Here is a 288,358-nt window from a genome sequence, read left to right as displayed (position 1 = left end):
TGCATAACTGTCCCCCTCTAAACAATAGCTTCTCTTGCAAATTATAGTCCAACCATGGACTATTATTTCTCAGCAAAGGATTCTGACAGGCTTCATAAGCCTCTTTGAAATCCGTGTCAGTCTGATACAAGTCTTTCAAATGCTCAAAGCCCAGCACATGTATCGTACTCTCCTGCAAGAGCAAAGCTCTTCTACTCAACGCATCCGCCACCTTGTTGGCCTGCCCGTTGATGTGTTTCAACACAAAGGTGAAACTCTACAAATATTCAACCCACTTAGCATGCTTGTGATTTAGCTTGTGCTGTTGCGTCACATATTGCAACGCAGAATTATCCAAGAATAAAATAAACTCATTCCCCAGTAGATAGTGTCTCCAATGCTTCAGTGCTTGGACGACAACATAGAATTCCTTGTCATAGGATGAATACTTTTGCCTGCTTTCATTCAACTTCTCGCTGAAAAATGCAACAGGTTTGTCTTCTTGGCTAAGTACAGCTCCAATGGCCGTACCGCTTGCATCACAGCGAACTTGAAAAAGCTTTTTAAAATCTGGCAATCTCAGGATTGGCCTTTCTGTGATCTTCTTCTTCAGTAGTTGAAAACTCCTTTTTGCTGCCTCGGTCCAAAAAAAGGCTGACTTGCCTTCTTTATAGTGTCCAACATAGGTGCGCAGATTTCACTGAAATTTCTTATAAATTTACGATAAAAACTTGCCAGCCCATGAAAATTACGTACCTCAAACAGACTTTTTGGGGATGGGCAGATGACAATTGCTGCAATCTTCTCTGGGTCCATCTTCAACCCTTTTTCTGCAATCACGAAACCCAGATAAACCAATTCTTTTTGTAGAAAAGTGCATTTTTTCAGATTTATTAGCAGCTTATTCTGCTACAATTTTTCTAGCACACTTCGAACATGTCGAAAGTGTTCCTCCCTCGTCTTGCTGAAAATTAATATATCATCCAGGTACACTGTTACAAACTTTCCAATGAATTCTTTCAGCATTTCGTTCATCAATCACATAAAGGTACAGGGTGCATTACTCAGTCTGAATGGCATTACCAGCCACTCATACAGTCCTTCATTCGTTTTCAAGGTTGTCTTCCACTCATCCCCTTCTCGGATTCGAATATGATGATACCCACTCTTTAAATCAATCTTTGAAAAATATGTTGCCCCACTCAAGCAGTCCATCATGTCATCCATCCATGGCAGTGGAAATTTGTACCTGATGGTAATCTTGTTGATGGCCCTCGAATCTGTGCACATTCGCCATTCTCCTCCTTTCTTGGGAGCGAGAATTGTTGGAATTGCACAGGGGCTCAAACTCTCCCTTATCAACCCTTTATCTAGCAATTCCTGCACCTGTTTTCTAATCTCCTCATTGTCTTTGGGGCTCATTCGATATGCTGCCTTATTCGGTAGACTTGCTCCGGGTATAAATTCAATATGATGACTTATACTTCTCTTGGGAGGCAATTTATATGGTAAGTCATCCACTACTATATCGATGAATTCCTGCAGCATTCGCTGAATTTCCGTAGGCAAATCTGACACATCTGTGTGTAGCAGCATCGTCTTTGCTCTTCTTACAATAGCATAGCTTATTTCACTTTCTTCAATCTGCTTCAAAAATTGTTTTCCACCCATTAGTAACACTCTCATCCCACTTGTTTCCGCTGTCTCTTCTTCCTTGATGGGCACAAGTGTGTGCTTGATCCCATCTTTGACAAACTTATAACAGTTTGTCTTCCCGTCATGCACTACCTTCCTGTCATACTGCCATGGCCTTCCTAGCAGTATATGACATACATCCATCGGCATTATATCACAAATAACCTTATCCTTATATCTGCCAATATGGAACTCAACTTCGCACTGTTCATCCACCAACAACTGATGGCCTTTTTGCAGCCATGATACCTTGTAAGGAGTGGGGTGCTTCAACCGCTTCAACCCCAACTTCTCTACCATCTCCATGGCAACCAGATTATTTGTGCTCCCACTATCGATAATCAGCTTACAACATTTTCCGTGTGACTTACAAACTATCCAGAACAATGCTTTCCTTTGAGTTTGTTCAGCTGTTTCTTTGGCTGGTTTCAGCAACACTTTGTTCAAAACTAAGGCTTCCCCTGTTTTCGGCACATTTTCTGCTTCTTAGGGAGGTGCCTCTGCTTCCTTTGGCTGTGCGACATACACACCTCTCTGTCCAGCTTGTTCCGCTTCAGGACACTCAAAAGATCTGTGCCCCCACTTGTGGCACCTGTAGCACTGATAGTTAGCTCCTCTGCCTCGGCCATTTCCCCTTCCTCACTGATATGGCCTGCCACCTCTAGTGCTGTCACCTTTTTCTGCTGTCCCAGAAGTTTTGGAACTGCTGCCTTCTTCACTATTGCTGGCAGTTCGCCCTCTGCCATAAGACTGTCCTCTTCCTCTACTGGTTCCCTGTCCTCTCCTAGAATTTTGTTTTCTAGTGATCTTCTCCTCTGCCTTCATAGCACTCTGGTATGCTTCTTCTATATTTTTCGGGGAAAGAATACTGATTTCATCTAATATTTCTAATCTCAAACCATTTACATACCTTGCTGTTTTCTCCGGGGTGTCCTCTGTATAACCAGCGCTTAAATTTATCCGGTAGAATTCTTCCGTGTACTCTCTTACTATCATCCCTTTCTATTTCAAATTATGCACTCGCCGCTGCAGTGCAATCTGGTAATCCTTGGGTAGAAATTTGCCTTTCAACTTGGCCACCATCCTGGGCCATTTCTTTATTGGTAACTTGTTCATCCTTCTTCTCTCTACTTGGACACTGTCCCACCACAGGGCTGCGTGTCCCTTCAACTTTGTCACAACGAACTTAACTCTCTGATCTTCACTTACCTCTTCACACTCAAAATATTTGTCCAGTTCGCTGATCCAGTCCAACAGAACTTTTGTGGACAAACTGCCATCATAATTTGGAATTTCTGGTTTAGGCTTGCTACTCGCCAATAGGACCGACCTCAACAATCTCATTTTCGACCCTTCTTCATCTGATCCATCTGTTGTCACTACAGCTTCTTCGTTGCTGTCATCTCCTACCTCTGGATCCCTTCTCCTTCCTGCTTCAACTGCCTCCAAACGGGCAGTAAGGATCCTGATTTCCTCCCGCAATCCCTCATCTACTGCTCTTCGAACACCTCTTCCACGTCCTCGCCTTCCAACTTCCATTTCTCAGGAAAACTCTAAATCCTGCTCTGATACCACTATGATGGGACCAGCCTGCAACTTCACTTTACTAAGATTAACAATTATATAACAATGCTTTAATCGTTGATTAAATGATTAGTAAATGATTTGAAGCTTAATACATTTGATTAGGTACTAATCATAGGATGGTTTTTGATATGCGTTGGATGGCATTTATGTTGGAATTCATTAATGTGTACCTACCTCGGTTACTGTTTTCCTGCTTTTGGTTAACGCAAAAACCCTTGGTTCTTCGTCATTTCTTCATTTTACACTTGTGTTTTCACTGTGCCGAGGGTTTGCACTGGTAGTGAGGTTTTCTGCTGCGACTGTATGGGGTTTGGTAGCAGAGTCTGCAAGCGCCCAGCTATGGTTTCTGTTTCCTGTTGGCGTTACACCTTCGCTGGTACTTGTGATTTCGTTGCCCGGTTACTTGGGCACAGTATGGAGATTCTCCTCGTCTGTATAAAAGAGTTGTTGTTGTTTCTGTCTGCTCAGTTACTAAACTTGTCCCTGTTCCACTGTTTTCATTTTGTTATAGTTCTTCTGGTCATTACCTTTGGTTAATAGATGACTATTCTACGTTTTGCAGGTCACGGTCATGGTGGCCTCCTCAGCTTCGCAGTTCTGTTAAGGTAAGTTGTTCCTCCATGATTTGCTTACCCTCTTCGTTTTCTTCCGGCTTTGACAATGTCTGCTCCTTGGTCTCAGGGTTTCACCGTTGGCTGTGGCTCGGTGGGGTTTTAGTCCTCCCACACAGATACTCTGCAGGTAACACTATTTTATTTACCGTGCATTCAGTTTCTTCTTCTTAGGTCACTTCTTGTCTTTACTTTGTTTGCATATGGCTAACAACGCTCCTTTGGCTTGCTTGTGCAGGTGGGGATTCGTTCACCAGCGTGGTCGACGAAACTGCTACGGGCTTTGCTCTGGTAGGCTAGTTCTCTGCTATTTTTGTCAATTTTGTTAATTAGGTGGCCTTTGTCAGTTTACTGGGCAAGTCCCAGTTCTCCTCCATCCGGTGTTCTTTGTTGTTGTGCGACCCAATTCCAGTTTGTATGTGGACTTTCATTTATATCCTGAGCAGATGTAATTATGGTCCACCTTTTGATGGCGGCCGACCAAACCCTCACTCTCAGGGTTCTGCTGTTTCGTAATATTCTTTACTCTGCTTCTAATGGGTATCTCAGGACTGTTGAATGTATACAAATATTTTTTTGGTTATGAAAAATAATTAACAGGAAACTCTTTTTGTATAATTCGTTTACCTCTGTCCTGGGGTTGTCGTTATTCAGTGAGTACTCTCTCGTTCGATTTCGAACTGCTCGTGCTGTTGTTGGCTTTCATTTATTGGGACTCCATTGTGGTTGCTGCCAGACTTCGTGCTGGGAACGCTCGTTCAATTTCTCGGTTTGCTCTTTGTTCTATAGACAGGAAACAAAATGCAATAGATAGGAACACACAGTATTTACTTAGTTTGCTTACTCAATGACTAGGGGATAAAATAAATGAATGTCACGACAAACTGTTACAGATGGATTCAGATATTTGGATGAAAGAAATTACTTTTTTTATTGTATTTCTCTTCTCATGTACTGAACCCCTCCAGAATGTATTACATTGGTTTTTATATTGTGTTTAAACAGTTACTCAAGTTGTTCTCGGTTACCATACAGTTACTCTTTGTAGTTGCATAGTCGATAATCATGCTGGGTTTTCTTGTACTATAGGAGTTAAAATATTATACTTGTGTTTATGAACAGACATCTGTAAGATGGACTAAGAAAATGACAAAACAATGTAACTGTTATGACACTATCCTAACTGTGTTGTTCCTAATATTCCTTAACTAATAATAATAAAATAAACTAGTTCCTAGGCACTGTTTTATTCATTAAACGTAAATGAAATTAAAAGACTTTGAACCTGTCCTCCTTGGCTGAGACCAACACCTGGTCATGATGCCCTTAGCTGGATGCTTCTGCATCAATATTCATCCTCTTACTTTGTGTAAAAGTCTCCCCGAGTACGGATATCGATTTACTGCAAGGTGCCGTTTAGGTATTTTGTTATAAAATATATAAATATAATTCAACATTTAAAAAAATAATTGTAACATTTAAATTATATAGAATAAAGTTTATTTATATTTAAATGGAATTATTGTTAATTTTTTTTTTATAACTAATCTTGCAAGAGTTTACTTTCATATTTACATGTACATTTAGGGAATTTTAATAGAAAATCTAATTTAGCATTGTTTTGTTATTTTTATTTACCCATTTTAATAGATATGTGTTTGGACGATGACAAATTTCCAACCCCAATTTGTTGACTAGCTCTTTTTCAATGAGATTTCTTTTAACCTTAAAGGGAACAAAGCATTAATCTTTGTGTTCTTGACTTGTATTTCTATGTAGAATAGTTTAGTCATTTCTTTCTCTTCTTGTTGCTAAAGGCTACTCATATTCACCTCATTCTCCACTTCGATATAGACAATATTATCATCTATATCAAAGTTGCTTTCAACCTCATTGCTTCAATCAATGACAATGAGATTCCTCTCATTTGCATTTTTCTTTATGTTCTTCAGGTTAAGTTTTGTATGTAACTTCCAACACTTATCCTCTGTAACTTTCAACACTTCATCAATTCTAGTTCATGCAATTTATAATTCACTAAGCGACCAAGGTTTTGGTGAGCTAGCAAAATTATATTGGTCAAAAATGTGTTTGTGTCATGAGTGATAAAATTCAATACCAATCTCCTAGTGGAGGTCTATTAACGCTGTTGTTTCACTGAATTAACCAATTCTTTAGTTTCCTTCTAAGTATAATGATGTTGTTTCATTGAATTAACCAATTCTTTAGTTGCCTTCTAAGTATCTGGTGAGACACTCTATTAAAAAGGCATGTTGATTTATGAAATAGGCCTCTTTGCACTAGTGCCTTGATGGTGTGGAGAGGCACACTTGGAAGGTTGAACATTCTCCTTACTACTTATAGTAGCATGCTAGTTGTTAGACTAAGGTGCTTCTAGGTTGACAACTAAGAACCAAATCTAACATCACAAAACTCCAATAAGAGCCTTCCTGAAACACAACATAACCCCAGAGAACCCACACCACTCAAATGCATGTGTACGGTGTAGTAAACCCAAGGGGATGGCTACCATGAACACGCAACCGACCACAAAAGAAAATAAAGCAAATTAGACCTATTGGAGTTCAAAGAAACAAAACAAACAACTAAAAGCCACCTTTAGCTAGTAGTCACCAACAAAGTAAAAAAACATAATACCTAAAAAAAAAAAAAAAAATAACCAACAAAAAAGATATGGGGATATTAAGACAAAAAATTTACAATATTATGATGATGAATATCTAAAACAATCCCAAATAAAATCAACCTTCCCATTTATCTTCATCATTTCCTCACATCTCATTGCATTATCAAATGTAATTACTACATCATCATGATGAGAGATTATTGATCCTAGTGTACTAGCATGATCTAATTCCCTTATTCCTCATAACCCTTTGAACTCTCATGTCACTCAATGTCATGAATAAAGCTATCTGATCACTAAACACCCACAAATACATAAAACATGCCATGCATTAAGCTGATCCCAAAACATTTACTCACATCCACAATAAATTAATGAAATTATTTTTTTAAAAGCGATTCAACTCTTTTTTGCATTATTTTTTAAAATCCTTTATCGAATTGAAAATATAAATAGATGATATAAATTAACTAAAAAATAACCTACTTGAATATTATTTATTGGAAATAAATTAATAATTATAAAATTAATTATTATTCTTATTTTTGGTATATCTATATTCCAAGGTTATTCACACAAGGGAATGATTAGAAAGGTATTAACGTCTGTCCAGCCATTTATTGACAACATCAATTTCAAGGAATGGAAGAGTCTCGATGGGCAGCGACCCGGGACGACAGAGTGTGATGAAAGAATGACCACCTGGGAGTTGAGGGAGGTTTGACGTCTAAGACAGACATATTTGGGACCCGTCTTTTGACGTTTAATTTAAAATCTTAACCCTAAAAAATTATTATAGTGTTTTTAATTCATTTTTATATTAAAAATAATATTATTAATTATTAAAAAAAATTATTAATTTCATAGGTTAAAAATGTATTTTAAATAAATTTTTATAATAGTTAATATTATTTTTAATAATAATATTTTAATATCATATAAGATAATGGTACATTTTGAATGGATAAATAATACTAATTTTGAAATTTTATAAACTAAATAAATTAATTGTAAATTTCATATTGAAAGTAGATGCGAATTTCAAATTGTCTCTACCATTGTCTTGGATTTTACTCATATCCATATAAATTAATTGAGAATCTTGCACTGAAAGTAATTGTGAAATCATATGGAAATTAGCTGTGAATATCAAATGGTTGCTACTATTATTTTGGGTTTTACTTTTATCCATCTAAAGATTGCTTTGATTGGCACAACACACATTCTCTTCTTTATACAACAAATCCATTTGGCTATTTTAGGAAGATTTAATCCTTAAGTTCATTGCTAGGAAATATTTTCTTCCTTAAGTTCATTGTTAAGAAATGTTTTCTTCACATGTATTTTGTTTTCTTCGAAGCCATCTGTAACTATTAGCGCTAAAAACAACTCTTCCAAACCATCAACAACTATTAGTGCTAAAAACAACATAATAGAGGTATCCCTGGCCACTAGATATAACGTCTCATCATAACCATCTACCTTCTCTTGAAAGTATTATTGTGCTATCAAATAAGCTCTATAATGCTCCCCATAAATATTTGCATTATACTTCCTCTTGAATTCCCATTTGAATCCAATTGCCCACCTTCATTTAAGAAAATCTTGTAATGGTGATGTTCCAAGCCCTTCATTCTTCCTCCACGGTTTTCTTCTTATGAAGGGGCCCATGACCATTAAGAGCCTCTTTGGTATTGCTTTGGCTCATCAACCATGAAAGATAAAATAGCTAAAATATTTTGGCTGATACTCATATATGTCAATGTACTTTTGGTCATGTAGAGTCCTCCTCAAACATTTCCCTTAATTAAGTTACTTATGTTTAAGATGAAATTTTTCTTAAAATACTAGTGAAATATTAGTTTTACATTGATTTCCACTTTCTTCCATTGGATTTTTAAAATCTAAGTTCACTAATAAATATTCAACTTGAACTTTGGTGAAATATCAAAAATTTGGAATTGCTACATGATATACCTTTCTATTGATATTCTTCACACTGATCCATACAAGTTTTTCCTCCTTAAAAATCACATTCCCACTATGGGTATGCCAACGCTTAGGTATGTGAGTGTAATCTTCACACCCAAAAACCTTAAGATGTGAAGTAGAGGGATTCTATGCATTTCAATCCTATTTTGTTGTATTGTTACCCAAAACTAAACCACCTAATATACTAGTCAAATAGTTCACTCTGGTAGCCACAACCTAACATTTATTTCTCAAACTAGCATTTACTTTCATATTCCATCCTTCTATATAAAGTTTTGATTCAACTTCTTAATGACCCAATTTTCTTAGAAATATGATGATCGTCTATTTTTTAATGCCTTTAAATTATCAAAACTACTTTTGAACCCTTAGATCAATACTCACCACCATAGTTACTTTTCATGGATTTCACCCTCATTCCACTTTCGCTTTCAACAAAGAAACAAATATGTTAAAATATTTATTTCTCATAAATTAAAGACTTGACTTACATGAGAAAATCCTCTATTTGGGGCTACCTCCATGTATATATTTAAATTCACCAAAATCAAGCACCTCTTGAGATTTTTGTCATTCTAAAGAAAAATAAACCCTCTTCTCATTTCTAAGCACACATATTTCTCAAAAAATTAAGAAATGTCCTTCATATTACTAATTTCATGGTTAACATACCTAGCTCTATTGATTATATGTACTCTTCATGAAGATGTTGAATCTATGATTGCAACAAGATCATTATTTATTCCTTCAACTATGTCATTATTTCTCTAATTTTAATTGATGTTGCATTTTAACTACCCATAACTTGAGTAGTCACATCCAAATTCTACAAAGTTACAAGGTGAACACCATTGGCCAAAATCATAGTCCTTAATACTAGTGTATAACCTCACATATAGAGAATATTTTATTATCACTCACGTCAATGGTTTGACTTATCGAATATAACTTTCATCCAAATTATGGCACATGTTGCACTTTGGGTGACTACTTCATAGATCCATGTTTGTATTATATTTTTACATTACAATGTCTAACAATTATAGCTTCATATTGCTAAAATTTATGCGCATGACACGACCCCTACTTACCATGTTCTATATTATTTATTTTGTATGAAAGAAAATTTATAATATATGTAGCCTTGAAGATGTTAAGCCAATCCAGTGAGTTGTAGCTCATCTCACATCAATGAGATTTCTTCCATAGTTTTATTTCTTCATGTGCCAATTTATATCTATGGTGTACACACTGATTGATCCTTCCCTTGTGTGCTCAACAACTCCAATCCAATTAACTAACCAATAATTTTCACTTAAATAAAAATATTATTGTAATATATTATTAATGTGGTTTATATATATTACTATAAAAATTATCTATTAATTTTTGTGAAATTTTTTATTTAATGTGGTTTATATATTAAAAAAGGTTGTATGAAGTTAGTTTTTCTATTACTGAAGTAAAGTTTTACAAGTCATAGAGCTCTGCGTTATTGGTCTGCTCATGTGAGAACTGGACCATTAACACATATTGAGTGTATTGAGATTAAAAGTATCCCTATTCAACATATTGACAAACAAAAACCAAAAATTTCTCCAAAGAGCATGAGTATACATAAGAGCATAGATATGATAGCTCTGCATTCTGGAGCGATTAAAATTTAAGCATAACACAAATTCCTTTGACATGACAATTAAAACAAAGGATTGGGATGCCCAAAGACCTGGAAAAGCTTTGGAGCAAGCCACAAGTGTCGACTTTGGCTACCAATGAGAACTAACACAACCATGATCAAGATGTGACCATTGAAAACCTTTGCAACCTTATCTAGACTGCGATCACAAATAACCATCGCTAAAAAAGAAGCTTAAGATAAGTAGATGATTTTATCATAACTAATAATACCAACAACATAATGTTTCTTATATGATCTTAGTGTTAATCTTTGTATTCTTTCTTCTTGCAAACCTTTTGATTACAATTTTAGTAAATCAAATATAGTTGCTTCCTACATTTATTTGTAAATCTCCCACTATATTTATATTTCTTAGTGAGGGGAAATTTTAAGGATAGAAATTTATCTAAAACTTTAAGAACCTTGGAAAATATTACTAGTCCCTTGCATGCAAACTGTAAAATGTTTGGCAGCATTTTTATAAAAATATTCAAATTTCTAATAGTTTTATATAGCCTCTATAAAAAAAATTTGTGAATTCTAAGGTATAATATTTTTTTACTATAAATTTTGGTTGAATCGTTTTCAGAAATAATGGAAATTCACAATTTTTTTTTAAACATGGAAAATTCTCACCTCTAAAAATTAGCACCCAATATATTCTCTATTCGACACACTAGACCTCTCATCATTTCACTTCCTAAAATGATGCCTAATCACCAAAGATTTTGGACCAATGCCTATTCCTAAGATCTTCCCCTTGTATTCTATTGTCAAAATTAACCAACAATCTGTCCAACTTGATATCATATACTCTTGTGGCTCATTGATTCAAACTATTAAACTTTATGAATATGTAAAGGAAACTATGCAGTGTTATGAATCACTCATCATCCTTTATTTTGTCACCTATGCAATTGAGTTGACTAAGAATTGAAGTAATTAAGATGATTTAATCGGATCATTAATCACATCACAATCATTCATCCTCATTGCATATTACTTCTACAAGATTATCAAATTCATGAGGTATTTAGCCTCATTCTTATTTCTTGTTGTTTTTGCAGATGCATTTATTAACTCATAATTAAATATATTAAGACTAATAAAGAAACTACTTTCTCAGTTGACTTGTCCCAATTATCATGCTTAGAATATTTTGATTCTTTTTCCTTCATGATAAATTCCTTTTAATCTCTTCTAATAAGAAAATATTTTATCTTTGAATTGTACACGCCAAAGTTGTTTTCACTTAATTTATCAATTTTTAAATGTTTATAACTAATATATCTTTCAAGTCCCTTACTTAAGTTCTCTACTTAAAAATCACTTATGTAACAACATAATGTTGTATGTTTGGAACCTCTTAATTTCGAAAATTAGATCTATCCAATTCTCTAATAAAGACTAGGGATTCTTATTGGCCTAGTCTCATTCCTCCTACTTCACAATGGCCAACCCTTTTTTCCTCCTGATGACTTCCTTTTACTATATTATAATAAAAGAATATTATGTCCTTGACTTCCACAAAGTGAAGTTATTTCCATTTAATTTGTCAATCTTCAAATGTCTATATGCCATCAACATTTCTACTACTATAATTAGAATTCTTCCCACTATATCTCTTATCATTTCACACCCTATGGTGACCCTTGGTCACCAAAGATTATGAATCAATGCTTATTCATAAGTTCTTCACCTCATGGTCGTAATCTAAATAAGTAAAATAGTGAAGGAATTAAGAATATGTGTGCCCCTATCACCATCATTCATCCTTAAAAAATAATTTATTCTACCTGAGGAATATCAAATTCATAAGGGATTTAGCCTCATACAATGAATCATTCTTATCACAAGGCTTAGTTGTTTAGGTTTCTCTAGATATATTTATTAACTCATAAATTCCCTTCTCATTGATCTTGTCCCAATACTGCCACTTCACAATATCAGGATTCACCTTAATGATGACATCTTTCTACTCTCTCATCAATAATTGAATGTCTATATGTCATTTATCTTACATTTCTTTATTGGAAATAATGTCATGTATTCTAACCATATATATTCTTAATCTCTCACTTAAGTTGTCTACTTAAAAAAATAACATACTCAACAAAAACATATTATTTAATTTAAGTTTCTTAATTAATAAAATCATATTTATCTAACTTTTTGATGAAAACATAAAAGCAAAGCCTTAACAACCCAAAAATCCATGAGCCAAGTTTCCTAAAAATCTACCAATCCAATTGATAAACCTTGAGAATGACTTTCAATGCATCAAGAATTTTATATGATGCAAAGACATTTATCATAAACATGAAGCTCAAAATAATATTTATAGAGAAAACTTTGTAATTTACACGGAAGCAACAACTTATTATATGAGATTCCATGACAAAATGTCATGCTTGTATATGGACCTTTTGGGCATATTGGAGTAGATTCAAGCGGGGTGTCAGTGTGTGGAGGAGTCTCCTACAAGGATCATAATGTTGTAATGTAATGTAAATTCTTCACAAAGTGACACCCTGCTCGAATCTACTCCAATATGCCTAAATACACACAACTCATGTACATTGTTAGTGATATAAAGTGATCCACACACTTCTCACAACATAGCTCTTGCAATGTAGATAATTCAATTTACTTCAATGAATTCAACCCTCAAAATAGGACAAGAGCTCAAGTTACCAAGTGGCTACAAGCTCGATGCTTCACAACTCCTTGCACAACTCATTCGAACTATGAGTCCTCTCCAAATGGTTGCGTCTCTCCTTCCACATAGTAGCAACAATCTATATTAACATAAAATATGGACAAAGAAACACTCACAAAGCTCCTATACAAGCATGACATTTTGTCATGGTAACATGATTTGGGCTTAAACCTCCCATTGCATGTATCACATTTCATTAATGCCACACATGGATTTGTAAGTTTCACATATCTAGAAACCCCCTTTGTGTTTGTTGACATTATCTAGGGTTCTAAAGCACTCAATTCTCAAGGGTTTGTTACAATCCCTAGTTCTCATAGATTCATTGGACAAGATATTGAATGATTATTATATAGAAACCCCATTCCTATCTGCTGAGATGGTCCTATGTTTTAAAGCATTCAATTCTCAAGCATTTGTTACAATCCCTAGTTCTCAGAGTTTTACTGGGTAGGATAATGAATGACTATGACATATAAACATGTTAGAGTCTGTATGATGTAACTTTTATTTAGGAAACATTAACACTATTTCTTTAGGGATTAGGCTAAATTTGTAGAACTCTTCCCTCATTGCTTGAGTTGAGAAACTTTACAAGTCAGATTTGATATCAATCCCAAACTCCGTATATTTTATGAGCATATGGGTTTGTTTAAAATGGGGTAAAACTCATAGGAAGAAACTCTTGCAATAAGTAGAACATCAATCGTGTGAAATTAAAGCTATCACTAAAATTTGACACCCAATTAATGACATATGTTCTCAATATGACATGAATTCATTTGGATTTTATATGCACATATACAGAAAACAAGGGGATAAAGCGCTTGGGTTCAGACCCGTCCAGTTGATTCCTTCGTAGTTCCCTTGGCTCCACCTAGTTAATTTAATGGCAAGAGATGCAAATCTTCATAAGAGGAAGAAAATACATAGCCAAGCTTTGGATACTCCATCAATCCATGGCAGACACTAAATTGAACACCAGGGATAATTATGTTGGACTCATAGGGTGGTGATGGTTGGACCAAAAGTAAGCACAAAACAACCACCAAAGAAATGAAATTGTCATATGCCATACTAACTTTGAAGCTCCCGTAGAGGTTTCCAAAAGGTTGCACGAATAATATAATCGGACTGAATATCAATGTTAAAAAGTTGTAAGCATGCATTATTATTATTATTATTTTATTATTAATTATGTCATTGTTTTATTATCATTATTATTTATTTAGCCCAACAACACCTCATTAAACATATACCCAAACTACATTAATATGATCACCACTACTAGCAACCAAAGTTGCTATTGTTTTATATTATTATTATACTTGATTTACTGAGCACCATAGTCTTGATTAACAACAGATGCATTATTTTTTCTCTCTCTATTTTTACCCATGCCAGCTCTATTTTCAAGAAGCAATTGTCTAGTTATTTCGCCCTTCAATTATGACCTCTAGTATAGTGGAGATTTAGTTGTTTCTTTGAATGCCATGATCAAGAATCTCTTGTCAACCATTGGTTCAACCTTTAAAGGCAGAGTTTCATTCATGGATATCGATCCAAATTTAATCCATTAGTTAGCTACATCAACGTAATTGTGCCCTAAATGGAGATTGTGTCATTCCCAGCCATCGTAACATACACTTTTAGAGATTCATGGCAATAAATCTAAAATTTGCAGTTAGTACCTACATCACCATAATTACACTATGAATGGGTAATAAATGGAGATTGTTTCATTCTCAAGTCCATAACATACACTAAAAGATATTTGCACAGATTTTCTTAGAGAATTAATGTGAAAACATTAATATTCATCACCCTAATTAGGTTGTGAATGGGTAAGAAAAGGGAGAGGGATATTCGCATTGTCAGGTGCCCTTGCAAATATTTACAATCGATACCATTGAGATCCTTGGATGACATACTCATATCACCAAATTGCCCCATCTTAGGCACAAATTCTAACCTGGTGCATCACTCAGACATCCAGTAATGGTCTTCCCTGGGAATTTCATTCATTACTCCATTGAAAATTTTTGGGGATAAACTCCCAAGGAAACTCATGAATACATATAAGCGTATGGGCCCCCATCCCACTTATTTTTCCAGTTATTTTATTTGGCTTTGATTCCCTTTCCTTCCATGAAGTCACGAGCCTTTTCTCTCTACACTTTTCAATACATATACCTTCGATTACCTCTGGGATTCTATTCTTGGGGTGACTCAACCCTCCACATGGACTTTTGTTTATCATACGACGTTCCCATTGGACCATCATTTACCTCCCTTTTGATTTCAACTCGAAGATGATCACCGCGGTGATTCCTTGAAGAATTCTTCTTGTTTCTTCTGGGATTTTGTTCTTGGGGTGACATGGAAAGCCATGTCAAATGACAAGTCACCCTAATCAAATCACACCACCCATCACTCATGCAAGGTCGTCATATCCAAGAAACAACTATATAGCAATTTTGTCCTTCAATTATGACCACCAGTACAATGGAGATTTAGTTGCTTATTTCAATGCCACGATCAAGGATCTCTTCTCAATAGATGGTTCAAATTTTAACGACAAAGCTACATTCATGGCTATCGATCCAAATGAAATGCATTAGTTAGCTACATCATCATAATTATGCCCTTAATGGAGATTGCATAGCTCTGGATGGCATACTAACGTCACCTTGTCATCCCATCATGGGCACACAATTCTAACCTATTGCGAACACTTAGGCATCCAATAAATATTTAGATATTTTTTATTTTTTATTTTTTTAATTCCGTGTATCTTTTGGAGAAAACTCTGTAAATATTTACCCTGTCCGATGTTTTGGGTGGACACTCCACCCATCACTAGGGACTAGAAAACAAACAGATGCATGGAGTGTCTGCTTGCTTTCTAGTCCGTGATGATGGGTATATTGTCCACCTGAAACATGAGTCAAGGTAAATGTTTACATAGTTTTCTCTAAAAGATACATGGAATATGAATAATTGTGGAACTCTCAAATCTCAAATAATTTTTTTTAAAAATAGCTATACCTAATATTAACTTTAGCACCACAAAAAAATTCAGGGATGTACTGTCGAAATAATACACCCAAATACATGTTATATGTCCCAGAGGAACATAAAAATGATCTTAATCTACCTTTGAGGAATTCCTTAAAAAATCCTCTTTTACCTTATTGGATAAAGAGAATTTATATAATAATTAAATTTCAAATAAATAATAAATGAAGAATTTTATTTAAAAAAATAATCATTTTTATATTTTTAACATTATAATTATTTTTCACATAATATCCCAAAAAAAAATATTTTCACTAAAAAAAAGAACTTCTAAATTAATTTGAATATAATAAAGTATAAAATGATTACAATTAATACCAAACAACACTGAAAACAACTTCAATTTCGGGTTCAAAGAATTACGTGGTGAACATTTTAACTTGAGTTACTACTCGCTTAAATGAAAATGAGATTTTCATTTTGTTTTCCATGTAATTTAAGTAAAAGAAGTAAAGAATATTACATATTGCCAATTTGTTTTACATTGGAGTAGAATAAGCTCACTCCAATACAACGAATTTCAAAGCTAAGACCTAACCAAAGTTGCATTGTCAAAACATTTTAATATAAAAAGTTTGGATACAATCATGATGTCATAATAGATGAAAATGGTGAAAATATGTACGATAAAGTTGGTCATAATCTTCTCAGGAGGCCTTAATACCAGGAACCAGAGATTAACATCTTACTACACACGTTCTCAGTCTTCTTACGAGGTCTTAATCGCAGGAGCCAGAGATTAACGTCCTTGCTGCACATGTTCGCAATCAATGATAGGAGGCTGCAGTGGATTAAGCCTTTAAGAAATGACAAACATGAAGACTTACAGTTGGAAAGATGCAAAGAGAAAATCCTTTGGCTGAAGCATGTATCTATAACTGTATGCCAGCTTCGTGGTCGGGTTAGTGTCCACAACGTGTAGTGGTACCAATGTAATATAAATAAAACATCGAAACAATGATCATACGTTGAACCTTGCATCATCGAAACACTATTCCCTAAACAGTAGAGGAGTCCATTATGCATTCACAAAGAAATGGATAAATTCTATCTAACAAAGAAATGATTAAATATGATGAAATCTAATCAGCTGGATTGAACTAAAATCGATTCACTCAAGCCATTATATATTCCAAAACAACTAAGTTTGTTCACTAACTACAAGCCTCGTAATAGACTTCACGTCTTCCTCAAATGTTTCGTAGCAATCCAAGGCAGGCTCATCTGGTGCTTCAGACATTGCTTCTTCAAAGCAATCTAACACACGAATGATGTTGGATTTTTAGGGAATTTCATTTTAAAGAAATCCGATTTAGACATTGCTTCTTCGAAGTAATCCACTTTAGAAAAGGAATTCCATCCAGCCTCAACTATTTTTGTTGTTGTTTTGGACTTTTCTTCTTCGACTTCAACTCTATTGATCATGATTTTGACAGTATTAAGAAATTACTCTGAATGGCTATTTCGGAGGTTCTCTTCTAGGCACTGATACAACTCTAGTTGTTCAAGGCTCTTCAGCTTTTGTAATCCTTGGGAATATCTTTTAGGTGGCCACAGCTTATGATTTTCAAATACTTCAACACGAGCACTGCTTTATCCTCCACCATGGAAACTACGAGATAAATATTGATCCAGATATGAGACCTCATTATCTTGAACCTCACCATAAGAGGGGATTTGAAATGGAGTAGTTGCACATGGGAGGATCGACCAGATTGAAATTCTGACAATCTGTTTGTGAATTATAATTTCCAAACCCTGCTAATAAATTCATGGAAGCTAACAAAAGAGCGGGTTGACCTTTTTGAAAATATTTGAAATGATCGTCGAATATACAACTAAGTGTTTTGAAAATATTTGAAATTTTGAAGTGGACGCGGCATTTTAGCTCAATGATATTTGACAACTGAGATTTTTAGCTCAACGTTGATTTCTTTGTCTTCTTCGGTGTAAATATCCCCCAATTTTACGATGCATAATTCATCCAAAACCCTGGTTGGGCAGCTTCCAACGTGTATGTTTTGCAGTACCATGTCGAGAGCCGAGGAGCAAGAAAGATTCAAATAAACGTCCTAAGCGACGACGCTCAGCAGGCCCCCGATGTGCTCGGCGAAGGCGTCTTGCAGTGAAGCTTCACCTTTTGTGAATGAAAATGTACCGCCGAATTCTTCGAAATGGCGCACGGTTTAAATTTCAAATTTCAAACCAACTTACAATATATGAATGGTCGGGGTTCAAGTTCTTGTTTCGGCAATTTTCCAAATTCAAATGAGTGTACAGTTTGTTGGTGGGGGTCAAGGCAGAGGCAGCCGACTAACCGGAAATCCCATTGGAGGAGCTTCCAGAAACCATAATAATCATATGCCATGATATGTATGATATCTCTGCAATGTCACATCACGGTGTATTAAATGCTCAATATTGCTTGCGCCATGCTCATGTTCATGCTCATGCATGATGATCCGCAGATGCAAAGGTGTACTTCAGGCTGAACATGCATAGACTAAATGTATTGTTAGGGGTATTAAATATCCTATAGCATGGTAAATATGGTTTGTGTGTTATTGGGGGCATGGTAGCGCATGATTGTACCCAGTCAACTATACCTCTCTCACTATAAATATTGTCAACCTTTGCCAATGATTCCCAAAATTTATATTTATATTCTGTTGAATGTGTAATTTTAACGCAGACGTACATCGCCAGAAACCGTTCACCAAACCCGCCTGAGATTTCTCGGATCACTTTCCGGCAAAGTCATTTTCCATATATTTGAACCCGATGCAATATGGTGCAGACACGTGGCTCTCCCCATACGTAAGCAAGCCTGACATTCTCGGGTGCTATCGTTCAGTCAAGTGAGGCCTCCCGATATTCTCCTCCATCGTTCGATTGTTTCCATCGCTCTCCACCATCGATTGTCCAAAGATGCATACGAGCCTGCAGTAAATGTTGCGTGGAGTAAAATAAAAGCTTGGTTGACTGCAGACTTTTTTCAATGAAGACATTTAATGAAAGTAGGTGAATATTGAAGAGCACGTAAGTTTTTTTATGTCGAAGGTATGGTGCATTTAAAGAAAGGCATGGTCTGGTCAGTGTGTTAAAAATATTTACGCAATGTAATATCCAAAAAAATGGAGCTGGTATATTATGTAATTGTTTTGGGTTTATTATGTATGTAACAAAAATGGGCTCTCGTGTGCTCTGTGTGGTAGTGGTAATATGAAATAGAAGTTTATGCACAGCAGTGTGGTGAGCATATGCACAGCAGTGCGGGTAATATGAGATTTTGGGAGTTGCATATGTAATGTTTTTTTTACAGCAGTATGCGTAAAATAGTTTTACACCAGTAAGTGAAAAATGGTTTTTACAACAGTTTATGTAAGCTCTTTTACAGCAGTAAATCCATGTAAATTTGTTTGACAACAGTGAATGAAGATTTTACACAGCAGTGTAAAAATCATTTTGTAAAAGAGGCAGAGTATGAAGTTTGTATCACACATTTTGTTTTAATCAATAGAAATGTTTATGGTGGTGAAATACTCTGTTCCTCAGTAATTTTTTTTAAAGCTTCCCTGTGCACAAAAGATCCTGGAAAGGTAGAAACAGAGCATTGCCTTTGTGTGTTTGAATTGTTTGTTTTTGGGATTTTACCAGAAAAATCCCCAACAGTGGTATCAGAGCAGGTTTAAGCTCTTTGAAGGTGACAAAGAAGCTGAAGGGAGGAGTTTGTTGCAGCAGTAAAACTTCTCAAGCAGAGTGAAGGCTCAGTCAAGAAAATACTCAGGTATTTCACAAAGTTTTTTTATGTGTTGCTGAAGAAGCAGTCAGTTGTTTTAAAATACACAGTCAAGAAATTGAAGCATAGTTGAGGCTGCAAGAATGGCTGGCACAAGCACCAGTAATAGCATGGGTATGCAGCTCCCATTATTTGATGGTAAAAACTATGACTATTGGGCAATAACAATGAAAGCCTTGTTTGCTTCCCAAGACTTATGGGAAATAGTTGAGGAAGGTTTTGAACAACCAGCAGATGAAAATGAGTTTAATGCATTAACTCAAGGAGAGAAGGATCTATTAAAGAGCTGCAAGAAGAAGGATTCAAAAGCCCTTTTCTTCTTGTATCAAGCAGTGCATGGAAGTGTGTTTCCAAGGTTAGCAGCAGCTAAGACATCTAATGAAGCATGGAAAACCCTCAAGACAACCTATCAAGGCATGGAGAGAGTGAAGACAACAAAACTGCAATTGCTGAGGAAGGATTTTGAGAATTTGAACATGAAGGAGTCAGACAACATTAACTCATTCTTCACACATGTAATTGGTTTGGTCACACAGATAAGGACTCATGGAGAAACCCTTGAAGATAGGAGGATTGTAAAGAAAATATTGAGGGTCTTACCCTCAAAGTTTGATGCGATTGTCACCACCATTGAAGAGACAAAGGATCTCTCAAAATTTTCAGTTGATGAGCTACATGCATCACTGATAACACATGAGCAGAGATTGAGTAGGAATGAAAACTCATCTCTAGAGCAAGCCTTTAAGACCCATATGTCCTTTGGAAGAGGAAGAGGTCAAGGCAGAGGAAACAAGAGAGGAAGAGGCAGAAGCCAGAACAGAGGTGGAAGGAACAGCCCAGCAAATGCACAAGGAAGAGGCAGCGATCCAAATCAGAACCAAGGCCAAGGCAGCAGCCAACAAGGAGGACAAAATCATGCTCAAGGACAAAGGTATGAAAAATCCAATGTCCAATGCTATTATTGTAAAAAATATGGGCATTATACCAGTGAATGTAGGAAGAAGCAGCATGATATGAGTAATAGACAAAATGCAAATGTCACTAGAGAAAACATCAGCCAAAATAATGTGTTGTTAGCCTGTAACATGGCTTAAACAAACAGTGAAGACATATGGTTTTTAGACTCGGGTTGCAGCAACCATATGACAGGAAACATAGCCTTCTTTTCTGCTCTAGATCAGAATGTGAAATCAGAAGTTACACTTGGAACTGATAACAAAATCTCTGTTATGGGAAAAGGGGAGGTAAAAATATTTACAAAGCAAGGAGAAAGGAAAACCATAGCAGATGTCTACTATGTCCCTGGAATGAGATGTAACCTCTTGAGTATTGGACAGCTTGTCCATAAGGGGTACAACGTTTTCTTTAAAAATGATGTATGCACCATCATGGATATAGCACCCAGCAAACGATGCATTGTTGAAGTAAAAAGGACAAGGAACAGGATATTCCCTCTCAGGATCAGGGCAGATTTGAAAAACAAAAATGTAATTGCAGCAGTTACCCAAGAGGCTTTCCAAAGCGTGCCAAAGGATGAAAATTGGTTGTGGCACTTGAGATTTGGTCATCTCAATTTTGGAGGTCTAAACTTGTTGAGCAGAAAAGGAATGGTAAGAGGATTACCATTGATAGAGAAACCGGACAGCCTTTGTGAAGGTTGCATTTTGGGGAAACAACATAGAGAAATTTTTCCATCAGGTAAAAGCATAAGGGCAAAGGCACCCTTAGAGATCATCCACTCAGATTTATGTGGACCGATGCAAGCTCCATCATTAGCAGGCAACCAATATTTCCTAACATTCATTGATGACTTTACAAGAAAAACTTGGGTATATTTTCTTAAAAACAAAAGTGAACTGTTTGAGAAATTCCAAAATTTCAAGGCATTTGTGGAAAACCAAAGCGGGCTGCACATTAAAGTTTTGAGAACTGATAGAGGAGGTGAGTATATCTCCAAGGAATTCCTAATATTTTGTAGAGAAAATGGTATACATAAACAGTTTACAGCAAGGTACACCCCACAGCAAAATGGAGTTGCTGAAAGGAAGAATAGGACCATCATGGATATGGCGAGGAGCATGTTGAAGGCAAAGCATTTGCCAAATGATTATTGGGCTGAAGCTGTAAATTGTGCAGTGTATATTTTGAACAGGTGTCCTACAAAAGCAATGTTGAACAAAGTGCCGGAAGAATTGTGGAGTGGAAGAAAGCAAGGAGTCACCCACATGAGAGTTTTTGGATGTGTGGCCTATGCACACATACCAGATCAGCTAAGGAGGAAGTTGGACAACAAAGGGGAGAAATGTCTTTTCATTGGATACAGTGAGGAATCCAAAGCCTACAGGTTGTATATCCCATCTACCAAGAAGTTTTTCTTCAGCAGAGATGTTCAATTCATTGAAGAGGAAGCTTGGGATGGAAGCATAGAGAAAACAATGAATGTTAAAAACTGTTTGTCTCATGATGAAGATGATGAGGAGGTGGCTGAAATGCATCCCCAAACAGCAGCACCAACACAAGGACAGCAAGGGACACCATTGAGGATAAATGAGAGTGCTTCTCCAAGCACACCACAAGGAGGAAATTCAAGTGCATCTTCAAGCACTTGCACACCAAATGAAAGAGGTAAGAAATTTAGAAATTTAAGTGACATTTATGATGAAGGAATGAATTCCTTATTTGCCTTGGATGAAGAGATGAATGCCATAGAGAGAAACAAAACATGGGACTTGGTTGAGCTACCAAAAGGCAAAGAAGTCATTGGAGTAAAATGGGTTTACAAGACCAAGAGCAATGCTGAAGGCAAGATAGAAAGGCACAAGGCAAGGCTGGTTGTCAAGGGATACAAGCAGCAATATGGGAAAGATTATGAGGAGACTTTCGCACCGGTTGCAAGAATGGAAACCGTGAGAGCAGTGTTGTCCATAGCAGCTCAAAACAAATGGAAAGTCTACCCAATGGACGTGAAGTTAGCATTCCTAAATGGAGTGTTAAAGGAAGAAGTGTACATTGAACAACCTCTCGGCTATGAGAAGAAAGGTGAAGAGCACAAAGTGTGAAAATTGAAGAAAGATCTTTATGGGCTGAAGCAAGCGCCAAGAGCATGGTACAACAGGATAGATTCATATCTATTGGATAATGAATTCGACAAGTGTGAGGGAGAACCCACAGTCTACATCAAAGAAAAGGATGGTAAAATTTTGGTTGTTGTCTTATATGTTGATGATGTTATTTTCACAGGTAATGATGATAAGCTCATTGAGAATTTTAAATCAGTCATGAAAGAGGAATTTGAAATGACTGACATGGGTTTGTTGAGATACTTCTTAGGCATAGAAGTAGATCAAAATGAAAAAGAAATTTTTATCTCACAAGCTAGATATGTAAATCAAGTGTTGGGCAGATTTAACATGCAAGAATGCAAAGTAGCGATCACTCCCACAGTAATGGGATTAAAACTCAGCAGAGAGAACAGCAGCAAGGATTTTGATCCTAGTTTGTACAAGAGTATTGTAGGCAACCTTATGTATTTAACAGCTACTAAGCCTGACATTATGTTTGCTGTTAGTTTAATTTCTAGATTCATGGAGAGGCCAAAGGAGGCACATTGGCAGGCAGCAAAAAGAATTTTAAGGTATGTCAAAGGTACCAAAAGGTTTGGAATTTTATATAATGTCTCAGAACATTCAGATTTAATTGGATACACTGATAGTGATTGGGCTGGAAGTGTAGATGATCGGAAAAGCACTTCCGGTTATGTTTTTCATATGGATTCAGGAGCCATTTCATGGGCTTCTAAGAAGCAGTCCATTGTAGCATTGTCTACAGCAGAGGCTGAATATGTGGCAGCTACAGTAGCAGCATGTCAAGCAGTGTGGATGAGAAGAATGTTGAGAAGCTTAGGCCAAGAGCAGGCAAAATCGACAGTGATTTTTTGTGACAATAGCTCAGCTATTGCATTGTCAAAGAATTCAGTGTTTCATAAGAGAACGAAACACATTGATACAAGGTTTCACTACATCAGAGAATTGGTGAAGAATGGAGAAATTGTCTTAGAACATTGCAGAACTCAAGAACAGGTAGTAGACATCTTGACAAAGCCTTTGGATCAGAAAAGCTTTGAATTTTTGAGGAAGTGTCTGGGTATGACCGAATGCCCAGCAGTTGAAATTAAAGGGGAGTGTTGAATGTGTAATTTCAACGCAGACGTACATCGCCAGAAACCGTTCACCAAACCCGCCTGAGATTTCTCGGATCACTTTCCGGCAAAGTCATTTTCCGTATATTTGAACCCGATGCAATATGGTGCAGACGCGTGGCTCTCCCCATACGTAAGCAAGTCTGACATTCTCGGGTGCTATCGTTCAGTCAAGTGAGGCCTCCCGATATTCTCCTCCACCGTTCGATTGTTTCCATCGCTCTCCACCGTCGATTGTCCGAAGATGCATACGAGCCTGCAGTAAATGTTGCGTGGAGTAAAATAAAAGCTTGGTTGACTGCAGACTTTTTTCAATGAAGACATTTAATGAAAGTAGGTGAATATTGAAGAGCACGTAAGTTTTTTTATGTCGAAGGTATGGTGCATTTAAAGAAAGGCATGGTCTGGTCAGTGTGTTAAAAATATTTACGCAATGTAATATCCAAAAAAATGGAGCTCGTATATTATGTAATTATTTTGGGTTTATTATGTATGTAACAAAAACGGGCTCTCGTGTGCTTTGTGTGGTAATATGAAATAGAAGTTTATGCACAGCAGTGTGGTGAGCATATGCACAGCAGTGCGGGGAGTATGAGATTTTGGGAGTTGCATATGTAATGTTTTTTTTACAGCAGTATGCGTAAAATAGTTTTACACCAGTAAGTGAAAAATGGTTTTTACAGCAGTTTATGTAAGCTCTTTTACAGCAGTAAATCCATGTAAATTTGTTTTACAACAGTGAATGAAGATTTTACACAGCAGCGTAAAAATCATTTTGTAAAAGAGGCAGAGTATTTTTTTTGGTGAATCCCTCTCAACAAAGAGGATGAAGTTTGTATCAGACATTTTGTTTTAATCAATAGAAATGTTTTTATGGTGGTGAAATACTCTGTTCCTCAGTAATTTTTTTTAAAGCTTCCCTGTGCACAAAAGATCCTAGAAAGGTAGAAACAGAGCATTGCCTCTGTGTGTTTGAATTGTTTGTTTTTGGGATTTTACCAGAAAAATCCCCAACATATTCCAAAATTTATACTTATATTTATGAGATATATATAGTCTGACGCTGATATATATATATATATATATATATATATATATATATATAAACAAGGAACCAGAGGAAGAGCTCCTGCTGCTCCACACCACCCATTCTCCTACCCGTAGCTAAGATTCCCTCTTATCATTCTCTCAAATAATTCTCGAACTTGGCATAAAAGGGCTTCTCTAGGTAAACCTCCAGCTAACCGTCATTGTTCAGGGCATAGGATTTCACCCCCATAAGGAGCAACCCCTCGGGAAGGCCATTCTTCTTCAGCACATCATAAATCATTTCTTTGGCCTCTGCAAATCCCACGACCATCACAACCATCAGTATCAGAATCACAGACAACCATTGTCAGATTTCCATTTTCATAAATACAAGGCACGGCCTAGAAAGGATGAGATGAGTGGTTTGTTGTAACAGAGAAAAAGGCCTTGTAGAATGAGCCTCGAGATTCCAAACCAGATAGTGAACTGAATTGGGAATTGAAATACTGTTATTAAAGGCCGAGCAACAGGCATGCACAACGTGGGAATTGACGCTTATATATATATATATATATATATATATATATATATATATATATATATATTCATGGAATGTATATTCCCTCACAGAGATCATATTCTTTGTTTCATAGCTGGATGAGGGAATGCTTGTCGAATTGGAAATAGGAGAGTCGATGCTTATTGATGATCCGGACGAGCCCTTCATCGTTACTGCATTTGACGCCAATCATTGTCTAGGTAAATCTCAAGAGTTTAAATCCTAGTCATTTGACTTATAATAAGTGTTTATCATTTATTTGTCTATAAAACATGTTGGATTTTCTTGGAGGTTGTGCAACTAGGGTTTGTTTATTCAATTACATGGATTCCTCTACGAAATCCTTGAATTCATTGTTTTCCAATGCTGCCTGTTACAAAATATTTCCTTTGTTACAAAATATTTCCTTATAAATTGTGCATTAGACTTCTAAGCTGTAATTGTCCAAATTTTATTTTATTTTTCTTTTATTTTGAACTAGCAAAGCTCAGTGCTCAAATATAACTTCATGCTTAATTGATAACCACTTTCTCATCGCAGATTCTGAGGTCTCTATTGGATGTATATGAATGTTTTGATAATCCCAATCTATCCCTTTACTAGAAATCAGTGATTGGAAACTGCTAGAAATAGGTACCGAAAGAGTCCAAAATATGGGAAACATTAACATAGTCTCAGAAAGGGTGTCATCTTACATGTTAGCTTAAACGCCCATGCTAGCTAAAACACCCTATCCTTGTCAGAATTTGACTAATAAAAAAACATGTAATTTGAACAATTGGTTATTGGGATTGCAATTTTGATATTTTGGGTTAATTTGGAGGCTAGAAAAATTTCTAGTCATACCTGAGAATGGATGAAACTGCAATATTGTTGTTCTCACATGCTAGCTTAAATGCCCGTAATAGCTAAAACACCCCATCCTTGTTAGCTTTTAACTAATAAAAAAACATTTAATTTGAACAAATGGTTATTGGGACTGCAATTTTGATATTCTGGGTTAATTTGGAGGCTAGAAAAATTTTTAGTCATACCTAGGAATGGATGAAAATGCAATATTGTTGTGGTCAAATTACAGGATTGAATTCCAACAGAAAAATGATAGGAAAAAAAGGGTCCGTGTAGAAAAAAACCATCAAAATGTGGGGTGTTTAAGTTAGCCTTTATACCATGGCACGAAGTTACCAATAAAACTTGAAATTTAAAAATTGGATTTTCCTTTTTTTTTTAATATGAAAATTATAATTTTATTCTTTCAACATCTTCCTTTTAGGATTTAGCTCCATGTTAATACCCTTTCAAATGGAAATGCATCAATTTCAAAATAATAGTGCTCAAGATCTAGTATCAATTTCAAAATAGTCATGCTCAATATCTGGCAGTTCTAAAGGAAATTTAACATTCATATTTGAAATATATAAAGAGAATAAATATTAAGAATCAAGTCCAATATCGATAGTCAAATATTTTAAAAGTACCAAGCACATGGGACATGCAAAGATTTAATGGATACCATAAGCTGGGTACCTGCGATACAAACTACAAAAGACAAAAGACACTTCCTCCTAAGCTCTCCAATCTATAACCCATTAGAAATAAAATTAGAGACATAAATGGCTATAATTTTCTTTGGATATCTTATTTCCCATTAAATTAAAATGAAGACAGAAGGTTTCATAAGAAAACCGTTGAGATATAGAATCCACATCTTTGAAAAAAAATTAAAGTTTTCAACCAAATTTTTGATTGAATTGGATGTTCAATTTGGGTTATGCCAGAAAAGGTCTTATAACCCAAGTAGGTCTCAAAAGGACATTGAAAACAAAAGGTATAAATCAAAAGTGTTTACCTTGATAGAGAAGATCACCTTCACTGATTAAGTGGTCATTTAAGTTTTTGGGACACATTTGTTAAGTAATATAGATTCAGGATAGATGGTTTAAGGACAACAGTTGGAGATACATGTAGATTTAGGATAGATGGTTTAAGGACAATAGTTAGAGATATAGGGAACATTATGGGAAAAAACACTAAGTCCCCTTTGTTTTGGGGATGGAATGTATTATTTCATTTTGAAAAAAAATTAATACAATTTATAAAGTACTACGTAGTTGCACAGTTCAAGGGCTCAAGGCTGAGGCTTGATGCTTGAGACTACACAATGCGCAGAAGATACTGGATGAGAGCAAGGACTAAGCAGTTTTGGAGCTCGAGGGTCGGGACTGAGCAATATGACTACGTAGTGTGCAGTTCTGGGAGGCAGGGACTGTGCATTGCGCAGTGCTAAGAGGAAACGTTGAGGCTTGATGACTAAGACTGTGCATTGCACAATTTAGGAGGGTTGGGTCATGTCAGGTTGCTTGGTTGGGAAGTTATTCAGATTTGACAAGTGTGGGATGAGTGACACTGAGGTGAACAATGATAAGGATTGAGTTTGATCCACACTTATAATACATGATGACACTACACAAACCACCTGGAACACATGAACACCATACTTCTTCAATGCAATGACATTGTGATGGGCTACCCTAAGTGTGACACCAAAGGTACCCTTTGTGATGAAGGTGATGAAACTAGTGCAAAAATTCTTAAAACTCCACATAATTATCATGTCATAAGTTTTGAGATCACCATATGTCCATGCAAAAACATCCTGGTACTGCTTAAAAAGGCGGATAAAACTTGTATCTCCTGAGGTGTGCAACAAATACCAAGATTGACATACATTGGATTTTGTTCCATATCAATAATAATCTTCTCATATAACATAGTTAAACTGTGAGTCTTCATGTTCACTGGTCCGTTAAAGCAATTTTTCAAGTCATACAACTTTTCAAGTGACACAACACCTTTGGGCATGGGGTTCTCTTTTCTCATGTGTGCTGCATCCTCAATGCTTTATCGTGCTCATCCTTATCAATGGATGCATCCTTAAATACATTAGCGTTCACCATGAAGTCCAGTATTTGCTGGTCATCATTGAAAACATGAAAGTTGGTGATATTATTGGGTATAGATGGCTTATAAATAATTTCTATAGAAAATACATCCCTTAGTGGTGACAACCTAGCAACATAATTTTCTAATGCATTAGCAACGACAATACAAATCTTAGGAACATAAATAATATTGAAAGCTTGAAATTGCGAAATTAATTGACATACCTCTTGTTGATAACCTTTAAGATTAGGTGACACATAGTGTATTGTATTATGTATTTACCATATGACGATATTAGAGTCACCTATCACATATCGCTTTGAGTACTTGAACTTTGAGGTCGATGGCTTTCTTCAAACCCAATATGAGTGCTTCGTATTCTGTGATGGTGTTGGTGCACTCAAATTCCAATTGGAAAGAGATCAAATATTTTCTATTCTTCGAGTCAACTAAAACACAACCAGCCCTAGAGCCCTCCTACGTTTTCGAACCGTCAAAATATAAAGTCCAAAAATGAGAAATGTTAGAGGTATGTCTTACACTAGTACTACCTACATCTATTTCCAATGTTATGCATTATTTAATGCCCCTAAGTACATCCTCTGCATCTCTCCATAAGGACGAAGCACATGGATTACTGCATGGCTACCATGAGCATGCATGTAACTTCATTACTGTTTTTCTGATCGCTCAATCTTTCTGAGTAACTGAGACTCGAAGTTAATGCCCTTGCTGTATGTAGGGGATTAGACCTGCATTGAATTCCACATTCCCATCCTATTTCAAACTTAGCTAGGCGCGCCATAAATTTCAATAATTGACATGAAATATGGGAGGGGCCCGAGTACGAAATTTTAAAAAAATTGCTTTATTATCTTTCAGAAAGGTGTAATGCGTAAGCCAAAGAAAGGTGTAATGCGTAGCTTGGCTTACTTTCACAGCGATGTTTGACCTGCTATTTGTCACAAATACATCGAACCTCCGTAGTATCGACTTGTAGTGGAGCTCGACTTGTAGTGGTGCTCCACTATGCAGACTCCATTGGAAACCTGACTGGCCTCCATAAACTCAAACTGCGAGGGTGCTCTACTCTGTGGGTTCTCCCAGAGTCCATTAGGAACATAACGAACCTCTGGAATCTTTACTTGAACAAGTGTTCCAAATTATAGATGTTTCCCAACCTTGAGCATTTGAGCTCGTTGGAAATCAGTGTAAAAATAATATTTCATTAGTATTTTAAGAATTTTTTTTAAAAATAAGTAACTTAATTAAGGGAAGGGAAATGTTTGAGGAGGACTTTACATGAGCAAAAGTATATTGACATATATGTGTATGTGCCAAAATATTTTAGTTATTTTATCTTTCATGGTTGATGAGCCGAAGAAATAGCAAAGAGGCTCTTAATGGTGATGGCCCCTTCATAAGAAGAAAACCATGGAGGAAGAATGAAGGCCTTGGAACATCACCATTACAAGATTTTCTTAAATGAATGTGGGCAATTGGATTCAAATGGGAATTCAAGAGGAAGCACAATGAAAATATTTATGCAGAGCATTATAGAGCTTATTTGATAGCACAATAATACTTTCAAGACAAGGTAGATGGTTATGATGAGAGGTTATGGCAAGGGATACCTCTATTATGTTGTTTTTAGTGCTAATAGTTGTTGATGCTTTGGAAGAGTTGTTTTTAGCGCTAATAGTTGCGGATTCTTGGAAGAAAACATTTCTTAACAATGAACTTAAGGAAGAAAACATTTTCTAGCAATGAACTTAAGGAATAAATCTTTTTAAAATAGCCAAATGGATTTGTTGTAAAAAGGGGAGAATGTGTGTTGTGCCAAACAAAGAAATCTTTATATGGATAGAAGTAAAACCCAAGATAACGGTAGCTACTAATTGATATTCACAACTAATTTCAATATGAGGTTCACAATTACTTTCAGTTTGAGATTCTCAATTAATTTAGATCGATATGAGTAAAACCCAAGACAATGGTAGAGACAATATGAGATTCACATCTTTCTACTTTCAATATAAAATTTACAATTAATCTATTTAGTTTATAAAATCCTCTCTTTTGGAAAACAAAGAAAAACAACTTTCGAATTTACCACTTTCACCTTTGGCCACTAACCATATGTGATCCGTTGCAACTGCTCATTTTTGATGGATTATGTGTTTTGTGGTGCTACATTTGCCTCTGCTATACATTTGCCTCTGCTATTTCTCTTCCTTACTAATTGGGAAAAGAAATAACATCACTGCAATATATCACTTGCATCTTTTAGTTTACCCTACTGCACTGTCGAATCTGTAGTCGTCTGAATATGGCATGCTTGCTTGATCAGAGCTGGTAGTGGTATCAGGTAGGTACTCTTTATTCACCTATGCCGCTAATCTATTGTAAAATCTGAACATACTTACAAGTTACGACCTTGATATAGTAAATCTTGATATCGTATACAACCCCTGGGAAAGTTTGAAGCAAATTAAGACGTAATTTCTTCAAGGAAATAATATAGCATCTCAAACTCATATTGGTAGCCTGACACACCGCCAAATTCAAGGAAAAAATAGTGTGTGTGTTTTATTCTCTGTATTCCACTCTATTTTGTTAATACTTGTGGGTTATAATCTAATAATAATTTATAATAACTTATTCCCTATGCTTCTGCGCAGGCCATATTGGTCGATGAGTTTAGAAAAATTATCTCAGAAATTTCTGGACATGTGTTCTTCAGTGGCGGATTGAAGCTATGGGATTGGAATTGAGAGATATCTAACAGGGTTAACTTGCCACTGTGCCAGTAACCCGACTCACCACTTCAACTGGCTTTGCAAAGACAATTCCATAACTTTCTCAGGTCAGAACAAAATTTCCAGTCATGTCTCTTACTAACTGAATTAATCTTTACGTTTCTCAAGGCCGAACAAATTATTAGTCCAGTCTGTCACCAATTGAATTAATCATGTTGGGAAGCATTATGTGATCTGCTCACGTGTTTTTGAAAACTCTCGCATTGCTAACACTGTTGCAATAAGAATTGCAGTAATTACAGACCTGCACTTCCAAAATTCTTTATACCCTAATAAGAATCCTTATTATAAATTATCCTTCTAGGAATATTAGATACAGCCTCAGGGTTGTTGTTTCTCAAGAGCAATGTTTACTCACAGTTACTCAAATTACTGCGGGCCATCATGTTTTACAATTATCGTATACAATGAAATTTTGTTGTAGATATTTAGACTCGAGGTTAGATAACATGCCATTGACAAGTCGCAGTTTTCATGGTGCAAAAGAAGGTTTCTCGAATGAAATGGGCATTTCCCAAATGAGAGGTAATTTTTTTTTTTTATTATTTTGCTTTAGATTTTTCTCATAAAAACCATTATGGTGGTTAGGTATTTTTTAATCATCTTTTCTTTTGAAGTATTTTGCTATGAGTAATCATCATGATGGTTTTGGTATTTTCCAATCAAGTTTTCAGGAAAATGATGGAGGTAAGAAAGTCTTTTAATTCAGTTATATTTAAAATTATTTAGCCAAAATATGAAAAAAAAAAAAAATTATTTATTTTTTTAAATAAAAGAAATTATAAATATTATTGCAAAATCAAATCACGAATCCATTTGCCATTAAAAATAAGTGGCATTGTATTTACTTTTGCATTACTATTGTGACTGTGATATGAGAACTCCAAGCCATTGAATAATGTAGTCCAGGTTGTGACTATGATATCATAACTCCAAGCCATTGAATAATGTAGTATATGTTATCCTTTAAATTTAGTAGTAGCTGAGTTTTAGGAGGCATTTTGAGTGTTGAGTACATTACTAAAGATGTTAGTGTACAATATGTATTGGTAGTCGAGAAACATGTACTTGTAATGGGTATTTTTTCCCTTTTATTTTGGAGCTGCAATGTGGCTACCAATATTTATACATAATTTAATGTAATTTTAAATCAGGACATCTACACCGATCCGAAAGTTTTGAATCTTGAATAAATCTAATAATTCTAATCCTGAAAAGTGCAAGCTAACTGAAGTGTTTTCTAAGCACAATGTGTCTCTCTAACCAATCCTTGTATGATTCTATGTTAGTTTTTTGCTATTCCAGTGTCAATTCTTGCATGATTACACTATTAATTTTAATGTAAAAATAAAATTTCGATAAAAAAAATTAAACCATTCTAAAATTCTCATGTCATTTCTTTTCTAAAACTTTTTGGACTGTTCTCATCTCAGTCCTAAAATTTGGACCGTTATAAAAGCAATCCTCTTTATTAATAAATTTTAGTTAACTAAATCTCATTTATTACTTTGGAAAAAACTATAAAATTTTAAAAATAACGGTAAATAATCAAGTTTTTTAAAAATAAATAAATAAGTAAATTTTTTCCAACTTCCAAATTCATCTCCTTTACCTTGCTTTTGTCTTGTTCTTTATCCAAGCTTCTTTAGATGAATGAAAAATGCCTATGTTTAGAATTCCTGTTTTTTTAGAGTTTATGAAGAAAATCACTTCAAACTGGGATGATCTTTGTATGTTGGAGGTCGTTTATGGGTTTGTACGGACATTAGAAGAATCTTTGTATGTTGGAGGTCGTTTATGGGTTTTTACGGGCATTAGAAGGATCTTTGTATGTTAGAGGGCGTTTATGAATTTAACTCTGGTCTTGATCTGTTAAAAAAAAAAGCAAACCTTAAATTAGTGTTCCAACAACGTTCATATCATCGAATTGTCGATCTAAAGATAAATTTAGCAAAACAAACTAAAGATAAATTTAGCAGAACAATTTGTAATTGTTCGATCTCCTGCTTGAATGGTGAAGATTTATAATCGAATTGTCAACTAAAAATCCAACGCTGTCCAGATTTGTTTTCAATTGTTCTGATACTTGAAGATTGTCCAGATTGGAGATCATCTGCTGATATTTCATCCATTTGTTTTTGTGAGATACTTCTGCGTCAAGTCTAGAAATTTACAATTTTAAGCACAATATTGTTAATTTGGTTTAAGCATTGTTGTTTTAAGCCAGAATACAAGTCAGTAACTCTGCTACTTTTAGTAAACCGTCATAATTCCACTAGATCTTTTGCATCATACACTGTAAGATGACTAGTCTTATACTCACATTGTGAGGCTTGGATGACCATGCTTTGTTCAGGCTGCAGGATGTTGTACGCTGCTCACTAGCATCACTACAAATTGCCGACTATAAACCAAACATAGAATTATGGCTCGATTATTTCATAGAAGAGATAAAGGCTGGAGGATCCAATGCGGCTCGTTTAGTTGATTGGTATGAAAGGTGGTTTACGATTATTGGCATGAAAGGCGGTTTATTGGATGGAAATTTGAGTAAATGTTGTGCAGGGACGAGACATCGACATTTAATGTGAAGGGATTAAGCCTGGAGAAGAATTAACCAGAGACATGAAGCCTATAAGTTAGGCACAAGATATGGAATTTTTGTTGATTATGTAAAATTCGAAGCATACGATAGCATGACATATTCAAGCAGGAATGGCAGCGAGATGATGCTAAGGGGCAGCTTGCAAAAATAACGTCTGACCTATCGGCTCTCGTAGCCAAGCTTAGTGACAAAATGGCTTTGGAAGCCCACTCGCACTTCGCGCTGATAACTCGACAAATAGATGAATTACATGAGGACATAGAGCGCCTTCACTTATCTATAGACAACTTGGCTACAAACATGAATAATTTGAGTTTCAAAATGGACAACATAGACGTTCTGTGCAAGAGGTCTTTGGGATCAAATAAGTTAATTTAAAAAAAAAAAATTAGTAATTTCAAATTTGATTTCAAATAAAATTAGATAAAAAAATATATTAAAAATTTGAAAATGGCTAACAAATATGTATAACAGTAAATTTAGTATAAGCATCAAAGCAATTATCTCATAATACATTTTATAGTCTCAAAATAAATAAATAAATAAATAAATCATAAAATCAATAAATTAATATTTTATACACCTGACTCAAAGGCTCCAACCTTTCCACCTTTCGTGGTGGTTGACTTCCACCCATAGAGACGGACACCAGGGGACCTTTCACATTCAACATATGTACGAATTTCCCCATTACAAGAGGTTCACATCGAGAGTTTCCTCTCTTAATGGCATGGGCTTTAACAATACATAAATACATAAATAATAGGGTATGACATTAGACAAAGCAACCGTAAACATTGGCAACAATGAACAACAAAGATTAGCATTTAATGTCATATCAAGATTCATATCATTGTTAGACTTTCCATTCTCAAGCTTTTCATGTATGCAAGATAATCCATATCTTAGGCACTGACAGAAAGAATCACTTATCGTGTCAAAATCCCCACAATAAGATATACTTCAATCACCTATATACCTTATCTTTTAAATTTACCGATGGTAAACATTTCTTGTTACTTAACCACCTTTAACATACAATTATTTATTATTGCATGTATCCACACATAGTTCCATTACTTTTTAGTAAAAAAAAACAAAAAACATATTTGCTTACTTTGTTTAAAAAATCAAAAAAAAAAATTACCACTCTTTACATACATTTCCACTAACAAGGGTGTTTCTCTTTATTTTCATAACCAACCGATATAGTTATAAGATACATGTCCACACTATATGAATAGTGCCGAGAGATTCGCATAGGGAGCTTACTTTACATGATATACAAAGCAAGATGATGCCACCACAATCCCTTTCCCTCTACTGTCTACGACCAACTATCACTTGCTTCACAACATAAGAATACTCTTGAAAAATATTATTCACATCCATGAGAAAGATGCGCAAAGGAAAATATAATTGGCAAGAACGCCTTTCACATTTTGACATCACAATAGATATTAATTGGTTTTGTCGATGCCATGCATCAATTTGCATATATGATTAGTTCCTCACTATCAACGAAATTCGTATATATCTTATCTTGTATATATGACATTGCATGCTTATTTCTTCCACTGGTTTAACGTTTGAATATTATATTTTCCTTTGTTTGCAAACACTTGTATAAATTTTGGAGTCATCAAGTTCATGTGCTTAAAATTGTTAATGTATTTTGTTGTTATACAAAATTAATAAGGACAATCGTTTTAAAAATAGAGATAATTACCACCACACAAATTAGCAGTATTCAGACTGTATTTAGCACTATTCAGACCGTATTTGATTATTCATGGCATCCATTTATATTCAGAGTTTAGCTGTTGTACTTGTAAATGTAATGGAAAATCACTTAAATTACAGTTCCACTTGACGAAATACAATTAACCTCTAGGAAATTAAGGGTGAGGGTGCTGGCATAACAGGAGTGCTAAATTACATTTCACACCAGGCCCATGAAGAGTGGCTACGCCAGAAATAGGAAACTGCAAATTTTATGTTGAATGATTTCCATATTAAATCCTATTGTCACACCACCATTTTAACACTTGCTTCTTAAAGCACTAATATGACTAATGGCTACATAGCATACATAATCCATATCTTTCTTTTGGTTGAAGACTCTGCAATATAAAAATGATATTTTGTCATGAAACTTGTCCTCCTAAATAGTAAAACTGATTTCAGACTCTTTGAGAATTTGCTACTTAATGTCATCTTTTTTTATGTTTACTTAGGGTTTGTCTTTTTTTAAGCTTTGGGTTTGTAATGATAACAACCCTAAGCTGTAGAATTTTACTTACGACCAACATAAATTTTCAACCATGAGTGTGTAAACCGTTAGAGTTTAGGTGCCGCTTGATACCTTTGGTCTGAAGGTCGACTGTATACCTCTACTCCATGAATCTTGGTTGTAAGCTTTAAAGGACTTTTTGTAGAGGAAAATTGTTGAAATAATTCTGTAACCTTTTAAGTGTATAACTAGTATATTCACATCACAACCTAAAACCTATATTTAATATAACAATTGTTATTTAAAATTAAATTACAATTTCTCCAATTTAGCAGTTTATTGGCACCCCTTTGTACTTTTTGGGAAAATTGCTACTAAAATAATAAAAATGGATAGAAATTACGGTTCTAATTAAAAATATTAAAGTGGAATTATTTGTTAATTCTAAAAGTAACATTGTTAAATTTCTATGCATTTGTTGTTTTCTATGTTACAAGGATATCTTAGGAATTTTAATTAAATCTTTTTATTTTAATAAATTGTGATAAGTGAATTTACATTTTTGGATGTGAGGATTAATATTATCAAGCAGCTATGGCATACATTAAAGCTACCTTATTTTGTTAATTTTTTAAGAAATTAGTTTTATTCTTTGAAAGAGTATGATTCTTTTTATAAGTGATTTATGGTCATCACAAATAAATATGAAATTTTTTCTTTATCTTTTAATCATCACATAATCTCTTATAACTCACAAAAGAAAATATTAATTTTAAGGTGTTGTGAAACCTCTAAACCTATATAGGAAGGTAAAATAGTTTTGCATTATGTAATATTGTTATGTTTCATGAAAAAGCTTGTAATAGATTTAATTGTTTTCATTTTTTCTATGTAAATGAAACATATTAGAAAACCTCAAAACCCTCCCATTGAAATGCCTTTAACTTATATTAATTTATACCTATAATGAACAAACATTTGTACTAATAATTTTGATAATGTACTAATAATTCTAATAATAAAACTAATTTTTCTAGTAAAACTAATCATCATGTATGTATCGAAAACTCAAGTGTAATGGCCAAAATCGATCATTATCACCATAGAAAATTTAAAGAAGCCAAAGAAATAGGAAAGCACCCAAACAACCTGAAACATCAATCGTGATGAAGTATGGAAAATAAGTGACCACTGGATTCCGACCTTAGCCTCCTAAATCAACCTTAACCTCATGAATTACCCTTACCTCGAACCTCTCCCATCTCTCTACACTTCTCTCAATCAATCACAACCCTAATTCTGGTTTTAATTATTCCATTATTAAATTTGAAATTAACTAAATTAGGAAAAAATTATAAAGATTATAATTAATTTGAATTAATCCAAAACATATTAAAAATTGAATCAAAAAATGATATTAACATCACCTTCATTAAATTAAACAAATTTGAATACACCTAAAAATTTAAATATACCCAATAAAATTATGATTCTAATTATATATCATTAAATTTACACCAAAAATAAAAATAAAAATTAATTAGAATTAATTAAATTTGAATTTAATTAAATTAAGAAAAATTTATAAAGATTATAATTAATTTGAATTAATCCTAAACATATTAAAAATTGAATCAAACATTAATATCAAACTCACCTTCACTAAATTAAATGATTTTGAATATACCTAAAATTTTTAAATTATAATTATAGAAAATTAAATATACACAAGAATTAAAATAAAATAAAATAAAAATTAATTAGAATTAATTAATTAAAGTCATATCATAAAATTAAATTTATAAAAATTAAATATAATAATTAAAATTAATTAATATCATATAATTCCATTAATTCAATCAAAAAACAAAATAATATTATTTTTAAATTATAATTAAATATAAAAATGAACATTAATTCTTATAAAGTTATTAATTATAAATCTCTAAGAATTTTATAAATTTCTAAAAGATTTTGATTATAAAAAACTCAATTATAAATAATATAATAAATTGTGGATTTAACAATTACATTAATATTATTAAAAATAATTTTTTTATAATTATACATTATAATTAAAGAAACTAAAATTAATATTGATTATAATTAAAATAATTTCAATATTAATTTATAACTCACATATTTTTATAAGATGACTAACTATAATAATTATTAAGTATTATTAATTACTAATTAACCTAATCTAAAAACATGTCGACTACCATCATTCTGGTTCTCTCACACTTTTATGTATTCATCCCATTGAGATCTAGCTTATTCATTTTTTTGATCTATCCTCATGATGAACCACAATAAATGGCTCGAAAGGTCAATTTAAATAATCATGAATACTATAATCATGGAAAAAGAAAATACTACACAAAAAACTAATTGCAAAATAATAAATATAAATATTTTTTTGTAACTTAATCTAATTTTATATTAATAATAATAAGAGAAGGTGTTCAAGCTGGGTGGCCTAAGGCATATCGAAAAAACCCAAATCTCAATAACCTTCCAGAGATCTAATAATAACTATAGTGCTTTATAAATTTCCATCTTAAAACTAATAATAACTATAGTCCTTTATAAATTTCCATCTTAAAACTAAACTAATGGAAAGAACCTAACTAGAAATAATATAGATATGATCCGGGAGGAAGGATGATATGGGCCTTGATGTAGGGAGATCCTCTTCTTTTCCTTTTTTGAGTTGTTTCCCTTTTGGTTCATTTTCAATAATAATTGGGTACGAGCTAGTGCATTGAGAAGTGCAACTGTTCATTTGCTTCAACGTTTTCTCTTCTTTATTAGAATCGTGTATACACTTTAATGTTAAATGGGAAAAGGTATAGTAAAAATTACGGTGAACTTGGTTTCCAATCTTTTAATTTATGATTTTTTAATTTATGATTCTCTAAAACAATATCACCCTACTTGATTTCCACCAATCTTTTAATTTATGTTTCTCTAAAACAATATCACCCTACTTGATTTCCACCAATCTTTTAATTTATGTTTCTCTAAAACAATAGAGAACAAGGTTTTACTACACTAGTAAAATTCCATTGTTAAAAAGACCCTTGATATCATGCAACCAAAAAACAAAAATCCTAAACCCAATGCTAAAAGTCAAAGAAAATCTACAGAGTACAGGTTTGTTGACGGGTGTCAAGAACGATGCTGGGTTGAAAATGCATCCTTGCTAACCTAACCAATATCTATCCAATATAGGAATCTTCACATACATTTCCAAAATCCGTTATCGACGTAAGGATCGCCGTTTTCAACGGCATGATCGTCGTCTATGGCTGTGACAGGTGATAGCAGGAAGAAGGCAAAATTCCAAGTGCCCAAAATTAATACTAGATCTTCGAACCCATTGATAGCGAATTTCAGAAATAAAGTAATGAAGGGATCCAAATGAGAGGAGATGAAGCGGAGATAAAAAGTGGACTTCAATCTGCGGTCAAAAGATATGAGATAAGACGGTGGAGAGAAATAGGAGGGGAATTGCCCAGAAGCTACTAATACTAGATCTTCGAACCCATTGATAGCGAATTTCAGAAATAAAGTAATGAAGGGATCCAAATGAGAGGAGATGAAGCGGAGATAAAAAGTGGACTTCACTCTGCAGTCAAAAGATATGAGATAAGACGGTGGAGAGAAATAGGCGGGGAATTGCCGAGAAGCTCAAAAGTGACCGGAATTCTGGTAAAAAAGTTTTAGAAAATTTTGTAGAGGTAGTTTTTGAATAGTGTTTTTGATGGTGGAAATGGATTCAGCGTCATCCTCTAAAAGACCTAAAATTTTGAAGTTTAACAACTATAACTTGGATTTACAAAAATCCTTGCCAAATTTTCTCTAAATATGACTAGAATTTCCATAACTTTCCGGGCAACTCCTCCGCCTCGTTAAACTACACGAATAGAGAGACTTCCAATGTTTACAGAGTTAAAATTAATGTGAGTGATCTGAATCCGGATTCTGGAGTCAAAGATGGCGACCTGCCCGGAAAAGGAACTAGTGGATGGATAAGACAGCACCGGAGTCAAAGTTATTTGAGATTTTGGGAATATTCTAAATTTAAAAATGAAAAAGCTAATTATTACTACAACATTAACTGAAATTGGAATAAAAAATGATCAGGGGCAGGAAAAAGTAAATAGATGAATGGATGCAGGCATGGAATTTGACAGGGAAATTGCTTGTCACGGGGTGATTTGCCTGTTAAATATAGCCAAAAAAAATTTCATAACCGTAAACATTTTTTGTTAAAATGAATTGATTAGATACTAGAGTTGCCTAAACCGTGACGGTTGATTCTGATTTGAAATTCCTACTCTGGATGGATGAAACTATTTCTACATTATCCGAAACCGGAGTAAAAAATGGCCCACTCTCTGAAAAAGGAACTAGATAGATGAATAAGACAAAATTAGAGTTAAAGATAATAAGAGCTAGCTGTAATGTTGAACATTTTTATTTTAATCTTCAGATTTTAAGAATATTCTAAAATTTGAGTGAAGAAAGTTAAACTAAACCATCAATTTTAGTTTTACCCATCAAATTCTTAAATATAACTTAACAAAGAGTTAAATTTAAAGTAAACATAGGCTGATGAACTGTCAAGCTAGCGAGATCGATCATTGTGTTCTCTTTTCAAGTATTCCAGCAGTGTTCATTGGATTGTTTTGTTTGTTGTAGAGGAACATTTTTGAATAGATTTGAAATTAGTCCATCTTTTTTATTCGATCGAATTATTATTTATCAAAGTCAATTGGTCAGAGATTTTAACGTAACTTGAGATATGGGATTCATAGAGATTAATGTGCCCAGAGATGTACATGCGGCCAGATTTATATGAATCTAATTCTCGCATAGGAGATTGGTTTGTCACGAAATGTACATACCAGAGGTTTATGAATATAAAGTTCTGAGTTTACGAGATTGTTGCAGCGGAGATGCTTTATAGAAGTTTTAAAACGAATAGGACTCTCTAGTTACTCTCAATTTTAAAAGGAATAGAAGTCTCTAATTAGCACATTTTTAAGGCACAGCATGGCATATTTTTATATCTACCTTACCCATTGATTATTCTGTCAACATCAGTTACCTTTCACATTACATTATCGAGTTGTTTTTTTGAAAAGTCAATATAAGTTATGACTTTACATTATCTAGATGTTATTATATTATCTAGTTGTTTTTTAAGGAAGTTTTTATGATGAGTTTTTTTGATTAATTTTTGTCAGGAATTTATTATGATTTAAGAAATCACAAGTTTGATAGGTAATCTCTGCACAATCGAAGTGCTCCAAGTGTTTTTCAAGGTACTGAATCTAGATTAAATAACACAAATCAAAATTTCACTTCAAAATTTTCCATCAAATTCAAACATCTAAAAATCCAAAAAAATCACACTAAAAACAACTCCTAAAAACAACTCCTTACACACACAGTTAACGTAAATGTAAATATATAAAGATAGGAAAAATATAATCCATGGACTGATTTGAAACCGAAAATAACTTGAAAATTTGAACACGCAATCATCTTAGTACCGAAGGCATCTCATTATTAAAACCTCAGCTGAACGTAAATGTAAATATATAACGATAAGAAAAATATAATCCATGGACTGATTTGAAACCGAAAACAACTTGAAAATTTGAACACACAATCATCTTAGTACCGAAGGCATCTCATTATTAAAACCTGTTGCGTTATTGTATTTATTATTATTTCCAAGCAAACAGTAACACTAGTATTGGCAAATAACTAGCGGGTTCGCTGTTATAGCCAGATCTGGCAGGCAGATAAATTGCCTACACGGAATCTGTCTATTTATTGGCCCTTGGAACAGCATGCAATGCAGCCTCTCTCATCCAAATAACAGCATCTCTTGCATCCCGTCACATAGTGGTCACTCCTTGGGGGCAGCACCGGCCCTGCACATAATATACATATCAAACCAATTTTAGAATCACTAGAAAACCCAACGCAGATCTTCTGCAAGATATGGCTTTATTGAAAAGCAGGAGAAAAAAAAAGATCAGAGATGAGTGATAAAATCTGTCGGAATAATGAATTTTACCTGATGGCGTCTCCATTGTCTGGGCTTCTTTCTTGCTTTCAACGGCATGATCATCCTCTGTAGCTGTGACAGGAGATAGTAGAAAGAAGGCAAAAACACAAATGCCCAAAACTAGCACGATCTTGGAAGCCATTATTCACAAATTTCTGAATTAGATTGATAGATAGATGAATCTGAATCAGATAGATGATGGGGATAAGAAGAGGAGTTGAGAGTATATATAGAGGAAAGGCCACAGTGAGTACAGAGGTGTGAGGTATTAAATATATTATTGTGGACTCCAGCTCAGGATTTGAATAAAGGAGGCAATCAGATAGGAGTCAAACATGGCTGGCAAAATGAGAGACAACTGGAGAAGGGACAAGATGGAATTGCGTAAGTTGAATAGGGTCATTTTCAACTATATTTATCAGCATACCTAATTTGGATAGGGTCATTTTGTCTTTAGCTGGGGCGAGCGGCCAGCACTAAGCACCTCGTAGGGTGCATTGTCGGTTGCAGCCAAATTCACGAATATAAAATTTAAGTCAACAAAGTCGAGTCACATGACTTATAAAAATATAATGTCAAGTAAGGGAACCACGTGGAAACAATAATACATCATATTCATCCTCTTACTTTGTGTAAAAGTCTTCCAGAGTACGGATATCGATTTATTGCATGCTGCATTTTGAAATATTTAGTAATTTTTTATTATTTAAAATTTTATATAAAATATATAAATAGAATTTAACATTTTAAAAAACATGGTAACATTTAAATTATATAGAATAAAGTTTATTTATATTTAAATGGAATTATTGTTAATTTTTTTTTATAACTAATCTTGTAATATTTTACTTTCACATTTATATGTATATTTAGGGAATTCTAATAGAAAATCTAATTTAGCATTGTTTTGTTATTTTTATTTACCTAATTTAATTAGTATTGTTTTGTTATTTTTATTTATATATTTTTATTTACTTAATTTAATGGATATGTGTTTGGACGATCACAAATTTCCAACCCCAATTTGTTGACTAGCTTTATTTCAATGAGATTTCTTTTAACCTTAAAAGGAACAAAGCATTAATCTTTATGTTCTTGACTTGTATTTCTGTGTAGACTAATTTAGTCATTTCTTTCTCTTCTTGGTTCTAAAGGCTACTCAGATTCACCTCATTGTCTATTTATGTATAAACAATATTATCGTCCATATCAAAGTTGCTTTCAACCTCGTTACTTGAATCAATGGCAATGAGATTCCTCTCATTTTCATTTTTCAATGGCAATGAGATTCCTCTCATTTGCATTTTTCTTTATGTTCTACGGGTTAAGTTTTCAATGTAACTTCCAACACTTATCCTCTATAACTTTCAACACTTCATCAATTCTAGTTCATGCAATTTATAATCAACCTCGTTACTTGAATCAATGGCAATGAGATTCCTCTCATTTGCATTTTTCTTTATGTTCTTCGAGTTAAGTTTTGGATGTAACTTCCAACACTTATCCTTTGTAACTTTCAACACTTCATCAATTCTAGTTCATGCAATTTATAATTCACTAAGCAACCAAGGTTTTAGTGAGCTTGCAAAATTCCATTGGTCAAAAATATGTTTGTGTCATGCAATAGTGGAAAACAAAAATCCCAAATGGAGTGCTAAAATTCATTGTCATTCTCCACACGGAGGTCTTTTAACAATGTTTCACTGAATTAACCAATTCTTAAGTTGCCTTCTGAGCATCTAGTGAGATACTCCATTAAAAAATCATGTTGGTTTATGCAATAGGTCTCTTTGCACCTGTGTCTTGAGGGTGTGGAGAGGCACGCTTGGAAGGTTGAACATGCTCCTTACTTCTCCTAGTAGCATATTAGTTGTTAAACTAAGGTGCTTCTAGGTTGACAACTAAGAACCAAATCTAATGTCAGAAAACTCCAATAAAGGCCTTCGTGAAACACAACATAACCTCGTAGAACCCCCACCACTCGAATGCATGTGTAGGGAGTAGTAAACCCAAGGGGATGACTACCATGCACAAGCAACCAACCACAAAAGAAAACAAAGCAAATTAGACCCAGTGGAGTTCAAAGAAACTAAAGGCCACATTTGGCTAGTAGTAGCCAACAAAGTAAAGAGAAATAATGCCTAAAAGAAAAGAAAAATATAGCCAGCACAAAAGATATAGAGGTGTTAAGACAAAAAAAACTATATTGTAATGATGATTACCTAAAACCATCCCAAATAAAGACAACCTTCCCATTTATCTTCATCATTTAGGAAGTACATCCAAGTACATTATCAAATGTGATTACTAACCAACAATACTAACATCATCATAATGGGAAATTATTGATCCGCTTGTACTAGCATAATCTAATTCCCTTGTTCCTCATGGCGGATCCTATTTCCAACTCTACTGCATATTTAATGCACGTTGAGATGCAAGGGCGATAGCCACATGCAACGCGCGCCGTGATGACTAGGGGGCGATAGTCATCACGGCGCGCGTTGTATGTGGCTATCGCCCTTACATCTCAAGCGCATTAAATATGCAGTAGAGTTGAAAATAGGAAATGTCGTTCCTCATAACGCTTTGAACCCTCATATCACTCAATGCCATAAATAAAGATTTCATGTCACTAAACCCCACGAACACATAAAACCCTCATGTCACTCAATGTCATGAATAAAGATGTCATGTCACTCAACCCCCACAAACACATAAAACATGTCTTGCATTACGTTGATCCCAAAACATTTACTCACATCCCATTTATTAGGCAATAAATTAATTAAATTATTTTTTTAAAAGCGATTCAACTCTTTTTTGCATTATTTCTTAATAGTCATTATCGAATTGAAAATATACAATTGAAAATATAATGATATAAACTACCTAAAAAATAACCTACTTGAATATTATTTATTAGAAATAAATTATTCTTATTTTATATATATATATATATATATATATATATATATTCCAAGGTTATTCACACAAGGGAATGATTAGAAAGGTATTAAGGTCTGTGCAGCCATTTATTGACAATATCAATTTCAAGGAATGGAAGAGTCTCGATGAAAGAATAACCACCTCGGAGTCGAGGGAGGGCGACATCATGCATAAGGATAGTTCTAATCAAACTTTAAACGCATATAATTTTCATATTAAGGAAATGATGGATAATATACTATGGAGTTGTTTTTAGTGCGATTTTTTTGGAAGTTTTTCTGGTGGATTTTTCTAGTCTAATTTCTCTAAAATCTGGTAGGAATTCATTGAAATCACAAGATTGATGGTTAAACCCTGCACAATAGAACTGCCCTCCCATGTGCCCTCTCGTTTTTCATGGTGCTGAATCCATATATATACAGCAAAAAAACTAGTTTAAATAACACAAATCAAGATTTCACATCAAAATTTTCAGTATACAGTAAAAAAAACTAGTTTAAATAACACAAATCAAGATTTCACATCAAAATTTTCAGCAGATTCCAGCACGGGAAACTCCAAAAAATTGCACTATAAACAACTCCATACACCATTATCACTGTGGTGAGGGGTTAATTTGACAGGTAGCTCTACCTGTCACAAAATTTTTTTATGACGGTTTTGTTTTTAAAGTGTCCATCACATGATTTTTAATATTTATCTCTACAAGTTTCATCTAATTTCTAGAAATTATTTCCCATATTTTCATACAACAATTTAATATCTAACATAAATTTAATTTAAAATATATATAACTAAAATAAAATTTTATAATATAATTTAAAACTAAAATATTATAAACTTTTGTAATTTAAAATTTATACAACGTAATAAAACTTTTTTATTCTTTCAAAAACTGGAAATAATATAGATAAATTTATAAAGCCTACATGTTAAATTATTAAATTTATCATACCAGTGTAAATAATCATTAATATCAAACTTTTTAAGATCTCAATTTCGTATAACATCAATTATCATACCAGTGTAAATATTCATTAATATCAAACTTTTTAAGATCTCAATTTCGTATAACATCAATTATTGTTTTACTAGCGGGATTTGGTTCAAAAGCCATGTTTGTAAATTTCTCCACGGATTTTGGGACAGTTGGGAAGCCAATTCCACCTCCCTGTCATTAATTAAGTTGTAAGCAATCATCTCTACTAGCTCTAAGAATCGATCCTTAAATATTACACACTATACAATAAATTGACTCATTATTTTTACATCTTTATAATATGAAAGTAAAATAATATTCAACTGACAAAATGAAAGTGGTAATTAATATTTTTCATCTAAATAATGAATTCATTTTTATTAAAAAAATTCAAGGAAACATGGATTGGTCTTGAAATTTGAGTAATTTTTTTTATTAGTTTTGGAATTTCAAAACAGATCTATTTATTAAATTTAGCAGTTTTCACACTTTACTAACCCAATAGTTAAGATTTTATAAAAAAATTAATTATATTGAACTGCAAGCTCACCTAATTTCGTCCGAGCTTCTAACCTCTCTACACGAATTCAACTAATTATGAGAGAGGTAGAAATTTAGAATGTAGGTATTGTAAATGGTAGTAGAAGAAACACACTTTACTAACCCAATATTTAAGATTTTATAAAAAATTAATTATATTGAACTGGCAACTCACCTAATTTCATCCCTACTTCTGACCTCTTTACACTAATTCAACTAATTACGAGAGAGGTAGAAATCTAGAATGTAGCTATTGTAAATTGCAGTAGAAGAAACACAGATTGTACACGAATTCAACTAATTACGAGAGAGGTAGAAATCTATAATGTAGCTATTGTAAATTGCAGTAGAAGAAACACAGATTGTAAATTGCAGTAGAAGAAACACAGGTAAGACACTTCACAGTCTTGTGGACTCAAAATTTATTGACCATCTCAGAGTCCAAGTAAAGTCATCAATGTAAGTTATGTGATATAAGTGTTTACTCAGAGAGGCAACCAGTAGTTGTTGAGTTGTTGGCGTTCATTCGATACTCAAGTTATTTTATAACGTAGTCTAATTATTCTTTGTTTTGTATTTTTTTTTTTATTTTAATTCGCTGTGAATTTAAGATATATAATATATAAAAATATAGTGTTTTGGAGATTTTTTCTAAAAGATGTTTGAAACGATGAAAAAATACAAATTTAAAAAATTATATTACCAAATTTAAAAAAAAAAACAAAAATATCTATGAAATGTTTATGATATTTATTGAATAATCCAAAACTTCTCAACCTTATCATCTCATCTCATCTTGGGCTTGAGACTCATGATTAAACTCTTGTGGCAATAAGTCACATCATAAATTTGATAATAGGGAAAAAAAACCAAAGTCAACAAGTGATGGCTAAAATGTTGATATTGATCTACTGTGAATTTATATGTGGTTGTCTATTCTATTTTTAAGTGCAGTAATAATCACAATTTGACACAATACTGAAATTTGTTGCTTAAGAAATTCAATCAACTATACATTCCTCCATAATAATTGTTAGGGTGGTACACTCTGAATACCCTGAACAAAGGATAAAGTCAGTGGCAGCAAAACAGTTGTTTCATCTTTTTACTTATTGTGTTTGTTTGTGTCCTGGTAAATTGCATTGGTTAGAGAAAATAGATCATTCTGAGTCTAACGAGTTATGTGGATTGGTAGTCAAATTAGGCTTTCCAAGAGCGGAAATTAGGATGATGAGTACAAGCCGGAGAAAACAGAGACTGATGGAACCAAACCCCTGGAGGTCCATAAAGAACTAAGTAGAGAGTTGAGTCTTACTAAATCCATGGAAATAGTAGAGAAGAATTCCAACGAACGAATACAAGAAGTTCAAAGAACAATGGAAGGAAGAGTATTTTACAAGATCCCATGACTAAACCACAAATATGTTGAATACACATTATGTTCATATATTAAAATAATGTTTAATCAAGTTTAAAAGAAATCACTATATATATATATATATATATATATATATTCAATGGAGCCACTATTTGAGTAATGCATTATATACTTGAAAATTGTAATGCCCTACTTAATCTTATCATAAAAATTTTATTAGTGTTTAAATTACCTGAAAATATTGACTTATAATTATCAAGAAATATTGGTAAATTCCTTCATTTGGGGAACTGTAATTTTTATTTACTGATATAAAATTTATTAATGTTATTATTCAATTCCCAACCTATCTTCTCAAATTTAATCTTGGACAGGATATGGTCTCCTTCCATCATTTCAACTTAAATATTCATATCCCCAAAATGTCCTCTCAAATTTACTTGGGAGAGGATATGGTCATCTCCAATTAATTACCAAATTATATATTCATATCTTATTCCTAAAATGTCCTCCAAAATTCACTTGGGAGAAGATATGGTCCTCTCCAATTAATTACCAAATTATATATTCATATCTCATCCCCAAAGTGTCCTTTCAAATTTACTTGGGAGAAGATATGGTTCTCCTCAATTAATTACCAAATTAAATATCCATATCTTATCCTCAAATTTATTTGGGAGAAGATATGGTAAGAAAATTCAAATGTAAGGATGAGGGGGTAGTTATGACATTAATGACAGGTGGTTGAGGTGGAGAAGAGAAAGAGGCATAAAAGGGGAAAGATGATGAGAGGAGGGGGGGATCATTGGCTTTGCTTTTGCTTTTGGTTTGGTTGTGTGTTTGGCGGATTTGTTTTGAAAGTAAGGTGGGGAAGAGAGAAGGGAGAGAAGGAGAGTATTGTTTATCTTGGACACACTACATCTCGTTGGACTTGGGCTTGGAGGGATAGGGAACCTATGGAGGTTTCCTGGGCTAGGAAATACTTCCTAGTTGGCTAGGAGGTAAATCCGGTCGGTAGTCAAGAGGAGCATCAGAGCAAGAATAGGAGCTTAGGGGTATATCAACCAGGCTATCGGAACAAGTATTCCTCTATTTATAGATTACTCATGTAAGTGATTTAAATGAAATGATCACTATTTAATTGTAGAAAATAAATTTTAATGGTAAATTATCATCGATTAAATGTTTAGTTAGAAATAAATTATTTCTCACTTTAATGTATTTGAAATTAGAGATTTTTAGTTTTGTCAGAGGACCCTGGGATGGAGCCTTACACGTGCCATCAGAGTGGGTTCAAAATCTGGACCCAAGACCCACTGGACACAAATCTCCACTAATTTTTTTTTTATAAAAAGTATGTGGAACTCATTTCTCCACCTTACTCTCAACTCTGCTTCCCCTATGTATTAGAAGGCGATTCATACTCCACCTATCTAGTTGACTTTTCATAATCGTCATAATAGAACAACAACACACGTGCTCTCATCAAGATTGATTATGGCCAGAAACATAAGAATGCATGCTCATACAAATTTTAGGCCTCGGTTAGACACAATCTTCAACAAATGGCTTATATACCTAGTAGGATGCAATTTCTTTTCTAACATTTCACCCATGAGTTTTTGAGCATCATTTATTCTCCCTGCTCTACATAAACCATATATTAGGGAGTCATAAGTTGATGCATTTGGTGCATAATTTTTTTGGGCATTTTGTTGAATAGATCACAAACAAGTTCCATTTTACCTTCCTTGCAAAGGCCTCAGAGTAGCATGTTATAAATAAGAATGTCAGCGGCAAAGAATTTCTCCATCATTTCTTCAACCACTCTTATGGTGGATTCTAGCCTCTGGGCATCAGATAACCCAACAATTAAAATACTAAAAGTTCCAACATTAGGAGCACAATTTTTCTTTCGCATGTCACCAAAGAGAAACCATGCCTGGTTAACCTCATGTAACATAAAACTGTGGCCGAGGAGCACATTGTAAATGAAAGTACAAGAGTGATATCCTTTCTTCTTCATACCACTAAAAATTCATAGTGCCATATTAAATTTACCTTCCTTGCATAGGGCATAAATAAGTTTCTCATAACATCCAAAGCTGGGAAGTAGCATTTTGCTAATCATTTATTCAAAGAACATAAGGGAAAGCTCCAGTTTCTCTGCCATGCAAAGACCACTAAACATAACATTGTAAAGCTTCACGGGAAAGATATATTCTGCCAGCAATTCTCTAAACAAGCTCAGGGCATTAACCACACTTTTACTTCTCAAGTAGCCATGTAACAAGTTAATATAGGATGTAGCATCAGGGTACAGTTATCCTGAACCATCTTTTCAGGAATTCCTATCCCTATATTAGGCCTACCTGCCTGACAGATGATCTTTATAAATTTATTGTACAAACCAGTATCTGGAGGGGAACCACACACATGTACGTCTAATAATTGAAGAGCTTGATTAATCTGGCCTGTTTCACAAAGAACAGAAAATACCATTTTCACAATTAAGCGAGTAGGTACATGCCCACTCTCTTGCATTTCGAGAAGAAACTTGGAAGCCATATCTCCCCTTTTTACATCACAAAAGCTTTCTATTAATGCATGGTAAGTTCTTTTGTTAAGCACCACATTCATTTTCATGAACTTGCCAAGTAACAAATATCCGTCATCTACTCTTCCAAACTTGCAGAGGCTAGAAATTATTTTACCAGATGTTGAGTAATCAGGGACATAATGCCATTAATTGTGGCATCAAGAAGCTTGTGAACTATATCAAATTTCCCTACCTTTCTCAGAGCATTGACAAGAATAACAAGTGTATGTTTGCCTAGGAAGAAACCTGCTGCCATCGCATCCTCCACAACTTTATAGGATTCATCCATTGTTCCCATCTTACAAATATCATTTGTAAGTTTATTATAAGTAAGCCTATCCAGAGAAAACCCTATTTTGATCTTTCATTAAAGAGATCCATTGCAATGTCAACAAACTTACCTTTGCAAAAAAAAATAAAAATGAATGGCTGCATTGATAGTGATCGTGTCTAGACAAATATGCTTGCCTTTCATCTCATTCAGTAAACAATAGACCTCCTTGTGTCTCTTCCATCTCAAAAGGCCAACAACCAATGTACCGTAGCAAGGAGGCCTGAGATGGAACCCCTGAGAAGCCCTCTCTTTAAAGTAATCTAGTGCTTCATTCACTCTATTCTCTTCAATGAGATGCTTGATCACTATCTCATATGCTTTAGAAGTCTGAATAGCTTGTTCTTCTCTCAATTCTTCAATCAACATTCCAACTTCATCAATCCTACCGTATCTGCAGAAGGCACTAGTAAGAGATACAACAACGACCTCATCCACGGTAAGGCCATTTACCCTTAGTTCATCAAGCAGGCCTTTCACTTCATCTAATCTGCCCATCTTGCATAAACCCTGAATCTTCACAGAGCCCCCTCATGACTAGCATTCATCGAAAAGATTGCATGCCTTGATGGTAATTTTGATAGTATTTCAACACATGCTAAAATGACAAATTCTGGATTGACATAATCATGATCTTGACACCGATCCAGTCCACTTTCAAAGAAAACAGGTGGTCCTTGGAGGTGTAAAAGAATATTTAGTAAAGCTGCAACAAAGCTTGAGCTGTATTTTGCAACCAACTTCAACCGTTTTGGCCCTTTCAATTATGAGAATATGGTGTGCATACATTGCCAAGCTTTCGATACCAACATAACCATTTGGAAGCCAACACAATAGGCTGAGTATATCTTTCCAATCTCCAAATGTTCCCCTACCATACATTGTAGCTTGATTTTCCTCCATGGAACTTCAGGCACTGACGCAGTAGCTAATTCATGTTCCTCCTCTTTGATGTTTTCATAAAAAGAACTCTCTAATTCCCTAGCATCCACAATTTCCTCCAGCATAATCATGAAGCTTGACAAATCTTGCAAATTTCCAGAAACTGCCTCACTAGAGGGGATCCCCAAAAATGTAAAATGATTTAACCTCGATGGAAAAGACTTCCTAGTCTTCTGACAAATTTTTCTTGCTAAATATATGCAAAAGAACCGTTTTTCATAAAGAACTGAATTCCTTAGCAGCTGAGAAGATGTCTCCTCCATGGTAACTGCCTTATGTTCATTTTCCATTTGTGTCTCAATTAATTGAAAACTAACATCACTGCAGTTTCCTTTTAAAATAGACAGGAAACTTCCAAGCAATTTTGAAACATATTTTTCTCATATTTTTTCTTACAGGCATGACATGACCAAACATCCACGTTATTGTATGCAAGTTGCAAAATCGCTGTGATTAAGGAATGTTCATTCAGCATCCCAACAACTGAATTCCATGTGCATGGCCTAGTGTTTTCAATCACAATAGTGCGGGTTTTATGTTCAACCTTTTCTACAATGAAAAATGCATACTTTAAAATAAAATCAGTCAGAGCTGATGCCTCTGGCTTTGAAATTTGAAGCAATTTCTCCAACCACTTTCTTTCCTTACATTGAATAGGCAGATCATCACCACCCAGTGCTGTAAATTGTTAATATATTTTGTTGTTATACAAAACTAAATAAAGAAAATTGTTTTCAAAATAGAGATAATTACCACCACACAAATTAGCACTACTTTGACTATATGTGATTATTCATGGCATCCATTTATATTCAGAGTTTTTATCTGTTGTACTTGTAGATGTAATGGAAAATCACTTAAATTACAATTCCACTTGGCCAAATACAGTTAACCTCCAGGAAATTAAGGGTGAGGGTGCTGGCATAACATGAGTGCTAAATTACATTTCGCACAAGGGCCATGAAAAGTGGATACGCCGGAAATAGTTTTCAGCAATAGCTTTCATTGAGAAACTGCGAAGTCTACGTTGAATGATTTCCATATTAAATCCTATTGTGAGGCCACGATTTTGAAGCTTGCTTCTTAAAGAACTAATATAACTAATGGCTAAATAGCATACGTAATCCATATATTTCTTTTGGTTGAAGGCTCTGCAATAAAAAATGATATTTATTCATGAAACTTGTCCTGCTAAATAGTCAAAGTGATTTCACACTCTTTGAGAGTTTGCTACTTCATGTCATATTTTTTTTTATTTTTACTTAGGGTTTTTCTCTTCTTTTTTAGCTTTGGGTTTGTAATGATAACAACCCTCAGTTGTAGAATTTTACTTACAAAAAATATAAATTTTCAGCCATGAATGTGTAAATAGTTAGAGTGTAGGTGTCGCTAAATACCTTTGGTCTGAAGGTTGATTATATACTTCTACTCCATGAATCTTGGTTGCAACCTTTTAAGGAATTTCTGTAAAGGCTCCAAATTTTGTGACCTTGGAATTTAATACTGTTGAAATAATTCTCTAACTTTTTAGCTATATAACTGGTATATTCACATCACTACCTAAAACCTGTATTTAATATAACAATTTCTATTTAAAATAAAATCATGATTTCTCCAATTTAGCATTCCTACCGGTGTCCCTTTGCACCTTTTGGGGCAATTGCTAGTAAATAATAAAAATTGATGAAAATTACAGTTTTAATTAAAAATGCTAAAGTTGATTTATTTATTAATTCTAAAAATAACGGTGTTAAATTTTGATGGATTTATTGTTTTCTATCTTATATGGATTTCTTAGGAATTTTAATTAAATTTTATCATTTTCATAAATTGTAATAAGTGAATTTACATTTTGGAATGTGAGGATTGACATCAGTAAACAACCTATGACATACATTAAAGCTACCTTGTTTTGTTAATTTTTTAAGAAATTAGTTTTATTCTTTAAAAGAGTATGATTCTAATTCTGTCACAATTAATACATTACATTGGATTGTGATTCTTTTTATAAGTGATTTATGGTCATCATAAATAAATATGAAATTATTTCTTTATCCTTTAATCATCACAAGTCTCTTATGACTCACATTTTTTTTTTTCAATTTTCAGGGGTTGTGAAACATCTAAACCTATATGGGAAGGTAAAATAATTTTCCATTGTGTAACATTGTTATGTTTTATGAAAAGGCTTGTAATAGATTTAATTCTTTTTCATTTTTCTATGTAAATGAAAAGCATTAGAAAACCTTAAAACCTTCCCATTGAAATGCCTTTAACTTATGTTACCTTATACCTATAATCAAGCAACAATTGATCTAATAATTTGGATAATATAGATATTTTCTGTAATTTGATCTAATTTTATATTAATAATTATAGGAGAAGGTGATAAGCTTAGACACCTAAGGCATGTCGAAAAATAACCAAACCTCAATCAACCTTCCACATGTCTAATAATAACTATAGTCCTTTATAAATTTCCATTTTAGAACTAAACCAATGGAAAAAAACATGTTAAAGAACCTAACTAGAAATAATATAGACATGATCGGAGAGGAAGGATGAGATGGGCCTTGATGGGAGGAGACCTTGTTCTTTTCTTTTGTTGAGTTGTTTCCTTTCTGTTTCATTCTCAATAATAATTGGGTTCGAGCCACTGCATGAGAAGTGAAAATGTTCATTTGCTTCATCATTTTCTCTTCTTTATTAGAATCATGTATACACTTTAATACTAAATCCAAAATCTATCCTACAAAGTAGGGTGAACTTGGTTTCCAATATTTTAATTGATGATTCTCTAAAACGATATCACCATGTTTGGTTTCCACCCTACTTAGTTTCCAATCTTTTAATTTATGATTCTCAAGGTTTTAGTAATCTAGTAAAATTCCATTGTTAAAAAGACCTTGATATCATGCAACTAAAAAATCAAAATCCTAAATCCAATGCTGAAAGTCAAAGAGGATCTATAGAGTAGAGGTTTGTTGATGATGTTGTTTCATTGAATTAACCAATCCCTCAATTTCCTTCCGAGTATCAAGAAAGATGCTTGGTTGAAAATGCATCCTTGCTAACCTAACCAATATCTATCCAATATAGGAATTTCCTCGTACATATCCAAAATCTGTTATCAACTTAAGGATCACCATTTTCGACAGGATGACCGTTGTCTATGGCTATGACAGGTGATAGCAGGAAGAAGGCAAAATTCCATCTGCCCAAAACTAATACTAGATCTTCAAACCCATTGATAGCAAATTTCAGAAATAAAGTAATGAATGGATCCAAATGAGAGGAGATGAGACGGAGATAAAAGGAGGACTCCAGTCTGCAGTCAAAAGATATGAGATAAGACGATGGAGAGAAATAGAGATACGTCTAATGTTTTCCGAGTTAAAATTAATGTGAATATATTGTAGAGTCCAACGCTAGTTACTAGGCAAGGGACGCTAATAGCGAACACCTCCACATCAACCGGTCCTCCTGCAATGCTGACCCCTCACTCTTCGGATGACACATGGGGGCTACATGCAGTGAGCTGTTGAGAGCATATGAGTACCAGTTTGACAGGTGGAGGTGAGGTTTAGGTTTTGTTTAGTGTGAGTATTGTGCACCTTGTTCATTGTTGCATTCATTTCTGTTTGGGACCTGTTCTTGTCTGTTTGCTCTACCGGGTAGTTGAGCGTCACTGCTCCAATGGTGGTCACTGCCATTACGGTCATCGGTGATGTGGGTAGTGGCTTCGGTGATGCGGGTGGTGGTTTATGGACCAGAAGAGATGGTCATGCTGGAGGTTGTTCTGTTGTTTTCGTGTGTTTCATCTTGCTTTTTCGCTTGGATTTTCTTCCCGTTCTGGTAGTATGGGCTCCTTATTCATCTGTGTTTATCCCTGTGGCGAATTTAGCTCGGCTCAATGTTGGACATGGCAGTTTCGTGCTCCAAACATATTTTTCAGGTCTGTAGTTCAATTTATGAGCTACAATTTCACATTTTATCTGCATTTTTGGGGATATCTAACCATTTTGACGTTGTCTTGTAGGTTGTTACAAGTTGTTGCAGTTTGATCTACTAATTTTGGAGCATCTAGGGTTCTTTTGGCTTTTTGGCATGGAGAAAAAACATCAACTAGACATAGAAGGTAGGACATTATCCTACCAGCTTGAATACTGTGTTTTTTAACACATTTAGCCTCCATTGGAATATTCTGCCTTTGTAATGATTGTGTATACTTGTTTATGTGTTTACCTGTGTGTGTTTTGTGGGTTTTAGCTAATTTTTTGGTTTTCAGTTTGTTGGGTTTTCCACCTGTGTGGGTTTTGGCTAATTTATGGGTTTTTCAGTTTGTTGGGTTTTGTGTTTTGGGTTTTGGATTGTGGGTTTTATAGTCAGTGGGTTTTGCCTAACTCTCTATCCTTTGACCAGCTATCCCAGTTGTTTGTATCTCATTTAATCATTCCAATTCCCTGTTCATATAGGAGTAGGGGTTATGAATTACTGGCATCTTAGATTGTTGTATGTTTCATTTTATGGAACTGAGATATTATCCTTCCTGCCTTTATGCCTTCTGACCCGAGATAAGGGCCTGGTAAATTGACATTGAAGAGATAAGGGCCTGGTAAGCCCAAAATAATGCGAGGTCTATTATATTGAGAGTATGTTATATTGATATGCCAGATTGAGAGTCATTCTTTTCCAGGAATATAGGTTGGAATATGGTCACTTTCTGTTGCTTCATTTCCAATAGAATATTTTTGCAGTAAATATTTAACTCCGCATAAATATTTGGAAAAATGAAATGCTGCTTGGGGTTGGTTGGTTGTTAGCCTAGCTTTGATTCTTCCAACACTTATCCTTCCCGCTTGTTATGCTACTTTATGGTATATTTTTATACAATATAGGGGAATAAGCACTTAATTTAGTGAGTGACGTTTACACATAAAGGGAAAAGAAGGCAGAAAAAGATGGTCAGAACAAGCTTGAACAATGTTTTATTGATAAGTTAGACCACTCATTTGAGTGATCGTGCCTTCCCAAAGTACTTTATCGGGGTTGGTGCTCCAAAGTTGGTGACTGAAGTTGAAAATGTTTGCTTAGTCCACCTATCTATATGGATCCTTGATTCCTCTGGATTTTGTGATTCATAGCTCATGCTCTGAACGTGTTTCAAGGCCATTTCCATTCGTTCTAAGGTAACGTCATCCCTCCTCACGATAGATAGCCTATTTGGGTAGTTTATCGATGGTATTGTCTTCCTATTGAGCTAAATCCTCTATGTCTATTTCTTTTTTCGGAGCTTATCCTTGGATCTGTTGTACATCTCAGATAATAATGGTCACCTATTATGCCAAAGCATCTAAGATAAATGTTTTGGGGGTTTTTGTTTTGATTAGGGAGACCAATGAATAAAACAAATATAGAACTGATATACTTAACCCTTTGAATAATATCAATATCTCAGTAAAGGGCTGCTATACAATTTCACACAATGATAAAGCTTGAATAGTGGTGAGCAGAAAACAAAAAATAATATGATTATCACAATTCTCAGATAGATAATTGCATAATCATAAGTATGAAAACCTCTGACCGATGTTCAGAAGGTTCAAGAGAATATGCTTATGCTTACAATGAGATGTTGATGATTTATTGATTAAGAGGGAATTAATTAAAGAGAGAGTCCATTAATTTGTTCTCTTTAATGATTATCACCTCAAAAAGCTTATAGGAATAGATTGAGATACAGTTATTCCTACCTAGTTATCTCAGTAAAGTCATAAGAATATGAAGAAAAACATAATTAGTAATACATGAAACACTTACATGAAACACAAACTGTGCAAAACAGAATTCAAAATCTTTTGCTTCATATTGAGGTTCCAAGAAAGTCAAGTAAATCAGATATCTAGAAATGCTTCATCAAGGGTGCAACCCATGATAACTCGTGAACAGAGTTATTTATACAATAGTAGGACAAAAAATATACTAAACTACTTTTACAAAAATAGATTATTTACTCAATCAAAAATAAAATTGTCTAATGATCTAGCACTGCTTTAGTGTTGTATTGTTTGATGACATATCACTGAAAAAGTTGAAAGGAGGTTGAAGTTAGCTAACTGTTCCTTCAAAAGATTAATGATGTTCAATTATTCTTAATTAAGTAAATATGTTAATTATTTGTAGCATTTCTTATCTAGGATAGAAATGTTTGTTATCCTTTGTAGATTTCATCCATCCTGGTGTATTTAGTAAAAGAGGGCTTTACCCGAAATATATGCTTGATTTCATCCGGGATGAAGAAAGAATCCCTGAGTGTTTTTATTATGAGAGTTGTATTGCTGATCCTCTGTTTTAATAGTCAAGACTCTGCATAGTTGTCTTCTTCTCTATTCCTTGTGTAATGTTCTTCTTCTCTGAATATAGACATTTTAACAGTTTTCTTGTTGAGTCTTAGAATAAACAGACTCTGCTACTGATATCAGAGTTGTCTATCGAATGCTCAAGTCTTCGACTGATTACTTGCAAAACACAATAGTAGTTAAGAAAACACAAGTTTAGGAGGAAGGTGATTGATGGCTTTGTTTACACAGGGACACCTAAGGAAGGAGTTGTGCTAGCATCTTGAACGTAATTGGAGGTCATGGCATCGTAGAGGTTTAGGGTAGTGCTAAAGGGTTTTAAGGGTTTAAACTATGAAATGGGTAAAAGGCACAAAACAAGAGTTTTGGGGGTTTTTAAAGTGTAACGGGAAAGTTTTTAATATGGCATGAACGTTTGAATAATCGACGTTTATCGGGTTGGGGAGGAGGAAGTTTTAAAGGGTCGTCGCACTGCTTATGATGCGAAGGTGGTTTTGAATAGGGCTCACTTGATATACTTTAGAGCATGACACGTAGCCTCAAGGGGTCGGGGAAAATCGCTTTATCAGATGGGTATTGTTCGGGCATCGGGTGCGGTTGATATGGATGTGGAGCATTGGATTAGACAGGAGTTGATCTAACGACAGTCGGGTGAGGGAAGCGAGCGGGCGATAAAGCATGGGCTTAGGGAGGGGCCCAACACTTTAAGCATTGGCGGTAAGGGATTATTGAAGGTTAATGATGGGTTTAACATTAATCGGGTAGAGCTTAATGAAGTGACGTGGAGCGGAGGTAAACGAGTGTTTATCATAATAGCGGGGAATGAATGGTTATAAAGGATATGATAGGCAGGTGTGGGTCTGGGTGATTTAGTGAATAAAGGGATAGAATATCGCAAATCACATTTTCTTATGCCTGATGGTTCATTCCCTTAAGAGCGATGTGATGCGATAAGATCTATGGTCAGGAATCCATAGTCATCCAACGGTTGACAGCGTTATCGCACATCGCACATCGCACTTTGCTTCCGCCCAATGGTTCATTGCATTATGAATTATGCAATGTGATAATATACTTTAGGAAATAATCATTTCAACATTTCAAAACCTTTAACTTCTACCTACCCTTCTATTCCTAACATTTTGCTTATTCTTTTAGAGTGCATTTGAACTAGCAACTCAATATTTCTTTTTATAAATAATATAACTCTATTTCTAACCTTTTATCATCCAAGGGCTCAGATTAAGCTTACGAGCTCCTTTTATTTTCTCTACCTAACTATGATCTGCCAAGATTAAACTCTTTGGTCGGATTTTATTCTCTGACATATAAACATAAAATTCAAAGCATGGAATAGCCAAGATTAAACAATTTGATTACCATGGATTGTGGCATGAGTAACAAGTTGTACACAATCATTATTATGCATAAAAGTAAATAGTAGTGGCATTTAGACTTGCACACTTTCATGTTTAGTTCTGTTTTATTTTCTATCTAACCTAGCATTTTATTTTACCTTTATTTTTTTAAGGCATCTACCCTAACGTTTTCTTTGATATGGACATATTTATTCAAAAATTTTGCTAAATTTTTTTACTCAATATTCTTTTTGTCCATATCCTATCTTAACATTTTGTATATACATTTTTTTTTTGTCTAATTTATTCTAACTTATCAAAACCAAAAAATGCTACAACATCGGCTCCAATTGGGGACTTCTTTCTCCTGTAGAATGCAGAGAACCTGCAGATCCATGTGCCTTCTCCTTGGGCTCTGGAGTCTTTTCTGTAAAAAATCTCACTGACAGCTTAAAAATAAAAGAAACTGGAATATTTACAATGAAATGTATCCCAACTTCTTAGTACTGAATGAAATGTTTGAGAAACCTTCCATTTACAGGATAAGTGGAATATTGTCCCTCAAGATTTTGCAGCACAAAGGTGTTGTTACCCTTTACTTCAGCAATTGCTAATGGACCAAACCATAGGTTGTCAAACTTACCATGCTTTCCCTTTTCCTCCCTCCTAGAGTCCCATCTTAGAACTAGGTCACCTTCTCTGAAGTCCCTTTCCCTAGATATTCTGTCAAACAGGATTTTCATCTTATTCTGATATTTCTTCAATTTGTATTGAACTTCATCTCTGTTTTCATTTAGTTCAATAATCTGATTTATCCTTCTTGAAAAATCACCAGGTTCATCTGTTGAGTCCTGCAAGAATTTTAAAACTGGGAAAGCCAAATTGGTGGGAAAAATTGCATCTTTCCCATAGACTAACTGAAAAGGAGATTTACCAATAGATATTTTTGGAGTTATTCTGTTTGCCCATACTGCATAAACTAAATGAGAGTCCCAGCTCTTTTTATGATCTTCTAGGGTATTTTTTATTAACATTACCAGACTTTTATTTGAGGATTCTGCGAGGCCATTACCTTGAGGGTAGTATGGAGTTGAATGATGTAACATGATCTGATATTTCTAGCAAAGCTCAATCATTTTAACACTAGAGAATGCTGCTGCATTATCTGTGACAATTTGAGTTGGGCAACCAAACCTAGATAAGATGTTTTCTTCAATGAACTTAATTACTACTGAATCAGTATCATTTATTACTGGAATTGCTTCCACCCATTTAGTGAAGTAGTCTGTTGTTGTGAGAATCAATCTGTGTTGATTACTTGAAGTGGGATGGATTTCTCCAATAAAATCTAATCCCCATTGAAGGAAAGGTGTTGAGATTATTGATGGTACTAGTTGAAGAGCTGCTAGTTTCTTCTTACCAACAAACATCTGACAAGGAACACAACTTCTAAACTTTGCCCCTACTTGCAAGAACAATGTTGGCCAATAAAATCCTCCCCTTAATATATTGTATGTTGTTTCTCTCCAAGCATAATGTCCTCCACAAAATCCTTCATAAAACTAATCAATGATTCCTTCAGTTTCTAATTCTGTTAAGTAAATAACAAAATATTCAGTGGATCTTTCCAATACAAATTTGCATTTATGATGCAGTGCTTGATTGCTTTCAATTTAAGACCTTTACACTATATGCTAGGCATTCAAAATGGAGGAGAAAATTTACACTGTCTCTATACCAATATGACAATAGAAATTTGTGATCAATCTATAAAGGGCTGATATGATATGAAGGTAAAGGTTCTTGTGGATTCTTTTCTTCAGGTTGAAGAGAAGGTTCTTATGGATTCTCCCCTTGTATAATTAGGAAAGGTTCTTTTGTATTCTTGCCTTGTGCAAGGACAGAAGGTTCTTGTGGATTCTTCCCCTGTGCTTCTAGAATAGAATTGATTCCAAGCACTTTTCAATTGGATTCTGCTAGAAGCTTGGCTAATCCCTGGCCTTTTACTAGCTTTGTAGTTTTGAGAGTTAGATCAAACTCAAGTATTTGAGTGATCCACCTACCTCTTTTCCCATAAGTGTCAGGTTGAGTTAAAACAATTTTTACAGCACCATTAGGAACATAAGTAGTAATAGGCGAATGTAGGACATTCATCCTGAAAGATTTCAGGCCTTGAATGAGGGCATAGGCTTGCTTCTCGATTATGTCATACTTAAGCTCGACATCTCTCATAACCTTACTGAAAAAGGCTATGGGTTGGTCATGGGAATCTTCATTCTTTTGTAATAGAACAACGGCAAGGGTTGTTTCTGAGGCAAAAGAAAAGATACTAAATGGTTTAGTATAATCAGGGCTGGCCAAGGTGGGAGCTTCAAAGATAACTTTCTTGATCTGATCAAATGCATGCCTGGAAGAGTCAGTCCATTTAACTTCATGATCCTTTCCGTGAATGTTAGCTATATCTTTTATAATCTCTGCATAATTCGGGATGAATCTTCTTAAAAAATTAATCTTACCCAGAAAAGCTTGAATTTCTTTCTTGTTTCTAGGTAAGGTCAATGTTTCAATGGAAGACACATACTTAGGATCAATTACCACTCCTTCCTTTGAGATTATATGGCCTAATAGTTTTCCTTCTTTAATAGCAAACAAATACTTTTTAGGGTTCAATGATACCCCAAATTTCCTACACCTATCAAAAACCTTGTTTAAATGCTTTAGATGTTTCTGATCAGATTTAGAAAAAATAGTAATGTCATCGAAATAAATAACTACAAATTTGTTTACCTGACCCATGAAAGCTACATCCATAACTCTCTGTAATGTTGCTCCAGCGTTTTATAAGCCAAACAGAATTCTAGCGTACATAAATGTACCCCAGGGAGTAGTGAAGGTTGTCTTTTCCCTGTTTGCTGGATCAACATTCACCTGATTATAACTTGAAAGACCATCAAGCATAGAAAGTCTTTGTGCTCTTGAAAACATTTGAAGTAACTGATCCATCTTGGGAAAAGGGTAATTATCATTTAATGATGCTTTGTTCAAATTTCTAAAGTCCACACAAAGCCTAATTTCTCCATTCTTTTTCCTAACTGGAACTAAATTTGCAACCCAATTAGAATATCTAAGAGGGAGAATGATCTGGGCATCTAGCATTTTCTTAATTTCCCTTTCGACAATTGGTAAAAGGGATGGATTAATCCTCCTAAGTTTTTGTTGATAAGGAACTACTTCTGGCTTCAAAGGGATCTTATGCTCTATTAATGAAGTATCATAAGTTTTTAAATCAACATAGGTCCAAGAAAAAAACATCCTTATAATTTTGAGGTAACTTAAGATATTGAGTTTTAATCTTAGAGTCTAGAGATGCATAGATTTTGATGCTTTTGACATCATCATTTGTTCTAATGTTAATTTCCTCTATATCATCTTCCGAAAAAATGGACTGAGGATTTCAGAGAACATCATTTTGATCAAATTTTTTTTCTAAAGGTATCAAGCCTTTTGGAATAAAATTGTTAGACAATTGAATAATATTATGATCAACAATTTTTGAACTGAAATCTGAAGTATCATTTCACTTGTATTTTCATTTATTTGTATCTATCTTCATCAATTTGTAGAAGAGAAAATTGACCTATAAGTTGTAGAAAAGATTTCAAGTGTTCATCATCTTTAAATATATGTGAGTTTTTCAGATTGTCTGGGATAGATGGTCTATATTTGACTTGTATTTGGTAGAGTACATTAGTCTGATAAGGAATTTTAAATGAACTAGCAGAAACAACTAAGGCATCTGCATGAATATTATGATCTCTTGGAATATAAGTCAAATTAAAGGTATCAAAGAAGTTTCCAACTAAATCCCATACTTCATTTCAGTAAGACCTAAGTCTAGGATGTTTAGTCTCGAAAATACTTCTCACTTGTTTAATAATAAGCTTTGAATCAATAAAAAAACTTAAGTTTCAAACCTTTAAGCTTTTGGCTAATTGCAATCCTAAAAGTAAAGCTTCATATTCAGCCACATTATTTGTAACTTTGAAGTCGAGCTTACATGATTGGGTAATGTTTTTTTTTTTGGGTGATATTAGAACTACTCCAACTCCCATCCCATCTTTTGTATAGGAGCGATCAAAGAATAGTTTCCATATATCAGTTTAATTTGGTACTGGACTTTCAGTTACATCTTCAATTTTAACTTGAGTTTCATGCACTTGGTTTGAAGAGAGTTGAAAGCAACCAAAATATTAGTCAATTGCATAAATGGGATGGTTCCATGGCTGATCTGTTTTACAAATAGTGTGCACAAATCTCACCTCCCTATATAATCTTAGTTGTTCTCCCCCATAAACTATAATAGTAGCATAAGACATATCCATTTGAAGAGTTCCCCCTAATTTGGCACAATAAGACCTTGAAAGGAGCATTCCAAATTTGGGAGGGATATCTGTGACAACTATATAAAGTACTATACTTTTCACTGGAATTTGGGCAAGGGTGACTAATAAATCCTTAATCAATCCTAAGCAAGGCACCCTTTTAGAATCAAAGGTGTACAAGTCATGATAGGATCTAGTTATGTCAAGTTTCAAATGATCCATGATAGTTTTTGGCATGAGGTTATGTGATGCTCCATAATCAAGCATACAATTATACAACATGGAATCATTTGTCTTAAGAGTTACATAGAAAGGAGGCACTATTTCATCTATCATATCTGAGCTTGGGTAAAAAACAACTGTTGGTTTTTCATCTTGCAAACTAATGATATCACCTTCAAAGTCAGCCGAGGTATTTTGTATCCATTTGGAGACCTGATTTTTATGCCCAGGATTTTTAGAAAGTTCTGAAAGAGGAATTGGAATTTTAACTCTTTCTAACTCTTTTTCAACATTAAAAGTAGTCAATGCATTTTTGTCATTTTGAGGAATATCAATTGGCTATTCTAATGGTCGAATAAAAGTTGTTTGAGTTTGAGCAAATGTGGTACGAGTTTCAATTACTAGAGTTTTTTAGGAGGTCTTCCAGGGCCAGGCCTAGGCCTAAGGTCATACCTTTTGTTTAACTCTACAATTAAAAATTCAGAGAAGGCATGGTATTTAGAAACTTGTGAAGATTCTTGATCTTCTTGAACTTGATTTTGTTGCGTAAGATGAATAATAACTGTTTGATTAGAGGAAGTATCCAAATTATTTATATCTTCAGTGATAGTCATAGTATTATCATCAGGTTGCTGATCATCTATCAAAAAAGGAGTAGGAACCTGTTGATCATTACTAGGTCTCTGAAGAGTTCGTAATGGTGTATTTCTTTGATATTGACCTTGATTTTGATTTTGGGGTCTGGAAACTGTTTGTTGAGTTGTGCTAGGTTGAGTCTCAATCTTGGAAATTCTATTAGATAGATTTCTAAGAAGAGACGTTATTTCATCTATTTTAGAATCTTCAGTTTTAGTCTTAGAGGAACTAGAAGCCTTTGGTGTTGATTTGAGTTTTTTTTGGGCCTTTTCCTCTTTAGCTTTCAAAGTAGTTGAAGCAGCCCTGTTTGCGTCTACCTCAATAGAATTTGTTTGCATATATTCAATAGTTCTTGAAGTTCTCTCTCTTAGCATAACAACAAAATCATCATCAAAGGCTTTAGAAAATCTAGACTTTGCTGTTGCTATAGGGGGTTTACAATCAGCGGGCATTTATGATAAAGCTTATTGAATATTTTCATAAAGTCTGATACAGGTTCACCAAAATTTATTTTAAGTTCATCAGACTCAGTAAGAAAGTAAATAGGATCCTTTTTCACACCCCACTGGTTTTTAAAAATAGTTGTAAGCTCTTCCCAATTTCTAATGGTATTTGCAGGTAACTACCTAAACCAAATTCTTACATTTCCTTCAAGCGATTGTACAAACAACCTCATGTAAAAATTTTCTCGTTTAATATTCATGTTATCTGTAAATTCTAAAAAGGCTTGAAGATGGTCTTCAATAGAAGGGCTGGTCTCTCCATTATATCTGGGAAGGTATTTCAAGTATCCAACTGGGAATGCATTGAGATTAGGAGGTAATACTAAAGCTACATATCTAGCCTGTACAATAGGCCGGGAAGCCATAGTGGGAGGTGGTGTATGAGTTGTTTGTGTGGATGTAGAAGTTGAAGAAGATGAAGAAGAAGTTGAAGAAGGTGATTGAGGGGTTGAAGAACTAGTTGGAGGTGAACAAGGAGGGAATCTCTTGAGTGATTTCAAAGGAGTCCGAAGAACTAAATTTTGGACCTGTGGATGAACACCTTCCTTTGTTTCAAAGAGTGGATTTGAATACACATAGAAGGTCTCTTCGGGTTGTTTAAAGGTAGAAGCTTCAGGTTGTCCAAAAGTGGAAGAAAATGAATAAGTGGTAGGGGATATGAAATATGTTGGTTTATATTATGGTAAATTAACATCTAAGTCAGATTCAGTTTTAGGAGATCTTGGTGGTAGTGAGGGTTTTGGATGAGTTTCAAATGAATGAATGAGGAATGTTGATTTAAAATCAACTCCTCTCCTCAAGAGTTCAACAACCCTAGGTGATAGGTGAGAGTAATCTGGACTTGATGGAATGTTACTGTAAAGATCAAATGATGTTAAATATTCAGAACGTAAGACTAAAGAAGAAGAAGAAGTTTGATGTCCCCTTTTAGAACTAGCTTTTCTATAAAAAAAATCAGGATCTAACAAAGGAGCAACTAGGTTACCCTCTGAACGACATCTAGTGTGCTTAAAAGGTGCCAGTTTGAGAGAGTGGAGTCGTCAGGAGAAGGATTTTAACCTTTCTAGACCTTTAATCACCTTAAATGAATAGAATACATATTGTTGCCCCAGGAAAATTTAATGGAATTCGAGTCCTCAGTAGTGGCGCTAGTTCGATGTTGTACCTCTGAGATAATAATGGTCAGCTATTAAGCTAGAGCATCTAAGATAAATGTTTTGGGTGTTTTTGTCTTGATTTGGGAGACCAATGAATAAAACAAATATAAAACTGATATACCTAACCCTTTGAATAATATCAATATCTTAGTAAAGGGCTGCTATAAAATTTCACACAGTGATAAAGGTTGAATAGTGGTGAGTAGAAAACAAAAAATAATATGATTATCACAATTCTCAGATAGATAATTGCATAATCATAAGTATGAAAACCTCTGATTGATGTTCAGAAGGTTCAAGAGAATATGCTTATTCTTACATTGAGATGCTCATGATTTATTTATTTAGAGGGAATTAATTAAACATACAGTCCATTAATCCATTCTCTTTAATGATTATCACTTTAGAAAGCTTATAGGAATAGATTGAGACACAATTATTCCTACCTAGTTATCTCTGTAAAGTCATAAGAATATGAAGAAAAACATAATGAGTAATACAAGAAAAACTTACATGAAACACAAACTATGCAAAACAGAATTTAGAATCCTTTGCTTCATATTGAGGTTCCAGAAAAGTCAAGTACATCAAATATCTAGAAATGCTTCATCAAGGGTGCAACCCATGATAACTCGTGAAGAGAGTTATTTATACAACAGTAGGACGAAAAATATCCTAAACTACTTTTACAAAAATAGATTATTTACACAATCAAAAATAAAATTGTCTAATGATCTGGCACTACTTTAGTGTTGTGCTGTTTGATGACATATCACTGAAAAATTTGAAAGGAGGTTGAAGCTAGCTGACTGTTCCTTCAAAAGATGAATGTTGTTCAATTATCCTTAATTAAGTAAATCTGTTAATTATTCCCAGCATTTCTTATCTGGGATAGAAATGCTTGTTATCCTTTGTAGATTTCATCCATGTCAGTGTATTTAGTAAAAGAGGGCTTTACACGAAATATATGCTTGATTTCATCCGGGATGAAGAAAGAATCCTTGAGTTTTTTTATTATGAGAGCTGTATCACTGATCCTATGTTTTAATAGTCAAGGCTCTGCATAGTTTTCTTCTTCTTTATTCCTTGTGTAATGGTCTTCTTCTTTGAATATAGAATTTTTAATAGTTTTCTTGTTGAGTCTTAGAATAAACAGACTCTGCGACTGATATCAGAGTTGCCTACAATGCTCAAGTCTTCAACTGATTACCTACAAAACACAACAATAGTTAAGAAAACACAGGCTCAGGAGGAAGGCGATTGATGGCTTTTTTTACACAGTGACACCTGAGGAAGGAGTTGTGGTAGCGTATTGAACATAATTGGAGGTTAAATGGCATCACAGAGGTTCAGGATAGTGCTAAATGGTTTAAATGGTTTTAACTGTGAAACGAGAAAGGCACGAAAACAAGAGTCTTTTGGGTTTTTAAAGTGTAACGGGTAAGTTTAATATGGCGCGAATGTTTGAAAAATCGACGGTTTATCGGGTCGGGGAGGAGGAGGTTTTAAACGGTGGTCGCACCACTTTTGAGGCGAAGGTGGTTTTGATTAGGGCTCACCCGATATACTTTAGAGCATGGCACGTAGCCTCGAGGGGCGGGGGTCGGAGAAAACCACTTTATCGAACGGGTATTGTTCGGGCATCGGGCGCGACCGATATGGATGTGGAGCATTGGATTAGATGGGAATTTATCTAACGACAGTCAAGCGAGGGAAGCGAGCGAACGATAAAGCATGGGCTTAGGGAGGGGCCCAACACTTTAAGCATTGGCGGTAAGGGATGATTGAAGGTTAATGACGGGTTTAACATTAATCGGGCAGATCTTAATGAAGTGACATGGAGTGGAGGTAAATAGGTGTTTATCGTAATAATGGGGAATGATTGGTTATAAAGGATATGATAGGTGGGTGTAGGTCCGGGTGGTTTAGTGAATAAAGGGATAGAATATTGAAAATCACATTTTCTTATGCCTAATGGTTCATTCCCTTGAGAGCGATGCAATGCAATAAGATCTACAGTCAGGAATTTGCAGTCATCCAACGGTTGACAGCGTTATCGCACAGCACACATCGCACTTTCCTTCCGCCCAATGCTTCATTGCTTTATGAATTATGTGATGCGATAATATACTTTAGGAAATAATCATTTCAACATTTCAAAACCTTTAACTTCTACCTACCCTTCTATTCCTAACATTTTTCTTATTCTTTTAGAGTGCATTTGAACTAGCAACTCAATATTTCTTTTTATAAACAATCTAACTCTATTTCTAACTGTATATCATCCAAGGGCTCAAATTAAGCTTACGAGCTCCTTTTATTTTCTCTACCTAACTATGATCTGCCAAGATTAAACTGTTTGGTCAGATTTTATTCTCTGATCTATAAACATAAAATTCAAAGCATGGAGTAACCAATATTAAACAGCTTGATTACCATGGATTGTGGCATGAATAACAAGTTGCACACAATCATTATTATGCATAAAAGTAAATAGTAGTGGCATTTAGACTTGCACACTTTCATGGTTTATTTCTGTTTTCTTTTCTGTCTAACCTAGCATTTTATTTTGCCTTTATTTTTTTAGGGCATCTACCCTAACATTTTCTTTGATATGGACATATTTATTCAAAAAATTTCCTAACATTCTTTATTCAATATTCTTTCTTTCCATATCCTATCTTAATATTTTGTATATACATTTTTTTTTTGTCTAATTTATTCTAACTTATCAAAACCAAAAAATGCTACAACAGGATCGACAAAGGACTTTGTAGTAAATATTTAACTCTACATAAGTCTCTGGAAGAATCTCATTCAAATGAGTCAAGAATATGTTCTAAATGGTTCTTAATGAGCATTTGTTGTATTTAGCTGAGTCAATAATCTCTTCTAAATGATTGTTAATGAATATTTTCTTTTTGCTATTGTGGTAATTTCTTTATCGTGGTGATGCCCCATCTTGACCACTAGACCGAAGCCCAACAGACCAAGTCTTTTTTAATTTCACAAATAGGGCGGATCTTAAGTTTATGTTTAAAAAATGAATTCTAGCTTCTATTTTGATACTTACAGGAAGAAATGATTTCGCAAGTATATTGAATAAGTATTCACAAATAATGTTAGCAGATGCTAGATTGAGAGTCATTCTTTTCCAGGAATATAGGTTGGAATATGGTCACTTTATGTTGCTTTATTTCCAATAGAATATTTTTTTAGTAAATATTTAACTTTGCGTAAGTCTTTGGAAGAATGTCGTTCAGTTGAGTCAAGAATCTGTTCTAAATGGTTCTTAATGAGCACGTGTGTTATTCAGCTGAGTCAATAATTTGTTCTAAATGGTTGTTAATGAACATTTTCTTTTTTCTGTTGTGGTAATTGCTTTCTCTGGTGGCCTGTTCTATAAAGCTCTGGAGTTGAGTATGTTGCAAGGTTTGCAATGCTTCTTCCTACTGGATGAAATCAATACAAGTATTCTACTTAGAAGGATGCTTTTGGAGTTGGCCAAGCATGAGATGGGTATTTTTTTGGTTTTCTCAACAACTGTAGATCCATGGTATGGTAGTATTTTTGCTTGATTCATAGCTTTTGGGCCTTACATAGATTGTCTTGAAGCATTATTTTTGTATCTTATATTATTATTGGTTATTAGTATCCTCTATTGGTAACTACTTATGATTTATGTTCACTTGTTTTCCTTCTTTATGTTGTTGCCTTTCATCAAGTAATTACCAAATAAGTAATTACTACTTCTTTTCCTTTGCAATGTTGTTTCAAACTAGATTCAATTGATCTTTACTTTCTATTATTTTCTCTTGAATTTCCTTTAGTGAGAACAAAGGAATTATTTTGTTTACTACCTCTGTGAGCAGACAGAGGGTTTGTTTCTATTGCACTTCTCAAGAATGTGCTCATAGTCATATCTTTCCTTTGAAAATGAAAATGATCCATAATGCTGAGGGGGTCCCCATGGTGGAAGGAGCTACATTAAAGCTTCTAGGAATTATTCAACAGTGAATATGTTTGTAATGATCCTAATTACAGTGATAATTTTTTTATCTATATATGTGCGATATATAACCTCTCTTGAAACAGGAACTGTCAATATATAACCTCTCTTGAAGTATTAAAACAAATCTCTTCCACTGGATAGATATTATAGATCTCTTTGTCTCTCGCTCAATCCCCTCATGCTTGATTTCTCGATGGTTATTAGTATCTTCTGTTGTTAACTACTTTTGATTCATGTTCACTTATTTTCCTTGTTTATTTTGTTTCCTTTCATCAAGTAATTACCAAATTAAGTAATTACTACTTATTTTCCTTTTCTATGTTGTTTTAAACTAGATTCAATTTATCTTTACTTTCTGTTATTTTCTCTTGAATTTCCTTTAGTGAGAACAAAGGGATTCTTTTGTTTACTGCCTCTGTGAGCAGACAAAGGGTTGATTTATGTTGCACTTCTCAAGCACATGCTCCTAGGCAAATCTTTCCTTTGAAAATGAAAATGGTCCATAAAGCTGTGGGGGTCCCCATGGTGGAAAGATCTAGAGTGAAGCTTCTAGGAATTATTCAGTAGTGAATATGTTTGTAATGATCCTAATTACAGTGATAATTTTTTATCTTTATATGTGCAATATATAACCTCTCTTGAAATAGGAACTGTCAATTTATAACCTGAAATATTAAAACAAATATCTTCCACTGGATAAATATTACACATAGATATTATAGATCTATTTGTCTCTTGTTGAATCCCCTCATGCTCGGTTTCTCGATGGTTATTAGTATCTTCTATTGGTAACTACTTTTGATTCATGTTCACTTCTTTTCCTTCTTTATTATGTTGCCTTTCATCATAATTCCAATTCCAATTCAAATTCAATATAGTTTAAAGTTTAGCTTCTACTAAGAAACCAATCAACATATTGCATCCTTACAGAATTCACATTGCGATTATTATGTTGACTTTCATCATAATTCCATAATATAATTCCAATTCAAATTCAATATAGTAGCAGCGCTCAACTACCCGACAGAGCGAATGGATAAGAAAAGGTCCCAAACAGAAATGAATGTAGCAATGAACAAGGCGCATGGTACTCACGCTAAACAAACCCTAAACCCCACATCCACTTACCAAATCAGTACTCATATGTTGTCAACAGGTCACTACATGCATCCCCCACGTGTCCTTACAAAATTCACATTACGATGTGGTTATTAAAATTAATTCATGCCACCCCTATGCTTGATGGCCTCCATTTCTTGAATTACCTAGAATTGTTGAGTCTCCTAACTGACCCAAGTATGGTGGACTACCCAAGATTGGTTGATTAGGATGTGCTTGAATGTTATCATATCCTTGACTCCAATTTGCTCCTTGTAGCCATGGAGGGACTAAGTAATCCAAGTATCCAATTGTGTTACTAACCCCAGCACTGGGTGTAGGTGTCATATAAACACATTTAGGATTTAAACCTACACTGGTAGGGGTATATGAGGTGGGCACAACCCCTCATTGATAGCGGGGGACTTGGATGTTAATAAGCTCTTGGTATGATGGTGTGTGTTTGGCAATGTGGTCCAGTGTATTGGACATCATCCTATTTTTCTCAAACTGGCTTGGATCATAAACTCCCCTACTTGTCAACCCTCCTCCTCTTTCCAACACTTCTTGAACCTTTCTTGCCTCCCTCTCTTGCCATGCCAATTGTTTTTTATGTTCCTTATCTTCTCTTGCTTTTTGTCTTTCCTTCCTTTCCTCTGCTCGAGCTTCTGCTAATGCAATCCTTGCAGCCCTCTTGTCCTTGGCCAACTCCTTTCTCTTTTTAGTTTCTTGAATTTCAATTTTTTATGTTCAGACTCAAATAATAAATTCATATAATCTTCAGATATGAGCAACTATGAACTCCTCCAAAAACGAAGACAATATACAGTTGAGTGCCTTGATGAGGCCTTCACTCTCTCTACTGGTAGCTTTAGGAATGCACCAAGTAATCTACGATTTTCCCCATGCTCCCTAGGATCTGAAACTTGGCTTTCAGCCTCTAGTACAATTAATTGGCCCCCATTATTGTCTTCTTTAGGTACTTCATGCTGAACAAGTTCCTCTTCGAGTGAACCATTGTCCACAAAATAATGAACAAGTTTAGTGTTCAACTCTGATGGTTGTGAAGGCATATCCATGCTTTCCTCATTGGTGGTAGACACATTATGTGGTTTGATATTCATCATGGCCTCTACCAACCATGATGGTGGGCTTACCTGTGTTGGCATGCTCAATTGTTCATTGTTTAATCCTGTTGCATTATCATTTGAAATCAAGTTTGCATTTTCATTCGCTTCATCAACTGCCTCATATGGAATCTCACATGTAGAGTTGGCATTTTCTTCAGTGAGTGTGACATCCTCCATGACATTGAAAGTTGGTTCATGACTGAATTGTGTCTCACTCACATGTTCATCATCATCACTACATAAGCGCCCTTCATAAAGGGACATTCTACCTTCAGCAGTAGCAACATCTTCTTGGGCATCAACATGGTCTTCTAAGTTCTCTGCTTCTTGACCTTCCACATAAAATTCTTGGTTACAACAAGTATCATTCATGAGAGCATCAACATTAAGTGGCCATATACGAGTCCTCCTAAATCCAGCCTTGATATTAGAAGGTGTGAGAACCCTTTTTAATGATTTACTTGCAAGGTCAGCTAGCTCAAACCTCTTTACTTCCACCCCAGGATTCTTTGCCATCCACGAAGCTCGATCGATCTTGAAATAATTCATGAAAGGCCAAAATACGTTGACATCAAGGGGTTGAAATCTGTAAGTGGTATGAGTCGGCACTTTTAATAGGTCAATGCCAAAATTGTTGGCCTCCTTAATTGTCTGTAAAGCCATGTGGCTTCCATGGCCATCTAAAATCAGTAGGTGTCTGTTTTCAGGCAACACACCACCTGGTACAGATGCAGCAAAATAACAAAGTCAATTCAAAAATATTTCCTTTGTCATCCATGCATGGGGATGTGCTGCCATGCATGCACCTGGTTCACAGTTCTGTATATAGTTTTTTAGTTGTGTTTTACCTTTGAATAAGTAAAATCCTCAGATTGAAGAATCAATTGCATTGACACAAGGAAGTATAGTGATCCACTCCCTGCTGTTAGGAAAAATCTTAGGCACATTTATGCTCCCTCTTGTGGCAATTATCTCCCTAGCACAATTCCTTCCCGCTTGTAAGCCTGTTTCATCACAGTTCCATATATGGTCTGGGGCATATCAGTGTTTCTCATATGCACTAGAAAGAGTGTTATAGAACTTGGACACAATTGCAAGGCGTAGATTTAATCCCTCTCTCTGTCAAGGCCTTTAGTCGTATGTAGCACAAGGTCTAGATGCCTTTTTCTAAATCCACTCCACCATGATTTGCTAGGAAACCCATCTTTGAAGGGGTTTGGCCTCCCCTTACAGATTTGAGCTACTATGGATTTAAGTTGTATAATCTCTAACCCATGTCCCAATTGGGCCATTTCCTTACACCACTAAACCACCTCAACCTCCTCCTATTCAGTCATAACTATAACAGACCCTCTACGCTTCGTATTAGTCAACCCATTTATCCAATAATGTATGTTAGAGGAAACAATACCATTTTTTTTTGCAGAGGCATGGAATTAATGTCCCTTAAACTCGATGTCATCAATTGCAGCTAGCATGTCTTGTTTTGTCTAGCCTCTGATGGCACTGATTTTATTTGTTGAACTTGCACCTTGCACTGTGGTTCAAGGTGGATCTGTGGTTAATGGTGGGATAGCATGATCTGCCACCACAGTGTCCTTTTCAATGACATTATTGGGTGCATTGGGAGCATTCACATCACCCCCCCATCCTCATCTGATGAAGTGGACCGCAGTTGGGCCCCCCTCGCCCCTCGCCTCCTCCTGTTCCTTGTACGATCTACAATAGAAACTCTTGGCATGGCTGCAACAACCTATAAAGTAACCACCAAATTCTAATTTTAAAAAACTGTATTAGAAAACAAGGAAATTCATTGGCCTTTGCAATCAATGAGCAACAACAATCAATTCTTTATCTATATATTGTAGCTGAATACATCTCGGATATGAAAATCATTATTGGAAGGGTTTGAACTTCTTTATTTGATTCTTAGATGATTTTTATGAGTTATCAAGAAGAGCTATTCCTTTTTAATTTTGTAACAGGTTTGACATAACACAATTTCTTTAACCCAACTATTTTTTTGTGTACTCAAATGATTATTCTTGGCATTCATTTTTTTTCTTGGCATAAATTTTAATCATAGTTGATCAAAATATGGGTTTTCAGGAAGAACTATTCCTACTTCTTTTGGTAACAGCTTTGACATAACATAGTTTCTTCAACCCAACTAGCTTTCTATGTCCTCAAATCATTGTTCTTGATATTCTTTTTGTTCTTGGCATTCAATTTATTCCTAGTTTGTAAAAATATGAGTTATCACGAAGAGCTATTCCTTTTTTATTTTTTGTAACAACTTTTACATAACTATGTTTCTTCAACCCAACTAACTTTTTTGTGTCCTCAAATCATTGATTTTGGAAATCATTTTGTTGCCATTTTTTTTATTCCTAGTAAGGGTTAGAATGTTTTGATGTAAGGGTTCTTAGTTGTAGTATCTTTATGTAGTTATGTAGTTATTTTGATTTCAGATTCACCTCAGGCACATATCTTTTCAGTTTTGTCATTCTTCACTCATTGTTATACTATTGGAGGCATCTGATCTCAACGAGCATTAATATAGGTAAGAAATTATCCTTGTTGTTGACTACTTAGGGGCAACAACTCATACACATAAAAAAGACATACTGAGAATGCCCCTCGTAAACCCATATCACATAATATTAAACTTCAGATCAGAAAGCCATTAGACATCATGAATCATACATAATCCATCATATTAGAATCACAGAACAAATCTCATAAACAACACACATAATTTAGTTTTATATCAATCAATTACATGCATTATTGAGCCATTGTTTGTTATACCACTGAGTCTAATAAGATTTCATGCTTTTATCCTCATCATGTCATGTTGAGGAAGAATCGATTGAAACAGATCTATGTGATATCACCACCCTAACTCACTCTATTAGCTCTTGTTAGATGTGTTGCAATGTTTGGTTTGCTTGATACTTATTTTGATTTCAGATTCACGCCAGGCACATATCTTTTTAGTTTTGTCATTATTCACTCGTTGTTATCAAAACGATTTCAGATTCACCTCATGCACATATCTTTTCAGTTTTGTCATTATTAACTCATTGTTATACTGTTGGATGCATTTGATCTCAACGAGCATTAATATAGGTAAGAAATTATCCTTGTTGTTGACTACTTAGGGGAAACAACTCACACTGAGCTTTCTGTGTGCCAATCAACTTTGATTCTTTATAGATTTATGGGTTTGTTGGCAGCATACAACACCTAGGGGACCCCCTTGAGACTGGAAAAGAGAATTTCTAAACCAGTGGGTCTATTATTCATTTAGAAATGCTTCTTTAACTACACAATGAATCTACTTGACGTCAAAATTTTCTCTTTGTAGGAATGGTATGTTATGCAATGAGAAGTCATTCTGGGAACCTGATTCCTAAGGTGACATTTTTATTGATTAGATAGATTCATAAGCACCCATATCAATATGCTTTAGGGTAGAGATTATAGGCACATATATATGAGGATCTATGCCAATGTGGAGGGAAGAGGGAAGTTCTATCCTTCTGATAAAAATATCGTTAGTTGGGTTCCCCCGTAGTGCTTGGGTGCTCCTTTGGACGAATGACTATCTTTCCCACAGTGATAAGCCTGGTGAGGGTCTCTAACGCTGGTGAATCAATGGATTATTGGGTCATGTTGATGCTAAAGAAGATGGTGGTGTTTTCTTGGTGAAAAAATGGTTAATTCTCAAAATCAATTACTGAATCAAGAACTTAATAAAAAAGAGAAGCTTCTGCTGAGTCAACAACTAAATCCACCACTGCTCAATCAACTGCTCCATCAACAGCATAACCAATTGATCAGAAGAAGGATTGGAAGGAAGATTGTTCGGTTACTTTCTCATGAGAAACCCATGTTCTAGCCACTGTATGGAGGCTGCTGCTTTTATGCCATTAGTACCTGAGGCTATCTGTCTTTTCTCTTTGAATAAATATTCTTTGTTATTATAGCAGTCTGATATTGAGTTGTAGCGGTCAAATTTGAGGTTATAGTGGCAATGAAATTGGTTTCTAAATCAGTAAATCAATAATGAAATTGGTTGTAATGGATTTAATTTACCCTTGTTTCTCAATAGAAATAACATTATTCATAATTCAACAAAAATGGTAACATTATTCAACAAAAACATACCTATATGTCTCCAACAATTGATGAATATAATGAATGTAACACTGTGAAAACACTCAGTTTGTATGTTTCCAACAACTTCTGAATAGAATGAATGTAATAATGTCTGAACACTTTGATTGCATCTCTCCAATAGCTGATGAGTAGAATGAATGTTTGAAATGAAAATGAGTAAGTGTTGATGTTTTATAGTTTTTCCATATAGATTTTAATTGGTAGGGAAGATTGGCATAGATTGCCATCTTCCAAATTCAAATGTGTGGCCTCGATTGATTTGTACATGATCAAATGGTTGATAATCTTTGATGGTTGATCCATGTGCTTTCTTGTTTTTTATTCCTGAATTGAAAAGACAGGTGTGTTTAATACTTGAATTCAAAGGGTTGGTGTCATTTATTGCATCCTCTGAACTAATTCCTGAATTGAATGTTGTCATTTATTGTCTTTAATCCTGAATGGAATGTTGAGAATTTGATGTTGTCATTTCTTGTCATTAATCATGAATGAAATGTTTTCATTTATTGTCTTAAATAGGTTGAATGGTTAAATACACATGTACATATGGTTGACATACATTTCACCTATTCTTGTGCAAGTATTACTGAGCAATGGGATGTGTTGCTCTAGTGGAAATCTGTAGGTGACTGTTTGATGGGATAGGTGTACTCCTGAATAGAATTCAATGCAATGTTTTGTAGTGCATTTTGACTTATTTGGTAATTCATAGTTGGAGATATTTTGGACATTATGTCTTGTCAATATGTGATATTAAGGTTTAGTATTTGACACTTGTTGGCCCAATCAATATGTGGGCCCATTTTGGACTAAATTATATAACTTATATAACTTAATATAACTTAATATAAACTATTTATGTGCATATTTTTGATGATTTATGAATACTTTTTTATGGATGTGTGGGACCAGTACTATAACTAGTATTGGTCCCTGCACAACAATAGAGGGCTCTCCCCAAATGCAACATGATATGAAGCGGGAGTCAAAGATGGCGACCTGGAGGGAACATGAACTAATGGATGGATAAGACACAACGAAGTCAAAGAGTATTTTTAACTTAATTTCAGATCTTGGGAATATTCTAAAATTTGGAAATAGAAAACTAGTTACTACTAGAATATTATGGAGCCAGAGATGACGAGCTGTAGGACAAAGTAACTAGATGGATGGATAAGGCTACTGCAACATTATCTGAAACTTGAGTCAAAGATGACCAACTACAGAAAGGAACTAGATGGATGGATAACACAGGACTGGACTTAAAGATAGTAAGAACTGGATGTGATTTTGAGTATATTTATCTTGATTTTCAGATTTTGGGAATATTCTCAAATTTGGAAATATTCTAGAATTTGAATGAAAAAAGTTAGGCTAAATAATTAATTTTAGTATTACTCATCAAATTCTTAATATAAATTAAATTCAAATTAAACATAGGTTGATGAACTCTCTCAAGCTAGCGAGATCGATCATTGTGTTCTCTTTTCAGGTATTCAAACACTGTTCATTAGACTTTGTTTAGACGACTTCGTAGTTAATAACAGATTCACGCCTATATTTCATTCATAATAAGCTTGCAGTCCTGAGAAGCAAGTAGGCTTTCATTCTGATGGGATTGTTTCGTTTGTTGTAGAGGAACATTTGTGAATAGATTTGAAATTTACTCCATATTTTTTATTCGATCGAATTATTATTTATCAAAGTCAAATGGTCAGAGATTAATGTGCCCAGATTTATATGAATCTGAATCTCACATAGGAGATTGGTGTGTCAAGAAATGTACACAGTATCAGAGTTTTATAAATGTAAATCTCTGAGTTTACGAGATTGTTCTTGCTGATTTATACGAATAGGACTGTAAATTCAAGTTACTGTAAATTTTAAAAGGAATAGAAGTCTCTACCATGGCATATTTGCGCCGATAGGCGTCTCCCTATAGGAGTCTGTAGATTAATCATTTTCTTAATTCCCTTTTTTGATTGGATGGCCCCAATTGAAAGATGCCAGCATATTCTGGTAGTCTGGTAGTCTGTCACTAAATTAATTAATGGAATTCGCAACAATAACTTTCTTGCATGTCTAGATCACATGTTTAAACCATACTTAAATTAATTTTTTATCAAAGCATGATTAAAAATTTACTGTGCCTCTTCTTGATAACCAAGTATGTTGATTAGTGAGAAATGTATTTAAAAAAATTATAAAATATTAACCTTTGTAACTTTTCCAACTTGTATCCAAGTAAACCTTAAACCATTTCCAGTTCACATCCTTTGTAACATTTCCAACTCACGTCAAGATAAAATTTAGATTGTTGCCCGTTGACATTCTCAAGAGAAACTATTGCCAGTTCATAAAGCTTACAAGGTTAAAGTTCTAACCGAATACAGCAGACATCGTGTGGCTATAAATCTCTATTCTCCTTACTCTATTCTCCTTACTAGAGTGTACCATTGCCATTATTCATTCCTACCTTCCTCGCTAAGAAACCATGGATTTTCGATAGGGCTATTTCATATATGCCGTGCTCTTGGACTTGATATGTTCTGTGGTGAAGTGCGGTGCTAAGAACAATATGTCGGCGAGCACCCTCCTCCCAGTCGTTCTCCAAATGCTTTCCCAAGTTGCAGGGACAGATTGTTAGCATTTACTTAACCTGCGCAACTCGATGCCATAAAGGTATGGCTGCGAAACTATAGGTAAATAACTAGGGTTTAGTTTTAGCCGCTTTTTTCATTATTGTTTTGACCTAATGGGTTACCATTTCTGATTGTTTTTTTGGTTTCTTCTCCAACGCAGGATGTGATTCCGTTCATGTGAATTCTGGTTTGATTGACGCTGATGACGGGAGCTGCCGTAGCAAAGGGTTGTTGCAGTAGATGATGATTTATTTTAGATACAAACTTTGATAAATGGGTATATAACATTTTAAACATTCTTGGGTTTTACAAGTTTATGTCGTAGTCTAACTAGTTGGAGGAATTGCTCGGAAAGTTATGGTGCCATTTTTTCTTTAATGCATGTCCACATCTCTCCAAATTCATTATTATACCAATTTAAACATATAAAATATATTGTATTCTCTTATAAACATTTTTTTATGCATGAACATAAATTATTAATCTTCTTTCTCTCAATTTTCTTTCTTATTTCCTACTAGTAAACTTTATTCATTATCTTTTAGCTACACCCATAATGTATAAACTTAAACTTTATTGTTTTATCATTTGAAAAAAAAAATTAAGAAATGGAAACAAAAATAAATCAATAAATAATATAATAGTTACAGTAAGAAATATCTCAACCATTCCATTTTTCATGATCATCGTTACGTCAAGGTAAATACAATTCCACAGATTCTCATCGATTTTCATTATTATGTGATGGTTTTATCCAATCAATTGAAAATAAAATAAATAAGCTTCCAAATACAATTCAACCCTTTTACCAAACCAATGGATCATAGAAAAAATTTTAAAAGATAAACGTGAAATCTAACTCTTTTCGAGTTATAGCATTCGTACTCAATCATAGTTTAGATAATACAATCTTTACTCCATTAGATTAATTTGAAATTCTTCTCAATTTTCAGCAACTAGGACTTCTAGAAAAATAACTGTGTCCAGAAGATATGATGGGCTCATCGAAAGCAATAATACATATATAAATTATAAGATCTTTAGCTAAGTCGTAAAATCTAATGCTTGAATAGTTCATGCCATTGTTTTCAGTGCAGGTTCAACTTGTTTATTTTTTATCAAAATCAAAAGCATTAGAACAATCAGAAGCACACTCGCTCACAGAATAATCCTCACCATTTAATTATTCCAATTTAATTATCGGCCATCACTGTCTGCAATTTCACATGGAACGGAGCAATAACATATTGCTCCAATAATCCCGATGGATTATCAGAAATCGCTATCCGCGATTCCAACACTCCAATGTTGGGCTTTTTCTATTCTGATGTGGCGATGCTATAATATGTTGGATTTAGAGACGTCTGATTACAATAATTAAGTTGGACATACGTGCATTGTGATTATGATGTCAAATACTGTCAGTAAGATTACATTTATGTAATGATTAAAATATGCCAAATAATGTGATTAATCAAGTCATGGCATTATACGTATTTAAATAAGGATTTGGATACAAATACATATAGAATAATGTTAAACAATTATAATTGTTAATGGACCGATTATAATTGATTAAAATAATAGCAGTAATAAATTTGAGCTGAATAAGGAAATCAGAATCTATTCTGATTGATTGATTTCAAAATCTGAAATTTCAGATTTCTTGACAGACTTGTTTCAGCTAAATTTCAGCTGCCCTAGGATTGGGGTTTTGCACTGCTATAAAAGGGCTGAGTCTCCAAGGCTTGCAATCATCTCAGAAAGATAGTCTGCTCCATTGAAGACTGGATACTCTGTCATTTAGGATAGCCAGATAAAAGCATTGCAAGTTCTTGGAAGGATTCAAGAGCCAATAACTCAAGTCAAGACCAGGAGCCTTTGAAGATGGAAAGTAAGTTCCGCTGTGCATTAACTTTAATTTCTTACAAAGGAGTAGATCTTGGTTGGGGTTTAAAGTAATTAGGAAAACCCACAAAATAAATCCATCAATTGGTATCAGAGCACCCTTATGTAAGAATCCGTGCTTGTTTTTTGAAGATTAACTGATTTTTTGAAGATTAACTGATTTTTAAATTTCGTTTTGAGTTTGAGCTGCCAAAGATCAGGGCCAACTGTAACTTCATGTTATTAGGCACTTACGGACGTACTGTTTCAATTACTGGTGGACGGACTTGCTTAATCGTATTTTTTATTTCAATGAGACAGAACCAGGTTTCAATTTCAAAATGTCAAGTAAATAGTGGACTTCCAATAGCAAATGTGCAGAACCTGGGTTGGTTGTGGTAGACTACCTCTAGCCTAACACGAATGCAATGTTTAACTTTTATTCAATAAATGATTGAAAGCGGCCTGTTATTTTCTGAAATGTTTGAAGTACACAAGTGCATGCATTGAAATAAAATAAAATTTCACTTGTTTTATTTTTAATTTAAAAAAAATAAAAATAAAAAATTAAAGATTCATATGAATCTTGTCAAACTCCGCCAACTTATAATCCAGAGTTTGATCCAGTTGAATTCAGAAATATATGTGCTAAAGTAAATCTTTTCAATGCATTGCTCTGGAATGCTCAGTTACCGTGAAGGTCATTGTAATACCCTGTTCATAACATATCAGCAGAAAAGTAAACAAGGTCAGATCATAGAACTATTTGCGTTTGGCTTTGCAGAATTCATTCCTTATAATACATGAAGAGAATAGTAGTATCATGATGCATGTCGAATGATGAGGGCTGTGGGGGATTATTTCAATTGGTAACATTTGTTCATGTTGCCCTACTACCTTTGGTGTTTTACAGTTGCATGGCAAATTAGAAATCAAGTATTACTGAAGACATCAAATTCTTCTAGCGATACGAATTGTCAATGTGTAGGACATCTCAATGATCTGATTTTGCTCTTTATCGTGCTAAACTTGGCACTGATAAGATTAAATACAATAAAATTGACAGTAATTGTGCATTCCTAAATCAATGCTTTGAAAGTAAAGACCAGTACTCAAATGCTGTATTTCCTGTATTGTATCAAATTAGTGGGTAATATTTATGTGTCCGGTTGAAAACTTGAAAGTCATTACCTGCACACAAAATATAAAATCCAACTGAAACAGTAATTATCAGTCACCAGGAGAGCTTGATTTATTGTGTTTTCAGTCATTTTTTACAATTAGCCAGCGACCCCTCTGGCAAATTGTTCTCCGGTGTGAGAGCTGTGGCCTCAATCATCAACGGATTTTGGCTACCCAAAGTTGATTCGTGCTCTGTGTCAAATTCATACACGTCCCAAAGTGCCCCTGTTTTTTCGTTGCATCGATGGCCATATAGTTTGACTTTTTTTCTTTGTTGATTGTCTATGGCCTATTTACGTCGCTGTCTGCAGCGGTGGAACTGCACATAAGGCTATTGACAGTGAGCACCTATGGCAGATTCAGGCCCCAATTGCTTCTTACTTTTTTTTTTTTTTTTTATGCATACAGTATACACCTTTTTTGACAAGCTTAAGAATGATGCCAAGAAGAAAGCACCTGTATCTTGAATCACCTAAAGCGTGTTGGTTGACAATGTTATATAATAAATCTAGCTGAGTTGTGGCGTTGATTTATCTTTGGGATCTGGCTTTCTGGAGAGGGCCATTTTCAAAGTGCTTGTCATATGCAGAACCTTGGTCATGACAGTCTTCCTATGCATTAAACACTGTTGTTTTAATATTTATGGATCTCAGTTAACAATTTTTTAGTATACATGTGTTGTTTTCGCATGAGTCAAGCATTGATGTTCGCAAACGAACCACTCTCTGTAAGACAATTGCAAGGATGACTCATGACAAGTTGAAATAACGTGCTGACAATGGACGTGGGTGTTAGCTTTCCCAAAGGAGGGTTGGCGCCTGCTAAGTTGTTTGGTGCATAAGGGTAGTGTATAAAAGGTTACATGTTTGTACCTTATTCACTACACCAAAGTGCCTGAAGGTAATGATTGCACCCAAAGGTGTTTCATTACTGAATGGTGTTTTGGCTAAAGTTTTAATGGAGCAAATAGTTTTACACATGCCTTTAGATAGATTTTAGAATTATGATTAAGGATCAAATCGTGACGCATCATATCTAAATTATTTCCTTGTTCTTGAATTTTTCAGATCCAAACATAATTTCAAGTCTAAGTCAGATTAAGCCCCTCATGGGGAACAATTTCAAACAGTGGGAGGAAAAGCTGAAATTAGTCTTAGGGATCATGCAATTGGACACAGCACTGAGATTTGATCACCCCAAGCCTAATAAAGAGAGTGAGGTAACTCCTCAAGAGAAGGCTGATATTACTAGATGGGAGCATTCAGATCGCATGTGCATAATGGTGATGAAGCAAACGATCCATGAGACTTTTCGAGGCATCATACCTGATACAGAGACAGGCGCTATTGAATACCTTAAGGCCCTTGAAGAAAAATTCACAAAGAGTAAAAAGACTGATGTTAGTACACTCTTTGTGAAGTTGGCAACAATAAAATACAAGGGAAAAGAAGGGGTTAGAGAGCATGTTATTGAGATGACAAGACTTCAACGTGCCTTGAAAGGGCATAATTATGACATCTCTGATGAGGTTCTCATTGAGTTCATTTTTCTGTCTCTCCCGTCTAACTTTAGTCAATTCAAGATGACTTATAATTGTCAAAAAGAGACGTGGACATTACCTGAGTTTGAGGCTCGGTTGGTGCAGGAGGAAGAGAGACAGAAAATGACTAAGGGAGAAAGTGCTCATGTAGTAACATCGAATCCTAAGGGTAAAGGCAAGAAGCGCAAGTTTACTGCCAAGGAAAAGGGACCTACCAAGGTAGCTGCAAACAATGCCGCGCAGAAAAGCAAGAAGGAAGATACTTCTGCGAAAGCAGGAGAAATGAACTGTTTTTTCTGCAAAGCGCCAGGACATACAAAGAAATTCTGCACCAACTATCATGCATGGTTGGCAAAGAAAGGTATGTCTCTTGCTTTGGTTTGTTCTGAAGTTAATTTAAGTTCTGTATCTAGATATACTTGGTGGATAGATTCAGGTGCAACGACTAACATCAGTATGTCGATGCAGGGTTGCCTAAGCCATCACAAGCCAAGTGAGGCAGAGCGCTACGTTTACGTAGGAAATGGCAATAAAGTAGAAGTGGAAAGCATAGGAAAATTTAGATTATTATGTAAGACATGATTTTATTTAAGTTTTGATGCTTTAGTGGTTCCATCTTTCAGAAGGAACCTAATTTCTATATCTTATTTGGACAAAAATGGTTATGTATGTTCATTTGGTAATGGAAATTTCAGTTTGTGTCAAGATTCTAAGCTTCTTGCTTCTGGTATCCTGTCTTCTTATGATAATCTTTATTTTCTAGATATAGACACTTCACATTCAGAGGCACTGCATATAGATAATAGAAAACGTAAATTAACTTGTGAGAAATCTGCAACATTATGGCATAAGCGATTAGGACATATCTCTATGAAAAGGATAGAACGTCTTGTGTCTAATGATATTCTCCAACCTTTAGATTTTACAAACTTAAGTGATTGTGTAAATTGTATAAAGGGAAAACAAACTAATAAACGTAAGTATGATGCAAAAAGGTGTAATGATGTCTTAGAATTAATTCATACGGATATCTGTGGTCCTTTTCCAAAGGCTACAAGAAATGGTGACCGTTACTTTATCACATTCATAGATGATTATTCAAGATATGGTCATATTTACTTAATAAAAGAAAAGGCGGAAGCATTAGACGTGTTCATAAAGTTCAAAACGGAAGTTGAGTTACAACTTAACAAACGTATAAAGTCCATTCGTTCTGATCGTGGTGGTGAATACTACGGTCGTTATGATGGATCAGGAGAACAACGTCAAGGTCCCTTTGCAAAATACTTAGAGGAATGCGGAATTGTGCCTCAGTATACGTTGCCAGGTTCGCCTGCAATGAATGCTGTTGCTGAGCGACGAAATCGCACCCTTAAAGACATGGTGAGAAGTATGATTGCTCGTACAACTCTACCTGAGAATTTGTGGGGAGAAGCCTTAAAGACTGCAGCATACATACTTAATAGAGTGCCTACTAAAGCAGCTAACAAGACCCCTTACGAGTTATGGGTTGGGCGCAAGCCTAGCTTGAATCATTTGAGAGTTTGGGGATGTCCATGTGAAGCTAGGCCTTATAAGCCAAGCAAAAAGAAACTGGACGAAAGAACCGTTAGTTGTTACTTTATAGGCTATTCTGAACGATCTAGGGGGTTCAAATTCTATAATCCAACAGAACATACAGTTTTCGAGTCAGGAAGTGCAAATTTTTTTGAGGATAATGAGTTTGTGGGGGGAGATATGACAAAAGATAGTATTTTTGAAGAAGAAGAGATGAATGCGAATGAGACTATGGACCAAAGTCCTAGTTTTGTTCAAATTCCGATTGCGTTTAGAAATACATCTTTTGACAATGTGCAAACTTCATCATCCCAAACAACTCAGTTAGAAACTCAACAGGGAATAGAGAACACAAATGGACCTGAACCCAACCCAAACCCTCACATTAACATGACAAATGTTGATGGCCTAGGGCTTGTGGGAGATTCAGAAGTTGGTAATGATGTTCTTCCTCCTGTTGAAGATCAAGTTGTAAATGAACCTCAAGAAAATCTAGAGCCTGTGCCAATTAGGAGATCTACCAGAGAGAAAAGATCTACAAAATCAAAGGATTATGCATATCTTCAAGAACATGAGTTTGACATTGGCATGTTTGAAAATGATCCTGTTAATATCAAACAAGCTGTGGAAAGCTCTAACTCTCAAATGTGGATTAATGCCATGAATGAAGAGATGAAATCTATGTATGACAATGACGTTTGGGATATCGTTCCGTTGCCTAAAGACAAGAAACCCGTTGGTTGCAAATGGATATTTAAGACTAAGCGGGATTCTAAAGGCAATGTTGAAAAATACAAGGCACGTCTTGTTGCGAAAGGTTTCACACAGAAAGAAGGCATTGATTATAAAGAGACTTTCTCTCCAGTTTCATCGAAAGACTCTTTAAGGATTATATTGGCGCTTGTAGCACATTATGATTTAGAACTTCATCAGATGGATGTAAAGACGACGTTTCTCAATGGTGACATTGATGAAACGATCTATATGAAGCAACCAGAAAACTTTGTATCAGGTGATGCAGGGTCTATGGTTTGCAGACTTAAGAAATCTATCTATGGGCTAAAACAAGCATCTCGACAATGGTATTATAAGTTTCACCAAGTTATTAGCTCATTTGGTTTTGAGTCTAACATAGTAGATGAATGTATATACCTTAAGTTCTGTGGGAGTAAATTTATTTTCTTGGTTTTATATGTAGATGACATATTGCTTGCCAGTAACGATAAGGACATGTTGCATCAAACTAAGAATTTTTTATTTAAGAAATTTGAAATGAAAGATCTTGGTGATGCATCATTTGTTCTAGGGATTGAAATACTTAGAGATAGATCTCAAGGTATTCTGAGGTTATCCCAGAGGAACTATATCGATAAGATTCTAACAAGATTTGGCATGCAAAACAGCAAACCAGGAGATACCCCTATATCAAAAGGAGATAAGTTTAGTCTGAAACAATGTCCCCAAACTGACTCAGATAAAAACCTCATGAAAGATATTCCCTATGCCTCAGCCGTGGGTAGCATCATGTATGCACAAGTATGCACGCGTTCGGATATTGCGTTCATTACCAGAATGCTAGGGAGATATTTGAGTAACCCAGGTATGGAACACTGGAAGGCAGCCAAGCGAGTGTTGAGATACCTAAAGAGAACAAGGGACTATATGCTCACGTATCGGAGATCGGAACAGCTCGAGGTCATTGGATACACCGATTCTGATTTTGGAGGATGTGTCGACAGCATGAAGTCAACATCAGGATACATCTTTATGATGGCAGGTGGTGCTGTGTCATGGAAGAGCGCTAAACAGTCATTGGTAGCCTCCTCCACTATGGCAGCTGAATTTGTTGCATGTTTTGAAGCATCTAATCATGGCGTATGGCTGAAGAACTTCGTCACAAGTCTGAAAATTGTGGATTCTATTCAGAAACCACTCAAATTATTATGTGACAACAATTCAGCAGTGTTATACGCAACCAACAACCGAAGTTCGTCAAAGTCGAAGTACATTGACATTAAGTTTTTGGTTGTAAAAGAGAGATTGCAGAATAATGAATTATGTATAAAACACATAGGTACAGACTCCATGATTGCGGATCCTCTTACTAAAGGATTACCACCCAAGAAGTTTCACCAACATGTTGCTTGTATGGGTGTAATATCTGATTAGGATAATTAGAAAAATGTGGGAGTCTGAATATGTTTTAAGTTCTGTTTTTGATGTTCTACGTAATGCAATTGTAAACAATTTTGATGATATATACAAGTAGCATTCAGTTTCAGTTTCATTATTTCTTTCCTTAAAGTTTAAATTTTTGGCCTCATAAAGTAAAGTAAAGGTGACTCAATTATAAATAGGCACGTCTAATCACACTTGCGTGAAATTTCTAAACTATATGTCCAAATCAGATTCATGTCATTCAGTTATGTTGGCAGCGTGATTTATGTCAGTTTAGTTGCGAATAAATGTGACAAATGCAGCTTAAGTCCTTTGTTAGCATAATTGATGGACGGAATTGTTTAAGAAATACGATAAGTAAAGACAGAAAAGTTGCATGCAATAAAGTTAAGGATATATAATCAAAAGGTTGCACTTGTCCATGTGGGAGATTGTTGGATTTAGAGATGTCTGATTACAATAATTAAGTTGGACATACGTGCATTGTGATTATGATGTCAAATACTGTCAGCAAGATTACATTTATGTAATGATTAAAATATGCCAAATAATGTGATTAATCAAGTCATGGCATTATACGTATTTAAATAAGGATTTGGATACAAATACATATAGAATAATGTTAAACAATTATAATTGTTAATGGACCGATTATAATTGATTAAAATAATAGCAGTAATAAATTTGAGCTGAATAAGGAAATCAGAATCTATTCTGATTGATTGATTGATTGATTGATTGATTGATTTCAAAATCTGAAATTTCAGATTTCTTGACAGACTTGTTTCAGCTAAATTTCAGCTGCCCTAGGATTGGGGTTTTGCACTGCTATAAAAGGGCTGAGTCTCCAAGGCTTGCAATCATCTCAGAAAGATAGTCTGCTCCATTGAAGACTGGATACTCTGTCATTTAGGATAGCCAGAGAAAAGGATTGCAAGTTCTTGGAAGGATTCAAGAGCCAATAACTCAAGTCAAGACCAGGAGCCTTTGAAGATGGAAAGTAAGTTCCGCTGTGCATTAACTTTAATTTCTTACAAAGGAGTAGATCTTGGTTGGGGTTTAAAGTAATTAGGAAAACCCACAAAATAAATCCATCATAATAATCACGGACCTGATAACCTTTCCACTCTTCTCTATAATGGTTCTGGTCAAGGCTGTCAGAGTTCATACTTCAGCGGTTCCAAAAGTCCCTTCCACTCCATTTGTGATTCTTGTGATAATAGTTCTTACGATGTGATAATGATGTGATAATGATGGGATAAAAGCCTTCCAAAAAAATTCCATTAAGATGGAATCAAGGCTCTTATTTTACTAATCAAATCACTTGAAAAGGAAATAAAAATATTTTCCACTGTTTCTCATTACTATTACTATGTGATGGTTTTATCAAATCAATTAAAAATAAAATAAATAAGCTTTTCTGATAATTCCAAATACAATTCAACCCTTTTACCAAACCAATGGATCATAGAAAAAGTTAAAGAGATTCGAGTTATAATTTTCGTACATTGTAATTTGGATTATCCAATCTTTACAATCTTATTTTGATAGAGAAGTCGGTAAGTCATATTTCTGTGTCAGGACCGGAGCGATATGCGATAAGATGTCAGGACCGGCATCAGGGTCATTGATCGACAAATTGTGTCATGCTATGAATAGTCTGTCTGCTCAGTTTTCCAGTAAGATGGGTATTTCGGAATCTGTTATCTCTTCATACTGGGACTTTTCGGCCTATAAAACCACGCTGCTTTCGTGCCTCAAGTCTCTGCGATTAAAGACCGAGTACAAGACGATTAAATTGGTGATCCGATTTGGAAAGCTACTTTTCGACATTGGGCCTGATTTATCTAAATCAGTAAACAACGGAGATTTCATTTCTTTGTCCCGCCTGCAGGAACTCAACGTGGAAAGGAAGTTGAATTCTTTCTTCTCTACGGCATGTTCTGATACAGCCGTAAGAGATGTGAAGCTTCACTTAGAACGGCTACAGTACGTGAAGATCTCCAGTGGAAAGAAAATTAGTATTCATGTGGCTGATGTGGTACAAGGGCAGCTGCAGTAAGTATAATCTCTGACGTTTAAAAAACAACGGATTAGATCAAATGGTTTGGTATTTTATATATCTGGTTGAAACCTGTGATGGAAAAGATAACATGAAATCTGTGATGGAAAAGCTAACATTAAAGAGTACAGTTGTCTCTTAAAAGGAATATTACAATGAAAGGGCAGAGTCAAATCTGTGTATTAATTGTTGTCAATTACGTGTTGTAAGTTGAATGATGGATTGTACTCAATGATATAGATGTTATAAGTTAAAATGTTCAGCATTCGTCGAAATCTGCCAAATTACGAACATTGGCTTTACAAAATAATGGATTTGTTCATTCCTTTTGAACTTTAATGAACTCTATATTTATTTGTTTTTAAGTAAGAAGAGGATAGCTGTCTATGAATTGGACACTATTAGCTCAAGTTAAAATCTTTAATGAACTCTATATTTATTTATTTCTGAAGAGGAGATATGTCTATGAATTGGATTCTATTAACTCAATTTAAAAGCATTTTTAGCGCGTTACCTTCTGATAAGGTTGAATGATTTTAGTTAGTTTAGTTTTTTTTTTTTTTTTTAATTAATTATTTATGCATTTTTTAATTGAATTAGGTATTTTAATCATTTTATTAATTAAAAAAATTGTTCATATGATTTAAATTTAAAGATGTTAGTGTAGTTGCTACAATATCAAAGGATAGAATTCACACTACTAATTTCTATTGTATATCTAAATCACATGATTAAACCTTGTCTAAATTAATTTTTTACAAAGTTTAATTAAAAATTTACCTTGTCATTTGTTAATTGACACATATTAGGATTAACAAGAATGGGAGGATTACAAAACCTTACACATGCACTTATCATATTAGTGAAAAAGTGTATTTCAAAATAAGATGATTACCCATTTCAAAACATTGATAAGATGTGTCCTATTCCAAATAACATGAGTTTTATTAACTTGTTTATCAATTTTATATATGTTATAAGACATTATATATTTCATATATTTTCATATAATAATAAAAGTTCTTAATCCGTTCATCTTTTACATCATAATTTACATTAAGGTGTTAGTAATTACCAGTACATATGTTTTTTTATTTTTATTTTTCATTTATTATTATAACAATTGTGATGTTCATCTAATATTTAATCAATTATTTATGCATATGTTCTATATGCAATTAAGATAAATTTAAGCTAACTTTTAATAAACACTACCTCATCAAGAATAGTTATTTATACACAAAAAAATACTCCCTTATCATATTATTTATGTTTATGAAATAAAAAATTACAAAAAAATCATAAAAATATTTTAAATATTATTTATCAATTTTTAAATACAATAAAGAAACATCCAAAGTGTTGTAACCCTACTCAATTTGTCTTTCTTATACAGTCACTGGCCCTCACATGTCAAAATTCATACACAATAGGTTTTTCAACTTTGTTAATTATAATCATTAATTAATTAGAAAGATATTTAGTGTGTTTCAATGTGTTTGGTGAGATTAAGCTATAATTATTAAATATTTGTTAAAATTATAAGGAAATAATCATTATTATGATTATAATAACATTTTAATAGAATTATAATTATATTTATGATTATAGTTATTAGTTATACTTATGATTATAATATTAAAATTATTAATAAATCTAGATAAAGAGGATATTGATTATTAATAATTATTTATAAAATGTTTATAAACAATGGTATTAATTTGTTATTAATAATCATAGTTTAATCTTAGGAAACAAATTGAAAACATACTAAATATCTTAATTTGGTATTAATAATCATAGCTTAATCTTAAGAAGCACATAGATATTAGTAATCAAGTGGAAACACCAACAACTTATTTTTATTAAACATAGAAATTTTAAAATTTCAAGTGGAAAATAAAAATAAAACATCAATTTAGTTTTAAAATATGAAGTGCATCTTAAAATCAATTATAAAAAAAATGGATGTGCATCAAATTATCCATATTCATTATGAGGTAACAAATTTTGAAATGTAATTGTAAAGTTTATTTTCATTAAATATAGACATTTTAAAATGTCAAGTGGAAAGTAACAACAAGGCATCAATTAATAAATGATAGGTATTTATTTTTGAAAAATAATAAAGATTGAAATATAATTCTTAAATTTATCTTCGTTGAACATTAAATTCTTAAAATGTAAAGTAGATTAAATTTAATTTGAAAAATTATAGATATCAATACTGAACTAGTGAACTTTGAAATATATTTGTTAAATAATAATATTTGAAATGCAGTTCTAGAAAAAATCAAAATATGAAATAGATTAAAAAAATAAATTGAAATAGATGATGAATATAATTAGAAGAATAAATTATGCATTCAATTATAGATGTCCAATAAACCTTGAAATGTAATTAAAAAAAAAATATTTATTAAACACACACACACATATTTAAATTTAATAGGGAAAAAAAGAATATTAATATATAAATACAAAATTGTTTATCCCCATATTTATGAAATTATAAATGTTGAAAATGTATCTTTATAATAAAATTATCATATCAGGCCATAGAATATAAAATTAATTAAAGATCTTGTGTATCTATTAAATTATACATGTCCATATTTGTGAAATAGTAATTTTGAAGCTTACTTTTAAAAATTTATAGTTTCACTAAACATAAATTTTAGAATGTAAAGTGGGAAAGAACAATACAACATTATAAATATACATGGTTTTGAAAGAGTAGAAAAACATTAAAAAAATTGATGTAAATTGGAAAATAACAACACATCATAAATATATGGATTCCAAGTTGTAATTATAACACATAAAATTTTGAAATATTATATTAATTTTGTCTTTATTAAAGATAGAAATGTTAAAATATGAAGTGTATATTAAAATTAATCAGAAAAAAATGGATATGTATCAAATTATCCATGTTCATTGTGAAACAACAATTTTTGAAATGTGATTGTAAAAATTATTTTTATTAAACATATAGATTTTAAAATGTCAACTGGAAAATAACAACAAAACATCAATTAATAAATGATAAGATCTATTTTTGAAAAATATTAAATATTGAAATATAATTCTAAAATTTATCTTTGTTGAACATTAAATTCTTAAAATGTAAAGTAGATTAAATTTAATTTGAAAAATTATAGATATCAATACTAGTGAATGAGTAAGCTTTGAAATATATTTGTTAAATAATAATTTTTGAAATGCAACTCTAAAAAAAAATCAAAATATGAAATAGATTAAAAGAACAAGTTGAAATAGATGATGAATATAATTAGAAGAATAAATTATGTGTTCAATTATAGATCTCCAATATTAATATTCATAACATTTAATTAACAATAATAAAATCATTGGATTCTCGGCGAGCCGATGAGGAGTGCGATATCGCTCTTTCTAGGGTTTCTGTAAACCCTACTACGACAGGCTCCTCTTGATCGAAGTCAGCTTTGACAGACTCTGGTCGATCTGCGGCCTTACATTTTCTGCAGACATTCTTAGGAATAATGAATCCCCCTCAAGGGGAGGGCAACGCGCCTCCCCCAAAGGACGACGACAAAAAGCAACTAGCTGAAGATAACGACAATGTGGAGTTGCAGAATGAGGGTAATAAGGATAATAGTGCACATCGGGACAAAGATCATGATCCACAGGATTAGCCCAAGGTGAGCACATCCACATGCAAGCCATTTGCCACCCAAAGGCCAAAAGTAGAATTTCCAAGCCGTCGAATCAATGCCAGAATACAGTTCATGAGGGATCATGCGTTAATAGGCAAGTTCATCGGATTGTGGTTGACTGAGAAAGCACTGAGAGGCTGGATAACCTCCAAATGGAACCCAAAGGGTCACATTACTCTGCAACTAGGGCCAACAGGTTTTTTCACGACCATATTTAACTGCTTGGAGGATCGAAATAGGGTTTTGGACGGAGGGCCATACTTCTTCAACACTGCGGGCCTGTATCTCAGAGGATGGGTAGAACGTTTCAATACTGACAAGGAAGATCTCAGTTCGGCTCTTGTTTGGATAAGGCTTTACTCTCTTTCATGGGAATATTGGGAGGAAGACTCCTTGCAAGATATCAGAAATGCTCTGGGTGAATTCATCAAAGTGGCAGAGGAAACAAAACTTTGCAGATACACATAATATGCCCGAATTTGTGTCTACATGAACCTCAAGCAAGCCCTGCCAGATGCGGTAAGTTTATTTCATGATGATATTGAATGGGTTCAGCTGATAGATTATGAGCATGTACCATTTCGGTGTAGGAAATGTCATGATCTGGGTCATCTATTTAGGGACTGTCCTCTAAATAGAAAACCCCTCCCCCAAATGTCCCAAGACAAACCTGCTCCTGATGGGTTTACCAAATTAGTCAACCACAGAAGAAACCACAAGAAATCGGCAAACAATCCCAGGACGCATCCAGCTACCTCCTCCAAACCCTCAACCAGCAACAGCTTTGTTGCTCTGGCAAGTAATGAAGATCCTGCGCTCGAAAATCCCTCTCCTTCTAAGAAGGAAGCCACCGAAGAGAAAAAAAAAGTGGCATTACCGCTTCCAGAGGAGAGGCTGAATAGCAAATCACTCCCCAATACCCAGCTCCAAACCCCAGCTTGGAATTTTCAAGGAATGGAGGTTGATAACACAGCGCCCAGCCCAAGGACAGAAGCTAAAATAGCTGAAGACTTACAAGAATCCAAATATATGGAGGAAGATCCTGAGAACATAGACATTGGTGAACTTGACATCTTAGGCCTAGAGCAGGCCTGAAAAACAAGGAATTTTGATAAAATCCCAGATCAGCAAGTAGACAACCTGGTGGAGGTCTTAACGCGGGCACAAAAGAATCACTCCCTTGGTGTCCAGATTGGAAGTTCCTGGGATGGAAAGTTTATTACCAAAGACAACAAAAAGCGTGGGAGGAAAACCACTCTACAAAGAACTATCAGAATAGGAGAAGTGTTAGTAGATTCAGGCATATATGCCAAGCTAACTAAGTACTTCAACATCAACCCCAACTCTTCTCAATGAAGCTGATCTCATGGAACATTAGAGGGATCAATAGCCCAAGGAAAGGTAGACTTCTCAAAAACATGATCATGCAGGAAAAACCTCAAATCCTTTTCTTGCAAGAAACAAAATGCAACTCGACAGTTCTGGAAAAAATTGCAGCGAAAGCCTGGCCAGGTGGGATGGTAACAGCTGTAGATGCTCAAGGGGCGTCGGGCGGCCTTGCAATTCTATGGGACGCGTGCACTATCCTGCTCAACAATATACATGCAAACAAGAACTTCATCCAAGCAATATTTCACATAAATGGCACTAACATTTATGGTCATATGACTAATGTGTATTTCCCTCAGGAAACTATGCACAAAGTTGAAATCCTGGACATCCTATCAAAGCTCAACACAAATAGGCTGCACCCCCTATGGATTTCTGGAGGCGACTTCAACATGATTGCAAGGCTGGAAGAAAAAAAGGGAGGGAGAAACAGAGGTAACAGAGATGGGAATCACCTAAAAGACTTCATACAAAATAGCTTGCTTATTGATATCCCCTCTAACAATGGCTTGTTTACATGGAATAAAAAAAGAGAAGGACCGCATGAGATAGCTTCGCGCCTTGACAGATTCCTATTATCAGATAACGCAATTCATTTGGGTGGAGAATTTTCAGCTTCTATATTGCCGATATCGGGTTCCGATCACTGGCCTATAACCCTTCAGTGGAACCGCCCCGGTCACAACATTCGGCGGCCGTTTCATTTTGAAGCCTTCTGGATGTCTCATCCAGACTTCAATAAGTTAGTCAATTCAACATGGAGCAATTTAACCCCCTCTAATGGCTCTAGGATGTATCAGTTCTAGCAGAAGCTCAAGCACCTCAAAGGTAAAATCAAACACTGGAATCACACCTCTTTTGGTAACATTTTTCAAGCTCAGAATGCCCTCAATCAAGACATGAAGAATGTGCAACAGAAGATCATAATCGAAGGATGATCTGAGGACATGAAAAAACAGGAACAAATTCTTGAAGCACAAATCTTAGTAAGATAAAAACAGGAGGAAACTTTATGGTGACAGAAATCGAGAATAAAGTGGTTGAAGGACGGAGAAAAAAATACAAAGTTCTTTCACAGAACCACCGTTTAGCGCAGAATGAACAACAACATATCCCACATTCAAACTGAGCAGGGAGCAAGGATTGAGACTCATGAAGGTATCAAAAGTGAATTCCTCAATTATTTCAAGCAAGCACACCATGAGCCAAATATAGATAGAATGCCTGCTATTGACAAAGTCCTGAGGAACATTCCCAAACTAATCACAGAGGAGCATAATCAACTCCTTCTCCGGTCCATAGACCTACAGAAAGTTGAAACTGCAGTGCAACAATTGAAAGCGGGCAAAGCACCGGGTCCGAACTGATTCACCTCCAACTTTTTTCACAACTTTTGGGACCTGATCAAACTGGAGGTTTGGCAAGTAGTGGAGGAATCGCGTACATTAAGATGGATGTACCCCGGGTTGAATGCTACCTTCATTGCATTGATTCCCAAGGAAGCGGAGCCCAGCACACCTGATAATTATAGACCTATTGCTCTATGCAATATTATCTATAAAATTGTATCCAAAATTATTGCCTCCAGACTGAAATTACTGCTTCCTCTCATCATATCGCCAGAGTAATCTGGCTATGTAAAAGGTCAGCAGATTACGGATGGAATTAGTTTAGCTCATGAAATAATCCATTCACTGAAGCAATCCAAGAAACTAGGTATGCTGCTCAAAATTGATTTATCCAAGGCTTTTGATAGTTTAAGTTGGATTTACATTCAAAAAACTCTAAATGCTTTTGGCTTTGCTCCTCCTGGGGTAAGGTGGATTATGAGTTTGTTATCCTCTTCTTTCTTTTCGGCGCTCATTAATGGCATACCTTCACCCACCTTTCGTCCCTCCTGGGGTATCAGGCAGGGAGATCCCCTCTCTCCCTCCTGTTTGTCATTATGGCAGAGGGACTGGGTCGGAGCATCAAATCAGCCCTGCATTCTCAGCTGCTCAAAGGTTTATCCTTTCTTAACTCCCCCACGTACTCTCATCAACAATTTGTTGATGATAACATTCTTTTCAGCCATCCATCTGTTCAGGAAGCCCACCAACCTAAAGCTCTCCTGTCGGACTTCTCTGAAGCCTCTGGAGCCAATGTTAATAAAATCAAGTCTCAAGTTTTCTTCTTAAACACTCCTGTAATCACCCATAATGCCATAGCTCGTATTCTTGGCTTCACCATTGCCACTCTTCCTTCCAAATATCTAGGAGCACCCCTTACTGCCTCGGCTCTTAAGCACTCCTCCTGGAAAATCCTCTTAGAAAAGTTAGAGGCTCGTCTATTTCTATGGACTCACAGGGCTCTCAACATGGCCAACAGATTAGTTCTTATTAAAGTTGTTCTTCATTCCATGCCGCTCTACCTTTTTTCAATCTTGGCCACTCCCAAATGGGTGCTCAAGGAAATCAAGAAGCTCCAACGCAACTTCTTATGGGGCAGCTCTGGCCCCACCCGTAAATGGGCTCTTGTCAAATGGGATAAAGTCTGTCTTCCGAAGAAGGCTGGGGGCATTGGTCTAAGGGACCCGTCGCATAGTAATGAGGTCATGGGAGCCAAAATTTGGTGGAGATGGCTCTCAACTCCTAACACTCCCTGGTCTTTATTATGGACAGCGAAATATGCAAGCAACAGCCCAATCGAAGAACGAATACGAATGTTAGAAGTAGGCATGGGATCGGTGATATGGAATTCAACCAAACAACACAAGAACTTAATACAACAGCATAGCTTTTGGGAAATCAAGAATGGCAACATAGCTAGATTTTGGGAGGACTCCTGGCAGCATCTCTCGAAGCTCACGGATATCCTCTCTCACCTTCACTTGCCAGAGCAGGACTTGCACGAGTTAGACAAGGTCAGTCAATTTTGGAATCCTTCTTCCACACATGGTTACAGACGTTGGATTGAAGCAGATCAGATTCTCAGGCACGGTACTGAACAGGCTCAGAACTCTCTCTCCTCAGAATTACGAAAAAGGAAAATACTTTTTTCGGAGGGAATGGATATTCTAAGGTGGGGATATGAAGAAAAGGGCACTTTTACCACAAAGGAAGCTTACAGTATAATCATCAAGGAACGCATAATCAAAGATGTTCTATGGAGTAAAATCTGGGATCCCTCCAATTTGCCGAAGGTATCTACCTTTCTTTGGCTCCTATGTCAAAATAAAAGACTCACTTGGGATAACCTCAGGAAAAAGAACTTTTATGGACCTTCCATATGACCCAACTGCAAGCAAGAAGATGAATCAACCATACATCTTATGCAGACTTGTCACTTTGGGTGCAAGCTGTGGGAAAAAGTTAGCTTTCACTGCCAAAAAGAAGGCAGAATTCATGGGGACATCAAAGCTAAAGTTCGCAATTGGAACCAATCACCATATCAAAGAAAACTCTTAAACACTCTTTGGAAGCTCATTCCAGGACTCCTGATGTGGAACATCTGGAAGGAAAGGAATCGTAGGATATTCAAGGACCAATCCATGTCTACAGAGAATCTTTGGACCATGCTATGCCAAAATATTAAAGAATCCCTCTCCATCACTTCTTGGTCCCAGGAAGACTTTCCATCGCTGTCGCAAGAAAAATCCATTTCGGCTAACTCGAATATACATTTGAATCAAGAGCTTACCTCCTAAGGAAACCCATATCTGATTGATCGAGTGTCGACAAAATGGATCCCACCACCCAACAACATGATCCAGCTTATCTTCGACGGAGCCTCAAAAGGCAATCCAGGAACCTCAGGATTCGGAGGGGTCTTCAGAGATCATCAAGGAATTCCTCTACTGCTTTTCTTGGCTCAAAAGGCTGGGATACCAACAACTCAGCGGAATTGGAAGGTTTATGGCAAGGTCTCACCTTAGCACATGACAGAGGATTTTTCCCGCTCATCATAGAAGGGGATTCACAGATTATTATAAATATGGTTACAAAAATCATGCAAGGAACTCCCTCACACAAGGTCAGCAACAACTGGCGAATGGCACAAAGGCTTGAGCTCATTGACAAATGGCTTTCTCGACACAGGGCCATTTCATTCAAGCACACTCGTCGAGAAGGAAACAAACTGGCAGACTTTCTTGCTAATATGGGAGTGGAATGTGGGTTGGAACTTCTTGTACGATCGATCTCCAGTATTGCCTCAGATGACAAACTATTAAATTACGAGACCATAATGAAGAATGATATGAACCAGGAAGCAGAAACACACCCAAATGCGGGTGCATTCAAAGCTTAATCAATGCGGGCTCATGTCAAGCTGACATCTGGACTTGCACCTGGCAATCCTGCATGGCCTTCAATCTCCTCCCGCAGATGAAATGAATCACTCTCAGTATCGGCAGTTTTTCAAGCATTAGGAATTGAATGCGCTCGCTATTCCAGACTCTTCGCAGGTTGTTATATTCATGGCTTCGTTTGTGGTCTCTGCTGTCATTCTTATTGAGTCTCTCTTCATCAACCTGTCCTTATTCCTGCATCCTTGTGTTGCTTTGGTAGCTTGGTGGCTTTTTCGGTGTAAGATCCTTACCTGGCTTTCCCACCTTCGATCCTGCTCTGTCTGGCCCTATTCTTCTCTTCCCTCAGGTCTCTTTACTCCCCTGACGATGGTGCATCGCCGTGGTTTCCCTCGCCGTGGAGGCAGCGGTGGCAAACGCGGAAATTTTCATTCTGCTCCCCAGAACATCATACCTTTGGCTTCGGCTTCCCTGTCCTCTGATCATGGTAAGCCCTTCCCGCATAATTCATTCCAAACCACCCTCTTTAAATACAACAGTCGTCTCAATAGACCAATTCTCTCAGCTAGCATTACTGTCATTTTGGCTGAGGAAGAAGACAGGCCCAGTGTCTTTGTCCATACCTCACCCTCGCAGTATCATGATGATAGCGTGCTCCAAGGAGAAGATGTAGGAATTTTGTTTGATCATGGTGACTTGCAGGCTGAGGGGAACGTTCCTGATGTCCCTAAGCCTCCAGAAGATAATGCTTAGGACAGTTTGGTTGCGGTCGATCTGGCGCACCCATTAGATTGCAATCTGTGCTTGGCAGCTCCTCCAAGCGGTAGCGACATGGGCGCCGGGGACAATGTCGATGATACGTGGATGGGCATTCCTTGCCGAGTGGAGAAGGATGCTCGGGACCCTCTGCAAAATGCATGATGCCTCCGGAACCTCACCTGATGTCACAGTTTCCCTTCTGGTTCTTCTATCCTATATGTTATGCTATTTTGGCTTTTGTCAACATGTTTTGTATTAGGTCTCGGCTCGGCATAGATATCAGCTCTCATGGTCATATGCTCTGTATCAGGTCTTCGCTTAGCAAGTTGATCAGGACTTTGTTTTTGTTCAGTTTTTCATATAGTTATCAGGGAAGCTCAGAAATCATCATGGCTACAGTTCTCATATGCCCTGTAATGTTGTTCACCATCTTGGCCAGCCTTTTTTTTATGTACGGATTCTGGGAATTATGTATTGGGTCATATCAATACGGGAATGGGGTTATCTAGTTATCTGGTCATCTAGTTATTTGGTCTTATGTTTTCTAGATCAGTGTTGTTGGATGGCTTCGGCTTCCTCTGAGGTCTTGACCTCCATGTAAATATTTTCTCTTTTTTAATGGAATTAGCCTTTACTTAGAAAAAAAACAATATTAAAATGATTAATGACATTAACATTATTATTATAAATAATATCATCAACATTTAATATTAAAAATAATATTAAATTTTTTAATTTACAATCTTATCTATTATTATTATTTTAATTTATTAATATTATTGATATTATATTAATTAATTAATTAATATAATATACCATCAACATTAATAACATTAAATATTAATAAAATTTTAATATTAAGTTTTAATATTATTTATAAATGTTAGATATTAGGATTTTGTGATCCATATTGTAAATGAGAGTGCCTTTTGGATGAATCACATTATTAGGATTTGGTCGACATTTTGAACCAACTAATGTGGATGAACCACATCTAATATGGATGAACCACATTAGTTTGTTCGAAGTGTCGACCAAATCCTAATAATGTGATTAATGAGAAAGGTACTCTCATTTATTTATATATATTAATTTTAATATTAATTAATAATATTAATATTAATCGATATGAATACGAATATTAATATTACTTTTAATATTATTAATATTTATAAATATTAATTTTAACGTTAATTATTAATATTAATAGCATTAAATAATATTATCATGGTTAACCATGGTCAATAATCATGGTGACATTGTGATGAACACTGTCTTTTGCTCCAATGTCACATTATGAAAACCATGGTCATTCATGGTCAACCATGGTCCAGTGTTGCATTGTGACAAAGATTGTCTCTATATGAAAATCAACCATGGTCCTACGTCGCATTGTGACAAAGATTATGGGAATATGAAAAACAACCATGGTCAACGATGGACAACCATGTTTATTTTAGGGTTTATAATATTTATTCAAATGTCACATTGTCACATAGATTGTATATAAAAATCAATCATGGTCAATTACGCTCAACCATGGTCAATCATGGTCAACCATGGTCAATATGAAAATCAACCATTGTCAATCATGGTCAGCCATGGTCCAACATCACATTGTGAAAGAATTGTCTCAACATGAAAATCAACCATGGTCAACCATTGTTGACCATGGTCAAGCATTTTTGACCATGGTCAACCAGGTTTCAACGTCGCATTTTGACGAAGATTGTCTCAATGTGAAAATCAACCATGGTCAATCATTGTCAACTATGGTCAACCATGGTCAATAATCATGTTCACATTGTGACAAAGATTGTCTCTTTGTCCAATGTCACATTGTGATAAAGATTGTCTCAATATGATAATCAAACATGGTCAATCATCGTCAAGCATGGCCGTTCATGGTCAAACATGGTCCAACATCACATTATAAGAATTATTGTCTCAATATGAAAATCAACCATGTCAACTATCTTCAATCATGGTCTACCATGGTCAAATGCTACATTGTGACAAATATTGTCTCAAATGAAAATCAATCATGGTCAATCGTGGTCAACCATGGTCAACCATAGTCAATATGAAAATCAACCATGGTCCAACGTCCCATTGTCACAAAGATGTCTCAATGTGAAAATCAACCATGTCTCAATGTGAAAATCAACCATTATTAATCATGGTCAACCATGGTAAATAATCATGGTGACATTGTGACGAAGATGGTCTCTTGGTCCAATGTCACATTATGAAAACCATGGTCATCCATGGTCAAACATGGTACAACGTCACATTGGGACAAAGATTGTCTCAATATGAAAATCAACCATGGTCATCCATGGTCCAACATCACATTGTGACAAATATTTTCTCAATATGAAAATCAATCATGTTCAATCATGGTCCAACATCGCATTGACAAAGATTGTCTCAATATGTAAATCAATGATGGTCAATCATGTTTATTTTAATGTTTATAATATTTTTCTTAGGGTTTATAATATGAGTCTCTTGGATTTAATATTGTTCCCTTGGGTTCATAATCCATTCGGGTCTTAAAATTAATCTCTTCATTTTAATATTCCTTTGGGTTTCTCATATTAATCCCTTGTGTTTATTATTCCCTTAGGTTTATAATATTGATCATGGTAAAACATTGTCAATCATAGGCAATGATGCTTGAATGTCACATTGTGACAAGGATTGTCTCACCATGAAATAAATAATAATCCCTTGGGTTTATTATTCCTTTGGGTTTATTATATCAATCCCTTGGGTTTATATTATTAGTCCCTTTTGTTTAATAGTATTCCCTTTGGTTCATAATCCCTTGGGGTTTTAGTATTAATCCCTTGGGTTTATAATATCAATCACTTAGGTTTATTATTCTCGAGTCAAACATGGTTTATTATGATGTCGACCATGGTCCAACATGGAATTCTAATAAGGATTGTCCCAATATGAAGATCAATAATGGTCGATCATGTTTATTTCAATGTTTATAATATTTGTCTTAGGGTTTATATACGTTGGGTTTATAATATTAGTCCCTTAGGTTTAATATTATTCGCTTGGGTTCATAATCCCTTGGGATTTTAGTATTAATCCCTTGGGTTTACTATTCCCTTAGGTTTATAATATCAATCATGGTCAACCATTGTCAATCATAGCCAACCATGGTCAACCATGTTTGAATGTTGCATTGTGATTAGGATTGTCTCACGATCAAAATAAACCATGTTTATTTTTCTATTTGTAGTATTTATATTTGGGTTTATCAATATTGGGTTTATAATATTAGTCCCTTGGGCTTAATATTATTCCCTCGGGTTCATAATCCCTTGGGGTTTTAGTATTAATCCCTTGGGCTTAATTTGATTCCCTTGGGTTCATAGTCACTACGGGTTTTAGTATTAATCCCTTGGGGTTTTAGTATTAATCCATTGGGATTTTAGTATTAATGTAAATAAGTTGGGTTTACTATTCCCTTACGTTTATAATATGAAAATCAATGATGGTCGATCATGTTTATTTTAATGTTTATAATATTTGTCTTGGGGTTTATATACGTTGGGTTTATAATATTAGTCCCTTGGATTTAATATTATTCCCTTGGGTTAATAATCCCTTGGGGTCTTAGTATTAATCCCTTCGTTTTATCATTCCTTTGGGTTTCTCATATTAATCACTTGGGTTTATTATTCCCTTAGGTTTATAATATCCATCATGGTAAACCATTGTCAATCATAGCCAACTATGGTCAACCATGCTTGAATGTCACATTGTGACAAGGATTGTCTTACCATGAAAATAAATAATAATACCTTGGGTTTATTATTCCTTTGGGTTTATTATATCAATCCCTTGGGTTTTTTATTCCATTGGTTTTATATTATGAGTCCCTTTTGTTTAATAGTATTCCCTTTGGTTCATAATCCCTTTGGGTTTAGTATTAATCCCTTGGGTTTATAATATCAATCGCTTCGGTTTATTATTCCTGAGTCAAACATGGCTTATTATGATGTCGACCATGGTCCGACAAGGAATTGTGATAAGGATTGTTTCAATATGAAAATAAATGATGGTACATAATGTTTATTTCAATGTTTATAATATTTGTCTTAGGGTTTGTAGTATTTATATTTGGGTTTACCAATGTTGGGTTTATAATATTAGTCCCATGCTTGAATGTCACATTTTGAGAAAGATTGTCTCGCCATGAAAATATAGCATATTTATTTTAGTGTTTGTAATATTTATATTTGGGTTTACGAATATTGGGTTTATAATATTAGTCCCTTGGGCTTAATATTGTTCCCTTGGGTTCATAGTCCCTTGGGGTTTTAGTATTACTCCCTTCAGTTTGTTATTCATTTGGGTTTATAATATCAAAATTTCGATTTTTTTTATTTCCTTAGGTTTATAATATAGATTGTATCCAAACATGGTGAAACATGTTTGAATGTTGCATTGTGACAAGGATTGTCTCACCATCAAAATAAACTATATTTATTTTAGTGTTTGTAGTATTGATATTTGCCTTTACTCGATGTGAAGTTTATAATATTAATCCCATGGGTTTAATATTATTCACTTGGCTTCATAATCCCTTGGGTTTTAGTGTTTATCCCTTGGGTTTATTATTCATTTGGGTTTATAATATCAATCCCTTGGGTTTATTATTCCCTTTGGTTGATAATTTAAATCATGGTAAACCATTGTCAATCATAGTCAAACATCGTCAACCATGGTTGAATGTCGAATTGTGACAAGAATTGTGTTATTGTCAAAATAAGCCATGTTTATTTTAGTATTTGTAGTATTTATATTTGGGTTTACCAATGTTGGTTTTATTATATTAGTCCCTTGGTTGAATGTCACATTTTGACAAAGATTGACTCACCATGAAAATAAACCATGTTTATTTTAGTGTTTATAGTGTTTATATTTGGGTTTGACAATGTTGGATTTATAATATTAGTCCCATGGGTTTAATATTATTCCCTCGGGTTCATAATCCCTTGGGTTTTCGTATTAATCCGTTGTAAAGCATTGTCAATCATTGTCAAACATGGTCAACCATGGTTTAATGTCGCGTTGTGACAAGAATTGTCTCACCATCGAAATAAACCATGTTTATTTTAGTGTTTGTAGTATTTATATTTGGGTTTACCAATGTTGGGTTTATAATATTAGTCCCATGCTTGAATGTCACATTTTGACAAATATTGTCTCACCATGAAAATAAAACATGTTTATTTTAGTGTTTGTAATATTTATATTTGGGTTTACGAATATTGGGTTCATCATATTAGTCCCTTGGGCTTCATATTATTCCCTTGGATTCATAATCCCTTGGGGTTTTAGTATTAATCCCTTGGGCTTAATATTATTCCCTTGGGTTCATAGTCCCTAGGGGTTTTAGTATTAATCCCTTGGGGTTTTAGTATTAATCCCTTGGGATTTTAGTATTAATGTAAATAAGTTGGGTTTACTATTCCCTTAGGTTTATAATATGAAAATCAATTATGGTCGATCATGTTTATTTTAATGTTTATAATATTTGTCTTGGGGTTTATATACGTTGGGTTTATAATATTAGTCCCTTGGATTTAATATTATTCCCTTGGGTTGATAATCCCTTGGGGTCTTAGTATTAATCCCTTCGTTTTAATATTCCTTTCGGTTTCTCATTTTAATCCCTTGGGTTTATTATTATCTTAGGTTTATAATATACATCATGGTAAACCATTGTCAATCATAGGCAACCATGGTCAACCATGCTTGAATGTCACATTGTGACAAGGATTGTCAGACCATGAAAATAAATAATAATCCCTTGGGTTTATTATTCCTTTGGGTTTATTATATCAATCCCTTGGGTTTTCTATTCCCTTGGTTTTATATTATGAGTCCTTTTTGTTTAATAGTATTCCCTTTGGTTCATAATCCCTGGGGGTTTAGTATTAATCCCTTGGGTTCATAATATCAATCGCTTGGGTTTATTGTTCCTGAGTCAAACACGGTTTATTATGATGTCGACCATGGTCAGACATGGAATTGTGATAAGGATTGTCTGAATATGAAAATCAATGATGGTACATCATGTTGATTTCAATGTTTATAATATTTGTCTTAGGGTTTGTAGTATTTATATTTGGGTTTACCAATGTTGGGTTTATAATACTAGTCCCATGCTTGAATGTCACATTTTGACAAAGATTGTCTCGCTATGAAAATAAATCATCTTTATTTTAGTGTTTGTAATATTTATATTTGGGTTTACAAATATTGGATTTATAATATTAGTCCCTTGGGCTTAATATTGTTCCCTTGGGTTCATGTTCCCTTGGGGTTTTAGTATTACTCCCTTCGGTCTATTATTCATTTGGGCTTATAATATCAAAATTTGGGTTTTTTTATTCCCTTAGGTTTATAATATAAATCGTAGCCAAACATGGTGAACCATGTTTGAACGTCACATTGTGACAAGGATTGTCTCACCATCAAAATAAACTATGTTTATTTTAGTGTTTGTAGTATTGATATTTACCTTTACTCGATGTGAAGTTTATAATATTAGTCCCATGGGTTTAATATTATTCCCTTGGCTTCATAATCCCTTGGGTTTTAGTATTTATCCCTTGGGTTTATTATTCATTTGGGTTTATAAGATCAATCCCTTGGGTTTATTATTCCCTTTAGTTGATAATTTAAATCATGGTAAACTATCGTCAATCATAGCCAAACATCGTCAACCATGGTTGAATGTCGCATTGTGACAATAATTGTCTCACTATCAAAATAAACCATGTTTATTTTAGTATTTGTAGTATTTATATTTGGGTTTACCAATGTTGGTTTTATTATATTAGTCCCTTGGTTGAATGTTGCATTTTGACAAAGATTGACTCACCATGAAAATAAACCATGTTTATTTTAGTGTTTATAGTGTTTATATTTGGGTTTAACAATGTTGGGTTTATAATATTAGTCCCATGGGTTTAATATTATTCCCTTGGGTTCATAATCCCTTGGGGTTTTCGTATTAATCCATTGTAAACCATTGTCAATCATAGCCAAACATGGTCAACCATGGTTGAATGTCGCATTGTGACAAGAATTGTCTCACCATCAAAATAAACCATGTTTATTTTAGTGTTTGTAGTATTTATATTTGGGTTTACCAATGTTGGGTTTATAATATTAGTCCCATGCTTGAATGTCACATTTTGACAAAGATTGTCTCACCATGAAAATAAAACATGTTTATTTTAGTGTTTGTAATATTTATATTTGGGTTTATGAATATTGGGTTTATAATATTAGTCCCTTGGGCTTAATATTGTTCCCTTGGGGTTTTAGTATTACTCCCTTTGGTTTATTATTCATTTGGGTTTATAATATCAAAATTTAGGTTTTTTTATTCCCTTAGGTTTATAATATAAATCATAGCCAAACATGGTGAACCATGTTTGAATGTCACATTGTTACAAGGATTGTCTCACCATCAAAATAAAATATGTTTATTTTAGTGTTTGTGGTATTGATATTTGCCTTTACTCGTTGTGAAGTTTATAATATTAGTCCCATGGGTTTAATATTATTCCCTTTTCTTCATAATACCTTTGGTTTTAGTATTTATCCCTTGGGTTTATTATTCATTTGGGTTTACAATATCAATCCCTTTGGTTAATTATTCCATTTGGTTGATAATATAAATCATGGTAAACCATTGTCAATCATAGCCAAACATCATCAACCATGGTTGAATGTTGTATTGTGACAAGAATTGTCTCACCCTCAAAATAAACCATTTTCATCTTAGTATTTGTAGTATTTATATTTGGGTTTACCAATGTTGGTTTTATAATATTAGTCCCTTGGTTGAATGTCGCATTTTGACAAAGATTGACTCACTATGAAAATAAACCATGTTTATTCTAGTGTTTGTAGTGTTTATATTTGGGTTTAACAATGTTGGGTTTATAATATTAGTCCCATGGGTTTAATATTATTCCCTTGGGTTCATAATCCGTTGGGGTTTTCATATTAATACCTTAGTTTTATTATTCTTTGGGGTTTATAATATCAATGCCTTGGGTTTATTATTCCCTTAGGTTTATAATATCGATCATGGTCAACCATTGTCAATCATAGGCAACCATGGCCAACCATGGTTGAATGTCACATTGTGACAAGGATTCTCTCACCATGAAAATAAACCATGTTTATTTTTGTCTTTCTAATATTTATATTAGGGTTTACCAATGTTGGGTTTATAATATTAGTCCCTTGGGTTTAACATTATTTTCTTCAGTTCATAATCCCTTGGGGTTTTAGTATTAATCCTTTGGGTTTATTATTAACTTGGGTTTATAATATCAATCATGGTCATCTTTATGTTTCTCTTGTGTTTGTAATATTAATTCCTTGTGCTTCTTCATCCCTTAGGTTTTTAATATTTATCCATTGGGTTCACTAATTCCTTAGGTTTATAATATTAAAGAGTTGGGTTTATTAATTCCTTGGGTTTATAATATTAGTCCCTTTCGTTTAATATTATTCCCGTTGGTTCATAATCGCTTGGGATTTTAGTATTAAACCCCTAGGTAATAATAAACAAAAGGGACTAATATTATAAACCCAATGTATACAAACCCTAAGATAAATATTCAAAATACTAAAGCCTAAAAATAATAATAATAATAATAATATTATTATTATTATTATTATTGTTATTATTATGAGTTTATATTATTATAATAATATTAATATAATAATCATAAATATATAAATATATAAGAATATAGTTGCTATTATTGTATAGTTATTAATTATTATAAATAATTGGTCTTTATTGTTATTATTATAATAATATTGATTATATTATTATTACTATAATAATTAAATTTGTATATTATAATAATAATAATATAATAGTATAATCAATTATTATTATTATTATTATTTTGTAAGCTTCGGTAGGACTCTCTCATTTTCTAGTTTTTACATGTCTGTTATTCACCCCATTTCCAGGGAGGGTAGCACAAGAATCGAACCCACAATCTTCGGTTTGGTGAGACTTCATTTCCACGGCCATTGCCACTTGAGCTACCCCATGCAGACATGACTATTATTATTTTAATAATATAATGATAATCTGATATTATTATGAGCTATTCCTATTATTAATTAATATATATTAGGAGTTTATATTACTATTATAATATTAATATAATATTTATATAATAATATATAAAAATAATCTCGTTGTCAATATTTATATAGTTATTAATAATCCTCTATAGTTATTTATATAGTTATTAATAATCCTAAATATTGATAATAATTAACCGTATGTATACAAACCCTAAGATAAATATTAAAAATACTAAAGCCTAATAATAATAATAATAATTAATAATACTAATATTTAAGTATGGGGGATTTACGCAGTGCATTATATTAGATATCATTTTTGGGATTCAACTGCGTTAAGTAAGTCAAGGGATCTCTACTTGAATGGTTCATGAGGCACAATACTTGCTAAGGTTTTGCAAATGGGGTAGCAAGCTAAGTGGGCTTGATTGTGGGGAAAAACTCCACAGTTAAGCGCGCTTGAGCCAGAGGAGTTCTGGGATGGGTGACCTCCTGGGAAGTCCTGGTTACCGGGTGCAAGCCCCGGAAGTGATGATTGATGCTATGTGATTCGTTCTCCACATTTCATTAGTTTCAATCCCACTTCTTCACCCCTGTGAGCATCACCCGATGCAATGAGTGCTAAGTGAACTATTCAAAAATCATGAGAAATTAGTCAGTTACGACTACCTCTCATGGAAATGGTCATACGTTTGAATGACTACTTAACGCAGTTGAATCCCAAAAATGATATCTAATACTAATATTATTATGAGCTTATATTATTATAATAGTATTAATATAATAATCATAAATATATAATTATATAAGAATATAATTGCTATTATTTATATAGTTATTAATTATCATAAATAATAAATAATTGATCTTTATTGTTCTTATTATAATAATATTGATTATATTATTATTATTATAATATAATAATAATATAATATTATTATAATATTATAATCAATTATTATTATTATTATTATTTTTTAATAATTTTATATTAATAGGTTATTTAAATAATATAATAATAATCTAATATTATTATGAGCTATTATTATTATTAATTAATATATATTAAGAGTTTATATAATTATTATAATATTAATATAATATATATACAGTAATATATATAAATAATCTAGTTGTTAATATTTATATAGTTTTTAATAATTTTATATAGTTATTAATAATTCTAAATACTCATAATCATTATTAATGTGGTTGATATAAGCCTATACGCGTATATCAACCACATTGGAAAATGTGGTTGATATATATGCTTCATATACTATTTACCTTGGTAAATATCACTGTGCTACTTTTATATATATCTACCTTACTCATTCATTAATCTTAGTCAACATCAGTGACTTTTGACAATACATTATCCATCTAGTTGTTTTTTCCGAAAGTCAACATCAGTTAATTTTGACATTACATTATCGAGTTGTTTTTTTTGAAAGTTTTTCCATTTTCTTCTCTGATCTCATTTCTCTGAAATTGGGCAGGAATTGATTGAAATCACAAGTTGATGATTAACCTCTACACAATAAAAATGCCCCAATATTTTTCTAGAATGCTGAATCCATATATACATATATAGAGTCAAATTTAAATTACACAAATCAAAATTTCACTTCAAATTTTTCCTGTCAAATTCTAACATCCAAAAATAAAAAAAATCACAATGAAACAACTCCTTATAAACGTGAACGTAAACTTCAAACTTAAATATATAACGATAACGTAATCATCTTAGTACCCAAGCCATCTCATTATTAAAACCTGTTGTGGTATTGTATTTATTATTAGTTCCAAGAAAACAGTAACACTAATATTGGAGGCCTGTTTTATCTATCCAAAGCTGAGAGTTGGCAAATAACTAGCGGGTTCGCTGTTATAGCCAGGTGTGGCAGGCAGATAAAATGGCTACATGGAATCTGTCTATTTATAACAGCATGCAATGCAGCCTCTCTCATCCAAATAACAGCATCTCTTGCATCCCATCACATAGTGTCACTCCTTGGGGGCAGCACCGGCCCTACACACAACCTGATGGCTTCTCCATTGTCTATGCTTCTTTCTTGCTTTCATCCTATGTAGCTGTGACAGGAGCTAGCAGAAAGAAGTCAAACACACAAATGCCCAAAACTAGCACGATCTTGGAAGCCATTATTCACAAATTTCTGAATTAGATAGATAGATAGATGAATCTGAATCAGATAGATGATGGAGATAAGAAGAGGAGTTGAGAGTATATATAGAGGAATGGCCACAGCAAGTACAGAGGTCCTCCAGCTCAGGATTTGAATACAGGAGGCAATCAGATAGGAGTCAAACATGGCTGGCAAGATGAGAGACAACTGGACAAGGGACATGATGGAATTGCGTAGGTTGAATGTGGACTGTGGCCTTTTTCATATATTCATCAGCATACCTAATTTGGATAGGGTCATTTTGTCTTTAGCTGGGGCCAGGGCCAGCAATAAGCACCTCGTAGGGTGCATTGTCTGTAACAAAGTCGAGCCACATGACTTTGTTAAAATTTAATGTAAAGTAAGGGAACCACGTGGAAACAATAATACATCATATTCATCCTCTTACATTGTGTAAAAGTCTCCCAGAGTACGGAGGTGCGTTTTAGGTATTTTTGTTGGGCACGTTGAAATATTTCGTAATTTTTTATTATTTAAAATTTTATATAAAATATATAAATAGAATTCAACATTTTAAAAAAAGTTGTAACATTTCAATTATACAGAATAAAGTTTATTTATATTTAAATGGAATTATTGTTTTATAACTAATTTTGTAATAGTTTACTTTCATATTTACGTGTACATTTAGGGAATTTTAATAGAAAATCTAATTTAGTCTTCTTTTGTTATTTTTATTTATGTATCTTTGTTTACGCATTTTAATGGATATGTGTGTGGGATCACAAATTTCCAATCCTAATTTGATTTTAATGAGTTTTTTTTTTTAATTTTAAAGGGAACAAAGTATTAATTTTTGTGTTCTTGACTTGTATTTCTATGTAGAATAGTTTAGTCATTTTTTTCTCTTCTTGTTGCTAAAGGCTGCTTAGATTCACCTCATTCTCTATTTATGTACAGACAATATTATCATCCATATCAAAGTTTCTTTCAACCTCGTTACTTGAATCAATGGCAATGAGATTCCTCTCATTTGCATTTTTCTTTATGTATTTTGGGGTTAAGTTTTTGATGTAACTTTCAACACTTATTCTACTTTCAACACTTCATCAATTCTAGTTCATGCAATTTATAATTCACTAAGTGACCAAGGTTTTGGTGAGCTTGCAAAATTCTATTGGTCAAAAAATATGTTTGTGTCATGCAATCCTGGAAATAAAATTATGAATGGAGTGCTAAAATTCATTGTCAATCTCCACTTGGAGGTCTATTAACAATGTTTCATTGAATTAACCAATTCTTTAGTTGCCTTTTGAGTATCTAGTGAGATACTCTATTAAAAAATGATGTTGGTTTATGCAATAGGCCTCTTTGCAGGCGTGTCTTGAGGGTGTGGAGAGGCAGGCTTGGAAGGTTGAACATGCTCCTTACTTATCATAGTTGTATATTAGTTGTTAAACTAAGATGCTTCTAGGTTGACAACTAAGAACCAAATCTAACATCAGAAAACTCCAATAAAGGCCTTCGTGAAACACAACATAACCCCATAGAATCCCCACCACTCGAATGCATGTGCAAGATGTAGTAAACCCAAGAGGATGACTACCATGCACAAGCAACCAACCACAAAAGAAAACAAAGCAAATTAGACCTAGTGGAGTTCAAAGCAACTAAAGGCCACATTTAGCTAGTCGTTGTCAACAAAGTAAAGAGACATAATACTTAAAGAAAAAAAGAAAAATAATCAACAAAAAAGATATAGAAGTGTTAAGAGGAAAAAAAACTACATTGTGATAATGATTACCTAAAACAATCCCAAATAAAGCCAACATTCCCATTTATCTTAGTCATTTAGGCATTCCATCTCATTGCATTATCAAATTTGATTACTAACCAACAGTACCAACATCATCACGATGAAATATTATTGATCCTCTTCTACAACATAATCTATTTCCCTTGTTCCTCATAACGCTTTAAACCCACATGTCACTCAATGTCATGAATAAAAATGTCAGGTCACTAACCCCACAAACACATAAAACGTGCCCTGTATTACGATGATCCCAAAACATTTACTCACATCCCATTTATTAGGCAATAAATAAATTAGTTTATTTTTTTGACAGCGGTTCAACTCTTTTTTTCATTATTTTTTAATATTCTTTATCGAATTGAAAATATACAGATATATAAATTACCTAAAAAATAACCTACTCGAATATTATTTATTAGAAATAAATTAATTATTATTCTTATTTTTTTATATATATATTCCAAGGTTATTCACACAAGGGAATGATTAGAAAAGTATTAACGTCTGTCCAGCCATTTACTGACAACATCAATTTCAAGGAATGGAAGAGTCTCGATGGGCAGCGACCCGGGAAGAGAGAGTGTGGTGAAAGAATAACAACGTGGGAGTTGAGGGAGGGTGACATCATGCATAAGGGTAGGTCTAATCAAACTTTAAATGCATATAATCTTCATATCAAGGAAATGATGGTGATAGTACACCATGGAGTTGTTTTTAGTATAATATTTTGGAAGTTTTTTCAATGGATTTTTCGGTCTAATTTTTCTAAAGTCAGGTAGGAATTCATTGAAATCATAAGATTGATGGGTAAACAATTTACGATAAAAGTGCCCTGGGATTTTTCATGGTGCTGAATCCATATATACAGTAAAAAAAACTAGTTTAAATAACACAAATCAAGATTTCACATCAAAATTTTCACTGGATTCAGCGACCCGGGAAGAGAGAGTGTGGTGAAAGAATAACAACGTGGGAGTTGAGGGAGGGTGACATCATGCATAAGGATAGGTCTAATCAAACTTTAAATGCATATAATCTTCATATCAAGGAAATGATGGTGATAGTACACCATGGAGTTGTTTTTAGTACAATATTTTGGAAGCTTTTTCAATGGATTTTTCGGTCTAATTTTTCTAAAGTCAGGGAGGAATTCATTGAAATCATAAGATTGATGGGTAAACAATTTACATAAAAGTGCCCTGGGATTTTTCATGGTGCTGAATCCATATATACAGTAAAAAAAACTAGTTTAAATAACACAAATCGAGATTTCACATCAAAATTTTCACTGGATTCCAGAAACTGCAAAAAGTTGTACCATAGACAACTCCGTACACCATCAGTGTGGTCATGGGTAAAATTTGACAGGTGCCCTTACCAGTCATAGAATTTTTTTATGATGATTTTAGTTTTAAACTGTCCATCACATGACTTTTAATATTTATTTGTACAAGTTTTTCTAATTTCTGCGAATTGTTTCCCATATTTTCATACAACAATTTAATATCTAACATAAATTTAATTTAAAATATATATAACTAAAATAAAATTTTATGATATAATTTAAAACTAAATTATTATAAACTTTTGTAATTTAAAATTTATACAACATAATAATACTTTTTTATTTTTTCTAAACTCCAAATCATATAGATAAATTTATAAAGCCTAAATGTTAAATTATTAAATTTATCATACCAGTCTAAATAATCATTAATATCAAACTTTTTAAAATCACAATTTCATATAACATCAATTATTGTTTTAGTCAACCTTTGTAGCTAGATTTGGTTCAAAAGCCATACGTTTGTAAATTTCTCTACAGATTTTGGAACAATTAGGAAGCCAATTCCACGTACGTGTTATTAATTAAGTTGTAGGCAATCATCTCTACCGGCTTTGAGAATCGATCCTTAAGGTATGATGGTACGAAACACATATTATTTTTCACTCTGCAACAATGTTTCACAAATCTGGGTAAATATTACACACTATACAATAAATTGACTCATTATTTTTGTCTTTATTATATGAAAGTAAAATAATATTCAACTAATAAAATGAAAGTGGTAATTAATATTTTTTATTTAAATAATGAATTCATTTTTATTAAAAAAAATTCAAGGAAACATGGATTGGCCTTGAAATTTGAATAACTTTTTTTTGTTAGTTTGGAATTTCAAAACAAATCCATTTATTAAATTTCATAGTTTTCACACTTTACTAACCCAATAATTAAGATTTTATAAAAATATTAATTATATTGAACTGACAACTCACCTAAATTTGTCCCTGCTTCTAACCTCTCTACACGAATTCAATTGATTATGAGAGAGGTAGAAATTTAGAATGTAGCTATTATAAATGGCGGTAGAAGAAACACACTTTATTAACCCAATATTTAAGATTTTATAAAAAAATTAATTATATTGAACTGGCAACTCACTTAATTTCGTCCCTGCTTCTGACCTCTTTACACTAATTTAACTAATTATGAGAGAGGTAGAAATTTAGAATGTAGCTATTGTAAATGGTAGTAGAAGAAACACAGAGAAGACACTTCAAAGTCTTGTGGACTCAAGATTCTCAGAGCCCAAGTAACCGAAGTCATCAATGCAAGTTATGTGATATAAGTGTTTACTAAGAGAGGCAACCAGTAGTTATTGGCTTTCATTTAGTACTTAGTCTAATTAACTTAGTTATTTTATAACGTAGTGTAATATAGAAATATAGTGTTTTGGAGAATTTTTCTAAAAGATGTTTGAAACTATGAAAAAATACAACTTTAAAAAATTACATTACCAAATTAAAAAAACAAAAATATCTAAGAAATGTTTATGATATTTATTGAATAATCCAAAACTTCTCAGCCTTATCATCTCATGTCATCTTGGGCTTGAGACTCATGATTAAACTCTTATGGCAATAAATCACATCCTAAATTTGATAATAGGGAAAAAAACCAAAGCCAACAAGTGATGGCTAAAATGTTGATACCAATCTACTGTGAATTGTGGTTGTCTATTCTATTTTTAAGTGTAGTAATAATCACAATTTGACACAGTACTGAAATTTGTCACTTAAGAAATTCAATCAACTATACATCCCTCCATAAGAATTGTTAGGTTAGTACACTTTGAATACCCTGAACAGAGGATAAAGTCAGTGGAAGCAAAACAATTGTTTCATCTTTTTACTTATTGTGTTTGTTTGTGTCATGGGCAATTGCATTGGTTAGAGAAGTAGGTGACGCAATAGATCATTCTAAGTCTCACGAGTTGTGTGGATTGGTAGTCAAATTACGCTTTCCAAGAGCGGAAAATAGGATGATGAGTACAAGTTGGAGAAAATAGAGACTGATGGAACCAAGACCCGGGACGTCCATAAAGAACTGAGTAGAGAGCTGAGTCTTACTAAATCCATGCAAATAGCAGAGAAGAATTCCAACAAAAACAAATACAAGAAGTTCAAAGAACTGTGGAAGGAAGATTATTTTGCAAGATCCCATGACTAAACCCCAAATATGTGAAATACAAATCATGTTCATATATTAAAATCATGTTTAATCAAGTTTAAAAGAGATCACTATAAATATATTCAATGGAGCCACTATTTCAGTAATGCATTATATACCTGAAAATTGTAATGCCTTACTTAATCTTGTTATGAAAATTTTATTAGTGTTTAAATTATCTAAAAATATTGACTTATAATTATCAAGAAATATTGGTAAATAATTTCTATTTGGGAAATTGTAATTTTTATTTACTAATAAAAAATTTATTATTGTTATTTTTCAATTCCAAACTTGTCTTCTCAAATTTAATCTTTGACAGGATATGGTCTCCTTCGATCATTCTAACATAAATATCCATATCCCCAAAATGTCCTTTCAAATTTAGTTGGGAGAAGATATGGTCCTCTCAAGTTAATTCCCAAATTATATACTCATATCTCATCCCTAAAATGTCCTCTCAAATTTACTTGGAAGAAGATATGGTCCTCTCCAATTAATTACTAAATTATATATTCATATCTCATGACCAAAGTGTCCTCTCAAATGTTCTTGGGAGAAGATATGGTCCTCCTCAATTAATTACTAAATTAAATATCCATATTTTATCGCCAAATTTACTTGGGAGAAGATATGGTAAGAAAAGTCAAATGTAAGGATGAGGGGTAGTTATGACATTAATGATAGGTGGTTGAGGTGGAGAAGAGAAGGAGGCATAAAAGGGGAAGGATGATGAAAGGAGGGGGGATCCTTTGCCTTGCTTTTGGTTTTGTTTTGGCTGTGTTTTTGGAGGATTTGTTTTGAAAGTAAGGTGGGGAAGAGAGAAGGGAGAGAAGAAGAGTATTGCTTATCTTGGACACACTACATCTAATTCGACTTGGGCTCGGAGGGCTAGGGAACCTGTGGAGGTTTCCTGGGCTAGGTAATACTATCTAGTTGGCTGGGAGGCAAATCCAGTCGGTAGTCAAGAGGACCATCCCAACACGATCAGGAGCTTAGGAGTATCTCAACCAGGCTATCAAAAAATGTATTCCTCTATTTATATATTACTCATGTAAGTGATTGAAATGAAATGCTCACTATTTAATTGTGGGAAATAAATTTTAATTATAAATTATCATCGATTAAATGTTTAGTTAAAAATAAATTATTTCTCGTTTTATTGTATTTGAAATTAGAACAATTTAGTTTTTTTAGAGGACCCTAAGATGGAGCCTTACAAGTTGTATCAGAGAGGGTTCAAAATCTAGACCCAAGACCCACTAGACACATATATCCACTAATTTTCTTTTATAAAAATTATGTGGAACTGATTTCTCCACCTTACTCGCAACTCTGCTTCCCCTATGTATTAGAAAGTGATTCATACTCCACCTATCTAGTTGACTTTTCATAATCATCATAATAGAACAGCAACACACGTGCTCTACCAAGATTCCCCTATGTATTAGAAGGTGATTCATACTCCACCTATCTAGTTGACTTTTCATAATCATCATAATAGAACAGCAAAACACGTGCTCTACCAAGATTGAATATGGCCAGAAACAAAAGAATGCATGCTGATACAAAATTTTTGGCCTTAGTTAGACACCATCTTCAAGAAATGGCATATATACCTAGTAGGATGCAATTTCTTTTCTAACATTTCACCCGTGAGTTTTTGAGCATCATTTATTCTGCTGGCTCTACGTAAACCATATATTACGGAGTCATAACTTGATGCATTTGGTGCACAATTTTTTTGGGCATTATGTTGAATAGATCACAAGAAAGTTCCACTTTACCTTCCTTCCAAGGCCTCAAATTAGCATGTTATAAATAATAATGTCAGCGACAAAGCATTGCTCCATCATTTCTTCGAGCAATCCTATGGTGGATTCTATCCTCCTGGCATCAGATAACCCAACAATTAAAATACTAAAAGTTCCAACATTAGGAGCACAATTTTGCTTTTTCATGTCATCAAAGAGAAACCACGCCTGGTTAACTTCATGTAACTTAAAGTTGTGGCTCAAGAGCACATTGTAAACGAAATTACAAGAGTGATATCCTCTCTTCTTCATACCACTAAAAATTCATAGTTCCATATTAAATTTGCCTTCCTTGGATAGGGCATAAATAAGTTTCTCATAACATCCAAGGCTGGGAAGTAGCCTTTTTCTAATCATTTCTTCAAAGAACATAAGGGCAAGCTCCAGTTTCTCTGCCATGCAAAGACCACTAATCATAACATTGTAAAGCTTCACAGAAGGATATTTTCTACTAGCAATTATCTAAACAATTTCAGGCCATTAACCACACTTTTACTTCTCAAGTTGCCATGTAACAAGTTAATACAGGATGTGGCATGACGCTGCAGTTATCCTCGAGAATATTTTTGAGAATTATTATCGCTATATTAGGCCTGCCTGCCTGAAAGATGATCTTTATAAATTTATTGTACAAACCAGTATCTGGAGGGGAACCACACACATGTACATCTAATAATTGAAGAGCCTGATTAATCTGGCTTGTTTCACAAAGAACAAAAAATACCATTTTCACAATTAAGAGAATAGGTACATGCCCACTCTCTTGCACTTCGAGAAGCAACTTGGAAGCCATATCTCCCCCTTTTACATCACAAAAGCTATCTATTAATGGATAGTAAGTTCTTTTGTTAAACACCACATTCATTTTCCTCAAATTTCCAAGCAAAAAATATCCGTCATCTACTCTTCCAGACTCGCAGAGGCTAGAAATGATTGTACCAGATGTTGAGTAATTAGGGACATAGTGCCATTCAATTCCGACATCAAGAAGGTTGTGAAATATATCAAATTTCCTACCTTGCTGAGAGCATTGACAATAATAACAAATGTATGTTTGCCTGGGAAGAAACTTGTTTTCATCGCATCCTCCACAACTTTATAGGCTTCATCCATTATTCCCATCCTACAAATTTCATTTGTAAATTTATTATAAGTAAGCCTATCCAGACAAAACCCAATTTTGATCTTTCATTAAAGAGATCCATTGCAATGTCAACAAACTTACCTCTGCAAAAAAAAAAAAGGAACGAATGGTCGCATTGATAGTGATCGTGTCTGGACAAATATGCTTGCCTTTCATCTCATTCAACAAACAATAGACCTCCTTGTGTCTCTTCCATCTCAAAAGGCCAGCAACCAATGCACCGTAGGAACGAGGCCCGAGATGGAACCCCTGAGAAACTCTCTCTTTAAAGTAATGTAGCGCTTCATTCACTCTATGCTCTCCGATGAGATGCTTGATCACTATCTCATATGATTTAGAAGTATGAATAGCCTGTTCTTCTCACAATTTGTCAATGAACATCGCAACTTCATCAATCCTACCGTATCTGCAGAAGGCACTAGCAGGAGAAACAACAATGACCTCATCCACGGTAAGACCATTTCTCCTCAGTTCATCAAGCACGCCTTTCACTTCATCTAATTTTCACATCTTGCACAAACCCTGAATCTTCATAGAGCCCCCTCATGACTTGCATTCATCGAAAAGACTGCATGCCTTGATGGTAATTTTGATAATATTCAACACATGCTAAAATGACAAATGCCAGATTGACATAATCACCATCTTGACACTGATCCAATCCACTTTCAAAGAAAACATGTGGTCCTTGGAGGTGTAAAAGAATATTTAGTAAAGCTGCAACAAAGCTTGAGCTGTATTTTGCAACCAACTTCAACCATTTTGGACCTTTCAATCATGAGAATATGGTGTACATACATTGCCAAGATTTCGACACCAACATAACCCTTTGGAAGCCAACACAATAGGTTGATTATATCTATCCAATCTCCAAATGTTCCCCTACCATACATTGTAGCTTGATTTTCCTCCATGGCAACTTCAGGCACTGGCACGGTAGCCAATTTTGTTGGAATGATAATTTTAGACTACCGGGAGCTGATAGTTGAGCAGCGACCCAGCTTATTCAGAAAACAGCGATTGCGACCCTGCGATGCGATCTGATCGCATATCGCACTTTCCCTCGTCACCCTTCGCTGCATGCTTGTATTATCCGCGATGCGATATTTGCGATGCGATCGCAGATCGCATGATTTAAAAGTTATAGATGCAGTGGCACATCCTCTCTCTTCTTGCGATGCGATGGTGTGATAAGCCATGCATTAAATTCCAGTAGGATATTTTACAACCGTGTAATTAATGATATTTACTAGGGTTGGTAAATGTAGGTGAAATCTTAAATTTTATTATTTTTTATTTTCACGGATGTAAGGGAAAAGCAACACGTATTGTAAAAGATATTTTTTGTGTTGTTCAATATAAAATGAATGCAAGAGCAGAGACGTGTAGAGAGTATTAAAAAAGAAGAGTTATTTCTTCTCTGCAACACACAGCAGTGCTGAAGATATAATTTTCTGAGACAGTGGAATCACATTCTGGAACTGAAGTTCCTGTTGTAAATCCCTCTGAGTCGAGGAAGACAATTCTGTAACAGTTTTATTATTATTTTATATGATTAAGATCCTGGATAAAACTAGAGCGTTGTTCTCTGTGATATTTTTTTGTTTGTTGTGTGTTTGAAATGAACAGAAATTTCCAACATGGTATCGGAGCTAGTCTAGGCACCTAGTGAGTCAAAAAAACAAGAGTTTGTTTTTTTCACTGTAGGAGCTGTAAGAAGCTTATCATGAAGAGAAAGTTTTCTTTTGTTTTTTTTTATACAGTTCAGTATCTCTTCTTTATTTACACAAGTTAAGATGGTAGATGCTGGAACTGGTTTGACGAATCCCCAACTGCCACAGTTTAATGGGAAAAACTACAGTTATTGTTCCATAACAATGAAAGCATTGTTTGCTTCTCAAGGTATATGGGAGCTCGTTGAAACTAGCTATGCTGAACCGGCAGATGCAATAGCGTTGGCTGCTTTAACAGCAGCAGAAAGAGACCAGTTGAAGAGTGACAAGAAGAAGGATGCCAAAGCCCTCTTTTTCCTCTTCCAATCAGTGCATGAAAGTGTTTTTCCGCGGATTGCAGCAACAACAAAATCCAAAGAGGCCTAGGATATTCTCAAAACTGCCTATCAAGGCATGGACAAGGTGAAGACTGCAAAGTTGCAGATGTTGAGGAGAGACTTTGAAAATCTCAGCATGAAGGAATCTGATACAATAGATTCATTCTTCACTCAGGTTATTGGGTTGATAACCCAGATAAGATCTCATGGTGAGATTCTTGAAGATAGAAGGATCGTAGAGAAAATGTTGAGATGTTTACCCTCAAGGTTTGAATCTATTGTGGTAGCAATAGAAGAAACAAAAGATCTCTCACAGTTCACGGTAGATGAGCTGAGTGCTTCACTTTTGTCTCATGAACATAGACTAAGTAGAGGAACAGATTCCTCTTTTGAGCAAGCATTCAAGACTCAGATGTCTTTTGGCCAAAGAAAAGGTCGAGGCAGAGCAAATAACAGAGGTCGTGGAAGAAGCCAAAACAAAGGCAGAAATTATCCTGCTAGCACAAGCAGAAGGAGCTGCAATCAGAACCAAGATGAAGGTTCAAGCAAACAGCAAGCTCATGGACAAAGGTATGATAAATCCCAAGTCCATTGTCATTATTGTAAGAAATATGGGCACTATGCCAATGAATGTAAAAAAAAACAAAGTGACATGAATAATAGGCAGAATGCAAATTTTGCAAATGAAGAAGATAAGAACCCAAAGAATGTGTTGTTAACATGTAACATAGCACAAGACAAACAAGAAGATTTTTGGTTCTTAGACTCAGGTTGTAGTAATCACATGACTGGTAATATTGAAATGTTTGCCAATCTGGATGAAAATGTGAAATCTGAGGTAACAACAGGGACTGATGATACGGTATCTATCAAGGGTAAGGGCAGAGTCAGTATCCGAGCGAAAAATGGAGAACAGATGATTGTGCCAGATGTATACTATGTACCTGGTCTGAAATGTAATCTTTTGAGCATTGGACAGCTCATTAACAAAGGTTACAATGTGTTCTTCAAAGATGATCTGTGTACAATCAGAGACATACCTCCAAGTAAGAAGATCATTGCACAGGTGCAGATGACCAGCAATAGAATGTTTCCTCTCAAACTCAGGGCATATTTGAAGGAAGGCAGAACTATTGCGGCTGTAACACAAGAAGTCTTTCAGGAACAATTGAAAGATGTGAATTGGTTGTGGCATTTGAGATTTGGACATCTCAATTTCGGAGGACTAAATCTGTTGCACATAAAGGGAATGGTAAAGGGATTACCATTGATCGAAAAACTAGACAACCTTTGTGAAGGCTGCATCTTGGGCAAGCAACACAAAGAAAGATTTCCAGCAGGAAAGAGTATAAGGGCAAAAGCACCATTGGAAATTGTTCATTCTGATGTGTGTGGACCGATGCAAACACCATCATTTTCCGGAAATAAATATGTTTTAACTTTCATTGATGATTACACCAGAAAGACATGGGTGTATATGCTGAAATAGAAGAGTGAAGTGTTTGAGAAATTCCGCCACTTCAAAACTCTTGTTGAAAAGCAGTGTGGGCATTATATCAAAGTGCTCAGAATAGATAGAGGAGGAGAGTACATCTCCCAAGACTTTCTGCGTTTTTGCAGAGAGAATGGCATACGAAAGGAGTTCACCGCAAGGTATACACCTCAGCAAAACGGTGTTGCTGAAAGAAAGAATAGGACCATTCTTGACATGGTCAGAAGTATGCTGAAGGCAAAACACTTGCCGCATGAGTATTGGGCAGAAGCTATTACTTGCGCAGTTTACATCTTGAATAGATGCCCAACTAAAGCTGTCATGAACAGAATACCAGAAGAAGCATGGAGTGGTCAAAAGCAAACTGTCACTCACATGAGAGTATTCGGTTGTGTGGCATATGCACATGTACCGGATCAGCTAAGGAAGAAGCTTGATAGTAAGGGGGAGAAGTGTGTCTTTATTGGCTATTGTGATGAGTCAAAAGCATACAAATTCTATAATCCATCCACCAAGAAATTAATAGTAAGCAGAGATGTGCAGTTCATTGAAGATGAAGCTTGGGATGGAAGCTTAGAGAAGACAGTGAATGTGAAGACAATTGTGTCTCACGAAGAAGAAGAGGAAGGGACAATAGCAAATAATCCTTCTTTGGTGGCTCCTCCTCCACCACAGCAAGTACAACAAACCACACCACAAGCTAGAATTCTAACAGCCTTAAGAAGTCAAGGAAGTGCTTCTCCAAGCACACCACAGGGATCAGAAATACCCTCAAGTTCGGATGGAACTCCAAGCACACCAAGAAGACCAAGATTCAGAAATCTGAATGAGATTTATGAACAAGGAGAGGTAAGTAACAATACCGGTCTGAATTCATTATTCGCTTTATATTGTCATGTTGATGACCCAGTCCATTTTGAAGATGCTATAAATGAAGATAAATGGATTGAAGCAATGAATGAAGAAATTGGTGCAATTGAGAAGAGTAAAACATGGGAGTTAGTGGACCTCCCTATAGGCAAAGATGCCATTGGAGTTAAGTGGGTCTACAAGACCAAAAGCAATGCTGAAGGCAAGATTGACAGGCACAAAGCAAGACTTGTTGTGAAAGGCTACAAGCAGCAACAAGGCAAAGACTATGATGAAACCTTTGCACCAGTAGCAAGGATGGAAACAGTCTAAACAGTGTTGTCTATTGCAGCACAACACAAATGGAAGATTTATCAGATGGATGTTAAATCTGCATTCCTGAATGGAGTATTAAAAGAAGAGGTTTATGTTGATCAACCTCCGGGCTATGAAGTTGAAGGCCAAGAGCATAAAGTTTGTAAACTGAAGAAGGCTCTTTATGGGCTGAAGCAAGCTCCAAGAGCATGGTACAGCAGAATAGATGCTTACCTGATTGAGAATGGTTTTGATAAGTGTGATGGTGAACCCACACTCTACATAAAACAGAATGACGGTAAGATTCTTATTGTTGTTTTATATGTAGATGATCTGATTTTTACTAGAAATGATGCTTCTCTCATTGCTGATTTTAAAGCAGTCATGAAAAGTGAATTTGAAATGACTGACTTGGGATTCTTAAGATATTTTCTTGGAATTGAAGTAGACCAAAGTGAAAATGGCATTTTCATTTCTCAAGATAAATATGTAGAAGCAATGTTGAAGAGATTTAACATGCAGAACAGCAAAGCAATTGTGACTCCAACTGTAGTGGGATTGAAATTGACCAAAGAAGACAGCAGCAAATATTTTGATCCAAAACTGTACAAGAGCATAGTTGGCAGCCTTATGTACTTGACTGCAACTAGGCCGGACATTATGCACGCTGTGAGCTTAATCTCCAAATTTATGGAAAGACCGAAAGAGACTCATTGGCAGGCAGCCAAGAGGATTCTAAGGTATGTGAATGGAACGAAGGGGTTTGGTATTTTATACTCCTCTTCTGAAAGTTTCATGTTGACAGGTTACACTGACAGTGATTGGGCTGGAAGTGTTGATGATAGGAAAAGCACATCGGGATATGTGTTTCATATGGGATCGGGAGCCATCTCATGGGCTTCCAAGAAGCAACCAGTTGTGGCTTTGTCAACAGCAGAGGCAGAGTATGTGGCAGCAACAGCAGCAGCATGCCAAGCAGTGTGGCTGAGAAGAGATCTCAGAGATTTGTGTCATGAATAGGAAAATGGCACAACCATTTACTGTGACAATAGCTCAGCAATAGCATTGTCTAAAAATTCTGTTTTTCATAAAAGAACAAAGCACATAGACACCAAATTTCACTTCATACGTGAATTAGTTAACAATGGTGAGATTGTTTTGCAGCACTGCATAACAGAGGATCAGTTCGCTGATATCTTGACAAAACCATTGGCAAAGAAAAGCTTTGATCATTTCAGGAAATGCCTGGGTATGCAGAATAAACCCAGCAGTTAAAATTAAGGGGGAGTGTTGGAATGATAATTTTAGACTACCGGGAGCTGACAGTTGAGCGGCGACCCAGCTTATTCAGAAAACAGTGATTGCGACCCTGCGATGCGATCTGATCGCATATCGCGCTTTCCCTCGTCACCCTTCGCTGCATGCTTGTATTATCTGCGATGCGATATTTGCGATGCGATCGCAAATCGCATGATTTAAAAGTTATAGAGGCGGTGGCACATCCTCTCTCTTCTTGCGATGCGATGGTGTGATAAGCCATGCATTAAATTCCAGTAGGATATTTTACAACCGTGTAATTAATGATATTTACTAGGGTTGGTAAATGTAGGTGAAATCTTAAATTTTATTATTTTTTATTTTCACGGATGTAAGGGAAAAGCAACACGTATTGTAAAAGATATTTTTTGTGTTGTTCAATATAAAATGAATGCAATAGCAGAGACGTGTAGAGAGTATTAAAAAAGAAGAGTTCTTTCTTCTCTGCAACGCACAACAGTGCTGAAGATATAATTTTCTGAGATAGTGGAATCAGATTCTGGAACTGAAGTTCCTGTTGTAAATCCCTCTGAGTCGAGGAAGACAATTCTGTAACAGTTTTATTATTATTTTATATGATTAAGATCCTGGATAAAACCAGAGCGTTGTTCTCTGTGATATTTTTTTTGTTTGTTGTGTATTTGAAATGAACAGAAATTTCCAACAAATTCGTGTTCCTCCTCTTTGATGTTTTCATAAAAAAACCTCTCTAATTCCCTAGCATCCACATTTTCCTCCAGCATAATCATGAAGCTTGACAAATCTTGCAAATTGCCAAAAACTGCCTCACTAGAGGAGATCCCCAAAAATGTAAAATGGTTTAACCTCGATGGAAAAGACTTCCTAATCTTCTAAGAATTTTTCCTTGCTAAATATCTGCAAAAGAACTATTGCTCGTAAAGAACTGAATTCCTTAGAAGCTGTGAAGATGTCTCCTCCATGGTAACTGCCTTATGTTCATCTTCTATTTGTGTCTCAATTAACTGAAAACTAACATCACTGCAGTTTCCTTTTAAAATAGACAAGAAACTTCCAAGCAATCTTGAAACATATTTTTTCATATTTTTCTTAGAGGCATGGCATGACCAAACATCCACGTTATTGCATGCAAGCTGCCAAATTTCTGTGATTAAGGAATGTTCATTCAGCATCCCAACAACTGAATTCCATGTGCATGGCCTAGTGTTGTCAATCTCAACAGTGCGGGCTTTATGTTCAACCTTTTCTACAATGGAAAATGCATACTTCAAAATAAAATCAGTCAGAGCTGATGCCTCTTGCTTTGAAATTTGAAGCAATTTCTCCAACCGCTTTCTTTCCTTACATTGAATAGGTAGATCATCACCACCCTCTGCCATTGCTAGCTTCAATCTAAGAGTTTAATCATGTAAAAATGCCAAAGCATTAAGTTGCCTATTCAGATCAACGAGCCTCTGTAAGGCTATATTGTGCAGCACATGCAAAAGAGCAGGCGTTCTTTCGAATCCGTCTTGCTCTAGACTCTATGAAATAGCTACCAACATAGTAGGAACAGAAACAGATGGTTTACCTATCCAGGAGAAATATCCTCCTATCAGGTTGGCCCCCTCTTGTATCCAATCACTGCTTGAAAATGTTGTAAATGTATCACCCATTGCAAGGCTTGCCTTCTTTGCTGGATTAGGAGGCATGAGAAAAATACACTGTTGATACAAAATACGACAAGAAAGGTATAGACGAAAAAAAAAAAAGAGAATCCAAGAACCCCCAACCAAAGACGTTGACTGCATTTTTCTATCCCCATGCTGGTTCTTGGAGATATTTCCAGTTATTACAGATAAAATGCAATCCCACAAGCCTTCTGTATTGTCCATGGCCTTGTCTAGTAAAGTATCCAAGCATGGACTGACACTGATTACCATTTCTTTTAAAGCTTTTCCAACTGGAATGCAGTTATTTACTGTCACATTTGATTTATCTAATATGAGCATATAAAGCTCAGATAAAGCCTTGCCTACAACTTCAGCTTGCACAGTCATATCCTGCTTTTCTTTGTTTTGAGATTCTGTTACCTGTGGTTCTCTTGAAATATGTTTTAAAGTGGGTTTTTTCATCCACTCCAACGTTTCCATAACATCCACTTTTACCAATCTTATGGATTGAGCAACTTGACCTTCCGGTACAGAAGCACCAACAACACAAACCACATTCAGAAAATCTTGTGAACATACTAAACTTACCACTGCCCCAGGATTATGGTTACAGGTAGAGACACTATTGTTAAATTGTAATTTCAACAGCGTGGAGTTTTTTTTGGAAAACCGGCCCGGTCTCCCCGCACCACCATTCGCAGAAGGCGGTATCCGTGAAGGGGGACCCGACACAATCAGGACGCGCCACGCGTCCCTTGTATAGCAGCCAAATCCGCTGTTCCCCGGAGGTTAAAGTTCGTTTTGTTTGGGCGAGAGTGGTGTGCGAATTCCGTCAGATCGAGTTTGGAGGCTCAGATCGCCGCGAAGCTGTGCGGACTTTATCGACTGGGCCCGATGCGCTATGGTGGCGACACGTGGCACCGGCCTACGTCAAATCAGATTTTGCGTGGTGTGGAAGTTTTTTTTGTTGACCGCCGAGAATGGAAGAATTAATGGTTTTTAATGGTTGGTCGTAGTTTTTTGGTGGATGCCTTTAAATGGTTATGGGCACATTATCATATATTGTTTTATATATGTTTTTACGTAGTGTTTTGTTGGAGGCCCTTTAATATGGGTATGGGCGTATAGTTTTATATATGTTTTTTATATATATGTTTATATATGTTAAGAAAAAAAAGGTCTACGTGTATTAGTTTTATGCATTGTGCATACGCGCAGTAGTTTTGGTGGAGTTTTGTAGTGGTGCCTGCGCACTATGTTTGTTGGAAATGTATTGTGGTAGTGTGATGTATGTGCGCAGTGTATTGTGGTAATGTAATGGTGTGGTGGCTGCGCAGAGTTCCAGCAAAGTTTTTTTATGTAATGTGTATTGTGGCTGCGGCAGCGTACAATAGTGCGATTTTTTTTCTTTGTAAACGCACAGCAGTGCGAGACATCAGGAACAGGGGCTGTAATGTTGCTTTGGCCTCTCAATGTAAAACTGATTATGTAATTTCCACAGCAGTGGAATATCTGTAAGAGCATAGAACGTTGTTTAGTGAATCCCTCTCTGGACAGAGGAAGAAATATGTTTCAGTGTTTTGTTCTAAATTAATAGAAATGTCTTTGTGACTGTGAAATGTTGTCTTATGAGTTATTTTGGTTTTAAAAGCTTCCCTGTGTAAAGATCCTGGAACAAATGAAACAGAGCATTGGCTCTGTGGTATTTATTTGTTTGGTTTTGGTATTTTCCCATGTAAAAAAAATACCCAACAGTGGTATCAGAGCTAGTCCAGGCTCTTTGAAGACTCAAAGAAGCTGAAGGAAGGTGTGGTTGCAGCGGTCAAACTTCTCCAGCAGTGTGAAGACTCAGCCAAAAGAGTTAAGGTATTTCTCAAAGCTTTCCTTTGCGTTACTGTTATAGAAACAGCCAGTGATTAAAAAAAACACAGTCAAGTATTTGAAGCCTAGTTAAGAATGGCAAGGTCAAAGAAGAAAGCCTCCAAGCCTGTTAAAAATGTGTCTCCCTCCTCTATTAAAATAGAAGACAATTTATTTGAATACATTTTATTTGAAACCCCAAAGTTTGATGGAAACTTTGATGTATGGGAAATAATGATGAGGGCTTTCCTAATGTCTGAGGGGATTGAAGTCTGGGAGTCAGTGATTGATGATAACAAGATGGATAAATAATCCATGGAGTATGATGCACAAGCAGCAAAGACTATCTTGGATGGACTCCCTGATTCAGTAAAGAAGAATCTAGGAAAATATACATCAGCAAAGGATATATGGGACAGACTGCATGACCTTCATGCAAAGGGAGCACTGACCATGACAATGAGTCAAAAAGAAACTTATGAACCCATCATAGAAGCTGAAAATGAAAAGCTTGACCTCATCAAGCTTCAAGTAAGAGAAAGGGATGAAGAGCTTGCCAAGCTTAAGAAGGAGCTTGACCAATGCAAGAGGAAACATCATGAAGAAGTCATATCCATGACAAATCAGCTGAATAAAGCAAAGAAGCAGGAAGATGCCTTGTCAAGTCAGCTTGAATAAAGGCACATGAGAGTGAATAAACTTATGGAAGAGATTGGACAGTACAAGGTAGAGGTCTCCTCCCTTAAGTCTGAACTACAAGAAGCCAGGAAGCAGGCACAAGAAGCTGAGAAGAGAATGGAGAGCTGTCAAGCAGAAATCTCCAAAATGAAGTCAGATATTATCTCCTTCAAAATAGTAGCAGCTGAAGCTACTCGTAGCAAGGAAGAAACTGAGGAACAACTAGCAAAGAAAAGTAATGAATGTGAAAAGTTAGAAGAAGAGATTGTCCTCCTCAGGAAGAAGGTTGAAGGGATGAACAAGATCATGAAGAGCTCTCAAGCTTTGGATGACATGCTCAGCTATCACAGATCTCCATCTGATAAATCAGGACTTGGGTATGTAGGTGAACCCTCAAACAAGGATGAGGATGCTTTAAGCAAAGGAGATGTGAAGAAGCCAGAAAGAGATGGTGATGCTCCTAGTTCCAGCAAAGGCAAGGAGAAAAATGAAGGTAGCAATAGAAGAAATCCTGCTCCAAGTGGAAAACCAGCTCCAAGAAGAAATGTAGCTGATGGCAAAGAGGCAAGAGGCAATGGTGATCATCAAAGGATCTCAAGGCAGCAAGGATTCAGAAGTACATCAAGGAAACCTCCATCTCCAAGGTACCAAAGTTCATTTTATGGTTATTGTTACTCTTGCTCAAACTTTGGTCATATGGCAAAAGACTGTAGAGCATTTCATAAAGATAGATGTTGTGGTCTTCGACAACCTCCAAGAGACAATTTTAGAAGAAATCATGAAATGTCATTCATGAAAAATGTAGAATGTTTCAAGTGTCATAACATTGGGCATATGGCACGTGACTGTAACTTGACATGGGCTCTTACACAAGCTAGACCCATGCAAAAGAAGAAAGTTACACAAGTATGGAGAAGGAAGGTAATACAATCTGAAAACCCCTTGAACTCCCCAGTGGATCTAAATTTATTTTGAGAAGAGTCTGCCAAAAGAAGACAAGCATACATTAAAGGGGAGCTTGTAATTTTTTGTTTGCTGAACTGTATTAACAGTCATTTGTTGATGGAGGATGTATTGCAGCGCAGCAGTTGCAAATGAAATCTTTGTTAATCCCTCTGAAAGGTAATATGCAGCAGTGATGAAATCAGCAATGTTTTTGCTTTGTTTTTATGCAATATGCACATAAATGCATAAAGAAGAAAAGATGGCAGCGCTGAAATGTAAAGAGCAGCAGCGAGATAAGAGAAAAATGCAAAGCATGGAGACCCTCACATGGAGACCCTCACAGCAGTGGGAAGATAGAACACAAAACAGCAGTTTGGAAATTTTTTTTGTGGAGCACATGGATTAGAATGAACAACAGTTTGAATTTTTTTTTGTGGTGCACATGCATTGAAATGCATAGCAATGGAAGGTAGTTTCCTTTTATGTAGTATGAGAGAATACACTCACAGCAGAGTGAGTATAATACACAGCAGATTGAAATGTTTTCTATTGGGAATGAAAATGCAAAGCAGTGAGAAGAAAATGAGAAGAAGGCAAAACACAGCAGAACGTAAATGCCCAGTGGCTGAGAATGCAATGAAATTCTTTCACACAGCAGTAAAAAAAATGTAATGTTTTTTTTATGCAATACAACATGCAAAGAAATGCATAAAGAAAAACAAGGACAACAGATTTTTAATGCACACTGGATGTATAAGAATGTGTGTGGCAGCAGAAAGCCAAAGGAATTGCACAGTAGTGCATTGTGTAAAAAAAATGAAGACTAAGATTGTGTGAAGCAAGGGTGCATAAGAAAAGGCAGCGGCCTGTGTTATTTTTTTGTGGAGAATGAAGTGCCAAGAGTATGGGCACACAACAGTATGATGAAACAAAAGGCAGCGACAGTGCAAATTGCAGAGGCAATGCAGCAGCAAGAAGTTATGGACAGCAGCATGATGGCAAGAAGGAGAAGCACACAACAATGCAAATAAAAAAATGCAGCAGCAAGAAGTTTTGAACAGCAGCACATGCAAAAGAAATTTTCCTTACAGCAGTAAAGGTAAATGTAATGAATTTGTTGTTCATTGAATTGAAATGCAATATATGCAACAACAGTGAGTGTAAGAAATGTTTACACACAGCAGTGTAAATTTGTAAATTGGGACAATGTAATTGTTCCAGAAAAGACAGAGTATTTTGTCTTTGAAAAGTGCAGAAGCAGTGCAAGAGTAGACACAGCAGTGTGGGATAGACACAGTAAAGAAGATGGCACAACAATGCAGCAGAGAATATGCATCAGCATAAAAGAACATTGTAATGAGTTTTCACACACAACAGTGCAATGATTGTTTGTTTGTGAACTGCATCAGAAGCAGTTGGTGAATCCCTCTATGTGAGGATGATATCTTTGTAACAGCAGTACTGAGGAATCCCTCTACGAGAGGAAGTGTTTGGGTATGTCCTAATGCCCAGCAGTTGAAATTAAAGGGGAGTGTTAAATTGTAATTTCAACAGCGCGGAGTTTTTTTTGGAAACCGGCCCGGTCTCCCCGCACCACCATTCGCAGAAGGCGGTATCCGTGAAGGGGGACCCGACACAATCAGGACGCGCCACGCATCCCTTGTACAACAGCCAAATCCGTTGTTCCTCGGAGGTTAAAGTTCATTTTGTTTGGGCGAGAGTGGTGTGCGAATTCCGTCAGATCGAGTTTGGAGGCTCAGATCGCCGCGAAGCTGCGCGGACTTTATCGACTGGGCCCGATGCACTGTGGTGGCGACACGTGGCACCGGCCTACGTCAAATCAGATTTTGCGTGGTGTGGAAGTTTTTTTTGTTGACCGCCGAGAATGGAAGAATTAATGGTTTTTAATGGTTGGTCGTAGTTTTTTGGTGGATGCCTTTAAATGGTTATGGGCACATTATCATATATTGTTTTATATATGTTTTTACGTAGTGTTTTGTTGGAGGCCCTTTAATATGGGTATGGGCGTATAGTTTTATATATGTTTTTTATATATATGTTTATATATGTTAAAAAAAAAAAGGTCTACGTGTATTAATTTTATGCATTGTGCATACGCGCAGTAGTTTTGGTGGAGTTTTGTAGTGGTGCCTGCGCACTATGTTTGTTGGAAATGTATTGTGGTAGTGTGATGTATGTGCGTAGTGTATTGTGGTAATGTAATGGTGTGGTGGCTGCGCAGAGTTCCAGCAAAGTTTTTTTATGTAATGTGTATTGTGGCTGCGGCAGCGTACAGTAGTGCGATTTGTTTTCTTTGTAAACGCACAGCAGTGCGAGACATCAGGAACAGGGGCTGTAATGTTGCTTTGGCCTCTCAATGTAAAACTGATTATGTAATTTCCACAGCAGTGGAAAATCTGTAAGAGCATAGAACGTTGTTTAGTGAATCCCTCTCTGGACAGAGGAAGAAATATGTTTCAGTGTTTTGTTCTAAATTAATAGAAATGTCTTTGTGACTGTGAAATGCTGTCTTATGAGTTATTTTGGTTTTAAAATCTTCCCTGTGTAAAGATCCTGGAACAAATGAAACAGAGCATTGGCTCTGTGGTATTTATTTGTTTGGTTTTGGTATTTTCCCATGTAAAAAAAATACCCAACAACTATAAAAGGAAAAAGTATTCAATGTGCTCTTTCCATTGATCTATTACAATTGCAAAATATGAATCACCTGACCCTCTTTGACTCAATACAACAGGCTGTGTGAAAAAGATGGCTTCTGGCCATTCTTCTCAATACGTTCAAGCATCCCCTAGATGCAATCCACATCAAGGTTTTGATTGATTATTCACTTTGTTTCAGCCATATTACATTGAAATATCAAGATGGATGACTTCATCTGAGTGATGCATTTAGTTTATAAGAAGTTATATAAAAAAAAAAACAGTATAGAAAAAATACATTAATAGAGATTATATTGTGATGCGTAAGGATAATTTTAGGGGCGAATGTTCGCCCTTTGGCGAAATTAAGGGGTTTTAAATTTTTAGTGGGCGAATATTTTGTATCATAGTACATTTTTACAAATCACCTCAAATAGCCCACCTTATTTTAAGGGAGAGGGTAAAAAAGGTAAATTTAGCCCTTGAAATTAGGACTTAAAACCTTCCATTCGCCCATTTTGAAGAATAGGTTTTATTTAAGTGAATCCATTCGCCCATTTTGAAGAATAGGTTTTATTTAAGTGAATCCTATGGGCCAAATACCATATTTATAAAAGAGGTATGGTAAATTAATAAAAATATAAATAAATGAGAGGTATGGTAAATAAATAAAACATTTTTTATATTTACTCCATAAGTCACCTTATATACATGTAAGGGTGTAAACAAATAAAAATATAAGTAAAGTGGAGGTATGGTAAATAAATAAAACGTCTTTTTATACTTACTCAAAAGGTATGGTAAATAAATAAAAATATAAATAAATTAGACGTATCATAAATAAATAAAACCTCTTTTTATATTTAGTCCATAACCTTCGTTCTATTTATGGAGGCTCAGGAAAGAGGTTTTATTTAAGTGAATCCTATGGGCCAAATACCATATTTGTAAAAGAGGTATGGTAAATTAATAAAAATATAAATAAACGAGAGGTATGGTAAACAAATAGAACATTTTTTTATATTTACTCCGTAAGTCACCTTATATTTATGAACACTCAAAAAATGGGTTATATTTAGGTGAAACCTATGGCCAAAATACTATGGGACAAATACCATGGACTAGATTGTTATTAATACCATGCAAAAAACCATTATTAACCCTAATATTAGAATTAATAAAAATAAAAATGGCACATGGTATTGACCCATGGTATTCACCAAAATGGCACATGGTATTGACCCATGGTATTCACCTGGAATGTAGCCTATTTAAATGGGGAAATTAAACCAGCATGTAGCCTATGCTAAGATTCACTAGGACTTTACAAAGTTTTATTATTTAGTGAAAGACTTGCCAAGATCTTACAAGATTTTATAATTGAGTAAAATATTCGCCATGCCTGGTGAGAGATTCGCCAAAAAATTATATATACATATTATATTATTGATAAAATCGCCTTCCTTTTTTCCTATATACCATGGAGATTCGCCGATTTATTATATTTATAAATTTAGGGGGGGTTCTTAAAATTTTCCCTGGTGATGCGTAAAGTCAATTTTGATTCAATCTCTAGGCTTGGATGTTAAGCTTGAACTCATTAGGTAATACATTGCATATTTGTGTCAGTTTTCCAAAGTAAACTTGCTAGTTTTCTTCACAGTTGTATTGGTTGTAAAAAATAGGAAAAATGTTTTGTACTAGAATGTTTAGATCATAATTTTTGGTCCCTATATTTAAGCTCATTATTGATTTTATTAAATTTGTTCTGCATAGTCAATCATGTCAGACAATTTCTTGTTTTGTTGGTTCATATTCAGGCTTAGTGTTTTTAGTATCTTTCATAGTAGCTATTGTAGAGATTACATGTGTATCTTTTCTTTCTCTGCATCTTCCGCAGCTGGTGTAGTGTAACAAATACTCAACCTGATGCTGCTTTCAACAATGATGCTGTTTTTTTGGCTGTGATTCCGAACGCATATGTATCTTTGATATTTATATTTCCTTAATATAATTCATACAGCTTTTTCTCTCTGAAAAAAAACAAATACTCAACCTGCAGATTCTCCTTGCTTTAACTAAAAATTAAAATATGTTCACAACCAAACAGAAATAAGAACTTTTATTTGTTTATTAATGACCAAATATTGTCAAACTATCAAAGTAACCAAACGACTATCACAGGGGGGGCTTTCTATTGTGTAGAAACAATCATAGTATATACAAAAAAAATGCAGTTGTATGGACATTTCTAGAAAGAAATAATCAATGTGGTTTGAAAACGCAAAATGCTAAGTAATATTTTTATGAACGTTCATTTTATTTAAATTACATTTGGCTTATTGGATAGGTTTCATGGATGAGGGAGAATAATTAATTATCTAAGACTAAACAACTTCCCATTTTGTATATTCAATACATCTATTTCCATCTTGTCTTATCAATACATTTATTTCATATAGAATTCATTAAGTGGAGAAAGACTAATAATAATAATATATATATATATATATATATATATATATATATATATATATATATATATATATATATATATATATATATATATATATATATATATATATATATATATATATATAAGTATAATCGCGTCATGTATCTCATAGGGATTTGAGCGCGCGGCTGCATACAACAAATCAGACAGATCCGAACCAGTATAGAATGAAGGCGATGGTGATGACGTCTTTTCGAGAGATCAGGGCTTCAGATCTGGTTTACCCTGCCGCTAAACTCATAGATCTACATTGCGTAGAAGCGGATGGGAGCCTGGCAGACGGATTAGCAGCGTATAACCTCTACTATTGGTTCTGGACCGGATCCACTATCGGAAAGCAGGCTCAAGGCTCGGAACAAAGCAAACAGGGAATGGAATTATTCCTTCCCTTCTCGGCTCAGAATGATTCATGCAGGACGGATCTGGTTACCACGTCTCAACGCTCTTGGTTTCTTGAATCAATACAGTCGGATCCCAACCAGCTTCGGATAGGTGCGTTTCCCCCAGAGAGGTTTATGCCCGGGATAGGAAGCACTGCCTGCGTCTTTTGGAAAACGATCCAGCAGACTGTTCCTATACCTCCTCTCGGAGAGCAGCGAGCCCGATCTAACACATTCTGGCAGCCCTCAATTCATTTGATTGCAGATCAAACATGGGACGAGACCTTGGTTTTGGATCCCCTGCGAGCCACAGTACTCGGACTCAGATCGGGACATAAACTTCTAGATCTAGACCCCTGTAGAGCAGAACTAACCCCATGCAGATCAGATCTGGAAACACACCCACCGGAAAAGAAGATTCAGGGCAAAAAAAGCCCTCTCTTTATCAGATCTATGGGAGGGCACACAATATGCATCGAAATAGGGTTATGGGAGGCAACAGAAATCCTCAAACAGAGGATACATGAAAAGACGGGAATCCCACCATGCAAACAACTCCTCCTCTACGCAGGGAAGGTAATTCAGGAGGGGTTTAAACTAATGGATTACGGTATAGCAAAAGACTCTACAATCTGTCTCAACTCAAGATTGCGCAGAGGCTGCCTCGGCACAAGTTCGAAAGGACCTGTTTCCTTCAAAGATGCAGTCAAAGGGAAGATGGAACCACAAAAGAAACCAGAATAGCAAGCTACAGCACCAGGGGCATACATTGTTGAGCAGACAACACAGAACCCTACATTAATAATCTCCACACCAGAGGTAAATGAAATACAAACTGATTATTTAACTAAAGCAGTGATATGCAGGTTCAATGGATTTTGGCCCAAACCGGAAGCCCTTCGTCAATGGATCTACTCCATATGGACAGAAAACTGTGATATCCATCTCTGTTCAAAAGGATTCTTTATTGTCAAATTTGACACCATAAAGGACAAAGATTATGCTTTGAACGAAGGGCCATGGTTCTGGGGCAACGCTGGCATTTTCGTGAAATCTTGGTTCCCGGATTTCGATCCAAACAGCATGGTGGTCACCAAAATGCCAGTCTGGGTAAAACTGTTTAATCTTCCTATACACTTCTGGCACTACAAAGTACTGGAAGGAATAGGCAATACCCTGGGATCTTTTTTAAAAGCAGATCATGAGCGCCTATCTAAGGATATCTACACATTTGCCAGGATATGTGTGGAGGTAGACCTCAGTCAAGGCCTACCAGAGCACATTATCCTAATTCACAATGGAAAACAATGGGCACAGCCATTGGATTATGAAAACACCGCCTTTCGTTGCCGCATATGTCGACAAACAGGTCATCTACAGAGTACATGCCCACAAAACAAAAAAGATAGGAAAAGGAGACAACCACCAAAACCGAAAGGATGGCAATTTTCAGCCACATGGACAGAGGATGCAGAAGAGGACAAACAAGAGGAAAGGAATGAGGGAACCAACAGCAATATACAAGAAGATGAAGACGGAAAGATAAATACAGAAATCAGCAAAGCAAGCTATCCACACCACCTACAGAACAATGAATATCTGATCGAAGGAGCAATAGACACAAATGCAGGTAACCCACAGCAGCAATATGAGAACACCAGGCAGGAAATTGGAGGCAGCAAACGAGCTTACTCGCCAACAAGTACAGATTCTGAAAAGGATATCATGGTTGCCACAAATGAAACACAAATGATTATTGTAACAGCTCCGCCCAACAATGAAGGTTGGCGGAAAGTGGAAAAAAAGAAGGGTAGGAAAGTCTAGATTGTCTAGTTGTTTGACTTTAGCTCCTGATTAGCAGGACAAGTTTTGATATTATGAACATTACAGCAATGCCAATGGCATCTACTATATGTAATTTTCTAATCTTAATGAAAATTACTGATTTTTCCAGTGGAAAAAAATCGCGTCATGTATCTTTGATAAATGCATTTATGAGGATTTTAAGCCACATCTTTTTTGGATGGCATTTTGAAGTTTTATGAATTATGAAATATGATGCGTTTTGAAGTTTTATGAATTATGAAATATGATGCAGATTGGTAACTATATTGAAAAGATTTATGGAATTTAGGGATTTTTCTGTATTAAATTCATGCATTTTGATATTAATGGCAAGTCACACTTGATGAAGGATTTATATATAAAGAGATATAAATATTTGTGAATGGCATTCATTTCCTTATCCTTTAGGCATCATGTTATTACATTAGTTGCTTTATTAGTCTAATCCATATCATTTCTTCACAATATTGAATAAAGAGTTATTCCCTTTTAAATCAAGGTTGAGTGCTAGATGGTGTTGTCAACCATAACCAAGCATGTTGCAGATGGAGTATTGATAATTTTTTTGCATATATTGTTACCAAATGCACTTATATAAGTGACTATCAATTAACATCTTCTTATTACTAAGCTTGCAATTGTAGGATTATTTGATGGAGCTTAATTATTTTATTGAAGGAAGTCATGGTTTGTGCTTACATTCCCCTTGACACTTCCCTCATGACATTGTTGATCACCTCTGGTGAGTGCAGAGGTGTCTTGAGGAAAGTTGTTCTTATACGCACTTACCTAGTGTTGTTGTCCTCAAAATCACATAACCATGGTGGTTTTTTACTATGATTTATTATTGATATCCCATGTTAGATAATGCACATTATGTCCTTGGTTGGTATCGTCATTTCTTGTTTGGAGGCTTGCATCTAACACATATGGTGTTTGCAATGTGATTGAGGGCCTTGCATAACATTGCTCAAACATTTGATTTACCCTTAGCACATTTCTGATGAGAGATATCCATCAACTAAGAGTTTCCTTAAGTGTTGTTGGTAATTGTTGCTCCTTGACATAGTGAATTAGTTGTTGAGCATGTTTGCATGTGCTCATAGGGTTTCACTTGAATTATTGTTTCATGATTTTGATTGATGAACCTTGAAGTAGTACACCCACCCTTTGTTGCATATTTGATGTTCCTTTTGGTGGATGTCTTGATGACATGGAAAAGTAGTTGTGGTTTGTTAGAAGAATGCTAATGGATATTATAGTTTGGCTATGATGTCGCATGTTGTGAGTAGTTATTTTCTTGATAGAGGAAATCACTCCCCTTATTTGGCATCTTCTCATGCATTTGGAGCCATTCAGACCTACCTTGGGCGGTATTTTACATTGAAACTCATGGTTTTGGTCACTTGGTATGTTATTTTCACATTGTATCATATAGTTTCTCTTGGTTTGGAAAGCTTATTTTTTTTCCGAAGAAATAGAATTCGTAATCTTCATTAAGTCAGAAAATTACATGTTGTAGATGCAGAACGCATATGCTGTAGTGTGGGTAAACCACTTACAAAAGCATGACTTCAAGAGAAGTATGCCGAAAAGCCCTCAGAGAGGGTAGCAAGTAAATGGGTGTGTAAACCCCAGCAGGGGGATACCCCAACCCATCCCATAAAAAGCCAGTAAAAAAACATAACAGAAGCAGGGTATGTAAACCCCAACAGGAGTATACGCCTACCCTAACAAGCTGAAAAATAACAGAAAAAAAAACGAAAGCTCCAGTGGAAGAGCAGTAATACAAAATGGCTGCAAGGACAGAGGGGAGAGGCACGAAATGGAGCACCCCCATCCCCTCAACTCTCCACCAAAAACCCCGAAGCCAATGGAGGATAACCACCCATAAAACCAGAGGAGCCAGAAAAGAAGCTAGTCAGCAACAGCCATAGAAAAGCGGCACGAATCGATGCAGAGACAGGCTCCACACCTCAGATCCCTCAACACTCTCCATAGCTGCATTGGTAAACTAGCAGAGGACCAAAAAAGAAACCAGCATCAGCATGGGAGGCCAACAGGTCCCGTAACGTGCTGAGGCGGGTCGGTTCCGGGGGCAGAGGCGGCTAGGGCAGCCACCTCGCCCCCATGAAGAAAGACAGTAGCCCGAAGCCCCTGTCCCTGCACAGCAAACGCAGCACAAAACACCAAAGGCCAAAGCCCCAACTGAAACCCCAAGGCAGAGGGTCGATAGAGCGCAGAGGGCCGCCGAGGATCAAGAGGAGAACGCCGCCGCCGCGAAGCTCAAAGCGCTGAGGAAAGACCCGTCCACAATCGATGACTGGCAGCACGTGAACCAGTCGATGGCAGCCTGGAGGGCAACCAGAACCCCCACCAGCAGAAGGTCTGCCGCCGCAGGCACAGGCAGCTAACCGGGCCGAGAAACCCTAGGAACGCTCCCGCTCAGAATTCAGTTTGGAAAGCTTATGTATTACTATATTGGAGAGTTTCCTAGCCTTATTACACAATCTCTTATGGTGAACTAATTATCATATCCCTTAGAGGAGAGGTGTTGGTACATGTGCATTTAAACACTTTGGCACATTGATTGAGGACGCCCCACTTCTTTGAGGAGGTTATAACAACTTTATGGACAATTGTGGCACATGTTTCTATGGGATTACTATTTATGGCCAATTTGGTTGATCCTGTCATCTTTATACTATTTCCATATGGAGGAGTTACATTGTTTGTCGACAAGATTCTAATTACCTTGGCATATTCTTTGAAGTCACTGCACTTGTAAGATGATCATGACCATTATTTGCAAAAATAATTTTTTTATGGATTACTCTTGAAGGATGAGTTGCTTTCTTCTTGGAGAAACAACCTTAACATATTCTATTTTGGCCATGTATTTGGTATCTCTAGGTGGCTAAATACCTTGACTAAGGGACTGCTCCCATTTTGGCTTGAGTATTTATAGGTGGAGTTATCGAGCTACATGGGTTACCCACAAAGAACATTTTGATAGGACTCTCGCTTTGAATATACATTTTGGACAAGTTTGCAGTTAATGTTGGGGACTTAGTTAACCTTAGCACTGCATATCGTCTATAAATAGATGGAAAGTCTAAAAGAGTAAACCGGGTTATAAAATATATGCCTTTAATGTATGTCATGGATAATTAGACTCGGTGGGAAAGGTACTTACCATTGGTAGAGTTTCATATAACAATAATTACAACAATTCAATTAGGATGCCTCCTTATCAAGCTTTATATGGGAGGCCATGCAGGACACCATTGAGTCGACGAAAGGATGGAAGACATAGTAATAATCACAATAGGATTGTTTCAAATGGAAGAATAGGTAAGATAGATTCAACGAAGTTTACAAGAAGCACAAGATAGGAAAAAGAGTTATGTTGATGCACATAGTACCGAACGAAGTTTTAAAGTGGGGGACCGAGTCTTTTTTATTATTATTCCTAACACTATTCAGTTTGAGAAAGGTATGAAGTTACCACCTCGATTTATAGGACATTTTAGAATCAAAGAGAAAATTGGACCAGTGTCCTATTGTCTTGTACTACCACCTCGATTGCATGAAACTCGTGATGTTTTTAAATCTATCCTATAACATTATGTTCTGATGAATCCCACAAACTCGACTAGAGGGAATTATAGGTCTCAGACGTGGGAATCATAATGATCAAGCCTATATGCATATTATACCATAGGGTTTGATAGCTCAGGCATCACTTGGTGGACCAAGTTAAGATACAATGGGACAGGTCTAACCCAAGATCTTCTACCCGAGAGGATGCAAAGACTATATGTAGAAATTACCCCTCACTTTTGACCATTTATGATGTCCATATTGACTTAGATAGCTACCTATACTAAGGCTCTATTTTACAGTTCCATGTTATTTATTTATGAACGCTATGTAATATTGATGCATTTAGTTGGATAGGTGAAAATACTTATATAAATCTTTAGATGGATTAGGTATTGATGATGGAAATGTTTGATGTATGACCTAACGTATGACTTACTTGGTTATGATTTATCTAGTGCATGCCTTATCCAAGTTATTATTGTTTCATGTATGGCTTAAGTGGATATGATTTATCTAATCAATGACTTAATGAAATTATGATTTATCTAATGTAAGATTCATTTCTAGTATGAACTACAAAATTGATATGTGGATAGTATACTTAACAATATGACATCTAAGATCACATATATATATCTATTTTGTTGTTATATATATGCATAGATGAGAACTAACCCACATATTAGAAAGAACAATATGATAAACAAGGTCTACTCTTTGATTGGGGAAGGTCAAGACATCTAATGAGGAAAGTTATGATGTACATTTTTCTATTACATTTGGTATCTATTTGATATGCACTCTTATGACATGGGTAAAATATAAATGATAGGTGGCAGGACTACTTGACTAGATTATGTGATGACAAGTCCAACCAGTGCTGTAGTGTGGTCCATATTAGGATGTTGACCCCAGTTGTAAGGAGGGATGGAGGTATTTCCCACCATGTAACCTCCAAACATGGAATCGTGGGAGGGCAATGATGTACACACTCCCCATGACGTGTGTTGATGATTTCCAGTTGGTGTTGACCCTAGTTGTAAGGAGGGCTGGAGGTATTTCCCACCGTGTAACCTCCAAACCTGGAATTGTGGGAGGGCAGTGATGGTCACGCTCCCCTAGATGTGTGATGATGATTACTAGTTGCCTGCTAGGGAAGTTAGGATGATATAGTCGATGCTTCTTCCATATTGGTTTTATCAGTGGTTGAATTGATATAGCCGATGCCATAGCATATAGTAGTAGAGGATGGATAAAGTGGGAACAAAAGTATGTTAGGAAGGATAGGAGGATATAGATTAGTTAGAGGCTCTTGATGGGAAGTGGTATCATTTCCCGACTTATTAAATTTTACTACTATAACTCTCTCTCTATTTTGTTATGCATTCGAACTCCTTGTATCTTTTCACTCTAACTTTGGGACGGATTTTTCTAAAGAAGGGATGTATGTAATGCCCCACTTAATCTTATCATGCAAATTTTATTAGTGTTTAAATTACCTGAAAATATTGACTTATAATTATCAAGAAATATTGGTAAATACCTTCATTTGGGAAACTCTAATTTTTATTTACTGATATAAAATTTATTATTGTTATTATTCAATTCCCAACTTATCTTCTCAAATTTAATCTTGGACAGGATATGGTCTCCTTCCATCATTCCAATTTAAATATCCATATCCCCAAAATATCCTCTCAAAATCTCCTTAAGAGAAGATATGGTCCTCTTCAATTAATTACCAAATTATATATTCATATCTCATTCCCAAAATGTCCTCTCAAATTTACTTGAGAGAAGATATGGTCCTCTCCAATTAATTACCAAATTATATATTCATATCTCATCCCCAAAATGTCCTCTCAAATTTACTTGGGAGAAGATATGGTCCTCTCCAATTAATTACCAAATTATATATTCATATCTCATTCCCAAAGTGCCCTCTCAGATTTACTTGGGAGAAGATATGGTAAGAAATGTCAAATGTAAGGATGAGGGGGTAGTTATGACATTAATGATAGGTGGTTGAGGTTGAGAAGAGAAGGAGGCATAAAAGGGGAAGGATGATGAGAGGGGGCGGGGATCCTTGGCCTTGCTTTTGATTTTGGTTTGGTTGTGGTTTCGGAGGATTTTTTTTGAAAGTAAGGTGGGGAAGAGAGAAGGGAGAGAAGGAGAGTATTGTTTATCTTGGACACATTCCATCTCGTTGGACTTAGGCTTGGATGTCTAGGGAACTTGTGGAGGTTTCCTGGGCTAGGAAATATTTCCTAGTTGGATGGGAGGTAAATCTAGTCGGTAGTTAAGAGGAGCATCCCAGCAGGATTAGGAGCTCAGGGGTATCTCAACCAGGCTATCGGAACAGGTATTCCTCTATTTATAGATTACTCATGTAAGTGATTGAAACAAAATGCTCACTATTTAATTGCAAGAAATAAATTTTAATGGTAAATTATCATCGATTAAATGTTTAGTTAAAAATAAATTATTTCCCATTTTATTGTATTTGAAATTAGAGAAATTTAGTTTTGTTAGAGGACCCTAGGATGGATCCTTACAAAAAAATTTGGATAAAAACACAGAAGAAGCAAGCGCGGAAGCCACCTACCTCTGGTAAAATCTACCTGCAAGAAGCTTAAGAACCACTGAAAAAATTCCTATTCTGAAACTATGCGAGTGGCCTACAATTTGTTCTCAAACTGTGCTCTGCTGAGTTTCAGCCTCAAATTTCTATAACCTTCCAATGAACATAATTAGAATTTGGATGTTGAATTGGAGTATGTGCGTTCAAGTCGAGATGAAATAGAACGAAATCTACTCCATCTGAGTAAGCTCGTAGTAAGTGGGTACACGACATATTTCATAACTGCTTCAACCTCTCCTACTCCCTCGACAACTGATGGTGGGGGATAGACTATTAAGTCAACTTTCACTATACCTTTATTTCAATCCCAGGCCCTGCAACTAAGGCACTCGTAGGAGAAGCGTTGAAGAAGCAGTAGTTTCATCCATTGATCCATTTTTTGATCCTGCATCTTATCCAGTTGAATAAGCACCTGGTACAAAGGTAGATATAGAACCAACTAACTTGGAGGACTAGGGTGGAGGGATAGAAAAAACTAGTCGATGACAACCTTGATTCTCTTTCTTTTCTGCTTTGTCCAATGGCCAAGAAAGGTAGTTCATTCCTCTACTTGGTCCATTAAGGGATATTCTAAGTGGGAGTTACTTGAAATTCTTTTTCATCTAGCCCATCTCCAACCAACTATAATAGTTCTCTCTCTCCCATAATACAAGTTGAACAACTTGATTTAGCTCAATTACGGTTCCTTGCCACACCGTAGGCCACAAGCGTTCACAAACAATAAACATTGGGGGTGTTCGATAACACTTCCTTAAATACTTTTACTTGGTACGAACAACACTTAGACCTTTGCTATTATTCTACAAGAGTCTGGAAATTGTGAACATAATTGGTAGGCTGGTAACTACTAGCTGGGAGGTCACGACTCACCAACCCAATTAATTCACACTGCATAGAAAGTCGAGATGACATTCACACTTAACGTTGAAATTTATTGCGTCGTCCTGCAACTTTAACTATGTAACCTTTTCATCATGGCTGGTTACATTTCCATAGACAGCAATGGTAGTGCAAAGTGTCGTCACTATAATATGCAATGTGTATATATAATAATAATAATAATAATAATAATAATAATAATAATAATAATAATATATATATATAATTTAAAACTTAGTGCAAAGTGCCGTCGCTATAGTATGCCGTGTGTATATAAAATTATATATATATATATATATATATATATATATATATAATTTAAAACTTGTCAATTTTCAATACGCTCATCAATATGACTCTTCCAAAAATTATTGGCCAGTCAACCATGACGTGTAAATTTGGAAACGGATAGTATTTAACATGTAAAAAACAAAAAAAGAGTATACTGGCGTCAAATTTAACCCCTAAGTGTGGTAGTTAATGTTGCAAGAGTTTGAATGCAAAGTGAAGCTTGCAACTAGGCTTGGAAATTGACGTCCTATAAGACGTATTTCAAGTTCTAGCATGTATTTTATAGTGGGTGAAAATTTGCCCATGTAAGGTTTGACCTCTAAGACATATTTGGGACCCGTCCTTTGACGTTTAATTTAAAATCTAACTGTAAAAAATTATTTTACCTGAAGTTACAAATCCTTGAAATTATCTATTATAAGTGAGGCTAAGGTTACAAAATCGAGTCATAATATACACATCCATGATCGAACTGCAATGTTTAACCAACAACTTTAAATGCACCGCCGATTTCCTAATTTACTCTATACCTCTCTGGATTTATGAATCCGTAAAGCTTCATGAATCATAATGCACCATCCATGAGCCAAATGCGTAGTATCTACAGGCCTACAGCTACGATGCTACCATTCCTTCAAGTTCTGGGCGTTAATAGTTAACGGTACATTATGGGAGTAATCATACTTCGTACTAATACTGATGACCAAATTTAATGGCCCAGTGATTAGCATTGGACTATTTCGGAAAACAACTATGTTGCAAAACAACGTTCGAATTTACCACTTTCACCTTTGGCATGTAACCATATGTGGTTCGTTGCAACTGCTCAATTTTGATGAATTATGTGTTTTGTGGTGCTACATTTGCCTCTTCCATTTCTCTTCCTTACTAATTGGGAAAAGAAATAACATCGCGACAATATATAGTTTACCCTATTGCACCGTCGAATCTGCGGTGGTCTGAATATGGCATGCTTGTTTGATTAGAGCTAGTAGTGGTATCACGTAGGTACTCTTTATTCACCTATGCCACTAATCTATTGTAAAACCTGAACATACTTACAAGTTACGACCTTGATATAATAAATATTGATATGGGAATGTTTGAAGCAAGTTAAGACATAATTTCTTCCGACCAGTCTGGGGAGCATCTCAAACTCAGATTGGTAGCCTGATACGCCCTCAAATTCAAGGAAAAAATAGTGTGTGTGTTTTATTCTTTGTATTCCACTCTATTTTGTTAATACTTGTGGGTTATAATCTAATAATAATTTATAATAACTTATTTTCTATGATTCTGCGCAAGCCATATTGGTTGATGAGTTTAGGAAAATTATCAACATGTGTTCCTCCGTGGTAGATTGAAGTTATGGGATTGTAATTGTGAGCAGGCCTAGATACCTAACATGCCACTTCAAGTGGCTTTGCAAAGACAATTCAGGTGTGTATTTCATTCTTTGTATTCCACTATTTTTTTAATACTTGTGGGTTATAATCTAATAATAATTTATAATAACTTATTTTCTAATAACTTATTTTCTATGCTTCTGCATAGGCCATATTGGTCGATGAGTTTAGAAAAATTATCTCCGAAATTTCTGGACATGTGTTCTTCCATGGCGGATTGAAGTTATGGGATTGGAATTGTGAGCATGCCTAAAGACCTAGCGGGCCACTTCAAGTGGCTTTGCATAGACAATTCCATAACTTTCTCAAGTCCGAACAAAATTCCAGTCATGTCTCTTACTAACAGAATTAATCTATAAGTTTCTCAAGGCCGAACAAATTATTAGTCCAGTATGTCACTAATTGAATTAATCATGTTGGGAAGCATTATGTGATCTGCTCACGAGTTTTTGAAAACTCTTGCATTGCTAACAGTGTTGCAATAAGAATTGTAGTAATTACAGACTTGAATTTCCAAAATTCTTTATACCCTAATAAAAATCCTTATTATAAATTAGCCTTCTAAGAATCTTAGATGCAGCCTCACCATTGTTTCTCAAGAGCAGTGTTTAATCACAACTACTTAAATTACTGCCGACCATCATGTTTGACAATTGTCGTATACTTTGAAATTTTGTTGTAGATATTTAGATAACATGTCATTGACAAGTCGCAGTTTTCATGGTGCAAAAGAAAGTTTCTGGAAATTTTTTTTTTTTTTTTTTTTACTTTAGATTTTGCTCATAGTAATTATTATGGTGACCTTAGGTATTTTTCAATCATTTTTTTTATAATTATTTTTCTCTGAGTAATTATCAAGATGGTATTGGTATTTTTTAATCAAGTTTTCTGGAAAATGATGGATGTAAGAAAGTTTTTAATTCAGTTCTATTTAAAATTATTTAGCTAAAATGAAAATAAAATAGATTAAAAAAATAAATAAATAAATAAAATTTAAATATTATTGCAAAATCAAGTGACAGAGTATATTTGGTACCGTTGAATCCATTTCACATTAAAAGCAAGTGTTATTGGATTTAGTTTTGCATTACTATTGTGACCGTGATATCAGAACTCCAAGCCATTGAATAATGTAGTACATGTTATCCTTTAAATCTAGTAGCTGAGTTTTAGGAGGCATTTTGAGTGTTGAGTATATTACTAAAGATGTTCCAGTGTGCAATATGTATTGGTAGTCTAGAATGTTAGTGCTAATAAGTCACATGCTTTCAGAACAAAAACATTTACTTGTGATTAACATTTTTTCCCTTTTCTTTTGGAGTTGCCATGTGGCTACCAATACTTATACATAATTTTAGGTAATTTTAAATCATCACATCTACACTGATCTAAAAGTTTTGAATTTTGAATAAATTTAATAACTGTAATCCTGAAAAGTGCGAAATAATTGAAGTTTTTGAGAAACTCTAACCAATCAATGTAGGATTCTATGTTAGTGTTTTGCAAGTCCAATGTCAATGCTTGCATGATTCAAATATTAATGTTAGTGTAAAAAAAAAATTTAAAAAAAAAAAAATTAGACCATTCTAAAAGTCTCATGTCATTTCTTTTCTAAGACTTTTTGGATTGTTCTCATCTCAGTTCTAAAATTTGGACAGTTCTAAAAGCAATCCTCCTTATTAATAAATTTTAGTTAATTAAATCTCATTTATTACTGGAAAAAATTATAAAATTTTAAAGATAACGGGAAGTAATCAAGTCTTTTTAAAAATAAATAAATAGTTAAATTCTTTCCAACTTCCAAATTCATTTTCTTTACCTTGCTTTTGTCTGGTTCTTTAGCCAAGCCTCTTTAGAAGAATGAAAAAAGCCCATGATTAAAATCCCTTTTTTTTTTTTGGAGTTTATGAGGAAAATCACTTCAATTTGGATTTGTACAGACATTAGAAGTATCTTTGTAGGTTGGAGGTCGTTTATGAATTTAACTCAACTCTTGTCTTGATCTGTTAAAAAACAAGCAAACCCTAACCCTAAATTAGTGTTCCAACAAGGTTCCGATCATTGAATTGTCAACCTAAAGATAAATTTACCAAAAAAACCTAGAGATAAATTTACCATAACAATTTGTAACTGTTCGATCCCCTGTTTGAATGGTGAAGATTTATGGTTGAATGTTCAACTAAAAATCCAACATTGTCTAGATTTGTTTTCAAGTGTTTTGATACTTGAATATTGTCCAGATTGGACATCATCTATTGATATTTCAGCCATTTGTTTTTATGAGAGATCGATACATCTGTTTCAAGTCTTGAAATTTGCAATTTTAGGCACAATATTGTTAATTTGGTTTAAGGATTGTTGTTTTAAGCAGAAATACAAGTCAATCACTCTACTACTTTTAGTAAACAGTCATAATTCCACTAGATGTTTTGCATCATCATACACTGTAAGATAACTACTCTTATACTCACATTGTGAGGCTTGGATGACCATGCTCTTTTCAGGCTGTGGGTTGTTGTACGCTGCTCACTACCATCACTACAAATTGCAAACTATAAACCAAACAAATTGCAAACTATAAACCAAACATAGATTATGGCTCGATTATTGCATAGAAGAGATGAAGGCTGGACGATCCAATGTGGCTCATATTAGTTGATTGGTATGAAAGTTGGTTTACAATTATTGGCATGAAAGGTGGTTTATTGGATGGAAACTCGAGTAAATAATGTGCAGGGATGAGACATTGACATTTAATGTGAAGGGATTAAGGCTGGAGTAGAATTAACTAGAGACATGAAGTATATAAGTTAGGCACAAGATATGGAATTTTTGTTGCTTTATGTAAAATTCCAAGCATACGACATCATGGAATATTCAAGAGGGAATGGTAGTGGAGATGATGTTAAGGAGCAGCTCGCAAAAATAATCTTTGACCTATCGACTCTCGTAGCCAAGCTTAGTGAAAAAAAGATTTCGGAAGCCCACTCAAACTTCGCCCTGATAACTCGTCAAATAGATGAATTACATGAGGATGTAGAGCACCTTCACTAATATACGGACAACTTCGCTACAAACATGGATAATTTGAGTTTCAAAGTGCACAACATAGAGGTTTTGTGCAATAACTCGTCAAATAGATGAATTACATGAGGATGTAGAGCATCTTCACTAATCTATGGACAACTTGGTTACAAACATGGATAATTTGAGTTTCAAAGTGCACAACATAGAGGTTCTGTGCAAGAGGATTTTGGGATCAAATAATTTAATTTAAAAAAATAAAAATTAGTAATTTCAAATTTGATTTCAAATAAAATTAGATAAAAAATATATTAAAAATTTGAAAATGGCTAACAAATATGTATAAGAGTAAATTCATATAAGCATCAAAGCAATTATCTCATAAGACATTTCACACTATCAAAATAAATAAATAAATCATAAAATCAATAAATTAATATTTTATACACCTGACTCAAAGCCTCCAAGGTTTCCATGTTTCATGGTGTTTGACTTCCACCAATACAAAAGGAAACCATGGGACCTTTCACATTCAACATATGTATCCATTTCCCCATTAAAAGAGGTTTACATTGATAATTTCCTCTCTTAATGACATAAGCCTTAACAATACATAAATCACAGGGTATGACATTAGACAAAGCAACTGTAGACATTGGCAACAAAGAACGACAAGGATTAGAATTTAATGCCATATCAAGAGTCATATCATTGTTAGACCTCTGAATCAAACCAATATTTCCATTCTCAAGCTTCTCATGTAGATAATCCATATCTTAGGCACTGACAGAAAGAAGAATCACTTATCCTGTCATAATGCCCACAAGAAAATATACTTTAATCACCTATATACCTTATCCTCTAAATTTACCCATGGTAAACATCTCTTGTTACTTAACCACCTTTAACATACAATTACTTATTATTGCATGTATCCACATATTGTTCTATTACCTTTTAGGAAAAAAATAAGAATCATATTTGCTTACTTTGTTTAAAAAATTAAAAATAAAATGCTACTCTTTATATACATTTCCACTAACAATTATGGTTTCTCTTTATGTTCATGACCTCTTTATGTTCATGACCAATAGATATAGTTATAAGATACATGTCCACACTATATGAATACTCTCACGAGATTCAACATCCGGAGCTCACTTTACAAGATATACAAAGAAGGATGATGCCACCACAATCCCTTCCTCTCTAGTGTCTACGACCAATGATTACCTTGCTTCCCAACATAAGAATACTCCTGAAAAAAACTATTCACATCCATGAAATGCACAAAGGAAAATACAATTGGCAAGAACACCTTTCACATTTTGACATTACAATAGATATTGATTGGTGTTGTCGATGCCATGCATCATTTTGTATATATTATTACTTCCTCACTATCAATGATATCTGTATATATCTCATCCAGTATATATGACATTGCATTCTTATTTCTTCCATTGGTTTAGCGTTTAAATATTATATTCTCCTTTGTTTGCAAACCCTTGTATCAATTTTAGAGTCATCATGTTCATTTGCTGAAAATTGTTAATATATATTTTTGTTATACAAAATTAAATAAAGAAAATCGTTTTCAAAATAGAGATAATTACCACCACATAAATTAGCGCTACTCTGATTGTTTTTGATTATTCATGGCATCCATTTATATTCAGAGTTTTTATCTATTGTACTTGTAGATGTAATGAAATCACTTAAATGACAATTCCACTTGGCCAAATACAGTTAACCTATAGGAAAGTAAGGGTGAGGGTGATGGCTTAACAGGAGTGCTAAATTAAATTTCGCACAAGGGCCACGAAAAGTGGATACGCGGAAATAGTTTTCAGTAATAGCTTTCATTGAGAAACTGCGAAGTTCATGTTGAATTGTTCCATATTAAATCCTATTGTGAGGCCACTATTTTAAAGCTTGCTTCTTAAACAACTAATATGACTAATGGCTACATAGCATATGTAATCCATATCTTTCTTTTGGTTGAAGGCACTGCAATAAAAAAATGATATTTATTCATGAAACTTGTCCTACTAAATAGTCAACCTGATTTCACACTCTTTGAGAGTTTGCTACTTAAAGCCACCTTTTTTTTTTAATTTTTGCTTAGGGTTTTTCTCTTCATTTTAGCTTTGGGTTTGTAATGATAACAACCCTCAGCTGTAGAATTATACTTACGACAAACATAATTTTTCAGCCATGAATGTGTAAACAGTTAAGAGTTTAGGTGTCGCTAAATACCTTTGGTCTGAAGGTCGATTGTATACTTCTACTCAGTGAATCTTGGTTGCAACTTTTTAAGGACTTTCTGTAAAGGCTCCAAATTTTGTGACCTTGGAATTTAATACTGTTGAAACAATTCTCTAACATTTTAACTATATAACCAGTATATTCACATCACAACCTAAAACCTATATTTAATATAACGATTTCTAAAATTTCTCCAATTTAACATTCTTATTAGTGTCCCTTTGCACTTTTTGGGGCAATTGCTAGTAAATAATAAAAATTGATGGAAATTACAATTTTAATTAAAAATGCTAAAGTTGATTTAATTATTAATTCTATAAATAACAATGTTAAATTTTGATGGATTTATTGTTTTCTATGTTATATGGATTTCTTAGGAATTTTAATTAAATCTTATTATTTTCATAAATTGTAATAAGTGAATTTACATTTTGAATGTGAGGATTGGCATCAATAAACAACCTATGGGATACATTAAAGCTACCTTGTTTTCTTAATTTTTTAAGAAATTAGTTTTATTCTTTAAAAGAGTATGATTCTAATTCTGTAACAATTAATACATTACATGGGATTGTGATTCTTTTTATAAGTGATTTGTGGTCATCATAAATAAATATGAAATTATTTCTTTATCCTTTAATCGTCACAAATCTCTTATAACTCACAAAAAAAAATTCAATTTTCGTGGGTTGCGAAACATCTAAACCTATATGGGAAGGTAAAATAATTTTACACTGTGTAACATTGTTATGTTTTATGAAAAGGCTTGTAATAGATTTAATTGTTTTTCATTATTCTATGTAAATGAAGAACATTAGAAAACCTTAAAACCTTCCCATTGAAATGCCTTTAACTTACGTTAACTTATACCTATAATGAAGCAACATTTGATCTAATAATTTGGATAATATAGATGTTTTTTGTAATTTGATCTAATAATTTGTATAATATAGATTTTTTTGTAATTTGATCTAATTTTATATTAATAATTATAGGAGAAGGTGATAAGCTTAGTGGCCTAAGGCATGTCGAAATAACCAAACCTCAATCAACCTTCCACATATCTAATAATAAATATAGTCCTTTATAAATTTCCATATTAAAACTAAAACAATGGAAAAAACATGTTAAAGAACCTAATTAGAAATAATATAGACATGATCGGAGAGGAAGGATGAGATGGGCCTTGATGAGAGGAGACCTTGTTCTTTTCCTTTGTTGAGTTTTTTCCCTTCTATTTCATTCTCACTAATAATTGGGTTCGAGCTACTGCATGAGAAGCACAAATGTTCATTTGCTTCATCATTTTCTCTTCTTTATTGGAATCATGTATACACTTTAATGCTAAATCCAAAATATATCCTACAAATTAGGGTGAACTTGGTTTCCAATCCTTTAATTGATGATTCTCTAAAACAATATCACCATGGTTGGTTTCCACCCTACTTAGTTTCCAATCTTTTAATTCATGATCCTCAAGGTTCTAGTAAACTAGTAAAATTCCATTGTTAAAAAAACCTTGATATCACAACGGAAGAATCAAAATCCTAAACCCAATGCTAAAAGTCAAAGAGGATCTATAGAGTAGAGGTTTGTTGACGATGTTGTTTCATTGAATTAACCAATCCCTCAATTTCCTTCCGAGTATCAAGAAAGATGCTTGGTTGAAAATGCATCCTCGCTAACCTAACCAATATCTATCGAATATAGGAATTTTCTTGTACAGATCCAAAATCTGTTATCGACTTAAGGATCACCATTTTCAATAGGATGACTGTTGTATATGGCTATGATAGGTGATAGCAGGAATAAGGAAAAATTCCATCCGCCCAAAACTAATACTAGATCTTCGAACCCATTGATAACGAATTTCAGAAATAAAGTAGTGAATGGATCCAAATGAGAGGAGATGAGGAGAAGATAAAAGGAGGAATCCATTCTACAGTCAAAATATATGAGATAAGATGAAGGAGAGAAATAGAGAGACGTGCAATGTTTTCCGAGTTCAAATTAATGTGAATATATTGCAGAGTCCAAGACTAGTTACTAGGGAAGGGATGACATTAACCGAACACCTCCACATCAACCGGTCCTCCTGCCACGCTGGCCCCTCACCCTCCACATGACACGTGGGGGCTACATGCAACGACCTGTTGAGAGCATATGAGTATGGGTTAGACAGGTGGAGGTGAGGTTTAGGGTTTGTTTAGCGTGAGTACTGTGCACCTTGTTCATTGTTGCGTTCATTTCTGTTTGGGACCTTTTCTTGTCCGTTTGCTCTGCCGGGTAGTTGAGCGTCGCTGCTCCAATGGTGGTCACTACCATTACGGTCATCGTAAATGTGGGTATTGGCTTTGGTGATGCGGGTGGTGGTTTATGGATCAGTAGATCTGGTCATGTTGGAGGTTGTTCGGTTGTTTTCATGTGTTTCGTCTTGTTTTTTGCCTCGATTTTCTTCCCGTTCTAGTGGTAAGGGCTCGTTTTTCGTCTGTGTTTATCCCTGTGGCGAATTTAGCTCGGCTCAGTATTGGTTTCGCATTCCAAATGGATATTTTAGGTTTTTAGTTTAATTTATGAGCTGTAATTTCACATTTTATCTACATTTTCGGTGATATCTAACCATTTTGATGTTGTCTTGCCAGTTGTTACAGGTTGTTTCATATTGAGTTACTGATTTTGGAGCATCTGGGGTTCCTGTGGCTTTCTGGCATGTAGGAAAAACTCGACTGTTAAGGAGAGGACCTTTAGGTGCTCGACCAAGAGGGAGAGGATGCGCAAGCAGGCTCGACTGTTAAGGAGAGGACCCTTTAGGGGGCTCACTATTCATATGGTGAGGAGAGGTGCTCGACCATAAGGGACGGAGTCACTCACTATTCATATGGTGAGGGTGAGCCTGCTGAACTCTTGACCCCCGGGCCGCCATCGATTTATCGCTCAACCATAAGGTCTGGAGGCGCTCGACCATAGGACCTTTAGGTGCTCGAGCATAAGGACCTTTAGGTGCTCAACTGATAAGGAGAGGATGCGTAAGCAATCAACTGGACATAGAAGGCAGGACACTGTCCTACCAGCCTGAATACTGTGTTTTTTAACACCTTTAGCCACCATCGGAATATTGTGCCTTTTTAATGATTGTGTATGCTTGTGTATGTGTTTACCTGTGTGGGTTTTGTGGGTTTTAGCTAATCTATGGATTTTCAGTTTGTTGGGTTTTTCATCTGTGTGGGTTTTGGCTAATTTATGGGTTTTCAGTTTGTTGGGTTTTGGGTTTTGGGTTGTGGGTTTTGCCTAACTCTCTATCCTTCAACCAGCGGTCCCGGTTGTTTGTATCTCATTTTATCATTCCAATTCCCCATCCGTATAGGAGTAGGGGTTATGAATTATTGGCATCTTAAACTGTTGGATGTTTCATTTTATGGAACTGAGAGCTTATCCTTCCTGCGTCTATGCCTTCTAACCCGAGATAAGGGCCTGGTAATTCGGCAATAATGCGAGGTCTATTATATTGAGAGAACGTTATATTCATATGCCAGATTGAGAGTCATTCTTTTCCAGGAATATAGGTTGGAATATGGTCGCTTTTTGTTGCTTCATTTCCAATAGAGTATTTTTGCAGTAAATATTTAACTCTGCATAAGTCTTTGGAAGCATGAAATGTTGCTTGGGGTTGGTTGGTTGTTAGCTGGCTTTGATTCTTCAAATACTTATCCTTCCCTCTTGTTATTCTACTTTTTGGTATATTTTTATATAGTATAGGGGAATAAGCACTCAATTTAGTGAGTGACCTTTACACATAAAGGGAAAAGAAGGCAGATAGAGATGGTCAGAACAAGCTTGATCAATGTTTTATTGATAAGTTAGACCACTCATTTGAGTGATTGTGCATGCTCGAAGAACTTTATCGGGGTTGGTGCTCCAAAGTTAGTGACCGAAGTAGAAAAGTTCTGCTTACTCTTCCTATCTATATGGATCATTGATTCCTCTGGATTTGGTGATTCATAGCTCATTCTCCGAACGTGTTTTAAGGCCATTTCCATTCATTCTAAGGTAGCTTCATCCCTCCTCACGATAGATAGACTATTTGAGTATTTTATTGATGGTTTTGTCTTCTTATTGAGCTAACTCCTCTCCATCTATTTTTTTGCTCGGATCTTATCCTTGGATCGACAAAGGACTTTGTAGTAAATATTTAACTCTACATAAGTCTTCGGAAGAATCTCATTCAATTGAGTCAAGAATATGTTCTAAATGGTCCTTAATGATCATTTGTGTTATTCAGCTGAGTCAATAATCTCTTCTAAATGGTTGTTAATGAACATTTTCTTTTTTTCTATTGCGCTAATTTCTTTATCGTGGTGATGCACCATCTCAACCACTAGACCGAAGCCCAACAGACCAAGTCTTTTTTTTTAATTTCATAAACATGGGGAATCTTATGTTTATGTTTAAAACATGAATTCTAGCTTCTATTTTGATACTTGCAGGAGAAAATGATTTCGCAAGTATATTGAATAAGTATTCACAAATAATGTTAGCAGATGCCAGATTGAGAGTCATTATTTTCTAGGAATATAGGTTGGAATATGGTCGCTTTATGTTGCTTTATTTCCAATAGAATATTTCCGTAGTAAATATTTAACTCTGCATAAGTCTTTGGAAGAATGTCATTCAACTCAGTCAAGAATCTATTCTAAATGGTCCTTAATGAGCATTTGTGTTATTCAGCTGAGTCAATAATCTATTCTAGATGGTTGTTAATGAACATTTTCTTTTTTATGTTGTGGTAATTGCTTTCTCTAGTGGCTTGTTCTATAAAGCTCCAGAGTTGAGTATCTTGCAAGGTTTGCAATGCTTCTACCTAGTCGATGAAATCAATAAAAGTCTTCTACTTAGAAGGATGCTTTTGGAGTTGGCCAGGCATGAGATTGGTATTTTTTTGGTTTTCTCAACAACTGTAGATCCTTGCTATGGTAGTATTTATGCTTAAGTCATAGCTCTGGGGTCTTGCAGAGATTGTCTTGAAGCATTATTTGTGTGTCTTATATTATTATTGGTTATTAGTATCTTCTATTGGTAACTACTTGTGATTTATGTTCACTTCTTTTCCTTCTTTTTGTTGTTGCCTTTTATCAAGTAATTACCAAATTAAGTAATTAGTACTTCTTGTCCTTTGCAATGTTGTTTCAAACTAGATTCAATTGATCTTTACTTTCTATTATTTTCTCTTGAATTTCCTTTTGTGAGAACAAAGGAATTCTTTTGTTTACTGCCTCTATGAGCACACAGAGGGTTGGTTTCTATTGCACTTCTCAAGCACATGCTCCTAGTCATATCTTTCCTTTGAAAATGAAAATGGTGCATAAATTTGAGGGGGTCCTCATGGTGGAAAGAGCTACATTGAAGCTTCTGGGGATTATTCAACAGTGAATATGTTTGTAATGATCCTAATTATAGTGATAATTTTTTATCTTTATATGCTCAATATATAACCTCTCTTGAAATAGGAACTGTCAATATATAAACTCTCTTGAAATATTAAAACAAATCTCTTCCACTGGATAGATATTATAGATCTCTTTGTCTCTCGCTCATTCCCCTCATGCTCGATTTCTCGATGGTTATTAGTATCTTCTATTGTTAACTACTTTCGATTCATGTTCACTTCTTTTCCTTATTTATTATGTTTCATTTCATCAAGTAATTACCAAATTAAGTAATTACTACTTCTTTTCCTTTTCTATGTTTTTTTAAACTAGATTCAATTGATCTTTACTTTCTATTATTTTTTCTTGAATTTCCTTTAGTGAGAACAAAGGGATTCTTTTGTTTACCACCTCTGTGAGCAGAAAAAGGGTTGGTTTCTGTTGCACTTCTCAAGCACATGCTCCTAGGCAGATCTTTCCTTTGAAAATGTAAATGGTTCATAAAGCTGAGGGGGTCCCCATGGTGGAAAGAGCTACATTGAAGTTTCTAGGAATTATTCAACAGTGAATATGTTTGTAATGATCCTAATTATAGTGATAATTTTTTATCTTTATATGTGCAATATATAACCTCTCTTCAAATATTAAAACAAATGTCTTCCACTGGATAGATATTATAGATAGATATTATAGATCTCTTTGTCTCTTGTTGAATCCCCTCATGCTCGGTTTCTCGATGGTTATTAGTATCTTCTATTCGTAACTAATTTTGATTCATATTCACTTCTTTTCATTCTTTATTATGTTGCCTTTCATCATAATTCTAGATCTTAATTCCAATTCCAATTCAATATAATTTATAGTTTAGCTTATACTATGAAATCAATCAACATATTGCATCCTTACAAAATTCACATTGCAATTATTATGTTGACTTTCATCATAAATCCAGATCATAATTCCAATTCAAATTCAATATAGCAGTGTCGCTCAACTACCCGGCAGAGCAAACGGACAAGAAAAGGTCCCAAACAGAAATGAACGCAACAATGAACAAGGCGCATGGTACTCACACTAAACAAACCCTAAACCCCGCCTCCACCTGCCGAACCAGTACTCATATGTTGTCAACAGGTCACTGCATGCAACCCCCACGTGTCCTTGCAAAATTCACATTGCGATGTGGTTACAAAAATTAATTCATGCCACCCATGTGCTTGATGGCCTCCATTTCTTGCATTGCCCAGAATTGTTGAGTCTCTTACCTAACCCAAGTATGGTGGACTACCCAAGATTGGTTGATTAGGATGTGCTCGAATGTTACCATATCCTTGACTCTATTTTTCTCCTTGTAGCCATGGAGGGACTAAGTAACCCAAGTGTCCACTTGTGTTACTAACTCCAACACTAGGTGCAGGTGTCATATAAACACATTTAGGATTAAAAACTACACTGGTAGGGGTATATGAGGTGGGCACAACCCCTACCTGATAGTAGGGGACTTGGATGTTAATAAGCTCTTGGTATGACAGTGTGTGCTCAGTGATGTGGTCCAGCCTATTGGACATCATCCTATTTGCCTCAAACTGGCTTGGACCATAGACTTCCCTGCTTGTCACCCCTCCTCCTCTTTCCAACACTTCTTGAAGCTTTCTTGCCTCCCTCTCTTACCTTGCCAATTGTTTTTGATGTTCCTTATCTTCCCTTTGTTTTTTCTTTCCTTCCTTTCTTTTGTTCGAGCTTCTGTTGATGTAATCCTCGCAGCTCTCTTGTCCTTGGCCAACACCTTCTTTCTCTTTTTAGTTTCCTAAATTTCATTTTTTTACATTCAGACTCAAACAATAAATTCATATAATCTTCAGATGTGAGAAACTATGAACTCCTCCCAAAACAAAGACAATTTGCAGTTGAGTGCATTGATGAGGCCTTCACTCTCTCTACTGGTAGCTTTAGGAATGCACCAAGTAATCTACAATTTGCCCCATGCTCCCTAAGACCTGGCGCTTGGCTTTTAGCCTCTGGTACAATTGATTGGCCACCATTATTGTCTTATTCAGGTATTTCATGTTGAACAGACTCCTCTTCCAGTGAACCATTTTCCACAAAATAATGAACAAGTTCGGTGTTCAACTTTGATGGTTGTGAAGGCATGTCCATGGTTTCCTCATTGGTGGTAGACACATTATGTGGGTTGATATTCATCATGGCCTCTACCAACCATGATGGTTGGCTTACTTGAGTTGGCATGCTCAATTGTTCATTGTTCAATCCTGTTGCATTATCGTTTGAAATCAAATTTGCATTTTCATTCGCTTCATCAACTGCCTCATATGGAATATCACATGCAAAATTGGCACGTGGTTCAGTGAGTGTGACAACCTCCACGACATTGACTGTTGGTTCATGATTGAACTATGTCTCACTCACATGTTCATCATCATCACTACATAAGCGCCTTTCATAAAGGGACATTATACCTTCAGCAACAACAACATCTTCTTGGCCATAAACATGGTCTTGTAAGTTCTTTGCTTCTTGACCTTCCACATAAAATTCTTGGTTACAAGAAGTATCATTCAGGAGAGCATCAACATTAAGTGGCCATATACTAGTCCTCTTAAATCCAGCCTTGATATTAGAAGGTGTGAGAGCCCTTTTTAATGCTTTACTTGAAAGCTCAGCTAGCTCAAACCTCTTTACTTCCACCCCAGGATTCTTTGCCATCCACGAAGCTCGCTCGATCTTGAGATAATTCATGAAAGGCCCAAACACGTTGACATCAAGGGGTTGCAATCTATAAGTGGTATGAGTCGGCAATTTTAACAGGTCAATGCCAAAATTGTTGGCCTCCTCAATTGTCTACAAAGCCATGTGGCTTCCATGGCCATCTAAAATTAGTAGGTGTTTGTTTTCAGGCGACACACCACCTGGTACAGATGCAGCAAAATAATAAATCAATTCAGGAATAGTTCCTTTGTCATCCATGCATGGTGATGTGCTGCCACGCATGCACCTGGTTCATAGTTCTGTATATAGTTTTTTAGTTGTGTTTTACCTTTAAATAGGTAAAATCCCAGGATTGAAGAAGAAATTGCATTGACACAAGAAAGTATAGTGATCCACTACCTTCTCTTAGGCAAAATCTTAGGCACATTTATGCTCCCTCTTGTGGCAATTATCTCCCTAGCACAATTCCTTCCTCCCTATAAGCCTATTTCATCACAGTTCCATATATGGTCTGGGGCTATGAGTGTTTCCCATATGCACCAGAAAGAGTGTTATAGAACTTGGACAAAATTACAAGGTGTAGATTTAAAGCCCTATCTCTGTCAAGGCCCTCAGTTGTACATAGCACAAGGTCTGGATGCCTTTTTTTAAATCCACTCCACCATGATTTACTAGGAAACCCATCTTTGAAGCGGTTTGGCCTCCCCTGATAGATTTGAGTTATTGTGGATTTAAGTTGTATAATCTATAACCCATGTCCCAATTGGGCGATCTCATTACACCACTCAACAACCTCGGCCTCCTCCTCTTCAGTCATAACTATGACAAACCCTCTATGCTTCATATTAGTCAACCCATTTATCCAATAATATATGTTATAGGCAACAATACCATGTTTTTTTGCACAGGCATGGAATTAATGTCCCTTAAACTTGATGTCATCAATTGTAGCTAGCATGTATTACTTTGTCCAACCTCTGATGGCACTAATTTTATTTGTTGAACTTGTACCTTGCACTGTGGTTGAAGGCGACTCTGTGGTTGATGGTGGAATAACATGATTTTCCACCATAGTGTCCTTTTCAACGACATTACTAGGCGCATTGGGAGTATTCACATCACCCCCACTATCCTCATCTGATGAAGTGGACCGTAGTTGGGCCCCCCTCACCCCTCACCTCCTCCTATTTCTTGTACAATATGCTATAGAAACTATTGGCATGGCTGCAACAACCTGCAAAGTAACTACCAAAATCTGATTTAAAAAAACTGTATTAGAAAATAAGGAAATTCATTGGCCTTTGCAACCAATGAGCAACAACAATCAATGCTTTATCTATATATTGTAGTTGAATACATCTCAAATCTAAAAATCATTATTGGAAGGGTTTAAACTTCTTTATTTGATTCTTAGATGATTTTAATGAGTTATCAAGAACAACTATTCCTTTTTAATTTTGTAACAGGTTTGACATAACACAATTTCTTTAACCCAACTATTTTTTTGTGTCCTCAAATGATTGTTCCTAGCATTCATTTTTTTCTTGGCATAAATTTTATTCATACTTGGTCAAAATATGGATTTTCAGGAAGAACTATTCCTATTTCTTTTGGTAACAACTTTGACATAACATAGTTTCTTCAACCCAACTAGCTTTCTATGTCCTCAAATCATTGTTCTTATTATTCGTTTTGTTCTTGGCATTCAATTTATTCCTAGTTCATGAAAATATGAGTTATCAGGAAGAGCTATTCCTTTTTATTTTTTGTAACAAATTTTACATAACTGTGTTTCTTCAACCCAACTAACTTTTTTGTGTCTTCAAATCATTGTTTTTGGCAATCATTTTTTTCTTGCCATTTATTTTTTATTCCTAGTAAGGGTTAGCATGTTTTTATGTAAGGGTTCTTAGTTGTAGTATCTTTATGTAGTTATGTAGTTATTTTGATTTCAGATTCACCTCAGGCACATATATTTTGAGTTTTGTCATTCTTCACTCACTGTTATACTATTGGAGGCATCTGATCTCAACAAGCATTAATATAAGTAAGAAATTATCCTTGTTGCTAACTGCTTAGGGGAAACAACTCATACACACAAAAAAGACATACCGAGAATGCCCCTCGTAAACCCATATCACATAATATTAAACTTCAGATCAGAAAGCCATCAGACATCATGAATCATACAAGATCCATCATATCAGAATCACAAAACAAATCTCATATACAGCACATACATAATTTAGTTTTATATCAATCAATTAAATGCATTATTGAGCCGTTGTTTGTTAGACCACTGAGTCTAATAAGATTTCATGCTTTTATCCTCATCATGTCATGTAGAGGAAGAATCGATTGAAATAGATCTACGTGATATCACCACCCTAACTCATTCTACTAACTGTTGTTATATGTGTTGCAATGTTTGGTTTACTTGATACTTATTTTGTTCGAATGTTTGGTTTGCTTGATACTTATTTTGATTTTAGATTCACGTCAGGCACATATCTTTTCAGTTTTTCCATTATTCACTCATTGTTATCAAAATGATTTCAAATTCACCTCATGGACATATCTTTTTAGTTTTGTCATTATTCACTCATTGTTATACTGTTGGATGCATCTGATCTCAAAGAGCATTAATATAGGTAAGAAATTATCCTTGTTGTTGACTACTTAGGGGCAACAACTCACACTGAGCTTTCTGTGTGGCAATCAACTTTTATTCTTTTTAGATTTATGGTTTTGTTGGCAGCATACAACACCTAGGGGACCCCCTTGAGACTGGAAAAAAGAATTTCTAAACCAGTGGGTCTATTATTCATTTAGAAATGCTTCTCTAACTAGACAATGAATCTACGTGACATTAGAATTTTCTCTTTGTAGGCATGGTATGTTATGCAATGAGCAGTGACTCTAGGAACCTGATTCCTAAGGTAACATTCTCATTTATTAGATAGATGCATAAGCACCCATATCAATATGCTTTAGGATAGAGATTATAGGCATAGATATATGAGGATCTATGCCAATGTGGAGGGCAGAGGGATGTTCTATCCTTCTGATAAAAAATATCATTAGTTGGGTTCCCCTGCAGTGCTTGGGTGCTCCTTTGGATGAATGACTATCTTTCCCACAGTGATAATCTTGGTGAGGGCCTCTAATGTAGGTGAATCAATGGATTATTGGGTCGTGTTGATGCTAACGAAGATTGTGGTATTCTCTTAGTGAGAAAATGGTTAATTCTTAGAATCAATTTCCAAATCAGTCAACCACTGAATCCACCACTGCTCAATAAACTGCTCCATCAACAACATAACCAACTGATCAGAAGAAGGATTGCAAGGAATATTGTTCGGTTACTTTCTTATGAGAAACCCATGTTCTAGCTATTGTATGGAGGCTGCTGCTTTTATGCCATTAGTACCTGGGGCTATTTGTCTTTTCTCTTTGAAATAATATTGTTTGTTATTATATTAGTCTGATATTGAGTTACAGGGGTCAAATTTGAGGTTATAGTGACAATGAAATTGGTTTCTAAATCAGTAAATTAGTAATGAAATTAGTTGTAATAGCTTTAATTTAACCTTGTTTCTCAACAGAAATAAAATTATTCATTATTCAACAAAAATGGTAACATTATTCAAAAAAAACATACATGTATGTCTCCAACAACTGATGAATAGAATAAATGTAACACTGTGCAAACACTGAGCTTGTATGTTTCCAACAACTTCTGAATAGAATGAATGTAACAATGTTTGAACACTTTGATTGCATCTCTCCAATAGTTGATGAGTAGAATGAATGTTTGAAATGAAAATGAGTAAGAGTTGATGTTTTATAGCTTTTCCATATAGAATTTAATTGGGAGGGAAGATTGGCATAGATTTCAATCTCCCAAATTCAAATATGTGGCCTGGATTGATTTGTACATGATCACATTTGTAGAAGTCTCTACTTGGCACATTTTTAAGGCATAGCATGGCATATTTATATATATATCTACAGTCAACATCAGTTACCTTTGACAATACATTATTGTTTTTTTGGAAAGTCAACATCAGTTACTTTTGACATTACATTATCGAGTTGTTTTTGTTGGAATTTTTTTGATGTTTTTTTCTGATCTAATTTCTCTGAAATTTGGCAGGACTTTATTCAAATCACAAGTTGATGGGTAACCTCTACACAATCGAAATGCCCCAAATTTTTTCCAGAATGCTGAATCCATATATACATATATATAGTCAAGTTTAAATAACACAAATCAAAATTTCACTTCAAATTTTTTCATTAAATTCTGGCATCCAAAAATCCAAAAAATCACACTAAAAACAACTCCTTACATACAAACTTAAATATATAATGATAAGGCAATCATCTTAGTATCGAAGGAATCTCATTATTAAAACCTGTTGCGGTATTGTATTTATTATTAGTTCCAAGAAAACAGTAACGCTAATATTGGAGGCCTGTTTTATCTATCTAGAGCTGAGATTAGTTCTGCTTTAATGAGATTTCTTTAATCCTAAAGGGAAAAAAGCATTAATTTTTGTGTTCTTGACTTATATTTCTATGTAGAATAGTTTTGTCATTTCTTTCTCTTCTTGTTGCTAAAGGCTACTCACTTCACCTCATTCTCTATTTATGTATAGACAATATTATCATCCATATCAAAGTTGCTTTCAACCTCGTTTCTTGAATCAATGGAAATGAGATTCCTCTCATTTGCATTTTTCTTTATGTTTTTCGGGTTAAGTTTTTTATGTAACTTCCAACACTTATTCTACATTCAACACTTCATCAATTCTAGTTCATGCAATTTATAATTCACTAAGTGACCAAAGTTTGGTGAGCTTGCAAAATTCTATTGGTCAAAAAATATGTTTGTTTCATGCAATCGTGAAAAAAAAAAAAAAACCAAGTGGAGTGCTAAAATTCATTGTCAATCTCCACTTGGAAGTCTATTAAAAATGTTTCACTGAATTAACCGATTCCTTAGTTGCCTTTTAAGTATCTAGTGAGATACTGTATTAAAAAATCATGTTGGTTTATGCAATAGGCCTCTTTGCACCTGTGTCTTGAGGGTATGGAGAGGCATGCTTGGAAGGTCGAACATGCTTCTTACTTATCATAGTAGCATATTAGTTGTTAAACTAAGGTGCTTCTAGGTTGACAACCAAGAACCAAATCTAACGTCAGAAAACTCCAATAAAGGCCTTTGTGAAACACAACATAACCCCATAGAACCCCCACCACTCAAATGCATGTTTAGGGTGTAGTAAACCCAAGGGCATGACTACCACGCATAAGCAACCAACCACAAAAGAAAACAAAGCAAATTAGACCTAGTGGAGTTCAAAGCAACTAAAGGCCACGTTTGGCTAGTAGTCGCCAACAAAGTAAAGAGATATAATACCTAAAGAAAAAGAAAAAAAAAACCCAACAAAAAGGATATAGAAGTGTTAGGAGAAAAAAAACTACATTGTGATGATGATTACCTAAAACAATACCAAATAAAGCAAACCTTCCCATTTATCTTCATCATTTAGGAATTACATGTCATTGCATTATCAAATTTGATTACTAACCAACAGTACTAACATCATCATGATGAGATATTATTGATCCTCTTATACAACATAATCTAATTCCCTTGTTCCTCATAAATCTTTGAACCCTCATGTCACTCAATGTCATGAATAAAAATGTCAGGTCACTATCCCCACAAACACATAAAACATGTCATGTATTACGGTGATCCCAAAACATTTACTCACATCCCATTTTTTAGGTAATAAATTAATTAAATTATATTTTTAAAAGTGGTTCAACTCTTTTTTGGATTATTTTTTAATATTCTTTATCGAATAGAAAATACACGGATTAAATAAATTACCTAAAAAATAACCTACTTGAATATTATTTATTAGAAATAAATTAATTATTATTCTTATTATATATATATATATATATATATATATCTATATATTCCAAGGTTATTCACATAAGGGAATGATTAGAAAGGTATTAAGGTCTGTCTAGCAATTTATTGACAACATCAATTTCAAGGAATGGAAGAGTCTCGATGGGTAGCGACTTGGGAAGAGAGAGTGTGGTGAAAGAATAACCACCTGGGAGTTGAGGGAGGGTGACGTAATGCATAAGGATAGGTCTAATCAAACTTTAACTGCATATAACTATAACATCAAGGAAACTATGGATAGTACACCATGGTGTTGTCTTTAGTGCGACTTTTTGGAAGCTTTTTCGGTGGATTTTTCAGTCTAATTTCTCTAAAGTCCAGCAGGAATTCATTGAAATCACAAGATTGATGGGTAAACAATGCACAATAGAAGTGCCCTGGTGTTTTTCATGGTGCTGAATCCATATATACAGTAAAAAAAACTAGTTTAAATAACACAAATCAAGATTTCACATCAAAATTTTCACCTGATTCCGGCACCAGAAACTCCAGAATGTCGTACTACAGACAACTCTGTACACCATTATCACTGTGGTCAGGGGTTAAATTTGACAGGTGCCCCTACCCATCATAGAATTTTTTTACGACGATTTTGTTTTTAAACTATCCATCACATGACTTTTAATATTTATTTATACAAGTTTCATCTAATTTCTGTGAATTTTTTCCCATATTTTCATACAACAATTTAATATCTAACATAAATTTTATTTAAAATATATATAACTAAAATAAAATTTTATGATATAATTTAAAACTAAATTACTATAAACTTTTGTAACTAAATTATTATAAACTATTGTAATTTAAGATTTGTACAACATAATAATACTTTTTTATTTTTTTTTGAGAAACTCGAAATAATATAAATAAATTTATAAAGCCTAAATGTTAAATTATTAAATTTATTATACCAGTCTAAATAATCATTAATATCAAATTTTTTAAGATCTCAATTTCATATAACATCAATTATTGTTTTACTCAACCTTTGTAGTTGGATTTGGTTCAAAAGCCATATGTTTGTAAATTTCTCCACGGATTTTGGTACAGTTGGGAGGCCAATTCCACATATGTGTTATTTATTAAGTTGTAGGCAATCATCTCTACTAGCTCTAAGAATCGATCCTTAAGGTATGATGGTACGAAACACATATTATTTCTCACTCTGCAACAATCTCGCACAAATTTCGATAAATCTTACACACTATACAATAAATTGACTCATTATTTTTATATCTTTATTATATGAAAGTAAAATGATATTCAACTGATAAAATGAAAGTGGTAATTAATATTTTTCATCTAAATAATGAATTCATTTTTATTAAAAAAATTCAAGGATGCATGGATTGGCCTTGAAATTTGAATATGTTTTTTGTTTTATTTTTGGAATTTCAAAACAGATCCATTTATTAAATTTCACAATTTTCACACTTTACTAACCCAATAGTTAATATTTTATAAAAAAATTAATTATATTGAACTGGCAACTCACCTAATTTCGTCCCTGCTTCTAACCTCTCTACACGAATTCAACTAATTATGAGAGAGGTAGAAATTTAGAATGTAGCTATTGTAAATGGCGGTACTAGTACTATATCAATTACTGGTCCCTGCACAACATTAGGAATCTCTCCCCTAGTTCTTTATTGATTTGAATGCTAGGTCGATAATGCCTTTGTTTCTCTTTGCTCTTGGCATTGATTGCTCGTGTTTTAGGATTAATTGCTTTCAATTTTCTACTGTGATAACATGTAGTTAATACATTGTTCTAATCCACCGTGGATCAATATCCCGCAACATGGTTTATGTATAAATTACTAGGGTAGAGATTCCTAATGTTGTGCAGGGACTAGTAATTGATATAGTACTGGACCCACCAAACTACCATAAATTGAGACTTTTGAAACCAATATTTAAACAAAAATAGATAACATTAAGTATAAATAGGTATTAATTTATGACCAAAATTTCCCCATACATCGACTGGGCCCACAACTATCCATAAATAGTATGTTACTAGTTAAAACTGCAAACCATATTGACCCAACTAGAAAACAGCTAAAACCATAAAGGCTTCCAAAATGGCCTATTCTAGAAGTACAAAGCAGCAGTCACTTCAACCCCCACTCATCAGAACTACAGCTTTGCATCCCAAAGGAATATGCCTACTTGCACATAACAAAAGGGAATGTATGTCAGCCATAACTGTTGTGTTGTTCAACAACTAAACACCCTATGTTCAATAAATGACACCCAACCCAATCACATTTAAACCCACTTTGTGCAATAAATGACACCCAAACCCCATAACTGCAATAAATGACACCCAACTCACTCTATTTCTCATTAAAACAGATCAAAGCACATGGATCAACAAATAACCAATTCCCAACCATAGATCACATCAAATTATATCCAGACCACACATTCAAAATGAAGCCATTGCAATCCATGTGCATCCATGTCCACCAATTAAATTCAAGTGCCCAAAACTATAAAAGAAGTCCACCCACTATTGAAGTTTCATCTTATGCTTTCAAACCATTCAACAAACTTGAAGACAACATCACAAAATAGTTGCCAATATATCCAGGTTAGTTATATGAATTACAACTCATTCTTCTTACAGTTTTGTTTTCATTGTTTTCATTTATCAGATTTCTTACATGATCTGTCTGGCCATAACTACTAGAAGGATACCTGGATGGTTTCACAAACAACCATTGAAAGTCATTGTTCTTATAGTTCTGTTTTCATTGTTTTCATTTATCAGAGTTCTTACATGATCTGTCTGGCCATACTAAATATTCAGAGTAACTAAATATTCCGAGGGAGGTTTTTCTTGGTTTTCTTGAAGATAATAGGGATGCGGTTCAAAAGAGTTCCATGCTACTGTAGAAAAAATAAATTCAAAATTTTATTTAATAACCATGCGGCAACAATGATGAGAACAATAGCAAACAATCTTGATTATAATTTATCATAAAATAGAGACACATCAACAGGGCTCTTTAGTGCCTTCATTACATAGGTAAGCCTATGTTTTTGGTAGTTATTGCTTGATGCTGGATAGTGCACAGAAAAAATCTATTCGGCTTTAACGTTCAAATTCTCTTTGATCGAGGAGTTACCCTTGGATCTCATCATGAATTATTTTGGCATCTGAAAGCATTATAATTAAATTGGCCGCATTGAGATCAAGATCAGAACAATCGAATAGCAACGCATATGGAAATTTACAGAAACTGGAACAATCAAATAGCAATGCATATGGAAATTTATAGAAACTAGAACAATCGAACAGCAACACATATGGAAACCAAGATGACTCTAACGATTGCTTCCGAGTCAAAGTTCAATTCCAGTAATCAGAAATTATCCCAATACAGTTTAGCGTCAAAAGAGACTTCACTAATTTGAATGAGTATGGTATCAAAAATCATTGTGGTATTGGCATGGACCATTATCTTTGTTGTGTTTTATAATGAGATATGGGCTCAAAGGAATCATGCTTTGAGATGGTCAAAGGAGGAAAAAAAAACATTGATAAACTACTTTACAGTTATCCTAGTTTTCATCACTTCTGAGATTTTGGCATTGCTTATTTTTATTCTTCCTTGAGATTGTTGCTTGCAAATTTCCTCTTCAACTACTATTTCCAAATCAAACCTATGGTCTCTCCAATGAAGGCAAAATTGAAGATTAAAAATATTCCATGCAAGTGGCATGTTTTACTTAATCAAAGTAAGAAAAGTTTTGTGGTGTGATCATGGGTCTTGGTTATTCATGTATTTCATGGACACCTTGATATGGTATTCCATTCTCACATCCTTCATTTTTTGTGGGAATATTCTCCCATCTTGGTGAGATAAGGAATATTAGACATTTGAGGTTGTGAGTGCTATCCAAAACCTAGAGAAAATATTAAAATGTAAATCCATCAATGTGAAAAGTAATTTTTGCAGGTGGCCCTAGGAGGTGAATTTTGACTGCTTATTTCAAGAAAACGAAGCAAAATTTTGAAAATCCACGAGAAGTTGTAGTACTGAGACATTTTTGGCAATCCCAACTATCATACAATCCTACTTGAATCCTTATAAAATTTGCTAAATTGATGAACTATGAATTTACTTGGAATGACATTTGCAAAATTTTGACACTGCCCTATGAAAGTTAAACATTTACTCTCATTATGAAAACAGATGAATACATGGAAAAATAGCTTAATTGCAAAATTTCTTGGATCACTTTGGGTTTGGGTTATATAATAATTTATAAGCAAGTGTTAGATTGTCGGTCATTTGGTGCCATTGTCAGCCTACACAACATATGTACTCCACAAAGATCATAAAGAGTTACAATTAGAACTAGTGGACTCTTCAAGGAATCTAGCACAGATAGATGTACAAGTGTTTAAAGCAAAAAGCCTTAGGTTAGGTATTAATGGGTGGCATTGTCAGCCTACACAACATATAGATTCCATGAAAACCATGAAGAGTTACGACACAGAATTGTGGACTCTGCCAGGAATCTGGAAAAGATATATTTACAAGGGTTTAAAACAAAAACACTCAGGCTATGTATCAAAACCCCTGATCCATTGTAAGGATATTAATACATGCAAAAAACAGCATTTCAAATGAATCTAAGCCACGTGAACAAGAAACAACATCAGAAACACAAAACAATTTCATCTCCATTACAAAAACAAAATCCCACTTCACCACTGAACCCTTAATGGGATAGACAGAGTATCAAGCCATCCCCAAGGGTTCCAATATCATTTTGGTCTCCCCCACCAAATAAAGAAGAGAGGCAGGGGAAAAAATCCAGGTGATTTTGACAAAAAACCTCGCTCTCAGAAACCTACATCTAAACCGAAATAAGTCCCCAGGGACAATTAGGTCTGCTACTCCGAACAACATCCAACCAAACAAAATATGAATGAATAAAACTCATTACTAAAAAAGATAAAACTTGATCATTTCTAAGCACTCATTCCATTGACTCTTGAAAATTCACATATCAAACTTCAAAGATATGAAGTAGATGACTTGACTCAACCTAATCAGGGCATAGATTGGTAATACCAGCATCAGATTTTTCAAAAAAACATCACAAAAAAACATAATGATTTACAAACATTGGAGCTACATGAAAATGAGTATAAAGGATTGAACCCATGACATAACTCTACAGAGAAGTTTTAGTACTGAGACATTTTTGGCAATGCCAAACAAAAAAAAAAAATGGAAAATGATATTTGAAACAACTATCATAGAATCCTACTTGAATCCATATAAAAGTTTCTAAGTTGATGAACTATGGATTTACTTGGAATGACATTTTGCAAAATTTTGACACTACCCTATGAAAGTTAAACATTTACTCTCATTATGAAAACAGATGAATACCTGGAATGGTGGCCATGGACTGGGATGGAGAATTTACAGTACTGAGACATTTTTGGCAATGCCAAATAGCAAAAAAAATGGAAAATGATATTTGAAACAACTATCATAGAATCCTACTTGAATCCATATTAAAGTTGCTAAACTAATGAATAGGCAGGCAATTGAGAGACTACGAAGTAATTTACAATGAGAGACTACGAAGTAATGCAATTCGATTTCCTGTAACATACATGCTGATAATTTCATGTAATAAAGGAAAAGTATTTTTGCAGAAGTAATAAAGCATAATTTACAAATATTCTAATGTCTAAATGCATGCAATAATTTTACAGGTTGTTGCATCTATGGCAAAAGGAAGTTACTTTGCTCGTACAAGGAGAAGTGGTAGGAGAGTGACAAGGGGCGCGCAACTGTGATGCACATCGTCTGATGATGAGAGGCTAGCTGATGTCAATGCCAACAATGCACCAGGGAACATTGTTGAGGATGACCATGTGACAGCAGCTGATGTTAACACACCATCAGCCACAGAACCACCATCAACAATAGTCCAAGGGGCAAGCTCAACTAAAAAGATCAGTGCTATAAGAGGATGGACAAAAGAACTAATGTGAGTTGCAATTAACAACATAGAGTTTCATGGATACACAGTTCAGGCATCTGCAAAAAAACATGGTATTCCTCCCTCATCAATACATTATTGGATAAATGGACTGACTCATACAAAACGTAGAGGGCCTCTTACAGTTATGACTTAGGAGGAGGAGGCCGAGGTGGTTGAGTGGTGTAAAGAGATGGCCCAACTGGGACATGGGCTAGAGTTGATACAACTCAAATCAATAGTTGCTCAAATCTATCAAGGGAGGCCAAACCCATTCAAAGATGGGTTTCTTGGTAAGTCATGGTGCTTTGGGTTTAAGAAAAGGCATCCAAAACTTGTATTGCGTACTGCTGAGGGCCTTGACAGAGGCAGAGCATTAAATTTACCTCCCTGCAGTTGTGCAAAAGTTCTATGACACACCTTCTAGTGCTTACGATAAACATTCTTATGGAGCAGACCATATATGGAACTATGATGAAATAGGTTTACAGGAAGGGAGGAATTGTGGCATACGGGTAATTGCCAAGAGAGGGAGCGGAAATGTGCCAAATATTTTGCCCAAGAGCAGGGAGTGGATAACTATTTTATGTTGTGTCAATGCAATTGGTACTTCAATCCCAGGATTTTATCTATTCAAAGGTAAAAATCAACTGAAAAACTATATACAGAACTGCGAACTAGGTGCATGCATGGTTGCACATCCCCATGCATGGATGACTAAAGAACTATTTTTAAGTTGGCTTTTTCACTTTTTTGCATTGGTACCAGGTGGTGTCTCGCCTAATAACGGACTATTAGATGGCCATGGGAGCCACATGGCTATACAAAGAATTGAGGAAGCAAACAATTTAGGCATCGACCTATTGACATTGCCAGCTCATACCATTCATAGATTGCAACCCCTTGATGTTAGTGTGTTTGGCCCTTTCAAGAACTATTTCAGGTTGGAGCGCGCTGCATGGATGGCAAATAATCTAGGGGTTGAGGTGAAAAGGTTTGAGCTAGCAGAGCTTCCAAGTAAAGCTTTTAAAAGGGCTTTGACACCATCAAATATCAAGGCTGGCTTTAGGAGGATAGGAATCTGGCCACTGAACTATGATGCTCTTATGAATGATACTGGTTATAGCGAAGCATTTCATGTGGATGGTCAAGAAGAAGGGAATGCCCAAACAGGTGTTGAAGTGCAAGAAGTAGATGACCAAGATGATGTTGTTGTAGCTGGTAATATGATTTCCCTGTCTCAAGGACACTTATATGCTGAAGATTATGAAACTGTATGTGAAACACAATATAACAATGAACAAATTTGCAGTAACATGGAGATCGTTCCACCAACTCAAGAACATGAAATTCCTATTGCTGATATTGTTAATGATATTGTTGAACATGAAGTTGACAATGACCAATTGACATTGCCAAGCAAAGTAACCCCACCTTCATGGCTAGCAGAAACAATGATCAATATGTATGCACATAGTGTCCCAACAACCAATGAAGAAAGCATGAACATGACCTCACAACCGGCATAATTGAACAGTGAAATTGTTCATTGTTTTGTGGACAATAGATCAATGGAAGAAGATGAAGGCAATAATGAGGCATCAAATGAAGATAATGATATAGTTCAATCAGTTCCAACAGATACTGAAAGGGAAGTACCAAGCAATGACATGCAGGTGGGAGGGGTGGAGAAGACACTTGGATGGTTCCTAAAGCTACTAGTACAGATAGTATCAATTAAAAAAAGCAAGGTGCACCGGGTAGTCTTCGTCTGGGCCGAAGCTCACAGTTACTCACCTCAGAGGACTATATCAACTTATTAGTTGATTCTGAAAAAAAGAAATTTGAAATGCAAGAATTAAAACAAAAAAAGAAGGATCTAGTCAAGGAGAAGAAGGCAACAAGGATTGTTGCAGCACAACGTCAAGCAGATGAAAGGATTGAAAGAGATAAAGCAAGGCAAGTTAAGGACCAACAAAAGCAAATGGCAAGACAGGAAAAGGAAAAACGAAAGGCACAACAAATGCTTGAAAAGGAACAAGGGATGATCAATATGGTTGACAATGATACAAGAATAGCTGATGAAACCATGATTATTTCAAACTCATTAGACTCCATTGCAGATAATACACCATTATTCCAAGATCTCATAAAAATTCAAGTGCCTCACTATCAAACAAAGGGTTTACCCACTTGCCTTATTCCTACCAGAGTTGGTGCTAATTCCATGTATGCTCATTACACACCTCCACTTAATGCAGGGGTCAGTAGTGCAAGTGTGAGGTATGGGTACTCAATACCTCCATGGTTGGAAGCTGCAAATTGGAGTCAATCATATGGCAGCAATCAACCATTTCCTAATCAACCCTTGATAGGTAGGCCAACCTACTTGGCTCAAGAAAGTAACTCTGGGAGTTTTAGCACTCAAGATTCTCAGGGCCATAAAGAATAGGGGTGTCATATGTTTTTCGTTGTAACCACATTATGATGTGGATTTTGGATGGATTGTGTCTTTTTCTTGTCACAGAAACATTTTGGCTTTCAACCTAGGTTGTTATATTGCTTTGAAACGCTAACAACATTATGGTTCTATGCATTCACTACATTGAAAAGCCAACAACATCTTGGTTGGTTGTAAAGAAGCTTTATTTGCGAGCTAAGCACACATGTTTATAAAAAATTGATTATTAACATTGAAAGACTATTTATTACAGTGGAAGAAATGCTAGTACCTAGAAAGACAAAAAGAGAAACCAATGAAGTCTGCCACCCAATGGATGCAAACATAATAGTTAGATCTGAAACAAATGGCTAAAAAATACACCAACCTCTGAAATATTTAAGAGAGATGATATCAGTCCAGAAAAGATGCTACAATGATAACTTAGATACTTATTCCCCTTTTTAAATTGTTATGTCAATTCATATTATGTCTTGGGGCTTCTTTTTCCACTGCAAAGATGAACAATATTTCACAAAATAAATCACTTAATACTTCACCATTAGGTTCAAAATGATGCTCCCAAGACTGGTAAGTGATTTCTTATGGATATTAAACCTTAGAAAATTGATTTCTTCTTAAGGAAACAAGTACACTAGATCTCGAAAAGCATATTTTAGATATCAGAAAACATATACCAGACCTTAGAAAAACACTTGGAAAGTCACCAACAAAAAAACATATGTCTTTATTAGCCTCTTATGGTCAATGTGCAAAGGTCTTGGGCTTATTATTATTGTATTATGGTATTTATTAAGTCACAGTAGCAATATGCTTTAGATCTAATTATTCATTGCAGTCAACAAGGATCATAGAAAGCAGGCCACTGTAAGCAGTTTTTCAACTTTGAAAGAATAACCTAGATCTAAGTTAGCTTACCTACAACATCTAGAGCTAAGAGAATGAGAGGGAGGATATGTCGATGTGATCCTTCATACACCTGTATAGTGGCATGGTCCATTGCAACAACATGAAGGGAAACTGAAAAGGAAGCTAGGGGTGATGATGCCTGAGAGTAGGACGATGCTTGAAATGCTTCGGATCTAGCAGTTCTTTTAGATGATGAGGAAGTAATCATCAAAAGAAGAAACCATCCAGTTAGGTTCCATGTCTCATATCCTGCTAGGTCCCTTACTATAATTTGACCTCTGCCCCGACAAAAGACAGATTAAAGAGGACAAATACCTACTGAACTGCTTGGGATCTATCAATTTTTTTAAATGACGAGGAAAGTTGAAGCAATCATCCACATCCACACAATCTCAAAATAATTAATTGAAATTCTTACGAAGTTCATTCACATCCACAAGCCTATCACCAAGATGATGGTGTGGAAGGAAAAGTAAATGTTAGCAACCCTCAACTGAAAGTAGCTAATTTAGAAACTAAAAGCCATGCACAAAAGTTACCTTTATGTTAATTTTAGATCTGACTTCTATAAGATTCCTTCTCTACTTTAATAATGGAACAATTTTGGAATGATGATAAGTATAGGAAGGATATATTATGCAAGAGTTAATATTCCTGAAGAGTAGCTAGAACATGTTGTGTTATATGAAAAATACAAATCAGAATGTCAATGTAATGTTTTGCAATGAGATGAGATGCAAACATGCAACGATCAAATAAGAAAGACAAAAAGAGAAACCAACGAAGTCTACCAACCAATGGATGCAAACATAATAGTTAGACATTAACCAATGGCTCAAAAAATACACCAACCTCTGAAATATTTAAGAGAGATGATATCAGTCCACAAAATATGCTACAATGATAAATTAGATACTTATTCCCCTTTTGAAATTGTTATGTCAATTCATATTATGTCTTGCGGCTTGTTTTTTCACTGCAAAGATGAACAATATTTCACAAAATAAATCTCTTAATACTTCACCATTAGCTTCAAAATGATGCTCCCAAGACTGATAAGTGATTTCTTATGGATATTAAACCTTAGCAAATTGATTTCTTCTTACTGAAACAAGTACACCAGATCTCGAAAAGCATATTTCAGATATCAGAAAACATATACCAGACCTTAGAAAAACACTTGGAAAGTCACCAACAGAAAAACATATGACTTTATTAGCCTCTTATGGCTAATGTGTAATGGTCTTGGGCTTATTATTATTGTCTTAGGGTATTTATTAAGTCATAGTAGCAATATGCTTCAAATCTAATTATTCATTGCAGTCAACAAGGATCATAGAAAGCAGGCCACTGTAAGCAGTTTTTCAACTTTGAAATAATAACGTAGATCTAAGTAAGCTTACCTACAAGCAAATACTTCTGTAAAATATCTTAACTCTCGAACACATCCATCTTCTATTGAATACAAAAAGAATTTAATACACAACAATAGCTCAAAACCAAAACTCACTAACCAACACAATGGCGCACCCTACATTTCCTTTCTCAGATAACATAATAAGGTAAAATAATGTCTCTAAACACGTGCAATAAGAATTGGTTTCACTGTGTCAAACCGTAACCCTACTCAGAACACCTAGTACACCCTACCTCCATGGATAACTACACATCAGGCAAATCTGCTGGTGCCTCCTATAGAACTAAGCTCTCATCTAGAAATAGACAACTCCCATAAAAGCACCTTGGACAGCCTAAGGATTTATGCTATTTGAAAAACAGACCATGCATGCACCCTCAAAACTGAACTAAACTTAAAGCCTACACAACATATGTACTCCACAAAGATCATAAAGAGTTACAATTGGAACTAGTGGACTCTTTGAAGTCATTTTCTTCATTTTTGAAGTAATAATTATTTAAATTTGCTGAATAAAACCTGAAACACTGAGATAATAAGACACAGAGCTGCAAATAAATTATCAACCATATATAAGTAAACAAATCCAACAAATCTAATTTTAATATAATCAAATATGTAGTCATATATAGTTTTAAAATAATTGAGCTAAGAATTGTTCCAAGGAAACGAACAAAATGCATGTGATAGACAAAATTGAATGGCATAGTCAGACATGGGAGATAGTCTTTAGGGACCTAACCCAAGCTACTACAAGCACTAATAAATTATATGGAATGGTACAGAAGCTCGAAAGGCAGTTGAAACAATAAAAGATAAGTCAATAGGGCCAGATTTGTCAAATTACATGAGTTCGAACATAAAATAATCTCTTTGGGCACATCTAAACTCAAGAACCGAAGCACTTAAATTGAAGGATGTGAGGACCAATATTTTCAAGTCATTCAATTGCTTATTCAAATCCAGTATTACCGTTGTCTTACCTATCCCATGTTTTTGAAACTCTTTGATGATGATAAAGAGTGTAAGGTTGTTACTATTGCAAACCTATCATGGAGGAATTTGGTTACACAAGAAAATTCCCATAAATGCAAAGGATATCCAAGGAGGAATAGGATGTCATTAAAACATTCTCTGTTCACACTCCAATAGTGAAAGGTAGCCTATAATATGGCAAGAAAGTCAAAAACCATTCCTACAATATAGGTTTTATTTGTAATCTATCAGTTAGCAACATAGCACAGTTGTCTACAAGGGTGCTATGGATCTACCAAAAGGGTGAGTATTCAAAATAGGCGGTTCACGTATGTAAGATCTATGCATCCAAAATAGGGTCGAACTAGGTGAGGTATCTCACCAATAATATCCTGCAAAATGCACTAGACACGCAAGACCAAAACAAGAACTTTCATTACAAGAGTTTCTTTCCATTGATTACATTTTCTAAATGAGCAAAGCAAGAAAGCATTAAACTACCACACTGGCATCCTTAGGCCAAGTTTTTCATAGCTAATTATGAAGCCCTCTTTTGTTCATCGAACAAGGTGGCACAAGTCGGTATTGATTGAAGTTCAAAATCTACTACCAATTCATGTACTATATCATTATGCAAACCACTAAGATACTTGCGGGGATTATTGACAAAAGGCAGCAACAATGCAAGTTTATGTTTTCCAGAAAAGAAGTAAAGTGAAGGAAAAAATCCAAGTGATTTTGACAAAAAAACATCACTCTCGGAAACCTACATCTAAACCGAAATAAGTCCCTAGGTACAATCGGGTCTGCTTCTCCGAACAACATCCAACCAAACAAAAGATGAATGAATAAAACTCATTACTAAAAAACATAAAACTTGATCATTTCTAAGCACTCATTCCATTGACTCTTGAAAATTCACATATCAAACTTCAAAGATATGAAGTAGATGACTTGACTTGCCCTAATCAGGGTATACATTGGTAATACCAACATTAGATTTTTCAAAAAAACATCACAAAAGAACATAATAATTTACCAACATTGGAGCTACATGAAAACGAGTATAAAGGATTGAACCCATGACATAACTCTACATAGAAGTTGCAGTACTGATACAGGTCAGAAAAGAAACAACATCCCATGGCTTAATTAACAAAACCAATTTTTAGTGATATAGGTCAGAAAAGCAACAACATCCCATGGATTAATTGACAAAACCCAAAACCTATCTGCAAATTTAACAAAAATTCCAATAAACAAGGTGAGGTGTTGAAAAACACTAGGTGAGGTGTTGAAAAACACATCAGAAAATGGTTGGTAGGATTAAAATCCTACCGGATAGAAGCCATGTCCAAGTCCAAAGCTTGCCACACCTTCGGCGAACCTTCTCCAGTGCTCGCCACACATACCACACCTGCAACACCTGCAACAAATGGGAAATTAGAAAATGGAGAAAAAAAAACCAAAAAAACCACACAAAAACCACCAAAACCTACAATTACCTGTAAATGCCACCTTCGACCTCGAACTGGCTGAAATTGGTATTGGCTCCTCCCGAACAACAAATAGCGTGAATTAAACAACCACCCAAGAAACCCTAAAGCACCAATGGTCCGGACTGAACAACAATTGCAGGCGGAAAACCACAAGAACAACAGAAACATTGTTCCAACCATGGATTCGTGAAAGCAAACAATGGTGGACATGAGCTCAACCATGGCGGACATCATGCGCAGGTAATGGAGCCCTCCCACGCCATCGTCGGTGGAGGGCTTCGAACAAACATCGGACCCGAATAGAAAACCCAAAGGCAAATGACACATCATAGCGTAAAGGCAGAAACGAGCGGGCGGTAGGTTAGCAGTTGCAGTTTTATGGCCTGACACGCTGCACAACATGTGGCAGTCCAAGCTGGATGCGTGTCGTACAACGTCGCATGCTCGTAGGCTAGGTGGAGGGGAGGGCGCACAGGTAATGGCGTCCCTCCCCTACCAAATCCACCATTCAAATAAAAAAATAGATATATTATAACAGACCTTCTAAAACAAATGGTTGAGGACATATATTATATAAGCTCCAAAATAGAACAATATTGCAGTTCGGAAAAACTTGCATCTTGATATAACCAAACTCTCGACAGAAAGAACATGTAGATATAACCAAACCCAAAGTAGAGAACCATCTATACATTAATAACTTAAGATTTTGCATAGATGAGAAACCCCCAAAACTCTCTAATGACTAAGTCTGGAGTAGTATCAGAAAAATTGTAAGAACCCTACTTAGTTTACGACCCATTTCTGGGTATTAGAAAACCTTATACAAGGTGGCATCTACTTTCATATAATTAAACAATTGTGTTTGTAAACAAGTTTGTGTACGAGAGGAAATAGATCCAACCTGTAAATAAACGATGTAAGTTCTTAAGCTTTTAACGGTCGCGGTCTTGCACATACACAGTTATTAAGATTTTAAGGGCCTCGGTAGACGACTCCAATTGCGTAGCCGTAGTCTAACTAGGCAGAGGAATTGCCTAGAAAGTTATGAAAATTTTGGTCATATTTAGAGAAAATCCCGCAAGGATTTTTGTAAATCCAAGTTATAATTGTTAAACTTCAAAATTTTAGGTGTCCTAGACGTTTTTGATGGTGTTGAATCTATTTCCACCATGAAAAATAGTATTCAAAGACTGCCTCTACAAGAATTTTTGAAATTTTTTAATTTTTTTTTGCCCGGATTCCGGCCACTTTTGGCCATCCTGGCAATTCCTCCGCCTCGGTAGACGACTCCAATAGCATAGCCATAGTCTAACTAGCTAGAGGAATTGCCCAGCAAGTTATGGAAATTCTGGTCATATTTAGAGAAAATCCAGCAAGGATTTCTGTAAATCCAAGTTATAGTTGTTAAGCTTCAAAACTTTAGGAGTCCTAGACGTTTTTGATGCTGCCTAATCCATTTCCACCATACAAAACATGATTCAAAGACTGCCTCTACAATATTTTTTGAATTTTTTTGCAAGGATTCGGGCCACTTTTGGTGGTCTAGGCAATTCCTCCGCCTCGGTAGACGACTCCAATCATATAGCTGCAGTCTAACTAGCCAGAGGAATTGCCCAGAAAGCTATGGAAATTCTGATCGTATTTAGAGAAAATCCAACAATCGTTTTTGTAAATCCAAGTTATAGTTGTTAAACGTCAAAATTTTAGGTGTCCTAGATGTTTTTTATGGTGCTCAATCCATTTCCACCATCTAAAACATGATTCAAACAATCCCTCTACAAGATTTTTTGACATTATTTTGTGCGGATTCTAGCCACTTTTGGTCGTCCAGGCAATTCCTCCACCTCCATAGATGACTCCAATCGCATATAAGTTCAAGGTCCACAGTTTAATTAATATATATGTCTGTAGGTTATGATAGGCCCATTATTCAAGACCTATTTCTGTATATAGTTAAATAATTTTACTTTTTTCATATATCTCCTACACTTACATTAACTTTACATGACATCTCCCTGGTGTACTCGGCGTAATAAAATATCAAGCACGGGACGACCAAATCCTTAGCCTTGGCGGTACATGCAGAGAAAACTAAGCATTATATATGCATTGAGGAGGCTAGGGTTATCGCTAACATTCAAGGAAGCCATTGAAACTGAGAGGTCTTCAAGTAATATTAATAGGGATGACAGTGGGAAAATTAGGAGCTGCTAGTCCTCTCTTCTTAATTTTCTCCATCTTTGTCAAAGCCCTTTGTATTTATATTTTTTTTAGGATTACTACTAGTATTATCAATTTTATTATTAATAATATAAATATAAATATTATTATATGTTTAGTAATATTATAATTAATTTATTATTGGCTTTTAATCCTTAGTTATCTATATATATATATCTATATATATATATATATATATATATATATATATATATATATATTCAAAATTAGCTTTTACTCTTTTAAGTTATATATATATATATATATATATAATAAAAAGAATTAAATACTATTAAAACCCTAATCAAATATATCCATTAGTTGATAGATAATAGTATATAGATATTAGTATTATTAATATTTATAGTAACATTATAATTACATTTTTACTAGTTTTTAATCTTTAGTGATTTTTATATATATTGATATATAATTTAATATTAATATTATTTGTTAGTATTAGTTTTATCAATAATTATTATTAATATTATTATTATTTTTAGATATAAATATTATCTCTCTCTCTCTCTCTCTCTCTCTCTCTCTATACATATACATATATATATATATATATCTATATATCTATCTATATATATATATATATATATATATATATATATATATATATATATATATATATATATATATATATATATTAATGAATTGTTAAATTAAAAAAGAAAAATTAATATTATTAAACATTTCTCCTTTCCCTCCCCTAGTCAAACATAGTCGTTTTCTTCTAGCTGTTAGGTTGACCTGTCTCCCTATTTAACCTTCTTCCTAGATCTGGATAAACCACACTTGTTGGTCCGAAAAGTTATGACCAAAATCTTCAATGTGACTTCTTCCGAAAAATTCTTTATAGATTAAAATATTTTATTGTCAAATATATCATAAATATAACAATGTTAAAAATACAACTATATTTTTGTATCTATCTATTCTACATAAAAAATAGTTTTTTTCAAAATTATATATAAAAAATTTATACTATTTCTTAATTTCACTTAACATTCTTACTACTAATCCTCATAAACAAAATGAAATAATGAAATATTAAAAGTTGTTGAAAAATACAGAAAATAAAAATAAACACTAAAACATTGTTATCAAAGTGATCCCCCATGTTAAAATTAAGGTTATTGCAGCATTTAACAATGGAATCTAACTTTATATGCATCCATGGTTACAACATCTTGGCTATTATCAAGCAGTCGAATATGGGCACTGATCCACTATCCCAACATATTAAACTATTTTAAAATTAAATTATTCTTTGGTACTATAACTGGATTTTGTTAGCACAATTATTTTTGGTTGAAACAAAAGAGCTACAAGTGATTAAGTGGTATTGCCAAACATAGATCTACTAGTGATTTTAATGGGAAAAAAACATAAGCCATTGATATCTACTACCTAAAAAAGACTAGAAAGAAAAAAAATAAAATAAGCAAGCACTGATGAGATTGTAACATCCTCAGTCTTCGCGGGGTGTAATATTTTAAATACTATTGTCATTTACTTTTGAATTTAACTTTGAGTAACAAATGTTATGTAAGGACTCGTTTAAAGAAATTGTTGTTAATTATTAGTTGATTTTCTAATAAAATTAATTTTGGGGACTTGTGAATTAAGTTGAATAACTTCCAGAGAATTGGGGGTTGGGGGGCCAGTTATGACTTTTCTTTCTAGAAAGCTAGAGATAAGGATCTCAGAGGTGAACAACCAGGGTTGGGGGGGCAATTATGAATTTTCTTTCTAGAAAGCTAGAGATAAAGATCTGAGAGGTGAACAACGAGGGGTTAGCCATGAGAAGAGGTCGTACCACCCATGAGAAGAGGCAGTACCAGTGAGAGAGAAAGAATAAAATAATACTGCCAAGAGCATCATCTTGAGCTGGTTGGAATTGGAACTAGTGTAGACTTTTTGGTCAGATCTAAAAGATCTGTTGTAATTCCAGACTCGAGAGGGAACCATTTCGAGATTGGACAAGGGAACCAATGTAGACTTTCTAGTCAGATCTAAAAGATCTGATGCAGACTAGATGAGGGAACCAATGTAAACTTTCTAGTCAGATCTAAAAGATCTATTGCAATACGAGGGAACCAGTGTAGACTTTCTAATCAGATCTAAAAGATATGCTGCAATTCCACTCTCGAAAAGGGAAATTTGTTAAGACCCTATAATACTAGTGTAATCCCTTATTGTTATTAGTAAAACCCCCTTATTATATTGTTGTGCCCATGTAGTCTCCATATTGCTATTATTGTGCCCCATAGAAGCCCACTATTGTTATTATTGTGCCCTTATATTATTATTGTGATGTCGGCTCTAGTTATATTATGACCCCTTAGACTGCTATATATAGAAAGGAGGCCTTGTCATTTGTATCATCTAAGAATTGTTCATTTGTGTAATGTAAAGGAGGTTGCCCCCTCGAAGACGCTGAATTCTAAGGTGTTGATCTATCTTTTCTATCTTTTTGGTGAGCTGGTTTCCTAACATTTGGTATGAGAGTTTTGGATTCTAGGGTTTGGCTGCTCCAAACATGTCTTCGTGGAATTTTCGCTATAACATTTTTTCTGCGACATTTCAGAAGCTACAACAAAAACCCATTTGAGCAGAAATCATACTGAAGCTCGGGTCCAAATTTCAGATCTTGTATCACTATATTTTTGGAGATATGATCTATGGAAGTTAGGCTTTTTTGCAAGCTCCGTAATTTCATCTCAAACAGGTCATCGTGAACTTGTCGCTATAATTTGCTTTCTACAAAGGTTCAGACTCTAAAATTAAAACCCATTTGAGATGATCTTGTGGGGAAGCACGGGCCCGAATTTGAGATCTTGTTTCGCTATATTTGCAGAAATACAGTCCAAGAAATTTAGGGTTTCTGCAGGCTCTCGCATTACATCCCAAATAGGTGACCATGGGAAAATCATCATACCTTTCTTTCTAATCACCAGATTGTAGTTTCATAAGAAGTTAGAGAAAGAGGACATCCTGTAGATTTATGCGTATCAATTTCAGGTCCGTAGGTCGAAAAAGTGACATGTGGAACTTTATACGAGTTCGCTCTTCTGAAAAGGTATATAATCAGGTTATCTTGGGATATTGTGCATAAATATTTATTGGAGAATCCAATTTTGATCAGACAGGTGACATTGGAAATAGGACGTAGAGGGCTATCGCAGGTCGTAATTTTAGAACTTAAAGATTCAAAAGTACAGAGTTACAGTCGTTTCAAGATTGAGCTCCCAAAATCAAGAAAAAATGAGATGAGGAAGTTTGATGGCAAGGATCCGGTAAATTGGATACTACAGATAGAGAAATATTTTGATCTACACAGTGTGCCACTATTACAAAAGGTATGTATTGCATCTAATTATTTAGAACCGAATCAATATTTATTGTATAAAGGGCTTTGTTCTCGTAAATCACTTATCACATGGTCAATTTTCACGGAGGAAATGATAACACATTATGAGGATACAAAGAGGAACACCTTCTTTAGCCAATTGATAAATCTCAAACAAAAGGGTTCAATGGTAGAGCACATTGAGGACTTCAAAAAATTTAATATAAGGGTAAATGATATTCGAGAGAAGAAAATGATTCATGTCTTCATATGGACTTTAAAGGATAACATTCAACCATATGAATGGTTTGAAGAATGACATGGAATCTAAGATCGATGGTATAAAATTAAAACTAAAAGGCAACATGGAATATTTGAATAAAGACATGGAAGGTTTGACAAAGTTGCTACAAGAAATACTTCCTAATGGAAAAAAGGTACGAGGGGAAACTCATGATGAGGAAAAAAGAAATGTTAATCATGATTTCATAGACTCTAATGTTGTATTGAAGACCCACCGTGTTCCAAATATCGATATGATGAAGTTTGATGGCAAGGATCCTGTAACATGGATATTACATACTGAGCAATATTTACATCTCCATAATGTGCAAAACACACAAAAGGTACGCATTGCAACTTTATCTTTGGAACCCAATCAATTTGTATGGTATCAATGGCTTTGCTCTCGTAAACAAATTGTCACTTGGTCAATTTTTATGGAGGAAATGATAGCACATTATGAGGATACAAAGAGCAACACTTTCTTTATCCAATTGATAAATCTCAAACAAAAGGGTTCAATGATGGAACACATTGAGGACTTCCAAGAATTGAATATAAAGGTAAATGATATTCCAGAGGAGCATAGGATTGATGTGTTCATAGGGACTTTAACAGATAACATCCAACATGAGGTTCGTCTTTGGGAACTTGATTCATTGGAGAAGGCATTCAGGTTGGCAAGAAAAATTGAAAGAAAAATTATGGAAACAAGGAATCCCACCACTCACGACTATAATAATGAAAGTGTTTTTTCTCCTAGCCTTCCACAACCTGCAAGTTTTACACCACAAAAATTGGAAGAAAAAAGAGAAAAAGGGATTTGTTACAATTGTTATAGCAAATACACTAAAGGTCATAAGTGTCCTCAGAAGAAATTATTTTACATATATTATGAAGAGGAGGAAGAAAAGAATCAAGAAACATCAAAAGAAGAGGATATACACCAGGAACCCACCCCAAAGAAAGAAGAAATGAATCCAACCATATCTTGTAAAGCATTGGAAAGAATTACCACTCTTCAAAATCTCAAGATAGAATGACATATCAAGAAGAAAAAGGTTCAAGAAGTGAAAGATCACATCGAGAAAGAAGAAATGAATCTAACAATATCTTGTAATGCATTGGCCAGAATTACCACTCCTCAAACTATCGATATAGAAGGACATCTCAAGAAGAAAAATGTTCAAGTAGTGAAAGATCACATCGAGCATCAAGAAATGAATCCGACCATATCTTGTAATGCATTGGAAGAAATTACCACTCCTCAAACTATCAAGATAGAAAGATATATCAAGAAGAAAAAGGTAAGAGTGTTGATTGATTTGGGTAGTACCCATAATGTTATTCATTTTAAGATAGCCAAGGAATTGAATTTCTTCCTATATCCAACACCAGAGTGTCAAGTGATGGTTGCAAGTGGAGGAACGATAAATTTCTCTAGAAATTTCCATAATATCAAGCTATCCATGGTAGAATATGTATTGAATAGCCCAATGCTTTCCATTCCAATGGGTGGTGCTGATGTTTTAGTAAGACTCCAATGGCTACAATCTTTGGGTACGATAGATTTTAATTTTCAAGAACTTTTCTTGAAATTTTTTTGGGAAGGAAAGGAAGTTGAATTGAGGGGTATCGAAGGGAAACCAGGAAAGATAATCAACTCTAACAGCATGACACAGCTTCTAAATAAAGAACTACATGGCGTAATTGCACAATTATGTTCACTAGAGGATCCCACATCGAAATCATGTATTTCTCCAGAGCTCCAAAATTCTTTGGACAATCATTCCAAGGTATTTGAGACTCCCAAAGGCCTGCTACCTATTCATGATAATGATCATGCTATTGATTTGATTCCAGGAAGTTTTACTCCAAACATCAGGCCTTACAGATATCCATATTCCCAAAGGAGTGGGAACTCATTCAAAAGTTGCAGAAGATCCCAGTTCAAACAAATCATATTGGAACCTGAAGCAGTCACAGAACCGAGAAATCGACAGCTACGAAATAGATCAATTTCAGAGTATCTCATCAAGTGGAATAACTTACCTGCCGAAGAGTCCACATGGGAGGACAAGAATTTATACAGAAGCATCAAGAACTACTCAAGAGTTGAGGACAACACTTTCTGAAGGAGAGGGGCATGTTAGGACCCTATCATACTAGCGTAATCCCTTATTGTTATTAGTAAAAACCCCTTATTATATTTTTGTGCCCATGTAGTCCCCATATTGTTATTATTGTGCCCCATAGAAGCCCATTATTCTTATTATTGTTCCCTTAGATTATTATTGTTATGTCGGCTCTGATTATATTATGACCTCTTAAACTCCTATATGTAGAAAGGAGGTCTTGTCATATGTATCATCTAAAAATTGTTCATTTGTGTAATGTAAAGGAGGTTGCCCCCTCGAAGAGGCTGAATTCTAAGGCGTTGATCTATCTTTCTATCTTTTTGGTGAGCTGGTTTCCTAACAAAATTCCAGACTGGAAGAGGGAACCAATTTGAGACTTGATGAGGGAACCAATGTAGACTTTCTGATCAGATCTAAAATATCTATTGTAATTCCAGACTGGAAGAGGGAGGTCTAGAGTTCTGTGAATGAATGAATTAGCAGAAGAATGTTGTAAAATTAGTAACTGCACTGGGAAGGAAGCAAGGGGGAATCCAGACTTACCCAATGAGGGAATATAGACGTAATTGTTGATTCCATTTATAGGGAGGAACAATCCCATTCACATTCCATTTTCCTAGTTTGGTTGTGCACAAATTAGATAAGTTAGATAAGTCTTGATTTGTTGCTATTGGTTTACTACTAAAAGGTGTCACTAGAAAATATAATTGCAATAAATTCTAATATCTCTTTTATTAGTTAAGGAATAAAAGCTAGCTAGTGAAACTTATGCTCACTCAGTTCAACACTTTTGTTATAAATTTGTGGACAATCTTTACACAGAAAGAAAATTGTGTTAATGTTGTAAGTAGAAGGGCAGAAATCATATTGTTGTTAAATAGATTTATGTCAGAACCCAATGGTTTAGTGGGAACTGAACAAATCCAAAAAAAAACTTCGAAAAACTAGTAATGAGGGGTAGGGTGTTGGCAATTTGGCAACTGCTCCTTTAAATGGATTTTTCTTGGACTTGTAGCCTTTAATTGAAATGACCTTAAACTAAGAGCCCGATATCTAGTAGTTTATTTCTTGCCAATTTCTGTTGAAAATAAAATAAAGAAAGTAAATACATTGACCACCATACCAGTAATTGTCACAAACCCATAAGTAGGAACCATATATGTAATAATATATATTTTTTAAATTTACCAAGTCTAAATCATTACTCTAAAAGAGACATTATTACCATTGAAACATAGTTGGATTAACTTCAGAGTTTCTTTTTTTACAGCATGCGGATAATTATTTGTTCTAACCTTATGATTATAAAAGTCAGTAATACAAAGATTGCTGGGTATAATGCAATGGTTGCCTTGCTATGATTATTGCATAAATGAATTGCTGATGTTATTCCGTTTAACTATATCATAAACCCTTTAAGTTTTGTTTTATAAATAAATAAATGCATAAGTGTGTACGCTGGTACATTTCCTTTATGGTAGACATTTAAGATGGTCTCGCCACCTACCTAGGGATTTGAAGTCGCTCCTTTGGGAGTCTTCAGTAAGGGCTACAGTTGGTCATCCTCCGCGTGGTTGACCATGTCCCATCGACGGTTCTTGTTGCAGCTGGTCATCTAACAGTGGAGGCAGAGTCGAGGGACCTTAAGCCGATGTCAGGTGTGGAATGGGGTTTTCCTATTGTCATTTTGTTGTGGAGGGTTTCGGCTCCATCTTTTGGCAGAGGGTTTCTTAGTGAGAGTTTTGGCTCCATCTTCTGACAGAGGGTTTTTAGTGAGTAACTTCAGCTCTTTCTCCTCAGTTGAATCTCTGAGGGTTTGACTATGCTGGTGAAGCCTTTTCTTCCTCATTGATTATTGTTTTCCAACAGATACTGCCATGGCTGAAGCTAAACAGGGTGTGCCGGGGAAGTTCCTCGACAAGCCGGAGGTGCCCAACAACTACCCAGGTAAGAGATAATAGTTTTTTTGTTTGATTCATGAGTTATTTTTGGTTTTTTGTTTGTATGAAGTCCTGACTTCTGCTTTCTTTTTGTTTCTGCCAGGATTCGTGGGCTTTGATCCTGGTGGTTTCCTCCTGGCTGTCGCTTCTCCAAGACTATCCTTCAGCTTTAACTGGGTATGAGACACAATGAACACCGCTCCAGGTTTTTGAGGCTTGAATTCGACATGAGTCTTGGTCTCGGCTTTTACTTGTTTGGTTATGCAAATTTTTCTTGGAAAGGCCGAACTTGATTTTTCATTAATTTAATGTAAAACCCTCTTTGATGAGATTCTGAGTCTATCAATCATGCTATTTGGCTAGGGATGGCATTGGAAGGTCATTCAGTCTTAGCTGTTTACAAATAAGTCTAAGTTCTAGGGTTTTCGGTGTTTGATCGACCATCTCCAGAATTTGATGGTCGGGGTTTGGTTATGCTGGCCTTCCGCTTATATGTCTGGTTAGAAGGAAACTACGGTTTCAATATTGTTGTTTTACTTCTTTGGTGAAGGCGAGGAACCCTCGCGCAATTTTTGGTTGTACATTTTGATAACTGCTAATACCTTATGCAAGATTTCTCCCTATGCATTTTTATGGAAAATTTCCTACTGTATTCACAAATGTTTCCATGGTTTATGCTGTAAAATCATTGAATGGCTATATCGAGAGCTCTTATGCATTATCTGTAGATGTATGAGTAATCTTCAAGAAAAACAATCTTTCGATTTCCTAAAATAGTGATTAGTATTTGATTTAGGGTATCATCGAGTTGTGCTCTTCTTTCTTTTTTGTTTTAAGAGATACGTGTTTACAGAGCCATGCATATATCTTTAAGGCTTGTAAATGGCTGTAAGCTTTCTGATGATCCTTTTTTTTTTAAGATTTCATTAATGTTTCTTGTAGTTTTCACCTCTGTTCCCAACTCCCTAGTTGGTGAAATTTTACTTGTTATCTAAAGGGGAATTATCAAGTCTTAGGCATTTTCTTGCTATATTCAGAATCTGAAACTGTATACTTTTCCCTTTATGGTTAATTCCTCTCAGTAATGGTTAATTCTATGTTGTATTCAAAGGTGACAGAGTGATTTCCAGTTTCTTTCCTTCCGCTAAAATTACATGTACAGTTGCTTTAAAGCTTATTATATTATAAACATAATATTGGTTGTGTTCTGTGTCATTCTCAAATGTAGCAAAGTTATTCTCAGATTCTTCCTTTCGCTAGAATTTACATGTATAGGTACCTTAAGCTTAATTTATTGGAATTCATGTACCCAAACAAACATAGAGTAATCAAACTAAATTCTACCTTCAGTCGTAATTAACTCTGACAGCTACTAAAACAAGTTACTCTCTTATGTAAATCTAATAACAACTAAACAAGATATTCTTCAAGAATAGTACTTATCTGGTTATTTGAACAATCAAAATCATTAACTCGTCTTGCCTCCCAACCTTGAGACTTGCGCCACAGTGCCTCTGTCTCCCCCGAGCTGCCCGTTTCTGAGTCTTCTTTTCAAGAAGCTAGATCTTGATCTGTAGTACTTATCTGTCCTTAGAGCACAGTGCTTTTCTTTCCTTCCTAAGTTTTCCTTCCTCCCTGATCTCAAATCTCTCATCCTCTTGATCTTTTTGGGATAAAACCTTTCTTAGGAGTAGTTAGGGTTGGTAATTGCCCAACCTAACTATCTCTTGAGAATTACACCCATCACCTTTTGACAAGTGTTTTCTCATGAATTATATTAAATCACTTTCTTGTCAAAATTCCAGCACTACATTTCTTTTAATAATTTCAAAACAGAAATTCTATTCATTAACCAAAACTTTTAAATCAATTTTCCAGTTTGTTTTAATATGTAGTAAATAAAAGAATATTCACATTTACGGGGGATATCACATCTCCCCCCCTAAGATTGAACATCATCCTGATGTTCCCCTATGAAAATAATTGAGGGTAAGCTTCCCTCATGGTCCGCTCATCTTCCCAGGTGGCTTCTTCAGGCCCAAAATGCTGCCACTAAATTTTAACTTGGGTGATAACTCATCTTTGTAGCATTAATTTTCTCCGATTGAGTATACCCACTAGTTCTACCAAGAATTCTCCTTCTGGTTCCACCTGAAACACAAGAAGACAAAGCTTTTTCAAAGTCTGAGATGAACAAAAACAAGTTCATTCAACTATAACCACTCTACTTACAAACACATGTATATGTATATATTTTGTATATATCTATGACATCCTGTCTTCCGGGAGTTCGACTAAACCGACTCACCTGAATGTTCTACTATTTTATTATATGTTTATCATCGTAAATGTATTTCTTAAGTAAAGAAACATGGAATACATTGTTTACATGTATATGATTGGGTAAAGCAAGATGGTACACCACTAGCCCAATTCGGGCTAAAATTTAAAAAGGCCTGCAAAACCGGGGTGCTAACTTAGCACATCCAGTTGACTAAAAGGTAATTTTCTTAGCTCGTACTCATATGTATACATGTTCTCCCACCTGGAATTCTCGGAAACTCCTTTTCCGATTAGCAAAATTCTTTTGCCAGTCCTGAGCAGCTTTTAAGTTATTTCGTACACTTTTCACCATACTCTCCATTTCTTCCAACATATCTGGTCCCAACATTAGTTTGTCCTCTGGGTTGCTCCAACACAAGTGTGCTCTACACTTACACCCATATAATACTTTAAATGGACTCATCTGTAGTGATGTATGATACCCATTGTTATATGCAAATTATACTAGATGCAAGTAACCCTCCCACTTAGAGGGTTGTTGCATCACATAGGCTCACAACATGTCTTCGACTACTTGATTGACTTTTTCCATGTGTCCATCTGTTTGAGGGTGAAATGTAGTACTAGTAATTGAGTACCCAATCCCTCAAAGAGGGCATTCCAAAAGGCTAATGTAAATTTCACATCTTGGTTAGAAATTATCATCTTGGGTAGGCCATGCAATTTGAAAATATTTTGCATGAAAATATTAGCAATTTGTACCGCTTTATAAGTGGATTGAACAGGTATAAAATGGGAATATTTTCTCAACTTATCAAAAACCACCATAATAGAGTCGTTTAATTTTTTTGATCTAGGTAAAACAGTGATGAAATCCATAGATATAGCCTCCCACTTCCATTCAGGAATAGACAGTGGGTGAAGAAACCCTGTTCGGTGTTGGTGCTTTGCTTTAATCTGCTTGCACTCCAAACATCACCCTAAATATTCTGCTACTTCTTTCTTCATTCTGGGCCAAAAGAATTCCTTTCTAAGGACAGAAATCATTTTCTAATACCCTGGGTGCCCGACATAAGGACTTTTATGATATTCATCTAAAATTAGATCTTTAAGCAATTTTTGGTTAGGTACATATAGCCTTTTTCTATAGGTCAGCAGTTCATTTAGAGCAACCTCATATCCCATTTGTTGCTCATGGTTGTTTACCAATTTTGCTTGCTGCCACAAATGTTTATACACTAAGTCTTGCTTAGTTGTTTCACGAATCTACTCATACAAAGTAGTACGTGACTCACTAAAATAAATTTCATATAAGCAATTTACCTTTCAACTTAGAGCATCCACAACTCAGTTTTACTTTCCCTTCAAATGTCTGATTTCAAAATCGAATTCACTTAGGAAATTAGCCCATCGAGCTTGCCTAGCATTTAAGGTGGGCTGCTTGAAATAGCTTGTCAGGATGTGATGATCCATTAATAACAGAAATCTCTTGCTAATAAGTAGTGTCACCACATTTTCAAGGCATGAATCACTACCGTTAATTCCAAATCATACGCAGAGTATGGGTATCTTAACATTCATATATCTTAGTGAAAAAGTACCTATAGGTTACTTAATGTTTCTGACAATTGATCTTTGAAAAATATCATTGTGAAAATCAAATTCTGAACCATCTCATATGTTTTGTTTTTACGAACAATTGATCTTTGATCATGCAATGTCGATGAGTTGATTGCATTCAACTTAAAGAAATTCCCCTCTGTGTTTTTGGATGAGCACTGGTTTTATGATGTAGGCAGAGAACAATAACATATTGCAGATTTGGAAAGGGGCTTCAAAATTGAAAAAAATTAATGAAGACTATTGGGGATGCAGTTTAATCACATCCATAACTAAATTTCTGATAGGTCTGAAGGATACTTGTGCTATCATGAGAGAGATGAAAATTGAGACATGTTTTCCTTTGAATAGCAATGCTGATCCTCATATTACCCAAACAATTGTCTCAAATTGAAGGAGTTTTTTTGTGATCAAGATTCGTGATATGCATTGCAGTTCGTATATCACAATTCGACCTTTGTCAATTTATTTCATGAATTTGATGAGCAAGACAACCTGAAAAATCTAGCAAGTGTTAGCAGAGGTACACTACACCCCTTTGATGCACAAGAAGTTTAGTTATCAAATGATCAATGAAGGTGGTGTTAAAGTCGCTGCCCAGTTCTATATTCTAGCGTCCACCTAAATAATGAATGGGAATATGCCTTTGATGGCAAGGGCTAGATGCTCCCTAGATTTACAAAAGAAGAGGGCATACTAAAGGCCCTGAAGATAGAGTAACACCTATCCCTCAGCATTTATGATATATCACGAGTACCATTGTGTGTAGAATTAAAGGAATTTATTATGCGAGATATAGAGGAGGATAATATGTGTAGATAATATTATCTTAATGAGTGGCTATCCATAAATTTTCTTTGAATCAAGGCATATGATTGGTGAAGGAGAGGATCGTCATCTTGTTGGATAGACAACATCAATAGTTGTATCCAAACTTCACAATTCCCTTTGAATATCGAGAACACAATCATCTGCAACATGCTATTAATCCAAGGATTTTATAGCCTTGTCTTAAGGTGATCATCTGGCCTTAAGTCATGAGGTAACTGATCAATAGTGAGGAAAGATCTTTTGCATTCAGGTGTTTATAACACTATTCTACATAAGATCCATATATCAAAATTAGAGTCCCCTGCAGATACTTCTTCAAGGCACCTCTAATTTGAAGGTGAGTGTTGCCTCAAAAGAGACTATTCCATAGTGCAATGAACTTTCTTCATCTTAACTATTATTCAATGTGGAATATTCAGGTTGCATCTCTTATCCAAATTGCTGCAAAAGTTTTGTTTATAACTAAAGATCCCTATAGATTCTTCATAATAGATCATTCTACAAAAGATAAGCTATTTGATAGTCTTGTTCACAACTTCGTTTATGAACAAGGCTGCAATACTATCATAATTTTGTAGAAACTTCTACACCTTGTAAAAAGGACATGAATGATGCTGAGTTATATGTCATGAGTTGTTATACCTATAGTAATGCCACATGTAAGGTATCTACAAAAACTTTATTGTACAAGATAGCTTCAGGTCTTTTAGGAGAACCTTTTTCTCTTCTTGAGAGATCCAAGATCTGAGTTTACTGAGGTGATTTTAGCAGAATCTCAGTTCTACTATAAAAGACTCTGAACAAAAGCTTTCACGCTTTCACTTCTTAAAGGTACAACATGACAGAGGAAAACACAATGTCGTTCATGACTCCTTTGCTTTACTTCATGGGGAGGAAGGAATAGGATTGATGAGAAATGAACATGCTCAAACAAAAACCTTGGTACAATGACCCTATGCCACTATGAAATTATCTTTGTTGTAGATATTTATGCCCAAAGATCCAATAATTATGACAATATGTATTACCCGTGTCACTTTTTTGTCGTCAGGGTCAAATGATGCCATAAGATGAAATATATCTGATATCTTCATAATACAGGTGAAAAAACACAGTTGTCATAACTTCACTAAAATCACACAAGTTTCTATGAATACATCTACTATTGCAGGAGAGGATTCCCTTCTTTGATTTGGTTATGGATGCACAGGGTTTCACAACTGTGCCAAGGTTGAATTTTTAGCATCATCAGAGAATTTCCTACTCCTCTCCTTTACTTAGTTACATCATTCAATACTTAGTACTTCTATGTTGCTCTATGATATTGCTAATGGTAGTTGAGTTGGAGATGTAGCTACCTTGTTCCATGAGACATGTTTCAACGAAGAAGAGCTCTATGATGAGCCAACAGAGGAAGAAAAAAAGCAGTAGAGTGAAAGATAGAGAGTTTTTCAAGTTGTAGAGCAACAATAACAATAAAAAGGAGCACAAGTTAATGTTGTGTACATGCTAGGATGGCATGAGCATAGAGGGAGCGACAATGAGGTTTGGTGATGGCATGCAGTTTTGGCAAAAGGTCATACTTTTTAAATTTAACTAGGTAATATGATACAGGATCATCTCTTGAAAGGGAATAGCTGTATCTGAATCATGAAAAGAAAACGCTTAATCCTTGAAAGGAAAAGGTCTGTGAAAAATTATTGAGGGATAGGTATGCGAAGCGATCACAACTGCGATGTATATAATAGTAAAAAGAGAACATGATCGCTCGACCAATAAAATATTAAAAGGTGTATTAAAGATAACATAAAATATATAAAACTAGTGTATAAATCGATTATTGTTTTTTTAATTATCTAATGGGTATAAAACTAGTGTATAAATCCACTAAATATATGGATGATACTCATATTTTCTCTACCTACTTTAGCTAGAAACCAATTTAAGTGGAGTCATTTATGCTCTCAGAGTTTGCATATAATTGCTTAATATTTATTGATCTTGCAGGTGGAGGAGAAGGGAAAGTTATCTACTAAAGAGTTTCAATGCCATTAAATTGATAAGAATCTATGCATTACATGTCATTAGGGCATCTAACATTGATTCAAACACAATGGCAAGGTTGATTCTGATATTACCCAAACAATTCTCTAAAATTGGAGTTTGTTGTGATCAAGATTACTGATAGGAGTTGCAATTCATATGTCACAATTCAACCTCTGTCAATTTATTTCATGAATTTGATGAGCAAGGATCTAGCAAGTGTTATAAGAGGTACACTACACCCCTTTGATGCACACGAAGTTCAGTTATCAAATCATCAATGAGGGCGGTGTTAAAGTCGTTGCCCAGTTATATATTCTAGCATCCAACTAAACAATGAATGGAAATATGCCTTTGATGGCAAGGGCTAGATGCTCCCTAGATTTACAAAAGAAGAGGGCATACTAAAGGCCCTAAAGACAAAGTAACACCTATCCCTCAACATTTATGCTATATCACAAGTACCACTGTGTGTAGAATTAAAGAAATTTATTATGCCAGATACTGAGGAGGATAATCTGTGTAGATAATACTATCTTAATGAGTAGCTATCCATAAATTGTCTTTGAATCAAGGCATATGATTGGTGAATGAGAGGATCATTATCTTGTGGGATAGACAAAATCAATAGATGTATCCAAAATTCATAGTTCCCTTTCAATATTGAGAATGCAATCCTCTGCAACCTGTTGTTAATCCAAGGATTTTATAGTTTCATCTCAAGGTGATCATCTGGCCTAAGTAATGAGGAAATTGATCCATAGTGAGGAAAGATTTGTTGCTTTCAAGTGTTTATAGCATTATTCTACATAAGACTCAGATATCAAAACCAAAGTCCATTATAGATACTTCTTCAAGGCACCTCTGATTTCAAGATGAGAGTTTCCTTAAAAGAGACTGTTCTAGAGTGCCATGAAATTTCTTCATCTTAACTATTCTTCAACGTGGATCTTTAGGCTACATCTCTTATCGACATTGATGCAAAAAATTAGTTTATAACTGAGGATCCCTGTAGATTCTTCATAATAGATTATTCTTCAAAAGATAAGTTATTTTATTGTCTTGTTCACAACTTCGTTTGTGAACAAGACTGCAATACTGTCATAATTTTGCAAAAACTTCTACACCTTGTAAAAAATTCATGAATGATGTTGAGGTGTATATGATGAGTTGTTATACCTATAGTGCCAAATGTAAGGTATCCAAAAAATAACTTTACTACACAAGATAGCTTCAGGTCTTTTAGGAGAACCATTTTCTTTTCTTGATAGATCCAAGATCTGAGTTTACTGAGGTGATTTCAACAGAATCTCAGTTCTTCTAATAAAAGACTTTGATCAAAAGCTTTCACGCTTTCACTTCTTGAAGGTACAACATGACAAAGTAAAAAACAATGTCATTCATGGCTCCTTTGCTTTTCTTGATGGGGAGGAAGGAATATGATGAGAAATGAATGTGCTCAAACAAAAACCTTGGTACAATGAGCATATGCCACTATGAAATTATTTCTCTTGTAGATATTTACCCTTGGAGATCCAATAATTATGACAATATGTATTACCTGTGTTGCTTTTCTTTCGTCGGGGTCAAACGGTGCCATAATATGAAATATATCTGATATCTTCATAATCTGGGGGACAAAAACATAGTTGTCATAAGTTCACTAAAATCACACAAGTTTCTATGAATACAACTATTGTTGGAGGAGAGGATTCCCTTCTATGATTTGGTTACGGATGCAGAGGGTTTCACAAATGTGCCAAGGTTGAATTTTGAGCATCATCGTAGAATGTCCTACTCCTCTCCTTCACTTAGTTACATCATTCAATACTCAGTACTGCTATGTTGCTCTATGATATTGCTAATGGTAGTTGAGTTGGAGATGTAGCTACCTTGGTCCACGAGACATGTTTCAACGAAGAGGAGCTCTATGATGAGCCAACGAAAGAAGACAAAGAGTAGTAGAGTGCAAGACAAAGAGTTTTTCAAGCTGTATAGAAACAATAACAAGCAAAAAGAGCACAAGTTACTATGGTGTACATGCTAGGATGGCATGAGCATAAAGGGAACAACAATGAGGTTTGGTGATGACATGCAGTTTTGGCACAAGTTAATGCTTTTAAAATTTAACTAGGTAATATGATACAGGATCATCTCCTGAAAAGGAATAGCTATATGTGAATCATGAAAAGGAAAAGCTTAAAAAGAATCCTTAAAAGGAAAAGCTCTGTGCAAAATTACTGAGGGATAAGTGTGTGAAGGGATCACAACCGCAACCTATATAATAGTGAAAAGAGAACCTGACCCCTCGACCAATAAAATCTTAAAAGGTGTATTAAAGATAACATAAAATATATAAAACTAGTGTATAAATTGATTATTGTTTTTTTAATTATTTAATGGGTATAAAACTAGTGTATAAATCCCATAACTATATGGATGCTACTCATATTTTCTCTAGCTACTTTAGCTAGAAACCAATTTAAGTGGAGTCCTTTATGTTCTTGGAGTTTGCATATAATTTCTTAATATTTCTTGATCCTACATGTGGAGGAGAAAGGAAAGTTATCTACTAATGAGTTTCAATGCCATTTAAATGAAAAGAATCTATACATTACATGCCATTAAGGAATCTAACATTGATTCACACACAATAGCTACTACTTATGCCAACTTTCCTGCCTGTGGGATACCATTCTTCAGAGTTAACTCTTTCATTCCATGAAACACACATGAAATTACATTTATTAAAAAAGAATGGGCAAACAAAATAGATATTTACTTGCATGTAATAACTAAATTAGTTCCAAATGCAATGAGGATATATTCACATCCGAGACAATATATTTCACTCCCTGTAGAGTTTACTCATGAACATGTTGACCATTCTCCTTAAACTTATCTTTTAAAGCATATTGATTAAATATATAGATAGATAGATAATCTTCTGAATATAAATTTTACAGAAAACCCCAAATACCTAGGGTAGTTAGCTCAACACATTTTTGGTGCCTAACATGGCAGGGACATTGAGTAAGACCTACTTAGGCAAGGAAGCCAGCCTAAAAACTTAACCTTGAGACCTCCTGCATGTTATTTGCAACTTTGCAACTTTGAACCAATTGATGTACCCCACTGACCTATCATCTTACTAATATGTAATGATTTCCTATATTTTATTCTATAATCAAAGGAGTTATCCTTTTTTAATGACACTTGTTAGAGAGGACACTCAAGTTACTAACAACATTTAGCAACACCCATAATGTACTCTAATATGTAATTATGCATTTTTCATATATTTTCATCCTAGCCTATTAATTTTGAAATCTTTGTAGATCACGTTGAGAGTTTCAATGGTATACAAGGGCCTTTCTATGTGGGTACAAGGTCCACTCTATGATTATGACCTTGTTCTCACTGAAGAATACCTTGAATCAACATGTTTTATAATATGTTGTTGGGGATCCAAAAGAAGAGTAGAAAGGAAAACAAAAGGTATGATGGCAATAAACAAGAGAAATTGATTCCTACCTCACCACCTCACTCGAAGAGAATAGATCCTACCCTTTGATCTCGATTTCTTTGATTTCTTATAGCTAGCAGTAGCAATACATGTTTCTTTCGGTACTTAAATTTTTGTTTGTAGCTATTCGATTAAAGAGTGGTTTAGCAAATAAAAAGTGAAATACAAGGCCTCTCTTAGGAGCACTTAGCAGATCTAGGAAATGGGGCATGCATGTAAGAGGGAAAGCTTAATTATAAAGTGGATCACTTTTAACTAGCTAATAATCTATGCTAGGCCATATTACTTGTAACACTCTAAGGATATGGAGACATTGAGTTTCTAAGATAAGGATCCTTAGAGACATTGAGTTTCTAAGATAAGGATAATAGCTAGTATTAATCTCATAAGGATCTAATTATAACGTCTTTATACTTATCATTCTTCCTCTAAGACTATTTTCTATCTACAAGTCCTTTATTTATCACAAGGAGACAATATTGATATATCTAATACTTCTACTTGACATAAAATAAGAAGGGACATGTTCCTTGACTTTCATCAACCTCATGAAGTTCAGTTGAGCCCCTATGTTCCTTTGCTTTTTGTTTATAAGATTGGTTGTGAATCCTTCAATCAAGGCGAATTTATTTTTGAAGTGAAAGGATTAAAATTATGAGATTTGAATGATTACGATTGAGTTTAGAGATGAAATGAAGAAAGTAAGGAAAGATAAGGATGAATCCAAATCTTCAACATGTGAATGCTTCTATGTGTCCTTGGGTGCTCTAATTCATATAGACATCACACTTGCAAACCCTTCATACCAAACCATATACCTAATGAGAAGAAAATATAATTGGAAGGTTAGGGAATTAAATAATTAAAATAACGGTAAGACAAAAATCCTCAGTAAATGAAAGGAAACCTCAATACCAATGCCAAACACTTCATAGGAAACCTCAATACCAATTCCTTCAGCTATGCAAGGAAAATACCTCTGGAAAATACAAGGAAAATACATCAAATTGAAAGGAAAATACCTCTGGAAAATAAACCCTTTGTTGTGTTCCTTGAAACATCTAGCTTAGCTTCCAGTGCCTTTGAAAAATCACAATGAAAGCCCCAACATATAAAAACTAAAACAATTTGGCACCAAACTGAATTTTGGCCTCTAGACCAAAAACATTTCAATGATTTCAGTCTGCTTGTTTCCATTTTCAACCAGCCTATTTCCATTTTCGACTGGCCTAGCCCATTGTTTCTTGTTGTTTCCCACTCAGCCGACACCCCTGTCTCCCACTTTTCCTATGAATTAGGGTCTCTTAATATCTATCTACCACTACCCACCAATAAAGGATTATGTGCTCTGCTTATTAAATTTACCATAAAATATAATGCTAAGAGATTTCTGAGTGCGTGGTTTATGACTAAGAGTCAACTCCCTGCAAGATGCAATGGCAAAAATGGAATTTCATCGTGGCTGAAGAGCCCTTTCTTATCCTCGTAAGGGGTATAACCATTGGGCCTGCTGCCTTAAATGCTTGTCAGAGAAACCCTCGTCTCATGGCTCTCAAACCCTAAGCGACGATGAATCTATATCAAATCCCCATATGGGTATGTCGAGCAGGCGTAAACAGGCTCTCAATCCAAATTCGTACCCTTCTTCCTTTCCCTCTCCGCTCCTCATCATTGGTATTACTATTGGTGTTGTTGTCATCGTTCCCATCTGGGAAGAAAGTGGCAAGGGATTCCATCATTTGGGTTATGCCATGATCAATAATAAGAGTTGTAGAACGACCCCCAGGAGGACCTGGTCCAACTTGCCATGGCTGGAATCACAATCCCCCTTTCTCGTGCCCATTTCCTCCCCTGTGTGTATATGGGTGGTACCCAACATTGGTGTTGGTCTCTCCATTTTCTCGACAAAACCTCCATTGCAATGGGGCAAACGAGGCCCTCCTTCCACACATAAATTCTAATACTCTTCTAGCACTGACGTTGGAATCCTTGTCAGGTGGACTTGTGGGAAGAGCTATTGTCCCCATTTCCTGAAGTCATGTGTAGGGCATTTAAAAATTTTCCTTAGAATTTATGCTATCAAAGTGGAAGGATCCATACAGAAATTGCCCAGGATTAGGATCCTTTCATAACTTCAAATCCCTCATCATATTTATCATATTTCTGTTGGGAAATCCCTCCATGGTTCCAAATGCCATAGTGATAATTGGCAACGAAGGCTAGCGTAGTGGGCAACAGATATACACAGTACTCTCATCTGTTCAGCATTGGATGTGTGAAGAAACTATAATGTGATGCTCAGTATAACAAACCAGGAAAACTTACGGCATTAGCTGTGGGGTCGGGGATAGAGAGGGCTTTTGAATTCCACCATTTAGATTTCATTCTTGAGAAGCAACAATGCACAAATACAATGTAGGTGAAAAATGGGGTCAGGGATAGGAAGGGATTTTCAATTCTACCATATTTGTTTCATCTTACATATTCTCTAGATTCATCTTACCTCTTTCATAACATTCACCATTACCATTACTATGAGCTTAATCAATACGTTTCGAGTCAACCATCCATGGAAAGTGGTAATTGCTTCCACAAGTGCTATATCTAAACCTTCTTACCAAAATTGTATTACTTACTTCATCACAAACAAAATCCTTCTCACCAAGCCTTATTGCCACTCTCATTAGTTCAAAGTTCATTCACTCCACTATATCTAAACCTTCTCACCAAATCATTCATTCCACTATTTGTCTAAATCACATTCTCTTCAAACCCATACTACTTCTTTTATTAGTTCCAAGAGTTATTCATAAACCTTCTCACCAAATCATTAGTCCCACTATTGATCTACATCACGATCTCCTAAAACCCATATTTCCTCTTTCATTAGTTCAAAGAGTTATTCACAAACCTTCTCACCAAATAATTAGTTCCACTATTGTTCTAGATCATGTTCTCCTCAAACCCATATTACCTCTTTCATTAGTTCTAGGAGTTATTCATATTCTCCCAGACGTCATATTTCCAAGCCTATATTATCTCCATCATTAGTTCCACTAGTATTTTATCCACTCCCATAGACACTACATCTAGACCTTCTTACAAAATCCATCTTAAGGTTTCCTTCATCACACACTATAACCATATGTTCTCACCAAACTCATCTTACCTCCCTCACTCTCTCCCACACACATTCGATGAAAACCTTCTGAACAAACTTGTTTTAGTTTTTTCATTAGTTCCACCTATGGTCCATGACTACCACATACATTGCATCAAAATATTTGCATTGGAGATTTTTTACCTCCTTTAGTTACACTAGTCATTTTATTATGTTTCTTAGTGTTGAAGATGAATAACAAGGAATATAACCAAGAATATGATAAAAATTCATTTTACTTCATTGAATCCAAAAGAATCAAGGTAAGTTAACAGGGTATGGTAATCATTTTATGGAAAGAAAAATTGTTGTTCATTTTCCTTTTAAAGGGAAACGTCCCAATGAGCTAATGCTCAAATACAATCACTATACTTAACAAATAAAATCAGTAGGACTCAAATATTATTCATTTATAAAACCTAAATTTTAACCGATGTTCGTGCATATGCTAATGAATATGCCATATTACATTTATTGCATGAAAACTTCCTAGTATGAATTATTTAATAATAATTAACATAACAGACTTTGTATACATTACATTAAATGACCACCATACTTATAATATTATTAACCATTATGGACCCCATTACATCACTAGGGGGGATCACACCATTTCATCACCTTTGAAACACATTTCTCTCAAATTTTATATCTATGATGTATCTCCATAAGCCAACTTCCTCTGAATGGGCATTGCCCCCAACCTAATAGTGAAGCAGTCCAAGAAGTGTGTCTATAAAGGGATCATCCATAAACCAAGGTCCCATGTACAAGTACTACACTCCACACTAAGGATGAAGTCATCCAATCAATGCATCCAAAAATTAAACTATCAAGTATAAATGTTTCTTTCAATGTGGACAATGAAGTCATCCAAGAAAGGATTACATAATCTTATATCCTAGGTACAAGTGTGTATGGTCCCGACTAATCGCGCATGAAATTGATGAATAGACATGATGATTGTGTTAAATATTATCACCATGGTCACATGGATCCAAACATATTTCCACCAAGATACTATGTCATCCATAACCAAAATATCATCCACATATATACACAATGTTAGTTATTGATATGGAGTTATGTACTCTATGGTATGCACAAGTATTATTGCACTAGAATGTCACGACTAATTATAAATGGACTCATTTTACCAAGGTCCTCAAGATTGTGGTAAAAAATTAGTAGGAAGAATTAAAGTAGAACTTCAAAGTGTAATTTCGTGTTACTATGACTAGGTTAGGTGTGACTAGGTTAGGTAGGAGGCACTATCTGAGATCATGATAGCAATATCAACATATTTCACCAAACAATTATCTCTTTCACCAGGTTTCTTGATTGAGGCCCTAAATTTCATCGAGGCCTGCTCACATTGCTTAGAAGATCATAATATGCCATCCTCAAAATCCTCCACCTCCTCAAGTTAAAAAATAATATTACGGGAAGGAAAAACTATTTTGAATCCTAACACACCAATAGGATTTTTTCTACTTGTTTTATCAATAAATATAATTCTATTAATGAAACAAGATGACTATGTAATCAACAAATGTTAACGCTCAAAATAGTTTTGCAAAAAATTTCGATCTCCTAAGGAGAATATATAGACAAAGGAGATACTAAAGATGAGGCTCCCGTAATAGGTACAACTTAACCTCCACCCATCAATATCCCACTCTAGTAGTTTGAGTTAATTTGATTGTCCCTGTTTAATGCCCCCATCACTACAACACATGAATTCTTGAAGCCTAATATTTTCATAAATTGAAAAGTCTTGGTTGATGCAATCCCTCTACTCTAGTACTTCTCACATGGATACGTTGTCAATATATTGTGTGTAAAATTAAGATAATTTGTGATCCCATTTTTAGTATCATGAATTGAATATTCCCATTCATTCTCTACTTTATTTTGTATAAATATGAGAAGGAGACATGAAAACTTGACTTACTAGTCACGTGACTACTAAATAGTCCACAACATCATTAGATGATCCATAGAGACATCACTAAAAGTCAACCCATATTAAATAGTTATCAATTTAATAATTCATTATATAGTTTAATATATGTTATTTTTTAAATAAACCATGGTTGATAATAATTTTGTTAACAATAACAAAAAATCTTATATAATAGAATATGTTTGTGTGTTTTTTCATTAGCAAAAACAAAGTTGATCATATTTCTATTCGATTTGAAAAATATACACATAGTAGGTACTTATAGCATTCACAAGCAACTGAGGTCATTATATTCTCATTACAAATTTCTATCTCAATATTTAAAATTCCAGCAAAAATATTAAGAAGCCCATAACCCTTTATAAAATTTATTGTAAACATCCAGTATTTTAAATATTTATAATTATATTATACCATGATAAAAGTTTAATTACTTCCAATAAGGAAATGATGTACTCTATTGTTTCCTAGAATAGATTACTCTCACAAAGTTCTATTTAGATATGACATTCTATTCACTCAAGATTGATTATTGCAAAAATATTTGGAGTCCTACTCTTCACCTAGCCATAGACCTTATTGCTCGAGATATTTCAAAAACAAGTCACGCATGAGCCATCAATCCATCACTATATTGTCTCTTCTTAGCCTTGTCCTCAATTACACAAGCAAAAGTGATGCCATCTTCTCCTTCTTCTCCCTCCTTATATAGAATGCATTGATGGTAAAGAACCCAACCCCTATGGTCCACCTATCATTATATAATTATTCATTTCTCTTAACATTTTCCATTCACATAAACCCACATTTTATATGATTCTTCCTTTGTCTTAAATTTTGTAATAATCAATATAATAATTAATTAGTAAAATTTATATTTGTTACACATTTCAAATTTATGAATGGAATGCCAAGAAAACGTATCATGTAGATATTGAACATTTCATATCTTAAATCAATATAGAATTTTCATATCTTTAAAAATTGCACCGCTAAAAGTTGCACCAATGCTCGTTTTGCACATACCAAACAAGATTTTAGAAGGAGACCAAAATGTGAGATGAACACAACCAGCGTAGAACATTAATTTGAAAATCCCAAAAACCCAACTTTCCCATTCAATAAGAAAACGATAGATAGGAAATGTAGGTGAAAGTGTTGAAAGGCATAACCACTTGGTTGTTTCTCATATAACTTTTCTTCATGAATGGAAATAGTGTATTCCTTTGTAGAAAAGTATGAGCTCTGAAATGTTCCATTATAATTGCATATTCTTGATGCTTGGTTTTCAAGGCAAAGTCCAATGTTCACTCTAAACTAACTATGATCATCAATAATCGCTTGGTGAATGCTAGTAGTCAACTAGTAAACCAACCACATTAGAATTTGAAATTGAAAATGTCAAAATGAAAATTAAGTATGTTAACACAAGATTTCAATAAGAACTTGAATTTGGTTACTCGTGCCTACTAGGGAGATATTTCCATTAAAGGAAATCATAACACAAGCAACAATACAACAAAGTATACATGCTCTAAATGATGACATTACCAAAGATATAAGTGAAGGACTAGGAAATTTATGGTGATGATGGGAATGATAGATCTCAAAGACAACGTGATGATGTTGTTGGAGAGACACATATCATTGTGAAGGGATGGATTTAGTTTCTAAAAGGGTCTCAACTCAATCTACCGAGTTGGATGGGTTGTTTATCTCAGATACAGTGAGATTGGTTAAATTCAACTTATCAGGTTCATGAGGGTAGAAGAGGGAGGCGAAATAGTCATCGGAAGCTTAACAGTCCTCCATAAGGAAAATATATGCCTACATGTAAAGGTAAAGAGAATTCTAGGGGGCTAATTTGATGCAAAGCAAGGGTGAATTATGCCTCCCTGAATGGACATCATGAGATTGTGTTTAAGATTCACCATTCTGAAGCTGCGAGAAGACTAGAGTGTAAGCACAAGAGAGAAGCTAAACATATTGTGGGTTGAGAAGGGGGCTAAGAAGGCCCTTTCTGGTCCTTTTTTAGACTGGAGACACAATATTTAAGAGTGTTTAGGTAGATAGTAAATATGAGATGGATTGTCAAGCACATGCTGGCAGGGGTGTTGTTGGAATGTCACAGTGGAAAAAATGATCTAATGGATAAAATGAATACCTGCTTCCAAAAAAAATTCAATGTTGAGGAGAAACTTGGGAGGGGTAGCTAATGGTTCCCTAAGCTAGGTCAAGTGCTTGCAATGGATTAAATATCAACTTATGCCGCAAAGCCTCATGGGGAATATCATTATGAAATAAATGCACATGAAAAATTGGAAGTCAAAGTATAGGATTGATTACAAAGAAGTGGTTCAAATAGTCACCACTAAGTTTTGAATGGGATCTAAAATTTGACTTTCTCAAAATTGAATGAAGTTGGAACCACTCTAAAAAAACCCTAAACAATTAATGTTAATATTCAAAATTTAAATAATGTTGTTAATGCTACCAACAATCATTCCCTCTCCAATTTCACAACAATCTCCTACTCAAGCTACCTCGTCCACTATGGTTATAGTAATTTCTTGCAACTGTGTGAGCTACAAGAAATTAAAACTGCCTTGGAATCTCCACCAATATTAGGGAACTCGACTTCTCTGCATGCCCCAACTATTTTGGGTTGATTGATCAGTTAATTGGATGATCACTTAGTTTGACTGAAGTCCCGCTACTTAAGTGACCTTCCACTAGTTCCTCGAAACGTTAGAACTAGTTTCACTGACAACAACTTGAGATAATTGACCCTTATTGCTACAAATTAGCAATCACATATGTAGAAATGAACTCTAACTCCTCCAACTTGAATTTATTGAGAAAACTAGGTAACACAAACCATGCCCCACAAGTTAACATCATTCAAGTTGTCTGTTGATGTGGAAATTCGAATTCTTCAGAAAAATCAAATTGAGAATTTCTTGCTGCATTTTTCAACACATAGTTCACTCGAATGTATTACTTTCACTATGAACTTGGCATAGTTCACATGTTAAGTTCATAAGGTTTTGGGTTGATGTGGTCCTATGTGTTATGTATATAAAGAATATGTGTCCATCTCTTTCTATTAGAAACAAGTCTCCCTATGAAATGTGGTATGGCCACATTCCTTTGGTGAGGCATCTCAGGTTTTTTGGCTCCTCATGTTATGCCTTCATACCTAAGGAATATATAAAAAAACTTAGTGCAAGGAATCACAAATGTATATTCTTTAGGTACTCATACCTCCAAAGCATACCATCTCTATGATGAAGAATAAGAAGTTTATAATATCTAGAGATATGATATTTCTTAAGTCTTCCAAGATTGACAATGTTGTTGAGTGGGAGCTTAATCATTTGGATAGATTCAAACATGCAAAGTATTTTCAAGATTTTGATAGTGATGTTCCACATCTCCTTATCTTAACTCTATACTTTCTACCAAGAGCCTTGAAGAAATCAGGTTGAAGGAAATTCCTTCCCTTGCTTTGTGAGGAAAGAGCTAAGAGACTACTCGCAGCAAGTAGCAAAATATGACAAGCATTGAGGGTACATGAAAGATACAAAGCAAGGATTAATGCAAAGGAGTAATGCAAAGCAGTGTACTCACTATATACATATCATCCAACATCTTTCATCCCACTTAAGATGCCTTGCATCGTGCGTCGTTAGTCATAAGATCATGTTGGTCACAACCTCCGTAGCTTAAATAAACAAGTGGTATTGCTCTTCATCTTATAAGCTATGTAATAAACAAGTGAAAGGGAGTAATACATGTAGAGGAAACACATGGAATGACTTCTAGTTCTTGAAATCATGCATGTCATTGAAGACATAATGATACGACAATGATAAGCAAACTTTTAATCTACAGTAAGAGGTGCATTTCAAAAGATGTGCTTTGTTTTCCATACCTAGCCTCCAAAGGGTTATGCATCCAAGCCAATTAGCCTGGGACAACAATGACCAGCTTCGAATGATCAGCTATTGGATGACCCTCTATGGCCATGACGGACCTCCCATCGCTGAATCACGTCTCTTAGCAAAAAGCAACATGCAAAGAACCAATGGAAAGTAACCAATGGAGTTGGCAACAAATAACCCATACTCTGACTACCAGCTATGAAACCAGTTAATTGGCAGCAAAGAAACCATCCAAACAAAGAAAACTCCTGAAAAAACAACTCATGCCTATCGGCACCAAAGAAACCATGTAAACGATGCAAACTCCTGGAAAAATGACTCATACCTATCGGCATAAGAGAAACCATGCAATGCCTATCAGAAATTATTGGCTTTAAGCAATTAGAACTGGGAATGACCTTTTGTCCAGGCCACCTTCGTTCAAGCTATAGGAACATCTATTATAGTAGCTTTGTGGTTTTGGGGTTACCCTCTCTATTGCTACAAGAGTATAGTTCGAACTATAATATGGAGTCTTCATGTGGTCCTGATATTCTATCATACCTTGGCTTCCTTGGTCTTCTTATTTTTCTCCTCGGTTCCTTAAGAGTCATCTATCATGTCATCTTTCTTCGTGGCCCCTAAGAGACATAATTGTGTAGTTTCAATAGGCAGTGACTGTTGCGGGATGAGGCCCTCGGAGGACACATCTACATAATTTCAGGATGCAAGGTAGACTCGATAGTCAAGGTAAAAAACTGCACACTTTCTGGAGACATTGGGTTCCAGCTGAGGGAAGGACATTGGAGGAAACCACTGCGCAGTTTTGAATGCTAAGGGAGGTTTGGATTTCTAAAAATTGAAAACTTCCAATAGGCAAGGGAAAAGCTTGAGGGTTACATATGTGAAGTGCACAATTCAGGAAAGTTGGATGAGGCTAGGTTGATAAGGAAACTCTGAAATTTGGCTAAGTGTGGGATGAGTGGAACTGATGTGAACAAAAATAAAACTTGATTATGATCACACACTTGAAAACTTAGCTATACAACATAAACCATTCAGAACATATAACACATACTCCGTTTAATGCAACAACCTTCGTGGCATCTTATGGCAAGTGAAGCTCCGATGATAGACTTTGGGAGGATAAAGGAAACACTTGTGTAAAAGTGTGTGAAATGAGTGTGAAACATGTCTGTGTGTTGAGGACAACCCATTCTCATAAATATTTCCCCTTGTAGCAAAACAAATCTCCCTTTGCATGACAGGAAATAACCCCCATGCCCAAAGATGACACATTCTATGTAAAGATAAAAGCATGAACAACTCTTAAGATCGAAAAGGGGAGTTTGAGATCATCAACTTACCAATAAGTGAGTAAGGAAAGATCGATCACAATATCCATAGTAGGCTTCGAAATTTAAGTGCAGGCCAAAATTTTGGAGGGTGTTACAGCCGCTACAACTAAGCCTTCACTTTCTTGCTAGATTCTTTTTCAACAAGTGCCTTGAATTCTACGAACTTGGAGAATGTCTCATCTTTCTTCCACATGAGGAAGATCCAACACTTTTGTGAGAAGTCATCAATAAAAATGACAAAATATTTGTGTCTCACAGTGTAGGTTTTCAAGAAAGGTCCATAAACATCATATTGGATCCTTTCTTGGACTGCATGTGCTTTGTTGTCCTGATCATGGAATGTGGATTTTATGTGCTTCCGCAACGTACATCCTTTGCATATATCCTATTGATTAAGCTCTCCTTTAGGGAGGCCAGTGGTTATTTGTGGTATAATATTTGAGGTACCATGATGCAAATGACCAAGTATTTTCTGCCAAAGTTCATCAACATCACGACGTGCACTTTCTCCACCTTAGTGCTTAATGCAACACAGTCTTCCACATCTAGCTTATAGAGGTTCTTCACATGAACCCCGATATGCTTCACCTATCTCGTGGATATGTGTCTAAGGAACGCTTTTCCTTTGTTGAATATCACTTCACAACCATGGTAAACCAAACACTTTGGTGAATGCTCATAGATGGACCCCTAATCCTTTACCTTTACCTTTTTTCACTAGCGTCTCGTATTGAAAATTTGAAGACAAAATATTTCTTCTCTCTTAAAAAATTGGCTTAAAATCCCCCTCCGTGTAGTTGTTCCAAATGCAACAATAGACAAGTTGTGTCTAATCGTATGAGCAGATATGAAAGGGACAGAAGAGGAATTGATGTCCGAGAAATCTTGTGAGTAAAAGTTGTCGTGTTCTTCTTAATCGACTACCCCCACAAAACAAAGAGCCCAACAAATCGTTTTCATTATATAAGATAATGTGAATGGTAAGTAAAATAACAACCTCAGGATAGGTGCAAGACAGTAGTTGCCTACAAGCTCATGGACTTAGGGCGCACTCTTAGAGTCAATTTTGCACTTGTTAGAAAATATTGCTTTAAATTGATATGTTTGTGTCTTATTTGTTAATTGTATTAAATAGATTTCAAGGTGACCATTATCTTAAATATAAAGTTCTGTCTTAAAATATTTTTGTCTTAAACTGTTTTTGTCTTAAAGTTTATATTTAAGACAATTCAATTTATATTAAATTTTAATGTAAAATAACTAAAATCAAACTATTTTTGTATTAATGTTTATATTTAAGACAATTAAATTTCTTTAAATTTTAATGTAAAATAAATAAAATAAAAAGTGAAGTTTTAAGACAAAATATTTCTTTTGTTTTAAAAAAATGTCTTAGAAGTGTCCTTGGTGTAGTAGTTTAAAAAGTAATTTTTTTTTTTAATTATTTTTTCTTACTCTACTAAAAATATATATATTTTTTAATTACTTTATCTCATTATATAAAAGTTTGATGCAAAACAAAAAATGAATATGTCATTATATAAAGTTTGATGTAAAATAAAAGCGAAAATTCAAGTATTTAAAGATAGTTGACATTGATTTTTAAAATAATGTTATTAATTTTTTCTAAATAAAATTACCCACAACATCTTTTGGATATAGATATATTATATATGTATACCTATATTATATTTGTATAATATACATGTATTAATGTAACTTTACCTCACAACATCTTAATTTTTTTTATGTAACTGTAACACTAGAGTTACATAAAAAATTTTGAGGTTACTAAGTTGATCTTTAGTATGTGTTACTTTAAGTTTCATTACATTATGATGTTAAATATTAAACAACTCAACCTCGAAGGCCAAGAAACATATATTGTGGTTACCTAAATTATTGGTAATGACTACTTTCACAAAAATAGAAACTATTTTTATTAATTAAAAAAAATAGTTGCCAACAAACACTCATCAACTATTTGTTACTTTAAGTTTTATTACATTATGATGTTAAATATTAAATGCCAAGAAACATATATTGTGGTTACCTAAATTATTTGCAATGACTATTTTAACAAAAATAGAAACTATTTTTATTAATGCCAAGAAACAGTTACCCTGTGAGTGGAAAGAAAAATATAGAGGAGAGGGAGAGGAGCAAAAAGCTAGAGCTTGGTGGAATAAACCAGTGAGAAAATTGCTCAAACATAGTAAAAAAAAAAAAAGGAATAAAGAGTTTGAGGGTGAACAGTGAGTTCTAAGCCCCAAGATACTCACCCCAAGGTATTGAGTGTAACTCGATATAATCTAGTGTAAAAAATAGAAAGTGTTCACGTGAGAATATGTAACTCGATATAATCCAGTGTTAACAATCACGTGTGAAAAACAGAAAGTCTTGGGGAGCATGTGACAAATGTGAAATTGCTGAGCGGAGAATCTCGATATAATCCAGTGTTTACAATGGAGTGTGAAAAACAATCGAGTGTGAAAAACAGAAAGTGCTCGAGGAAAATGTGAAATACCACTCGATATAATCCAGTGTTTACAATCGAGTGTGAAAAACAGAAAGTGCTCGGGGAGAATGTGAAATACCACTCGATATAATCCAGTGTTTAAAATCGATGTGAAAAACAGAAAGTGCTCGGGGAGAATCTCTAACTCAATATAATCCAGGGTGAAAAGCAGAAAGTGCTCCAGGAGAATGTGAAAAACATAAAGTGAGGCCCAAAGCACTGACCCCAAAGTAAAGTATTGAGTGTAACTCGATATAATCAATTGTGAAAAACAAAAAGTGCTCATGGGAGAATCTATAAAGTGTGTGTGATGACCCCGTAAAAATGTAATTATTTGAAAGTTACTACAGCATAGAAAACTGAATTTAAATAATATTGAGGAATTTATTTTCTTTTAAAGATATTCTGTTGATGTGACATGTGCACTAAATTAATGATTAAAGGAATTAATCATAAAGATATCTGAATTCCCAAAAGGGAACTGGAAAAGAAAAGTTAGTTAATAAAACTAGAAATAACCACCTTCCCTAACTGGAAAGGGTTTCCAGGGAAAAGGGGGGTTGGTTGGAAAAACTCTGGGCTGTAGAGACAGGCAGAGAAGGAAAAAGGGAAAAAAAAACCCTGGATGGACTAAGTTTGGTAAGGACCAGATAGTCAAGCACACAGTGCTGGCTTACTGAGGATAGTGATCCGGTAAGCAGAAGCTTGGGGGGAGACTCAGGTCTTGAGAGACTGATCTCACGGTTGGGAGGATATCAAGCTTTACACAGAGATTTGGGCAGGAGACTAGTTCCAGACTCACCGTGTCAGTGGAGACCAGGTAAGTAACGGACCCTTATGTCTCCATGTTTATCTGTGTAAATTGTAAATGTATCTGTTACTGTCAGTTATATTGTAGCTATAGTTAGCAGGCAGGATGTAAACAATACTAGCTGTACAGAACGAAAGATAGTACAAGAAAGATTATCTGACAAGTTATACATTACATAGATGTAAAGGAAACACAGTGAGGCTATGGTCAGCTGTGCAAGTTTTAGATAGTAAAGCTATAAACCAAATTACAGAATAATTACGGTTATCTGTATAAATAAGGAATATATGTATATGACTTTCTGCATGAAAGAAAATATATGTATAGAGTATCTATAGAGTTCAAAAGACAGAGCATGGAGTCTGTAAAACTCAAAGACTGCGAACAGTATCTGTAGAAACCCGAAGACAGAATAATAAGAACAATGGCATATTCAATAACGCAGACAATAGAACCATTGGACAAACCCTATTTGTAGCAAAAGAATGGTTCCAAGTTTAAAGAATCATCCGAGCCAGATAACGGGTTATCCACACCCTGACCACATTCTGGTCGATATACATCGTGGTCCAATGAGCACGATCAGTCTTAAACTTCTAGGATTAAGCTTAAACGAATGCCTTTTCTTTATAACCAACTGAATAGTAATGCCAAACAGTAATTAAGTAAGACAATGGATGAATAATAGCGAACCCTGAAACCCTGAATCGGTTCAGCTAAAACAGATGAGGGTTCTGACGAGTCCGTAGCAACGGCAACAAGAACTTAAACATGATACAAATCTAAAGATTGTGCAGAGCATAGAGATATAATACGCACAGTATCACAAATATGAGACAAGAGTCCTGTCGTAATATCAACAGCCATTCCTAAAAAAATAATGTAAAATAATGCATAGACATTAAAATATGACGAGGAAATAACAGAGCTCGATAGCATTAAGTCGCAGCTGTATTGACGGTTAGAAAACAAAACGAGGGTTCTGAATCATACTGTATGGCCATTCAACAATTTACAGTCCCTCAGGGTTTCCAGTCACAAAGAATCCTTAGCATAACGCCCATACATCTACAGAGGTTAGATGCAGGTGTGACCGCTCTGCCATCCTTATACATGAGCAATACAGCGAACATATGTTATAAACCCTTGAAGGATACAGTGCCAAGATGCATGTAGGGCATTGTCCGAGCAAACAAGATTCTAAATAAGAAAAGTAATACGCATCCGGTTAACAATCAAACCCTACGTGTTACAGAAGGGAAACATTCCAACCAACATCACAAGTAAATAATGGCGTAACACAACTGTGGTAAATATATATATATAGACTCAGGTCTTGAGAGACTGATCTCACGGTTGGGAGGATATCAAGCTTTACACAGAGATTTGGGCAGGAGACTGGTTCCAGACTCACCGTGTCAGTGGAGACCAGGTAAGTAACGGACCCTTATGTCTCCATGTTTATCTGTGTAAATTGTAAATGTATCTGTTACTGTCAGTTATATTGTAGCTATAGTTAGCAGGCAGGATGTAAACAATACTAGCTGTACAGAACGAAAGATAGTACAAGAAAGATTATCTGACAAGTTATACATTACATAGATGTAAAGGAAACACAGTGAGGCTATGGTCAGCTGTGCAAGTTTTAGATAGTAAAGCTATAAACCAAACTACAGAATAATTACGGTTATCTGTATAAACAAGGAATATATGTATATGACTTTCTGCATGAAAGAAAATATATGTATAGAGTATCTATAGAGTTCAAAAGACAGAGCATGGAGTCTGCAAAACTCAAAGACTGCGAACAGTATCTGTAGAAACCCGAAGACAGAATAATAAGAACAATGGCATATTCAATAACGCAGACAATAGAACCATTGGACAAACCCTATTTGTACCAAAAGAATGGTTCCAAGTTTAAAGAATCATCCGAGCCAGATAACGGGTTATCCACACCCTGATCACATTCTGGTCGATATACATCGTGGTCCAATGAGCACGATCAGTCTTAAACTTCTAGGATTAAGCTTAAACGAATGCCTTTTCTTTATAACCAACTGAATAGTAATGCCAAACAGTAATTAAGTAAGACAATGGATGAATAGTAGCGAACCCTGAAACCCTGAATCGGTTCAGCTAAAACAGATGAGGGTTCTGACGAGTCCGTAGCAACGGCAACAAGAACTTAAACATGATACAAATCTAAAGATTGTGCAGAGCATAGAGATATAATACGCACAGTATCACAAATATGAGACAAGAGTCATGTCGTAATATCAACAGCCATTCCTGAAAAATAATGTAAAGTAATGCATAGACATTAAAATATGACGAGGAAATAACAGAGCTCGATAGCATTAAGTCGCAGCCGTATTGACGGTTAGAAAACAAAACGAGGGTTCTGAATCATACTGTATGGCCATTCAACAATTTACAGTCCCTCAGGGTTTCCAGTCACAAAGAATCCTTAGCATAACGCCCATACATCTACAGAGGTTAGATGCAGGTGCGACCGCTCTGCCATCCTTATACATGAGCAATACAGCGAACATATGTTATAAACCCTTGAAGGATACATTGCCAAGATGCATGTAGGGCATTGTCCGAGCAAACAAGATTCTAAATAAGAAAAGTAATACGCATCCGGTTAACAATCAAACCCTACGTGTTACAGAAAAGAAACATTCCAACCAGCATCACAAGTAAATAATGGCGTAACACAACTGTGGTAAATATATACATATATATGAAACCATAGGCCGCGAGCTAGGTGAGCTCACATTTTAACGAGCTGGTTATTAACCAGATTTCACAGTAATCAAATATACGGCCGTAGCCACAAACATGTTCAACAATATTATACATCAGTCTAAACAGACCAAGCAAAACCTATAGCTACGGAAGCCAGGGTAGAAACCCAAATCACCACAAGCGAAATGGTGCCCGGCTCCTTAGACAATATCCCAAGATCTTGTAACCGGATTGAGACCAGGGGTATGTCATAACCTGCGGCCAACCAGATGTTATCAGGTTGGGGTCTCATCCTAAAAACAGAGGAAACCCTCTGGCAATCCGAGAAAGATAAGGATGCATCAACCGAAACCAAAACCCTGATGACCAGATAAATACCTCGGAACAAATCATTAAACTGGTGTGTGTTTACCTGGTCAAGTCAAGACTGGGAATCTATGTGGAGAAACCCTCCTGGAATGGAGTATGAACCTGAAGTTGCGGTGGTCTCGGTGCGGAATGGCAAAGTAAACCCTTGCGGTGGAGAGCAGAGAGAGCTGGAGATCGCTGAGCAGAGGGAGAATCATGAATAAACCGGAGGAAAACGCGTATATACCTTACCTGCCAGTGGTGAAGGCGTGGCACAGTGCTGGCCCTTGATCTCCGACAACAGATGTACACCATCGATGGAGGCGATGCTACCAAGGAGGAAGGCGCGGGAAAGTCCAGATTCAGTGACCATACCCCTGTCACGTGATCCGGACAGTAGAACTTAACACTGCTGCCAGATGTCCAACGCTGGAGGTGCCAGCTAACAAAGTCAACACAGTTTTTGAATTGCTCGAAGGGTAATGTATGCCATCGCAGCAATGTTAACAATAGACCATCAGTGCGCACGGATTATACGTAGGTTTAATAAAAACTCTACCTGCCCCCATATATATATCGCCTTAGGTTAGGCTTGGTACTCGGTGGTGGCGACCAACTAAGGTTGCATATATTTAATAAAGTACAGATGCATATCTAAGTAGGGCACTATTGATATATAACAAATTTTTTTTTTATGTGTATAAGTATAAGCTTATGGATATGTGACAATTGGTATCAGAGCCCAGATTAACCATACTGTGGCCTCTGGGATGTGAATAAGTATTAAAAGATGAGAAGATCATGATGACATTAATAATCTTTTGGAAAAACAAAATTGTGCAGGTAGCTCACAATGTTATATGTTTCATGATCAGACCAGGCTAGGTACAGGCTAGTCAAGAAGAAGTGAAAGAGCAACCAAGGTACTACAAGTGATAGTTAGCATGCAGGGGTCTGGCAGCGCACCACACAGGCCTGCAGCCAATTGGGGGCCTGCAGCAAATTTTGGAGACAATCCAGAATTATGGGTGCAGCTGGGCGAGGAGACCCGCAGCACGAATCTGGCCATACTTGAAACCATTCAAGAACTGAAAAATGAAATGTCCCGACTCCGGGAAGATAATGCTCGATTGACAATGGAGCAGGAGAGGATATTAAAAAGTTTGTCTGACAAACAGAACCCGCCACTGGCTAACCCCAGCGTAGAACAACAGAGAATAACAGAGGAGGAACGTTATCACGCTGAGTCTGAAATCCCTGAAGAGGGAGAGGACCAATCTGCTAATGCATTAGAACAACAGACCTCAAAGCGTCAAAAGGTGGAATTGCAAGGGGAATTTCGAAAGATTAAACCCCCCACACTATGATGGGGAACAAGAGGAAGCAGCTGAGGCATGGCTAATCAACATGAATAAATACTTTCAGCTATATGAATATGACCATAACTTGAAGGCACGATTGGCCATCTTCCAGTTACAAGGGAAGGCGACATTGTGGTGGGAGGAGGTGAAAATTGTTAAAGGAGTAACTGAACGAACCATAACATGGGAAAAATTCCAGAAATATTTCAAGGAGAGATACTTGACGGAACGGTTTTATGATGAGAAGGCAAAGGAATTCCATGATCTGCGATTGGGACAGCAAACTATGGATGAGTTCATCAATCGTTTCACATCTTTGCTTCGCTATGTACCCTACCTTAAAGAAGAAAAAGCCAAGGTGCAGCGGTTTGTTAGCAGCTTACCCATGTATATGAGGGAAAGGATTGAATTTGACAATCCTAAAACAATGGATGAAGTGATTCGCAAAGCCAGAATCTGCTATCAGCAGAGCAAGCAGAAAGGGGACAGTACCAACAGAAAATGGAATGAGAAAAAGAACAGTAAAGCTGTTGGAAATAATAAAGGAAGTCGAAGCGGTGGAATCAAAGGTAGCAGCAAGAACCAAAACAGTAGAGCAGCACCAAGAAGTGCATTCAGGGCCAAGTCCATCGGTGAAACCAGAATGAGTGAACAACCCACCAAGATGGATACTGAGGGAACAACCAGACCTCCAATACAGTGCTGGGGTTGTGGTGGACCGCACTATGTCAAGAATTGTCCGCAAAGGAAGGGAACTGACCAGATATCCCAGATTCATGAGGCATCAACTGTGGGTGACGTGGGATGGAGTATGCCAAGAATTAACGCAGCTTTGGACGACCGCCAGGCAGAATATTAGCCCACCATGGTAGAGTTTGAAGGTAAAATTTTAAACCTCTCCATCTCTGTTCTAATTGACCCTGGAGCTACTTTAAGTTATATTAGTCCAAAGATAGTTGAACAGTGTAAATTGCAGCCTGAAAAATTCAGGAATCCTTGGTTGGTATAGCTAGCTACAGGGACTAAAAGACGAGTAATGGCAAAGGTCAAAAGCTGTCCTATAGTGATAGCAGGATAGCCAGTGGTGGCAGACCTGAACGTGCTTCCCCTCGGGTCCTATGATGTCCTAATTGGGATGGACTGGCTAGAAAAGCATTGGGCTTTAGTGAACTGCAAAACAAAGGTTATACGGTACAAGGATGATGCTGGAATAGAAAAAGATATGCAGGAAATTAAACGACCCGTGCAGATCCGACCAATCACTGCATCTCAACTGGCAAAATGCATCCGGAATAGATGCCAAGTGTATGCTATTCAGGTGGGCTATGCAGAATCTAAGAATAAGGAAAACCCACTAGAACACCTCCCGGTGATAAAAGAGTTCGCGGATGTATTTGCAGAAGAAATTCCTGGACTACCTCCAAAGAGGGACATAGACTTCACCATTGAGTTAATACCAGGAGCTGCTCCAGTTTTGCGGACACCTTATAGAATGAGTGTACCGGAGTTGACTGAGTTGAAAATGCAACTACAAGAATTGCTGGATAAAAATTATATCCGCCCCAGTGTATCTCCATGGGGAGCCCCGGTGTTATTCGTCCGAAAGAAGGATGGAACTCTTAGAATGTGTATTGATTACCGGCAACTAAACAAGCTCACAATTAAAAATAAATACCCTTTACCTCGGATCGATGAGCTTTTTGATCAAGTCAAGGGAGCGACAGTATTTTCTAAAATCGATCTGCGATCTGGATACCATCAGATCAGGATTAAAGAAGAAGATATCGCTAAAACAGCCTTCAGGACCCGGTATGGGCACTACGAGTTTGTAGTGCTGCCTTTTGGTTTGACTAATGCACCCACCACATTCATGTGTTTAATGAACAATGTGTTCCATCAATTTTTAGACAAATTTGTACTAATATTCATTGATGATATTTTGATCTATTCTCGCTCTAAGGAGGAGCATGAGGAACATCTTCGGATGGTACTGCAAACTTTGCGAGAACATCAGTTGTATGCTAAGCTCAACAAATGTGATTTCTATAAAGAGGAAATCCAGTATTTGGGTCATGTGATTTCAAAGGAAGGGATTGCTGTGGATCCTGAGAAAATAAAAACCATATTGGAATGGCCTGTGCCAAAAGATGTGGCGGATATCAGATCCTTCATGGGATTGGCTGGATACTACAGAAGATTCGTGGAAGGTTTTTCAAGGGTGGCATATCCCATCACGTCTTTGCAAAAGAAAGGAAGGTCATTCAAATGGAGTTCTGAATGTCAACAAAGTTTTGAGAAGCTTAAGCAATTACTCACGTCTGCTCCTGTTTTAAGTATAGATGATCCGAACAAAGACTATGTGGTATGTACCGATGCCAGTGGAGAAGGCGTCTGAGGTTTGTTGATGCAAGAAGGGAGAGTAATAGCCTATGAATCAAGAAAATTGAAAGAACATGAGCAGAAGTATTCTGCTTATTATATGGAGTTGGCAGCTGTCATACATGCGCTTAAGATGTGGCGACACTACCTTCTAGGAAGGAAATTTCTGTTATTAACAGATCATCATAGCTTAACAAATTACTTTAGTCAGCCCACACTGAATGCAAGACAAGCCCGTTGGGCAGATTTCTTAAGTGGGTTCGATTTTGACATCAAGCATCTGAAAGGAAAGGAAAATCGTGTAGCCGACGCTCTAAGTCGAAAGGTACATTGTTTGTATGAAATTACATTCAGTAAGTGGGAAAATTCCTTGCAGGAAATGATGAAAACAGCCGCAAGCCAAGATGCTGAATACCAACGGTTGAAGCAACAAATGCCACTTTCCAGCGAGGAAAGTCCGCAGGAATATGAGATCAGCAAGGATGGAATGCTGCTTTACAAAAAAAGATTGGTTGTACCAAATGACAACAACCTCAAAAAACTTAATCTTGAATGAGTTTCATACCAGTCATTACGCTGGCCATCCCGGGTACCAGAAAATGCTGACTGCACTTTGGAAGGAGTATTACTGGCAGGGAATGAAAAAGCATGTGGCTGAATATTTAGCGCGATGTTTGGAGTGTCAGCAGATCAAGACGGAGCATCAGCATCCGGCTGGATTATTGCAACCCCTGCCCATTCCAGAATGGAAATGGGAAATTATATCAATGGACTTCATAACGGGGCTGCCTAAAACAAAAAGAAACAATGACTCTATTATGGTGGTGGTTGATAAGCTAAGCAAAGCAGCACATTTCATACCAGTACAATCCACCTACAGGGCAGTGCAAATTGCGCACATCTTCATGCAAAATGTGTTCAGACTTCATGGACTCCCAAAGACTATAATATCAGATCGGGATGTAAAGTTTACTTCCGCTTTCTGGAGGGCGCTGTTTGCAGAATTGGGTACACAGCTGAATTTTAGCACAGCTTACCACCCCCAGACTGATGGACAGACGGAGAGAGTAAATCAGATGGTGGAAGATATGTTGAGGGCACGTGTCATGTAGAAACCGACACAATGGGAGGACTATTTGCATCTGGTAGAATTCGCTTACAACAATGGATATCACACATCGATTCAGATGTCTCCATTCGAAGTCTTGTATGGACGAAAATGTCGGACGCCCTCAAATTGGAGTGGCCCGGAGGACAAATTAAGATTGGGACCAGAAATGCTCAAGGAGATGGAGGACATGGTCAAGAAGGTGCGAGCAAACCTAAAGGCCGCTCAAGATCGGCATAAAAATTTTGCAGATCAGAAAAGAAGGTTCAAAGAGTATCAAGTGGGCGATCACGTTTACATCAGAATTCAGGCCAGGAAAAGCACTCTGCAGTGGAGCAGTTGTGCTAAACTTGCACCCCCCTACTTCGGACCTTTTCAGGTCTTAGCAAGGGTTGGGCCAGTAGCTTATCAGCTAGCCTTACCAAGCCACATTAGAATTCATAATGTTTTCCATGTATCCATGCTTAAGAAGTATGTTTATGACCCTAAGCATGTGATCAAGTGGTAGAATATAAGGGTAAGGACTGTTGTTAGTTGAACCATTGAAAAAAAATGATTGGAACAAAAGACTGATATTTTTTTTGGTTGCAGGTCGAACCGGAAGGAGAAGTTCTGGTCGAGCCGCTGAGCATTCTCGACAGGAGAGAAGTGCAGTTGTGGAAGCGGGTTATTACCCAAATTAAAGTGCAGTGGTAGCACTATGGGCCTGAAGAGGCCACTTGGGAGGACGAAGAGTTGTTTCGGAAAGCTTATCCGGAACTGTTTGGAGGCACTAGACATCGGGACGATGTCCAATCTCAGGAGGGGGAGATGTGATGACCCCGTAAAAATGTAATTATTTGAAAGTTACTACAGCATAGAAAACTGAATTGAAATAATATTGAGGAATTTATTTTCTTTTAAAGATATTCTGTTGATGTGACATGTGCACTAAATTAATGATTAAAGGAATTAATCATGAAGATATCTGAATTCCCAAAAGGGAACTGGAAAAGAAAAGTTAGTTAATAAAACTAGAAATAACCACCTTCCCTAACTGGAAGGGTTTCCAGGGAAAAGGGGGGTTGGTTGGAAAAACTCTGGGCTGTAGAGACAGGCAGAGAAGCAAAAAGGGAAAAAAAAACCCTGGATGGACTAAGTCTGGTAAGGACCAGATAGTCAAGCACACAGTGCTGGCTTACTGAGGATAGTGATCCGGTAAGCAGAAGCTTGGGGGGAGACTCAGGTCTTGAGAGACTAATCTCACGGTTGGGAGGATATCAAGCTTTACACAGAGATTTGGGCAGGAGACTGGTTCCAGACTCACCGTGTCAGTGGAGACCAGGTAAGTAACGGACCCTTATGTCTCCATGTTTATCTGTGTAAATTGTAAATGTATCAGTTACTGTCAGTTATATTGTAGTTATAGTTAGCAGGCAGGATGTAAACAATACTAGCTGTACAGAACGAAAGATAGTACAAGAAAGATTATCTGACAAGTTATACATTACATAGATGTAAAGGAAACACAGTGAGGCTATGGTCAGCTGTGCAAGTTTTAGATAGTAAAGCTATAAACCAAACTACAGAATAATTACGGTTATCTGTATAAACAAGGAATATATGTATATGACTTTCTGCATGAAAGAAAATATATGTATAGAGTATCTATAGAGTTCAAAAGACAGAGCATGGAGTCTGTAAAACTCAAAGACTGCGAACAGTATCTGTAGAAACCCGAAGACAGAATAATAAGAACAATGACATATTCAATAACGCAGACAATAGAACCATTGGACAAACCCTATTTGTACCAAAAGAATGGTTCCAAGTTTAAAGAATCATCCGAGCCAGATAACGGGTTATCCACACCCTGACCACATTCTGGTCGATATACATCGTGGTCCAATGAGCACGATCAGTCTTAAACTTCTAGGATTAAGCTTAAACGAATGCCTTTTCTTTATAACCAACTGAATAGTAATGCCAAACAGTAATTAAGTAAGACAATGGATGAATAATAGCGAACCCTGAAACCCTGAATCGGTTCAGCTAAAACAAATGAGGGTTCTGACGAGTCCGTAGCAACGGCAACAAGAACTTAAACATGATACAAATCTAAAGATTGTGCAGAGCATAGAGATATAATACGCACAGTAACACAAATATGAGACAAGAGTCATGTCGTAATATCAACAGCCATTCCTGAAAAATAATGTAAAGTAATGCATATACATTAAAATATGACGAGGAAATAACAGAGCTCGATAGCATTAAGTCGCAGTCGTATTGACGGTTAGAAAACAAAACGAGGGTTCTGAATCATACTGTATGGCCATTCAACAATTTACAGTCCCTCAGGGTTTCCAGTCACAAAGAATCCTTAGCATAACGCCCATACATCTACAGAGGTTAGATGCAGGTGCGACCGCTCTGTCATCCTTATACATGAGCAATACAGCGAACATATGTTATAAACCCTTGAAGGATACATTGCCAAGATGCATGTAGGGCATTGTCCGAGCAAACAAGATTCTAAATAAGAAAAGTAATATGCATCCGGTTAACAATCAAACCCTACGTGTTACAGAAGGGAAACATTCCAACCAGCATCACAAGTAAATAATCGCGTAACACAACTGTTGTAAATATATATATATATATATATATATATATATATGAAAACCATAGGCCGCGAGCTAAATGAGTTCACAATTTGGTAACGAGCTGGTTATTAACCAGATTTCACAGTATTCAAATATACGGCCGTAGCCACAAGCCTGTTCAACAATATTACACATCAGTCTAAATAGTCCAAGCAAAAACCTATAGCTACGGAAGCTAGGGTAGAAACCCCAAATCACCACCAGCGAAATGGTGCCCAGCTCCTTAGACAATATCCCAAGATCTTGTAACCGGATTGAGACCAGGGGTATGTCATAACCTGCGGCCAACTAGATGTTATCAGGTTGGGGTCTCATCCTAAAAACAGAGGAAACCCTCTGGCAATCCGAGAAAGATAAGGATGCATCAACCGAAGCCAAAACCCTGATGACCAGATAAATACCTCTGCAGCTCGGCGGACCTCATTTGGAGGGGCTCTTCCGGATCCACAGAAGTTGGGAGATGCCGTTCACACCTGGTAAGCAAAAGAGCAAGCATTAAACAAATTGCATAAACCTGTAAACACAGAATCGGAACAAATCATTAAACTGGTGTGTATTTACCTGGTCAAGTCAAGACTGGGAATCTATGTGGAGAAACCCTCCTGGAATGGAGTATGAACCTGAAGTTGCGGTGGTCTCGGTGCGGAATGGAAAAGTAAACCCTTGCGGTGGAGAGCAGAGAGAGCTGGAGATCGCTGAGCAGAGGGAGAATCACGAATAAACCAGAGGAAAACGCGTATATACCTTACCTGCCAGTGGTGAAGGCGTGGCATAGTGCTGGCCCTTGATCTCCGACAGCAGATGTACACCGTCGATGGAGGCGATGCTACCAAGGAGGAAGGCGTGGGAAAGTCCAGATTCAGTGACCATACCCCTGTCACGTGATCCGGACAGTAGAACTTAACACTGCTGCCAGATGTCCAACGCTGGAGGTGCCAGCTAACAAAGTCAACACAGTTTTTGAATTGCTCGAAGGGTAATGTATGCCATCGCAGCAATGTTAACAATAGACCATCAGTGCGCACGGATTATACATAGGTTTAATAAAAACTCTACCTGCCCCCATATATATATCGCCTTAGGTTAGGCTTGGTACTCGGTGGTGGCGACCAACTAAGGTTGCATATATTTAATAAAGTGCAGATGCATATCTAAGTAGGGCACTATTGATATACAACAATTTTTTTTTTTATGTGTATAAGTATAAGCTTATGGATATGTGACAGTGTGAAAACAGAAAGTGCTTAAGGGGGATCTCTAATCGATATAATCCAATATAATCCAATGTGAAGTGTTTAATTGAGTGTGAAAAATAGAAAGTGCTCGTGGGAGAATCTGTAACTCGATATAATCCACTGTGAAAAAAAGAAAGTGCTCGGGGTGAATGTAAAAAACAGAAAGTACTTGAAAAATAGAAATCGAGTGTGAAAAATAGAAAGTGCTCATAGGAGAATCTGTAATTCGATATAATCCACTATGATAAAAAGAAAGTGCTCGGGGTGAATGTGAAAAACAGAAAGTGCTAGAGGTGAATGTGAAAAATAGAAAGTGCTCGGGGGAGAATCTATAACTCGATATAATCCAGTGTGAAGTGTGAAAGCTCGATATAATCCCATGTGAAGTGTAGTGTGAAAAATAGAAAGTGCTCATTGGAGAATCTGTAACTTGATAAGTGTGAAAAACAGAAAGTGCTCAAGGTGAAGGTCAAAAACAGAAAGTGCTCGGAGGAGAATAACTTGACATAATCAAGAACACAACAGAAAGTGTTCACGGTGAATTTGAAAATAGAAAATGCTGGGGGGAGAATCTGTAACTCTACATAATCCAGTGTGAAGTGTGAAAAACATAAAGTGCTCGGGGAGAATGTGGACGGATTTCCAGACTCGTGGCTGGGAGGAAATACTTTCCATAAGTGTTTTTCATTACACTTTAAATAGATAAGTAAGATAAGATAGAAAGACTAGTGGCTGGGAGGAGAGGTTAAAAAGAGAAGTAAGATAAGAAAAAAATACCAGTGGCAAGTATTTTTCATTACAGGTTAAATACACAAGTACCATAGAAAGCTTCTGTACGAGCTAATACTGACCGTGGAAATTATTCTAATGATTAAGTGGAATTTGACAATTTGAATTGATGTAGCAGAATTATTTGATTTATAGTGTAAAGATAGAGAAGCAAACCCTCGAAAGTATAGCATTAATGAGAATAAGAATTATTAGTGTGGCAAATAAAATCATAAACACTCATTACCACAAACATTAGAAAATAACCATAAATGCTAGCATAGGATGAAAGATTATGTTCATCCAATCATTAATCAGTCCTCTACTCTAGAGTATGAAACGTAGTTAATTATAACATAGCACCGAAACATTCGGGTGGAAATATTATTAGAGATTCTATATAATGGTCGGTAGGCAGGCAATGCTACGAGACTTCAACAGAAGATTAAGTTATAGTAATTTATGCGTAAACCATGTTGACCTATATCGATCCATGGTGGATTAGAACAATGTATTAACTACATGTTATTACAGTACCAAATTGAAAGCAATTAATCCTAAAACAAGAGCAAGCAATCAATCAATGCACGCCATGAGCAAAGAGAAACAGAGGCATTATTGGCCTAACTTTCAAATCAATAAGAAACTACCAAATCCACCATTCAAATAAAATTAGAAATAGTATAACGGACCTTTTAAAACAAAGTGTCGATGACATAGATTATATAAGTTTCAAAATAGCACAGTATTGCATTTCGGAAAAACTCTCGACAGCTGGAGCATGTCAATATAACCAGACGCAAAGGAGAGAACCATCTTGTACATTAATAACTTAAGATTTTACATAGAGGAGAAGCCCCCAAAGCCCTCTAACGACTAAGTCTAGAGCAGTGTCTCAAAAAAAGTAAGAGCCCTGCTTAATTCATGACCCATTTCGGGATATTAGAAACCATATACACTTCGGCCTCTACTTTCGTATAATTAAACAGTTGTTTTTGTTAACAAGTTTGTGTAGGAGATGAGATAGATATTCAAAGGCATTCATATTCAAAGACAAATTCCAGAAACACAGAAATGAAGCACGACTGAAGGACATGAGATGGTGAGGAGAACGAGCAGAGGTGAAATCTATAAATAGAGATAGCCCTGGAGTTGACCCAATTAAATATAATATATAATATATGATATAAAATTTACGCTAGTTTAATCGTTTCAACTTTGCGTAACCAAAAGACTTTACTTCGGAAGTTCACTGCTATTTTATATGATTGTGGCGAAAATGGCAGTTACAGGAGATAGGAGGAAGAGGGCGAAAATGCAAATGCCCAACACTAATACGACTTTCGAAGCAGCCATTCATATTCAAAGACAAATTCCAGAAACACAGAAATGACAAATTCTAGAAACACAGAAATGAAGCACGACTGAATGAGATGAGATGGTGAGGAGAACGAGCAGAGGTGAAATCTATAAATAGTAAAAGCTCTGGAGTTTGAACCAAGTAAACATAATATTAGATCAAATTTACCATAGTTTAATCTAGATATAATTTAAATAATTATATAAAGAGTTTAATGGATATACGTTTCCTATTTTATATTTTAAAGTGATTAGTCTATGTATTAACATTTCTAATATATTGAGTGTTATAAACTATTATGCAAGCAAAGTGTTATAAATATATGTTTTTTATAATATAACAAGAAAGTTCTAGAAATATATTTTTTTAATTTCTAATATATTTGTAAAAGGTAGATTATCTATAAAATATTTAATTTTCAGATATATATTTTTCCCAAATTGTTTTATATATATATATATATATATATATATTATTTTATTTTATTTTATTTTATTAGTTTAAAAATTTTAATATAAATTTTATATTAAGAAAGAATTTTTATCTATTAATAAGTTTTATTAGAGGGATGAGTAATTCATATTTTATTTTATTTTTAATATAAAATTGATTTTTAACATTTGAAATATTAATATAACAAATAATATATTTTAAATATTAATAGAAAAAATTATAACAAAAATAATTATTTATTATTGAACTGAGACTTCTGTGATCCATATCAATTTTTATGAAGAATCTTCGGCGAAAATCACGGCAGAGAATACATGACTGAACGGCTAAAAAAGAACAGCTAGAAAATGATAACGGTTAGTTTGACCGAGAAAAAAAGAAATTAATAATAATAATAATAATATTAAAATATTTTCTTTTAAAATTAAAATTGATAATAAGTAAATCAAAATTAATAATAAGTAAATCAAAATTAATAATTTTAAATATGTTGAAAAAATTAAAATGAATTAAATTATATAAAATGAATCACTTTTTAAAATTTTAATAGTTAGTTATACATATCAAACCTATTATTATTATTATTATTATTAATATTTTCTTTTAAAATTAAAATTACTAATAAGAAAATCAATAAATTCAAATATGTTGAAAAAATAAAATGAATTAAATTAAAATTACTTTTTATATAAAAAAAAAAAAAAAAAAAAAAAAAAACTAGTTAGTTATAAATGTCAAACATGGTGTAATGAAAAAAAGAAAAAAAATTAAATATTTCAAATTAATTTAAGGAACCCTTTTAAATTATTACAAAAAAGACAATAAAATAAAATAAAATAATTACAGTAATAACAATTAATTTAAGGAACCAAAAGTATATTAGTTTTAAATTAAAATTAGATTAATTTTAAAATTAATATTTATAAATTAAAATAAAATTAATATGTAAAGAAAATACATAATTATAAATAAAACTAATTATATTAAGAACCATTAATAGTTTAAATAAATTAACTAATATGAAATTGATTTTAGTGAATAAATTATAATTAGATCAAAATTGAATATATATATATATATATATATATATATATATATATAGTAATAATAATAATAAAAAAAAAAAAAAAATTGATAGAAATTGCAAACAATAAAAACAAATACTAAGGGAGAGAAAGCAGGAAAACAATTAGGAGGAGGAGAGCGCTGGGACCCAGCAACTACTAATCTTCCAGCCATCCTCTCTATTCAAATTGATCGGCCTTTTTCAATCTCAAGGGCTTCCCTAAATTTCCGGTGATGGAATTGAGACACTCTAGCAATCACACTAGCTTCCTCGATGCAGACATGATGATTGGTTTTCTCTACATGTTCTGCTAATGCGGAAGATTTAGTTCTCATATGCTTTAGGTCAGCCGCGTGCTCACTAATCCTTTGATTAATCAAAGGATTAGTGAGCATGCGGCTGACCTAAAGCATATGAGAACTAAATTTTCCGCGTTAGCAGAACATGTAGAGAAAACCAATCATCATGTCTGCATCGAGGAAGCTACTGTGATTGCTAGAGTGTCTCAATTCCATCACCGGAAATTTAGGGAAGCCGTTGAGATTGACAAAAGGCCGATCAATTTGAATAGAGAAGATGGTTGGAAGATTAGTAGTTGTTGGGTCCCAGCCCTCCCCTCCTAATTGTTTGCCTTCTTTCTCTCCCTTAGTATTTGTTTTTATTGTTTGCAATTTCTATCCATTTATTTGTTTATTTTTATTATTATTATTACTCTATATATATATATATATATATATTTTTTTTTTTTTTCAATTTTGATCTAATTATAATTTATTCACTAAAATTAATTTCATATTAGTTAATTTATTTAAACTATTAATGGTTTTTAATATAATTAGTTTTATTTATAATTATGTATTTTCTTTACGTATTAATTTTATTTTAATTTATAAAAATTAATTTTAAAATTAATCTAATTTTAATTTAAAACTAATATACTCTTGGTTCGTTAAATTAATTGTTATTATTGTAATAATTTTATTTTATTTTATTGTCTTTTTTTAATAATTTAAAATGGTTCCTTAAATTAATTTGAAATAATTATTATTTTTTTTTTAAGTAATTTTAATTTAATTCATTTTATTTTTTCAACATATTTGAATTTATTGATTTTCTTATTAGTAATTTTAATTTTAAAAGAAAATATTAATAATAATAATAATAATAATAATAGGTTTGATATGTATAACTAACTATTAAAATTTTAAAAAGTGATTCAATTTATATAATTTAATTCATTTTAATTTTTTCAACATATTTAAAATTATTAATTTTGATTTACTTATTATTAATTTTAATTTTAAAAGAAAATATTTTTAATAATAATAATATTATTATTATTATTTTCCTCATTCAACTTGTCCTGTTGAGTCACGGATTCTCTGCCCTATGTATTTAATGTGCTAAATGCCTCATGATGAACCGCACTGGAAGGTTCGAAACACATAAGTTTTTCTATGTGATTTTCGCGGAAGATTCTTCATAAAAATAATTATTTATATCGAGAATTCTATAGATATATGGTTTTCACTTTTTAAATATCATTGGGGCATGTATTAACATTTTAAAGTGTAAAATGTCAATCATAAATAAAATACTTCAATATCAAATGTAAATAATATAAAATTAAAAAAAGAAATATAAGATTAGTTAAAAAAAGTAATATAGAATTTTTATATAGAGAAAATTTTCAAAAAAAATTGTGATTCATCATTTTTAATATTAAATTAACATATAATATTTTAAATATTAATATATAAAATTATAATTATATATATATGTGTGTATAAAATTTACCCTAATCTAATGATATATATATATATATATATATATATATATATATATATATATATATATATATATATATATATATATATATATATATATATATATATCATAATTATAATTATGATTTCCAATATATATATATATATATATATATCTATTCTATTAAAAATAAAAAATTATAATTGCACATAGAGGAACTCTACAACCCAATATAGAGTAGATATGTAGGTGTAATATGTAAACAATTATAAATGTGGGTTTAATTAAATAATAAAAAATGTTATAAAAATAAAAATAATAAAATTTAATTTGTTGTATTTTGATTTTGTTATTAATTTTTTAATAGGCTTTGTTATGATACCATAGGCCAATACCATGGAATATCAATATCACATGCCCAAAAACCATAACTTATTTCACAACTAAAATATTTTATAACAATATGACAAGATTCTTAACCATGGATATTCACCCCCACTTTACATCAAAACTAAAATATTTTATAACAATATGATAAGATTCTCAACCATGGATGTTATTAGCTTGTAAAAAGTAGTACAACCACATTAATATTTTCAATGTGAAAAATTAAAAATTATTACAACACCAATAATGTCTTGCCATGCACACATTTCCTTGATTAGCCATGTATAAAAAGTTTATGGGTCAACTTTAACTTAAGGAAAAAAAGAATTATAATGAATGATATAAATAATAATGAGGAGCTTATCATGAGAAATTTATTAGAATTGGAATAATCTCAAATCCCTAGAAATTTATAACAATATGACAAGCTTATTAACCATGGATATTCTTAACCATGACAAGATTCTTAACTTGTAAAAACTATTACAATGCCATTAATATTTTTAATGTATTATTAATGCGCACTTTTACTTGATTAACCATGTATAAAAAATGTATGGGTCAACTTTAACTTAAGAAAAAAAAGAATTATAAATGAATGTTATAAATAATAATGAGGAACCTACCATGGAGGAACTTATTAGAATTGGAATAACCTGAGATCCCTCTGAAATTGCTTTGCTGGGATCCAAGTGGCAAGAATCTAATTTTTTAACTTTATTAAAAGTGAATGCATCCTAGCAAACTCTTTAATAGAGTAGCCAAGTGACCCAGGTGGCACTAATCTAATTTTTTAACTTTATTAAAAGTCAATGCAACCTAACTCTTTAATACACTAAAGTGTGACATATTCCTTTGAGAATCAATCTAGGCCCTTAGTTAAAAAAATAAAAATAAAAAGTCAACAATTTTTTATTTTATTTTTGTCTTTTAAGAGTCATTTTAAAATATAAAAATGAATTTCATTCTACAATTTGAGAATATTACATTCCAATTGTGTTCAAACATTTTTACCATTTACCTCACTAAACATACTCAATTAGAAAAATAAAAATAAAAAGTCAACAAATCATATAAAAATGAATTTCATTATACAATTTGATAATATTACATTTTAATTGTGTTCAAACATTTTTAACATTTATCCCATTAACCATACTCAATTTAAAAAAAAAAAAAGGTCAAAAAATCTTTTATTTTTGTGGGATAAGATTAATTTATAGTTTAAAAAAATAATAATAAGAATAATAAATATTGGTTTTGTGTAATTACTACTACAACCACATTAAAAATATTAATGTTGTTGATATAGCCAAAGGCTTCATAAGTATAACAAAAAAAACCATTCTACCACAAAGAATGCCTTATCAATGCAAACATTTACTTAATTCAATTAGAACAATAAAAATAAGAAGTCAACCAATCTTTTATTTTTTTGGTCGAGTGTCATTTTCAAATATAAAAAATAATTTGATTATACAATTTGAGAATATTACATTTTAATTGTGTTGAAACATTTTTATTATTATAATTAAGTTATAGTAACATAACATAGTTTTGTGGGATAAGATTAATTTATAGTTTAAAAAAATAATGATAAGAATAATAAATATTTGTTTTGTGTAATTACTAGTACAACCACATTAAAAATATTAATGTTGTTGATATAGCCAAAGGCTTCATAAATATAACAAAAAAAAAAAAACTATTGTAACACAAAGAATGCCTTATCAATGCACACATTTACATGATTGAATTAAAAAAATAAAAATAAAAAGTCAATTTTATTATTATTTAAAAGTCAACTGGTCTAGAGTCATTTTCAAATATAAAAATGAATTTCATTATACAATTTGAGAATATTACATTTTAATTGTGTTGAAACATTTTTATTATTATAATTAAGTTATAGTCTCATAACATAGTATTGTGGGATAAGATTAATTTATAGTTTAAAATAATAATAATAAATATTGGTTTTGTGTAATTACTAGTACAACCACATTAAAAATATTAATGTTGTTGATATAGCCAAAGGCTTCATAAATATAACAAAAAAAACTATCAATACACAAAAAATGCCTTATCAATGCACACATTTACGTGATTAACCATATATAAAAAGGTTATGGGTCAACTTTAACTTGAGAAAAAAAAACATTAGACATCTTATTGTAAAATGTACCATTTGGAGAATTGGAATAATCTCAAATCCTTAGGAAACTGGTAGGCAACTACTTGACATGAATATAATTTTTTAAATTTATTAAAAGTAATGGACTATTTTGCTAAATAAAAATTGCTTATATATAAATTAATGTTATAAATAATAACGAGGAACATATCATAGAGGAGATTATTAGAATTGGAATAAATCTCAAATCCCTAGGAAATTGGTGGGTGTCGAGCCACTTTACACAAATTTAATTTTTTAAATTTATGCAAATTAAATGCAACCCAATAAACTCTAACACACTACAACAGTAAGACTAAGCACATGTTGAACATATTCCTTTGAGAATCAATATAGGCCATCAATTAAAAAAATAAAAAATATCAAAAAATCATCATCCACCTTCGCAATTAAGCTTTCTTACAACACCACATGCCTGTTGGGTGTGGAGCATGATTATCATCCTAATTTAGAGATCTTTGTTTCAGCCTGATGTATACCCCAGGAAGATTGTACACCCCTCCACGCAGGGGGGTGCGGGGGGACTTGTGCCCCCTGCGGGGGTTCGAGGACCAGTGGTCCCCTGACGGCGTTGCCCCCGAAGCTAAAAACAGATGTAAAATTGCCTTGTAAAAGTATAGTAATTTCTATTCAATCTGGGCCATTCATTAGGTGGATGATCTGACAGTAGAATTTATGTTTAGTTTAGGGTTTTTTGCCCTAGAAGGCAACCCCTCTCTTTGTATGAGGGTATTGTATTGAGGCTCTGGAATATATGTGTATTCTCAGAGTGACAAACAGATAGGTGAGACTGTGAGAGAAAACAGAGGATATTACAGCGTATCTGCTCTAGGTTGTGTTTCTTCATTTTGTTGGATAATAGAAAGGAAGGACTGGTTGTTTGGGATGGACCTAGCCCGAACTGGGTTAACTACGTATATCTGTGTCTCTCTGGTTTTATGTGTTTGTGTTTTTCCACATATTATATGTTCTCTGTGATATATAATATGTTTCTAACAATGCCAAAAAAAAACATAACTTATTTTACAATCAAAATATATTATAAGAATATGAAAATATTCTTAACCATTGATATTCATCCCCACTTTACCATTCATATAATTAAATTGTAAGTATGCTTTGTTACAATACCATGGGCTAATACCATGGCTTATCAATACCAGATACCAAAAAATCATACCTTATTTCACAATCAAAATATTTTATAATTATATGACCAGATTCTTAACCATGGATATTCACCTTCACTTTACCATTGATATTATTAACTTGTGAATATGTTTTGTTACAATAGCATGAGCTAATAACATGGCTTATCAATATCACATACCAAAAAATCATACTTTATTTCACAATCAAAATATTTTATAATAATATGACAAGATTCTTAACCGTGGATATTCACCCCCACTTTACCATGGATATTATCAACTTGTAATAAACTTTGTTACAATATCAAAAGCTAATACCATGGCTTATCAATACCACATGCCCAAAAACTATAACTTATTTCACAATAATAATATTTTATTTTAATTTAATTTTGTAACATTTTTCTAATTGAAGCTAAAAAAATTACAATCAGTTTTGAGATATATCTAAACTCTTTATTGTCATGACTACTAAAAATATTCCCATAGAATATTTTTTTTTTGTAAGCTTGGTGGAACTACATCTTAATCATGTCCAATATACATCCAGATCATGAGGGAATTGAACCGGTCACTTCACATCAAGGAGTGCCTTAACTGAGCATTGATCACTGTCTATCCAAAACACCGTGGAACCCATAGAAATTAAATTACGAATTTAATAAAATTAAAAATAAGAATACTTTTGTATTTAAGGATGTGAAATTTACATAATACAAATAGTATTAGTAAGAATCAACATTAGTCTGTGTTAACTAAGGATCCAAGCAATGACAACACGCAAATTGAAGGGAAGAGAGGGGGAGGGGGAGAGACAGAGGGAGATCGTGACAAAGTTTTAGGGTGAAGAGAAAGATAGAAAGAGAAAGAGGGAGAGTGATGGGGGGAGACAAAGAGAGAGGTGGTAGAGAGAGAGAGAGAGAGAGAGTTGGAAATGGGGTGAGAGGGAGGAAAGAAAAAATACATAGAGAGATAAAGGTGGAGAGAGAGAGGGAGTGACAAGGGAGAGATGGAGAGAGAGTGAGGGAGAGAAGAGGAGGGAAGAGAGAGGGCGGGAGAGAGAGAGAGAGAGTGATGGGGGGAGAGACAAAGGGAGCTGGGAGAGAAAGGGAGAGATAGAACTCAAGAGAGAGAATGAGAGAGAGATGGAGTTGGAGGGGGAGATAGAGGGAAGGAAGAAGAAATGCATAGAGGGAGAAAGGTAGAGAGAGAGGGAGTGACAAGGGAGCGATGAAGAGGGAGTGAGGGAGAGAGGAGAGTGGGGGGGAGAGAAAGAGAAGGAGAAAAGGGGAAGAGAGAGAGAGAGGAGGGGAAGAGAGAGGTAAAGAGGAAGAGGGAGGGAGAGAGAAAGATATAGATAGATATGAAGAGAGAGTGTGTATGTTTGCGGGGTGAGATAGAGAGAGGGAATAAGAAAGAGAAACATAGATAGAAATATATATATATTATATAGTATTATATAACTAGCCTAGATCCATCTTAATCCGGATCTATATGGCACCTAGAGGGATCAAATATCTTAAGGCACAAACCTTTCCTCAAATTTTTCACTCAAAAAATAGGTTTGCACCTCAAGAGATTGGATCCCTCTCAACGCTTCATAGATCCTGGTTAAGATGGATCTAGGCTCGTTATAATTATCATTTCAGATAGTAATATATATATATATATAGATAGATATAGATATAGATATATATAATATTCTATCAAATTTACCCTAGTCTAATCTCTCTCTATATATAATAAAAATAATTATATAAAGAGTTTAATGGATATATGTTTTCTACTTTAAAGTGGTTGGGTTATGAGATCTGCTAGGGTTTCACTGTGTTAGGGTTACATTGCGCATGGGTTTGGACCTTCTACCCACGTTTTGCAGTGCCCAGTTTCTTGTTCGCGCACATATTTGTTGTTGTCCATCATGTCACCTTCTGACTAGCTAGTCCCATGTCAGGGCCTGCCCGGGGAGGCAGATCAGCCCCCTCCTTCAAAGCCATTTTAACCAACATCCATCAATGGAATGCATGTCCCTAAGCAAGCATAGGAAACGCTAAAAGAAAACAACATGAATCATTGACGCACGGTGCCTAATGGAAAACCATGGGGGCTTCACTAGGGGACCAATATCATACCACGTGTGTTCATATTGGGGGATATTTATTGAGGAAAAAATGACATAATATATTGGGCGTAAAGGGTTTTTATATTGACAAATATAAAAATTGGAGCTTAAAGTTAATGAAAAAATATAAAGGGGTATAAAAAAATGTCAATAAAAAAATGAATACCTACAATATCTAGTGAAAGTAAGGGTTTCCTAAATTCGGAAGCTGTATTGGTTTCATATTGGTAGGGGGTTAAATAATGTGACTTTTAGAGGGATTTTCTAATATGCAGTCAAATTAAGGGTATTGTTTAATATGCCATGAACACATGTGATATGTGAGAGGTTCATTGAGTGAATCCCCCGTGTGGAAAACACATGTGAAAGGTTGATGCCTCCACAAGGCCACAAAGAATCCTCAAGTAGTGATCCTGAATAATCGCATGGAGTAATCTAGGAAGTTCATGCAAGATCATGCCATCATTTGCAAATTCATGGGCATTTGACTCAGAGAAGCAGACATACTCCATTGGATCCAACTCAAATAGGAGTTGAAAGCCCCATTTGACCTTCAAATCCAAATCTCTCCCCCACTCCATTCCCCCAACTCACTCGCTTTCTTAAATATGATCTCATTGTATTGTATTTAAGAAGCTTTCTAAATTAAAAAAAAAAAAACAAAAAAAAAAAAAAACCAAAACAAACTCTTAAAATATTAAACCTATATTTTGGATCAATCGTATTAAAGAAAATACAATAACAAAAAACTTAAAAGAATCATCCACTATCTTTCCTCTATCATCGTTAAGCACTTTGCTTTCTCACTTCTCTTGGATCCTTGGTTAAGATGCATCTATCCTCGCTCTTTATAATATTATTTATATTATATAAATTTCAAATATGTATATATAAAAGAATTCTCATTTTTTAATTTATTAAAACTTCCATTTAATCTCTATGGGAATATTGTTAGTAGTCGCTAGGATGGAGGGTTTAGATATACCTCAAAAGTAATTATAATTTTTTTGCTCTTAGATTTAATTAAAAAATGTTATAAAATTAAATTAGAATAAAGTATTTGTAAAATACTTTGATTTTGAAATAAGTTATGGTTTTTGGGCATGTAGTATTAATAAGCCATGGTATTGGCCCATGGTATTGTAACAGAATAATTAAAAGCTTAGATCCATAACATAAAAATGAAGAGTCTCATTCTTTATAATATTTGTGACATCCAAATATATATCTATATATATATATATAACCACACGTAATAAAAGAGTTAACCTATGAATATAATTTGATTAATGTCAATGGGGATGATCCTACCACAATCTACACATATTACATTGATGTGGGTACATGGCATTAGATTCCCCATTAGACTCCATGTATCTCTGCTAAAGGTGGCAATTAAGGCTATCATCTTGGTCCTTACCTTGAGGCCATCCACCTCATTAAGGCAGGAGAACTTCGAGGTCCTCCTATTGTTGTTGAACCTCAGAATTACCCTCTCCTTGATAGCTTTTCTCACTTCTTTCCCTTGATTTTCCATAAGATTACAGATCCCCATCAATGATAAATGATAGGTTTTGTCTTAAGGAGGACATTAAATGATTGACATGTTATATTTTTATGTTTTTTCTATTTGAATAAATTTTTGCAAATTAGCTACAAAACGCAGCCTATTTTGCAGCTAACTGTATATTCTATAGCTACTTCCATGGTCTGGTAGGTTCCAGGTGTCAAATGAAGTATCCGGCCACATGGGCATCTCTAGAATCATCACCACATGGATTCTATCCTAGTCACTCAGCCCATATCGATAAGAAAGCAAGCTCAATATCGTAGTCAAAGGTGGAGTCAAACATATGATACTCAGAAGCGATAGGACTCTTCATCTGCTCTTTCGTGGTTAATCAATAAGCTAACAGTTCTGTTGCAACATTAACTTGGATCAGCCACCTGTGTTAACGATTCTGTTACAAACATCTCGCTCGAATTTAAGTCACATGTAGCTGATCAAACATTTACATAGTCCTGTTGTAATACATATAGGCCACATGTATCTAGTGTTCCTCAAAAATAGTTATGATTATTTCCTTTTAAATACTGGTTTTATAGAACCAAGGGGGTTCAAAGAATTTTATGTGGTAAATTTTAGACTTTTAGCTCTGTATTTTTGGACTTCCTTCCTATTTATAATATAAAATCGTGCATTGACCAATGATCATTTAAGAGAGCATTATCAATTAGTTAGCAACTCAACCGAGTCAGTTGGAGAGGGCCCCTGCACTGAAGGAGGTTTTATTTCCATTCATTTTCTGTTTAGTTTTAATTTCACCATTTGCTTTTAGCAGTATTTCTAACTTAGGTTCATTTCTTTTAGTTTGATTTCTTTTAGTTTTGATCAATAGCATAATGTTAAAACTCAATTGTGCAGTCTTGTTTCTCCAACACATTTCATGAAAGGAAACGATTTTGTTTCTAAACAGAGTAAGGTTGAAGTAATGAGAATGCACTGTTGACTAGCTTACTCACTGTTTTGTTATTTATTTTCTAGTTCATATTTTCAATACACTGCGTTAATGAATGTTTTTTATTGCCATTTCAAGTTGATACTCATCCTAAACTAAATGGTTGAACATTAACTTCACACAATGGTTGAAATCAATCAATTACCTTCTGCATGTATCATTTAGTTCTCTAGATCATAAATTACAAAAATTTGCTTGTATTCCATCTCAAGAAGGTTATCTTTCAAAATTGAAGGATAAAGTAACTAGAAGTGCTTCAGTTGATTTCATTCTCTATATTTATTTCAACATGCATTACAACTTCACCTTTAATTTTAAGAATTAGATTCATGACTTAGAATCAATGACAAGATAGGACAGATGCTCTATTTTTCCTTTCTTTAAATTAGATTTTTACTAGTTTAAGCTCTTTGTTCACCATTAGAATGTTTAGATTCAGTGTCTCATAGTTTAGATTGCACATCATTAGGAATCAGATAAGAAAAACCCCCAAAACAATATAAAAATACAAAACAACAAAGTAAGAAGGGTTAACTAAGCACATATAGTGCACTACACTTCATCAGCTTACAAACCTCGATTGATAATTTATGCAAGTAATTTAGGACACTAAATTCACTAAACATTTTTGCGCCATTGCCGAGGAAGTGTAATTAGGTAACCTTATATCTTACATTAACAAAAAAAACATATGCATAGAGAAAGAGACTCTAGGGGTAGAATTATAGCTAGAGGTAGGAGTTCAATTCCTACAACACCACCTACTCCACCAAGAATAAGAAGAGATACACCTCCATCTCAAGCTCATACTCCTAACCATAGAACTCCTAAATTTATAAGGTTAGAAATTCAATCAAGAGGATCTCCTACTTCATCTACTGAAGAAGTCCTAAAGGACGAAAATCTTGGATCTCCAACAGAAGGAGTAGCCTTTTTCATCTCCACAGGGGAGCATATTTTAGTTGAAGAATTAAGAATACCTAGTGAGGAAGAAGAACTAGAACCTCTCTCCCACATACCATTAATACAGGAACGAGAGGAAGATAAATTAATCTTACAAGTTGAATCCTACACTGACTCTGAAGAAAATATAATGGCAAAAGAAGGAGAGGATGGAGAATTCACACTATTTGGAGGAGGGTGTAGAGGAAGAGGTAGAGGAAATAATGGAGGAGGAAGAGGAAATAATGGAGGAGGCAGAGGAAATAGGGAAATAGACAATTCTTTTGGATTCCCTATAGTTGATGAAGAAACAAATGCCACAATGAAAAATATTTCACCTTCTGTCCTCCCAAATTTCTATGGGTTAAAAAGTGAGGACCCAGAAACATTTTTATTTGAGTTTGAAGTCTTGTGCAGAACCTGTGATTACTTAGAAGACTCTCAAAAACTTAAGTTGTTTCCTTCAACATTGAAATGAGCTGCTTTGAAGTGGTTCATGGGGTTGGTCACTCAATCCATTAGAACATGGAATGACATGAAGAAAGTGTTTTTGGATAGGTATTTGGATTATTGCATGCCTACCAATCACAAGGATGAAGTTTTCAAAATGATGCAAAAAGAGGATGAAAATTTAGAGGATTTAATTGAGAGATTCAACTATAACTCGAAAGGAGAAAAGATGGATAATTTAAATGAAGATACCTTAAAAGGTCTTCTATTAAAAGCCATTAGAGATGAGTGGATAGATATCCTTAACATGATGGGGAAGGGAGATATCTCTCAACTCCCATTAAGTGACATAGGAGAATTATGTGTTCATCTCTCAAGAGGGAAATTGAAAACTGGGAAAGGTCAAAGAGATCCTTCTCTTGTTAGAGTAAATAAATCTGCAACTTGTTCAGTGAGTAGGGCAGAAATTGGGAATATGCTTGACGAATTCAAAATAGATATTCAAGGGAGCCTTAGTGAGCAAATAGACACTCGTAAGTTACAAAACAAGCAGAAAACTGAGGCTGATGCTTTAGCTATTTTCTGTCCCAAATGCAGAAAAAAACACACTTTAAGAGAATGCCCTTTGGATGAAAAAATCATAGAGATTTGTGTGATTTGTTAAGAAACAATTCTGAATTCAGTAGAATCTCTTTGCTTTATTTCTAGAAGGCCTTGGCACAGGCCACAAAATCAGGGATTTAACAATCAAATGTATCTTCAGCCCCCACCAAATTGGAATTCTTTGCAGCAACCTTGGCCTCAACCTTAACCTCAATATCAATCTCAACCTTGGGCTCATGGAATACAAAGTCCTTATGGAACATTTTCTCAGTATTATTAATATCCTCCATCATATCAGAATTATCCTCCCCAACAAATTCCACAACAAAATCAGCAGCCATAACTTCAAAATCAGAACCCTCAACTTTCACTACCATTTCCACAACAAAACCAGCAACCTCAACTTCAAAACGAAAATCCTCAACTATTACTGCCATTTCAGCAGAGACCGAATGAGCTACTTTCCCAACCATTACCACCCTAACAATAAAATCCTCAGAATAGTTACATGGTGGAAGGACAACAATTTCCAACTTATATGATCACTCCTGTAGATCTCAATGATGTTCAACTAAAATTTGGTAAGATATTAGAAAAGGAAAAGCCTTCTGTAGTTATTCAGGAACAAGAAAATTATGAGAAATATTCTCTATAGCCCAATAATTTTTTTGAAGGAACATCTATCCAAAACCAAAATAATGAAAATGAAAAACAGAAAGAACCAATGAACTCAACTCCTATAATTGAGAAACTAGTATCTACTTCTGCACCTCCTTTTCTTGAAAGATTAAAAGTTGATAGAGCGGTAGAAAAGCAAATTATGTTTCCTAAATATGATTTTCTAGATGAATTGAAAAATGTTTGTATCAAAATTTCTTTGTTACAAGCCATTTAGGAGATTCCAATTCTAGCTAAAACAATAAAGGAGTTGAGCATAAAGAAACCAGGAAGAAAAGCAAAAGAAACAAAAAGAATTCACCTGGTAGGAAAAATCACAGACATAATGATGGGAAGAAATGGCATACAAAAATATGTAGATCCAGGAAGTCCAATTGTGAAAACACATATCAATGGAGTTGAAATTCCGAATACATTGATTGATTTAGGAGTATAGAAGAGGTTCAAGTTATCGCAAGAGTTACACAGTTTCACCATCGCAAATTTAGGGAAGCCCTTGAGATCAAGAAAAGACCTGTGAATCTCAATAGGGATGACGGCTGGAAGATTAGTAGTTGCTGGATCCCAACGCTTCTACCTTAGCCTTTTCTTCTCATGACCCCTCTCTGTTTGTTTAGTTGTCCCTGTTTTCATAGTTTAGTAATAATAGTCTCAGTCTTTTAATAACATTAGTCTCTTTATTAATCAATAATCTTTAAGTATTAGTTTTATGTATAATATTATTGTAACTAGTATCATGAAACGGCAAGTAAAATAGTAGCAATTGTAATATTATATGTAAAAAATTTACCCTAGGCTAATGTTATTAATAATATTAATTTGAAATTAATATAATAATATTAACCTGAAGTTAATATAATAATATACAATAATATTACTATTGATAATAATTTAATATAAATTTGTTATTAATAGAATAATATTGTCATTGACAATATTATAAAAATAAAAATAAAAATGAATAAAATATAAATAAATACATAAATATATAAATAAAATAAAATAAAATAAAATTTATGCTAGGCTAATATTATTAAAAATATCAATTTGAAATTAATATAATATTATTACTATTAATGTGAAGTTAATTTAATAATATTGCTATTAACTTAAGGTTAATTACAATAAATTAATAATAATATTTTAATAAAAATTTGATATTAGTATAATAATATTTCTATTGATATAAAAAAAAAATAAACAAAATAAAATAAAATAAATTTATTAATTAATTAATAAATAAATAAAATAAGATCAAATTTAGTCTATTATTGGATTAATAATATTTATTTAAGAATTTAATAACTGAGATAATAAAAAATTAAATTATACTATGATCTCTTTAATTATGATTTACCATAAGATGAGAAATTGTAATATTATTTGAATATTTTAACTAACCTTGACCCTTTCCCCTAGGCCCTGATCTAATCTAGCCATTAAGAGTCTTTTTTACCGTTGCCCGAACAAATATAACTGTTGGAGGACCTGCATGCACTATTTAACTGATCGCTCAGATTTGTTCTTCAACTTGTCCTGACGATGAACCACACTAGGTGGTTCGAAACGTGCTGACAAATGATTCTTTATGTGATTTTGCCGAAACTATTCTCACAATGAAAGTATGGATCACAGAAGTCTAAACTCTTTAATGATTTAGGAGTAGCTATAAACATCATGAGCAAACAAACCATGGAACAAATCAAGCTTACTAATCTTCTTTATACACCTACATTACTGCAATTAGTAGATGGATCTGTAATCAAATCAGATGGCATGTTAGAAGATATTTCAGTGTCCTTATATTCTTGGGAAGATCCTATTGATTTTATGATCTTAACCCCCAAGAACAATCTAGGAGGACATCCACTTATATTAGGAAGACCTTCGCTAGCTACAGCTCATGCTTTCATTAGCTGTAGATCTTGTGACATGTATATTTCTGATGGGAATTCAACAAAGAAATTCACTCTATATCCTCCAGCAAGAAAAATCACAGAAATAGATGGCAAAGAATGGATTGATGATGAAAATTATGTTCAACCTCTCTTTACTATTTCAGATATTACTGAAGATAGTCAAATCTTGAATACAATTGAAAATTTTGAATCATCTCACGAATATGAACATGATAAATTCCAAGAAAAATCCAATATTGAATATTTGTCATCTAGGCAGATGCCTCTTTATTCTATGGAAGAATTTGGTAGCTCTATAATTGAAATCTTTCCAGGAAGAACATTGAACATAAACAATAACTTGGAGAAATTACAATGGGAAAAGCTAATCAAAACATTACAACAACATTCTGCTGCATATGCATGGGAATATACTGACATGAAAGGAATTAGTCCTAAGACTTGTATACATCACATCTACATTGAGGAAAATTGTAAACCTATCAGACAACCTCAAAGAAGGATGAATCCAAATCTTAGGGAAATTGTGAAAGAAGAGCTACAAAAACTGCGAAATGTAAACTTCATTTAATGAATTTCAAACAGCCAATGGGTTTCCCATTTAGTGATTGTGCCTAAAAAGAATGGTAAATGGAGGGTATGCATTGATTATCGAGAATTGAATAAAGCTACCCTTAAAGATCATTTTCCTTTGCCCTTTATAGATCAAGTGTTAGATACATTAGCAGGTAAGAAGTATTTCTCATTCTTGGATGGTTTTAGTGGTTATAATCAGATTCAGGTGACACCTGAAGATCAAGATAAAACGATTTTTACTTGTTCATGGCGAACCTATGCCTACTGAGTACTTCCTTTTGGATTATGCAATGCTCCTGCAACATTCCAAAGAGCAGTACTAGGAATTTTTTCTAATCTAATACATGATTGTGTAGAGGTATATATGGATGACTTTACAGTCTATGGGAATACATTTGGAGAAGATTTAAAAATTCTGGAAAAAGTTCTTAGAACATGTAAGGAATCAAACCTTTCGCTAAGCCATGAAAAACTTTTTATGATGTTTACATAAGGGATTGTTTTAGGACATCACATTTTAGGAGATGGAATTAAATTTGATAAATCTAAAGTTGAAGTCATCTCTAAATTATCAATTCCAAATTGTCAAAAGGATGTTAGAATTTTTCTAGGATTTACACAATACTATAGACGATTTATAGAAAATTTCACTAAAATAGCATCCCCACTCTTCAAATTACTCACCAAGGATTGTGAATTCAATTGGAATCTTGATTGCTAGTTAGCATTTGAGACTTTAAAGGTAAGAATTTTTGAAGCACCCATCTTGAGAGGTCCAAATTGGAAACTACCTTTTCACATTTCAACAGATGCTTCAGATACAACTCTGGGAGCTGTATTAGGACAAAAATATTTGATTCCTTATGCCATCTACTATAAAAGTAATAATTTTACTCCCACCAACTTAAATAACAATGTTACTGAAAACGAATTTTTAGTTGTTGTTCATGTCATCAATAAGTTCAGACATTATATAACAGGCTATGAAACCTTTGTTCATACAGATTAATCTACAATTAGATACTTAATGAATAAACCTATTTCTAATAACAAAGTTACAAGATGGATATTACTCTTGCAATAATTCAATATTACTGTGCTACATAGACCTGGAAAACAAAACACAGTTGTTGATTTCTTGTCCAGAATTCAAAATAACAAAGATGACACTCCGGTTGAAGATAAGTTTCCTGATGAATATCTTTTTGCAGTGACTACTCAGACCCCTTGGTTTGCAGATATTGCCAATTACTTAGTCACAGGGAAATTGCCTTCACATTTGTGTCCTAGAGAGAAAAGAAAAAGCATTCAAATAAGTGCAAGATACTCATGGATAACTAATTAATTGTATAAAATAGGTCCAGATCTCATGATCAGAAGATGTGTTAGGGAAGATGAAATGCCTGAGATTCTTAAAGCATTTCATGATGAATCGTGTGGTGGACACTTTGCTGACAAGAGGATAGCCTACAAAATTCTTTCATTAGGATATTATTGGCCATCCATCTTTAAACATGCGAAAGAATATGTCAAGAGGTGTCACAACTGCCAATGGGTAGGAAAACCTCCTCCTTCAAATGAAATTCCGCTACAAATTCAGGTACTCATTGAACCTTTTGAAAAATGGGCCTTGGAATTTGTTGGACCAATTAATCCCCCATCTAAGAAAAATAAGTATATATTGGTATGCATTGATTATGTCACTAAATGAGTAGAGGCTAAAGCATTACCTTTTGCTAATGAAAAATTTGTAGTTAATTTTCTTTTTCAAGACATCTTCACTCATTTTGGCATTCCAAGAGAAATTGTGATAGATCAGGGATCTCAATTTACATCTAAAATCGTGAAGGGTCTTGTGGAAGATTACAATATCAAACATAGGAAATCTACCCCTATCATCCACAAGAAAATGGTCAATTTGAATCTATAAATAAGGTGATTGAAGGAATTCTCACTAAGACTGTGCATCTACATAGAAGAGATTGGGCAGAAAGGCTTCCTGAAGCCTTATGGGCTTACAAAACTACATGGAGGAACACAACGGGACACACACCCTATGAACATTTTTATGAGAAACAAGTATTGTTCCCTATAGAGTTTCAAATCAAAACCTTCAAAATGGCAGTCGAATTGGGACTAGATTTATCAGAGGCACAGAAACATAAATTGGAGCAACTCAATGAGCTTGATGAAATAAGGCAAGATGCAGTTCAAAGAACCAGTATAGTCCAACAACAAAGGGCTAAATGGCATGATAAATATATCAAGGAGAAGAAGTTTCAAGCAAGAGATCGGGCACTTTTGTTTGCTTTAAAATTCAAAGATTTTCAATGGAAGTTTCAGACTCATTGGTTTGGGCCATATGAGATTGAAGAAGTATTTAATAATGAAGCAGTAAGCGTAAGGATAATAGATGGAAGCAAAATACCTCTTCTTGTGAATGGTCATCGATTGAAGATATATCAGAAGCCAATTTCAAGAGAGGAGTTCATTAAGATTTTCTAGAATAACTCTGAAATGAAGCTAGTGAAGAAGAATTCTTCTTCTCCACTAACTTAGCCTTTATTTTTCTTAAAATAATAATAATAATAATAATAAATAAATTGTATGATTTTGAAAACCAATCACTTATTTCCATACTTATACAGAAAATACAGGGTGAAAATCAGAGATTTCTGACAACCTTTATTTTCCATTTCCTTTCTATGATAAGTAGTGACAAAAAGCTACATTCATTTGCATTTTAGAATCTGCAAATTCATAGTCTCATTCTATTTTCATTTTATTTTACAGTTCCATTTCATCTCATTGTCATATTCCATTTACATTTTATTTTTACAGTTTTACTCCATCTCACCCTATTTCCCATTTTATTTTACATCTCATTCCATCTCACTGTCATAACCCATTTCCATTTTATTTTTACACTCATATTCCATAGCCATACTTCACTTTTCCTTCTTTTCACATTCTGCAGCTGATTCCATTATGCAGCTAATCTGATTCTGCAACTACAACTTACTTATTAGCTTTGGCACAATTGTACAACTCACAAATAAATCATGAATGCAGGAAATTGAAGAATCAAGTTTTGGAGACCAAACATGCTAAAAGGTACCTACAGATCAACACCAAAAGAGTTATCAATAAAAAGGTTAAGTTCTAAAGGTAAAATGCAAAATTTATTTCAAACAGCAAGTTAAAAACATAAGGCATGTATAATATGAATAATTGTATGTCTCCTTAACGAGTCATCATTTGATTTGACTGCCACTTCATCATACCACATCTCCGCCACATCTTCCATACTCGGTACCAAACGGTCCATAATAACTTCATCATACCACATCTCCGCTACACTCTCCATACTTTGTACCTAAACAGCCCCTAATTACTCCATCTGTTAACGGTCATCGCTACGATGTGACCAACTTATCCACGTCTCACCAAACCATCACCATCTACTTATTCCATGCAAATGTGTAGTTAATTTTCACCATACCCGTAGTGTGTCCATTTCATAGACCAGGACAGTAATTCTAAAAGTTAAGAAATTTTGCGACACAGAAGCCATGGGGCTCATTGTTAAGACAGAGCCAGTAGGAGCAAAATATATGGAAGTGTTGTGGTAAAAACATAATCCCCCCATTTTTAACTTGTTCAACTCAAATAATGGGGACCCTTTCAATAAAAATTTTGGCTAAGCACCTTTTTAGGATTTTTATTTAATCGAGTATCCTACGCTTTGGTTAATTTTTCATTTTCTTTGGATTCTTGTTTTGATTGCTTTATTAAAATCAATTTTTTATAAGTTTCCCATTGACGCTTGTTTTGCCTTATTTGGTCAATTGGTTTGAAAATGGTACTCATTTGAAGTCCCATCATTTATCTAGTCTCGGTTAAAAATGCTATTTTTATTCTTTTTTGTTTATTTTCGAAATAGCTATAGTTTAAATAGGCAAATTAGGCTTTAGAAAATTTCATAACTAATTTCATTAAAATAAAACCAAAATAAAAAATAAAAATAAAAAAAATGATATTTAACCTTTACTTTTAAGATTAATTAAATTAATTATTATAATAAATATAATTAATTTAATTAAAATTAAAATTTAATATTTAAATAATAATAAATAAAAAAAATTTATACGATTGCTACATTGCATCGCAGATTTCAATCGCAACATTGTTAACGAAACTCAAATATCCCATTTTTGCGATCTTCCGATTGCGAGAGTTCAAAAGATATTAACCCAAGTCTTCAAAACCATGTAATTTGTTTTTCTTTGAAATTTCATTCACGTAGGAATGAATATGATAGTAGTTAGTTAGAGTTTAAAAATAAAATAAGTTTTGATGTTTAATAATTAATTTCAAATTAATTAATATATAATTTAATTAATTTAATTAAAATAAAATAAATTATTATTTAGATTAAGTCAGATTAATAAATAGTTTATTAATTAATTAAGTTTAGTTTATAATTAATAATTAAATTAGAGTTAATTAGAATTCTAAGTTAGGATTAGATTTTTAATTAAAGTTTGGATTTTATAGCCCCCGAGACCGAGAACACAAAAACACTTATTAAAACAAACATTTCTCGCAGAAAATAAATTTCTCGCAAATTTTTTTCTCGCAAAGTCTTATCGCAAATTCTTAGAAGCCTTAACATTTGACAACTCAAAATGCGATATGCGATAAGGCCAAATGCGATGGGTACAAAAAATTTAATACAAAGTTTTTCACCCCTTATGCCTCCTGCACCTCCACCTCACTCACCCTCACGTCACCCTCACCTCACACTCCATTCACCATATCCTTCCATAATCTCACGTGGATGAATTAATGGGTTTGGGTTGATTCCAATGGTTTGTTTTATGGGTTTTAGGTTAGGATTGATTCCAATGGTTTGTAAACTGACTTTTATATATTTTATATTATAATAATTATATTATAATTATAATATTTATTATAATTTTAATATAATTTGAATTATAATATTAATTATATTTAAATTAACTTTTTAAAATCATCTCTATATTAACTTAATTAATTTCTATTTAGATGATAATTAATAAGAATTAATTGTATATATTAGTTAGTTAATAATTAATTTAGAATTAATTATTAAATAATTAGAATTCTAATTTAGGATTAGATTTTAATTAAAATTCTGATTTTTAGCCCAGCAACCGAATTTCCAGAATTATGCCAGATTTGATTCATCAACTTTGGAAGCTCATAGAATGAGTTTTACTTGGCCAAATGAGGTCCGGGACAGCTCATTGGAAAGATAAAATCAAGGAGACGATTTCTGAGGAGGTTTCACTAATAGATTTGGTCATTAATCGGGTCAAAAATCAGGCAAAAGATAAAGCTCCGAATTTATAAAACAAAATCAATTTTCTGAGTTATTTTCTGCATTCTTGTTTGTCCTAAGCCTCTTCTAAGTGCAGATTTGCTCATCAATAATATCCTTGGCCAATTAAACCATCCCATGCATCAATAGAGCTTATATTTTATTTTCAATGATTTATTTAAATAGAATTTGATTGGATTTATTTTAAATGCCAGAAATAGTATTTTGATTTTATTGTTGCATCTTAATTGATTTTGATTTCTTTTTGCAAGAAAACAGTAGAAAAGATATGGAGAAAAAAGATCTCAATCAATGAGAAAGCTCCAGCGATTAAAAATTGGAATTTTGAGCAAATAAAATCGGATTGGGTAGATTTCTTTTCAACAAAATTTCCTCTCAAGAATTCCTTTGCAAATATTATAAATAGCAGATTGCAGAATGTAATAAGGGTTGCTCTCCTCTGCAATTCTGGAATTCTAAAAGCACTTTTGTAATAGGGATTTAGAGTTGTAGGTGGGAGGAGTGGAATCTCAGATCTAGAGATTATTGAGGTTTTTCTTTTACATTCTGAGTTATGTATAATAAACAGAGTTTGCACTATTGTAGCTCTGGTTTTGAAAGCAGAAGCTCAAGCATTGTAAAGGACTATTAGAGACCGGAGCTGGAGAAATGGATTCAATAAATTGGTATTTCAAATACTATTATTTTAAATGCTGGTTTTATTTTATGATAATAGGAATGGTGACAATTTACTTACATATTTGTGCACTTTTGTCAGTATGGGTAATTTGCTTCTATTTTATGTTGTTATTTATCCCTACTCTTATCGGTTGAATTCTGATTTCTGAGTAACTATTTACTCATAAATCTGTCTATTAATATTGGATGAATAAATAGTGATATGTTGTGAACTTCTTCTGCATACTATTGTCTAATTATTCAAGTTACTCATTAAATGATCAAGATCATTCTGTGAACTACTTCCTGAGTGTTGTTGATTGATTATTTCAGTTAAAAGGTCTTAATAGGATGTGTTTGGTATCCATAATTTCAGTTAATTGAACTATTTCATTAACTTGATATTCATTATAAACAAGACATTTAAATCTCAATATTTTAAATACTTACTCTTGGTTAGGTTAGATCTATATCTGCCTAATTGAGATAGGATTAATATAGTTTCTTTTGCTTGCATCTTAGAACATGTTTTCATTTAGATTAAGTTCTACATTCTTTTAAGGTCCTCTTTCCAAAGAGGCAAACTTTAGTAGTGGATTGGCTGAGCATTAAATCAACTTAAGGATCACTTTCTTGCCTGATCAGCAAGAAGGACTATCTGATGTCTCTTTTCCATTGGTTATTGAAAGTCATATTTTAAAGCCCTTGGAGATTGATAGAAGGTAACTGCACCTAGTTGCACCAGTCAGAACTACCATTCCAAACGGAAAAGGAGCTGCTTTAAGGTCCGGACCAGGTGGTCATCCCCCATGTTGTTGCAGCGATTTTTGAGGCTTCAACTTTTTGGCGCTAAAAAGAGGGCCTGAAACTTGTTGTCTTTTGGAGTTTTTTCAATTTTAACATTTTATTTAATCATGATGGCTCCTCTTAAACTTCCAATTTGGAGTTGTATCCATGAACGTGCATCTTCCAATACTCCACCCGAAGTGGTAAGACTCTTGTCTCAGGTAAAATTCAATGGTAAGAGAAGTTCTTCTGCTTTTAATCATGTCCTTCAATTTATTCAAAATGTTTCAAACTATGATTTTCAAGGAATTGATGAGGGAATCTTATGCAGAATTTTCACTCTCACATTTGCGGCAGAAGCTAGAAACTGGTGTAGAACTCTTCCGGTTGCCCCAATTCATAGCTGGGATCAATTTGTTATAAGTTTCATTTGTAAATTTGACTGCTATGATTATGATCAAGTATGTGATGAAATTAAATATCTACGAAATGAAAATGAGTCTGTTAGAGATTTTAATATTCGATTTCATTTGAATTGTTTAAAATTTAAGGTCGAAGATGAACCTATGAAAGAAGAATCACTAGATTGGTTTGAATATAATTATTTTCTTCCTCCTATTCCTGATCCATATGAAATTAGTTCAAGCTTTATTCCATCCCCTTCCAATATAGATGAGAATTCCAATTCGTATGTGCAAATAAATTGTGATGAAGAGGTTTCACAAAGCTTGGAAAATATTTTTGATCAAATACAAGAGGACAACAACAACAATTTTGGAGAAAGATCCGCCTTGAAATCTGAAAGCTACTTTGAGGTAAATTTAGAAAATCAGATTGCAAATGAGCAAGTGCAAGCAAGGATCAAATTAAATAATAGCATGCAAACAACTGTACAAATTTCTGAATCTTTCCATGATGAGCAAATGCCGAAATCAGAGCAGCAAAGCAATATTCTTCAAAAAAGAATGAGCACACAAAGAATGATCTTGAATCTGAAATTTACAATGAGCATAATATACGAGAATTCTCAAACAGAGACATTTTTAAATGCATTATTTTAGATTCACAATTTTCCCTTTATCCTGATATTTTTAATGATGGTAATTTTTCCCCTCTTGGTATTATTGATATTTCAGAAATTAAAGAGGATGGTTTAAATGAATTACCAATAAGTTTTTATCAAGATAGAGAAACAATTATTGATCACTCTTTTGCCATTAATGAACATGAAATTCTTGTCCCTCCTTGTTTTGATATACTGGATGAGATTGAAGGGAAATCTAGAGAATCTTGTGAAGTCATTTATGATAATTATTCTGACATTGAAGATGTTGATTTTTCTCGAGAAAATCATCAGAAACTTCAAATAACATCTGAGAATGAGAGACATTTTAATTTAGAAATTATTCCAACCAATCCTCATTCTAAAGCAGCAAATTATCTTCATGATTTCACTATTCAAGAAAATATTCCAATTTATGATTCATATCATGATCAAGCTTTCATTCCTATTCATAATCATAATTCCTCTTCTAATTCACAAGTTGGAATTTGAAATTACTCAAATTCCATAATTCTGGCCAATCCTTGTGAAAGAGAAATTATTTCAAAATGATCCCAATTGTGTTGTAACATTAGTTGTATAAATAGTGATTTCATTTTATTTTTGTTTCCTCACTTATGTTGTATAAAATCATATTTATTTTCAGATTTTAATTCTCAGATTTTTGATACATTACGCTGGCATATTGAGCACTTTACTATCAAACATTCAATTGATACATTGCCCTGTTGGAAAATTGAAGCTTTATATTATAATCAAGAGCATCAAAAGCTATTTCAATTTCAATCAATGCTAATGTTTTATCAAAATCTTCTATCTTCTCAAAGGCAATATCAATAAGAGAATGTATTTTTAGAAATCTACCAGCAATTCAATTTAACTAATAATTTTCCATTTCATAGGAAAGATTTCCATCCATTTTTCATTAATTCATTTGAAAAATATTTGGAAAATTTTCCTTCATGGAAGATTGTCAATAGCTTAACATTTACACATAACACTAACAGTTTCTTCCAGGCCTTTGAATCTAAAAGCTCATATCCACGATCTGGCCTGTTATCTCTTCCTTTGAACATTTCCCAATCCTTAATAGAAATCCATCCAGATTTCTATGATCCAATTGGTATTCAATTAGAAAGGAAATTTCAAGAGAAAGAGATTTTCATTAAGTCGCTAACAATAATTGTGCATTCTACTTACAGAATTATTTTTCTTAGTTCAATAAGATTTCTATTTTTATTACGAACATTTGAGCTGTACATATATGTAGGGATTAAAATGAGAAAATGGTTACACTGGAAATATGACTATACCTAGTCATTTTTCATGTATATGGTTAGAATAGGAGTAGAGTTAATGTAGTTAATTTATTTTCAACAGTTCTGTAGATTAAAAATAAAACAAAGCAATCAGCCATTCTCATACATGTTCAGTGAAAACGTTTTCTCCCTATCAGAAAATTTTAATTCTTGCTTTCCTTTTTAAATTTCTTACAGCAATACCTCTACTCTTCCTATTATGAATAATGTCTTGATTAAATTCAATTAAGATTGCACTTGGCATCAATCACCTCAAAGCCACTTTTCTTCATTTCAGGATTTCTTTCTAAGATTTTCTTTTGAAATTTATATGATAAAGGTTTTGAGGATATAAAAGCTTCATGATCTCATTATCCCATGAAATGTATGACTGTCTATGATAAGCTTAATTCTGACTCAATCATTATTAGTCAATCTAACCTTTCATGGTAATCATATGAAGTTCATATTATCTTCCTTGAAATTTGCTAAGCTGACCTTAAGGATACCCATTTTGCTGTGTGCACACATTCAAATCTGTTTTGACATTTTTCCACAATTAGTGGCTTTATCCCATTCGGACCTTTAGTTTATTATCTGATGTTGTAATACGCATCATATTTATTTACTAAAGGCATTATTGAACAGTCACTATAACAATACATATTTTTCTCAAGTTAGTTCGGAATGAGCAGAGGTAATAAATTGTTGTTTTAATTCAAAAGGGAAGACTATTTTCATATTTATTTCTGGTAAATTTTATATTTCCTGAACATGAACAAGCAGATTTTATTTAGGTTGATTGCTCACTACGATTTAGAATAAATGATGAGATGATTTTGAACAAAGGTAAAATTTTGATAAATCGAAGGAACAATTTGAAGGTTCATGAGGTAAAAAACTACAGAGAATTTCCTTCCAGGTACGCATTCACAAGTTCATTCTCATCTATTATTAGTTTCTCTTTTCCTTAGTTTATTTTTTATTTTTGTTTTGTTTTATTTGTAGGTTTTCATCTGTTTTCAAAACTTGAAGTAAGCAGCAAACCCATTTCAGATTTGCAACAGGTTCAGGGAAATTTTATTTTGTGATTCATTAGAATTTGAACATTTTTAACTTTGCTTTCAACCATCAGAAAACCCAATTGAAATTTCAAGCAATATCATAGGATTCAACTTGATTTTCATATTGCTGATACTTCAGTGAAAATGTTTGCAATATTCTCATCCCGCTCATCTTCGTCAATCACATCATCCATATCACAACCATTGGTAGCGAAATATTTCATCGGAAGTAGCTTCTAGCATTTTTGATAACAAATTGTTTAATAAAAGATCTTCGATGTGTTACCTCGCTCATATGTCATATCGCATTTTGCATATCGGAGGTTTGCAGTTGAAGTATACTTCCATTATCATGAATTGCCTTTACTAATATTGCGATGACCACATAATTCTAGACCCGATATGAAATTCAAATCAAGTTTATAAAATATCGCGTCCATCCAATCACAATAAAAGTAGGGGCATAATTTTAAAGGGCCAATGTCTCGGATCCGATATGTTATTAAATTTTCATCATAAAATTATCATGTCCACTCTTCATCGCATATAGGCGTATCGAGAATTGTTACATCATGTGCTTAAGATTGTCGATCACAATCACCGATTAGCTACGTCATCTATCGCATCGCCGATATTGGAATTTCCAGCATGACTGTCCCTGATTCACAATATAAAAGTTCTTCAATAGTGTGATCGCTACATCTCAGCACACATATTTTCTTCGCATGATCTCATATCGGCGATTTGCTATTTCAATCACCGATGCGATAAACTCCAACGCATGCCTCTACATGCAATGTGAATCATTTGATAAGGCGATGTGTTATTTTAAAAGTAAACATGGGCAGCCACTATGGTAAGAAAGCAAATAATGACCAATTTGTAGTATATTTAAATCATTTCGATTTCTCATATATTTTCGTTTTAAATATATAATTCCACAATTAAAAAAAAATTCAAGACCTCTCTATCTTCACATTTAAATTTTATTATCTTGGATGTGGTCTTGATTCTGGACAATTTATAAAATCATGGAGTTTATATGAAACTTATAATATTTTGAGAAATAGTCATTAGTGCAAATTTCCATTCTCATTTCTGATGCATTTCTTTTAATTTTAATTCCCTTGAGCACTAAGTATTCCATTTTTACATTTTATTGCTTACTTTAGTTTAGATAAAATAAATAATGATTTTGGGTTATAGGATTTTGGTTAGTTTGACTTCTTCAAGTTTTTAATGTTAATTAAAATAAGAAGTCAGCTAGTTTGGAGAAACTGATACCTTTCAGGTAAAATCAAAAGCAATTATCCAATGGTAAGATTCATGTACCCACTTTCATTAATTTCCATTTTGTTACTTTAAGTTTTAGTGTTGTTTTTCTGATATATAAATCTGTTTTGCAGCTCTTCATAAAAGCTTTCATTTCTCCGCCAGATCATATTTTCAAAGTCCATACTCTTCTCCTGGCTTAATTTCAAGAAGCAGTGATAATCCTCATTCAAACAGCTACACTAGGAAGTTTCTGAACCTTTAGTTTGTTTCTTTAAGCATTCCTTTTTAATTAGAAAATGATTAAGATGATACTTGGAAACATGAAGATTGATATCAGTCAGAAAATTTTCATTGTGGCTAATTTTTATCGTCACTGCTATCCAAAAAAGCTTAAAACACTTACAACCTTGCAAGGTATGATTTTTCTAAAATCTCGACATAAGAAGGACTGATTACACGATTATTTTCTTTTTCTTCATATTGTTGAGACAATGGTATAACCATTCTTGTTAGAGTTTGTATTTCAAAACTTGGATTTTCCTTTCACTTTTCAATTTCTTCATTTTTGTTTGCTGATTTCTTTTCTCACTTTAGCATAAGAATTATTTTCCTTTGGTTTTCAGTTTTGATTTTGGTGACTTTGCCATGATTTATATGGAAGGCCTACTTGTTACCTAACAATAGTCAGCATACATGGAGAAAAAATTGTTAATAGTTACCTATTAGTTTTTTTTTAAATCTCTTAGTAAAGTTTGATTTTCTTATTATAAAGGTAGACATACTTAAGGAAGAGATTACCAATTTAGAGAAGTTGACAAAGTATCATAAAATCTGGAGAAATTTCTTTTTCATCAAAATTGTAATCATTTTGAGATTTCAAAATTTTATTAAGATCTTTCAAATTTCTATTATCAGTCAAGAAAAGTTACTTATAACCTAATAAAGACACTTTACAACAAAGCACCTTTAACTCTAAAATTGTCATTCTTAACTCTTAAGGAGTCAATGATTCTCCCTGTCCCAAAGAGTCTTATTTTTTTAGAGTATAATCCAGAAATATATTTAAACTTAAAAGATAAGAGATGTCATTATGAGCCTGCTTACCATGATCATAGGGGAAAAATAGGCTGACATTACCAACACTGCTAAAAAAACCAGGGTAATGGCTTATGATTGCAAACAATTATAAGACAAGGGGTCTCATCACGAGCCAGCTTATTCAGTCCAATTATAACCAGTGAATGGCATTTTCAATTACCTAGCTACCAAACAACGACAATGGCTTTTAAGATTTATAATAAAAATAAAAATAAAAATAAAAAAGAAACATATATAAATGGATTTATCTCTAGATCAATAATTCTTAAAGAGATGGGATTCTGAATCATTGATGATTAGAAGGTAACCTTGTCGGGACTATAGATGTTTGCTGGCAGCAGTGGCTCTACCTGTGACAAATGAGTATATTTTAAAAGCTAAGATGTAAAGTGACCCCTACTTTATCTCTACAACTAATTAAATTCTGATATAGAGTTTTGAAATATTTTAATTTATGAGGAATTTTAAGGAAAATTACAGTGAGATGATTTTTATTTTTATTACTAATGTACCTAGTCAAGCATTTCAAGCATAATTCTCTCTTCTTTAATTATTTTTACTTTGATTTTCGGAAAGACTTATTCATATCAAACAGAGATAACTGGTTCTTCTCTCACATGTTTCCATTATTGTGGTAAAAGCACAATCCCTCCATTTTTGACTTGTTCAACTCAAATAATGGGGACCTTTTCAATAAAATTTTTGGCTAAGCACCCTTTTAGGATTTTTATTTAATCAATTATCCTACGCTTTGGTTAATTTTTCATTTTCTTTGGATTCTTGTTTTGATTGCTTTATTAGAATCAATTTTTTATAAGCTTCCCATTGACGCTTGTTTTGCCTTATTTGGTCAACTAGTTTGAAAATGGTACTCATTTGAAGTCCCATCATTTATCTAATCTGGGTTAAAAATGGTATTTTTATTCTTTTTTATTTATTTTCGGAATAGCTATAGTTTAAATAGGAAAATTAGGCTTTAGAAAATTTCATAACTAATTTCATTAAAATAAAACCCAAAAAAAAACTGATATTTAACCTTAAATTTTAAGATTAATTAAATTAATTATTATAATAAATATAATTAATTTAATTAAAATTAAAATTTAATATATAAATAATAATAAATAAATAAAAATTATACGATCGCTACATCGCATCGTAGATTTCAATCGCAACATTGTTAACGAAACTCAAATATCCCATTTAATGCGATCTTTCGATTGCGAGAGTTCAAAAGATATTAACCCATGTCTTCGAAACCATGTAATTTGTTTTTCTTTGAAATTTCATTCATGTAGGAATGAATATGATAGTAGTTAGTTAGAGTTTAAAGATAAAATAAGTTTTGATGTTTAATAATTAATTTTAAATTAATTAATATATAATTTAATTGATTTAATTAAAATAAAATAAATTATTATTTAGATTAAGTCAGATTAATAAATAGTTTATTAATTAATTAAGTTTAGTTTATAATTAATAATTAAATTAGATTTAATTAGAATTCTAAGTTAGGATTAGATTTTTAATTAAATTTTGGATTTTATAGCTCCCGAGACCCAGAACACAAAGACACTTATTAAAAAAAACATTTCTCGTAGAAAATAAATTTCTTGCAAAGTCTTATCGCAAATTCTTAGAAGCTCTAACATTTGACAACTCAAAATGCGATATGCGATCAGGCAAATGTGATGGTTACGAAAAATTTAATACAAAGTTTTTCACCCATTATGCCTCCCGCACCTCCACATCACTCACCCTCGCGTCACCCTCAGCTCACACTCCACTCACCATATCCCACCAGAATCTCACGTGGATGAATTAATGGGTTTGCGTTGATTCCAATGGTTTGTAAACTAATTTTTATATATTTTATATTATAATAATTATATTATACTTATAATATTTATTATAATTTTAATATAATTTGAATTATAATATTAATTATATTTAAATTAACTTTTTCAAATAATCTGTATATTAATTTAATTTTGTAACTTAATTCATTTCTAGTTAGATGATAATTAATTAGAATTAATTGTATATATTAGTTAGTTAATAATTAATTTAGAATTAATTATTAAATAATTAAAATTCTAATTTAGGATTAGATTTTAATTAAAATTCTGATTTTTAGCCCAACAACAGAATTTCCAGATTTATGCCAGATTTGACTTATCAACTTTGGAAGCTCATAGAATGAGTTTTACTTGGCCAAATGAGGCCCAGGACAACTCATTGGAAAGATAAAATCAAGGAGAACATTTCTAAGGAGGTTTCACTAATAGATTTGGTCATTAATTGGGTCAAAAATCATGCAGAAGATAAAGCTCCGAATTTCAAAAACAAAATCAATTTTCTGAGTTATTTTATACATTCTTGTTTTTCCTAAGCCTCTTCTAAGTGCATATTTGCTCATCAATAATATCCTTGGCCAATTAAACCATCCCATGCATCAATAGAGCTTATATTTTATTTTCAATGATTTATTTAAATAGAATTTGATTAGATTTATTTAAATAGAATTTGATTAGATTTATTTTAAATGCCAGAAATAGTATTTTGATTTTATTGTTGCATCTTAATTCATTTTGATTTTTTTTTTGCAGGAAAACAGTGGAAAATATATGGAGAAAAAAGATCTCAGTCAATGAGAAGGCTCTAGCGATTAAAAATTGAAATTTTGAGCAAATAAAATTGGATTGGGCAGATTTCTTTTCAACAAACTTTCCTCTCAAGAATTCTTTTTCAAATATTATAAATAGCAGATTGCAGAATGTAGTATGGGCTACTCTCCTCTGCAATTCTGGAATTCCAAAAGCACTTTTGTAATAGGGATTTAGAGTTGTAGGTGGGAGGAGTGGAATCTCAGATCTGGAGATTATTGAGGTTTTTCTTTTACACCCTGAGTTGTGTATAATAAACCAAGTTTGCAATATTGTAGCTCTGGTTTTGAAAGCAGAAGCTCAAGCATTGTAAAGGACTATTAGAGACCAGAGCTGGAGAAGTGGATTCAATAAATTGGTATTTCAAATACTACTATTTTAAAAGCTGGTTTTATTTTATGATAACAGGAATGGTGTCAATTTACTTACATATTTGTGCACTTTTGTCGGTATGGGTAATTTGCTTCTATTTTATGTTGTTATTTATCTCTGCTCTTATGGGCTGAATTCTAATTTTTGAGTAACTATTTACTCATAAATCTGTCTATTAATATTGGATGAATAAATAGTGATATGTTGTGAACTTCTTCCGCATACTATTGTTTAATTATTCAAGTTACTGATTAAATGATCAAGATCATTCTGTGAACTACTTCCTGAGTGTTGTTGATTAATTATTTCAGTTAAAAGGTCTTAATAGGATGTGTCTGGTATCTATAATGTTAGTTAATTGAACTATTTCATTAACTTGATATTCATTATAAACGAGACATTTAAATCTCAATATTTTAAATACCTGGTCTTGGTTAGGTCAGATCTATATCTACCTAATTGAGATAGGATTAAGATAGTTTCTTTTGCTTGCATCTTAGAACAAGTTTTCATTTAGATTAAGTTCTACATTCTTTTAAGTCCTCTTTCCAAAGAAGCAAACTTTAGTAGTGGATTGGTTGAGCCCTAAATCAGCTTAAGGATCACTTTCTTTCCTGATCAGCAAGAAGGACTATCTGATGTCTCTTTTCCATTGGTGAATGAAAGTCATATTTTAAAGCTATTGGAGATTGAGAGAAGGTAATTGCACCTAGTTGAACCAGTCGGAACCACCATTCTAAACAGAAAAGGAGCTGCTTTAAGGTCCGGACCGGGTGGTCATCCCCCATGTTGTTGCAGCGATTTTTGAGGCTTCAACAGGAAGGATACCCACAACTCAAGGAAATGCTACAGAAGGTTGGATGGCTCAATTTCATTGAAAAATTTGATGGCTTTCACAAAGAGAACACAAAATCATTTGCTAGATCATTTGATGGTATAGAAGTAGAAATTTGAGACATTAAGTTTATAGTAACATAATCCTACATAACAGGGGCTACAGAACTACCAAGACATGGTTAAAGATGGTTCAAAAACAAGGAATTCCATAGTGAATCATGGAAAGTAATCCTCAAGAACCCAGGTATGTATGTCTCTGTGTTTAGAAAAGGAATTCCTATTTTAGCACTTAACAGTAAATGGAGAAGCATTCTTTTGATATTACATAAATTCATTACCTGTGGGGGCATTTTCGAGTGCATGTATGTCTACCATATACATTTATTGATGAACTTTTTAGAAAATGGAGAAATGAATCTTCCTTTCTTCCTGCTAAATAGTTTAAGAAGGATGGCTTCAAATGTACAGAAGAAAATAGAATTCATAGACACAACCATGTACCATCATGGGTTGGTAAAAATGCTGGCTGAGTTTCATTTGAAAAGAATAGGATATACTTGGGAAAATTTCCTGATAAGAAACTATTTCCAAGAGGCACCAGACTCACTTGAATAGGGTAATATCAGAAGGAGTAGGAGAAAGAATACTGGTATAACCATTCAAAGCAAACCTCAGTGCTCAATGGAGAAAAATGATGAAGAGCTAGTCTCTGAAAAGTTGACACTGATCAGGGAGCAAATCAAGCAAAAAGGGAAGATATAAAAAAAGTTGGTGAAATTACTAGAAACAAACCTGAATCTTCATTACAACAAGGTGATGAAAAATTAATCTGTGAAGAATCGACAGAGATTAGGAAACAAATCAAGAGGAAAGAAAAGATAAGAAAGGAGAAAAAGGGTACAAAGGAGGAGAACATAAGCCCTCTACAACTTAGAAGGATCTGTAGACTCCGAGGTATTTTAAAGAATATATCATCAAAGGGGACGGAGTTCATAAATTTACAAGAAGAAATTCCAGTGCCATCTCCTGATAATGTTCCATCTGCACATAGTCCTCAAAATTCTCCTGAGCATTATTTCGAAGGCAACCCGAGTAGAAGATCTCCAGCCATAGACCTAGTGCAGCAACAAATATATGACTATATAGAATCATTGGAGAAGAAAAGTGCCTCAATAGATCTAGAATCCTCTGTCAATCCACAAGAACCTCTAATTGACTCTCTTAAATAGGAAATCTATGAGTTAGAGATATTGAATAGACATATCAAGAAAGAAAATGAAACCTTGATCGAACAAAGTAAATTGGATAATGCTATTCATGATAATACAATACTGCATATATGGTTGTGGTATAAGAATAGGAAGGTGAAGAGGAAGAATAGAAGCTTGAACAAAAAAATCATCAATCTTAAATATAGGCTTCATATGAAGAAACTCAGAATGGCAGTCACTGTAAAAGAAGAAAATTAGATGTACTAGTAGAAGTGTCTGAGCGAATGCAATAGGAAAGAAGAATTCACATTTTTGGCAAATTGCATGAGGACATGCAATGATTTTGCAGTGGGGGTATGTTGAACCTCAGAATTACCCTCTCATTGATAGCTTTTCTCATTTCTTTGTCCCGATTTTCCATAATATTACAGATCCCCATGATCTAAAAATGAGATCTTAGATTAATATTAAGGTATTATAGACTCATGTGCATGGATTTTCCTATACTACTTACTGTAATGGATCGATAAGACTGCGACTAATATAGACAATTGAGCATTTAGAGAAACATAATAGACAACACACATAACACAACAAATTTAATATGGAGTTCACTCAAAACTCTTGGGCTACGTCTTCTGGTCTAGCCTTCAGTGATGACCTCCCTATTATGTCTTCAAGAGCAGAGTTTTACAAAGTGTGAGCTCAAATTGAGTCTCAACACAACAGATTCAAACAAAAAGAGCTTTGCTTGAATCCCTTAAGCCTCTTTGAATACATAGACTCTTTCTTTCACTCTCTTTCTTTGTTTTCTCTTTCTCTCCAGTGCTACCCCCCTTCTATCTCTGTCAGTGGATGGCTTTAAAGCCAATCGGTGTTGTCTATCTGTTTCCCCTTCTTGGGCTCTGTGCCTCCCGGTCTCTGTCCACTCGAATCCCCCTCTCAGCATTATCAATCATTGCATAACATCTTTAGGGAAGGTGGACACCTGTTCTGCAATGGAAGGGACTATCGGGCCTTTGAAATCCCCGAAATAGTTGTTCTCTATTTACACAGAGAAATACATTCAAACACAGGAAAAATATTCCAGAACATTATTCATCGGACTATATTCATAAATCTGCACTATCTTCCTATCGAGTCTGCCTCTAATCGCTATCACAAGTCGCAATGTGCTTGTGTCATGATTTCCTTTTGTATTATGAAAATACGTTAAAAACATTGAAAATATCACAAAAATGGCTTTATGCAAACTTGAAATGTTATACATATGCATTCATAAACCCTTTCGGGTCTAGTTTCATCGAATCGGCACATTCCCTTTGCTTCTCGTTTATTTAACGAAAACACGAAAATACATAGAAAAATGTCATTTTACGGAACTCAAAATATATGGAATATCGTTTATAACTCCATCAGTTCCGGCTATCACATCATATATATATATATATATATATATATATATATATATATATATATAGCCCCGCTCCTTTGTATAGCTCCGATGCAATATTGCGAAGTGATTGATCGCAATCGCATATCACACATACCCCCAAGTCATTTGTAAGCGCTCCAATGTGGTTTACCGACGCGATATTGTGATGCAACTTGGGCTGTTGATCTGTGTGCTTGATCGATGATCCTCATTGACCTCGCTGATCGCTGTCACATATTCCATGTGGTCTCCGTCAATGGCTTTCGCTTGCCACCGCCAATTGTGATATGTCAATCAGATCTGGATCGTTGATCGGCCAAATTCGATGGCTCTTGTGCAAAGTTATTTTGACCTCTGATAAGCTTATTTTTCATTGTTTTCTTGTGTTTTTGCCTCCAGATAGTGTAATCCGATATTTCTAAAACTTCTTCTTTTGCGATAGTTTTTGGATATTGAAGACTTAGAGAGTGTTTTGGATCCAGTTTGGATCACACTGAAAAAGATTTTGGACCACCAAAAGTTGGCTTTTAAGCATCGATCAAGTGAGGATACAACTTTCTCACTTGTCCAATCTCTATCCATTGTGCACTGCTTGGTTTTGAACCTCTGAGTCTAATTCTGAGGTACTCAACATCCCCTCTACGTGTAGTTCTCACCTTCCTATCCAGAATTGTATCTTCCTGCAAATCATTGAGATACTCAGGCAAGAGATCATCAATAGAAGACAACTGAATTTGATCTTCAGGATCTTCAATAAATGAAGGTTCAAATACTCTCAAGCTTTTTGCATTAACTACTGAATAGATGTGCATGTAAGTTGGCAAATTAAGGCGAAAAGCGTTCTCACCAATTTTCCCAAGTATCTTGAAAGGCCCATACCTTATTGGTTTCATATTCTTACCTTCACCTTGCATTCTGTCTTTGTTGATGTACAGCCAGACTTCATCACCAACTTGGAAGTTATGCTCCATTCGATCCTTATCATGCCTTGCCTTGTACTTGGCCTGGCCCTTTTCCAGCTATTCCTTCATTGCCTGGTGAATTTCTTGGATTTTTTCAATGAACTTGGTTGCTTTGTCCACATCACTGTGTCCATAAACCGCTATGTCTTTTCCAAAGAAAAATTCCAAGGGAGACTTTGGTGTAAAACCAAAACAAGTCTCAAAAGGAGATATTTGTGTAGAAGAGTGCTTGGCATGGTTGTAAGCATGTTGCACATAACACAAATGTTCATCCTAAAGCTTGGGATGCTTGCTGCAATAGCCCCTGAGCAACTGGATCATTGTCCTATTGACCACCTATGTTTGGCCATCTATTTGTGGATGAAATGTTGTGCTTTTCTTCAATCTGGTGTCCATAAATTCGCACAGACTTGACCAAAACTTCCCAACAAATCGGGAATCTCGACCAGATACAATGGAAGTGTGTAACCCAAAATGAACCCATACATGCTGAAAGAACAGCTTTGTTGTTTGTTAAGTTGTAATCTACTTATTACAAGGTATTAAAATACACATTTTTTTGAACCTATCCATAATAACATATAAGTAATCATGACCTTTTCTAGATTTTGGCAATCATCCAACAAAGTCCATGGAAACACTTTCCCAAGGATGAGAAGGAAATGGAAGTGGAGTGTACAAGCCTAGTTTTCCATTGCTGGGCTTGCTTTTACCACACATGGTACGCCCTTTAATATATCTAGAAACTGTTTCATGCATTCTTGGCCAATAACAGAACCTTTGCAGCTGTGCAACTATTTTACTTACACCAAAATGACCTGATATTAGAGAAGTATGTGCTTCTCGAATTATGTTAACTCTTTCAGTTTGAGGAATGCATAACTTTCCCAAATGATATAAGATTTGGTCCTTAACATGATAATCCAATTCTTCTACTTGTTTTCCATGACTTAAAGTTGCATATACATCTTTAAAATCTACATCTTGAGGATATTGTTCAATGTAGCTTTCATGCAATACTGAGTTATGCTTAAGTATAGTAGATGCATTTATGATTGGTCTTGATAGCATATCTACAGCCTTATTGTGTATGTCTTTCTTATACCTGATGACAAGATGAAACTGTTGTAGAAAACACATCCACCTATAGTGTCTTGATTGCTGCAATTTAGTTTGAGTGTAAATATTGAAGTGGTTGATGATAAGTATGTATCACTGTTTCTTTGCCCATTAGGTAATGTTTCCACTTTTTCACACTCTGTACTAATGCATACAATTCCTTATCGTATGTGGGATAATTAACTACTGCAGAATTAAATGTCTCAGAGTGATAGCATATGGGTTTACCATGTCGCATCAACACTGCTCCCATGGCATAGTCACTGGAATCTATTTCAATCTCGAATGTTCTTTGAATATCTGGCAATGCAAGTACTAGTGCTGTACTAATTTTTCTTTCAAGGTGTCGAATGCTTTATGCTATTTGCCTCCCCATTGAAACACCTTGTTCAAACCTGTTAAAGCATGTAAGGGATCTACAATCAAGAAAAAATTAGCAATAAACTTTCTCCAATATTGTGCTGCTCCTAGGAAGCTCCTAACTTCTGTAGTAGATTTGGGTTTAGGCCAGTTCATAATGACTTCAACCTTAGAGGGATATATCTTCAATTCACCACCCCCTACAATATGACCCAATTAATTTAAAGATGTTTTGCCAAATTCACATTTTGATAACTTAACATAGAGATTTTCTCTTTTAAAAATATCTAGAGTCTGCTTTACATGCTTCAAATGTTCTTCCCATGTTTTAATAAAAATAAGAACGTCATCTAGATATAAAATTACAAAATCATCAATAAAAGGTCTGAGTACATCATTCATAACTCGCATGAAAGTGGCAGGAGCATTAGCTAAGCCAAAAGGCATAACTAGCCATTCATACAACCCTTGCTTTGTTTTGAAAGCAGTCTTCCATGCATCTCGTTCTGCTACTCCAACCTCATGATAGCCACTACGCACGTCCAACTTGGAAAAGTAAACTACTTCATTCAACTAATCTAATAGATCATCTATGTGAGGAAGAGGATAGCGATTCTTGATCGTTATTTTATTCAGTGCTATGTAATCAATGTACATCCTCCACGAACCATCTTTCTTTCTCACCAACACAATTGGTGATCCACATGGTGATGTGCTTGGTCTGACGAACCCTTTATCGAGAAGCTCCTATACCTACTTCTTGATCTCTGCATTCTCTAAAGAGGATAACACGTACATTTCGATGTTAGGTAATGGAGCATCTTGCTGCAAATGAATATCATGTACTATTTCCCTTTTGGGTGGCAAACCTTTAGGTTCTTGAAAGAGGATATCGTATTCTGAAACAACTTTTTCTAAATTAGCTTTCTGTTTAGCATCACACCCCTCAAATATATTGGTTTTATCAGGGTTCTTTTCCTTTACAACCATTAGTAAAAATTGCTTGCATAATTTACAATTCTTTTCATCTGCCCTGAGTTTATGAGAGAGCAATTATTTTTGAGTTTATGAGCTCTTACAATATATTCTATTCCATCTTTGGTGAGTTGATACTTATTTTCAGCTCTATAGAAAATTTCTTTTCTATCATACAAGTAAAGAATTCCTAAAACAATTCCACATATATCCAAGGGAACTATGTCTAACTCAACCTCATCTACAAATGCTGACGCAATAGAAAATCTAAGTTTACATTGTCTTGTCACTTGTAGCTTTACTTTATCAAATACCCAACTTAATGGATATGGCTTCTTGTGAGGTGTGCTTAGTAGTCCCAATTTCTTTACAATTGCTTCAGAAATCAAGTTTACTTGTGATCCACTATCAAATAAAGTATCAATCTTTTGATGCTTGAAAATAACTCTAATATGAAAAAGCTCATGTCTTTTCCTCTCATTTTCTTTATTATCAATAGATTGTGCAGAATTACTAGTATATGCTTCAGAATTTTTAACCTTTTATACCTGATGATGTGAAAATTGTTTCATCACCTAAGTCTGATCCCAAATATTTCTGAACAGCAGCATCAGTCTTCTTCTTCTTCCCATCGAACTTCTTGGGTTTCAACTCCGGATGCAAATACCAGCAATGTGTATCATCATGTCTATCCTTCTTGCAGTGAGAGCATGAAGGTTTGTCTTTCTGTATAGCGTTTGTCTTCCTCTCCTTCCATTTCTGCTTCTTCTTTTCCTTGTTTTTGCTTGCAGTGGTTTTTTATGATCCCCCAATCTCTAGGTTCACATTCTTGCCTCTAGCCTCTAGATGTGTAGCCTGAACTAATACGTCATCTATGCTAGTAGGGTTAAACATGAGAATGGTGTGCCTCGATTAGCTATGCAGACCACCTATATACTTCAACAAAGTTTCAGGTGAGTCTAGAGAAATGCCTAGAATTAAAGCTCTTTTTCTAAATTCCTGGGTATAGCTTTGTACAGTTTGCCCCTTTAATTAGTGAAGAGTTTGCCAACTAATCATTGCCTGCTGCATATAAGCTAGTGGATAGAATTGTTTTTTAATGGGAGAAACAAATTCACTTTAGGTAGAAAGAATTTTACCATCCTTCTTCAAATCGGCTTGTGCCCTGCCTTCCCACCACACTAGGGCAGATCCTCCTAGGCGAAGGCTGGCCAGCTGAATCTTTCTCCTTTCTGAATCGATGTTCTACACCCTGCAATATACATCAATCTGTCTGATCCAGTTATATAGCGTTTCTTCATTTAATTCCCCATCATATATTGGCAAATCAAATTTTACATCTAATTTAATCACAAAAGTCTTCTTCTTTTTCTTCTCAAGGCTACGAGATGAGGATGATGGTGGAGATGGTGGAGAAGATGATGGAGGAGGATTTTCCCCTTTGCCTTTGCCTTTTGGGGCACTCATAGAAGGTTCTTCTGCTCCTTTATCTTGTTTGGAGGTTGAAGTACTTTCACCTCGACCATTCTTGAATTCTCGATACATCTCTTCTGCCATTGCCCTCATGGCCATAAAACTGTCCATGAACTAAGATTCTGATTCCATATGAGTTTCTTCTGCCATTCTCCTCCTAGGATGGATTCTTCCAATTTTTGGGTTGGCCTTAACAAGTTCTCCTTTTCCCAGTTTGAGCTTTTACCTAGTTAGCATTCAACAAAAAGTCCAGCACAAGCTTGTCTAACATTAACGAATCAAAAACCACAAGCTCTAATACCACTTGATCTGAAAACGAGATCTTAAATTAATATTCAAGTATTACAGACTCCTGTGCATGGATTTTCCTATACTACTTAGTGCAATGGATCGATAAGATTGTGAATAATATAGACAATTGAGAAATTAGAGAAACATAATAGACAACACACATAACACAACAAATTTAATATGGAGTTCACCCAAAAATCTTGGGCTACATCTCCTGTTCCAACCGTCAGTGGTGACCTCTATATTATGTCTTCAAGAGCAGAGTTTTACAAAGTGTGAGCTCAAATTGAGTCTCAACACAACAGATGCAAACAACAGGAGTTTCCCTTGAATCCCTCAAGCCTCTTTGAGTACACAGACTCTTTCTTTCGCTCTCTGTATCTGTTTTCTCTCTGTCTCTAGTATTTCCCCCCTTCTGTCTCTATCAGTCTGTGGCTTTAAAGCCAATCGGCATTGTCTGTCTGTTTCCCTTTCTCGGGCTCTCTGGCTCCCAGCGTCTGTCTACTTGAATCCCCCTCTCAGCATTATCAATCATTGCATAATGTCTTTAGGGAAGGTGGCCACCTATTCTGCAATGGAAGGGACCATCAGGCCTTTGAAATCCCCGAAATAGTCATTCTCTATTTACATAGAGAAATATATTCAAACATCGGAAAAATTTGCCAAAACATTGTTCATCGGACTTGAAAAATTCATAAATCTGCACTATTTTCCTATCGGGTCCACCTCTAATTGCTATCGCAAGTCGCAATGTCCCTGTGTCATGATTTCCCTTTGTATTTGGAAAATACGTTAAAAACATTGAAAATAGCAGAAAAATGGCTTTATGCGGACTTGAAATGTTATACATATGCATTCATAAACCCTTTCAGGTCTGGTTTCATCACATCAGTGCATTCCCTTCGCTTGTCGTTTATTTAACAAAAATGCGAAAATATATAGAAAAATGCCATTTTACGGAACTCAAAATATATGGAATATCGTTTATAACTCCATCAGGTCCAGCTATCGCATTGAATATATATATAGCCTCACTCCTCTATGTAGCTTCAATGCGATATTGCGATGTGATTGATCGCAATTGCATATCGCACATACCCCTGGGCCATTTGTAAGCACTCCATTGTGGTTTGCAATGCGATATTGCGATGCAACTTGGGACATCGATCTTCGTGCTTGATCGACAGTCCTCGTTGACCCCGCTGATCGCCATCGCATATTCCATGTGGTCTCTGCTGATAACCTCTACTTGCCACCACCAATTGTGATATGCCGATCGGATCTGGACCGTTGATCGGCCAGATTCGACGACTCCTATGCAAAGTTATTTTGACCTCCAATAAGCCTGTTTTTCACAGTTTTCTTATGTTTTTGCCTCCTAATAGTGTAATCCGATATTTCTAAAACTTCTTCTTTTGCGATAGTTTTTGGATTTTTAAAACTTAGAGAATGTTTTGTATCCATTTTGGATCACCCCATCAATGATAAATTATAGGTTTTGTCTTAAGGAGGACATTAAATGATTAACATGTTATATTTTTATGGTTTTGCTATTTAAATAAATTTTTGCAAATTAGCTATAGAACGTAGCCTATTCTGCAGCTAACTGTGTATTCTGTAGCTACTTCCATGGTCTGGCAGGTTCCAAGTGTCAAATTAAGAATCCAACCACATGGGCATCTCTAGAATCGTCTCCACATGGATTATATCCTAGTCACTTAGCCTAGATCGATAAGAAAGCAAGCTGAGGATCGTAGTCAAAGGTGGAGTCAAACATATGATACCTGGAAGCAATAGGACTCTTCATCTGCTGTTTCATGGTTAATAAATAAGCTAACAGTTCTTTTGGAGCATTAACTCGGATCAGCCACCTGTGTTAACGGTTCCATTGCAAACATCTCGCTCAAATTTAAGTCACATGTAGCTGATCAAACATTTACACAGTCCTGTAGTAATACGTATAGGCCACCTGTAGCTAGTTTTCCTAAAAAACAGTTATGATTACCTCCTTTTAAATACTGGTTGTACAAAACGAGGGGGTTCAAAGAATTTTATGTAGTAAAGTTTAGACTTTCAACTCTGTATTTTTGGACTTCATTCCTGTTTATAATATAAAATCGTGTGTTCACCAATGATCGTTTAAGAGAGCATTTTCAATTAGTTAGCAGCTCGACCCAGTCAGTTGCAGAGGGCCCCTGCACTGAAGGATGTTTTATTTCCATTGGTTTTATGTTTAGTTTTAATTTCACCATATTCTTTTAGTAGTATTTCTAACTTAGGTTGATTTCTTTTAGTTTGATTTCTTTTAGTTTTGATCAATAAAATAATGTTAAAACTCAATTGTGTAGACTTGTTTCTCCAAAAAATTTCATGAAAGGAAATGATTTTTTTATGAACAGAGTAAGGTTGAAGTAATGAGAATGCACTGTTGACTAGCTTACTCACTATTTTGTTATTTATTTTCAAGTTCAGATTGTCAATACATTGCATTAGTGAATGTTTTTTATTTCCATTTCAAGTTGATACTCATCCTAAACCAAATGGTTAAACATTCACTTCACACAATGGTTGAAATCAATTAGTTACCTTCTGCATGTATCATTTAGTTCTCTAGATCATAAAGTACAGAAAGTTGCTTGTATTCCATCTCAAGAAGGTTATCCTTCAAAATTGAAGGTTAAAGTAACTAGAAGTTCTTTAGTTGATTTCATTCTCTGTATTTATTTCAACATGCATTACAACTTCACCTTTAATTTTAAGAATTATATTCATGACTTAAGATCACTAACAAGATAGGACAAATGCTCTGTTTTTCCTTTCTTCAAATGTGATTTTGAATAGTTTAAGCTCTTGGATCACCATTAGGAAGTTTAGATTCAGTGTCTCATAGTTGAGATTGTACATCATTAGGAATCAAATAACAGAAACCCCCAAAAAAATATAAAAATACAAAACAACGAAGTAAGGAGGGTTAACTAAGCACATATAGTGCACTACACTTCATCATCTTACAAACCTCAGTTGATAATTTATGCAAGAAATTTAGGACACTAAAATGACTAAATAGTTTTCCTCTTCATTTCATTCACCACAAGCTTCATATCTCTTCATCAAACTCAACCACTCTAATATTTTTGAAGATCATCCATCTGGCGCGGTACTTGTCATTGGATTTCGGATGATCCACAGTCTTGGTTGCTTGAGGTGATGGATAGGGTTACTACCCTTTGGCTTCAAGAGAATAGTCATTTGTTCTTACCATTGTTTGTGGTTCTTCCACTTTGTGGCTCAGTTAGTAGTCTATTGGTCCTAGTTTGGAATCTGTCGTCCCTGTCCTACCAAGGTTGCATGACTTTCCCTCAAGTAAGGTAAGTCGCCATTGAAGCTAAGCATTTTGTTGATTGTTCTGTCGTTCCTGTTTTAAACGGATGAGGTGGGGTTCCTCACTATCTTTCATGCGTAGGGTTTTACTGATACAAAAGGGGTTTTGTTCGTCGAGCAAGAGTGAACTCCAAATGGAGAAATTCAGCTTCATCTCTCTTGGAAAGGTAGTCAATTCACCTCACCCATTTTTTCTTAAAAAGTTTTCCCTTTTTCCTGAGTATTCGATAAGGCTTTTCATTGTATGCGATAGGGTTGGTTCGTAGCTCCGGGAGGACCAGTTTTTGCTTTAGGTAAATTCTGTTCTTATCCTATCATTTAAATTTAGTTTGGGATTGTTAAACTATATCTCATCTCATTTGGTTTCTCATTTGAACAAGTAAGGAATTGATGGCTTCCATTTGCCCTTATAGCATGACCATATGGGGCCTCCACATTGTAAAACTGCTATGTCGTCTTTCTCCAGGTTGGTTGGCCGAGAAATCCTCTTGCATCGAGTTGTTATACTTATCTCTAATTTCAGAGAGCTTGAAATTGTATAAAAAGGTATTTGGGCCTTATTGTTGGAATACCTCTGCACGATGGTTTAACTATTTGTTTTAAGTTACAATTTGAGTTGGCAAGCCCGATACTTGAACTCCTTTTTTTATTTTGATTAAATATGCATTTTGGTTTATGTCTGGTAACTAAAAAAGGCTAGATGGTGGTTGGGTATTCATATGATGCTATAACTTATTAGCTCCTATGCCCACATATTACAAAGATTTATTATATATAATGTTGTTTAAATTTGTCTTCAATGTCGAGAATGCTCTGAAGTTTGTTTTGCATGTAATGAATCGTTCTTTTAGATTCTCTGTGAATGACTTATAAATGTATAGGTTTGGTTTACCGTCTCTATTCTAAGATTTTGAGGGTTTGAAGCTTCAATGAGCCTCGACATTCGACTCTAGAAGGGTTCTTACAGAACTCGTCCTAGGTCAAATCCCTACCCTTCAATCTTTACATTTCTGCACTCAAATGTGACTCATATCATCATATTCATGTTTTACTTTGTTTGCTATGAATGTACAACAATCACTATATTATTTTTAGGAATGCTTTTAATATATCTGAGTATATCATTTTGTTATGGAGCATAATTGGTTTTCAAGAAATCTAGGCTCGAATAATAGTTCTGTGAATCAATGTTTGATTGTTATTCTCGCGATTCCTCTGGAAGTAAACTAGAATTCTTTTAGTAAAATAATACCATCATCAAAAGCAGCGTTACTTATTTTCATATTCTATATTCATGTATTCAGGAAACTGTATATTCTCATTTTTGTATATAATTTGTTCAAGATTCATTTATGCTTATTTCTATGTCAAAGCAATACTACTACAACAATCTTAGTTGTTAAACTAAATTTCCTTCATGACAGTAATTATTAATTTCTATCCTAAGGTAATAAATATCTGCTAACATAATGATATGTACTTATCTCGCTATCTGAATGAATATAATCCAAGCCTACATCCTTGATTTAGAAGATCTCTCCTCCTAGCCTTGGATCTGGAAATTATGGCTACATTTCCCCTTCGAGCTCTTCCTTTGCTGTTAAGGATAGACAACTTGGTACCTTGGGCATTAGGAAAATAATTCAGCCTCAAGTTGCGTACCTCATTTCCCACTATCTAACTTGCAAACCTTTGGGAATGAAATTTCTCACAGTACAGTTTTCCTCTTTTTCCGACCCCCATTGGTTCCTTTCTATTTCCCTTTTCAAGCAAAAAGAATCAAAGAACTGTCTGTAGCTGTTTTTTCATCAGCAGTTCATAAAACTATTCTTCTAGTTCCATTCTCAACTGAAATCAAGATCTTTTAATTAATGTTTAACAACCTTTCTTCTGGCTTTTCAGCTTAAATATTTTTAACAATGCAAAATAACTAAAATAAAACAACGATGGTAAATAAACTTAATAACCACATTTGTCAGTGCATCACTCCATGTTACAACTCCCTCCCCTTGAGAGGAACGTCATCCCTGGTGTTCTTTCTTTAATTAAACAGTGTAGGATATACTTTCTACATGGCTTCCTCTACTTCCCAAGTCGACTCATCTAGGAAAAAGTGCTTCCATCTCACTTTAACTTGGGTGATGGCTCGCCTCTATAGGGTGGTTTCTCTCTGATCTAGGATACGAAGAGGCTCTGCCAGAAATTCTCCCTCAAGTTCTACTTGCACATTCATAATCATCTATCAGAATTTCTTTATAAACCATAATTAATAATAGTTATATTTCATTCTATCATTACCTGAATGCTTTCCAAGTTAATAGTATGTCGAGGGTCCTATACATATTTTTTTAGTAATGATACATGGAAGACACTGTGGACTCAGATGTGGCCCGGGAGTGCTAGCTTGTACACCACAAGTCTGATTCATTATAGAATCTGAAAAGGCCTGTTGGTGCCAATTTTGCATAACCCTTCCATTGCAATGTGCTTTTACGGGGTTTAAGCTTGAAATATACATGATCTCCTATTTGGAGCTCTTTATGGGTCCTTTTCTTATCTGTGTACACCTTTTTCCTATCTTGAGTAGCCTTCAAATTTTGGCAAACCTTTTTGACGAGGGCTTCCATTTCCGCTAACATATCAGAACCCAATGCTAATTTGTTATCTGGACTATTCCATTCCATGGGTACCTGACATTTCTATCCATATAGCACTTCAAAAGGGCTCATACCTAATGATTCATGATGTCCATTATTGTAGGAAAACTCCACCAAGTGGGGATAATCCTCCCATTTCTAGGTTTGTTGCATTACAAACATTCTCAGCATGTATTCCAAGACTTGGTTCGCTCGCTCTCTATGGCCATGTGTTTGTCGATGGTAGGCAGTGTTGAATTGAATTTGAGTGCCTAATCTAGCGTAGAGAGTTTTCCAAAATGCGGATGTAAATTTTGCATCCCTGTCGAAGATCAATACTCAGGGTATCTCATGCAGCTGGAAGATTTCCCTCATAAATATGTCTGCAATCTCCACCGTTTTATAAGTGGATTTTACAGGAATGAAATGAGTAGTTTTTCTCAGCTTGTCCACCACAACCATGATTGAGTCATGTTGTTTTCTTTTACGAGGTAAGCTAGTAATGAATTCCATAGTGATTGTCTCCCATTTCCATTTAGGAATGGGTAAGGGTTGTAACAAACTAGCATGATGTTGTTGTTCTACCTTTACCAATTGGCATTCTAAACATTTGGACAAATATTCTACCACATCTTTTCTTAGCCCTGGCTAGAAATAACTTTTCTTGATAGCAGAAAACAATTTCTGGTATCTTGGATGCGCTGCGTAAGGCTTTCTATGAAACTCATCTAATAACAGTTTCTTGACAGACTTTTGGTTGGGAATATAAATCCTATTTCTGAATGTTAACAATTTATCGGGGCTAATTCCATACTCTGACTGCCTCCCTTTTTCCTGAGCTTCCAAAGCTTGCTGCCATAAGAATGTGTATTCCGGGTCTCTGAGGGAGGCCTCTCAGATAACCTCTGGTAGGTGAGATTGTGCTTGGCTGAATTGTACTTCATAAATGCAATGTACTTTTCAGCTTAAAGCATCTACTACCCGGTTTTCTTTTCCTTTCAGGTGCTTCATGTTAAAGTCAAACTTGCTCAAGAATGTGGTCCATCTGGCCTGCCGATCTTTTAAAATGGATTTGTTAAAGAAATTTCTAAGACTACTGTTGTTAATTAATAACAAAAAATTCTTTCCTAGAAGATAATGTCACCACATTTTTAATGCATGCACTACTTGAGTCAGTTCCAGATCATAAGCATAATAACGTTGTTCATACTCCTTCAGTTTGTGTGATTCATAGGCTATGACTTTTCCTTCCTGGGTTAATACTCCACCAACACCCTCTTTACTCGCATTCGTACATACTACAAAATATTTTTCCAGATCTTCTACTTTTAGCATCGGGGTGGTCGTGAGAAGTTGCTTTAATTGCTCAAAGCTTTACTCGCATTCTATTCTCTTGTGGAAAGCACCCACTTTCTCTACAATGAGGTCATCGAAAAAGTTATTTTTGAGAAACCTTTGATAAACCGGTGGTAATACCCCACTAGGCCCAGAAAGGATCTTATGTTAGCAACAGTTTTTGGTGGGGTCAATTCCATGATCGTTCTGATATTTTCTGGGTTCACTGCTATAACTTTTGCTGAAATTACATGGCCTAAGTATTGGATTTGATCCTTGTAGAAATCGCACTTGCTGAATTTTGCATATAATTGGCTATCATGCAGAACCTGCAATACTGTTCTCAAGTGTTGCTGATCTTCCTCCTTATTGTTTGAATAGATCAAGATATCATCGATAAAAAATAGTACAAATTTATCCAAGAATGGCTTGAAAATGCCATGCATCAGGCTCATGAAAGTGGCCGTAGCATTGGTAAGGCCGAAAGGCAGTACCACGAACTCGTAGTGCCCATAACGAGTTTGAAATGCGGTTTTGCAGATGTCTTTGTCCTTTATTATGATTTGATGGTAGCCAGACCTTAAGTCGATTTTAGAAAATATGCTAGCTCCTTGTACTTGATCGAATAGATCATCTATACGTGGTAAAGGATACTTGTTTTTTATGGTCAGCTTGTTCAGCTGACAGTAATCGATGCATAATCTTAATGTCCCATCCTTTTTTCGTACGAATAGTACAGGGGCTCCCCAAGGGGACACACTAGGGCAGATATAACCTTTATCTAATAGTTCCTGAAGCTGCATTTTTAATTCTGTTAATTCAGGAATGCTCATGTGGTAAGAGGCTTTAGAAATAGGAGCTGCCCGAGGCACTAACTCAATGGTAAAATTGATGTCCTACTTTGGTGGCAACCCAGGAATGGATTCAGGGAATACATCCACAAATTCTTGAATTACAGGAATGCTCTCTAAGGAGGTCATCTTATTCTTATCATTGTTGTATCCTACTTGGACATCATAAATCTTGGAGCCTTTCCTTATACATCTTCCAAGCTAGTTGGTTGTAATAGGGCACAATTTAACATTATTCTTGATTCCTTGAATTTCTCCTTGCTTCTTGGACTAAGTAAGATAACTGACTGATTTTTCTCTGCAATCAACTAGAGACCAGCGACCCTCAAACCAATCCATTCCTATCAATACATCATACGAACCGAAGGGAAGGATGTTTAAGTCAACATGAATCAGTTGCCCTGAAACTGTTGTAGGGTATTTTCTTGTTTTTGCAGACACCCTCCTTTTTGTCCCGGTGGCTACTTGTACTAGCCAAGGTTTCTTAAATTTACTACCTTGCAGTTTAAATTTTTCTACCACATTAGGACGAATGTAGCTTAAGCAAGCGCCTGGATCAAATAAAACAAAAACATGGTTATCAACAATCATACCTTCACATTCGATCATAGTGGGTTGATACTCTGCTTGATGATCATCCAAGGAACATTGATTTTTGGCATGCCTCTTGCAATATCTCCCATGGTAGATGCTTCCTATATGTTTGAAAATTGTTCAGTTCGAGCCTTGTGCAGATAGTTCTTGTAATAGTGTGCTTCCCCACATCCCCAACATTGCAGTGGTGACTTTGGTGGTTGATTTGTATGTAGGTTTTAACCCCATACAAAAATTACCTACATACGAATTGTAAAACACAGAAAATAAATAATGCGAGAGCATAATAGATAAAACACATATACATAGAGATTTTCCCCTGGATCCCAAAACTGGGACTACCAGATTGATTTTTCATTATGTTCCTTTTTATGTTACAATACATATATATACATGCCGAAGCATCCAATACCATGGATCGAAAATCGTCGCGTCCAAAACCATGTGCAAAAACCATGGACAAAACCATAGGTAGGTTCAATCCACCTAATATAGGGTCCAAATTTTTTTTCCCTGGGGTGCTTCCCTAGACCCCATAAAGGGGGGTTAACCAGCCCCATCAAACCCCCCACACCTGTGACCCCCATGCTGTGCAGTCGGTGCAATGTAGGGGGGGCTCCGGCCCCCTCTAACCCCATTATTAACTAGGGTGGCTAGTCATGGAAAGAATATAATACAACCCAACATTCTCCCACTTGTTGTTTTCTTTTCATAGGGGGCCACAAGAGAGCTTAGTCATTTGTCTAGCCCTGAAACGCCCATTGTTTCTCTACACCAAGATAACTTCTCAAAGCTCATAGATTTTGTCAATGCATCTCCAATATTCTTCGAAGTGTCCACCTTTACCAGCAAAACCTTTTTGTCTTTTATCATATCCCTCACAAAGTCATACTGAACATCAATGTGCTTTGTCTTTGAATGATAAGCAGGGTTCTTTGCTAAGAAAATTGCACTTTGGTAATCATAATCTATCATTATAGCTCCCTGTACTAACCCGATACTTGAACACAATGTCTACAACCAAATTGCTTCCTTGCTTGCATGAGTGGTTGCCATGTATTCTGCCTCTGTAGTTGATAGTGCCACTACAGATTGTTTCTTACTCATCCAACTGACTTGACCTCCAAATAGGTTAAACACATACCCACTTGTAGATCTTCTATGATCTAGATCTCCAGCCCAGTCTGCATCAAAAAATCCATGAATATCCAACACTCTGTCCAATCCTGGTCTTCCATCATAGGACAAACCATAATCACTAGTGCCACGTAAGTACCTGAAAACCCGCTTCACTGTTGTCCAATGTTCCTTCCCCGGTTTTGACATAAACCTGTTCAATACTCCCACTGCATGTGCAATGTCTAATCTAGTACATACAATTTCATACATCAGGCTACTGACTGTACCTAAATATGGAACACGAGACATGTCCTCTTCCTCTTCTTGTGTCTTGCGACATTGTTCAGTAGATAACTTCACACCTACAGGAATAGAAACCTTCACTGGTTTACTATCCTGCATATTAAACCTCTGCATTATTGTCTCGACATACTTCCTCTGCTTTAACCAGAGCTTCCTCTTCGCCTGATCTTTTTTAATTTCCATGCCCAAAATATTGTTTGCAACACCAAGATCTTTCATGTCAAATTTGGAGGACAATTGGGTCTTCAAATTTGGGATAATATTTTTGTCATTTCCAACCATCAACATATAATCCACATACAAGACGAGATAAATAACATTTTCACCAATTAATTTAAAATACATACAGTGATATGCTTTGCTTATGGTGAAGCCAAGTCCCCATATAAATGTATCAAATTTTTGATACCACATCCTTGGTGATTATTTTAACCCATACAGAGACTTCTTTAACTTGCATACCAGTTCTTTCTTACCCTTCACCACAAAACCTTCATGTTGCTTCACGTACATCTCCTCTTCCAGATCCCTGTGAAGAAATGTTATCTTCACATCCATCTATTCTACCTAAAAATCAAAAGCAACAACAACAGATAAAACTAATATAATAGAAGCTCCCTTGGCAATAGGAGAAAAAATATCACCAAAATCAATTTCTCCACCTTTCCTTCTTCATTTGTCTTCTTCTTGAACACACATTTGCTGCCAATGGGTTTCCTTCTAGCCGGCAACTCCACCAGATCCCAAGCCTCATTTTTGTAAAGATGTCATTTCATCAACCGCGGCCTCTTTCCAAAGTTTTCCATCCTTTGAATCTACTGCTTCCCTCATAGTTCTGGGATCATCATTAGTAATAGATAAAGAAAAATTTGAATAGAAAGCAGATGGACTATACCTTTCTGGCTGCCTTCTTTCTCAAACTGATCTTGTCACACCTAGAGTTTGTGGCTCTTCATCTTTTGATTCCTCATCTGTTGTAGAGTCTGATTCTTCCTCCTTAAGCTCAAACTCCATCTTCTCAGGTTTGTTTGGTTGGAATTCATGTTTAATAAAATATTTCACCTCTCTGAACACCACATCTCAACTATACACAACCTTCCTTGTTACTAGGTTCCAAAGCTTATAACCCTTTAAACCATCCTTATATCCAGTAAATATGCACTTTTCATATTGACTATCCAACTTGGTTATTTTCTCCTTCGGAACATGTACATATGCATCACATTTAAATACCCTCAAATGTGAAAGAGAGGCTTTCTTACCAGTCCATACCTCTTGTGGAGTCTTATCCTCCAACGTTGATGAAGGTGATTTGTTGACCAGGTAACATGTTGTCTCCACCGCCTCTACCTAGAATTCTTGTCCTAACCTGGTACCACTGAGCATGCTTCTTGCCCTTTCCATCAACGTCTTGTTCATTCTTTCTGCAACTCCATTTTTCTCAGGTGTGTATGGAGTAGTCTTTTGTCTTGCTATACCACACTTTTTACAGAATTATTAAAATTCCTTACTGCAAAACTCTCCACTGTTATCTGTCCTCAACACCTTTATCTTCTCCTCTATCTTGTTTTCCACCAGAGCCTTAAATTATTTAAACCTGTCAAAGACTTCAAATCTATTCTTAAGGAAATATATCCATGTATTCCTTGAGAAGTCATCTATAAATGATACATAGTACACAGACTTACCCAGTCATGGAACCTTCACAGATCCAAACACATCACTGTGCACAAGTTCTAATATCTGTTTCACCCTCTTACCACTAGATTGGAAACTCACCCGATTCTACTTCCCATACACATAATTTTCATAGAAATCAAAATCGAGAGAGCTATTACTCATACCTTCTACCATAACTTTGCCATGAAGTATTTGAAGGCCCTTCTCTCCAATATGTCCAAACCTTCGATGCCACATCAAGGTATTCTCTTCAAAGACCACTAGATTTTCTGCACCACTTTCAGGAACCACAGAACTGTTGCACCCATCAACAACAGTGCTACCTTGCAGCTTGTACAGAGTTCCAATCTGAACTCCCCGCATCAATACTAGTGCTCCCCGAACCATCTTGCCGGTATCCTTCTCGAACATTATTTTTACAGCTGCATCATCCAGCTTGCTTACGGAAATCAAATTTCTAGCCAATGTAGGGATATGCAAAACACCAAAAGTGTTCTGATCCTTCCACCTTGTAACTTCAACTTTACTTTTCCATGACCAACGATTCTAGCCTTCTTGCCATCCCCCAAGAATACATCACCACCATCATATTTCTCATACTCGCAGAACCACTCTCTATGGGGAGTGAAGTGAAAGGATGCACCTGTGTCAATCAACCATGCCTCCTGATCTACATGTGTACTTGAAGAAGCCAAGTACACATCCCCACCTTCATTTGAGGTGGTTTTTGCCTCTACAGAAGGAGCGTCATCAGATCCCTTTCCTTTGTCAGGAGCTTTAGATTTACATTCGCTTTTGTAGTGCCCTTCCTTTCCACATTTCCAGCACACTACCTTTATAGCTTTTCCTGGAGATTTAGATCTCCCACTCAATGACTTATTTGTTTTTATGTTCCGGGACCATCCTCGTATAGATAAGGCATCACCATTCTGGCTCTCCATATTTTTGTTTCTCATCTCCTCCGTCAGCAAGGATGATACTATTTCATCAAGCTGCAAGGAAATTGCATTGCTACCTATTGCAATAACCAGAGTATCCCACGAATCTGGTAGAGAACACAATAAACTGATGCACTTCTCCTCATCTGAAATTTTAATATCAATAGATAATAACTGACTTACCACAGTATTAAATGCGTTCAGATGCTCTGTCACCGAGTATCCATCTTTCATCCTCAGGTTATACAATGTTTTTCATAGGAACAATTTACTCACCACAGACTTGGATTGGTAGAAAGTCCCTAGCTTGTCCCACAAAGCCTTTGTCATAGCTTCCCCTGATACATTCAACAACACTGAATCTAAGACACACAATCGTATTGGGCTCCTTGCCTTCCGATCCAAATTCTTCCATTCTTCATCGGACACTCCCATTGGTTTAGTACTCGGATCTACCATGATCCACTAATATTTATCGACCAACATATCCTCCATCTTGAGTTTCCACAACTCGAAACTCTGACCATTAAATTTCTCAATCTCTATCTTTCCACTACTCACCATCTTATTTCACCACCAGAATCGATCCCACAAATCTCCCACTAAATAAAGTCTACCATAGGCTCGAGAGAAACCCCTCAGCAACAAATGTGTCCCCCTGAAGCCAAAATAGCTATGATACCAAATATAGGTTTTAACCCCATACATAAATTACTTGCATACAAATTATAAAATATAGAAAATAAACAATGTGGGAGCATAACACATAAAACACATATACATAGAGATTTTCCCCTGGATCCCAAAACTAGGACTACCAGATTGATTTTTCTTTATGTTCCTTTCAATGTTACAATACATATATATACATGTCGAAGCATCCAATACCATGGACCGAAAACCATTGCATACAAAATCATGTGCGAAAACCATGCACAGAACCATAGGTAGGTTTACACCACCATGGTTTTGATAGCTCCTTCCAGCTGTGTATTCTCAGTATAAGTCTGATTTTTGGGCATATTTCTTGCAAATTTTCCAAAAGTTCTCTATTGGTTATTTCTTCCATTTATGACTTTTGGTTGCCTATTTGGTGTTACATTCCTCATTTTCTTGCCAATGGATCCCTCAGGTCCGTCATTTTTCTGCCTCATTTGTTGATAACAGATGCAGGCTTTACATACGGAATCATCCATTGTTTTAGGATACTCGAATTCTAATTTTTCCTTCATGAAATTTGGCAAGGTGCTAATCAACCGTTGAAATTTTTCTTTCTCTTCTTGCATATATGGAACATACCGTAACAGGGAAGTAAACCGCTTTACATACTCATCCTTGGTTAAGGCTTCCAGCCTTAACTCATGGAACACCTTAGCTTTTTCGTTGTAGTAATGTTCAGTTAGATATTTATCTTTAAAATGTTTATGAAATTCCTACCACATTACTTTCTCTTCATATATCTTCCTCACATTTCTTCCCACCAAAGGGTGGCCTTTCCTCATAGTTGGTGAGGTGTTAGAGGAGCTTTAAGTTTTTTAGTAAACTCGTAAATCTAAAAATATTTACCCATATCGATCAGCCAGGCTTCTGCTGCTTCTTCGGATTCCCCTTCAAACAACGATCGTTTGATTTTCTTGAACTCACCTTGTAATTATCTCTTCTACCTTTTTGTCCTCTTTTGATTGAACACATCATCTGAATTCCCTTCTTCTTCCTCCTTATGGCCCTTTACGGATTCTGCATTATCCTCCCCATTGTTGACAGTTTGGGTCTTTTCTCTGTTTTCTATACTGGGGTTGGGACCATGCTAATTTTATCGATTGGACAGACTTTTAAGGATCTTCTCCTATTCTTGTCATAGTTTCTCATTGTCCATCCTCAAGTTCATCATTTCTACTCGTAGTTGTTGTATTGTTTCGAGTAGAATAGTGTTGTCTTGTCATAATTCCTCTCCCAGTTGTACCCATAGTTCTGGGTTTGTCTCCCCATAAGGTGTTTCGGGTCTGGGGCTTCTCTACATTTTTTTTTGTCTTGTGTTGACTTCTATTTTTTCTTCTCTCTTCTGTGTTCATATACATCCAAACTCAGTTTATGTAATTTATTTATCGCAAGATTACAAAAGACTTAATGCATTGTACTAAAATAACCCAAAAGTCTCAGTATTTGAGCCTAGGCTCTGATACCATTTGTAACATCCAAATATATATATATAAGAAATTCTTTAACCACATGTAATAAAAGAGTTAACCTATGAATATAATTTGATTAATGTCAATGGGGATGATGCTACCACAATCTACACATATTACATGGATGTGGGTAAGTGGCATTTAATTCCCCATTGGACTCCACGTATCTCTAATAAGGGTGGTAATTAAGGTTATCATCTTGGTCCTTACCTTAGGGCCATCCACCTCATTAAGGCAAGACAACCCCGAGGTCCTCCTACTGTCCTCTTCATTCTGTTCGCCACAAGATTCATAACTCTTTATTAAACTCAGCTACTTTGATCTTTCTGAAGATCATCCATCTCGCGCGGTCATTGGCATTGGATTTCAGATGATCCACGGCCCTGGTTGCTTGAGGTGATGGATAGGGTTACTACCCTTTGGCTTCGCGATAATAGTCACCTGTGCTTACCTTTGTTTGTGGTTCTTCCACTCTGCGGTCCGATTGGTAGTCTATTGGTCCTGGTTCGGAATCCGTCGTCCCTGTCTTGCCAAGGCTACATGCCTCTCCCTTAGGTAAAGTAAGTCACCATTGAAGATAAACGTTTTGTTGACTATTATGTCATTCTTGTTTTAAACGGGTGAGGTGGGGCTCCTCACTCTCTTTCATGTGTAGGTTTTTACTGATACAAAAGGGGCTTTGTTTGTTGAGCAAGAGTGAAATCTAGATGGTGCAGTGACAGGGTTGGTTCACAGCTCCGGGAGGAATAGTTTTTGCTTCAGGTAAAGTATGTTATTATCCTATCATTTAAATTTAGTTCGGGATTGTTAAACTAGAGCTGACCTTGTTTGGTTGCATGTTTGAACAAGTAAGGAATTGATGGCTTCCATTTGCCCTTACAACACGACCATATGGGTCCTCCACATTCTAAAACTGCTATGTCATCTTTCTCCAGGTGGGTTGGCCGAGAACTCCTCCTGCGTCGAGTTGTTAGACTTATCTCTAATTTCAGAGAGCTTGAAATTGTATAAAAAGGGATTTGGGCCTTATGGCCGGAATACCTCTGCACGAGGGTTTAACTATTTGTTTTAAGTTACAATTTGAATCAGCAAGCCCTATACTTGAACTCGTATTTTGATTTTCATTAAATAGGCATTTTGGTTTATTTCTGGTAACCAACGAAGGCCGGATGGTGGTTGGGTATTCATATGATGTTGTAACTTATTGGCTCCTATGCCCACATATTACAAAGCTTTATTATATATAATGTTGTTTAAATTTGTCTTCAATGTCGAGAATGTTCTGAAGTTTGTTTTGCATGTAATGAATTGTTGTTTTAGATTCTCTGTGAATGACTTCTAAATGTAAAGGTTCAGTTTACTGTCTCTATTCTAATATTTTGAGGGTTCGAAGCTTTAACGAGCCTGGGCATTCGGCTCTGGAAGGGTTCTTACAAAACTCATCCTAGGCCGAATCCCTACCCTTCAATATTTACATTTCTTCACTCAACTGTGACTCGTATCATTATATTCATGTTTTAATTTTCTTTCTATGAATGTACAACAATCACAATATTGTTTTTAGGAATTCTTTTATTATATCTGAGTATACTATTTTATTATGCAACATAATTGGTTTATAGTTGGGTTTTAGACTTGTTAAATACAAGAACTCTAGGCTGGAATAATAGTTCTATGAATCAATGTCTGATTGTTATTCTTGTGATTCCTGACGAAGTAAACTAGAATTCTTTTAGTAAAATAATACCATCATCAAAAGCAACGTTACTTATTTTCATATTCTATATTCATGTTCTGGTAACTGTATATTCTCTTTTTTGTATATAATTTATTCAAGATTCATTTTTGCTTATTTATATGTCAGAGAAATACTACTACACCATTCTCAGTTGTTAAACTAAATTTCCTTCATGACAGTAATTATTAATTTCTATCCTAAGGTAATAAATAGCTACTAACATAATGATAAGTACTTATCTGGCTATCTGAATGAATATAATCCAAGCCTACATCCCTTGATTTAGAATATCTCTCCTCCCAACCTCAGATCTAGCAATTACATCCAAAATCCCCCTTTATGCTCTTCCTCTACTATCAAGGACAGACAACATGGTACCTTGGCCATTAGGAAATTAATCTAGCCTCTAGTCGCGTACCTCATTTCCCACTGGCTAACTTGCACAACTCTGCGAATGAAATCTCTCACATTATAGTTTTCCTCTTTTTCAAAACCCCACTGGTTCCTTTCTGTTTTCTTTTTCAAGAGAAGAGAATCAGAGAACTGTCTGTAAATATTTTTTCATCAACAGTTCATCAAAACTGTTTTTTTAGTTCCATTCTCAACTAAATATTTTAATTAATGTTTAACAACCTTTCTTCTGGCTTTACAGCCTAAATGTCTTTAACAATTCAGAATATACTAAAGTAAAATATTAGTGGTAAATAAACTTAATAACCACAGTTGTTGGTGTGTCACTAGGTGTTAGAATATTATTTATATTATATAAATTTCACATATTTATATATAAAAACAATCTCATTCTTTAATTTATTGAAAGCTCCATTTAATCTCTATGGGAATATTGTTAGTAGTCGGGAGGATGGAGGGATTTGATATGCCTGAAAAGTAATTATAACATTTTTTCTCTTCGATTTAATTAAAAAATGTTATAAAATTAAATTAAAATAAATAATTTGTAAAATACTTTGATTTTGAAATAAGTTATGGTTTTTGGGTAGGTAGTATTCGTAAGCCATGGTATTGATGCTGCAGCCATGGATGTAGATAAAGCTAGACTCCATTGTTCAATGTGCAATAATGTGGCAGGGCCTTAATTTTAAGAGGCCAAGATCACTTTGATAATAATGTTTGTGTTTATTTTTATTTGATTTTTTTAAACAAATTTTAAAATTTCATTTTGTTTACGAGGATTAGTACTAAGAATGTTAAGTCAAATAAAAAAATGGTATAAATTATTTATAAATAATTTAAAAATATATATATATTTTACTTAGAATAGATAGAAATTGAAATATTGTTATATCATTTTGTTTACGAGGATTAGTAGTAAGAACGTTAAGTCAAGTTAAAAAATGGTATAACTTATTTATATATAATTAAAAAAAAAATTACTTAGAATAGATAGATATTGAAATATTGTTATATATTTTTATGTTGTCATATTTACTATCTGTTTGAGAATAAAATAGTGGCTCGTTGTAAGAAAATACTAATTAAAATATAATATTATTAAATTTTACCTAATATTTCACATCACACCCCACTCTAAATATTACATTCTACTCAGTATTTTCCTTTGCTCCTAGTAATTTAAAAGTTTAGTTTGTTTACTTTTAAATTAAAAATATAAAGAAAAATTACAATAAGAAGTGGACCCATTGAAGGGAAATATTGGATAAAATGTAATATTATAGTATCATATTTTATCCAATATAACTTAATAAAAAGAGGATAGAGGTAGACAAAAATATTAGCTAGAATGTAATAATTACATTTTTCATAATGATGATGATGATTATTAACGTCCACTAAAATCGAAGTGGTCTATCGGACCTCAAGAAAAGAGAGTCTGAGAATAAAATATTTTTAAATTTATAAATGGAGCACATCTATATTAATTATTACAAATATATTGATTACAATTGAGCTGATTACTTACATTACATCTACACATGTGCCCTATAGATGGACTCGACACAAAAAGTGAATCGCGTGAAGGTAAATATTACATAAAATATAATATTACAATATTATATGTTAGCCAATATTTATAACCACCCCAAGCTAATAAATAGTAGCTGGATGTGGGGGAAATACTAATTAAAAGATAACACATGACACTCTAAATATTACATTCTACTCAATATTTCCCTTCACTCCTACTAATTTTATAGTTTAACTTGTTTACTTTTAAATTACAAATATAAAAAAAAAAAAAATAACAATAAGAAGTGGACCCATTGAAGGGAAATATTGGACAAAATGTAATATTATAGTATTATATTTTATCGAATATAACTTAGTAAAAAGTGTATAGAGGCAAGCAAAAATATTAGATAAAATGTAATAATTATATTTTTCTTAATGATGATGATGATGATGATTAACGTCCACTAAGATCAAAGTGGTCTATCAGACCTCAAGAAAAGAGAGTCTAATTGTCATTCTTCAAAATCTTATTTCCAAAGTGGTCTATCCGACCTCAAGAAAAGAGAGTCAATTTTCATTCTTCAAAATCTTTTTTCTGTATCTCTATAGTTGAGCTGATTTAATGAGTGAAGAAGATTGGAGGTGTAGTTGATGATAGGGAAATGAGAGTGGATGTGGGCAAGAGCCGGGGA

The 288,358-nt window shown here is 34.7% G+C and overlaps 1 protein-coding gene and 1 long non-coding RNA gene across 2 annotated transcripts; one reads left to right on the top strand and one right to left on the bottom strand.

Annotated features, from left to right (window-relative positions):
• Nucleotides 1-41,879: 41,879 nt before the first annotated feature.
• Nucleotides 41,880-42,479, bottom strand: LOC149226437 (uncharacterized). Its single transcript, XR_016247043.1, has 2 exons — nucleotides 42,269-42,479; nucleotides 41,880-42,122 (listed from the first exon to the last, which is right to left on the bottom strand). It is a non-coding gene; the product is annotated as an uncharacterized LOC149226437 (long non-coding RNA).
• A 52,806-nt stretch (nucleotides 42,480-95,285) lies between these two features.
• Nucleotides 95,286-95,963, top strand: LOC149226436 (uncharacterized). The gene has a single exon (XM_089380202.1). It carries the CDS (start codon nucleotides 95,286-95,288, stop codon nucleotides 95,961-95,963), a length of 678 nt encoding a protein of 225 aa, XP_089236328.1.
• The last annotated feature ends 192,395 nt before the right edge of the window (nucleotides 95,964-288,358 follow it).

This window comes from Pinus tabuliformis, chromosome J, assembly GCF_031772625.1.
Source record: "Pinus tabuliformis cultivar Carrire ecotype Pingquan chromosome J, CPIR1, whole genome shotgun sequence".
Taxonomy (NCBI): domain Eukaryota; kingdom Viridiplantae; phylum Streptophyta; class Pinopsida; order Pinales; family Pinaceae; genus Pinus; species Pinus tabuliformis.
Note: the sequence above shows the minus strand (reverse complement) of the source record. Positions and strands in the feature narration are given on the sequence as shown.

What these genes read in the sequence shown, in the direction of transcription:
- LOC149226436 (XM_089380202.1), top strand. Translation starts at nt 95,286, where the DNA reads ATGGTAACAGCTGTAGATGCTCAAGGGGCGTCGGGCGGCCTTGCAATT.